This window comes from Mustelus asterias, unplaced genomic scaffold (assembly GCF_964213995.1).
Source record: "Mustelus asterias unplaced genomic scaffold, sMusAst1.hap1.1 HAP1_SCAFFOLD_250, whole genome shotgun sequence".
Classification (NCBI taxonomy): domain Eukaryota; kingdom Metazoa; phylum Chordata; class Chondrichthyes; order Carcharhiniformes; family Triakidae; genus Mustelus; species Mustelus asterias.
The window spans coordinates 332,717-620,403 of NW_027590219.1; the positions used below are offsets into that span (position 1 = coordinate 332,717).

Sequence of the window (287,687 nt, forward strand, 5' to 3'; positions counted from 1 at the left end):
TGTAGTGGTTAAGTTACTAGAAGGTATTTTGAGAGACAGGATCTACAGGCATTTAGAGACACAAGGACAGATTAGGGACAGCATGACTTTGTGAGTGGAAAATCATGTCTCACAAATTTGATTGAGTTTTTTGAAGGAGTAACCAAGAAGGTAGATGAGGGCAGTGCAGTTGATGTTGTCTACATGGACTTTAACAAGGCCTTGACAAGGTACCACATGGTAGGTTGTTGCATAAGGTTAAATCTCATGGGATCCAGGGTAAGGTAGCCAAATGGATACAAAATGGGCTTGATGACAAAAGATGGTTGGTTGTGGAGGGTTGTTTTTCAAACTGGAGGCTTGTGACCAGCAGTGTGCCTCACAGATTGGTGCTGAGTCCTCTGTTATTTGTCATTTATATTAATGATTTGGGTGGGAATATAGGGGGCATGGTTATTAATTTTGCAGATGACACCAAGATTGGTGGCATAGTGGACAGTGAAGGTTATCTAGCATTGCAACAGGATCCTGATCAATTGGGCCAGTGGGCTGCTGAATGGGATGGAGTTTAATTTAGATAAATGCAAGGTGATGCATTTTGGTAGATCGAACCAGGGCAGGACTTACTCAGTTAACGGTGGGACATTGAAGAGAGTTATAGAATAAAGAGATTGAGGAGTACAGGTTCATAGCTCCTTGAAAATGGAGTCACAGGTGGACAGAATGGTGAAGAAGGCATTCGACATGCTTGGTTTCATTGGTCAGAACATTGAAGACAGGAGTTGGGACGTCTTGTTGGAGGTGTAAAAGACATTGGTGAGGCCACACTTGGAATACTGTGTACAGTTCTGGTCATCCTATTATAGAAAGGATATTATTAAACAAGAAAACATGCAGAAAAGATTTACTAGGATCCACCGGGACTTGATGGTTTGCGTTATAAGGAGAGGCTGGATAGACTGGGACTTTTTTCTCTGGAGCGTAGGAGGCTGAGGGGTGATCTTATAGAGGTCTATAAAATAATGAGGAGCACAGATCAGCGAGATACTCAATATCATTTCCCAAATGTAGGGGAGTCTAAAACTAGAGGGCATAGGTTTAAGGTGAGAGGGGAGAGATGCAGAAGTGTCCAGAGGGGCAAGTTTTCACACAGAGGGTGGTGAGTGTCTGGAACAAGCTGCCAGAGGTAGTAGTAGAGGCGGGCACATTTTGTCTTTTAAAAAGTATTTCGACAGTTACATGGGTCAGATGGGTATAGAGCGACATGGGCCAAACGTGGGCAATTGGGACTAGCTTAGGGGTTAAAAAAGGGACAGCATGGACAAGTCTGAAGGGCCTGTTTCCATTGTGTGAACCTCTATGACTCTGTAGTTTCTTGTGGTTTTGGGCCGAACAGGAGCCATACCAAGCTGTGATACAACCAGAAAGAATGCTCCCTATGGCGCATCTGTAAAAGTTGATGAGAGTCGTCGAGGAAATGCCACATTTCCTTAGTCTCCTGAGAAAGTAGAGGCGTTGATCAGGTCCAGAAGATTTATCCACCTTACTGCACTTTAAGGCTGCAATACCTCCTCCCTAGTAATAGGCATGTGGTCCGAGACATCGCCACTTGTTTCCCTTATTTCCTTAGCACCCATCATGTTGCCCTCAATTAACACCAAGGAGAAAGATTCATTAAAAATCTCACCCATCTCCTGTGGCTCCATGCTCAGTTGGCCATGCTGATTTTTAAGGGGACCTATTCTCTCTCGAGCCACCATTTTACTCTTTGTATAGTTACAGAACCTTCAACCTTACCTGCCAGATCCATATCATACCCTCTTTTTGCCCTCCTGATTTCTCCTTAAGTGTTCTCTTATGCATTTTATAGCCATAGTCATAGAGGTTCACAGCAATGAAACAGGCCCTTCGGCCCAACTTCTCCATGTTGCCCTTTTTTATAATAAATGACGAAGCAATTCCCAATTGCCCGCATTTGGCCCATATCCCTTGATAGCCATCTTACTTATACAACTGTCTAAATGCTTTTTAAAAGACAAAATTGCACCTGCCTCTATTACTACCTCTGGCAGCTTGTTCCAGACATTGAGGGATTTACTTGTCCCTGATTGCCCAAACCCAATGTATGCTTCCTTCTTTTACTGGCCAGAGCCTCAATGTCCCTTGTCAGCCAGGGATCCCAATATTTACCATTCTTTCCCTTCACTCTAACAGGAATATATTGCCGCTGGACTCCTTATCACACTTTTAAAAGCCTCACATTTGCCAATCATTCCTTTCCCTTCAAACAGACTCACCTGGTCAACATCTGCTAGATCCTGCCTAATGCCCACAAAATTGGCCCTGCTCCAGTTCAGGGCCTTCACCTGTGGACACGCCCTATCTTTTTCTATAACTAAGTTAAAACTAATAGAGTTGTGGTCAGAGTCTGCAGCCTCCCTGGATTCACTTCCTTTCCCTTCAGTTGCTGCAAGTCCCCAATTTCCCCCAGAATGAGAAAAGAAATGGAAAGGGGGAGAAAAGAAAGTGTTTTACTCACAGATGTTGGCCTCTTTTTAGGTCAAACCAAATAAACAAACTCAGATTAAGTCAGGACAAAGTAAAAGGGGCAGCTCCCCAAAAGGAGGGGGAACAGCCCGAACAGAAATCAAAGTGCAAAGGAAACTTAAAAACATCAAATTAAAATGTGATTATTAGGGTCGATAACGCACCCCAACCCCTGCGGTGCCCAACGGGCACAGAAGGCGTCAACCGCGCCCGTGGACACCGCATGCTCCCTCTCCAGGGACACCCGGCCGCGAACGTAGCCGCGGTAGAGGGGAAGACAGTCAGGATGGACGGCCCCCTCGATCACCCGCTGCCTGGACCGGTAAATGGCGCGTTTCGCCAGGCTCAGGAGCAGGTTCCCGAGGAGGTCGCCATCCCAACCCTCCCCTCTCTGCACCGGGTGTCCGTAGATCAGGAGCGTGGGACTGAAGTGCAGACAAAACATCAACAAAAGGTTCTTTAGGAAAACATAAAGGGAGTGCAGCCTAAGACACTCAACATAGACATGGTCCACGGACTCCACAAGGCCGCAGAAAGGGCTGTCTTCGGAGCCCGTGAACCAGTGAATCCTACGGTTGTGCGGAACTGCTGCATGCATCACTCTCCACCCCAGGTCCCCGACGTAATTGGGGGAGATCCCTCCGTAGAGGGACCTCCAGCGGGGACCTCCGCCGCCCGGTGGCAACAAGGCCCGCCAAGGTGTATCCGGGCGACAGGCGAGGAGGCGGTAGTGGAAGGTGTGCAGCAGCAGCCCGCACAGGAAATGCCTCCGCGCGGTAGAAAAAGGCACGGAGGATATTTCCGCGAGGCGGCTCAGGCTGTGGGGCACCTCACCCAGGGAGGGGGGTTGAAGTTTTGGGCCAATGTGGAATTCCGTCCGAACAGGGGAACGCTCGGGCGGGATCCCACCACACGCCTGCGCCGTCTCCAGTTTGCGTGCAGTTTCGGGGCCGAGCACAACCGTCCTAAGGTCTAGGATGGCTTTGGCCGCGCGCCGGACGGACGTCCCCGCGCGCTCAGCCAGCACGCGGGGACTCATCCAGCCCGCTCCTCCGCCATCGAGCACGTCCCCGATTCTGGTCACCCCGGCGTCCACAGCCCCCCTCTCCGCCAGCCACCTGAAGTTATACGGCTGGAGGAGCGGATTCCTGAGCAGCGGCTCTCGTGCGAGAGCCGCTACTCCTGACGGGGGAGAGCTGCATCGCGAGGCGACCTTGTTCCAGACAGTGAGGAGGTCCTGGTAAAAGACGGGCAACTCCTGCAGGGTGGTCGAAGCACGCCCCAGTTCGATATGCAGGAGCTGCACGTCATAATTGAGGCCGTGCCACTGGCGGAAGAAATACGTCGCCATGGCACACCATCGTGGAGGGGGCTCAACGTAAAGGTACCTCTGCAGGGCCTGGAGGAGGAAGGTCGCTATCTGAGTGCGGAGGCACACCAGACCTTGTCCGCCCTCCTCAAGCGGGAGATACAGGACCGCAGCAGGGACCCAGTGCAGTCGATTGTCCCAGAAGAACCACAGGAGGGTTCTTTGGATATTGGCGACAAAGCCAGGGGGAGGGGTCAAAGGGACCAGCCGGTACCACAGCATGGAGGCGACCAGCTGGTTTATGACGCGAGCTCGCGCCCCGTAGGACAGCACTCGGAGCAGTCCTGTCCAGCGACCCAGGCGGGCGGAGACTTTGGCCTCCAGCTCCCGCCAGTTCGCCGGCCAGGATTCCTCGGCTGGGCAGAGATGGGCCCCCAAGTAGAGGAGGTTGGTCCTGCTCCAGGTGAAAGGCCTGAGCTCCTCCGGAAGGGGGTCCGTCTCCCAAGGACCGACAAGGGGTCCGCTGGTGTATCCGTAAGCTGGGTAACTGATTAAATCCCTTCTCACACTGAGAGCAGATGAACGGCCTCTCCCCAGTGTGGCTGCGCCGATGAGCTTCCAGCTCTAATGGCGTTCTGTATCTCTTCCCACAGTCCACACAGTTCCATGGTCTCTCCATGGTGCAGGTGTCCTTACCTCTCTCTTGAGTGGACAATTAGTTGAAACTTCGTCCACACACACAACAAGATTACAGTCTCTACCTGCTGTGAATGGTGTGATATTTATTCAGACTGTGTAACTGGTTAAAGCTCTTTAGTCAGTGCAGTGGAACACTCTCACTCAAGTGTGGCAGTGTGTTGATGCTTTTTCACTCACACTGACATTTCAAATCTTTTCAAATCGACAGACTGGACAATCATTTCTCCTTCTGGATTCAAAGTCCGATGATATTGAAGTCCCAAGGAATATGACTGTCAGATCGAGACGTGACGTTTGAGATTTCAGCCTGTGATTCCTCTTTCAATATCCTGGAAAATGAGTTTACAAAAGTCATCAGTGTCAGTACAGGATAGAAATTCAGAACAGACAATTTCTATGGAACATTCTTTCCTCTCTCATTCCCCAAAAGCTGTAAATCTCCATCCCACACACTCTCTCCCCATTCTCAGCAGGTCTGGCAGTATCTGTATGGAGAGAAAAGAACTGATGTTTCAGAGCTTTGACAAAGGGTCATCTAGACAAGAAACATCAGCTCTTTTCTCTCCTTACAGATGCTGCCAGACCTGCTGAGATTTTCCAGCATTTTCTCTCTTGGTTTCAGATTCCAGCATCCGCAGTAATTTGCTTTTATAAGGCTGCAGATACCACCTCCCAAGTAACATGCGTGTGCCCAACACATCACCACTTGGTTCCCTTGTTTCTTCAGCACCTATGGTGCTCTCCGCAGTAAACACAGAGGAGAAGTATTCATTAAAAATCTCACCCATCTCCTGTGGCTCCACACACAGATGGCCATACTGATTTTTAACGGGATCTATTCTCTCTCTAGCCACCCTTTTACTCTTAATATAGCTATAGAACCTCTTGGAATTTTCTTTAATCTTACCTGCCAGATCCATATCATACCCTCTTTTTGTCCTCCTGATTTCCCTCCTCAGTATTTTCTTACACTTTTTATAGTCAGAGTGATTCACTTGTCCCCGATTGTCTAAACCCAATGTATGCTTCCTTCTTTTACCTGACCAGAGCCTCAATGTCCCTTGTCTGCCAGAGATCACTAAATTTACCATTCTTTCCCTGCATCTTAACAGGAATATACTGCCCCTGGACTCTTGATATCACACTTTTAAAACCTTCCATTTGCCAGTCATTCCTTTCCCTTCAAACAAACTCACCTCATCGACATCTGCTCGATCCTGCCTAATGCCCACAAAAGTGGCCCTGCTCCAGTTTAGGGCCTTGACCTGTGGACCTGTCCTATCTTTTTCCAGAACTATTTTGAAACTATTGGTGCTCCCAATAGTGGTCCCTGACTGACACTTCAGTCACTTGCTCCACCTCATTTCTTAACTGTCTAATAGAAAGTGAGTCCAGGAATTGATGATGAAAAATAAGGAGCTGGGAGATGAATTGAACAAGTATTTTGCCTCGGTGTTCACAATAGAGGATACAGTTAAAACTCAGAAACAGCTGGAAATCAGAAAACAGAAGTGTGGGATGAACTCTGAAAAAGCACAATTCCCAGGGAAGTGGTCCTCAGCAAACTGTTGGAGCTGTGGGCTGATGAGTCCTCGGGTCCTGCTGGGCTTCATTCTCGGGTCTTAACAGAGTGAGAGAGTTGATGTGTTGTTCAATTTTCTAAAATTCCCCATCGGGAATTGGATAAAGGGAAACCGGTGGATGCGCTGTACTTAGATTTCCAGAAGACATTTGATGAGGTGCCACATGAAATGTTATTGCAGCAAATAAAAATTCATGCTGCGGGGATAACATATTGGCGTGGATAGAAGATTGGCTTACAGCAAACAGTGGGCAGAAATGGATCATTTTCTGGTTGAAGAGAGAGAGAGACCTGGGGCAACCTTTCCAGAGTCGGCACATTCCCTGGATTCACTTCCTTTCCCTTCAGTTGCTGCAAGTCCCCAATTTCCCCCAGAATGAGAAAAGAAATGGAAAAGGGGTTGAAGAGAAAGTGATTTACTCACAGATATTAGCGACAGGAGGAAGTTTGAGTCTGTCTGAAGATCAATCTTCATTCACACAAAGCCCGCGCTCTGATTGGCTGGAAGACCAGAGTCCTTCCAGTCCTCCAACTCTTCCCATTGGTCAACACCTCAGCAAGATGATCAGAGGGTGGGTTCTCCCCTGCACACGGGGCAGGGCTCCCGGGTCCGCACGCCCGGGCCTGGAAGGTGGAGACATCAACACGGAGCAGAGTGATTCCTATTGGCTGATTCAGGCAGGGCTCCATTGTAACGTCACAATGTGGAAGTTGTCCAATGAACTTCAGAGTGAAACTTCCTCCTCTGGGCAACATCTGTGAGTAAATCAATGTTTCCCCCTTTCCATTTCTTTTCTCATTCTGGGGGAAATTGGGGACTTGCAGCAACTGAAGGGAATGAAGTGAATTTGGTCTGTATATTCCACACATTTTTACTCCACTAATGTAGACATTTATCTGTCTGGCAGCCTGCATGGAAATTTTCAGCTCTCTGCGTCCAGGGCAGGAAGCAGTGAGCATGGATCTGTCAATCACACATGAGGACAGCCTCAACCGGGATCTTGGGTTCATGTCACACTATCTGTAACCCCCCACAACTTGCCTGGGCTTGCAAAATCTCACGAACTGTCCTGGCTGGAGACAATACACATCTCTTTAACCTGTGCTTAACCCTCTCTCCACTCACATTGCCTGTACCTTTAAGACTTGATGACCTGTAAAGACTCGCATTCCAACCATTATCTTGTAAATTGAGTTTGTGTCTTTATATGCCATGTTTGTGAACAGAACTCCCACTCACCTGATGAAGGAGCAGCGCTCCGAAAGGCTTGTGGGTTATGCTACCAAATAAACCTGTTGGACTTTAACCTGGTGTCCTGAGACTTCTTTCCGTGCTTACCCCAGTTCAACGCCGGCATCTCCACACTCTGAGTGGAAACAGAGAGAAGTAGGAGAGGCCGGATGTGAGGAGAGAGATTTTATACATCCACAACTCAACAGGAACTTTGACAGAATTTCCAAATCCTGTGAACAGCATCAGCTCCAAGTTCCTCTCCAACCCATACACCATCCTGACTTGTCTGACATCCAGTACTGAAAGAACAGAAATTTATTTCATATAAATACTGGGAAGACTGAACCCATTGTGTTCAGTCCCCACTACAAACTCCACTCCCTCACCAACATCTTTATCTCTCCTCCTGGCAACTGCCTGAGGCTGTTCACAACCAGGGTGAAATAGTTCATCCCAAGATGAGCTTCCAGCCACATGTCCACATCATCATCAAGACCACCTTCATTCATAGAAGCATTGATAGTAATTAAGTAATAATAATGAATAATAAAATACAGTGTAGGAGGAGGCCATTCAGCCCATCGAGCCTGCATCGGCAAAAATCCCATCCAGGCCCTATCCACATATTTACCTGTTAATCCCCCTGATACCAAGTGGCAATTTATCATGGCCAATCCGTCTAACCAGCACATCTTTAGACTGTGGAAGGAAACCGGAACACCCGGAGGAAACCCACACAGACATGGGGAGAATGTAGAAACTCTGCACAGACAGCGACCCGAGGCTGGAATTGAACCCGGGTCCCTGGCGCTGTTAGGCAGCTGCACTAACCACTGTGCCACCGAGTCACATGTCAGTGCCATCGCCCGACTCCAGCCCAGTCTCAGCTCATCTGGAACCCTCACCCATTCCATTGTGACCTCACACTCTCACCCATTCCATTGTGACGTCACACCCTCACCCATTCCATTGTGACGTCACACTCTCACCCATTCCATTGTGACGTCACACTCTCACCCATTCCATTGTGACGTCAGGGCTTCACTCTCCGATCACAATCCCTGCCGGCCTCCCACATGCAGCCTCAATGGCGGCAGTCAGCCCGGTCTTAACACTACAAGCTGCCGCTCCATTTGGTACAAAGGGGGGGACCGGGAAGTTCATTTCCGGGGATTGGGTTTGAACAACATGTTTACAAAGTCTCTCCACCCACCCGCCACATTTATCATTCCCCGCGCGCCGCCCTCTACCTCGTACTGATCTCGCTTCCAAGTTAAAACCGTCCGTCCGCCGCCATTACCCGCACTGCGCATGCTTCAGGTCCCGCCCCTCATTCACTCCGATTGGTTGGAGGACCAGCCGCTCCCGCTCGGTCCTCCAGCCCCGCCCCCTCTTCCTATTGGTCCGGAGCTGGCGTCAATCAGCTCCCGGGCATTGTGATGTGGAGCATGCGCAGTGTCATTGCTGTCCTTGGCGCTTGTTTGTCCCGGAGAAGCGGAGTCAGCGTTAGGCGGTGGCTGGGAGGATTTGGAAACACTTTGTGGATCCGCAAACCCTTCAGAATCATTGTCAGCTCCCTGGTTTGCAGCTGCGGGGCTTCTCCCTCCCGGGAACAGGCCCAGGTTAACGGCCCCATCCTGGCTCAGCCACTGGAGGATGGTTCACATCAGAGGATGGGGGAGGGGGACAATAAATAAGAGGTTACACTTTGGCCTCAAATCAATGAGGATTCTGGGAAGGAAGGAAACCCTGGGAGGTGGGCGGGGAGGATTCACAAACACCCGCTGGAGGCTCCAACACCACCAATCAGGTCCATTGGTTTTATTGTCAGTCTTGCAGACAGGAGCTGGAGAACTGAACCCAGTAAGAGTTTTAACAACACCAGGTTAAAGTCCAACAGGTTTATTTGGTAGCAAATACCATTTGCTTTCGGAGCGCTGCTCCTTCATCAGATGGAGTGGAAATGTGCTCTCAAACAGGGCACAGAGACACAAAATCAAGTTACAGAATACTGATTCGAATGCGAATCCCTTCAGCCAACCAGGTCTTAAAGATACAGACAATGTGGGTGGAAGGAGCATTAAGCACAGGTTAAAGAGATGTGGCTGTCCTGTCTGGAGACAATACACATCTCTACCCACAGACACATCATGTCTGTGCTAGCTTATTTTCAAACAGTTGTACAATTAGTCCTAATATCATTCCCCTTCATAAAAACATGCATTATTTCTCCTTTCAAATGATTGCTCAATTCTCTTTATGAAAAATCTGAGTTAACAAAAAACAACATCGGAAGAGTTGCAGAAGCCTCTGCAGTATTCATGGTCATTTTTTAAATTAACAAAGTTTCTTTGACTCAATAACATGAAGAGTCAGGTGGGAATTCTCATACAGTTTTGGAAATAAAACTATTTGCAGTCATGCAGTCGATTTTGTACCTTTTCAAGGAACATAAAATCCTACAGTGCAGAAGAAGGCCATTCAGCCCATCGAGTCTGGACCGACCACAATCCCACCCACGCCCTATCCCCATATCCCCATGCATTAACCCTAGCTAGTCCCCTTGACAATTTTTAGCATGGCCAATCCACTTAACCCGCATATCTTTGGACTGTGGGAGGAAACCAGAGCACCCAGAGGACACCCACGCAGACACAGGGAGAACGTGCAAACTCCACACAGATCGTGACCCAAGCTGGGAATAGAACCCAGGTCCCAGGCACTGTGAGACAGCAGTGCTAACCACTGTGCCGCCCCTCAATGTTGGTCTTGGAAATAGGGCAATGCTGACCCAGTCAGTTCTGGAATGTAAGTGGTCAGTTATCCTATTTACAGCAGCACAGCCACACCAGAAAGAGACCATTCAGATATGTTATGTGTGCAAATGGATTTATTCAATTTCCCGTTCTGTTAACATATTTAAAAGTTCAAAGGATTTGATCAATCATGAGTTCATTCTGATTGTCAAGTCCATGTATGTGTGTGTGTGTGTGTGGAGAGGGGGTGGATGGTAAATCATCAGCTTGTTACACCAGCTGACACTCCAAGGAGTTCATCTTCAGGTGTAGATGTTTGTTCTGCTATCAATTAAACTCAGATGTGGAGATGCCGGCGTTGGACTGGGATAAGCACCGTAAGAAGTCTCACAACACCAGGTTAAAGTCCAACAGGTTTATTTGCTACCAAATAAACCTGTTGGACTTTAACCTGGTGTTGTGAGACTTCTTACATTAATTAAACTCAGGACGGAGCTAGCTGCTATATTAGTTATTTTCATTTTCATCATAGAAATCATAGAAACCCCACAGTGCAGAAGGAGGCCATTCGGCCCATCGAGTCTGCACTGACCACAATCCCACCCAGGCCCTACCCCCACATATTTACCCACTAATCCCTCCAACCTACGCATCCCAGGATTCTAAGGGGCAATTTTTAACCTGGCCAATCAAGCTAACCTGCACATCTTTGGACTGTGGGAGGAAACTGGAGCACCCGGAGGAAACTCACGCAGACACGAGGAGAATGTGCAAACTCCACACAGACAATGACCCGAGCCGGGAATCGAACCCGGGACCCTGGAGCTGTGAAGCAGCAGTGCTAACTACTGCACCATTTTATACCTTGGTGCTTTGGCTTCAGTCGTAATTGAATCACAAAACATGATTTTTTTTAATGCAATAACATACATCAATGGTGGCTATCTTACCCAGCATTCACAGTGAATCAGAATATGATCCAGCCGCTCAATAGACTTTGCGCATGCGCAGTGGATGTTGCTGCCGCAGTAGCAGCAGGGTGGTTATATCGGCTCCGGGTTTCCAGGGAAACGGCTTACTCTGGAGGGTAATGGAGGCGGCGGGGTGGGTGGAGAGGCTTCATAAGCACCCAGTGGAGACAGGAAAACCAGAATAATAACTGTTCAGTGCCGCGTTCCTACCATTCGGGGCCGCGACCGCAGATGCCTGATTTGGAGGCCCCGAGTTGACGGAGGCCATCTTTCTCGGGGCGATGGGCAATAGTGCGCATGCGCGCTGCTCCCTGTCAGCAGGAGGAGAGAATGTTGTGAATTTCTCTCCTGGACTGACAGTGATGGACTTTGGAAACTCCTTTTACAGGGAGTTAGAAGGGGAGGATTTACACACAGAAAACTCAACCCAAGGGAAATATTTCTCGCTTAATTTCTATTCTTGACTGACAGTGATGATCTTTTTTTACAGGAAATTTGACGACAAAATTTGAAGGGAAACTCAAACCAGACATCAGACCAAAACCTGCCAGAGTCACTCCATTCATCAGAACCTGATTGTAAGTGTGTCCGTAGAAAAAGATTCAAACATCTGTGTGACTGGAAATAGGAAACAATAATGTCATGGAAGGATTTGCAAAAAAAGATGCAATGTTTTAAATTGAGTTGTTTAACCGGGAGCCTGTGTGGGTCACTGTTTTAAAGTTTATTTATTCGTATCACAAGTAGGCTTAGCCTACATTAACACTGCAAGTTGCTGTAAAATTCCCCTAGTTGTCACACTCCAGCACTTGTTCGGGTCAATGCACCTAACCAGCAAGCCTTTCTGACTGTGGGAGGAAACCCATGCAGACATGGGGAGAACGTGCAGACTCCACACACACAGTCACCCAAGCCATGAATTGAACCCACTGTGAGGCAGCAATGCTAACCACTACAGCCCCATGGTGAGGACATGGTGATAGGTGAGTGTGTGGGACTTGATGCAGAGGACAGGGGTTTATATACACCAAAGTTTTTCATGGGTTAAATGAGGGACGCTGACAGTCAAGTCTAAAGAAAATAAAGGAATGAATGAAAGTTCTAGAAACCTCAGCTGAGACAGGGATTTAGCGAAACTCAAGTTGGTAATGAATAGATGAGGCTGTCCGGTCAAGTCAAGAGGGAATGCATGAAATTTTCAGAAACAATACTAATATTCTGATGCAGCGAATGGTAATGACCTGAAACTCTATGTTCTAAAAAACTCAATCAAATTTGTGAGACATGATTTTCCACTCACAAAGCCATGCTGTCCCTAATCAGTCCTTGCGTCTCTAAATGCCTGTAGATCCTGTCTCTCAAAATACCTTCGAGCAACTTAGCCACTGCAGATGTGAGGCTCACCCACTGGCCTGTAGTTCCCAGGCTTTTCCCTGCAGCCCTTCTTAAACAAAGGCACAACATTTGCCACCCTCCAATCTTCAGGCACCTCACCTGTGACTATCGATGATTCAAATATCTCTGCTAGGGGACCCACAATTTCCACCCTAGCATCCCATAATGTCCTGGGATACACTTCATCAGGTCCCAGGGATTTATCTCCCTTGATGCACTTTACGACTTCCAGCACCTCCTTCTCTGGTTACATGTGCACTCCTCAAGACATCACTATTCATTTACCCAAGTTCCCTAACATCCATGCTTTTCTCAACAACGGATTTCTCAAAGGATTGTGAATGAAGCCCAGTCCATTGCGCAAACCTGCCTCCCATCCATTGACTCTGTGTACACATCCGGCTGCCTCGGAAAAGCAGCCAGCATAATCAACCCGCACACCCCGGACATTCACACTTCCACCTTTTTCCATTGGGGAAATGAAACAGAAGTCTGAGCTCACATACCAACCAACTCAAGAACAGCTTCTTCCCTGTTGCCGTCAGACTTTTGAATGGACCTACCTCGCACTAAGTTGATCTTTCTGTCCACCTGAGCTATGACTATAACACTACATCCTGCACCCTCTCCTTTCCTTCTCTATGAACTGTATGCTTTGTCTTGATAGTGTGCAAGAAACAATTCTTTTCACTGTATACTAATACATGTGACAATAATAAATCAAATCAAGTGCATCCTTGGATCTTGTGGGAACTTGGGGATGAAATTGCAGACGCCCTTGCAGAGGTATTTGCTTCATCCCTTTCCACTGGCAAAGTTCTGGAAGACTAGAGTGTGGCTAATGTTGTTCCATTGTTGAAGAAGGGCAGCAAAGAGAAGCCTGGTAATTACAGGCCGATGAGCCTGACAACAGTGGTGGGTAAGTTACTGGAGAGGATTCTGGCCAACCTTTGGATAGTCAAGATCCGGTTAGGGATAGTTGTCAGAGATCCTGGGTGCCAGCAACTTTAGGCATTCTTAGTCGACTTGAGTACAAACAGCACTGGACACCACGCACAATCCAATGTGGGGCCTTTAATGACTTGTGCACAAGGAGAAACCCTGTGCAGCTGTCCCGCAAGTGGTTCTGATGTTACAGAAAAATAACTTGGCAATAATAGTCAATTACAGCAAATCAGAAACCAGGAATGTTTCTAATCCTTCATTGACGGACATATTTGCCAATTAAATCCTCGCTTCTCACCCTTTCGCATTCAATGAAAAATTGACTTCTGCTAATCTTTTATTTGCATAGCATAGTTCCTCTGGGAGCGGACCTGCGGGGTGGAGACTGTGAGCGGTGAGAGAGAGAGCGCGGACTGTGAGTAAATTCTGGGGTTTTTTTTGTCTAATTTTCGGGAGGTTTTTTGTAATTAACGGAAACCGGAAGGCCGCATCGCGAAGCCTGCCGGTAGCTGTAGTTTTTTTTTTTTCTCTCACTTACCTTATAAGTACTCGCCTCGGGGTATCGGCCTCAGTGTTCCTCTGGGAGCGGACCTGCGGGGTGGAGACTGTGAGCGGTGAGAGAGAGAGCGCGGACTGTGAGTAAATTCTGGGGGGTTTTTTTGTCTAATTTTCGGGAGGCTTTTTGTAATTAACGGAAACCGGAAGGCCGCATCGCGAAGCCTGCCGGTAGCTGTAGTTTTTTTTTCTCTCGGGCCCCTAGCCCTATAAATTGGTGCAGAGGAGATACCCGATCCTCTACACTGGTAGAGGATCCCACCCTTCCATCCTCCTCTAACCTAATTATAAGTGTGGGGAAGTTTTTTGTTTTCTTTTTTTCTTGCTGGTAATGGCTTCAGGGATGGCAGTTCAGGCAGTATGCTGCATCTCCTGTGGGATGTATGTGGTGAGGAAATCCAGTAGTGTTTCAGGAGATTTTAGTTGTAAGAAGTGCATTAGATTGCAGCTTCTGGAGGAGCGTGTAAAGGAGATGGAGGGGGAGTTAGAGGAACTCCGCATAATTCGGGAGGCGGAGGTGGAAGTTGATAGGAGTTATAGAGAAATAGTAACTCCTAGAAATGAGGCTTGGGTCAATACCAGGAGGAGGGGTAAGAAGCAATCGGGAAGACAATCCCCTGGGGCGGTTCCCCTCCATAATAGGTTTTCGGTGCTGGAGGCTACAGTTGAGGAGGAATCAACTGAGCATAGAGAGCAGATCTCTGGGGGTGAGCCGAGTGAGAAAGCTCAGGTGGTTAGGGGCTGTAAAAGACTGGGCCTTGTGATTGGGGACTCCACAATTAAGGGGACAGATAGGAGGGTCGGAACTAAAGGTAGGGACTCAGGGTTGGTGTGTTGCCTACCAGGGGCTGGGGTCCGGGATGTGTCTGACAGGGTATTCAGGACTCTTAGGGGGGAGGGAGATAAACCACAAGTTATTGTACATGTGGGGACACACGACATAGGGAGGATAGGGGAAGGGGATATTAGGCAGGGATTTATGGAGTTGGGGTGGAAACTAAAGGCCAAGACTGACAGAGTGGTTATCTCTGGACTCTTGCCTGTACCACGGGATAGTTTAGAGAGGAATAGGGAGAGGGAAGGTTTGAATTCATGGCTGAGGGGATGGTGCAGGAGGGAGGGGTTCAGGTACTTAAGCAATTGGGGCTCGTACTGGGGAAGGTGTGACCTCTATGAGAAGGATGGTCTACACCTTAATCAGAAGGGGACCAATATCCTGGGGGGTAAATTTGCTAAGGCCATGCAGGGAGGTTTAAACTGATTCGGGGGGGGGGAGGGATCCTGAGTAGTGGGGCTGAAAGTGAGGGATGCATGGATGGGGACCGCAATGCACGGCATTGCAGAGGTGGGGTGGAGCAGGGTTTGAAATGTGTATACTTCAATGCCAGGAGTATTCGCAATAAAGTGGGTGAACTTGCAGCGTGGATCAGTACCTGAGACTTCGATGTTGTGGCTATTTCAGAGACATGGATAGAGCAGGGGCAGGAATGGATGCTGCAGGTCCCGGGGTTCAAATGTTTTAGTCGAAGTAGGGAAGGAGGTAGAAGAGGGGGAGGGGTAGCATTATTGGTCAGAGATTGTATCACAGTGTCAGAGAGGAGGTTTGATGAGGACTTATCTGTTGAGGTAGTATGGGCGGAGATTAGAAATAGGAGAGGAGAGGTCACCCTGTTGGGAGTCTTTTATAGACCTCCTAAAAGTTCTAGAGAGGTTGAGGGAAGGATTGCGGAGTCAATCCTGCTTAGGAGTGAAAGTAATAGGGCAATTGTTATGGGGGATTTTAACTTGACTAATATTGACTGGAATTGTTATAGCTCTAGCTCGTTAGAGGGGTCAGTTTTTGTTCAAAGCGTGCAGGAAGGTTTTTTGACTCAGTATGTAGACAGGCCAACTAGAGGTGAGGCTATATTGGATCTGGTGCTGGGAAATGAGCCAGACCAGGTGCTAGACTTGGAAGTTGGTGTGCATTTTGGTGATAGTGACCACAATTCGGTTACGTTCACCTTAGTGATGGAAAGGGATAGGCATGAACCTCGGGCCAGTAGTTTTAGCTGGGGGAAGGGTAATTATGAGGCTATTAGGAGAGAATTAGGAAACATAGGTTGGACTAGGAGATTACAGGGACTGGGAACGTCCGACATGTGGAGTTTTTTCAAGGAGCAGCTACTGCGAGTCTGTGATAGGTATGTCCCTGTCAGGCAAGGAGGAATTGGTAGGGCTAGGGAACCGTGGTGCACCAAAAAAGTTTCTTTGTTGGTTAAAAAGAAAAAGGAGGCTTATGATCGGATGAGACGTGAGCACTCGGGTAGTGCACTAGAAAGCTTTAGATTGGCTAAGAGGGAGTTGAAGAGCGAGCTTAGAAGGGCTAAAAGGGGACATGAGAAGACTTTGGCGGATAGGGTTAAAGAGAATCCTAAGGCGTTCTATAGGTATGTCAAGAACAGAAGGTTGGTTAGGGCAAGTTTAGGGCCAGTTATAGATGGCAGAGGGAAGTTATGTGTGGAACCGGAGGAGATTGGTGAAGCATTGAACCAATATTTCTCTTCGGTGTTCACGCAAGGGGACATGAATATAGCTGAGGAGGACACTGGGTTGCAGGGGAGTAGAATAGACAGTATTACAGTTGATAAGGAGGATGTGCAGGATATTCTGGAGGGTCTGAAAATAGATAAATCCCCTGGTCCGGATGGGATTTATCCAAGGATTCTCTGGGAGGCAAGAGAAGTGATTGCAGAGCCTCTGGCTCTGATCTTCAGGTCGTCGTTGGCCTCTGGTATAGTACCAGAAGATTGGAGGTTAGCGAATGTTGTCCCATTGTTTAAGAAGGGGAACAGAGACTTCCCCGGGAATTATAGACCGGTGAGTCTCACTTCTGTTGTCGGCAAGATGTTGGAAAAAATTATAAGGGATAGGAGTTATAGTTATTTGGAGAGTAATGAATTGATAGGTGATAGTCAGCATGGTTTTGTGGCAGGTAGGTCGTGCCTTACTAACCTTATTGAGTTTTTTGAGAAAGTGACCAAGGAGGTGGATGGGGGCAAGGCAGTGGACGTGGTATATATGGATTTTAGTAAGGCGTTTGATAAGGTTCACCATGGTAGGCTTCTGCAGAAAATGCAGATGTATGGGATTGGGGGTGATCTAGGAAATTGGATCAGGAATTGGCTAGCGGATAGGAAACAGAGGGTGGTGGTTGATAGTAAATATTCATCATGGAGTGCGGTTACAAGTGGTGTACCTCAGGGATCTGTTTTGGGGCCACTGCTGTTTGTAATATTTATTAATGATCTGGATGAGGGTATAGTTGGGTGGATTAGCAAATTTGCTGATGACACCAAAGTCGGTGGTGTGGTAGACAGTGAGGAAGGGTGTCGTAGTTTGCAGGAAGACTTAGACAGGTTGCAAAGTTGGGCCGAGAGGTGGCGGATGGAGTTTAATGCGGAGAAGTGTGAGGTAATTCACTTTGGTAGGAATAACAGATGTGTTGAGTATAGGGCTAACGGGAGGACTTTGAATAGTGTGGAGGAGCAGAGGGATCTAGGTGTATGTGTGCATAGATCCCTGAAAGTTGGGAATCAAGTAGATAAGGTTGTTAAGAAGGCATATGGTGTCTTGGCGTTTATTGGTAGGGGGATTGAATTTAGGAGTCGTAGCGTTATGTTGCAACTGTACACAACTCTGGTGCGGCCGCACTTGGAGTACTGTGTGCAGTTCTGGTCCCCACATTACAGGAAGGATGTGGAGGCTTTGGAGAGGGTGCAGAGGAGGTTTACCAGGATGTTGCCTGGTATGGAGGGGAGATCCTATGAGGAGAGGCTGAGGGATTTGGGATTGTTTTCGCTGGAAAGGCGGCGGCTAAGAGGGGATCTTATTGAAACATATAAGATGATTAGAGGTTTAGATAGGGTGGATAGTGATAGCCTTTTTCCTCTGATGGAGAAATCCAGCACGAGGGGGCATGGCTTTAAATTGAGGGGGGGTAGTTATAGAACCGATGTCAGGGGTAGGTTCTTTACCCAGAGGGTGGTGAGGGATTGGAATGCCCTGCCAGCATCAGTAGTAAATGCGCCTAGTTTGGGGGCGTTTAAGAGATCCGTAGATAGGTTCATGGACGAAAAGAAATTGGTTTAGGTTGGAGGGTCACAGTTTTTTTTTTTTTAACTGGTCGGTGCAACATCGTGGGCCGAAGGGCCTGTTCTGCGCTGTAATGTTCTATGTTCTATGTTCTATATCCCCATATCTCGCCTTTGGTATTTGTTATGGAGAAATCTGGCCTTGCTCACCCTCTGGTGAAGGCCGAAAAGCAGAATGTTCTGGGGCCTACGTAGGTGAAGATTAGCCTGTTCATGCTGAAATAGCAGACACTGACTCCTTTGAAGGTCTGCAAGCCGATAAACATTTTCACTCGCTGTTAAAGAGAAGGCAGGAAACTTTAATCTGAGCATTTCCACATAGTCAGCACTGCTTCGTGCATGTATTAGAGTGGGCCAAGGCTGAGGCAGCTGTCGTATATATATTTATAGAGAGAGAATAGACTAACATCTCAAGTCTGGATGACCCTTTGTTAGAGCTCTGATGAAGGGTCATCCAGACTTTAAATGTTGGCTCCATTCTCTCTCCACAGATGCTGTCAGACCTGCTGACATTTTCCAGCATTTTCTGTTTTTGTTTCAGATTCCAGCATCCGCAACATTTTGCTTTTATCTGTATTTATATATCCAAATGTGCTATGTTAACAAAATGGACAGTTACTAACCGAAATATAAAGCATCATGTGATTTAGCTGACTTGACCATATTCCTATAGTTATTCAGTCATTAAAGACACAGTCATGGAGCATTAAACTTGCCTCGCAGGGCCCCTTGTGTCAACACACAGGCAGCTGCTTTGTGAGACTGCGAGCAGCACAGACAAGTCAGAGATAAGAGTGTCTTGAGAAGAGAGATTCATTGTGAAGGCTCAGGGACGGTTGATAAGATGTAGGAATTCTATGATTCTAATGAACATTCTTTCCTCTCTCATTCCCCAAAAGCTGTAAATCTCCATCCCACACACTCTCCCTCCATTCTCACTCTGCTGTATCTAATATTCACCCTCCCAATTCTCCTGAAGGTGCTGATTGAGGCTGATTGACAGATCCATGCTCACTGCTTCCTGTCCACCACACACAAATCATAAGAAACAGGAGCTGCAGTTGGCCATTCAGCCCATCGAACTGCCTCAACCATTCATTGAGAATTGGCTGATCGACCGCAGCATCATTTCCCACGCTATCCCCCAGATAGAGAGAGAAAAGAGCCAATGTTTTGAGTCTGGAGAGAGGAAAGAATGTTCCATAGAAACTAGAATTGTCTGTTCTGAATTTCTATCCTGCACTGACACTGATGACCTCTGTAAACTTGTTTTACAGGATACTGAAAGAGGAATCACAGGCCGAAATCTCAAACGCCACATCTAGATCTGACAGAGTCATATTCCTTGGGACCTGAACATCATCGGCCTTTGAATCGAGGAGAAATGGTTGTCCGGTCTGATGACTTGAAAAGATTTCAAACATCAGTGTGACTGGAAAAGAGCCAACACATTGCTACACTGGAGTGAGTGTGTTCCAGTGCACTGAGCTTGAACCAGTTACACAGCCTGAATAAATATCACACCATTCACAGTGGGGGGGAGGGGTGGGGGGACTGTTCTGTGTGTGGACGAGTCTTCAACTGAAGAGAGAGGCAAGGACACCTGCACCATGGAGAAACCATGGAAATGTGGGGACTGTGGGAAGAGATACAAATACCCATCTGAGCTGGAAGCTCATTGGCGCAGCCACACGGGGGAGAGGCCATTTACTTGCTCTCAGTGTGGGAAGGGATTCAGTCAACCATCCCACCTGCAGACACACCAGCGAATTCACACTGGGGAGGGGCCCTTCACCTGCTCTCAGTGTGGGAAGGGATTCACTCAGTTATCCAGCCTGCAGAGACACCAGCGAGTTCATACTGGGGAGAGACCGTTCACCTGCTCTCAGTGTGGGACGGGATTCACTCGGTTATCCAACCTGCAGAGACACCAGCGAGTTCACACTGGGGAGAGGCCATTCACCTGCCCTCAGTGTGGGAAGGGATTCACTGATTTATCCACCCTGCAGACACACCAGCGAGTTCACACTGGGGAGAGGCCGTTCACCTGCTGTCAGTGTGGGAAGGGATTCACTCGGTCATCCAGCCTGCGGATACACCAGCGAGTTCATACTGGGGAGAGACCGTTCACCTGCTCTCAGTGTGGGAAAGGATTCATTGATTTATCCACCCTGCGGAGACACCAGCGAGTTCACACTGGGGAGAGGCCATTCACCTGCTCTCAGTGTGGGGAGGGATTCACTCGGTTATCCACCCTGCAGACACACCAGCGAGTTCACACTGGGGAGAGACCGTTCACCTGCTCTCAGTGTGGGAAGGGATTCATTGATTTATCCGCCCTGCGGAGACACCAGCGAGTTCACACTGGGGAGAGACCGTTCACCTGCTCTCAGTGTGGGAACGGGTTCCATCAATTATCTGACCTGCAGCGACACCAGCGCATTCACACTGGGGAGAGGCCATTCACCTGCTCTCAGTGTGGGAAGGGGTTCAGTCAGTTATCCAGCCTGCGGAGACACCAGCGCATTCACACTGGGGAGAGGTCATTCACCTGCTCTTAGTGAGGGAATGGATTCACTCAGTTGTCCAGCCTGCAGAGACACCAGCGAGTTCACACTGGGGAGAGGCCATTCACCTGCTCTCAGTGTGGGAAGGGATTCAGTGTTTCATCCCACCTGCTGAGACACCAACAAGTTCACGAGTGATTCCAGGGGTTGGATTCTGCTGTTATTGTTTCTGCTCTCAATTACATCCAGGACTGCATTTTGTTCATTCTCACAGTTGGTCAATGGGGAGGGTCGGAGGGTTTCTTTCTGCTGGACTGACCAGTCTCACAACTTGGCCTCCAGTGGGCTGATGCTCTTTGAGTCTTGTTGCGAATACCTTGTTTTAAATTTCACAAAGATCACAGAGTGACAGGGTGTGAGGAAGTTCAGAGATATTTAGTCAGCATTTCTGTTTGAAACCCCCCAAATGTCCATCCAATTTCCTTTGTAATTGTTTATTGTCTCCACTTCCTCCACCCTCGTAGGCAGCGAGTTCCAGGTCATTACCATTCGCTGCATCAAAATATTCTTCCTCACATCCCCTCCTACATGTCTGACCCGAAACTTTATATCTGTGACCCCCTCTCCTTCTCCCATCAGCTAATGGGAACAGTTTTTCTTTGTCCGCCTTATCTAAACCTGTCAGAATCTTGTCCTTTGCTCCAAGGGGAACAACCCCAGCCTGACATCGACAATAAAGAACAAACTAACAGAATATGTTAATACCTGAAATCAAATAGGAATGTTTAATTTCTGTTTTAAAGATATTGTGAATATATTGTCCTGGACAATAAAGGAATTGGAATAACTCACCTTGGGTGTGGTTGAATGGAATATATCAATCCGGTATCCACCTACAGTCTAGGGAAAGTCTGGAATGTGTAGCTGGAAATCTTTCCCTAATATCACTGCGGATGTACTTACACAATGTGGAGGTGCCGGCGTTGGACTGGGATAAGCATCATAAGAAGTCTCACAACATCAAGTTAAAGTCCAACAGGTTTATTTGGTAGCAAACGCCACTAGCTTTCGGAGCGCTGCTCCTTCGTCAGGTGAGTGGGAGTTCTGTTCACAAAACAGGATTTTTTATGATCAGAACTCCCACTCACCTGATGAAGGAGCAGCGCTCCGAAAGCTAGTGGCGTTTGCTACCAAATAAACCTGTTGGACTTTAACTTGGTGTTGTGAGACTTCTTACAGTGTACTTATGCCTCAGGCATTGCAGCAGTTCAAGAAGGCAGTGTTGGGGTTGACCATGGCCGAGGCAGCTACATACAGCCACATATTCTGTTATAATTGAAGGACTGCAGATTGAATGTGAGGCATTATGGGACTGGACTATCTTGACCACATTCCTGTGACTGCTCAGTTTCTGCAATCATGAACCATTAAAGCTGCTTAGCAGGGCTCCAACAGAGGACCTGGTGAGAATATTTACTCAGAATGAGTTCGAATTAAACTTATTCCAGGACCGGCTGGTGTTCAGCGGCTGAGATTCCTGAATCTGTGAAGAGGAGATCTGACCAATCAACAAACAGTGGGAGATAGTTGGTTAAGAAGTTAAAAAGCGTTCTCAGGCATTGTTTAAATTATTATATCCCAAATTTGTGATAAGAACTGTGAGGGACTTGTGATCCAATATTCAGTGAAGTGCCAGCATACTCCAAGTAGCACTGGACTGAAACGCAGACGTCTGAGAGTGGATTCTAATGGTTGCAATCCGACCCAAGCATGGCCAGTGAAAAATCAGAGCTTGAGTGGGGACCGGACAGGTCTCTTACCTGCCATTTGGAACTAAGAACAAGAAACTTATTGATAAAATTATTAGAGAATAGAGCCAACGTTTCGAGTCTGGAAGACATTTCATAACAGTTCTTATGAAGGGTCATCCATACTTGAAACATTGGCTCTATTCTCTCTCCACAGATCTGTCAGACCTGCTGACATTTTCCAGCATTTTCTGTTGTTGTTTCAGATTCCAGCATCCGCAGTATTTAACTTTTATGATAAAATGATTAGTTCTGATTGGAATCCCCACGACCCTCCCGCAAAACAGTGGGAGTGGTGGCAAAAGGGGAAAAAGGATAAGGATGATAAAGTCTGGCTTCTGACTCTCAAGCCCATGTAGAATCAACAAAATGAGTGAACCAGTTTGTAAAGAACAGAAGTTGTCCATCCCTAACAAAAACTGATCAAATTAAAGTAAATAGGTTCTGGAATATAACAAAAAAATTAAGAGCTGAAGTTTACAATCGAGTTTGTTTTGATTTTTATACTTGTGTAAAGTGGTATTATTGTGGGCCAATTTTTTTCTGCTCACTCCCCATCCCTTCAGGTTCTGTAGAAAAGTTAACCCTTTCAGCAGACAGTTCATTTCTTTTCAAATCATCTGAAAACTCATGTCTATTTTAGTTTATAATTGAAGATTTATGGGAATTGGCTAAGGTGGGCTTTTGACATTTTTAAAGTATAAAAAAGTGGTCTTGAGAAGCCAATTTGGTAGAGAGAGGTGGAGGGAGAAATGTTTACGGAGAGGTGTTGAGAGCCGTTGGTTTTACAAGTTATCCATGTTTTTGGAGCGGTCACTTCATGTCCTGGTCTGAGAGGGATGGAGAGACGTCTGTTCAATTGTTAAAGTTAAGCTTTCTCTATTAACTGTTAATCGATACTTTACCTTTTATCGTTCTGACTTGTTACATTTTTAATGGTTAATTAACTTTCTGAATTCACCATTTAAATTGTTCTGTCTAGCCATATGGTTAAGACACTGGAACTTGGTGTGATTTACAATTGGGGAGGTTATTGTAAACAAGAAAACCCCCATAAATCTTAGTACAAATAAATTAAACTTCTTACAAATGGAATGCTATCCATTATTACGAGAGAAATTGAACATAGAAGTAAAGATGTTCTGCTTCAGTTATGCAGGTCGTTGTTGAAACTGCATCTTGAAAACTGGGTGCAGCTTTGTCTCCTATTCAAGAAATGATACAAATGCATTGAAAGTGGTTCAGAGGAGGTTTAATAGATTGCTTCCCAATTCTTGACCCTCACAGGATAAATTTTGTCCGATTTTCCTTGTCTTCAGCTCTGACAAAGATTCATCCTGACTCAAAATGTTGTCTCTATTCTCTCTTTACAGATGCTGTCAGACTTGCTGAGATTGTCCAGCATTTTCTGTTTTTGTTCCAGATTCCAGCAACAGCAGAATTTTGCCTTTGTACCAATTCTTGTTGGATAAGAGATTCAAAAGTATCGGGTGTAGAACGAGAATGTGGAATGCAAGACAAATAGATCAGCCATAATCCAAATAAGTGGTGGAGCAGACTCAAAGGGCCGAATGGCCTAGTTCTGCTCCTATATTCAATGTTGGTCACAAATTCCTGACAATTGTGAAACAGGGCTGGAAGATTCGCCTTGCTTTTGTTATTGGGAAAATGCCCTGGGGAACCATCACTGTGAAAGACAGTTCTGGGATTAAAGGTTGCCAGTCTGGAAAAGGAAAACTGTAGAAATAAACCCTCGGGGAGTGAAGAATCACTTTGGACTGGTTTTGAATAATTGGGTGTCCAAGACAGAGTAAAATATAACCGTTGAGTGGGATATTTGATTGTGTTCAGAGTAAAAGGATAAATTCAATTTGACAGTTTGAGGACTATGTTCCCTACAAAAAGTGTTTAATCATTGTTGCTTCCAGTTTGTTCGACTAAAAGTCAGAAAAATTTAAGTTTTGTCATGTGATTCTTTAATTTGTTCACTGGATTTAGAATTCAGTTTTTCAAAATTATTGATTGTCACAGAAATCCAAGCAGTTCATTTAAAGCCACAAGTTTCAACTTCCCATTTGCGCCTGCTGCTCCTTTCTGTCTCTCTATTGCTCGTGTCAATGACAGCCAGGTGACGGAGCTGAGGGCTGAATTTAGCTGAGAATAACGGGGCCTGCGCCCCAGTTGGGAAACTGCCTTGGGCGTCGCACTAATAGAGAGACTGGGAAGGTGCTGGAGGACTGAGTGGGAAATGGGCCTCCAACCAATTGTTATATCGGTCACTCAGAGCTAAAGAGAAACCCATCTCTTTAAATACATACAGGGAAGAGGCTGCACTGAAATCTGTCCCTTTTAACCTGCACAAAAGCAGGAGGCTGAGATTCACAGGCTGCAGGTGGAGACCATTCAGCCCAGCATGCCCCTGCTATCTCATAGAAACATAGAAAAACTACAGCACAAAACAGGCCCTTCGGCCCCACAAATTGTGCCGAACATATCCCTACCTTTTAGGCCGACCTATAACCCTCCATCCTATTAAGTCCCATGTACTCATCCAGGAGTCTCTTAAAAGACCCCATTGAGTTTGCCTCCACCACCATTGACGGCAGCCGATTCCACTCGCCCACCACCCTCTGTGTGAAAAACTTCCCCCTAACATTTCCCCTGTACCTACCCCCAGCACCTTAAACCTGTGTCCTATCGTAGCAGACATTTCCACCCTGGGAAAAAGCCTGTGAAAGTCCACCCGATCTATGCCTCTCAACATCTTATATACCTCTATTAGGTCTCCTCCCATCCTACGTCTCTCCAAGGAGAAAAGACCGAGCTCCCTCAGCCTATCCTCATAAGGTATGCCACTCAATTCAGGCAACTTCCTTGTAAATCTCCTCTGCACCCTTTCAATCTTTTCCACATCCTTCCTGTAATGAGGCGACCAGAACTGAGCACAGTACTCCAAGTGGGGTCTGACGAGGGTCTTATATAGCTGCATCATTATCCCCGGACTCCTAAACTCAATCTCTCGATTGATAAAGGCCAGCACACCATACGCCTTCTTAACCTTGGCCTCCTCCACCTGCGGGGCCGATTTTAGTGTCCTATGGACCTGGACCCCAAGGTCCTTCTGATCCTCTACAGTACGAAGAGTCTTTCCCTTTATATTGTACTCCTTCATCCCATTTGACCTGCCAAAATGGACCACTACGCATTTATCTGTGTTGAAGTCCATCTGCCACTTCTCCACCCAGTCTTGCATCATATCTATGTCCCTCTGTAACTTCTGACATCCCTCCAGACTATCCACAACCCCACCAACCTTCGTGTCGTCGGCAAACTTACCAACCCATCCCTCCGCTTCCTCATCCAGGTCATTTATGAAAATGACAAACAGCAAGGGTCCCAGAACAGATCCCTGGGGCACACCACTGGTGATTGACCTCCATTTAGAAAAAGACCCATCCATACCCACTCTCTGCCTCCTTTGGGCAAGCCAGTTCTGGATCCACAGGGCAGCAGCCCCTTGGATCCCATGCCCTCTCACTTTTTCTAGAAGTCTTGCATGGGGGACCTTATCGAACGCCTTGCTAAAATCCATATAAACCACATCTACCGCTTTCCCTTTGTCAATGTATTTAGTCACGTTTTCGAAGAACTCCACCAGGCTCGTAAGGCACGATCTGCCTTTGACAAAGCCATGCTGAGTCTTCTTGAGCATACTAAACCTCTCTAAATGCTCATAAATCTTGTCCCTCAGGATTGTCTCCATCAGCTTACCAACCACTGAGGTTAGACTCACCGGTCGGTAATTTCCTGGGCTATCCCTATCTCATTGAAAGTACTCTCTGATTCATCCAACTGCTCTGTTCTTTCGCCACAGCCCTGCAAATTCTTCCCTTTCAAGTCTTTACCCTTTGGAAAGATTCTATTGAATCTGCTTTCAGGCAGATCAGAACAACTCGCTGTGTCAAAAAATAAAATAAAATCCCATCTCCCCCTCTGGCTCCTTTGCCAATTACCTTGGAGGGACTCAAATTCTGTTAAAGAGCCTGCCAACCCCTCTCACCCACTTTCCCTAAAGTGCATCAATCTCATCAGGAAAAGTCCAGAACAACCAAACACCTTTACTGATGAAAGTTTATTAATGAAACAGAACTTGGTTAAAAACAAACAGAAAATGACTTGAGGATCAAAGACAACCAGAGTAAAAGGATGTTCACAATGTTCTGGACCCAAATGGTTTCTCTTTAATTCATCTGTAGCCTGTTCCCTGCCCTCTTTGTGGAACACCTCCGCTCAGCCCACAAGCATCACCCTGACCTTCCGCTTGCTTACCATTAGAATTCACCACCTTGCTCTCACGCTCACATTTCTGTCCTCGGCCTGCTGCAATGTTCCGGAGAAGCCCAACACAAGCTGGACGAACAACCCCATATCTTCCGATGAGGCACTTTACAGCCTTCTGGACTCAACATTGAGTTCAACAACTTCACATCCTGAACTCTCTCCTCCATTTTGATTTGTTTTTTGCCGAGTGCCGTTGTTTAAGAAGGGTAGCAGGGATAACCCAGGAAATTATAGGCCGGTGAGCTTGACGTCCGTGGTAGGGAAGTTGTTGGAGAGGATTCTTAGAGACAGGATGTATGTGCATTTAGAACGAAACAATCTCATTAGTGACAGACAGCATCGTTTTGTAAGAAGGAGGTCGTGCCTTACAAATTTGGTGGAGTTTTTTGAGGAAGTGACAAAAACTGTTGATGAAGGAAGGGCCGTGGGTGTCGCCTATATGGATTTCAGTAAGGCATTTGACAAAGTCCCACATGGCAGGTTGGTTAAGAAGGTTAAGGCTCATGGGATACAAGGAGAAGTGGCTAGATGGGTGGAGAACTGGCTTGGCCATAGGAGACAGAGGGTAGTGGTCGAAGGGTCTTTTTCTGGCTGGAGGTCTGTGACCAGTGGTATTCCGCAGGGCTCTGTACTGGGACCTCTGCTATTTGTGATATATATAAATGATTTGGAAGAAGGTGTAACTGGTGTAATCAGCAAGTTTGCGGATGACACGAAGATGGCTGGAATTGCGGATAGCGAAGAGCATTGTTGGGCAATACAGCAGGATATAGATAGGCTGGAAAATTGGGCGGAGAGGTGGCAGATGGAATTTAATCCGGATAAATGCAAAGTGATGCATTTTGGAAGAAATAATGTAGGGAGGAGTTATACAATAAATGGCAGAGTCATCAGGAGTATAGAAACACAGAGGGACCTAGGTGTGCAAGTCCACAAATCCTTGAAGGTGGCAACACAGGTGGAGAAGGTGGTGAAGAAGGCATATGGTATGCTTGCCTTTATAGGACGGGGTATAGAGTATAAAAGCTGGAGTCTGATGATGCAGCTGTATAGAACGCTGGTTAGACCACATTTGGAGTACTGCGTCCAGTTCTGGTCGCCGCACTACCAGAAGGACGTGGAGGCATTGGAGAGAGTGCAGAGAAGGTTTACCAGGATGTTGCCTGGTATGGAGGGTCTTAGCTATGAGGAGAGATTGGGTAGACTGGGGTTGTTCTCCTTGGAAAGACGGAGAATGAGGGGAGATCTAATAGAGGTATACAAGATTATGAAGGGTATAGATAGGGTGAACAGTGGGAAGCTTTTTCCCAGGTCGGAGGTGACGATCACGAGGGGTCACGGGCTCAAGCTGAGAGGGGCGAAGTATAACTCAGACATCAGAGGGACGTTTTTTACACAGAGGGTGGTGGGGGCCTGGAATGCGCTGCCAAGTAGGGTGGTGGAGGCAGGCACGCGGACATCATTTAAGACTTACCTGGATAGTCACATGAGCAGCCTGGGAATGGAGGGATACAAACGATTGGTCTAGTTGGACCAAGGAGCGGCACAGGCTTGGAGGGCCGAAGGGCCTGTTTCCTGTGCTGTACTGTTCTTTGTTTGTTCTTTGCATCTTGTTTTCATGTTTTTTGCTTCCAGACAGAGCTGTCCTTTATTCTGCAATTAACACATACTGTGGACCAATGCTTTGTTTCTTTACCACAACCATTACCTCTCCCTTTGCCTTTTGCTCCGGGATATTTTTGTCATTTAATCTCACCCGCCCTCTAACCAATCCGTGACTTTCCCTTTTGTTCGACCTGACCCTCCCCCGTTTCTTACATAGAACGTAGAACAGTACAGCACAGAACAGGCCCTTCGGCCCACGATGTTGTGCCGAGCTTTATCTGAAACCAAGATCAAGCTATCCCACTCCCTATCATCCTGGTGTGCTCCATGTGCCTATCCAATAACCGTTTAAATGTTCCTAAAGTGTCTGACTCCATTATCACTGCAGGCAGTCCATTCCACACCCCAACCACTCTCTGCGTAAAGAACCTACCTCTGATATCCTTCTTATATCTCCCACCATGAACCCTATAGTTATGCCCCCTTGTAATAGCTCCATCCACCCGAGGAAATAGTCTTTGAACGTTCACTCTATCTATCCCCTTCATCATTTTATAAACCTCCATTAAGTCTCCCCTCAGTCTCCTCCGCTCCAAAGAGAACAGCCCTAGCTCCCTCAACCTTTCCTCATAAGACCTACCCTCCAAACCAGGCAGCAGACTGGTAAATCTCCTCTGCACTCTTTCCAGCGCTTCCACATCCTTCTTATAGTGAGGAGACCAGAACTGCACACAATATTCCAAATGTGGTCTCACCAAGGTCCTGTACAGTTGCAGCATAACCCCACGGCTCTAAAACTCCAACCCCCTGTTAATAAAAGCTAACACACTATAGGCCTTCTTCACAGTTCTATCCACTTGAGTGGCAACCTTTAGAGATCTGTGGATATGGACCCCAAGATCTCTCTGTTCCTCCACAGTCTTCAGAACCCTACCTTTGACCCTGTAATCCACATTTAAATTAGTTCTACCAAAATGAATCACCTCACATTTATCAGGGTTAAACTCCATTTGCCATTTTTCAGCCCAGCTTTGCATCCTATCTATGTCTCTTTGCAGCCTACAACAGCCCTCCACCTCATCCACTACTCCACCAATCTTGGTGTCATCAGCAAATTTACTGATCCACCCTTCAGCCCCCTCCTCTAAGTCATTAATAAAAATCACAAAGAGCAGAGGACCAAGCACTGATCCCTGTGGCACTCCGCTAGCAACCTGCCTCCAGTCCGAAAATTTTCCATTCACCACCACCCTCTGTCTTCGATCAGATAGCCAGTTACCTATCCAATCGGCCAACTTTCCCTCTATCCCACACCTCCTTACTTTCATCATAAGCCGACCATGGGGGACCTTATCAAACACCTTACTAAAATCCATGTATATGACATCAACTGCCCTACCTTCATCAACACACTTAGTTATCTCCTCAAAAAATTCAATCAAATTTGTGAGGCACGACTTGCCCTTCACGAATCCATGCTGACTCTCCCGGATTAATCCGCATCTTTCTAAATGGTCGTAAATCCCATCCCTAAGGACCTTTCCATCAATTTACCAACCGCCGAAGTACGACTAACCAGTCTATAATTACCAGGGTCATTTCTATTCCCTTTCTTAAACAGAGGAACAACATTCGCCACTCTCCAGTCCTCTGGCACCATCCCCGTGGACAGTGAGGACCCAAAGATCAAAGCCAAAGGCTCTGCAATCTCATCCCTTTCCTCCCAAAGAATCCTCGGATATATTTCATCAGGCCCAGGGGACTTATCGACCTTCAGTTTATTCAAAACTGCCAGTACATCCTCCCTCCGAACGTCTATTTCCTCCAGCCTATTAGCCTGTAACACCTTCTCTTCCTCAAAAACATGGCCCCTCTCCTTGGTGAACACTGAAGAAAAGTATTCATTCATCACCTCTCCTATCTCTACTGACTCCATACACAAGTTCCCACTACTGTCCTTGACTGCCCGAACCTCACCCTGGTCATTCTTTTATTCCTCACATAAGAGTAAAAAGCCTTGGGGTTTTCCTTGATCCAACCCGCCAAGGACTTCTCATGCCCCCTCCTAGCTCTCCTAAGTCCCTTTTTCAGCTCATTCTTTGCTAACTTGTAACCCTCAATCGAGCCATCTGAACCTTGTTTCCTCATCCCTACATAAGCTTCCCTCTTCCTTTTCACAAGACATTCCACCTCTTTCGTGAACCATGGTTCCCTCACTCAGCCATTTCCTCCCTGCCTGACAGGGACATACCTATCAAGGACTCCCAGTATTTGTTCCTTGAAAAAGTTCCACTTTTCATTATTGCCTTTCCCTGACAGTTTCTGTTCCCATCTTATGCCCCCTAATTCTTGCCTAATCGCATCATAATTTCCTCTCCCCCAATTGTAAACCTTGCCCTGCCGTACGGCCCTATCCCTCTCCATTGCAATGACAAAAGACACCGAATTGTGGTCACTATCTCCAAAGTGCTCTCCCACAACCAAATCTAACACTTGGCCCGGTTCATTTCCCAGTACCAAATCCAATGTGGCCCCACCTCTTGTCGGCCTATCCACATATTGTGTCAGGAAACCCTCCTGTACACACTGCACAAAAACTGCCCCATCCGAACTATTTGACCTACAAAGGTTCCAATCAATATTTGGAAAGTTAAAGTCCCCCATGACAACTACCCTGTGACCCCCACACATATCCATAATCTGCTTTGCAATTTCTTCCTCCACTTACCAACATCAAACCCATCACATTTCTCCCTCTCTTTCGTTCTGAAGTAGAGTTACATTGGACATGAAACATTAACTCTGTTTCTCTCTCCACAAATGCTGCAAGACCTGCTGTGTTTTTCCAGTTCTTTCTGTATTTATTTTAGATCTATCTGTAGTGGCAGGAAAAATACTATTTACTACCCAGGATAAAATAAATGTCCTTCATCAGCTTTTGTGGATCATTTCAGTGAAATGTGCTCTCCCAGACTCAAAGAGCATCAGCCCACTGGAAGCAAAGTTGTGAGACTGGCCAGTCCAGCAGAAAAAAACCCTCCAACCCTTCCACTTCACCAACTGTCAGAATGAACATGGTTCAGTCCTGGATGTGATTAACAGCAGCAATAACAGCAGAATCCAACCCCTGTAATTGTTTGTGAACTCGCTGGTGTCTCCACAGGTTGGATGACTGAGTGAATCCCTTCCCACACACACAGCAAGTGAATGGTCTCTCCCCAGTGTGACCTCGCTGGTGTTTCCGCAGTGTGGATGACGTTCTAAACCTCCTTGAGCAGTGAGAGCAGCTGAACGGTCTCTCCTCCGAGTGGAAGCACTGGTGGGCCATCAGTTCCTGAGAGCTTTTGAAGCCACTGCCACAGTCAGAGCATTTAAAGGGTCTCTCACTGGTGTGAGTGACATTGTGTGTCAAAAGATGGGAAAACTGAGTGAATCCCTTCCCACACACAGAGCAGGTGTATGGTCTCTCCCCAGTGTGAACTCGCTGGTGTGACTGCAGTGTGGATGAATTACTGAATCCCTTCCCACAGTCAGTGCAGGCAAATGCTCTCTCCCCGGTGTGAACCCGCTGGTGCCTCGCCAGGGTGGATGTCTCGCTGAATTGTTTTCCACGCTTAGAGCAGGTGAATGGTTTCTCCCCGGTGTGAACCCGCTGGTGTCTAGCCAGGGAGGATGTCTCGCTGAATTGTTTTCCACGCTTAGAGCAGGTGTATGGTCTCTCCCCAGTGTGAACCCGTTGGTGTGTCAGCAGGCTTGATGAATCTCTGCATCTCTTCCCACACTCAGAGCAGGTGAATGGCCTCTCCCCGGTGCAAATTCGCTGGTGCTTCCACAGGTTGGATGATGTTCTAAACCTCTTTGTGCAGTGAGAGCAGCTGAACGGTCTCTCCTCAGTGTGAATGCGCTGGTGGAACATGAGTTCCCGAGAGCTTTTGAAGTCACTCCCACAATCAGAGCATTTAAAGGGTCTGTCATTAGAGTGAGTGATGTTGTGTCTCTGCAGGCTGGGTAACTCAGTGAATCCCTTCCCACACTGAGAGCAGGTAAATGGTCTCTTTCCAGTGTGAATGTGTCGATGAATTTCCAGCCGAGATGGGAATCTGAATCTTTTTCCACAGTCCTCACATTTCCACAGTTTCTCCATGGTGCGGATATCCTTGTGACTCTCCAGATTAAACAATCATTTAAATCTCACATAGAACATGGGTACAGTCTCTCCCCACTGTGAATGCTGTGGAACTGGTTAAAGCCCTATCCACAGTCAGTGCACTGGAACACTCTCACTCGGGGGTGTGTGTGTGTGTATATCGGTGCTTTTCCAGTCACATTGATGTTTAAAATCTTCTGAAGCAGACAGAACAGAGAAACATTTCTCCTTCAACATTTAAAGGGCAATATATTCAGATTCCGATGAATTGAGTGTCAGATGTTGATGTGACGTTTGGTTTGAGATTTCAGTCTGTAAATCCTCACCTCCTGATATCCTGTCAAAAGGAGTTCACAAGAGTCATCACTGCCATGATAGGATAGAAATTCAGAACAGACAGTTCCAGTTTCTATGGAATATTCTTTCCTCTCTCATTTAAAGCTGTAAATCGCCGTCCCACACACTCTAGGAGATTTTAAAGTAACTTCATTGCAGTGTTAATGTAACCTGATTTGTGACAATAAAATAAATTTTGAAAACTCCCTCCATTCTCACTCTGCTGTATTTAATACTCACCGTCCCAATTCTCCTGAAGGTGCTGATTGAGGCTGATTTGACAGATCCATGTTCACTGCTTCCTGTCCTGGACACAGAGGTGGAAATCTTCAAGGTGACATCACGTTAAAGTTTTACATTTGGCCATAAGTGAGCAGACTGACGATGTGTGTAATACACTGTATTAGCTGGTTACAGATACAAGGAGAGTGTGAGGAGGATCTTTATTTAGACATCAAGTGGTGACCTGGAAGTTAAAAATTGAAGTCAGGAATGAGGAAAGAAATGGAAAGGGGAAGAAAGGAAAAGGTTTTACTCACAGATGTTGGCCTCTTTTAAGGTCAAAACAAATAAACAAACTCAAATTAAATCAGGACAAAGTAAAAAGGGCAGCTCCCCAAAAGGAAGGGGAACAGCTCGAACAAAAATCAAAGTACAAAGGAAACTTAAAAACATCAAATTAAAATGTGATTATTAGGGTCGATAACGCACCCCAACCCCTGCGGTGCCCTCTTTTTAGGTCAAACCAAATAAACAAACTCAGATTAAATCAGGACAAAGTAAAAGGGGCAGCTCCCCAAAAAGGAGGGGGAACAGCCCGAACAGAAATCAAAGTACAAAGGAAACTTAAAAACATCAAATTATTTTGTGATTATTGGGGTCAATAATGCACCCCAACCCCTGCGGTGCCCAGCGGGCGCGGAAAGCGTCAACCTCGCCCGTGGACACCGCATGCTCCCTCTCCAGGGACACCTGGCCGCGACCTCTTTTTAGGTCAAACCAAACCAAGTAAACAAACTCAGATTAAATCAGGACAAAGTAAAAGGGGCAGCTCCCCAAAAAGGAGGGGGAACAGCCCGAACAGAAATCAAAATGCAAAGGAAACTTAAAAACATCAAATTAAAATGTGATTATTAGGGTCAATAATGCACCCCAACCCCTGCGGTGACCAGCGGGCGCGGAAAGCGTCAACCTCGCCCGTGGACACCGCATGCTCCCTCTCCAGGGACACCTGGCCGCGAACGTAGCCGCGGTAGAGGGGAAGACAGAGGAGGGAGTTTCACTCTGAAGCTCATTGGCTACATTCCGCATTGTGACGTCACAACGGGGCGCTGCCTGAATCAGCCAATAGGAATCAGAATTCTCCGCGGTGACGTCTCCAGGTTCCAGTGCGCAGGCCCGGGCGCGCGGACCCGGGAGCCCCACCCCCACCATTGATTCCCTTCCCCTGCACCACATCGAGCCAAGGTTTCCAGGCAACCGGCTGACGGCTCCGGCCAGAGCGAGAAGCCGCTCGGTGATCTCCCCCTCCACCCCCGGCCCAGGACTGCGCATGTCCAAGGGAGAGGGGACTCTGCCATGTGCGAGGGAGTGCCCACTTTTGACCTTCATGCTGAGGTATTGGCCAATGGGAAGAGTGGAAGGACCGGAAGGGCTCGGGTCCTCCAGCCAATCAGAGCTCCCCCACTGTCTGAATGCGGAAGTGGACAATGAGCTTGTTCAGCTGCTCACTCCTGCCCAGCAAAGCTGCTGCTCTCTCTCTGAATGAAGATTGAGCTTCAGACAGACTCAAACTTGCTCCTGTCGCCAACATCTGTGAGTGGGAAAGATTGGATTGTCCAGCCAGTCCACCATATTGGCCGTTCGCTTTGCGTGTTGGCCAGTATAGTGTGCTCCAGGCAGGGGGCGGGCAGAGGATAAGGAGTTCAAGGCGGGCTTAATGCGCGCCTTGCGGTGAGCTTTTGGAAATGTGGCCGCTGGGAGGAACGCCTTGGTCGGCGTGAAGTTTCTGTTTCAGGTGCTTGGGTTCGTGACTTGTGCAAGAACTTTTTGTTTCGGCTGGGGCTTGTTGAATGCTGCTCTCGCTGGGATTCCTGTGCCTTGAAAGGCGTGGCCCAGGTAGATGCAATCTCGGAAGACCCAAGCCAGGGAGGAGCCATTTGGGAACTATGGTTTCGGAAGGTTCAGCCGCGGAAGGTGTGACCCCAGACGGTGCAGCCCCAGTGGGTGTGATTTTGGAAGATCTGGCCCGGAGTGGTGGACTTTGGAGGACTGTAGTTGAGCGTTGTCGACTTCGGACGGTGGAATGTTGATGGGTGAAGCTCTGGAAGGCGATGCCTCCGAAATGTTTCACAATTGTATGGTTGTTCATGGATTGTTTGTTATTGTAATATGTGGTTTTCCTGTTATGATAGTTGGTGGTTTGTTCCGGCCCCCGTCTATTTTCTTGCGTTATTTGTGGCCTGGGGGGCATCCCCCCCTGGATAAAGTCACCCCCGGGGGGTGTGACATCCACTTGGGGAAAGTTCTGGGTGGTGAAGCCCCGGACATAGTAACACCAGAGGGATTTTTATTCTCCGGGAGAAAAATTGGGAAGGCAGGCCCGAACTGAGTACCCTGGAGAGACTCTCCCACCGCCCCGGCTGAAATTCCGGAAGGGATTCCGGATTGAGTAGGCGGGGTGGTTTCCCCCATTTCCCCCCTCCGGCTGAACATCCGTAAGGTGTAACCCCCGGATATGAGTACCACTGGAGGGTTGCATCCCCCGGCAGGTGGACAAACCCAGGGGACGGTGCCCTTATGCTTCAGTGTTTATTTTTTGTTGTGTACAGTTGTAGTGTTGTGTTAATGTTTGTAGATTTGTAGATTATGATTTGTAAATGGAGGTGTATTTTGAGGGCAATGCCCTGGAAAACTGTAATTGACGATGAACCCTTCCGAAATGGAAGGTAGTAACTGATAAATGGATGGTGTTAGCCATTGGTAATGTATTTTTTCACATTTTGTTCTTTGTGTATTTGTAATTGTTTTGTACTAACGTATTTGTAATAAACAAAAAGAAACCAACATCTGTGAGTGGGAAAGATTGGATTGTCCAGCCAGTCCACCATATTGGCCGTTCGCTTTGCGTGTTGGCCAGTATGGTGTGCTCCAGGCAGGGGGCGGGCAGAGGATAAGGAGTTCAAGGCGGGCTTAATGCGCGCCTTGCGGTGAGCTTTTGGAAATGTGGCCGCTGGGAGGAACGCCTTGGTCGGCGTGAAGTTTCTGTTTCAAGTGCTTGGGCTCGTGACTTGTGCAAGAACTTTTTGTTTCGGCTGGGGCTTGTTGAATGCTGCTCTCGCTGGGATTCCTGTGCCTTGAAAGGCGTGGCCCGGGTGGATGCAGTCTCGGAAGACCCAAGCCAGGGAGGAGCCATTTGGGAACTATGGTTTCGGAAGGTTCAGCCGCGGAAGGTGTGACCCCAGACGGTGCAGCCCCAGTGGGTGTGATTTTGGAAGTTCTGGCCCGGAGTGGTGGACTTTGGAGGACTGTAGTTGAGCGTTGTCGACTTCGGACGGTGGAATGTTGATGGGCGAAGCTCTGGAAGGCGATGCCTCCGAAATGTTTCACAATTGTATGGTTGTTCATGGATTGTTTGTTATTGTAATATGTGGTTTTCCTGTTATGATAGTTGGTGGTTTGTTCCGGCCCCCGTCTATTCTCTTGCGTTATTTGTGGCCTGGGGGGCATCCCCCCCTGGATAAAGTCACCCCCGGGGGGTGTGACATCCACTTGGGGAAAGTTCTGGGTGGTGAAGCCCCGGATATAGTAACACCAGAGGGATTTTATTCTCCGGGAGAAAAATTGGGAAGGCAGGCCCGAACTGAGTACCCTGGAGAGACTCTCCCACCGCCCCGGCTGAAATTCCGGAAGGGATTCCGGATTGAGTAGGTTCGGGGTGGTTTCCCCATTTCCCCCCTCCGGCTGAACATCCGTAAGGTGTAACCCCCGGATATGAGTACCACTGGAGGGTTGCATCCCCCGGCAGGTGGACAAACCCAGGGGACGGTGCCCTTATGCTTCAGTGTTTATTTTTTGTTGTGTATCGTTGTAGTGTTGTGTTAATGTTTGTAGATTTGTAGATTATGATTTGTAAATGGAGGTGTATTTTGAGGGCAATGCCCTGGAAAACTGTAATTGACGATGAACCCTTCCGAAATGGAAGGTCGTAATTGATAAATGGATGGTGTTAGCCATCGGTAATGTATTTTTCAGATTTGTTCTTTGTTCATTTGTAATTGTTTTGTAATATCATGTTTGTACTAACCAACGGAAAATCTTTGCATTGTTTGTGGCCTGGGGGGTATCCCCCCCCCCCCCCGGATAGAGTGACCCCCGGGGGGTGTGACATCCAGTTGGGGAAAGTGTCCGGGGCACCCAGAGGGGTAACACCAGGGGGGTTTTGTTCTCCGGGAGAAAAATTGGGAAGGCAGGCCGAATTGAGTATCCCGGAGAGCTTTTCCCACCGCCCCAGCCGAAAATCCGGAAGGCAGTCCGGATTGAGTAGGTTCGGGGTGGTTTTCCTGTCCCCCCGCCTCCAGTCGAACATCCGTCAGGTGGAACCCCCGGACCTGAGTACCTCTGGGGGGTTGCATCCCCCGGCAGGGGAAAAACCCGGGAGGCGGTGCCCTGGAGGGCGGCGGATATGCTGCAATGTTTATTCTTGTTGTGTTGTACTAATGTTTGTCACTTTGTAGATTATGATTTGTAATTGGAGGTGTATTGAGAGGGCAATGCCCTGGAAAACTATGACCGTCAGTGAACCCTTCCGAAATAGAAGATAGTAACTGATAAATGGATGGCGTTAGCCATTGGTAATGTATTTTTTGTGTATTTGTAATTGTTTTGTATTAACGTATTTGTAATAAACAAAAAGCAACCAACATCTGTGAGTGGGAAAGATTGGATTGTCCAGCCAGTCCACCATATTGGCCGTTCGCTTTGCGTGTTGGCCAGTATAGTGTGCTCCAGGCAGGGGGCGGGCAGGCAGAGGATAAGGAGTTCAAGGCGGGCTGAATCCGCGCCTTGCGGTGAGCTTTTGGAAATGTGGCCGCTGGGAGGAACGCCTTGGTCGGCGTTAAGTTTCTGTTTCAAGTGCTTGGGTTCGTGACTTGTGCAAGAACTTTTTGTTTCGGCTGGGGCTTGTTGAATGCTGCTCTCGCTGGGATTCCTGTGCCTTGAAAGGCGTGGCCCAGGTAGATGCAATCTCGGAAGACCCAAGCCAGGGAGGAGCCATTTGGGAACTATGGTTTCGGAAGGTTCAGCCGCGGAAGGTGTGACCCCAGACGGTGCAGCCCCAGTGGGTGTGATTTTGGAAGATCTGGCCCGGAGTGGTGGACTTTGGAGGACTGTAGTTGAGCGTTGTCGACTTCGGACGGTGGAATGTTGATGGGCGAAGCTCTGGAAGGCGATGCCTCCGAAATGTTTCACAATTGTATGGTTGTTCATGGATTGTTTGTTATTGTAATATGTGGTTTTCTTGTTATGATAGTTGGTGGTTTGTTCTGGCCCCCGTCTATTTTCTTGCGTTATTTGTGGCTTGGGGGGCATCCCCCCCTGGATAAAGTCACCCCCGGGGGGTGTGACATCCACTTGGGGAAAGTTCTGGGTGGTGAAGCCCCGGACATAGTAACACCAGAGGGATTTTTATTCTCCGGGAGAAAAATTGGGAAGGCAGGCCCGAACTGAGTACCCTGGAGAGACTCTCCCACCGCCCCGGCTGAAATTCCAGAAGGGATTCCGGATTGAGTAGGCGGGGTGGTTTCCCCATTTCCCCCCTCCGGCTGAACATCCGTAAGGTGTAACCCCCGGATATGATTACCACTGGAGGGTTGCATCCCCCGGCAGGTGGACAAACCCAGGGGACGGTGCCCTTATGCTTCAGTGTTTATTTTTTTATTGTGTACAGTTGTAGTGTTGTGTTAATGTTTGTAGATTTGTAGGTTATGATTTGTAAATGGAGGTGTATTTTGAGGGCAATGCCCTGGAAAACTGTAATTGACGATGAACCCTTCCGAAATGGAAGGTAGTAATTGATAAATGGATGGTGTTAGCCATTGGTAATGTATTTTTCATGGATTGTTTGTTATTGTAATATGTGGTTTTCCTGTTATGGTAGTTGGTGGTTTGTTCCGGCCCCCGTCTATTTTCTTGCGTTATTTGTGGCCTGGGGGGCATCCTCCCCTGGATAAAGTCACCCCCGGGGGGTGTGACATCCACTTGGGAAAAGTTCTGGGTGGTGAAGCCCCGGACATAGTAACACCAGAGGAATTTTTATTCTCCGGGAGAAAAATTGGGAGGCAGGCCCGAACTGAGTACCCTGGAGAGACTCTCCCACCGCCCCGGCTGAAATTCCGGAAGGGATTCCGGATTGAGTCGGTGGGGTGGTTTCCCCCATTTCCCCCCTCCGGCTGAACATCCGTAAGGTGTAACCCCCGGATATGAGTACCACTGGAGGGTTGCATCCCCCGGCAGGTGGACAAACCCAGGGGACGGTGCCCTTATGCTTCAGTGTTTATTTTTTTTTTGTTGTGTACAGTTGTAGTGTTGTGTTAATGTTTGTAGATTTGTAGATTATGATTTGTAAATGGAGGTGTATTTTGAGGGCAATGCCTGGAAAACTGTAATTGATGATGGACCCTTCCGAAATGGAAGGTAGTAATTGATAAATGGATGGTGTTAGCCATCGGTAAAGTATTTTTCAGATTTGTTCTTTGTTTATTTGTAATTGTTTTGTAATATCGTGTTTGTACTAACGAATGGAAAATCTTTGCATTGTTTGTGGCCTGGGGGGTATCCCCCCCCCCCGGATAGAGTGACCCCCGGGGGGTGTGACATCCAGTTGGGGAAAGTGTCCGGGGCACCCAGAATAGTAACACCGGGGGGGTTTTGTTCTCCGGGAGAAAAATTGGGAAGGCAGGCCGAATTGAGTATCCCGGAGAGCTTTTCCCACCGCCCCAGCCGAAAATCCGGAAGGCAGTCCGGATTGAGTAGGTTCGGGGTGGTTTTCCTGTCCCCCCGCCTCCAGTCGAACATCCGTCAGGTGGAACCCCCGGACCTGAGTACCTCTGGAGGGTTGCATCCCCCGGCAGGGGAAAAAACCCAGGAGGCGGTGCCCTGGAGGGCGGCGGATATGCTGCAATGTTTATTCTTGTAGTGTTGTACTAATGTTTGTCACTTTGTAGATTATGATTTGTAATTGGAGGTGTATTGAGAGGGCAATGCCCTGGAAAACTGTAATTGACGATGAACCCTTCCGAAATGGGAGGTAGTAACTGATAAATGGATGGCGTTAGCCATTGGTAATGTATTTTTTCACATTTGTTCTTTGTGTATTTGTAATTGTTTTGTATTAACGTATTTGTAATAAACAAAAAGAAACCAACATCTGTGAGTGGGAAAGATTGGATTGTCCAGCCAGTCCACCATATTGGCCGTTCGCTTTGCGTGTTGGCCAGTATAGTGTGCTCCAGGCAGGGGGCGGGCAGAGGATAAGGAGTTCAAGGCGGGCTTAATGCGCGCCTTGCGGTGAGCTTTTGGAAATGTGGCCGCTGGGAGGAACGCCTTGGTCGGCGTGAAGTTTCTGTTTCAAGTGCTTGGGTTCGTGACTTGTGCAAGAACTTTTTGTTTCGGCTGGGGCTTGTTGAATGCTGCTCTCGCTGGGATTCCTGTGCCTTGAAAGGCGTGGCCCAGGTAGATGCAATCTCGGAAGACCCAAGCCAGGGAGGAGCCATTTGGGAACTATGGTTTCGGAAGGTTCAGCCGCGGAAGGTGTGACCCCAGACGGTGCAGCCCCAGTGGGTGTGATTTTGGAAGTTCTGGCCCGGAGTGGTGGACTTTGGAGGACTGTAGTTGAGCGTTGTCGACTTCGGACGGTGGAATGTTGATGGGCGAAGCACTGGAAGGCGATGCCTCCAAAATGTTTCACAATTGTATGGTTGTTCATGGATTGTTTGTTATTGTAATATGTGGTTTTCCTGTTATGATAGTTGGTGGTTTGTTCCGGCCCCCGTCTATTTTCTTGCGTTATTTGTGGCCTGGGGGGCATCCCCCCCTGGATAAAGTCACCCTCGGGGGGTGTGACATCCACTTGGGGAAAGTTCTGGGTGGTGAAGCCCCGGATATAGTAACACCAGAGGGATTTTATTCTCCGGGAGAAAAATTGGGAAGGCAGGCCCGAACTGAGTACCCTGGAGAGACTCTCCCACCGCCCCGGCTGAAATTCCGGAAGGGATTCCGGATTGAGTAGGCGGGGTGGTTTCCCCCATTTCCCCCCTCCGGCTGAACATCCGTCAGGTGTAACCCCCGGATATGAGTACCACTGGAGGGTTGCATCCCCCGGCAGGTGGACAAACCCAGGGGACGGTGCCCTTATGCTTCAGTGTTTATTTTTTGTTGTGTATAGTTGTAGTGTTGTGTTAATGTTTGTAGATTTGTAGATTATGATTTGTAAATGGAGGTGTATTTTGAGGGCAATGCCCTGGAAAACTGTAATTGACGATGAACCCTTCCGAAATGGAAGGTAGTAATTGATAAATGGATGGTGTTAGCCATCGGTAATGTATTTTTCAGATTTGTTCTTTGTTCATTTGTAATTGTTTTGTAATATCGTGTTTGTACTCACCAACGGAAAATCTTTGCATTGTTTGTGGCCTGGGGGGTATCCCCCCCCCCCCCCCCCCCCCTGGATAGAGTGACCCCCGGGGGGTGTGACATCCAGTTGGGGAAAGTGTCCGGGGCACCCAGAGGGGTAACACCAGGGGGGTTTTGTTCTCCGGGAGAAAAATTGGGAAGGCAGGCCGAATTGAGTATCCCGGAGAGCTTTTCTCACCGCCCCAGCCGAAAATCCGGAAGGCAGTCCGGATTGAGTAGGTTCGGGGTGGTTTTCCTGTCCCCCCGCCTCCAGTCGAACATCCGTCAGGTGGAACCCCCGGACCTGAGTACCTCTGGAGGGTTGCATCCCCCGGCAGGGGAAAAACCCAGGGGACGGTGCCCTTATGCTTCAGTGTTTATTTTTTTGTTGTGTACAGTTGTCGTGTTGTGTTCATAGATTTGTAGATTATGATTTGTAAATGGAGGTGTATTTTGAGGGCAATGCCCTGGAAAATTGTAATTGACGATGAACCCTTCCGAAATGGAAGGTAGTAACTGATAAATGGATGGCGTTAGCCATTGGTAATGTATTTTTTTCACATTTGTTCTTTGTGTATTTGTAACTGTTTTGCATTAACGTATTTGTAATAAACAAAAAGAAACCAACATCTGTGAGTGGGAAAGACTGGATTGTCCAGCCAGTCCACCATATTGGCCGTTCGCTTTGCGTGTTGGCCAGTATAGTGTGCTCCAGGCAGGGGGCGGGCAGAGGATAAGGAGTTCAAGGCGGGCTTAATGCGCGCCTTGCGGTGAGCTTTTGGAAATGTGGCCGCTGGGAGGAGCGTCTTGGTCGGCGTGAAGTTTCTGTTTCAAGTGCTTGGGTTCGTGACTTGTGCAAGAACTTTTTTGTTTCGGCTGGGGCTTGTTGAATGCTGCTCTCGCTGGGATTCCTGTGCCTTGAAAGGCATGGCCCAGGTAGATGCAATCTCGGAAGACCCAAGCCAGGGAGGAGCCATTTGGGAACTATGGTTTCGGAAGGTTCAGCCGCGGAAGGTGTGACCCCAGATGGTGCAGCCCTAGTGGGTGTGATTTTGGAAGTTCTGGCCCGGAGTGGTGGACTTTGGAGGACTGTAGTTGAGCGTTGTCGACTTCGGACGGTGGAATGTTGATGGGCGAAGCTCTGGAAGGCGATGCCTCCGAAATGTTTCACAATTGTATGGTTGTTTATGGATTGTTTGTTATTGTAATATGTGGTTTTCCTGTTATGATAGTTGGTGGTTTGTTCCGGCCCCCGTCTATTTTCTTGCGTTATTTGTGGCCTGGGGGGCATCCCCCCCTGGATGGAGTCACCCCCGGGGGGTGTGACATCCACTTGGGGAAAGTTCTGGGTGGTGAAGCCCCGGACATAGTAACACCAGATGGATTTTATTCTCCGGGAGAAAAATTGGGAAGGCAGGCCCGAACTGAGTACCCTGGAGAGACTCTCCCACCACCCCGGCTGAAATTCCCGAAGGGATTCCGGATTGAGTAGGCGGGGTGGTTTCCCCCATTTCCCCCCTCCGGCTGAACATCCGTAAGGTGTAACCCCCGGATATGAGTACCACTGGAGGGTTGCATCCCCCGGCAGGTGGACAAACCCAGGGGACGGTGCCCTTATGCTTCAGTGTTTATTTTTTGTTGTGTATAGTTGTAGTGTTGTGTTAATGTTTGTAGATTTGTAGCTTATGATTTGTAAATGGAGGTGTATTTTGAGGGCAATGCCCTGGAAAACTGTAATTGACGATGAACCCTTCCGAAATGGAAGGTAGTAATTGATAAATGGATGGTGTTAGCCATCGGTAATGTATTTTTCATGGATTGTTTGTTATTGTAATATGTGGTTATCCTGTTATGGTAGTTGGTGGTTTGTTCCGGCCCCCGTCTATTTTCTTGCGTTATTTGTGGCCTGGGGGGCATCCCCCCCTGGATAGAGTCACCCCCGGGGGGTGTGACATCCACTTGGGGAAAGTTCTGGGTGGTGAAGCCCCGGACATAGTAACACCAGAGGGATTTTTATTCTCCGGGAGAAAAATTGGGAAGGCAGGCCCGAACTGAGTACCCTGGAGAGACTCTCCCACCGCCCCGGCTGAAATTCCGGAAGGGATTCCGGATTGAGTAGGCGGGGTGGTTTCCCCATTTCCCCCCTCCGGCTGAACATCCGTAAGGTGTAACCCCCGGATATGAGTACCACTGGAGGGTTGCATCCCCCGGCAGGTGGACAAACCCAGGGGACGGTGCCCTTATGCTTCAGTGTTTATTTTTTGTTGTGTACAGTTGTAGTGTTGTGTTAATGTTTGTAGATTTGTAGATTATGATTTGTAAATGGAGGTGTATTTTGAGGGCAATGCCCTGGAAAACTAATTGACGATGAACCCTTCCGAAATGGAAGGTAGTAACTGATAAATGGATGGCGTTAGCCATTGGTAATGTATTTTTTTCACATTTGTTCTTTGTGTATTTGTAATTGTTTTGTATTAACGTATTTGTAATAAACAAAAAGAAACCAACATCAGAGAGGTTGTTTCTGTAGTGAAGTGGTTGTCACGTTTGCCTGACACGCGAAAGGTCCCCGGGTCAGAACCGGGCAGGAATGTTAATTTGTTAATTCCAGCATCTGAAAGTGGGAAGGGGGAGGAAGGTGAGCTGTTGCCTGCCTGCCTGCTGTCCGGCCTGCCTGCCTGCCTGTCGTCTGGCCTGCCTGCCTGTCGTCTGGCCTGCCTGCCGTCTGGCCTGCCTGTCTTCCGTCCGTCCGCCCACTGGAGGGTGCTCTCTCCCTGGAGGGAGAGAGGACACGGAGTGACTTTCTTTCTTTTTTCTTTCCATCTCTGGGAGGGAGGACTGCACGTTTCAACATCGAGGGACTGAGTGGTTGGGCTGGTGCCCTCATCATCAGAAGGTCGGTGCCTGAAAGGGATGGGGGGGTGAAGTAAATTCAGACTGTTTTTTCCATCGGCGGGCGGGCGGGCGAAGACACCCCGGACTTGAACTGTTTGCGCCCAAAAGGGCTGGAGGAGTAAAGTCCCCCACCCACTGCTGCTGCCCCCAACACCGGCGCCCCCAACACCGGCACCCCCTCCCCTCTTTCCCCCTGACTGGGGCACCGGCCCCCCTCCGTGCCTTGTCCCTCGTCCTCCCTCCTGCTCCTCCGACCTCCTCTCTCGCTCCGGGGAGAGAGCACCTAGATCCCCATCCACCTACCCTACCCTCCCTTATTTTTCCCTCCTCTTATACGCCCTGCCGTGGCAGAGCCTTCTCGGCCCACCTATGCGGGCGTGGCAGCTGCCAGAGCCCCCGCCGCTCCCAAGGCCCTGCCACCTTTTTCGTTGCTCACGCGGCAGCTCGGGGTGAAGTGCTACGCCCACCCCGACATGTCCATCGAGGCCTGTGTCAAGGCAATGGCTGGGGTTGTCGGCCCCTCAGCCATTGTCGCGGCCTCTAAGATGTACGGCCGGGCCGTATTCTTTTTGAAGGCCACCCACCCGCCACATTTATCATTCCCCGCGCGCCGCCCTCTACCTTGTATTGTTCTCGCTTCCAAGTTGAAACCGTCCGTCCGCCGCCGCCATTACCCGCACTGCGCATGCTTCAGGTCCCGCCCCTCATTCACTCCGATTGGTTGGAGGACCAGCCGCTCCCGCTCGGTCCTCCAGCCCCGCCCCCTCTTCCTATTGGTCCGGAGCTGGCGTCAATCAGCTCCCGGGCATTGTGATGTGGAGCATGCGCAGTGTCATTGCTGTCCTTGGCGCTTGTTTGTCCCGGAGAAGCGGAGTCAGCGTTAGGCGGTGGCTGGGAGGATTTGGAAACACTTTGTGGATCCGCAAACCCTTCAGAATCATTGTCAGCTCCCTGGTTTGCAGCTGCGGGGCTTCTCCCTCCCTCCCTCCCGGGAACAGGCCCAGGTTAACGGCCCCATCCTGGCTCAGCCACTGGAGGATGGTTCACATCAGAGGATAGGGGAGGGGGACAATAAATAAGAGGTTACACTTTGGCCTCAAATCAATGAGGGTTCTGATCTCTGGGAAGGAAGGAAACCCTGGGAGTTGGGCGGGAAGGATTCACAAACACCCGCTGGAGGCCCCAACATCCCCAATAAGACCCATTGGTTTTATTGTCAGTCTGCAGACAGGAGCTGGAGAACTGAACCCAGACAGAGGAGAGGGAGGGAGAAAACTGGGAGTGGAGGAAAGAAATGGTAGAGATGGGTTTGGATTTCAGCCCAGGGAAGAGGGAGAGTGTGTGGGACGGAGATTTACAGATTTGGGGGAACAAGAGAGGAAAAAATGTTCCAGACGAACTAGAATTGTCTGTTCAGAGTTTCTATCGTGTTCTGACAGTGATGACTTTTCTAAACTGTTTTTACAGGATATTGGAAGTGAAAGATTGGCAGACAGAAAACTCAAACCGGACATCACATCTGACAAAGTCATTCAGTTCCTTCGGAGCTGAATATCATTGGTCTTTGAATATAGAAAGAGAAATATTTGTCTGTTCTGCCTGTGGGCAAAGAAATTAAACATCAGTGTGACCGGAAAAGCATCGAGACAAACACACACCCGAGTGAGAGTGTTCCAGTGAACTGAATGTGGAAAGAGCTTTAACCTGTTACACAGCCTGAAAAAACATCACAGTTCACAGCAGGGTGAAACTACGTGTATGTTGTGTGTGTGGATGAGGCTTGAACTGATCATCCAACCTGGAGAAACACAAGGGCACCAGCACCATGGAGAAACCGTGGAAATGTGTGGAGTGCGGGAAGGGATTCGGTTTCCCATCACAACTGGAAGTTCATCGGCGCAGTCACACTGGGGAGAGACCGTTCACCTGCTCTGTTTGTGGGAAGGGATTCACCCATTCATACAACCTTCTGACTCACCGACGGGTTCACACTGGGGAGAGGCCGTTCACCTGCCCTGTGTGTGGGAAGGGATTCACTCGCTCATCCCACATTGTGACACACCAACTTGTTCACACAGATGAGAGAATGTTTCCATGTTCTGACTGTGAGAAGAGTTTTAAATGCAAAAAAGATCTGCTGACGCACCAACGTATTCACACTGGGGAGAGACCATTCACCTGCTCTGCGTGTGGGAAAGGATTCATTCAGTCATCCCACTTGCAGACACATCAACTTGTTCACTCTGATAACAAACTTTTTAATTGTTCCCACTGTGAGAAGAGCTTTAAAAATAAAAAAGATCTGCTGACGCACCAATATGCTCACACTGGGGAGAGGCCATTCACCTGCTGTGTGTGTGGGAAGGGATTCAGCCGTCCATCTGCCCTATTGAACCACCAGAGAATTCACACTGGGGAGAGGCCCTTCACCTGCTCAGACTGTGGGAAGGGATTCATTAATTCATCCAACCTTCTGATACACCAGCAACTCCACACAGGGGATCGACCGTTCACCTGCTCTGAATGTGGGAAGGGATTCACCCGTTCATACAACCTTCTGACACACCAGCAGGTTCACAGTGAGGAGAGGCCATTCACTTGCTCCGTGTGTGGGAAGCGATTCACTCGTTCATCCAACCTATTGAATCACCAGCGAGTTCACACTGGGGAGAGGCCGTTCACCTGCTCCACGTGTGGGAAAGGATTCAGTCAGTCATCCAACCTGCTGACACATCAGAGAATTCACAGTGGGGAGAGGCCATTTACCTGCTCTGTCTGTGGGAAGGGATTTTCTCATTTATCTTATCTTCTGAAACACCAGCGAGTTCACACTGGGGAGAGGCCGTTCACCTGTAATGTCTGTGGAAAGGGATTTGTTCAGTCATCCCACCTGCTAACACACCGGCGAGTTCACAAACGACTGCAAGGTTTGGATTCTCCACTTATCGATGCTGTTAATCATATCCAGGACTGAATCATGTTCTCTCTGACTTTTTTCTTCTGTTGAGGTTTGATATTCTGAATAAATGTGAAATAGACATTTGATTGAATCATTGTTGTAGATTTTAGTCTTTTCCATTTGAGTGTTTAACGTCACCAGGCTGGAGCTCAGAAAGGGCAATCTGAGGGAGGGTCATACAGGAGGAACAGAACTTCATTCTAGACACAGTCCTTCAGGGTCTCGCTGAGAGGGACAAACAGCACTTTGGTCTTTTTCATCACTTTTCACTGACAGCAAAGTCCCCGTGTGGGTGAATCCTGAGGTGTGTAAGAAATGTGTCCCAGTCGTTCTTTTCCATGGTTCAGAGCTCCTAGACATGGAACAGAAGCTCCTTTACAACTGTGTTTAGAGTCAGGAAGAACAACGGTGAATGCTGGAAACGTGCTGTCAAAGATTGGTGTAAAACTGGGATCTATTCCTGACTGAGAGTGAAACGGCAGATTTAGGTTTCCAGACTAAAAAGGCAAAAAAGTCTAAAACATTTTAATGTGTGTGTGTGTCAGTCCTGGTTTATTGACCAGAAACTGGCTTCAAATAAATTGGTTGAAGTCTGCATTAAAGTAGCAGCTGGAGACGTTCAAAGGAGCCTGTTAACTGCTGGGACAATGAGACAACAATTTGATTCCCAGATAGAGAAGGAGCTGCAGTGTGTGTCCAATAATTCTCAGTTTTGTTGTGTGCTTCCCACACACTATCCTTTTAAATAAACCTCACTCCTATCAGACTTTAACCATTATAAACAGAACAGAGAGAAGCTGAGCAGCATCAGAGCCCTGACTGATCATTTAAGAATGAGTGATGTGTTCAGCTGAAGTTTCCTGTTGGTAGTTTTCTGGGTGATCTCCTTATTTTGATCATTCTCAGTGACCCCTGGGTGTGAACCTGCTCTCCTCTCTTTCAGACATTCAGTCACTTAACATCTCCTCTCCCTCTGAAACTCAATCACTCAACATCTCTCATCTCTCTAACACTCACTGAACGTCTCTCTCTCTCTCTCTCTCTCTCCAGGCATTCACTCACACCTTACCTTCCATCTCTCTTACACTCTAACCTCGCTCCTCTCTCACATTCACTTAACCTCTCTCCTCTCAGAAACTGTCTTCATCACTTAATGTCTCTCTATCTTTCTTTCAAACACTCACTCATTTAACCTTCCTATTTCAGATCTGCTTAAACTTATTCATTGTTTTCTCTCTCTCATTACCTCTTTCTGAAAAAGCACAAACACACTTCATCTCTCTTCGCTGTCTGAGAAAACATCTAATTGATGGAGATTCAATCCTCTCTGTTTCTCTCTCCCACTTCCTCTGACAGGCCCTGACTCACTTTAAATCTCCTCTTTTCTAATAACCCTCTTTGGGAAAACTCATTTGTTCTCTAATTCCTCCTCATTTCTCCCAGTGATGACCCTCAGTCCATCTCCCAATTCAGTGAATGTGTTAAAAGTCCAAATAATCTCCTTTCTTCATTGTTTAAAATGGGAATGGAGGTGAATGTAATGCTGAGACTGGCAGCAATCTGTGTGGTTGTTCTTGATGCTGTCAGAGTGAGTTCACCCTCACAGACAGGAAGACTGTTCACGGTGATAACATCAAACTGACGCTGGCTGTTTCATTCTCAGGTAACACAACTTCCTGTTTCTCTGCTGCCGGTTCCAAACCTCACATCTCACTTCTGAGCAGAAAATAAATCCATGGACCACAATCTGGTGAGAACATCTGTCAATGCGGCCGATATCTGTCCACAGAGTCAGGGCAGAGTCACACAGATCACATTGTGGTGACATTTACAAATGAGCCAGTTATTTCTATTCAGAGTTTCCATTCACAGATATAACCAGCTGTGTCTGTGGATCAGTTACTGAGTTCCCTCTGCTCCCCATAGCCAGGAACTGATAGCCTGCTCCCTTATATTCTAGATCATTCTCTCTGTGTTGCTTGTTTCTTCTGTTTCTCAACTTTTATTTTTGACCACCTCATCTTTCTGCTTTTTAAAATCTTTCTCAATTTTTCTCTCAGTCTTTCTGTCTCTCCTTTCCTCTGTATCTTTCTCAGGCTCTGTGTGTTCCTATTTAATCGGGATGTTCAAAATCAGGGAGAGTTTCTGATTGATTATAGAAGGAAAAACAGGGAGAAAAGCAGAAAAACCCGGCAGGTCCGGCGGCATCTGTTCAGAGAGTTAACATTTTGAGTCCATATAATTCTTCAAGGCAGGAAAAACATGAGTTATCCATCTTAGATCAGGGAATGTGATGGGGTGATTTAATAGAGGTGTTTAAAATGACAAGTGATTTATGATAGTATCAATGGAGAGAAATTATCTCCCAGCAGGAGGAGGGTCTGTCGATGGAGAGAATCGATTTCCTCGGTGCAGGAGGGTCTGTAAGCAGAGGACACAGAGATTTAATTTAATTGACAACAGAATTGGAAGGGGTGATAAGGAGAATTTTTTGCACAATAACTTGATATGATCTGGAATGCACAAACTGACAGGTGCTCGAAGCAGGGTTAATAGTAACTTTCAAAGGGAATTGGATAAATACTTGCAGAAGGTAAATTGGCAGAGTTATGGTGAATGGGATTAATTGGACAGTTCACTCATCTTTGTGACATTCTGAATGTTTCTCTCCTAAGGTTTTAATATTTGATCTTTTCGGTAATAATGTGTCTCAAACAGAAGATTTAAACACTGAGTTTGATGAGCTGTCAGATCTCTTTCCTGTGTGTCTGTGTAACTTGCGAACTAGAGATAACCATGAGAAGAAACTGATTATTTTCAGTTCCTCTAACAGATTCCCCTCAGATATCAGAAATCCCTGGAGTTCCCCATGTCCTCATTATTCTCGCCTCGAGTATAACAGCTCTCAGTCAGGCCGAGTCAGTCACATGTGTCTCTGTCATGATGTTTCCACTTGTATTTTATCACTCACCTCCCAGTGACACTCACCATAACACAGACACCGTAAAATATCATTGTTCCCTTACACTTTGTCCTCCTATTATAATCAAATGTTTGTTGGGCCTCTTGTCTCCCTTAATGTCAGATTATCTGCAGTTAAAATGACCTCAGAGACACTGAAACCGACCTTTCTGATTATTATACCAGACTCCAATCAGCCCCAGGAGCTGCAGTTGTAAAATACAGCAGAATTGGAATAACAGACAGGTTATTGTCTGATACTGACAGTGGCAGAGTAACACACACCGGAATCTAAACACATTATATCAATGGACCATGACTCACTCACACTATCAAATGAAACTTAAACTTTGGTTATGGTGCACTAGATACTGACTGTATTACCATTCCATTGGATCTAATGCTGTGTTCACTAACATACTGCAACGTGACTCTTATTATTTGAACAAGCATTGTATTTGTTACACTCCGAGTAAGTCAGTGCTTTGCTGTGTTGTCTCTGTGCTCCATCCCCACTCTGATTGTATTGGAGCCTGTGTGTGTCATTGTCACACTCAGAGTAAGTCAGTGCTTTGCTGTGTTGTCTCTGTGCTCCATCTCCACTCTGATTGTATTGGAGTCTGTGTGTGTCATTGTTACACTCAGAGTCAGTGCTTTGCTGTGTTGTCTCTGTGCTCCATCCCCACTCTGATTGTATTGGAGCCTGTGTGTGTCATTGTCACACTCAGAGTAAGTCAGTGCTTTGCTGTGTTGTCTCTGTGCTCCATCCCCACTCTGATTGTATTGGAGCCTGTGTGTCATTGTTACACTGAGACTCTGTCACTGTGATTATTGGATAAGCAGCAAGTCACCGTCACAATGCCCGGCTGATTGACGGCAGCGTGGACCAATGGGAAGAGGGGGCAGAGCTGGAGGACCGATCTGGAGCGGTTGGTCCTCCAACCAATAGGAGCGAACGAGGGGCGGGGCCAACTTTGACTCGAGCATGCGCAGTGTGAGTAATGGCGATGGAAAACGGTTTTTATTTTGGGCTCGGAAATCTGTTCGAGGTGATTGGCGTTACGGAGAAAGCAATGGATCGTCCAGGTGAAACGCTGCGTAAGCATGTTGTGAGAGTCGCAAAATGCGGAAGAGAGCTTCCCGGACCCAGTTTGCACCGAGCAGGGCTGCAGCTCCTCATGTTCGTCCCGGGTTAACGTTCGCCATCTTTATTGGGGGCAATATGCAGCAGTGCGCACGTGCGGCCGCCATGTTTGTAGAGGGCAATGTTGTCAATCAGTGGGAGGAGCTTGTTCCCCAGTGTTCAGAATGGAGACAACTTGTCCATCAAACTGCATCAACCCTCTGAGTCCCAATGTCTTATTGATGAGGCAGAGCGGTGACAGAGAAGGAAAATGAAAGGGAAAGTAAAACAGTAAATGCTGGAAAATCTCAGCAGATCTGACATCATCTGTGGAGAGAGAATAGAACCAACGTTTCGAGACTGGATGACCCATAGTCAGAGCTTGTACACGTGTAAACAGAGCACGTAAACTTTGACACCTCCATGTACCCTTGTACACCTCTATCAATCTACTTTGCTCCAAGGAGAACAACCCCAAGTTATCCAGCCTAACATTGAGGTGTATAAAATTCTGAGGGGCACAGATAGGGGGGATAGGAAGGAACTTTTCTCTTTAGTCGAGAGGTCAATAACCAGGGGCCTGGATTTAAGTTCAGGGGCAGGAGGATTATAGAAGATGTGAGGGAAAGCTTTTTCACTCAGACGGTGATGGGAATCTGGAACTCACTGCCTGAAAGGGTGGTAGAGGTGGGAATCATCATCACATTTAAGAAGAATTTAGATAAGCTCTTGAAATGCCACAGTACGGAAGGTTACACATCAAGTGTGGAAAATGGGATTAGAATAGAACGGTGCTTGATGGCCGGCACAAACATGATGGGCCGAAGGGCCTCTTTCCATGCTGTAAAACTCTATGATCACCCACATTGGCAGCAAGTTCAATATCATCATCAATCACAACCCCCCCTGTATCTTCACTAACTGAAACAATCCATTTAAAAACATTCTTAGTCAAGAATGTAGCCATACTTCTGTTAGACTGGCAGTCTGCATGGAGATTTTCAGCTCTCTGTGTCCAGGACAGGAAGCAGTGAGCATGGATCTGTCAATCAGCCTCAATCAGCACCTTCAGGAGAATTGGGAGGGTGAATATTAGATACAGCAGAGTGAGAATGGAGGGAGAGTGTGTGGGATGGAGATTTACAGCTTTTGGGGACTGAGAGAGGAAAGAATGTTCCATAGAAACTAGAATTGTCTGTTCTGAATTTCTATCCTGTACTGACTGTGATGAATTTTGTAAATTGTTTTTACAGGATATTAGAAGAGGAATCACACTGATAAATCTTAACTATCACATCTCGATCTGACAGAGTCACTCGATTCCTTGGAAACTAAATATCCTCAGCCTCTGAATGGGAAGGAGAAATGTTTGACCGGTCTGTCCACTGCAAGATTTTAAGCAGCAGTGTGACTGGAAATCTGTAACTGACTTTGTAAGCAAATATCAACGATAACCCACTACCATCGGACCGGCCTAAGCAGTGTGACTGGAAAAACACCGGGACACAAACACACACCCGAGTGAGAGTGTTCCAGTGCACTGACAGTGGAAAGAGCTTTAACCAGTTACACAGCCTGAAAATACATTGCAGCATTCACAGCAGGGAGAGACTGTACCGTGTTCTCTGTGTGGACAAGGCTTCAAATGATACAAGGAGACCGACAATATGGAAAAACCGTGGAAATGTGAGGACTGTGGGAAGAGATACAAAGCGCCCTCTCTACTGGAAGCTCATCGGCGCAGCCACACTGGGGAGAGGCCGTTCACCTGCTGGGTGTGTGGGAAGGGATTCACTGATTCATCCACTCTGCAGGGACACCAGCAAGTTCACACTGGTGAGAGTGCATTCACCTGCTGTCAGTGTGGGAAGGGATTTACTCAGATATCAAGCCTGCAGACGCACCAGCGAGTTCACACTGGGGAGAGGCCATTCACCTGCTCTCAGTGTGGGAAGGGGTTCAGTAAGTCATCCAACCTACAGAAACACCAGCGTGTTCACACAGGAGAGAGGCCATTCAGCTGCTCTGCATGTGGCAAAAGATTCACTCAGTTATCTCATCTGCGGGCACACCAGCGAATTCACACTGGGGAGAGACCATTCACTTGCTCTCAGTGTGGGAAGGGATTCACTCAATTGTACAGCCTGCAGACACACCAGCGAGATCACACTGGGGAGAGACCATACAGCTGCTTTCAGTGTGGGAAGGGATTCATTCATTTATCAAACCTGCAGACACACCAGCGAGTTCACACTGGGGAGAGGCCATTCACCTGCTCTCAGTGTGGAAAGGGATTCACTCAGTTATCTAATTTGCGGAGACACCAGCGAGTTCACTCTGGAGAGAGGCCATTCACCTGTCCCGTGTGCAGGAAGGGATTCACTCGGTTATCCACCCTGCAATCACACCAGCGAGTTCACACCGGGGAGAGACTGTTCATCTGCTCTCAGTGTGGGAAGGGATTCTGTGATTCATCCACCCTGCTGACACACCAACAAATTCACAAGTGAATATGGGGATTAGATTCTGCTGTTATTGTTTCTGCTCTCAATTACATCCAGGGCTGCATTTTGTTCATTCTCACAGTTGGCCAATGGGGAGGGTCAGAGGGTTTCTTTCTGCTGGACTGGCCGGTCTCATGACTTTGCCTCCAGTGGGCTGATGCTCTTTGAGTCTTGTTGCGAATACCTGGTTTTAAATTTCACAAGGATCACAGAGTGACAGGGTGTTAGGAAGTTCAGAGATATTTCATCAGCATTTCTGTTTGAAACCCCCCAAATGCCCATCCAATTTCCTTTGTAATTGTTTATTGTCTCCACTTCCTTCACCCTCGGAGGCAGCGAGTTCCAGGTCATTACCATTCACTGCATCAAAATATTCTTCCTCACATCCCCCCCCCGCCCCCCCCTGCATCTCTGACCCAAAACCTTCAATCTATGTCCCCCTTGTCCTTGTCCCATCAGCTAATGGGAACAGCTTTTCTTTGTCCACCTTATCTAAACCTGTCAGAATCTTGTCATAGAAATTTCCATAGATCATAGAAACCCTACAGTGCAGAAGGAGGCCATTCAGCCCATCGAGTCTGCACCGACCACAATCCCACCCAGGCCCTACCCCCACATATTTACCCACTAATCCCTCTAACCTATGCATCCCAGGACTCTAAGGGGCAATTTTTAACCTGGCCAATCAACCTAACCCGCACATCTTTGGACTGTGGGAGGAAACCAGAGCACCCGGAGGAAACCCACGCAGACACGAGGAGAATGTGCAAACTCCACACAGACAGTGACCCGAGCCGGGAATCGAACCCGGGACCCTGGAGCTGTGAAGCAGCAGTGCTAACCACTGTGCTACCGTGCCGCCCTCTATCCACCTCTATCAAATCTCCCCTCAACCTCCTTTCCTCCAAGAGGAACAACCCCAGCCTGACATCGACAATAAAGAACAAACTAACAGAATATGTTAATACCTGAAATCAAATGGGAATGTTTAATTTCTGTTTTAAGGATATTGTGAATATATTGTCCTGGACAATAAAGGAATTGGAATAACTCACCTTGGGTGTGGGTGAAATGTGTTATGATCCAGGTCAGAAATCCAAGGTGTTTTACAAAGTCAGCCGAGCCATAAGATTTGCACTCGAGTGAGTGTAAGATGTTTCACTCCAGGTACGATTTAAGTGACCCACTAGGAAGCTTTTATCAAACAAAGTTAATTTAAGAACACAGTTAAAATATAATTAGAAAATATAGCATAACTTTTACCAATTGCAATAAAAAGCAACCATGATCTTTCTTATATCAACCAGTGCAGCTTAGTGTTCCAAATCAAATAATCCCTACAAATATACACCCCATTCTAGGCTTTGCACAGAAAGCAGGTATGCTCACGTGATGCTGGATTTGGCAGCTTTTTAACACCTGCTGTGAATTCGCCCTTAAAATGTTGAATTCAAACTCTGCCTTCCCAGTCCTGGAACTTCCAGCATCGAGAGAGAGAGAGACTGCTTGCTTCTATCTTCCAGCTACCAACTCAGAGGCAGCAGAATTTTCACTCTGGAGAGAGAGACGACAAACACTGCTTTCAGTTTGCAGTCCAGACAGCTTGTGACAAAATGAAACTAAAACTTTCTCCTGTTAAGAAAAACTGTCCAAAGACAGCACTGACCTTTCATTCAGGTTCCACCCAACAATTCCAAAAGGATCATAAAACGCCAGGTCACTGTATTAGCCGAGGCTCAAAATAAACAAGATGCCCATTATATTGCTTTATTATATTCATAGAATAGAATCCCAACAGTACAGAAGGAGGCCATTCAGCCTATCGAGCCTGCACTGACAATAATCCCAGCCTTTCTCCGTAACCCCACCTGTTTACCCTGCTAATCCCCCGAAACTAGGGTCAATTTAGCATGGCCAATCAACCCAACCCACACATCTTTGGACTGTGGGAGGAAACCGGAGCACCTGGAGGAAACTCATGCAGACACGGGGAGAACGTGCAAACTCCGCACAGACAGTGACCCAAGCCAGGAATCAAACCTGGATCCCTGGTGCTGTGAGGCAGCAGTGCTAACCACTGTGCCACCGTGCCGCCCTAGTTTAATTCTAACTCATTCTGAGTAAATATTCTCACCAGGTTCTCTGTCAGGACCCTAAGCAGCTTTAATGGTCCGTGATTGCAGAAACTGAGCAGTCACAGGAATGTGGTCAAGATAGTCCAGTCCCATAATGCCTCACATTCAATCTGCTGTCCTTCAATTATAACATAATATGTGGCTGTATGTAGCTACCTCGGCCATGGTCAACCCCAACACTGCCTTCTTGAACTGCTACAATGCCTGAGGTGTAAGTACACCCACAGTGCTGTTAGGGAGGGATTTCCAGCTACACATTCCAAAAATAAAATCCCATCTCCCCCTCTGACTCACTTTCTGTTAAAGAGCCTGCCAACCCCTCTCACCCACTTTCCCTAAAGTGCATCAATCTCATCAGGAAAAGTCCAGAACAATCAAATATTTTTACTGATAAAAGTTTATTAATGAAACAGAACATGGTTAAAACAAACAGAAAATGACTTGAGGATCAAAGACAACCAGAGTAAAAGGATATTCACAATGTTCTGGACACAAATCGTGTTTCTTCAGCTCCTCTGTACGCTGTTCCTGTGACTCCCCGCTTTGAACACAGGGACACTGAACCCAGGGTCACGTCACCATCAGCCTCGGCGATCCCCTCCCGAGCCCCGATTGGTTGGAGGCCCATTTCCCAGTCAGTCCTCCAGCACCTTCCTGTCTCTCTATTAGTGCGACGCCCAGGGCAGTTTCCCAACTGGGGTGCAGGCACCGTTCATCTCAGCAAAATTCAGCCCTCAGCTCCGTCGCCTGGCTGTCATTGACACGAGCAATAGAGAGACAGAAAGGTGCCCCAGGCTCAAATGGGAAATCAAAACTTGTGTCTCTAAGCCAACACTTCAACATTTGCCAGTCAAATCCATGTTATTTACACTGGGAGCTTTTATGATGAGATTAATTGAAGTGTTCGGCTAGTCAGCAAGCTCGAGAAGCACTGATTCCAGATTGTTCAATACTCCTACCTTGAATCACAAAAGCTTCTCACTTTATCCCCTTCCTGAACTGAATTCCATCATCCTGAACAGCTGTGGGTGTCACCTCTCTGTGTAAACTCCTGCCCCTTTTTATAAGGCTCTCTCATTCCTTATTGTGGGTCAATTCTTTAATGGTTGAGGATCGCTCTGTGATGCAGTGAGTGTTTATCCGGTCAATCAATGTTTCTGATGTCAGTCGGAACGTCCATCGTTACTTTTCACCTGTTTCTTACTCTGTGTTTTATAAAAATAAAGTTTATAAACTTTTACAGAATGGTCAGCTTTAAGGTTTCTGTAGTTCGTGATGAGGTCATCCAAAGGTCAAAGCCTCTCTCTTTTCTCCTTCCTGTTTAACTAAGGGTTGTGTGGAATATTCCATTCAGGGGGAGGTGGTGGGGTAGTGGGAATGTCTCTGGCCGAGTAATGCAGAGACCCAGCAAAGGATCTGGGGACAGGCAGCTGGTGGGATTTGAATTCAGTGAATCAATCTGGAATTATATAAAGTTAGTGTCAGAAACGGTGAGCATGAAACTTTCATCGATTGTTGTAAAAACCTGTCCGGTTCACCCTATTAATACCCCCTATTAGGGAAGGAAATCTGCCATCCTTACCCGGTCTGGCCTACATGTGAATCCAGACCCACACAGCGATGTGGGTGACTCTTAACTGCCCCTCTGAAATGGCCGAGCAACTCACTCCGTTCAGGGGCAATTAGGAGCTGAGCAACATGTGCTGGGGCTTTGCCAGCAGTGTCCACATCCCAGGAAAGAATAAAGAATATTCCACGGAAAGTGATGGGTGATTTGAAATGAACTGAAAGTAGGTCAGGAGGTGCTCATATCGTCCAGAGCTGCTTTTCAATGGATCCTCCTGTTTAAAATAAAAACACATCAGTGTGCCCCTTTCCCAGACACACTGACCTTGGAATATCACAATGCTGTTTTTAAACATTCCTTTGTTAACGAATCAGTCATTTAGAATTGTGAAACAGACAGAAATTAAATGTTCCATTTTTCCTGGGATCCTCCTGTGCCTGGCACCGGTGTCCTGAACAAGGTGATTAACATTCTCTGGGTTAAAGGTTCCTCCTGGTTCTTGCTGTCTGTTGTGTCCTTTGTCACAGTCGGTACCAGGACATTTCTATTGAAAGGTTGTTAAGAAATTCCAGTGAATTCCAGCCCCTTGTGTAACGTTCCATTTGGTGTGCGTCAGATTCAGAGATGTCCACGTGTGTGTGAAAAGGGTTCTGGGTCAGGGTTTTAACCCTTCTTTCCCCGTTAGTAACAATGAGCCCTGTATTCAATTCTAAAGTATAAAGTCCTCATTAGATATCAATTCTACCTGTTATCTACATTTCACCAACCAGTCTATATTTTCATCACAGGACTGCAGTGGGAGCACCGTCAACATCTTACTAACTTGATCGATTTTATCGAGGAGGTGACGAAGGTGATCGATGAGGGTAGAGCAGTGGATGTTGTGAACATGGATTTTTCGAAGGCTTTCAACAAGGTCCCTCATGGTCGGCTCATCCAGAAGATTAAGATGCATGGGATTCACGGTGACTTGGCCGCTTGGATTCAGAATTGACTTGCCCATAGAAGTCAGGGAGTAGTGGTGGAGGGTGTTTTTCTGGCTGGAGGTCCATGACGAGTGGTGTTCTGCAGGAATCCGTACTGGGACCTGCGCTATTTGTGATATATATATAAATAACTTGGATGAAAACATGGATGGGTGGGTTAGTAAGCTTGCAGATGACACAAAGCTAGATGGAGTTGTAGATAATGTAGAAGGTTGTCAGAGGATACAGTGGGATGTAGATCAGCTGCAGATATGAGCGGAGAAATGGCAGATGGATTTTAATCCAGACAAGTGTGAGGTGCTGCACTTTGGAAGATCAAATATTAAGGATAAGTATACAGTTAATGTACAGGGGGATCGTGGGGTTCAAGAAAGTTCAAAGGAGATGTGAGAGGTAAGGTTTTTTACACAGAGAGTGGTAGGTGTCTGGAATGCGCTGCTCGGAGTGGTGGTGGAGGCAGATACGATAGGGGCGTTTAAGGGGGTTTTAAATAAGCACATGAATATGCAAGGAATAGAGGAATATGGACCAAGGGCAGGCAGAAAGGAATAGTTTAATTTGGCATCATGTTCGACACAACATGGTGGGCTGAAGGGTCTGTTCCTGTGCTGTGCTGTTCTACGTTCTATTTGTGATCTCCATTTAGAAAAAGGAAAGAGAGGCACTGGAGAAGGGGCAAGAAAGATTCACAAGAATAATCCCAGAACTGTCATCACTTGTGAACTCACTGGTGTTTCACCAAGTTTGCTGACTGAGTGAATCCCTTCCCAGTCAGAGCAGGTGACCAGCCTCTGCCTGGTGTGAACTCACTGGTGGGACATTAGTTCCCGAGAGCTTTTGAAGCCACGCCCACATTTAAAGGGTCTCTCCTGGGTGTGATGATGTTGTGTCTGGGCAGGCTGGATAACCGAGTAAATCCTTTCGCACACACCGAGCAGGTGAATGGTTTCTCCCCGGTGTGAACTCACTGGTGTTTCAGCAGTGTTGATGATATTCTAATCCTCCTTGAACAGTGAAAGCAGCTGAACGGCCTCTCCCCGGTGTGAATGTGCTCGGGGATCATCAGTTCCTGAGAGCTTCTGAAGCCGGCCTCTCAGGCAGAGCATTTAAAGGGAGTCTCCTTGGAGTGAGTGGCTTTGTGTTTCTGCAAGCTGGATGACTGAGTGAATCCTTTCCCACACACAGAGCAGGTGAACGGTCTCTCCCCAGTGTGAACTCGCTGGTGGGACACCAGTTCTCCAGAGCTTTTGAATCCGCTCCCACAGTCAGAACATTTAAAACGGTCTCTCTTTGGTGTGAGTGAGATTGTGCCTGCGCAGGTTCGATGAATGAGTGAATCTCTTCCCACACACAGAGCAGGTGAACGGTCTCTCCCCAGTGTGAACTCGCTGGTGTATCCGCAGGTTGTATGCTTTTCTAAACCACTTTGAGCAGTGAGAGCAGCTGAACGGTCTCTCCTCAGTGTGAATGCGCTGGTGGGACACCAGATCCTGAGAGCTTTTAAAACCACTTCCACAGTCACAGCACTTAAAGGGTCTCTCATTGGTGTGAGTGAGATTGTGTTCCCGCAGGCTGGATGACTGAGTGAATCCCTTCCCACACATAGAGCAGGTGAATGGCCTCTCCCCAGTGTGAACTCGCTGGTGTTTCCGCAGGTTGTATGATGTTCTAAACCTCTTTGAGCAGTGAGAGCAGCTGAACGGTCTCTCCTCAGTGTGAATGCGCTGGTGGATCATCAGTACCTGAGAGCTTTTGAATCCGCTCCCACAGTCAGTGCATTTAAACGGTCTCTCATTGGTGTGAGTGACTCGGTGTCTCAGCAGGTGGGATGAATGAATGAACCCCTTCCCACACACAGAGCAGGTGAACGGTCTCTCCCCAGTGTAAACTCGCTGGTGTACCTGCAGGATGGCTAAAGTTCTAAATCTCTTTGTGCAGTGAGAGCAGCTGAATGGTCTGTCCTCGGTGTGAATGCACTGGTGGGACATCAGATCTCCAGAGCTTTTAAAACCACTCCCACAGTCAGAGCATTTAAATGGTCTCTCATTGGTGTGAGTGAGATTGTGTGTCTGCAGGCTGGATAACTGACTGAATCCCTTCCCACACACAGAGCAGGTGAACGGCCTCTCCCCAGTGTGACTGCGTTGATGAATTTCCAGCCGAGATGAGGATATGAATCTCTTCCCACAGTCCCCACATTTCCATGCTTTCTCCATGGTGCGGGTGTCCTTGTGACTCTCCAGGTTAAACAATCAGTTAAATCTCACACAGAACACGGGTACAGTCTCTCCCCGCTGGGAATGCTGTGATGTATTTTCAGGCTGTGTAACTGGTTAAAGCTCTTTCCACACTCAGTGCACTGGAACACTCTCACTCGGGTGTGTGTATCTCAGTGCATTTCTAGTCACAGCGATGTTTACAATCTTTTGAAGCCAAGAGGCCAAACAAACATTTCTCCTGCTAGATTCAAAGGCCAATGATATTCAGGTCCCAAGAAATCGAGTCACTCTGTCAGATCTCGATGTGATGTTGGAGATTTCTGTCTGATTTCTCCTTGTCTAATATCCTGTAAGTCTGTTTAGAAAAAACATCACAATTCAGAATATGATCGAAATTCAAATCTACATTTCTAGTTTCTATGGAGCATTCATTAAAGACACAGTCATGGAGCATTAAACTTGCCCAGCAGGGCCTCCCGTATCAGCACACAGGCAGCTGCTTTGTGAGACTGCCAGCAGTACAGACAAGTCAGAGATAAGGGTGGCCTCAGAAGTGGGATTCATTGTGAAAGCTCAGGGACGGTTGATAAGATGCAGCAATTCTGTGATTCTAATGAATGTTCTTTCCTCTCTCATTCCCCAAAAGCTGTGAATCTCCATCTCACACACTCTCCCTCCATTCTCACTCTGCTGTATCTAATATTCACCCTCCCAATTCTCCTGAAGGTGCTGATTGAGGCTGATTGACAGATCCATGCTCACTGCTTCCTGTCCAGCACAGAAATCAGAACAAATAGGAGCTGCAGTCAGCATTCGGCCCATCGAGTCTGCTCAACCATTCATTCAGATTATTGGTTGATCTACCTCTGCATTATTTTCCCCACACTGTCCCCCATATCCATCGATATCTTCAATATCTAGAAACCTATCAATCCCTCTCTTGAAAATTCTTGATGACTGAGGCTCTATAGTCCTCTGGGGTAGAGAATCCAAAACATCACCACATCCTTGAGTGAAGAAATCCTTCCTCATCTGAGCTTTCTCTCCATTTTCCAGCCTGGTCCCAATAATTATTGACTCCCTTGTCATTCACAAACTGTCTAACTCATCCTTGAATATATTCAATCCCTCCACTGGTCCCTATGGGAGAGAAATCTAGATACTAACAATTCTCTGAGGGAAGAGATTGTTGGAAATATATAATATAGCTGCAGTCCAAAATTACACAGCCAGATATAATAAGTGTATTTTATTACAGAGCTATAAATAATATATCTAATCTGTACCATATAACAACAGGGGAGCGGATAGCCTCGTCGTATTATCACTAGGCTATTAATCCAAAAATTTAGCTGATGTTCTGGGGACCCAGGTTCGAATCCTGCCACGGCAGATGGTGGAATTTGAATTTAAAAACAAAATCTAGAATGAAGAATCTACTGATGACCATGAAATCATTGTTGATTGACCAGAAAAACCCATTTGGTTCATTAATGTCCTTTTGGGAAGGAAATCTGCCATCCTTACCCAGTCTGGCCTACATGTGACTCCAGAGCCACAGCAATGTGGTTGACTCTCAACCATCCTCCAAAATGGCCCAGCGAGCCACTCAGTTCAAGGGCAATTAGGGATGGGCAATAAATGCTGGCCCAGTCTGCAATGCCCGTGTCCCAAGGATGAATTTTTTAAAAAACAACATCAGACATGTCTCTGTCCTGTATTAGTTTACTGTCCCCTTTAATATATTTCAGAAATTAGATGGGCACATGAAGGAAATAAAGTTGCAGGGGAACGGGAATATAGAAAGGGAATGGAACTGACTGGATTGTTCTACAGAGAGTCGGCATGGATTCGAGTTACTGAATGGACTCCTTCTGCGCTGTAATGACTCGATGAGTGGAAATATATCACATAGCTTCAGTGTTACATTACAAAACGAGAAATAATTATAAATGTACTTTGTTACAGAACCATAAATAATATCTCAAATCGACAATGTAACAACACTAGGCATATCTCTGTCCTATATTAATTTATTGTTCTATTAAATGTCAGCCATCTCCTGGGGAAACCAGCCCTTGAATTGTGAACATTCGGAAAGGGACCATCCTTTTAGCCAGACAAATCAATGTGTCAAGCTGAGGGAGCAAAGGATGTCAATGTCTTTAAGTCAGAAAGAGAGAGACCTGGGCCAATCTTTCCAGAGTCTGCAGCCTCCCTGGATTCACTTCCTTTCCCTTCAGTTGCTGCAAGTCCCCAATTTCCCCCAGAATGAGAAAATAAATGGAAAGGGGGATAAAAGAAAGTGTTTTACTCACAGATGTGGGAGACAGAAGGAAGTTTGAGTCTGTCTGTACTCAATATTCATTCAGAGAGAGAACAGCAGCAGCTTCGCGGGTGAACAAGCTCACTGTCCAGTTTCCGCATTCAGACAATGGGGGGGGGGCTCTGGTTGGCTGCAGGAGAAAGGTACTTCCGGTCTTCCAACTCTTCCCATTGGTCAATACCTCAGCGTGCTGGTGGGAAGGGGCGGGCAGCCCTCCGCACATGCGCAGCTTACCCTCTCCCTTGGACACGCGCAGTCCTTGGCCGGGGGGAGGGGGAGATCACGGAGCGGCTTGGCTCGAGGATGTGCAAGGGGAGAGGAACAGTGGGTGGGAGACCCTCCAGCGTCCGCTCGCCGAGCCTGCGCACTGGAACCCCAGGACGTCATCAAAGAGCAGGCTGATGTCTATTGGCTGATTCAGGCAGGGCTCCGTTGTGAAGTTGTCCAATGAGCTTCAGAGTGAAACTTCCTCCTCTGGGCCACATCTGAGCGGCTGCTCAGGAATCCGCTCCTCCAGCCGTATGACTTCAGGTGGCTGGCGGAGAGGAGGGCTGTGGACGCCGGGGTGACCAGAATCGGGGATGCGCTCGATGGCGGAGGGGCTGGCTGAGCGCGCGGGGACGACCGTCCGGCACGCGGCCAAAGTCTTCCTAGACCTTAGGACGGTCGTGCTCGGCCCCGAAACTGCACGCAAACTCGAGACGGCGCAGGCGTGCGGTGGGATCCTGCCCGAGCGTTCCCCTGTTCGGACGGAATTCCACATTGGCCCAAAACCTCAATCCCCCTCCTCAACCCCCACAGCCTGAGCCGCCTCGCGGAAATGTCCTCCGTGCCTTTTTCTACCGCGCGGAGGCGTTTCCTGTGCGGGCTGCTGCTGCACACCTTCCACTACCGCCTCCTCGCCTGTCGCCCGGATACACCTTGGCGGGCCTTGTTGCCGCCGGGCGGCAGAGATCCCCGCTGGAGCTCCCTCTACGGAGGGATCTCCCCCAATTACGTCGGGGACCTGGGGTGGAGGGTGATGCATGCAGCAGTGCCACACAACCGTAGGATTCACTGGTTCACGGGCTCCGAAGACTGCCCTTTCTGCGGCCTTGTGGAGTCCGTGGACCATGTCTATGTTGTGTGTCCTAGGCTGCACTCCCTTTATGTTTTCCTAAAAAACCTTTTATTGATGTTTTGTTTGCACATCAGTCCCACGCTCCTGATCTACGGACACCCGGTGCGGAGAGGGGAGGGTCGGGATGGCGACCTCCTCGTGAACCTGCTCCTGGGCCTGGCGAAACGCGCCATTTACCGGTACAGGCAGTGGGCGATCAAGGGGGCCGTCCATCCTGACTGTCTGCCCCTCTACCACGACTACGTTCGCGGCCGGGTGTCCCTGGAGAGGGAGCATGCGGTGTCCACGGGCGCGGTTGACGCCTTCCGCGCCCGCTGGGCACCGCAGGGGTTGGGGTGCATTATTGACCCTGACAATCACATTTTAATTTGATGTTTTTAAGTTTCCTTTGTACTTTGATTTCTGTTCGGGCTGTTCCCCCTCCTTTTGGGGAGCTGCCCCTTTTACTTTGTCCTGATTTAATCTGAGTTTGTTTATTTGGTTTGACCTAAAAAGAGGTCACATCTGGGAGGAAATCAATGTTTCCCCCTTTCTATTTCTTTTCTCATTCTGGGGGAAATTGGGGACTTGCAGCAACTGAAGGGAAAGGAAGTGAATCCAGTCTGTACATTCCACACATTGTTAGTCCAGTCAGATAGACATATATCTGTCTGGCCGCCTGCATGGAGATTTCCAGCTCTCTGTGTCCAGGACAGGCGATTCCCTTCTTTTTGAGGTCTGCCCTTTTAATCTATCCCTCATTTAATTTAATTTGGTTTACTTGTTTTGCCAAAACGATTAACCGAATAGTTAGTGATTTATTTCACGTTGAATTGTTTTGCCAAAAAGATTAACAGAATGTTTATTTGTCCCTCAGTTGATTTGATTTAGTTTAATTGTTTTACTGAAAAGATTGACAGGAAGCAGTGAGCATGGATCTGTCAATCAGCCTGAATCAGCACCTTCAGGAGAATTGGGAGGGTGAATATTAGATACAGCAGAGTGAGAATGGAGGGAGCGTGTGTGGGATGGAGATTTACAGCTTTTGGGGAATGAGAGGGGAAAGAATGTTCCTTTGAAACTAGAATTATCTGTTCTGAATTTCTATCTTGTACTGAGTGATGACTTTTGTAAACTTATTTTACAGGATATCAGGAGATGAGGATTTACAGACTGAAATCTCAAACCAAACGTCCCATCCTCACTCAATTCATCGGGATCTGATTATCATCGGCCTTTGAATCCAGAGGAAGAAATGTTTCTCTGTACCATCTGCTTCAGAAAGTTTTAAACATCAATGTGAGTGGCAAATCACCAAGACACACACATACTCGAATGGGAGTGTTCCAGTGCACTGACTGTGGAAAGAGCTTTAACTCGTTACACAGCCTGAAAAAATATTACAGCATTCACAGCGGGAGAGACTCTACTCGTGTTCTGTGTGTGGATGAGGTCTCAACTTTGAATCAAAATAATTCTGTGATTTCTTTTATTCATTCGTGGGACATGGGCGTCGCAGGCTGGCCAGCATTTATTACCCATCCCTAGTTGAGTCAGAAGGTTTTTGTTTTAGTTTACTTCGGGCACCATGATCGGTACATCATAGAGTACATATGGGAGAAGGAAAGGAGAGGGATTCAATGAAGAAGTATTGAACAATCTGGAATCAGTGCTTATAAGAACATAAGAACTAGGAACTAGATAATCTCCCTGTTGATTTCTCCTACTGAAATACATGACCTCACACTTTAAACTCAATTTGCCAGGTTTTGAAGACAGAGGGGTGACTTTTTTGCATCTTCCCCAACGCTCGACTCATCTTTCCCAGGCCCTATCCCTGTAGCCCTACATTTCTACCCCACTAATCCACCTAATCTACATCTATTGGGACACAAAGGGGCAATTTAGCATGGCCAATCAATCTAACCCGCACATCTTTGGACTGTGGGAAGAACCTGGAGCACTCAGAAATCCACACAGACATCGAGAGAATGCGCATACTCCACACAGATTGTCATCGGGATTGAACCTGGGTCCCTGGCACTGTGAGGCAGCAGTTCTAACCACTGTGCTGCCGTGGTGCCCTCTTTAAATAAACTACAAGTACAGATTTCTCTCGATCTACCCTCCTTCTTACATACTCAAACAATTCAAGCAAATTTGTCAAACATGATTTATCTTTCATAGAACCATGTTGACGAGGTTTGATTATATTCAGCTTTCCTAAATGATTAGCTATTTGCTCTTTGATTATTGACTCCAGCGTCTTGCCAATAATAGATGTTAAATTAACTGACCTATAGTTCCCTGCCTTCTGCCTTCTCCCTTTTTGACCAAGGTCGTCACATTGGCTGATTGCCAATCTTCTGATACTCTCCCGGAATCTAGCGAGTTCCGAAAAATTTCAACAATATTCTCCACAATCTCTTCAGCAACCTCCATTAAAAAGCTAGCATGCAGTTCATTGGGTCCTGGTGACTTGTCCACCCTTAGCCACTGAAGGGAAAGGAAGTGAGCCCAGTCTGTATATTTCAGACATTTTTGGTCCAGTCATATTGACATATATCTGTCTGGCAGCCTGCATGGAGATTTCCAGATCTCTGTGTCCAGGACAGGAAGCAGTGAGCATGGATCTGTCAATCAGCCTCAATCAGCACCTTCAGGAGAATTGGGAGGGTGAATATTAGATACAGCAGAGTGAGAATGGAGGGAGAGTGTGTGGGATGGAGATTTACAGCTTTTGGGGAATGAGAGAGGAAAGAATGTTCCATAGAAACTAGAATTGTCTGTTCTGAATTTCTATCCTGTACTGACATTGATGACTTTTGCAAACTCATTTTGCAGGATATTGAAAGAGGAATCGCAGGCAAAAATCTCAACTGTCCTGTCTAGATCTGACAGAGTCATGTTCCTTGGGATCTGAATATCATCGGCCTTTGAATCTAGAAGGAGAAATGATTGTCCAATCTGTCGATTTGAATAGGTTTCAAATGTCAGTGTGACTGGAAAAGCAGCAACACACTGCCACACTCGAGTGAGAGTGTTCCAGTGCACTGACTAAAGGGCTTTAACCAGTTACACCGCCTCAATAAATATCACATCATTCACAGTGGAGAGAGACTGTACTTGTGTTCTGTGTGTGGACGAGACTTTAACTGATTGTCCAAATAAGACAGAAGCAAGGACACCTGCACCATGGAGAAACCATGGAAATGTGCAGACTGTGGGAAGAGTTACAGATCTCCATCTCTGCTGGATGCTCATCGGTGCAGCCACACTGGGGAGAGGCCATTCATCTGCTCTCAGTGTGGGGAGGGATTCACTCAGTCGTCCAACCTGCAAAGACACCCGCGAGTTCACACTGGGGAGAGGCCGTTCACCTGCTCTCAGTGTGGGAAGGGATTCACTCGGTTATCTACTCTGCAGACACACCAGCGCATTCACACTGGGGAGAGGCCATTCATCTGCTCTCAGTGTGGGAAGCGATTCACTCAGTCATCCAACCTGCGGAGACACCAACGAGAACACACTGGGGAGAGGCCGTTCATCTGCTCTGTGTGTGGGGAGAGATTCACTCAGTTATCCGATCTGCAGACACACCAGCGAATTCACACTGGGGAGAGGCCCTTCACCTGCTCTCAGTGTGGGAAGAGATTTGCTCGGTCATCCAGCTGGTGGAGACACCAGCGAGTTCACACTGGGGAGAGGCCATTTACCTGCCCTCAGCGTGGGAAGGGATTCAGAGTTTCATTCTTGCTGCTGAGACACCAACAAGTTCATGAGTGATTACATGAGGGTTTGGATTCTCCTGCTATTGTTTCTGCTCTCAATTACATCCAGGACTGGATTTTGTTCATTCTCACAGTTGGTCAATGGGGAGGGTCGGAGGGTTTCTTCCTGCTGGACTGGCCGGTCTCACGACTTTGCCTCCAGTGGGCTGATGCTCTTTGAGTCTTGTTGCGAATACCTGGTTTCAAATTTCACAAGGATCACAGAGTGACAGGATGTTAGGAAGTTCAGAGATATTTAGTCACTATTTCTGTTTGAAACCTCCCAAATGCCCATCCAATTTCCTTTGTAATTGTTTATTGTCTCCACTTCCTCCACCCTCGTCGGCAGCGAGTTCCAGGTCATTACCATTCGCTGCATCAAAATATTCTTCCTCACGTCCCCTCCTGCATCTCTGGCCCAAAACCTTAAACCGGTGTCCCTCTCGTCCTTGTCCCATTAGCTAATGGGAACAGCTTTTCTTTGTCCACCTTATCTAAACCTGTCAGAATCTTGTCCACCTCGATCAAATCTCCCCTCAACCACCTTTGCTCCAAGAGGAACAACCCCAGCCTGACATTGACAATAAAGAACAAACTAACAGAATATGTTAATACCTGAAATCAAATGGGAATGTTTAATTTCTGTTTTAATGATTGTGTGAATATATTGTCCTGGACAATAAAGGAATTGGAATAACTCACCTTGGGTGTGGGTGAATGGAATATATCAATCTGATATCCACCTACAGTCCAGTGAAAGTCTGGAATGTGTAGCTGGAAATCCCTCCCTAACAGCACTATGGGTGTACTTACTCCTCAGGCATTGTAGCAGTTCAGGAAGGCAGTGTTGGGGTTGACCATGGCTGAGGCAGCTACATAGAATCATAGAAACTCTACAGTACAGAAAGAGGCCATTCGGCCCATCGAGTCTGCACCGACCACAATCCCACCCAGGCCCTACCCCCATATCCCTACAGAGTTACCCACTAATCCCTCTAACCTACGCATCTCAGGACACTAAGGGCAATTTTTTTTTTAGCATGGCCAATCAACCTAACCCGCACATCTTTGGACTGTGAGATGAAATCGGAGCACCCGGAGGAAACCTACGCAGACACGAGGAGAATGTGCAAACTCCACACAGACAGTGACCCAAGCCGGGAATCAAACCCAGGTCCCTGGAGCTGTGAAGCAGCAGTGCTAACCACTGTGCTACCGTGCCGCCCTTACATACAGCCACATATTCTGTTATAATTGAAGGACTGCAGATTGAATGTGAGGCATTATGGGACTGGACTATCTTGACCGCATTCCTGTGAGTGCTCAGTTTCTGCAATCACGGACCATTAAAGCTGCTCAGCAGGGCCCCTCTTATCAGCACACAGGCAGCTGCACTGAGTAACCGACTGCTAACGGAATAGGCTGGGATGTGGTGGAGATCAGAAAGTCCTGAGTATAGTGAGTCATTGTGATGTCACAAGGTCAGTTGTTATAAGGTGTCTGGTCCACATGATGAGATGGTCCAGAGCTGTCCATGAGCTGATCACACAGCCACATGATGCCTAATTGTTAGCTTGATTGGATATGTCTCTAATCGATTCATATTGTGATTAGTTTGTAACCAGCCGGAATGGGCTGCAATAAATGGATAAGAATGTGTGATTTTCTATGTTCAGGGTAGAGGTTGCAAGGTGAGACCAGCGACTTGATCCCCTCTGCTGTAAAATAAAGACCATTTGATGATTGGAACAGACCTGGGTGTCGAGCAATTTGTCTTCAATCATTCTTCACTAAGTGAACCGGCCAAGTTTTAGACCATAAGATATATGAGCAGAATTAGGCCATTCGGCCCATCGAGTCTGCTCCGCCATTCAATTATGGCTGATACTTTTTTCATCCCCATTCTCCTGCCTTTTCCCCATAACCCCTGATCCCCTCATTAATCAAGAACCTATCTATCTCTGCCTTAAATCCACTCAATGATGGCCTCCACTGCCTTCTGTGGTGATGAATTCCATAGATTCACCACCCTGTGGCTGAAGAAATTCCTCCTCACCTTGGTTCTAAAGAGTCATCCCTTTACTCTGAGGTTGTGCCCTCGGATTCTAGTCTCTTCTACTAATGGAAACATCTTCCCCATGTCTGCTCTATCCAGGCCTGACAGTATTTTGTAAGGATTCATATTGTTGGTTCATTTTTGTTTCTGGGGTGGTGAAATGAAAGTGTGCAATATTTATTCATAAAATTTGTTTTTTATTTGTTTCAGGAGAATGTTTAAAGCTTCTGGTTCATTCTACAAGCAGTGCTATGTCCAGGAAGAATGCAGCTCAGGGGACTACGAGCAGGATAATTACCCATTTCAGCCACACAGTTGTTTATCTAAGTGGACTTTAATGGACTTTTGTCTGTCGAAAGGAGATGCCCTGGGGCTTTGCTAAAAGGATTGGAATGTGGGTTGAGGAATGTGGGGTCTTGTGATGATGGGGTTAATGGGAGGAGTGAGGCGAGGTTTGGAAGTTAGCTGCAGTTCTGTTTGAAGACGTGAGCTTCTGGAAGCTGCTCTGAAACTCCCTTCCTCTCTTAAAGCTCCAAGATTGTCTACACGTATTATAGCCAGTATATTGCTGGCATACTGGGCAGTGAAGAAGGTTTCTAGGATTGCAACGGGATCTTGATCAAATGGGCCAGCGGGCTGATGAATGGCAGATGGAGTTTAATTTAGATAAATGCAAGGTGATACATTTTGGTAGATCGAACTGGAGCAGGATTTGCTCAGTTAATGGTAGGGCGTTGGGGAGAGTTATAGAGCAAAGAGATCTTTGGATACAGGTTCAAAGCTCCTTGAAAGTGGAGTCACAGGTGGACAGAGTGGTGAAGAAGGCATTCGACATGCTTGGTTTCATTGGTCAGAACATTGAATACAGGAGTTGGGACGTCTTGTTGAAGCTGTACAAGACACAAGGCCACACTTGGAATACTGTGTACAGTTCTGGTCACCCTATTATTGAAAGGATATTATTAAACGAGAAAGAGTGCAGAAAAGATTTACTAGGATGCTACCGGGACTTGGTTTGAGTTATAAGGATAGACGAGATAGATGAGGACTTTTTTCCCTGAAGCGTAGGAGGCTTAAGGGTGATCTTGTAGAGATCTATAAAATAATGAGGGGCATAGATCAGCTAGATAGTCAACATATTTTCCCAAAGATAGAGGATTCTAAAACTAGAGGGCAAAGGTTTAAAATGAGAGGGGAGAGATACAAAAGGGTCCAGAGGGGCAATTGTTTCACACAGAGGGTGGTGTCTGAAACAAGCTGCCAGACGTAGTCGTAAAGGTGGGTAAAATTTGACTTTTAAATGCATTTAGACAGTTACATGGGTAAGATGGGTATCGAGGGACAGGGGCCAAATGAGGGCAATTGGGACTGGCTTAGTGGTTAAATAAAAGGGTGGCTTGGACAAGTTGGGCCGAAGGGCCTGTTTCCATGCTGTAAACCTCAAAGACTCTCTGATCTGTGTTTGTTAACTGTATTTAAACCTCTGAATGGATGTTGTTAAGTTAGAAATTAAATTGTTTCCTTTCATTGTAAGTATTGTTCAGCTGTTAATTGTTTGCATTGTTAGTGTTGTATTTAAACTGTTGTGAATAAAATTTATTTTATTAAAAAATCCCTATTTTCTCATCACTCCTGGAGCAAAGTCTCCTCTCCTCACATTTTTGCCAGAAAGAAAAAATGTTGGTGTCTAGTCTGGCTTCCTAATAAAACTTGGAGTTCCAGTCTGGTATCCTAACAATGGTTACAGAGTGACCAAGGCTGGGAACTAAATATTGCAGAGTATTTGACACTTTGAAAAGCTAGGAAGCTTGGAAAAGGAGGTGGGGTAGCTCTGTTAATGAAGGATGACATTAGTACAGTAGTGAGAGATGTCCTTAGCTCGAAAGAGCAACACAAATAATCAGACTGGGTAGAGATGAGAAATAGCACAGGAAAGAGGGTGGGAGTGGTCCCTCAGCCTCTTAACAGTAGTTACCCAGTAGGACAGGGTGTACAGGACACTGATACAGACTCCCTAAGAATACACGATGTGCAAGTTAACATGGCCTGAAGAGTAAGAAAACATTTTGAAATGATCAAGGCACTGACACAGACCTCCATAGACAAATGGATGTTGAGACAATGAAAAAAAAAGCTAAAGGAATTTTGGACTGGGACAATTGAAGGCTCGGGAGAAATAATACTTCATAACATTTATCCACAAGATGGATCCAGGTGAATGGAGAGCTGGAGAATCTTTTATGTCCACACAATCTACTGCATTGATTCAATGTACTGACTGTAACTCAAGAGTAGATCCCTCTCTCCGGGAATCTTGTTTGTGGGGTGTAGGGAGAAAGGGGGGAATGTTGTCCGCCCACATCCTGTAGGCTGGGGATGTAACACCACACTAAACTGTACGCTGGAAATTTCTCCCTGAATCGACTGCACTTGTGTCTTGACAGGGCAGATGATTGGTTGAAGCCTCGTCCGCACACACAACATGTGTATGGTTTCTCCCCACTGTGAACGGTGCTTTCTCCTTCCAGGTTCAAAGACCGATGATATTCAGGTTAAGTTAAATTGGGTGACTCAGTCAGATTCTGATGTGATGTTTGTTTAGAGGTTTTTGGCTGAAAAGTCTTCCCTCCTAATATCCTGTGAGATTGATTTAAAACATGACAGGTTGTGAAATTGAGCTGAATGAATCTGGTACTGTAAGGGTCAGCACGAGGATCAAGTGATCAGGAAAGCTGCTGGATTATTGTGAAAACCCAACTGGTTCACTAATGTCCTTCAGGAAAGGAAACCTGCCACCCGGTCTGGACCCATGCAAGGCTTTGGTCTCTATGGCTGGAGAGAGACAAAGGTGGGAGGCAAAGGAGAGGAAATTTGTATATTTATCAAAGATTATGAGAGAGTAGTTAGCAAAGCAAATTGGATCTTGAGCTTCATAAACAGAAATATTGATACAAAAATAGGGAGGTTTTGCTGAATCATTCTCAAGCTCTGGTTAGGTCACAACTCGAGTATTGTGTCCCGTTCTGGTCAGCAGACTTTAGGAAGATGTGAAGGTTCTTGAGAAGGTGCAGAGGAGATTTACTGGAATGATCCCATCAAAGGAGGCTGAGGGAAGACTTGATTCAAGTTCTGACAGGTTTAGATCACAGACAAAGAAAATATGTTCCTGTTAGCTGATCATACGAGAATTAGGACAGAGTTTTACATTTTTAGATAAGAGATAGAGGGGGATATGGGGGAGAACATTTTTACACAGTAAGTGGTAATGAACCAAAATCTACTGCCTACAAGCAGAGTAGAAATAGGCATGATGAATAATTTCAAAAGGACATTGGATAGACACTTGAGGGAAATAAAGCTGTGAATATACAGGGATAGAGCAAGGCAATAGGATTGATTGGATTGCTCCAGACAGCTGGGACTCAGTGGGCCAAATGACCTTTTCTGTAGTCCATGAATATTTTATGTAGTCTGGTTTTGTAATTTAACCTGGTGGTTCAGATATTGCTCAGGTAAATCTTTGCTACATTCCCTCCAAGGCCTTGTGTCCTTCCTAAGGTTTGTTGCCCAGAACTGAGCACTAACCAGGGTTTACGAATCTCGGGGCTTTTCCAGTCACACTGAGACCTGAAATCATCTCTCACAGACAGAACAAAAAAACCTGTTACCTTCCACAATCAGATGCTGCTGATATTCAGGTTCTGATGCATCGAGTGGATCTGTCAGATCACAATGTGATGTTTGGTTTGAGTTTCCTGTCTGTCAATTCTCCACTTCCAGTAACCTGTAAATTTACAGAAACGATGACAATCAGTCCAGGGTAGAAATTCACACATTCTTCTCGAGGATTACTAACTGTGATTAATTATTTTCCTGGAGAATTTAACACATTTTATCTCATTCTCCAGCCATTAGTTGGCCAATACATCCATCCTTCTGACACACTGCCCCCTTTGGCCAAGTGGAAAGCAAAAAGACTCATTCCCAATTGGATATATGATTGACTATTATCCGGACAGTCTTTACCCCACTTTCAATGTTTTTATGTGTGACAAAAAAAGATAATTACAAAAAAAAATATTTTTCTATTATCTTTCCCAGGGTTTGCACAGAGTGTGTGCTGGAGATTGAACTTCAGTTCCTGGAGACTCCAGTCCAACCCTGGAGGGTTGGCAACCCATGTCTCCTGCTAACCCCTGACCGGGATTACTGAGCATGCACCCTGCTGTTCAAGGCCCCCGATAAACATGGCGGCCGCACATGCTCCCTGCTGCAAATTGCCCCCCATAAAGATGGCGGCCGCTAACCAGGGCCTTTGACCGGGAGGCGCCTCACAGCTCATATTCTATTCGTGCCAAGACGGGGCTACTGACTTGTTATTCGGGATCTCAGCTCTCCCTACGGTATTTATGAAGCCTCTCTGCCCGCTCCACTGGCTCTATCCCTCCCCACACAGCCACTGGCTCCATTACTCAGCTACACTCAACTGTTTGCTTCCAGCTCCTTGCAGCTGGTCACAGTCCGCATGCTCCAGCCACAGCCGGGCGTTGCGCTTGCGCTGGGAGCTCTTGCAATTTGGATAGGGCACTTTCTCACCCGTGGTGAATGCTGGGAAAGGACCCCGCCATTGAAATAAGTTGTCACAGAATATAAAATTATGATTTGGGATTCGATTAGATTGGAGTCATTGGGCTAAAGGACCAACTTCTTTTTAATTAATTGATGGAGCAACTAAGAGCATAAGCCTTCCTCACGGGTGTAATTAACATTAGAACGACATGTACAGTTTGATGTAAACTCAGTGGCGTCTCAACAGGTTGGATGGAAAAGATCTTTCTTTCTCCCCATCAGAACAGTTAAACTGCCCCATGCTGATAAGAATGTGCTTTGAACTTTTAAAGCCAAAGGGTTAACCAGTGAGAAAACTAAGACAATCTCTTTGCTCATGTGAAGTGTCTGAGTGGTCTCCCTCTGGTGTCCCTTTGTGCTGTTGTGTCAGTAAATGGGATGACTGAGTGAATAAATTTCCACATTCGGCAGGGAAATATTTATTTTCATGGTGGGATTTTACCCGTGAGCTTCAAGCGGAGACAGGGATATCAAAACCTTCTGAAATTAGTTTCCTATTCTCAGTGCTCTCCAGTTGAAGAAAAACAAAATCCTGCAGATCGTAGAATCCCTACAGTGCAGAAGATCATTCAGCCCATCGAGTCTGCACCAACTCTCTGATAGAGCATCTTGCCCAGTCCCATGACCCACTCCACAACCCCTCACATTTACCCCACTAATTCCCTTAACCTACACATGTTGGGACACTAAGGAGAAATTTAGCATCGCCAATCCACCTAACTTTCACATCTTTGGACAGAGGCTTGAAAGAAGAATTAAAAATGGAAAATTATGGAAATACTCAGCAGATCTGGTGGCATCTGTGAAGGCAGAACCTGAGTCTGTATTTCAGGCCCAGGGACGTTCATCAGAACTGCACTGCATCAGTGCTCAGATCTGAAACATTAACCTTCTTTCTCCATCCACAGCTATGTTCTGTATTTTCAGCACACTCTGTTTTGATCCTTGTTTGAAACTCCTGCTCCAGAACTACACATTAGATTTATTAGTGACTGATATTTATTTTAATCTGTCAGCAAGTGGAAACATCTTCCACTTGTTTATTCTGTCAAATCTTTTCATTATCTTAAAGGGTCAGAGATTTAGTACAACATTCTTGCTGGGTGTAAACTGTCAGTTCTAGCATTATTCTAGTATTTTTTCATAGAATCATAGAATCCCTACAGTGCAGAAGGAGGCCATTCAGCCCATCGAGTCTGTACCGACCACAATCCCACCCAGGCCCTATCCCGATAACCCCATGCATTTACTCCAGCTAGTCCCTCTGACACTAAGGGGCAGTTTAGCATGGCCAATCCACTTAACGGCACCTCTTTGCACTGTGGGAGGAAATCGGAGCACCCTGAGGAAACTGACGCAGACATGGAGAGAATGTGCAAATTCCACACAGACACTGACCCAAGTCAGGAATCAAACCTGGGTCCCTGTGAGGCAGCAGTGCTAACCACTGTGCCACCATGCATCATTTCCAGTCCTTCTAGATCCATTTTATAATATGGAAATCTGAGCTAATCTGAACAGAAAACTCACTATGCCCAGATGCCTGAATACCACAGTATGTTAGTAATTTTCAAATGAGCTGAATATAAGATGAGATGGAATAAACAGATTCAACGAGCAAGTCTGAAACCCTGGTTGGTGGTCCGTATACTACACCAATCAATGTTTTTGCACCTGAATCATTCCTTCCCAGAGAGGTGTTATCTTTGACCCCATAAAGGATATTATATACTATTTGATCAACCTGTCCTGATAGATTCTAGGATTTGTGGACATCCACTCCCAGATCACTGTGTTCCTGCACTCTGTTTAAAATGGTCCCATTTAGTTTATTCTGCCTCTCCTCATTCTTCCTTCCAAAATTCACCATTGATTCTGAATCACTTTAGGATGTTCTGAGAGTGTGAAAGATTTTAAATAAACGGAATAACTTTCACTCCACGTACTGTCCAGTTCTCCTGGTGCAGTGGGACCAACATTCATGTTTTAACTAACATCACCAAAAAAACTGGATTAATAAGTTGGCCTGATTGTTGTTTGTGGAATCTTATTTTGCTCAAACTGACTGTTGTGAAACAGTAATAACTTGTATTTATAGAAGACGTTTAATGTCATAAAACATTCCAAGATACTTCAGTGGTGTTTCATAAAGAAACAAAATTGCACTGTGTTCCACAGGCTGATATTAGGGTACAAGCAAAATGTTGAAATCTGAAACAAGAACAGAAAATGCTGGAAATCTCAATAGATCTGTGGAGAGAGAATAGAGCCAATGTTTTGAGTCAGGATGACCCCGCCTCAGAGCTATTAGGGTAGATGGCCAAAAGCTTGATTGGAGATACATTTTAATAAGCATATTCATTTGAAAGAGGTGAGTTTCGGGTGGATATTTCAGAGTTTCATGCCGATGCCCAGCCACCAATGGTATTTAAAATCAGCGATGCTAAAGAGTCCAGAATGAGAGGAGCGCTGATATCTCAGAGGGTGTGGAACTGGAGATTACACAGATCGGGAGGGATGAGACCATGGAGGGATTTGTAAACAAGGATGTGAATTTTAAAATGGAGTCATCACGTGACCAGGTGCCATTACCGGTCAGTGAGCACAGGGGGATGGGTGAACCGGGCTTGGTGTGAGAAAGCACATGGGCAGAGTTTTGGATGACCTCACATTTCTGTGTGGGGGTGGGGTGAAGGTGAGAGGCTCATCAGGAATGTACTAGAATTGTCAAGTCTAAAGGTAACATGAGCATGGAAGAGGGTTTCAGCAGCAGATCAGCTGGGGTGGAGACAGGTGACATTATGGAGATTGAACTACCTGCTTTTAGTGATGCTGTGGATATGTGGTCATAAACTCACCTTGGATAATGTTGCCCAGTGACAGCATGCAGATGAGAAATAAGAGCAGCGAAGGAGAGCTCCTTGGAGAACTCCAATTACCAGGATTTTGGAGAGGAAAGGGAGGTCGGAATTGAGGCAGCAGTTTGCAAAGATGGTGGGGTCAATTGTTTTTAAATTATGATTACTGATGGTGAATTTAAGAGAAATATTTTTGAATGATATCAGCTAACATGGAGAAGTTGAATGGTCAGCAGTTTTGTGAGGCTGGGATCAAGAAAGCAGGTGGATCTCATGGACAGGATGATCTGTGAGGGGGAAGGAGATAGAAGAGAAACTGGAAAAGGATGTGAGTTCAGGGCTTGGTCAAGAAGGAAATTTACAGACAGTTTGGCCCGGTGGGCAAGTGGAAGGGAGGGAAGCAGCAGAGGCAGTTGATCAGATTGTCTCAATCTTAGTGACAAAGAAGCTCCATAAGCTCCTCACGTTTGTTGTTAGAGGTGGGGATGGAGGAGACAAAGGAGAGAGAGAGCTCTTCAAAAGGAACTAACTTGTGCTAGTGAAATTATAAAGGCGTAACATTATGTGCAATACAAAGCTGATTTTTGTGACTTTTATCGAGAATATTAGTCCATACAACTGGATTGGAGTTTATTAAAGTAAGCAGAAATAGACCCTAATGAATATGGTTCAGTCCTGTATGTGATTAACAGCAAAATCTATTCACTTATTCGTTGTGAACTCGCTGGTGTTTGCACCATGTGGATGAGACAGTGAATCCCTTCCCACACGCTTGGCAGGTGTGAACTCGCTGGTGTCTCAGCAGTGTAGATGACTGAGTGAATCTCTTCCCACACTTGGAGCAGATGAATGGCCTCTCCGCGGTGTGAATTCGCTGGTGTGCAGCGAGTTGTTCTGGTCCCCTGAACCGTGTCCCGCAGTGAGAGCACCTGAACGGTCTCTCATCAGTGTGAACACGTTGATGGCGGATCAGTTCCCCGGAATATTTGTAGCATTTCTCGCAGTGTGAGCATTTAAAAGGTCTCTCAATGGTGTGAACACGTTGATGGTACAACAGTTCCCGAGAACTTTTATAGCACTTCCCACAGTCCGGACATTCAAATGATCTCTTGTCAGTGTGAACACTTTGGTGCTTCAGCAGAGTGGACATATCAGTGAACGTCTTCCCACATTCGGAGCAGGGGAACGGCCTCTCTCCAGTGTGAACTCGCTGGTGTGTTAGCAGTGCAGATGACTGAGTGAATCGTTTTCCACACCGAGAGCAGGAGAACGGTCTCTCCCCGGTGTGAACTCGCTGGTGCACAATCAGTTCTCCTGATCGTCTGAACCCATTCCCGCAGTGAGAGCACCTGAACGGCCTCTCATCAGTGTGAACAAGTTGATGGCGCATCAGGTCCAGGGAACTTTTATAGCACTTGCCACAGTCTGGGCATTTAAAAGGTCTCTCCTCAGTGTGAATTCGCTGGTGTTTCAGCAGGTTGGACAGTTGAGCAAATCCCTTCTCACATTTGGAGCAGGTGAATGGCCTCTCCCCACTATGAACACGCTGGTGCGTCAACAGCCCTGATGATCGAGTAAATCCCTTCCCGCACTCGGGGCAGGTGAATGGTGTCTCTCCACTATGAACACGCTGGTGTCTCCGCAGGTGGGAGGATTGACTGAATCTCTTACCACACTGTTGGCAGGTGAATGGTTTCTCTTCAGTGTGAACCTGCTGGTGTTGTAGCAGGTTGGATGACCGACTGAATGTCTTCCCACACTCAGAGCAGGTGAATGGCTTCTCCCCAGTGTGAATGCGCTGATGAGCTTCCAGCTCGGACGGCGATCTGAAACCCTCCCCACAGTCTCCACATTTCCACCGTTTCTCCTGATTCTGAGTGGTGCTTTTTCCTTCCATGTTCAAAATTCAGGAATATTCAGGTTACAATAAATGGGCAACTCTCTCTGATCATGATGTTGTGTTTTGTTTGAATTTTCTGATTGTGAATCCTCCTCTTCTAACACCCTGGGAAAGTGATATACAATAGAAAATACAAGAATGAGAGAGAATCCAGAAAAACAGGTTGTGAAATTGGCAACTTGTGGGACCAACACTAGGAAAAGGGACCATGAAAGCTGCCCAGATTGTTGTAACCCAACTGGTTCAGTAATGTCCTTCAGACAAGGGAACATTCCACCCTGTCTGGACCCAGACAAATTCAGGTCTCTATAAAAACATAAGAGACAGGAGAAGCAGACCATTCAATCTGCCAAGCCTGTCCATCTTCCAATACAATTGAGGCTGATCCTAATCTTCAACTCCGCTTTTCCACACACTCCCCATATCGTTTGACTCACTGAGATACCAAAAATCCCTTTATTTCATCCTGAAATATATTCAATTTAGAAGCATCCAGAACCCTCTGGGGTGGAAAATTCTGTCTGATAAGTGTAGCAGAAAGTGGGAAAATGCAGCTATATGTGACACCATCACCTGCAGATCTCCTGCAGGTCACACACCATCCTGATTTGTCTGACATCCAATACTATTTGAAAAGGAGAAGACCAACGTCATTGTCTTCAGTTTCCAGTACAAACTCATTAGCCACTGACTCCATTCCCCCTACGTGGGAACTGAGGCTGAACAAAGCTATTCATAAATTCCCAAACTGAGATTCTGAGCACAGTTTCAAATCATCAATAAGACCGTCTAGGGCAGCATGGTGGCACAGTGGTTAGCGCTACTGCCTCATAGTGCCAGGGACCTGTGTTCCCGGCTCGAGTCACTGTGCGGAGACTGCACGTTCTCCACGTGTCTGCGTGGGTTTCCTCCGGATGCTCCAGTTTCCCCCCAAAGTCCGAAAGACATGTTGGTTGGGTGCATTGGCCCTGCTAAATTCTCCTCAGGTGCCGGACTTGGGGAATTTCACAGTAACTCCATTGCAGTGTAAGCCTACCTGTGACACTAATAATAAATAAATAGTTCCACCTCAATACCGCCCTAGTCTCATGTGCTCTGCTGTCTATTACCCTTATAAGGATAGCGGCCGCGCATGTGCTCTGCTGTCCATTGCCCCGACAAAGATGGCGGCGCGCACATTCTCTGCTGTCTATTGCCCCCACAAAGATGGCAGCTGCGCATGTGCTCTGCTGTCCAGTGCCCCCTGTAAAGATGGCGGCAGCACTGCCTATTGTCCAAGATGGCGGGGCTGCAAAATTGATCATAACGCGGGATCTTTAGCGGCTTATTTGTGGTTTGAGACCTCCATCCCTGTTTATGAAAACTCCCTTTCCAACACCGGGTTTTATGAAGCCTTCGTTCTCATCCTTCGGCTCCATTTAACCTCACTCACCCGCTGTCTCCAATCAGTTTCTGCTCTCCCCGTGGCTCTGATACCACCCCCGTCCGTGACTGCTAACACCAGCATTGCGCATGCTCCAGTCAGAGCGGCACTGCGCCTGCGCAATGATCTACGATTACGAATGATAGGGCTCATTCACTCGGTAAAGGCAAAGTGCTGAATATGTTGGAATCTGAAACAGAAACAGAAAAATGTTGGAAAATCGCAGCAGGTCTGACAGCTTCTGTGGAGAGAGAGTAGTCATGATGTGGAGATGCCGGCGTTGGACTGGGGTAAACACAGTAAGAAGGTTAACAACACCAGGTTAAAGTCCAACAGGTTTATCTGGTGTTGTTAAACTTCTTACTGAGAGAGAGTAGAGCAGAGCTTTGACGAAGGGTAATCTAGACTCAGAACATTGGCTCTGTCTCTCCACAGATGCTTTGATTTGATTTGATTTATTGTCACATGTATTAACATACAGTGAAAAGTATTGTTTCTTGTGCGCTATACAGACAAAACATACCATTCATAGAGAAGGAAATGAGACAGTGCAGAATGTAGTGTTACAGTCATAGCTAGAGTGTAGAGAAAGATCAACTTAATGCAAAGTAAGTCCATTCAAAAGACTGACAGCAGCAGGGAAGAAGCTGTCCTTGAGTCAGTTGGTACATGACCTCAGACTTTTGTATCTTTTTCCCAAAGGAAGAAGGTGGAAGAGAGAATGTCCGGGGTGCGTGGGGTCCTTAATTATGCTGGCTGCTTTGCTGAGGCAGTGAGAAGTGTAGACAGAGTCAATGGATGGGAGGCTGGTTCGCATGATGGATTGAGCAACATTCATGACCTTTTGTAGTTCCTTGTGGTCTTGGACAGAGCAGAGCCATACCAAGCTGTGATACAACCAGAAAGAATGCTGTCTATGCTGCATCTATAAAAGTTGGTGAGAGTCAGACCTGCTGAGGTTTTCCAGCATTTTTGTTTTTGTTGCTTATTCACCCTCCCCGTGCAGGCTGGGTAATAACACAGCCACTGCCTTCAGATATTGTCAAATGCAAAACCATCCCTTTTTATCTGATTACGATTTGAACCATACACCTAAAATGATTAAATCACCAGATTAAATACTTTGGATCTGCGCCATCATTCATTTGCATTTGATTGCAAGCGAAACAAAGCCCTAAATGTCAAATGCGAATTCACTGGAATCTCAACAGGGGGTGTGAGCAGATGTTTCTTTTCTCAGAAAGAGAACATTTAAGCAGCACCTCAGCACCAAGAATGCACTGATTGTATATCAACTACTCTGAACTTCCAAAGCTGTTAGCATATTAAGGAAAATGACAGAAGACAGATTTACTGTTGAAGAATAAACAATACAAAATCCATTACACCTTTCGCTCGCTTCTGCTCTGAAGAACAAATTTAGACTCAAACTATTAACTCTGTTTCACTCTCCACGGATCCTGCAAGACCTATTGAGTTTTTCCAGAATTTTCAGTTTTCATTTCAGATTTCCAGCATCTGTGGTGTTTTATGTTCTGGACCCAAATAGTTTCTCTTCAACTGCTTTGTTCCTGTGTCTCCCAGATTTTGACACAGAGGCACTGAACCTAATGCAGGGTCGTATCAACATCAGCCCTGGTCACCCCACACATGCTCCGATTGGTTAGGGGTCCATTTCCCAGCCAGCCCTTTAGCATCTTCCTGTATATGGCACCCATGGCAGTTCGTCAACTGGGGTGCAGGCCCCATTATTCTCAGCTAAATTCAACCCTCAGCCCCACCTGTCTGCCATTTCCCCAAGCAAAAGAAAGACAGGAAGGTGCTGGAGGTTCAAATCGCAATTTGTGGTTCTGAACCAACTCTTCATCATTTGTCAGTCAAAAAGATCCTATTTACACTGGAATATTTAGTATTAGATTTTGGGCATGGAGGCTCAGGGTGGGGGCTTTCAAAGGGTAAATTTCACTTTTTAGCTTTGGATTGGCGATAGTGTCAACCATTGTTCAATGAGCAGCATTCTCACCTCTGAGTGAGGAGGTTACGGCATCAAATTCCACTCCAGGGACATAAGCTCAGAAATCAAAGCCATAGTTCCTCATGCCAGCACTGAGGGAGTGCTGCACTGTCAGAGCAGCTTTCCTTCAAATAAGATTTTAAACTGAGGGTCCTGTCTGCTCTCGAAAGTGGATGCAAAAATCCCACAGTCAGTATTTTGAAGCAGAGCAGGGGAGTTATCCCCGGTGTCCTGGCCAATATTTATCTCTCAATCAACATCATTAAAACAGATCATCTGGGTATTATCACATTGTTGTTTGAGGGATCTAGCCGTGTGTAAATTGCCTGCCATGTTTCACACATTACAACAGTGACTACACTTCAAAAGTACTTCATTGGCTGGAAAGCATTTTGGGATGTTTTGTAGTTGTAAAATGTTATCTGATCTTGTTATCTGTAATTTAATTGATTTCAGCCACCTGCAACTTGCTATTTAATTAATTCACTTTAGTTCAGATAAGATTTTAACCAATTAAAGCAAAGACAGAATTATCTGGATAATAAATTTAAAATAAAGTTTATTAAATGAAAAAGGGTTTTTGAACAGCTTTGAAACAATGATTTTTACAACTTCATACAAGCAATCAGTCTGGAGAAGCATAACCCTCTCGGGCTCCTTCTTTGATAGTAATGCTTCTGGAATTCAGCCTTTGGGAGTCTGGCTCCTTCGTTGACAGTAATTTCCCTGAAACTGGGCCTCAGAAATCTTCAGTACTTGTCCGACAAGGTAGATATTTAGAAATCTATTTTTAGCCCCAAAGTGACCATTACGTCACATCAGAGGTGGGCCTGTTGTAACATGACCCATTGGTCAATTTGCTTATTAGATTAATTTATTAATTGGATCCCCAATTACTTCACACAATTGAACTGTTTTATACTATCTCTTTATCTGATTCTAAAACCATTACTTACCCATACAATATCAAATGTTGATGCTAATCAGAGTCTGAAGGTCTCTCTTGCCAGTACATTTATCATCATTGTACATTCTTTCTGTTCACAGCAATCAAACTTCTATATTTTTCAGAAAATTAAACACAGTGTTTTACTATAACTACTGATTCATGAATCGTAACACAATTAAGGCTCACTACTTATTCAAGCATCTATTACAGACTGGTAGTAAGTGAGAACAGTAATTGCTGAAGGACAAGACATGTTGAAATGTTTAATTTTGCACTCATCAGGACATTCACAAGAAATGTAAAGGGAACGACAATATATACTTCGTAAAAGGAGAGTTTTGATTTGTTGGCAAGTGGACTCGGATTGGTAGAGGCATTGCCATGTAGACTGCAATAGTAAATTGATGACTTACAGTTAACTGCCATGCTTTGTTCAAGCTCAAACCAGGCAGGTTGACTCTGATTGGATCAAGGCACTGCCCTGTGGAATGAACCACAGGGCTGTTGCTACTCTGTTCAGTTGAAACAAGTGCAATGTGTGTATATGTTCTTTCTGTCTGCAAAGAACAGGGTTCTGTGTATTAATATACATATCTTCTGGAACACATAAGTGCACCACACTGTGAGCCCAACTAGTAAACTGAATGGTCCCCTCCCAACCCTAATGACACAAAGATCTAATGAGACAAATTTCAGCTGCCTCACTCTCCAAATAACTGAAGCCCCTCATCCCTGATATCATTCTGATAAATCCTCTCTCCAACCTCGAGACTCAATGGGACAGAGAGAAATGTATTTATTATAGATCTACCTGTGGTGGTAGGAAAAACACTATTTATTATCTATATTATTTATTAAAATAAATGTCCTTCTTCAGCTTTTGTGGATCATTTCAGTGGAAATGTGCTCTCCCAGACTCAAAGAGCATCAGCCCACTGGAAGCAAAGTCATGAAACCGGCCAGTCCAGCAAAAAGAAACCTTCCGACCCTCCCACTTCACCAACTGTCAGAATGAACGTGGTTCAGTCCTGGATGTGATTAACAGCAGAATCCAATCCCTGTAATCACTTGTGAACTTGCTGGTGTCTCAGCAGGTTAGATAATTGTGCAAATCTCTTTCCACACACAGTGCAGGTGAACGGCTTCTCCCCGGTGTGAACTCGCTGGTGTCTCAGTAGGGCAGATGGATCACTGAATCCTTTCTGACACTCAAAGCAGGTGAACGGCCTCTCCCTGGTGTGAACCCGTTGGTGCACCAGCAGATTGCAAGACTGAGTGAATCCTTTCCCACAGTCAGAGCAGGTGAACGGTCTCTCCCCAGTGTGAACTCCCTGGTGTGTCAGAAGGTGTGATGAATCTCTGAATCCCTTCCCACACACAGAGCAAGAGAACGGTCTCTCCCCAGTGTGAACTCACTGGTGTGTCAGAAGGTGTGATGAATCTCGGAATCCCTTTCCACACTCAGCGCAGATGAACGGCCTGTCCTTGGTGTGAACATGCCGATGTTTCCTCAAGGTCGATGAATCACTGAATCCCTTCCCACAGTCAGAGCAGCTAAATGGTCTCTCTCCAGTGTGAATGCGTCGATGAGTTTCCAATGCAGACGGGAAACAAAATCCCTTCCCACAATCCCTACATTTCCACGGTTTCACCATGGTGTTGGTGTCCTTGTGTCTCTCCAAGTTTAACAATCAGTTGAAGCCTTGTCCACACACAGAACGTGTGTACAGTTTCTCCTCGCTGCGAATGGTGTGGTGTTTTTTCAGGCTGTGTAACTGGTTAAAGCTCGTTCCACAGTCAATTCAATGGAACACTCTCACTCAGGTTTGTCTGTGTCTCAGTGCTTTTCCAGTCACACTGATGTTTAAAATCTCTTGAAGCAGACAGAATAAATAAATAATTTTCCCCCTAGATTCAAAGGCTGGTGATATTCAGCTCCCAATGAATTGATTAAATCTGTCAGATCTTGGCATGACATTTGGTTTGAGATTTTGCTTTGCAATTTTGCTTTGCAAATCCTCCCCTTCGAATATTCTGCAAAAGTAGTTTCATCACTGACAGGACATGACAGAAATTCAGAACAATTTTACTTCCTATGGAACACTATTTCCTCTCTCATTTTCCAAAAGCTGTCATTCTCCCTCACAAAAACGTCCCATTATTCTCATTCTGCCGTTCCTTATATACGCCCTTCCAATTCTCTCACAGATGCCCATTTATCCTGATCAATAGAACCATTCTCACTGTTTCCTGTCCAGAAGTGGAGATGCCAGCATTGGACTGGGGTAAACACAGTAAGAAGTCTCACAACACCAGGTTAAAATCCAACAGGTTTATTTGGTAGCAAAAGCCACTAGCTTTCGGAGCGCTGCTCCTTCGTCAGGTAAGTGGGAGTTCTGTTCTCAAACAGATAAAGACGCAAACTCAATTTACAAAATAATGGTTGGAATGCGAGTCTTTACAGGGAATCAAGTCTTAAAGGTACAGACAATACGAGTGGAGAGAGCATCAAGCACAGGTTAAAGAGATGTGTATTGTCTCCAGACAGGACAGTTAGTGAGATTTTGCAAGCCCAGGCAAGTCGTGGGGGTTACAGATAGTGTGACATGAACCCAAGATCCTGGTTGAGGCTGTCCTCATGTGTGCGGAACTTGGCTATCAGTCTCTGCTCAGCGACTCTGCGTTGTCGTGTGTCGTGAAGGCCGCCTTGGAGAACGCTTACCTAAAGATCAGAGGCCGAATGCCCGTGACCGCTGAAGTGTTCCCCAACAGGAAGAGAACACTCTTGCCTGGTGATTGTCGAGCGGTGTTCATTCATCCGTTGTCGTAGCATCTGCATGGTTTTCCCAAATGTACCATGCCTCAGGACATCCTTTCCTGCGGCGTATCAGGTAGATAACATTGGCCAAGTTGCAAGAGTATGTACCGTGTGCCTGGTGGATGGTGTTCTCACGTGAGATGATGGCATCCGTATCGATGATCCGGCACATCTCGCCAAGGCCATCCCCACACTCCCACTTCTTGCCTTCAAACAACCACACAACCTCAAACAGACCATTGTCCGCAGCAAACTACCCAGCCTTCAGAAGTACAGTGACCACAACACCACACAACCCTGCCACAGCAACCTCTGCAAGACATGCCGGATCATCGACATGGATGCCATCATCTCACATGAGAACACCATCCCCCAGGTACACAGTACATACTCTTGCAACTCGGCCAACGTTGTCTACCTGATACGCTGCAGGAAAGGATGTCCCGAGGCATGGTACATTGGGGAGACCATGCAGACGCTACGACAACGGACGAATGAACACCGCCCGACAATCACCAGGCAAGAGTGTTCTCTTCCTGTTGGGGAACACTTCAGCGGTCACGGGCATTTGGCCTCTGATCTTCGGGTAAGCGTTCTCCAAGGCGGCCTTCACAACACACGACAATGCAGAGTCGCTGAGCAGAGACTGATAGCCAAGTTCCGCACACATGAGGACGGCCTCAACCGGGATCTTGGGTTCATGTCACACTATCTGTAACCCCACGACTTGCCTGGGCTTGTAAAATCTCACTAACTGTCCTGTCTGGAGACAATACACATCTCTTTAACCTCAACGCTCTCTCCACTCACATTGTCTGTACCTTTAAGACTTGATTTCTTGCAAAGACTCGCATTCCAACCATTATTTTGTAAATTGAGTTTGTGTTTTTATATGCCCTGTTTGTGAACAGAACTCCCACTTACCTGACGAAGGAGCAGCGCTCCGAAAGCTAGTGGCTTTTGCTACCAAATAAACCTGTTGGACTTTAACCTGGTGTTGTGAGACTTGTTACTGTGTCCTGTCCAGAACACAGGGACCTGAAAATTGTTATGCATATAACTGGTCTAAACGTACAAGTGCATCTTTAGTGGGCGAAAAGTGTGGGTAATATTATTCGATGTGAGTTACAGAGGTTGGGCGGGGAGGATATTTATTTAGGCAATGAGAGATGACATTGAACTCGCTGCCTTTGAGAGTGTTGGACAGGATGATCAATGATTCCTCAATTTACCTGGATGAACGTGAAAAGTAATAATGTTACAGGAAACGGGGTTAGGGTATATCGGGATATGGCGGGGGGAAGAGAATGGGACTGACTGGTTTGCTCTGCAGAGATTTGGGCATAGATTCAAGTTGCTCAATATAGTCCTGTGCCACAACTTTATGATTGGAAATATATAACAGAGCTACAGTACAAGATTACAAGACTAGAAATATAAAGAAATGATCTTTATTATAGAACCATAAACAAAATATGTACCATATAATACTTGGCATATCTATGTTGTTACAATCCCCGTAAAGACCTTGAAAACAAACAAATTCCCAGAGAATCCCAATGGAATAAACTGAAGGACAAGGTTTCATTTTAAAAAAAAACTTTATCTGTAACGATCGAATTAAAATCAACATAAATGAATCAGAATGCTGCCAGGATGGAACCTTTAAGTTATGAAGAGAGCTTGGATAGGCTTGGATTGTTTTCATTGGAGCAGAGAAGACTGAGGGGTGACCTGATCGAGGTGAATAAGATAATGAGGAACATAGGCAGAGTGCAAAAGGAGCTGTTGTTCCCCTTAGTTGAAGGGTCAGTCACGAGGTGACATAGGTTCAAGGTGAGGGGCAGGAGGTTTAGGGGGAGATGTGAGAAAAAACCTTTTTCCTCAGAGTCTGGAATGCGCTGCCTGGGAGGCTGGTAGAGGCGAGCTGCCTCACATCCTTTAAAAAGTATCCGGATGAACACTTGGCACGTCATCACATTCAGGGCTCTGGGTCAAGTGCTGGCAGATATGATAAGGTGGGAGTTCACCTGTCGGTGCAGACTCAATGGGCCAAAGGGCCTCTTCTGTGCTGTATGATTCTATGAATCATGAATTAACAAACAGTATCTGAATAGACAGGATAAATTTGACTTTAAAAAGCTCAGACAATAAAAACACGTTTCACAAAATCACAAACATTTCCCCCTCACTATATTTGGCTCTAATTCCAGTTCCAGAGAATTTCTCTGTCTCTGTATTTCCCAGGGGAAGAAAGAAAGTGTTTTACTCACAGATGTTGTCCAGAGGATGAAGTTGGAGTCTGTGTGTGAAGTTTGAATCTGTGTGTGAAGTTTGAGTCTGTGTGTGAAGTTTGAGTCTGTGGTGAAGTTTGAGTCTGTGTGTGAAGTTTGAGTGTGTGCGTGAAGTTTGAGTCTGTGGTGAAGTTTGAGTCTGTGGTGAAGTTTGAGTCTTTGTGTGAAGTTTGAGTCTGTGTGTGAAGTTTGAGTCTGTGGTGAAGTTTGAGTCTGTGTGTGAAGTTTGAGTCTGTGTGTGAAGTTTGAGTCTGTGGTGAAGTTTGAGTCTGTGGTGAAGTTTGAGTCTGTGTGTGAAGTTTGAGTCTGTGGTGAAGTTTGAGTCTGTGGTGAAGTTGGAGTCTGTGGTGAAGTTTGAGTCTTTGTGTGAAGTTTGAGTCTGTGTGTGAAGTTTGAGTCTGTGTGTGAAGTTGGAGTCTGTGTGTGAAGTTGGAGTCTGTGGTGAAGTTTGAGTCTGTGGTGAAGTTGGAGTCTGTGGTGAAGTTTGAGTCTTTGTGTGAAGTTTGAGTCTGTGTGTGAAGTTTGAGTCTGTGGTGAAGTTGGAGTCTGTGGTGAAGTTTGAGTCTGTGTGTGAAGTTTGAGTCTGTGGTGAAGCTACAAACAGAAGCTGTTCTGTTTCAAATCAAACTGCGGGACTTGGAAGAATTTGATGGGAAGAGATTTTGCAAAGTCCCCTCCCCCACTCCCTCAGCTGGCAGCCCAGCGCGCAGGCGCAGAGAGCGCTGCTGAGCCGAGCTGTCCGGAGCAGGCGCAGAGAGCGCTGCTGAGCCGAGCTGTCCGGAGCAGGCGCAGTGCGGCTGCCGCCAACGGTCGCTCTCGATCTCTTTTTGGAGCCGCCGGAGAGAGAGGGGGGAGGGGGAGATCACCGAGCGGCTTCTCGCTCTGGCCGGAGCCGCCAGCCGGTTGCCTGGAAACCTTGGCTCGAGGGGGTGCAGGAGGAGGGGAACAATGGGTGGGGGCGGGGCTCCCGGGTCCGCGCGCCCGGGCCTGCGCGCGCTTTGTCCCATTGTCTGAATGTAGAGTTCAGCTGCTCATTCCTGCCCAGCAAAGCTGCTGCTGCTCTCTCTCTGAATGAAGATTGAGCTTCAGACAGACTCAAACTTCCTCCTGTCGGCACCATCTGTGAGTAAAACACTTTCTTCTCTCCTCCTTTCCATTTCTTTTCTCATTCTGGGGGAAATTGGGGACTTGCAGCAACTGAAGGGAAAGGAAGTGAATCCAGGGAGGCTGTAGACTCTGGAAAGGTTGGCCCAGGTCTCTCTCTCTGAAAGACATTGACATCCTTTGCTCCCTCAACTTGACACATTGATTTGTCGGCTAAAAGGATGGTCTCTTTCCTAATGTTCACAATTAGAGGGCTGGTTTCCCCAGAAAATGGCTGACCTTTAAGGGGACAGTAAATAGGACAGAGATATACCTAGTGTTGTTGTGGTACATATTAGACATTATTTATGGTTCTGTAATAATTATTTACTATTAATTCTACATTTTAATATGTACTGTATATCTTTACAGTCCTCGCGATATAGAGGAGATCATTCAGCAACACGGCGGCACGGTAGCACAGTGGTTAGCACTGCTGCTTCACAGCTCCAGGGTCCCGGGTTCGATTCCCGGCTCGGGTCACTGTCTGTGTGGAGTTTGCACATTCTCCTCGTGTCTGCGTGGGTTTCCTCCGGGTGCTCCGGTTTCCTCCCACAGTCCAAAGATGTGCGGGTTAGGTTGATTGGCCAGGTTAAAAATTGCCCCTTAGAGTCCTGAGATGCGTAGGTTAGTGGGATTAGCGGGTAAATATGTGGGGGTAGGGCCTGGGTGGGATTGTGGTCGGTGCAGACTCGATGGGCCGAATGGCCTCCTTCTGCACTGTAGGGTTTCTATGATTTCTATGATTCTATGAACTCCATTCCTTACCAATGCTTTGTCGAGCAATCTCGTCAGCTCTATTCCTCCCCATATAACTGTACTTCTGTAAGTTCATTTACTTCAAGTACTCATCCAATTTCATTTTGAAATAATTTGTCACTGCTTCCACAATCCTCATAGGCAGAGATGCAGATTAAGATTACTCACTGTCTGGATAATTTTCTTCCTCACATCCCCTGCCACTGTGCTGCTAATTAAGAAATAGAGTATGACATATCACACATTTGTCATTCAGGTTTATACACGTGATATTAAATATATATTCCAGCAGACTGCATATTGAGGTTTTCAGGTTTCTTTGAAGCTGTTGAATTGCTCCTTCACTAAAATTGTTTGGCTGAATATTTAGTACAGCAGAGTGAGAATAGAGAGAATGTGTCATGCAGCATGGTGGCACAGTGGTTGGCACTGCTGCCTCACAGCTCCAGGGACTTGGATTCGATTCTCGGCTTGGGTCATTGTGCAGAGTTTGTCTATTCTCCCCGTGTCTGCCTGGATTAGAGGGATTAGCAGGGTAAATATGTGGGGTAATTGGGATAGGGCCTGGGTGGGATGGTTGTCAGTGCAGACTCGATGGGCCAAATGGCCTCCTGCACTGCAGCGATTCTGTGGTTTCTATGATCAGGGTCGATTTTTGTTTAGGAACGATAGAGGAAAGATGATTCCATTGACACTGGAAGTATTGCTTTTGAATTTCTATCCTGCCCGACAGTGATTACTTTCATGAACTCCTTTTACAGGGTATTAGAAGGGGAATATTTGCAGACAGAAATCCCAAACAGTGTAACTGGAAAAGCACCGAGACACACACACCCGAGTGAGAGTGTTCCCTTGAACTGACTATGGAAAGAGCTTCAACTAGTTACACAGCCTGAAAACACATCACACCATTCACAGGAAGGAGAAACTGTACATCGTTTTATGTCTGTATGAGGCTTCAAATGATCATCCAACCTGGAGAGACACAAGGACACCTGCGCCATGGAGAAACCATGGAAATGTGGGGACTGTGGGAAGAGATTCAGATCTCCATCAGAGCTGGAGATTCATCGACGCAGCCACACTGGAGAGAGGCCGTTCACCTGCTCAGAGTGTGGGAAGGGGTTCAGTAATTCATCCAACTTATTCAAACACAAACGAGTTCACACTGGGGAGAGACCATTCACTTGTTCTGACTGTAGGAAGGGATTCAGATCCCTATCAGAGCTCGAGATTCATCGACGCATTCACACTGGAGAGAGGCTGTTCACCTGCATCGAGTGTGGGAAGGGATTCACTCATTCATCCAACCTTCTGACACACAAGCGGGTTCACACCGGGGAGAGACCGTTCTCCTGCTCTGTGTGTGGGAAGGGATTCAGTGATTCATCCACCCTGCGGAAACACCAGAGAGTTCACACTGGAGAGAGGCCGTTCACCTGCTCTGACTGTGGGAAGGGATTCACTCAGTTATCCAACCTGCATACACACCAGCGAGTTCACACTGGGGAGAGTCTGTTCACCTGCTCAGAGTGTGGGAGGGGATTCAGCAATTCATTCAACTTGGTGATACACCAGCGAGTTCACACTGGGGAGAGGCCATTCACTTGCACCGTCTGTGGAAAGCGATTTACTCATCCATCCTCCCTGCGGACACATCAGCGAGTTCACACTGGGGAGAGGCCATTTACTTGCACAGTGTGTGGGAAGCGATTCACTCAGGCAGCCAGCCTGCGGGCACACCATGTCACTCACACCGAGGAGAGACCCTTCAAATGCTCAGCCTGTGAGAGCAGCTTCAAAATAGCTGCTGATCTGAGGGTCCATCAGCGAATTCACACCGGGGAGAGACCCTTCAGCTGCTCTCAGTGTGGAAAGAAATTTCGAACATCATCCAGCCTTCGGACACACCAAAGAATTCACACTGGGGAGAGGCCATTCACCTGCTCTCAGTGTGGGAAGAGATTTAATGATTCATCCACCTTGCTGACCCACCAGCGAGGTCACACTGGGGAGAGGCCATTCACCTGCTCCGAATGTGGGAAGGGTTTCACTCGGTCATCCCACCTGCTGACACACCAGCAGACTCACACTGGAGAGAGTCTGTTCACCTGCTCTCAGTGTGGGAAGGGATTCAGTAATTCATTCAACTTGCAAACACACCAGCGAGTTCATACGGGGGAGAGACCATTCACCTGCTCTGAGTGTGGGAAGAGATTCATTCAGTCTTCCCACCTGCAGACACACCAGCGAGTTCACAAGTGATTATGGGGGTTGGATTCTGCTGTTTCTGCTGTTGTCCATCACATCCAGGCCTGAACCATGTTCATTCTGACAGTTGGTAAAGTGGGAGGGTTTCTCCGGCCAGTCTCAGAACTTTGCTTCCAGGGGGCTGATGCTCTTTGAGCCTGGGAGTGAACATTTCCACTCAATTTATCCGCAATAGCTTATGAAGTACATTTATTTTATCCTGGATAATAAATACTGTTCTTCATACCACAACAGGTAGATCTGAAATAAATACATTTGTCTCTGTTTCATTGAGTCTACAACACAGGGCCAGGCCAGTCGGCTGAATTGGTCGATGTCAGTATTTATGCTCCACATGAGCCCCCACCCACCCTCTTCATCTCCCCCCCATCAGCATATCCTTCTATTCCTCTCTCCCTCATGTATGTATCTAGCTTCCCCTTCAATGTATTCATGCTGTTCACCTCAACCACTCGCTGTGGTGGTGAGTTCCACATTCTCACCACTCGCTGGTAAAGAGGTTTCTCATTAAATCTTATTTGGATTATTGAACTGCTTTGTTATCTTTAAGACCTTTCATCAGGTCACCCATCATTTTCTGTTGAATGAAAAGCAGCCCTGGCCTTTCCTGAAGGTTAAATGTTCTCAGTTCTTCAATATCACAGAACCATATTGACGGGCTGGTCAGATCTGTGGCAAATGTCCAAAGATGTGCGGGTTAGGTTGATGGGCTATGCTAAATTAACCCTAGTGTCAGGGGGATTAGCAGGGTAAATATGTTGAGTTATGGGAATAGGGCCTGGGTGGGATTGTGGTTGGTGTAGATTCGATGGGCCGAATGGCCTCCTGCGCTGTAGGGATTCTATGAAATGGAATTTAACCCTGAACACTGTGAGGTGATGCATCTATTCATTAAATGTTACTTTATTAACTACCTACTAGTCAGTAACAGATGATTGAATAAGTGGTGAGCCTTAATTGAACTGCAATTAATGAATCAATAAATCTGTTATATTACAGACTGAGTTTTATTTTCTGTAAAAATGTAATAGTTTAATGACTGTGGATGTAAATGTGCAATGAAGATAAAGATGGAGTTGTATCCAACACAAAGAAAGATAGTTGTTGTTGGACATCAGTCATCTCAGCTCTGGGATATCACTGCAGGAGATCCTCAGGTTACTATCCCAGGCCCAACCATCTTTAACTGCTTCATTAATGACCTTCCCTCCATCATAAGGTCAGAAGTGGGGATGTTCGCTGATGATTGCACAATGTTCAGCACCATTCGTAACTCCTCAGATACTGAGGCAGTGCATCCTCAAATGCAGCAAGATCTGGACAATATCCAGCCTTGGGCTGACAAATGCCAAATAACATTTGTGCCACACAAGTGCCAGACAATGACCATCTCCAACAAAAAAAGTTAAAGTAAAGTTTATTTAATAGTCACAAGTAGGCTTACATTAACACTGCAATGAAGTTACTTTGAAAATCCCCTTGTCGCCACACTCCACACCTGTTCAGTTACACTGAGGGAGAATTTAGCATGGCCATTGCACTTCACCAGCACGTCTTTCAGACTGTGGGAGGAAACCCAATGGGAAGAACGTGCAGACTCCACAGACAGTGACTCAAGCTGGGAATTGAACCCGGGTCCCTGGTACTGAGAGGCAGAACCACTGTGCTGCCCCAAGGGATTCTTTAGAATCCAATAAAGAGATGGTATGAAACAGTTCTATTGTATTCCAGTCTAAGACAAGAAGAAGTGGTTGTAGGTAATTGGGGATCAATTAAATTAATCATTTAACCAAACTGACCAATTGTCAATGGGCCGTACTCTGACATGTAGTCATGGTCACTTTGGTGTTGAAAGTGATTTCCAAAGGTCCAAGTACCGAGGCTGAATTCCACAAGAATTACTGTCAAAGAAGAAGCTCGAGAGGGTTCAGCTTCTGCAGACTGATCACCCACATGAAGTTGTAAAAGTCAATGTTTTAAAATTGTTTAGTTTTTCTTTCAATAAATTTCTTTTTAATTTTATTAATTTTATTAATCAGAGAATTCTGACTTTACTTTAATTAGTTAAAGTAGTCCAATCCAAAGTGAATTTATTAAATGACATTAGTGGGGTGGCTGAATCAATGAGTCAATTGAGTTACAGATAACAAGATCAGGTAGCATAAATGTTCAATTTAAAACCTGCATTTGTACAGCACCTTTCACAACCACAGGACACCTCAAAACGCTGTGCAGCCAATGAAGTACTTTTAGTTACCATCACATCACCATCGTGGCAACTTCCAAGTCCACCCAGAGGGAGCAGCACGCATTAGCAGTGAAGGAGCTGCTATTAGCACCAATAGTGAAGGAGAATTTAGCATAGCCAATGTACCTAACCAGCACGTCTTTAGAGTGTGGGAGGAAACCGGAGCACCCGGAGGAAGCCCACGCAGACAAGGGGAGAACATGCAGACTCCACACAGACAGTGACTCAAGCTAGGAATCAAACCCGGGTCCCTGGCGCTGTGAGGTAGCAGTGCTAACCACTGTGCCACCATGCTGCCTCATATCCTGAATCTTCATGATCATTACTTGGCTGGGACGCTTCAGCATGAAAGAATTCCAATTACTTGTCAGGCGAAAGGGGTCATGTCCAATAGACTTGTTAAAGACAAATCACTGTTAGATTGCATTGGGGTTTATGTGATCAGGTCTTGGTTTTATGAACCAGGTCTGTATCAGACTGGAGATGTGTCTTTGATTCTCCACAACAGTTGAAGTATCCTTACTAAATATCCACCACAACAGTTCACCCAGAAATCTGAGGTTATTGTGATCACAGCCCTTCAAACTGTTACTGATACAATCACCAAATATTCTGAAAGCTCCTTTGGTTGTAATTCCCTCACAGAAAACCTACCCCTCTGGGGGAGAAAACACAGCTTCTCCACAGCAGAAAGGAAACCACTCCTCACCACTCCGAACTCTGAATGATTGGGGATGTTGCTGGTAAGTGTCCAGGACAAATTGCTATTTGTGAGGTGAAGGTAGATCAGCAGCAGGAGTAGTGAAGGGAGTGATGGTAATAACCAGGCAAACTGAATCACCAGGAAAGCTGCTCCAGAGGAGATTCCATGGGATCCACCCAAAACACAACTGTTGGGACCGACAGACTCCAGGAAAATGTCATTTAAAAACTGGTCAGGACGCTGACCCAAATGTGACTGTGGGTAAAGAGAGTGGGCACGACTGAAAAAACTTCTCCTCGTCACTTACAGCAAGTAAGGACTCACTTATCTGACAGCTTTATTTTTAAATCACAAGCGTGGTTTGAATTTGACTTTAGTCACACCTTAGAAAGGAAGTAGTATAAGATCAAAGCAAGGCATATTGCTTGTTTTTTGACTCCTCAATATTATACAAGATGATCATACTATTAGCAGCTGAGGATGCATCAGAATGTCCATCGGCACCTGAAGCTGTGCCTCATCTGTGTCCAAACTAATCAGATCCTGCAAAATGCATTGTCCCAATTAACACATCCCATCTTATTGATCTTCCTTGGGAAACACTGCAGCTTGATTATACAGGCCCACTCTCCACACTAAAAGGAGGAGACTGGTATATCCTGCTAATTGCAGCTATGTTTACCTGGTGGATTGAAGCTTTCCCTGTTTGTAAAAATGATGCAGATACGACAGCTAAAATCTTGTGCGAACAGATCTTTACCAGATGAGACATCCTGAAATGGATGGAGAGTGATAATGGTTCTCATTCCTCAGCAGAAATAATGTAACAGCTCTGCAGGCTTTGGAAAAGAAAAAAATCCAGAAAAATAATTTTGAAAAAAAAAGATTAATTTCATATTTATCCAGAAATAAAGCCCAGTTGAGTTAGGATGGTTATTCCTGTCAGAAACAAAACCTGACTCAGAATGAACATTGTTCAGTCAAACTGGGTGGCATGGTGGCACAGTGGTGAGCACTGCAGCCTCACAGCACCAAGGACCCAGGTTTGATTCCCTTGGGTCACTGTCTTTGTGGAGTCTGCATGTTCTCCTCATGTCTGTGTGGGTTTCCTCTGGGTGCTCTGCTTTCTTCCCACAAAGATGTGCTGGTTAGGTGCATTGGCCATGCTAAATTCTCCCAAATTCAGTGTACCCAAACAGGCGCCAGAGTGTGGCAACCAGGGGATTTTCACAGTAACTTCATTGCAGTGTTAATGTAAACCTACTTGTGACACTGATAAATAAACTTTAAAAAAAACAGCAGTACTGACAGGAGAAGCCTGTGGGTGACCAGTTGTATAGTTGGAGGATACTGTGTACAGTTCTGGTCACCTTTTTATAACTGTGTACAGTTCTGGTCACCCTATTATACTGTGTACAGTTCTGGTCACCGTATTATACCGTGTACAGTTCTGGTCACCCTATTATAACTGTGTAATACACAGTTATAATAGGGTCACCCTAATATGGAAAGGATATTATTAAACTAGAAAGGGTGCAGAAAAGATTTACTAGGATGCTACCGGGATTTGATGGTTTGAGTTATAAGGAGAGGCTGGATAGATTAGAACTTTTTTCTCTGGAGCGTAAAATGCTGAGGGGTGATCTTATAGAGGTCTATAAAATAATGATGGGCAAGGTCAGCTAAATAGTCAATATCTTTTTCCAAAGGTAGGGGAGTTTAAAACTAGAGGGCATAGACTTAAGGTGAGAGGGGAGAGATACAAAAGGGCCCAGAGGGGCAATTTTTTCACACAGAGGGTGGCGAGTGTCTGGAACAAGCTGCCAGAGGTAGTAGTAGAGGCGGGTACAATTTTGTCTTTTAAAAAGTGTTTAGATAGTTACATGGGTAAGATGGGTATAGAGGGATATGGGCCAATGCGGGCAATTGGGACTAGCTTAGGGGTTTTTAAAAAAAGGGCAGCATGGGCACGTTGGGCCGAGGGCCTGTTTCCATGCTGTAAACCTCTATGACTCTCTGACTCTCAGCCAATCTCCAGAGTCACTTGTGAACTCGCTGGTGTCTAACCAGGTTGAATAACTGAAGGAAGCTCTTCCCACACTCAAAACGTGATGTGGAGACTCACCTGATGAAGGAGCAGTGTTCCCGAAAGCTCGTGCTACCAAATAAACCTGTTGGACTTTAACCTGGTGTTGTGAGACTACTTACTGTGTCCACACTCAAAACAACTATTCCCCTGTGTGGACTCACTGGTGTCTCAACAGGTTGGAAGGGCAAATCCTTTCCCACAAATGGAGCAGGTGAATGACATCACCCTTGTGTGAATGAGTCGGTGATTCAGCATTTCAGGTCGGCTTTTAAAATTTTTACACGTTTAGAACATTTAGAAGGACTATTTTCAGTGTGAAGAAATTAAATTTCAGTGAGGCAGGATGACAGAGCGAATCCCTTCGCACACACAGGTTAGGGTCTGGAATTCACTGCCTGAACGTGCGGTGCAGGCAGATTCAATTCAAGCACTCAAAGGGGAGTTACCTGAACAGGAAGAATGTGCAGGGATACAGGGAGAAGGTGGCAGAATGGAACTAGTTGAGTTATGCATTCGGAGAGCTGGTGCAGACATGATGGGCCAAAACTTCTGCACCAAAACTCTTCAGTGACTCTGAAATCTTTAAAAGCCTAAAATGCTGGAATAAAACTCAGCAGGTTCAGCAGCATCTGTGCAGAGAGAGAAACAGAGTTAACATTTCAGGTCTGTGACCTTTCCTGTGAACTGGGGAAAGTTAGAAATGTAACAGGTTTGGAGAAAGGGGCGGGTGGGACAGGGACTAAAGGAAGGTCTGTGAGAGGGTGGAAGACAGGAGAGATTGAATGAGAGAAATGTGAATCATCCCAGAGCCAATGGAGATGGAGCGAGAGAAACAGGAGCTGTGTCTGGAGCAGGGGGGCTGCCGACTGAAAGAAGGAAAAATGAAACAATCAAAGAGAAAGAAACAGAACGGGCTGAGAGTTCACTCTCTGAAACTGTTGGACTGAATGGTGAGTCCAGGAGGCTGTAAAGTGTGGAGGGGGTGGGTGAGTGGGAGGATCTTCTCCTGGACCTGCTCTAGACCGTGGTTAAAACAGTAACCAGTAGATCCAGGATGGGAATGGCACTGTGAGGCAGCAGTGCTAACCACTGTGCTGCCCTGCACATTTGTCAACATTATACTACATTTGCCAGTTCTTTGCCCACTTGCTTAACCTGTCTATGTCTCTTTGTGGCCCCCTTGCATCCTCTTCACAACTTATTTCTCTACCTATCTTTGTGTCATCAACAAATTTAACAACCATGCCTTCAGTTCCTTCTAAATCATTGATATAAATGGTCAAAAGATTGAGGTGCCAGCTGCTCACCATAACCCTTAATTCCTTTACTGTTCAAAAAACTATTCATCCTTGCCTTAAAAACATTCAATGAGGTAGCCTCAACTGCTCCACTGGGCAGGGAATTCCACACCTTTGGGTGAAGAAGTTCCTCTTCAACTCAGTCCTAAATCTGCTCCCCTTTATTTTGCCATGCCCCCTAGTTCTAGTTTCACCTGCCAGTGGAAACAACTTCCTGCTTCTATCTTATCTATTCCCTTCAGAATCTTGTATGTTTCTGTAAGATCTCCCCTCATTCAAAGTTAAAGTTCATTGATTAGTCACAAGTCAGGCTTAATTAACATCAATGACATTACTGTGAAATTCCCCTAGTCGCCACACTCTCGCGCCCGTTCGGTCAATGCACCTAACCAGCACATCTTTCAGACTGTGGGAAGAAACCGGAGCATCCAGAGGAAACAGACACAGGGAGAATGTGCAAACTCCACACAGACAGTGGCCCAAGCCTGGAATCAACCCCAGGTCCCTGGCGCTATGAGGCAGCAGTGCTAACCACTCTGGAATCATGCCACCCACGAATTGGAATTCTTCTGAATTCCAATGAGTATAGTCCCAGTCTACTCAGGCTCTCCTCATAAACCAACCTAGTGAATCTTCTCTGCATCCCTTCCAATGCCAGTATATCCTTTCTCAAGTAAGGAGACCAAAACTGTACACAGTACTCCAGGTGTGGCCTGACCAGCACCTTGCACAGCTGCAACATAATCTCGCTGTTCATAGAATCATAGAACCCCTATCATGCAGAAGGAGGCCATTTGGCCTATCGAGTCTGCACCGACAACAATACCACCCAGGCCCTATCCCCGCAACCCTACATATTCTCCCCACTAATCCCTCTAACCTACGTATCCCAGAACACTAGGGACAATTTAGCATGGCCAATCAACCTAGCCCGCGGATCTTTGGATGGTGGGAGGAAACCCACGCAGACACGAGGAGAATGTGCAAACTCCACACAGACAGTGACCCAAGCTGGGAATCAAACCCAGGTCCCTGGAGCTGTGAGGCAGCAGTGTTAAGCACTGTGCTACCATGCTGCCCATGTTAATGCATTGCCCGTAACACCATGCACCTGTTGAATTCATCTGCCATCTCCTTACTTTCCATTATTAATGGCTAAAACTCACTTTCTATAGGACAAACATTCACTTTGTCAACACTTTTCCTATTTAAATATCCAGAACCACTGACTATCCATCTTTATATATCTAGCTGCCTTTCTCTCGTACTCTAATTCTTCCCTCACAGTGAAAAGAGACCGGTTAAATGTCCAGACTGCGGGAAGGGCTATAAAAGTTCTGAGGAACTGCATCACCATCAACATGTTCACTCTGATGAGAGACCATTCACATGTTCTCACTGCGGGATTGGCTTCCTGCGATCAGGCGACCTCTCTGTACACCAGCGAATTCACACTGGGGAGAGGCCGGTCACCTGCCCTGTGTGTGGGAAGAGATTCACTTGTTTATCCTCTCTCACTTCACACCAAGTTGTTCACACAAATGAGAGACCGTTCAGATGTTCTGACTGTGAGAAGAGCTTTAAAAGCAGAAAACTTCTGCTCGCACACCAGCGAAATCACTCTGAGGAGAGATCGTTCACCTGCACTGAGTGTGGGAAAGGATTCACCCGGTCATCCATTCTGCTGAGACACCAACAAGTTCACAGTGAGGAGAAGCCGTTCACTTGTTCAATGTGTGGAAAGGGATTCACCCAGTCATACAACCTGGTGAGACACCAGCGAGTTCACCAGTGATCACAGGGGTGTGATTCTGCTATTATTGCTGCTGTTAATCACATCCCAGACTGAATTATGTTTCTGATAGAGTTTATTTTTGATGTAAATTGGCCCTGTTGGACTTGGGGTGAGCCCCACAGCATCTCACATTCATGTGTCAATAAATCATCACACCTGCATACTTTGTTTTAAATTTAAATCACTCAAACTGTATTGAACTAAAGATGACCAATAAACAGATCACAGTTCAATCCTGCAGTTCTAAAATCTGTTTTCTCATTTGAATTTTGGTCATCTCATCTTTATCATAGAAGAGTCAGAGAATCCCTACAGCATAGAAGAGGTCAATAGGCCCATCAAGTCTGCAACAACTCTCTGATCGAGTATCTTACTGAGCCCCTCTCCCCCGCCCTATCTCCATAAACCCACACATTTCCCATGGCTAATCCATCCAGGCTGGAGCTATTTGATAGGCGAGCTGTTCAGTCACTGTGCGGTGTCTACATGTTCTCCCCGTGTCTGCGTGGGTTTTCTCTGGGTGCTCCAGTTTCCTCCCACAGCCCAAGAGATGTGCTGATTGGGTACATTGGCCATGCTAAATTCTCCCTCAGTGTACCCGAACAGGCGCTGGAGTGTGGTGACTTGGGGATTTTCACAGAACTTCAATGCAGTGTTAATATAAGCCTACTTGTGATGATAATAAATAAACTCAAACTTGTCAGATTTTGAAGGAATTAGTCTGAAAGCAAACTCAGCGGTTTATGTCCTCAGACTCTGGTCCCTGCTGTAATGAATACTCTAAGAAGTTTAACAACACCAGGTTAAAGTCCAACAGGTCTATTTGGTAGCAAACGCCGCAAGCTTTCGGAGCGCTGCTCCTTCGTCAGGTGAGTGGGAATTCTGTTCACAAACAGGGCACAGAGACACAAACTCAATTTACAGAATAATGGTTGGAATGCGAATACTTACAGCTAATCAAGTCTTAAAGGTACAAACAATGTGAGTGGAGAGAGCACCAAGACAGGCTAAAAAGATGTGTATTGTTTCCAGACAGGACAGCCAGTGAAACTCTGCAGGTCCAGGCAGGCTGTGGGGGTTACAAATAGTGTGACATGAACCCAATATCCCGGTTGAGGCCGTCCTCATGTGTGCGGAACTTGGCCATCAGTTTCTGCTCAGCGACTCTGCGCCGTCGTGTGTCGTGAAGGCAGCCTTGGAGAACGCTTACCCAAATATCAGAGGCTGAATGCCTGTGACCGCTGAAGTGTTCCCCAACAGGAAGAGAACAGTCTTACCTGGTGATTGTCGAGTGGTGTTCATTCATCCGTTGTTGTAGTGTCTGCATGGTCTCCCCAATGTATCATGCCTTGGGACATCCTTTCCTGCAGCGTATCAGGTAGACAACGTTGGTCGAGTTGCAAGAGTACGTACCATGTACCCAGTGGATGGTGTTCTCAGGTGAGATGATGGCATCTGTGTCGATGAACCGGCACGTCTTGCAGAGGTTGCTGTGGCAGGGTTGTGTGGTGTCGTGGTCACTGTTTTCCTGAAGCCTGGGTAGTTTGCTGCGGACAATGGACTGTTTGAGGTTGTGCGGTTGTTTGAAGGCAAGAAATGGGGGTGTGGAGATGGCCTTGGCGAGATGTTCGTCTTCATCAATGACATGTTGAAGGCTCCGGAGGAGATGCCGTAGCTTCTCCCACAGTCTGTAAGATGTGATGGTTAGGTGCATTGGCTGTGCTAAATTCTCCCTCAGTGTACCCGAACAGGCACCGGAGTGTGGCGACTAGGGGATTTTCACAGTAACTGCATTGCAGTGTTAATGTAAGCCTACTTGTGACACTAATAAATAAACTTTAAACTATAAAAAAAACTTTAAAAAGTCACACACCATCCTGACACTGTCTGACACCCAGTACTGGATAAACAGAAATGTCATCCAATTAAATATTGGGAAGATGAGTCGGAAAAAAACTCCACTCTCCAGCCACTGACTACATTCCTCTTCTGAGAAACACTAAAGCAGAACCAGACTGTTCACAACCTGTGTGGTTTTACTCCAACCACATCATCACCCAGACCAACTATTTCCACTTCAGGAACATTGGCCGATTCCACCCCAGCCCGAGCTCATCTGCTCCTGAAACTCTCACCCATTCCATTCTTACCTCCAGACTTTATTATCCAAATGCACCCCACTCCAATCCTCCACATCCATGCTCCTCATATTCTCCAGATGATCGTACACCCTGCTGCCCATGTTCTGACTCACATCACATCACCTGTTACACTCCTGTGCTCACTTACTGACAAAGGTTTCTGTTTAAGAAACACCAATATTTTCATTATATTTTTGAAATCTATTCACAGTTGCAATTACTGCTATCTCTGTGATCTCCTTCACCACAGAACCCTCCAAACCTCCGTGTTCATCGAATTGCAGCATCTTCAGCATTCCTGATTTTAATCACTCCACCAAAGCTGACCATTCTTTCTTGCCTCCACTCCAAGCTCTGGAATTTCCTTTTAAGCTCTCCATCTCTCGACCCCACTTTCCTCCTTTGAGATACTCCTTAAAACCTCCCTCTTTGATCAAGCTTCAGGTCACCTTCCCAAATATCTCCTTTGGTCGCTTGATATTTCTGAAACACTTCTATGAAATGCTTTGAAATGTTCTATCACATTAAAGGCACTAAGTAAATACATCACTGTTCCTTCAGAATCACAGATGAAAACCATGTTACCTTTTCCCTGACAGCATTGTGGGAGCAGCTTCACCACACTGACTGCGGCGGTTCAAGAAAGTCAAGCATCATCTTCTCCACAGGTAACTGGGGATGGAGAATATTTGCTGTTGGTCTTGTTAGTGACCCACAAATCCCAACAATAAATGCGACAAAAATCGGCAGCACGGTAGCACAGTGGTTAGCACTGCTGCTTCACAGCTCCAGGATCCCAGGTTCGATTCCCGGCTCGGGTCACTGTCTGTGTGGAGTTTGCACATTCTCCTCGTGTCTGCGTGGGTTTCCTCCGGGTGCTCTGGTTTCCTCCCACAGTCCAAAGATGTGCGGGTTAGGTTGATTGGCCAGGTTATAAATTGCCCATTAGAGTCCTGGGATGTGTAGGTTAGAGAGATTAGCGGGTAAATATGTGGGGGTAGGGCCTGGGTGGGATTGTGGTCGGTGCAGACTCGATGGGCCGAATGGCCTCCTTCTGCACTGTAGGGTTTCTCTATGTAAAATAGATTTAAAACAGCGACAGAAAAACTTGTTCTGAAACAGTAATCTTTGACGTTGTACTCACATTGTCCATTTAACAAGCTAATCTCCCTGGAATCTACCTCCCGAGGCAATTTCACATTGGAAACTTCTGGGCCCAACTGAGTTCCAAAAGTCCTTGGGGTTAAACCCAGCAGCTTCCCCTTCATCTCAACTCCAGTTCATACTGATGCAAAAATCAAATTGAATTTAACAAGTTGCTGAAGAGAAAAAAGAAATTCTGAGGTGTGAGGAAAGAGTGAGGGTGTAGGACTCACTGACTGTCCCTGCAGAGAGCCAGGATGGGATGATGGCTTAAATGGTCTCCTTATGTCCTTTAATCATTCCATGATTGCATGGAAAAGGACATGCTGGATATAAAGATTTTCTCTCCTGGTCACCGGGACCATGAAGCCCCGGCCACACTGTTGCGTCACAGAGATAACCGCACATGCCTTTCAATCCAAGTCCCTGGCACTGCTGCCTCACAGCGCCAGGGACCCGGGTTCGATTCCTGGCTTGGGTCATTGTCTGTGTGGAGTTTGCACATTCTCCCTGTGTCTGTGTGGGTTTCCTCTGGGTGCTCCGGTTTCCTCCAAAGATGTACGGGTTAGGTGGATTGGCTATGCCAAATTGCCCCTTCGTGTCAGGGGTAAATGCATGGGGTTATGAGGATAGGGCCAGGGTGGGATTGTGGTCGGTGTAGACTTGATGGGCTGAATGGCCTCTTTCTGCACTTGTAGGGATTCTCTGTGCGGATTGGCTATGCTAGATTGCCCCTCAGTGTCAGGGGGGCTAGCTAGGGTAAATGCATGTGGTTATGGGGATAGGCCCTGGGTGGGATTGTGGTCGGTGCAGACTCGATGGGCTGAATGGCCTCTTTCTGCTCTGCAGGATTCTATGATTCTAATCCCTGCTGGAACAAGATGGCGGCTGATATTCTGGCGGGTTCCTGGGTAAAAGCCACAGCACGGAAGTCACGGGCCCACGGGGTCATTATGGTGCCTTGCGGCCTCCAGCGGGTGTTTGTGAAGCTTCTGCTCTCTCCCCACCCCGACTCCCGGCTCCATTCCCCCCTCCCCACCCCGACTCCCGGCTCCATTCCTCCCCCCACCCCGACTCCATTCCTCCCTCCCCACCCCGACTCCCGGCTCCATTCCCCCCTCCCCACCCCGACTCTCGGCTCCATTCCCCCCTCCCCACCCCGACTCCCGGCTCCATTCCTCCCTCCCCACCCCGACTCCCGGCTCCATTCCTCCCTCCCCATTCCGACTCCCGGCTCCATTCCCCCCTCCCCACCCCGACTCTCGGCTCCCGACTCCATTCCTCCCTCCCCACCCCGACTCCCGGCTCCATTCCTCCCCCCCACCCCGACTCCATTCCTCCCTCCCCACCCCGACTCCCGACTCCATTCCTCCCCCCCCCACCCCGACTCCCGGCTCCATTCCTCCCTCCCCATTCCGACTCCCGGCTCCATTCCCCCCTCCCCACCCCGACTCTCGGCTCCCGACTCCATTCCTCCCTCCCCACCCCGACTCCCGACTCCATTCCTCCCCCCCCCCCCACCCCGACTCCCGGCTCCATTCCCCACTCCCCACCCCGACTCCCGGTTCCATTCCCCCCTCCCCACCCCGACTCCCGGCTCCATTCCCCCCTCCCCACCCCGACTCCCGGTTCCATTCCCCCCTCCCCACCCCGACCCCCGGCTCCATTCCTCCCTCCGCCCCACTGACTCTCACCCGCTGAAAGAAGCGTCTCCCGCACTCGCAATGCTCCGAGCAAAGTGACAGTGCGCATGCTCCAGATACAGCACCACGACTGCGCACTGGCCTCCTGTGGACTGAATTGGGCACTTTCACACCCGCAGCGAATGCTGGGTACCTACAGCGCCATTGCACAGTGAAACAGGGAATATGAAATAATTTTGCTCCCCAATTGAGATACATTAATTCTTTTGAATAGATGCTCTATGTTTCATTTCTCAAAGGGATTTAAACCCCTACTCTCCTCTGCAACTAAGTAGAGGTTTCTAAACTTTTCCAACTGCACATTAACGTCCCTCCACTCACCACTCCGCCCCTGACCATACCCTGACTGGCTTCGATTCCAGAATCAACAGTTTCTTTCTCGTGCCAGAGTACATGAGTTTTCCAGTTGATAGTTCTCAAACACACTTGCTCCTATAGTTAAGAAAGCCGATCAACGCCTCTACTTTCTCAGAAGACTAAGGGAATTTGGCATGTCAGCTATGACTCTTACCAACTTTTACAGATGCACCATAGAAAGCATTCTTCCCGGTTGTATCACAGCTTGGTATGGCTCCTGCTCTGCCCAAGACTGCACGGAACAACAAAAGGTCGTGACTGTAGCCCAATACATCACGCAAACCAGCTTCCCATCCATTGACTCCATCTATATACTTCCCGCTGCCTCGGCAAAGCAGCCAGCATAATTAAGGACCCCATGCACCCTGGACATTCTCTCTTCCACCTTCTTCCATCAGGAAAAAGATACAAAAGTCTGAGGTCACGTACCAACCGACTCAAGAACAGCTTCTTCCCTGCTGCTGTCAGACTTTTGAATGGACTTACTTGCATTCAGTTGATCTTTCTCCACACCCTAGCTATGACTGTAACACTACGTTTTGCACTCTCTAATTTCCTTCTCTATGAACGGTATGGTTTGTCTGTACAGTGCGCAAGAAACAATACTTTTCACTGTATGTTGATACATGTGACAATAATAAATCAAATCAAAATCAATTGTCCAAATATTAAGGGTTCATTTGGTTACTTAAGCACACAGAGTATCATTTAGTGCTTAATGCAATAATTCTGCACATCCTAGATGACTCTGGAGAAACAACACTGAAAAAAGCTGTCATGAAGGGAGCTGATGGTCTGTTCAGGGTCAATGACTGGATCACTGCCTCGCCTGGTGTCGAAATGACCATTCATATCCCTCCTTTTCAAAACCCTGTTCACAGCCCATTTCAGTTCATGATTGGTCGGCCAATCCAGATTGTGCTTTCCACCAGGGTCCCACTCCCCATTGCTACACAATAGACTCATGACCAGTTTCTACAAAAACTCCAACAAACCATAGCACCCTCCCTGCTACAGGCAGTAGAGAAGATCGGTACTGCCCCTGAACCACCAAGAACATTACATTACTTCATCACCTATTGAACATTTAAAGTTGAAAGCATTGATGAAAGAAGTGGGACTGAGAAGTTAATTGTAAAGGTCCATATGATGTTCTGGGTTGAAATGAAGGAGGAACATAATATCTATGTTACCACGGGGATCAGTGTGAAATGTACAAAATGAAAAGGTCAGATAACTCGATGGAAGATAAACGCTATGTTTGATTTTATTCAACAGGGACAAGATGTTGATGGTCATTATACTCCTGGACTGTGTCCAGGCTGAAGTTCTGTTCCTGCTGTATGATCTTCCCCTGGATTGTCCTTGAGGTCCAGACAGGTGATGTTAAACACTTAGGTGGGAAAAACAAAATCTACAACAATGTGTTTAAACCAAAGTTAATTAATGTGAGATATATCCAGAATATTAAACTTCAGTTCAATTATTATCAGCAGAAAAAACACAACAGTCAGAATGGACATGGTTCAGTCCCGAATGTGGTTAACAGCAGCAATAACGACAGAATCCAACTCCTTGAGTCACTTGTGAACACGCTGGTGTCTAACCAGGTTGTTTGACTGAGCAAATCCCTTCCCACAGACACAGCAGGTAAACACCCTCTCCCCAGTGTGAACTCGCTGGTGTCTCAGAAAGTTGGATGAATTGGTGAATCTCTTCCCACATTCGGAGCAGGTGAATGGCCTCTCCCCAGTGTGTGTACGTTGGTGTGACAGCACTTCACGCCTGCTTTTAAAGCTCTTCTCATAGTCAGAACATTTAAAAGGTCTATTGTTAGTGTGAACAAGTTGGTGTGCAGTGAGGAGCGTTGACCGAGTGAATCTCTTACGACAGATGGAGCAGGTGAATGGTCTCGCCCCAGTGTGAGCTTGCTGGTGTGTCAGAAGATCAGATGAATTTGTAAAACATTTCCCACAAACAGAGCAGGTGAACGGTCTCTCCCGTGTGAACTCGCTTGTGTATCAGCAGGTGGGATGACCGAGTGTATCCCTTTCCACACTCAGAGCAGATAAATGGTCTCTCCCCTGTGTGAATTCGCTGGTGTGCCAGAAAGTCAGATGAATTTGTGAATCCCTTCCCACACCAAGAACAAGTGAATGGTCTCTCCCCAGTGTGACTGCGTTGATGAATTTGCAGTGTGGATGGGTAACAGAATCCCTCCCCACAGTCCCTACATTCCCACGGTTTATCCATGGTTAAGATGTCTTTGTTTCTCTCCAAGATGGATGATCACTTTGATTCTTGTTTACCTACAGAACACGTGTACAATCTCTCCCCACTGTGAATGGTGCGATGGTTTTTCAGGCTGTGTAACTGGTTAAAACTCTTTCCACAGTCAGTTCACTGGAACACTCTCACTCGGGTGTGTGTATTTTTCCAGTCACACTGATGTTTGAAATCTTTTCCCACAGACAGAACAAACGTTTCTCCTTCCACATTCAAAGGTCAAAGATATTCAGATCCTGATGAATCGAGTGAATTTGTCAGATATTGACGTGTTTTCCGACTGCAACTTCCTGTCGAAAAAGGTGTGTAAAAAAGCTGTCAATGTAAGGACAGGAGAACATTCCGAACAAATATTTCTCTTGCTTTGCGTTTGCTATATGTAAATCCTCCCCTTCTCGCCCTCTGTAAAAGGAGTTTCCAAAATCCATCACTGTCAGTCCAGAATACAAACTCTGAATTTGGTTATCTGAAGGGGACAAATGAACTGAGTTGCAGGGAGGAGACAGGGGAATAGCTCTCCATGAATTGCTCATTCCAAGAGTCAGCACAGACACATGGGCCAAATGGCCTCTTTCTGTGCTGTAACAATTCTGGGAAATTCACAACATTCCCTCCTCCCGGTTCCTAGCCCAGGATGATGACACATTGATTTGATTTTTTGTCACATGTGAAAAGTATTGTTTCTTGCGCGCTGTGCAGACAAAACATACCGTTCATAGAGTACATAAGGGAGAAGGAAAGGAAAGGGTGCAGATTATAGTGTTTCAGTCAGAGCGAAGGTGCAGTGAAAAGTCAGATTAATATGTGTACATGTGACCAGCTGCTCATGGCCCCCTATGAGGATGGCAGCTGTTAACCTGGGCCCATCACCTGGGCAATGCCCAGAGCTGCCAACCCAAATGGGGAAAATGTGGATTTGGGATTTGCAGCCTGAGGGGAGTGTTTGTGAATCTTCCTCATCCACACACTGACTCTCCTCCATCCCACAACTGATTGTGCAAGAAATCATTTGGTTTTTAAACTGGGATGTTAACAGGCGGGAAAGCTGAGGAAGTCCCTTCAGAGACAGGAAGTGTCTGAACCCTTTCTCAGTGTGACTGTCCGACTGTGTCACTGAATGGGACGAGCCAGTTCATCCTTTTCCTCATGCAGCTGGTGAACTCTCCGAGTCGCTGAGCAGAAACTGATAGCCAAGTTCCATACACACGAGGACGGCCTAAACCAGGATGTTGGATTTATGTCACATTATCAGTAACCCCCACAGTTTGCCTCCTGGACTTGCGGGCAGTCCTGTCTGGAGACAATGCACATCTCTTTAACCTGTGCTTAATGCTCCCTCCACCCACATTGTCTGTATCTTTAAGATCTGGTTGGCTGTAGGGATTCGCATTCTAATCAGTATTCTGTAACTTGATTTTGTGTCTCTGTGCCCTGTTTGAGAGCACATTTCCACTCCATCTGACGAAGGAGCAGCGCTCCGAAAGCTGTGGTGTTTGCTACCAAATAAACCTGTTGGACTTTAACCTGGTGTTGTTAAAACTCTTACTGTGTTCACCCCAGTCCAACGCCGGCATCTCCACATCATGATATAAACCCCCACAGTGACTGACACCAATCTCCTCCTGTCTGATATAAACCCCACAGTCAGTGCCACCAATGTCCTGCTGACTGATGTAAACTCCACAGTGACTGACACCAATCCCCTCCCCTCAGTTAATTTGATTTAGTTTACTTGTTAACTCAATAAGATTGACAGCAATCTCTCCTATTTGATGATTTTGTAGCCCCTTTTTCATAAAAGATATACACAAGTTTGTTATTTCAATTAGACCTGTCTTCATTCCCGAGCCGAGGGGATTTCTGTACCAGACGGGAGGGGTAACATTTTGGAACGCTTGATTCTCCACCAATTCCCATTCCCCTTCTTTCTGGGGGATAATGGAGGTGTCACTGTGTGTAATGTGCAGGTCAGCAAGAATTGTCAGAAGGATTAATCAGCACTTTCTAATTGGAGATGTTCATCAGTGGAACCTCTCAGACACTGAATTGTCGAGTTTGAACCAAAGATCAATTTAGGATTGAAGTAAAAGTTCAATATTTGTGGCAAACTGATTGCTGGTGGAATTCTCTGAATTCAGGGGAATGATCACAGACACATATTCTTAAAGGGAGGCTGCAGGCCCAGGAACACAATCAGCTGACTAACTAGAATCTTAAACTCCAGCCAGAACTATTGTTGGTAACATCAGAGAGACAAACCTGAATTGTCACAATGAACATGGTTCAGTCCTGGGTATAATGAACCCCAGCAACATCAGTGGAATCCAAACCCTTTAGTCACTTGTGAACTTGCTGGTGTGTCAGCAGGTGGGCTAGCTGACTGAATCCCCTTGCACACACTGAACAGGTGAATGGCCTCTCCCGGGTGTGAATTCGCTGGTGTGTCAAAAGGTTGGATGAAGTTGTGAATCCTTTCTCACACATGGAACAAATGAATGGTCTCTCGCCAGTGTGAACTCGCTGGTGTGTAAGCAGGTTTGATGAATTAGTGAATCGCTTCTCACACACAGAGCAGGTGAATGGCCTCTCCCCAGTGTGAACGCACTGGTGTGTCAGCAGCTGGGATAACTGAGTGAATCCCCTCCCACAAACAGAGCAGGTGAATGGCTTCTCTCCAGTATGAACTCTCCAGTGTATCAGAAGCTCAGATGATTGAGTGAATCCCTTCCCACATACACAACAGGGGAACGGTCTCTCCCCCGTGTGAAATCGCTGGTGTCTCAGCAGAATGGTTGACTGAGTGAATCCCTTCCCACATACAGAGCAGGTGAATGGTTTCTCTCCAGTGTGACTGCGTCGATGAATTTCCAGCAGGGATGGATACTTGAATTCCTTTCCACAATCCCCACATTTACACGGTTTCCTTGTGGTGCTGGTATCCTTGTTTCTCTCCAGGTTGGTTGATCAGTTCAAGCCTCGTACACAGTACACGTGGATTCTATCTGCTTCAAATGTTGAAATGTCTTAAAGGCTATGCAACTTGTTAAAACAATCTTCCCTCCACATTCAAAGGCCAATGATACTCACACTCTGATTCATTGAGTATCAGATGTTGATGAGATGTTTGGTTTGCATTTCATATCTCCAAATCCTCTGCTTCTAATAACCTGATAAAGGAGTTTAAAATGTCAGTACAAGATAGAAATTCAGAACAGACAGTTCTCATTTGGTGGAATATTTTTCACTTTCATTCCCCAAATGACTTTGACCCGGAATTGATCCTTAATTGAATATTTTCTCCACAAATCCTCAGCTTCTAATATGCTGTCAATGGGGTTTACAAATGTAACCAAATGTCAGTCCAGGACAGAAACTCTGAACAAACAATTCTAGTTTCTCTGGAACATTTTATCCTCTCTTGTTCCCCCAAATCTGTAAATTCCCGTCCCACACACTCTCTGGATATCCAATTTAAGTTTTAGATAATTTTTTCCAGATCCTTTTAAACTAAAGTCCATTTATTAGTCACAAGTAGGCTTACATTAACACCGCAATGAAGTTACCATGAAAATCCCCCAGTCGCCACACTCCAGCGCCTGTTCGGGTACACTGAGAGAGAATTTAGCATGGCCAATGCACCTAACCAGCACATTTTTCAGATTGTGGGAGGAAACCGGAGCACCCGGAGGAAACCCACGCAGACACGGGGAGGACATGCAAACTCCACACAGACCCAATCCGGGAAACGAACCCAGGTCCCTGGCGCTGAAAAGCAGCAGTGCTAACCACTGTACCATTTGTCAAATTTAACAAAAAAAAACCAATTTTAACAAAAATAACAAACTGAACATAATTTCATTCATACCTTGTGACAAAACAGGAATCTGAATCTTGTGCCCAGAATGGAATGTGTGCAGATTTTCTCAGAGAAGTCTCAGTCACCCTCACTGAGACTAACTTTAAATTGCAGATTGTATTAATTGAATGGATTTGAAGCCCTGTCCCCAGAACATTGTGCTGTCTCTCTGGATTACTAATGCAGTGACATTGTCACTCGGTCAGTGTGTCCCCTTCTCTCTTTGTTGGAGATGGTTTGAGGGGAGAAGCCGGAAGCGGTAGACAGGGAGAGTGGAGGATGTTCATTGTAAACCCCGCCCCCGACACTAACCTCTCACCCGACACCTCACAATGCCCGGGGACTGATTGACGGCAACTCCGGGCCAATAGAAAGAGAGGAAGCTGGACGGTCACGAGGGAGCAGCTGGTCCTCCGACCAATCGGAGTGAATGAGGGGCGGGGCTGCGTGAAGCATGCGCAGTGTGGTTAATGGCGGTGGAGACATTCTTTGTCGGATCCACAATCAGTAAAGGTGGGAATGGCGGGGCGGAGGACGCGATAGACCAGGCGGGGGTTCGGAGAGGCGACGTAAACATGTTACGTAAACTGCGAACTCTTAAAAAGAACCTGGCGATATCAGAGGATGGTCCCGGCCCTCAGCGCAGAGCAGGGCCTCAGCATTCTCCCAGTTACAGACCCGGGTTCATCAGGGCCATCGTCATCGGGGCACGAGCAACACGGCGCATGCGCAGTCGCCGTCTTTGTTTGGGGCAATGTTTTGGAATTACCACTGACAGCTTAACCATAGAACCATAGAAAATTACAGCTCAGAAACAGGCCTTTTGGCCCTTCTTGTCTGTGCCGAACCATTTTTTGCCTAGTTCCACTGACCTGCACTTGGACCATATCCCTCCACACCCCGAGAACCATAGAACCATAGAAAATTACAGCTCAGAAACAGGCCTTTTGGCCCTTCTTGTCTGTGCCGAACCATTTTATGCCTAGTCCCACTGACCTGCACTTGTAGAACCATAGAAAATTACAGCTCATCCATGAACCCGTTCCAAGTTTTTCTTAAATGTTAAAAGTGACCCCGCATTTACCACTTTACCCGGCAGCTCATTCCACGCTCCCACAACTCTCTGCGTGAAGAAGCTTGTGAACAACTTGACCATCTAACTGCTTCACCCTTTCACTTCCAATTTCTTACTGATGAGAACAACGATATCAGGGCAGTTGCAATCATTTATATTCATATTGTGTCTTTAACATAATAAAACAGCCCCAGACATTTTCTCACAAATATTGTACAGTGATATTTGATACTGAGCCATATTAGGACAGGTGACCAAAGGTTTGGTCAAAGAGGTGGGTTTTGAAGAAAGCAGAGGTGATGGGCAGGCAGAGAGATTTGAAGAAGAGATTGCAGAGCTTGTGGCCTGTGCAACTGAAAGGATGATTTGTAATGGTATAATGATTAAAACTGAGAATGCTCAAGAGGAATTAGATTATCGTTGAGATCTCAGAGGAGTGTGTGGCTGGAGAAGATTACAGACACAGGAATGATTGTAACCATGGAGGAAAACAAAGATGAGAATTTTAAAATTCCGATGCTTCATAAAAGGAAGCATTTGTAGATCAGCAAGCATAGGGGCGATGGGTGAACATGATTTGGTGTGGGAAAGCATATGGACAGTTTAGGATGGTTTGGAGGGGGTTGCTTAATGTTGGAGGCCGGTTGGAACTGTATTGGAATTGTTTAGTCTAGAGGTAAGACAGGAATGGATGATGGTTTCTGCAGCGACATGGTGGCACAGTGGTTAGCACTGCTGCCTCACAGTGCCAGGGACCCGGGTTCGATTCCCAGCTTGGGTCACTGTCTGTGTGGAGTCTTCACATTCTCCCCGTGTCTGCGTGGGTTTCCTCCAGGTGCTCCGGTTTCCTTCCATACTCCAAAGATGTGTGGATTAGGTTGATTGGCTATGCTAAATTGCCCCATAGTGTCAGGGTTTAGCAGGGTAAATACATGGGGCGATGGGGATAGGGCCGAGGTGGGATTGTTGGCGGTGTGGGCTTTATGGGCCAAATGGCCTCCTTCTGCACTGTAGAGATTCTATGATTAACTGAGGCTAAGGCAGAGTTGGGGGATGTTACTGAGGTGGGGGGAACCAAAGATGTGCGGGTTAGGTTGATTGGCCATGTTAAAATTGCCCCTTAGCGTCCTGAGATGTGTAGGTTAGAGGGATTAGTGGGTAAAATGTGTAGGAATATGGGGGTAGGGCCTGGGTGGGACTGTGGTCGGTGCAGACTCGATGGGCCGAATGGCCTGTTTCTACACTGGAGGGTTTCTATGATTTCTATGATGATTTCTATGAAAATAGATGATTTTGGTGATGATGTGGATATGTGGTCTAAAACTCTTCTCAAGTAAGACACCATGGTTGTGAACAACTTATTCAGATATTTAACATGGAGAGGGTGGAGTCAGTTGTGAGGGTGGTGAAGTTTGTAGTGGGGACTGAAGACAGTGACTCCAGTCTTCCCGATATTCAAATGCTGGAAAATTCTGCTCATGCAGTAATTGATGTCAGACAAGTCAAGATGTTGTATGAGTTGGAGGGGAACTAGGAGGTGATGATCTTCACATGCACCTACTACCCTGGTCCAGCTAAATGGTGGAGGTTGAGATATTAGGAGATTCTGTCAGAGTTCTGGTCAGGATGTAGATGTAGAGAAACCCTCTCCTTCACCCTCTGCTTCTTCCACCTCTCTCTCACCCCTTCGATAGATATTGGTTCATGTGTCAGTCCAGACCAGGCGGCAGGTTTCCTTCCCTGAAGCACATTAGTGAATCAGTTGGGTTTTTATGACGATCCAGCAGCTTTCATGGTCACTTTTTCTTAATGCCGGCCCCACAAATTCATTCAGCTCAATTTCACAACCTGTTTTTGCGTGTTCTCTCTCACTCCCTTTTTTTCTGTTTTAAATCAATTTCATCGTGTCTTAGAAGATTAGGATTTGCAGTTGGGAAACTGAAACCAAATTCCACATCAGGATCTCACAGAGTCGCCTAATTTTTTGTGACCGGAATATCATCGGATTTTGAACATGGAAGGAAAAAGCACCGTTCACAGTGGGGAGAAACCTTACTCGTGTTCCGTTTGTGGACAAGACTTCAACCAATCATCTGGCCTGTTCAAACATAAATGCAGTCATGATGGGGAGAAGCCGTGGAAATGTGGGGTCTGTGGGAAGGGATTCAATGACCCATCCCAGCTGGAAACCCATCGGCGTGGTCACACCGGGGAGAGGCCGTTCACCTGCTCGGACTGCGGGAAGGGATTCACTAAGTTATCCACTCTGCAGAATCACCAGCGCACACACACTGGGCAGAGGCCATTCACCTGCTCTTTGTGTGGGAAGGGATTCACTCAGTCATCCACCCTGATTAAACACAAACTAATTCACACTGGGGAGAGGCCATTCACCTGCTCTGTGTGTGGGATGGGATTCACTCAGTCATCCACGCTGCTGACACACCAGCGAGTTCACACTGGGGAGAAGCGATTCACCTGCTCTGAGTGTGGAAAGAGATTCACTCACAAATCCACCCTGCTGACACACCAGCAAGTTCACACGAGGCAGAGACCATTCACCTGCTCCCAGTGTGGGAAGGGATTTGTTAATTCATCCATCCTAATTACACACCAAAGAGGCCACACTGATGAGAGACCCTTTAAGTGTGTGAAGTGTGGGAAATGTTTTAAAACCTCGCAGGAACTGGTGTCCCATCAACAAGTTCACACTGACGAGAAACCATTCAGATGCTCTCACTGTGGGACTGGGTTCAGGCGATCATCTCATCTCACTGTCCATCAGCGGGTTCACACCGGGGAGAGACCATTCACCTGCTCCAAGTGTGGGAAGAGATTCACTCAGTCATCCGCATTGCTGAGACACCAGCAAGTTCATAAATAACTGGAGATTGGATGTTGTTGTCAATCACATTGTGGTCTGCACCTGCTGATGTTAATAAACTTCAGGCCAGTTATAGAGGCGAATATTCTGGACAAAATTCAAATACACCGTCTTTGTGTTAATGTATTCGCTGTTGTCTTTTTAAAAAATCTGTGAATGGTTCTCCTTTTGAAGGGCCTCTGTCCCGTCTCCTCCATCCTCATCTTCAACAACAAGTGTGAGGAGCTCGTGGAGCTTCTTTCTCTCTAAGATTGAGACAATCTGATCAGCTGCTTCCCTCCCTTCCACTGGACCACTAGACAAAACTCTCTCTGAAATTTCCCTTTTTCCAAGTACTGAACTCACATCTTTCTCCAATTCTTCTGCTATCTCCCATCAAACCCTCTCACTGCTCATCTTGTCCATGAGACCTCCCTTCATCTCCCTTTACCCTCTAAACCACTGATAACCCAACTTCCCCACATTATCTAATATTGTCAATGGTTCTCCCTTTTGATACTGTCCCTCTCATCTGTAACTCACCTTCACTGGTGAATCTCCCCTGCACCCCCTCCAATGCAATCACATCCTTCTTATAATGTGGCGACCAGAACTGCACACAGTATTCCAGCAGTGACCTCACCACAGTTCTATGCAACTCCAACATGACTTCCTTGCTTTTGTAATCTATACCTCAATTGATAAAGGCAAGTGTCCTACATGCCTTTTTCACCAGCCTACTAACATACACTTCTGTCCTCAGAGATCTATGGACAATCACACCCAGGTCCCTTTGTTCCACAGAGCTTACTAGTGTCATGCCGTTCATTGAATTTTTCCTTGTCAAATTACTCCTTCCAAAAAGTGGAGCACTCTGAGCAAACCTATGCAGACACAGGGAGAACGTGCAAACTCCACACAGAGAGCTGTGGCACAGTGGTTAGCACTGCTACCTCAGAGTGCCAGGGATCCGGTTCAATTCCGGTCTTGGGTGACTGTGTGGAGTTTGCATGTTCTCTCCGTGTCTGCATGGGTTTCCTCCGGGTGCTCAGGTTTCCTCCCACAGTCCGAAAGACATGCTGGTTCGGTGCATTGGCCATGCTAAATTCTCCTTCAGTGTACCCAAACTGGCGCCGAGTGTGGCGACTAGGGGATTTTCATAGTAGCTTCATTGCAGTGTTAATGTAAGCTTACTTGTACTACGCAAGCCCAGGATTGAACTCTGGTCCCTGGCGTTGCTGATCACTGTGCCACCCTGCTGCCTGTGTTTTGAAAAATCATGTTAAAATCTGGAACTCAGATGGGGATATGGATTGGTGTTGAGTGGGAAGGTGTGGATCACTGCATTACTCCAGAGAGCCTAGGAATCAGATTTACAGAATGGATTCCTGTAATAGTGACAATCCCATTGCTATACGTTGGTCAGACTGAGGGAAGTATTTAAACTGGACACCACAGGTGTGTTAAAGGATAACGTACTCATGGAATTTATGAACTATCTGAAATAATATTGAGAGCAAAGAAATCAATCTGGAAAATTGTAGTCACTTCACGTTGTTCCAGGAGAAGTGGGATTAGGTTGTGTAGGTGTCAGGTTTTACACAGCACACAGTCAGCCTGTGGTTTCACCCTGGATGAAGAATCTCTGAATTGTACCATTCAAATCACTCAATGGGTTTATCAGGGGCCAGAATGTCTGCTCAGAAAGAGGAAGGTTGGTGTGAAACCAATGAGAAGTAACACAGACTCACAGACACCCTCACACACACACTCACAGACACCCTCACACACACACTCACAGACAACCTCACACACACACTCACAGACACCCTCACACACACACACTCACAGACACCCTCACACAGACTCTCAGATGCCTCAAAATATCTCCTGTTACCTTACTGTTCTTAGTTTTTTTGAAATAAATCCTGAATGAATTATAAAATCACACACAAATACTTGTTGAGCTTCCCCTGAAAGACATCGATACTGTTCATTTCACTCCCTGTGGTCATGATTTCCATATTCTCACCACTCTTTGGGTGGAGAAATTTATCTTGGATTTCCTATTGGGTTTCTTGGCGACTGTCTTGTATTGATGGTCTCCAGTTTTGCTCTTCTGCACAAGAGGAAACATTCTTTCAAAACCTTTTATAATTTTGAAGCCCTCTATTAGGTTACTCCTCAGCCTTAATTTTTCAAGAAAGCGTGAGCGTGTCAATCCTTTCCTGATGGATAACCAAACACACAGTTTAAAAATCATTTATGGGATGTGGACATCGCGAGCTTGGCCAGCATTTATTGCTAACCTCAGATTGACCTTGAGAAGGTGATGGTGAGCTGCTTTCTACATTTCTGGTATCATCATTAAAAATCATCTCTGTACCCTTCTCCAGTGCAGAGATATCTTTTTTATAATACGGTGACCAGAATGGCATGCAGTGGTCGGTAAGATTCTTGATCAGGGAGTCACAGGTTATCCAAAAGTGGTTTGAGCTTATCCATGGTTTTAAATCAGAATATTAAGAAGCAACAATTTAAAAATGATGCATTGTAAATGGGGGGAAAAAAACAGAAGACCCATGGCAGGTGACTAGCTGGGGTCAGAGCACTGATCCTGCATTACCCCAATAATCACTGCCTGCCAGTTGGAAAAAGACCTGTTTAATCTTACTCTATTTCCTGTCTGCCAACAAGTTTTCTATCTCAATACATTCGCCCCAATCCCATGTGCTTTAATTTTTGTGAAGAAGTTGCTGTGTTGGTGGACGAGGGGAATCGGGTTCACATTTTCTATCTCAGGGCATAATCATCAACAACTTGTATTTACACAGAGTGTTGTGGGGCTGGAGGAGGTTACCGAGATACTGAGGAACTTTTTAAAAATTCATTTTTATTGGATATAGGCGTCACTGGCTGGGCCAGCATTCCTTGCCCATCTCTAACTGCCTCCATTTCAGAGGGCATTTGAGAGTCAACCACATTGCTGTGGGTCTGGAGTCACATGTAGGCCAGACCAGGTAAGGATGGCAGGTTTCCTTCCCGAAAGGACATGACTGAACCAGAGTGGTTTTGACGACGATCAACAATGGTTAAGGTTTGTCATTAGACTTTTAATTCGAGATTTTAATTGAATTCAAATTTCACCATTGCCTGTGGTGGGATTCGAACCTGGGTCCCCAGAGCCTTACCCTGAGTCCAGTGATAATTCCACTGTGCCGCTGCCTCCCCTATTCATCCAATTGTTATTGTTTATCTCAGGGCGCAGAAACAACAGAATCCAACTTTGCCGGTCACACATGAAGTCGTCTATGTTTCAGCAGGCTGTAATACTGAGTAAATCCCTTCCCACATATGGAGCAGTTGAACGGTTTTGCCCCAGTGTGAACTCGCTGGTGTCTCTGCAGGCGGGATGGATCAGTGAATCCCTTCCCACACAGGGAGCAGGTGAACGGTTCTGTCGCAGTGTGAGCTCGCTGGTGTTTCAGCATATAGGATGAATCAGTGAATCCCTTCCCACACACAGAGCAGGTGAACGGCTTCTCCCCGGTGTGAATGCGTTGGTGTTTCAGCAGGCCAGACGACTGAGCGAATCCCTTTCCACACACAGAGCACAGGAACGGCCTCTCCCCGGTGTGAACTCGCTGGTGTCTCTGCAGGTTGGATACCTGAGTGTATCCCTTCCCACACACAGAGCAGGTGAACGGCTTCTCCCCGGTGTGAACTCGCTGGTGTCTCTGCAGGTGGGATGGATCAGTGAATCCCTTCCCACACTGAGAGCAGGTGAATGGTTCTGTCGCAGTGTGAACTCGCTGGTGTCTCTGCAGGCTGGATACCTGAGTGAATCCCTTCCCACACACAGAGCAGGTGAACGGCTTCTCCCCGGTGTGAACTCGCTGGTGTGTCTGCAGGCGGGATGAACCAATGAATCCCTTCCCACACACACAGCAGGTGAACGGCCTGTCCCCTGTGTGAATGTATTGGTGTCTCAGCAGGTCAGATGACTGAGTGAATCTCTTGCCACAAATGGAGCAAGAGAACGGCTTCTCCCCGGTGTGAACAGGCCGATGTTTCAGCAGGTGTTGTAAAGAAGCAAATGCTTTCCTGCACACAGGGCAAACGTAAGGCCTCTCCCCTGTGTGAACACGCTCGTGTATCACAAGCTGGGATGAATGAGGAAACATCTTCCCACACACGGAGCAGAGGAATGGCCTCTCCCCAGTGTGAACTCGCCGGTGCCTCAGAAGATAGTGAGACCGAGTGAATTCCTTCCCACACACCGAGCAGGTGAACAGCTTCTCCCCAGTGTGAACTTGCTGGTGTGTCAGCTGGTCAGTTGATTGAACTTCTTCCTTTCTACACATTGAGGAGGTGAATGGTTTCCCTCCAGTGTGAATACTCTTGTGTGTCAAAAGGTGTGAAAATCGAGTGAATCTCTTCCCACACAGGGAGCAGAGGAAAGGCCTCTCCCCAGTGTGAACTCGCTTGTGTGTCAGAAGATGAGATGAATGAGCGAATCTCTTCCCACAAACAGAACAGGGGTACGGCCTCTCCCCGGTGTGTGTGTCCTGGTGTCTCAGCAGACTAATCCTTCTTTTGAAGGTCTTCTCACATTTAAAACATTTAAAATGTCTCTTCTGAGAATGAACCAGTTGGTGAACGGTGCAGTGGGAGGACTGAGTGAATCTCTTCCCACACTGGGAGCAGCTGAATGGCCTGTCCTTGGTATGAACTGGTTGATGCTCAGTGAGATGCACTGAGTTGCTGAACGACTCCCCGCAGTGGGAGCAGCTGAACGGTATCTCGTGTGTGTGAAGGAGCTGGTGCTCTGCAAGGCGGGAGGACTGGCTGAACCTCTTCCCGCAGTGGGAGCAGCTGAACGGTCTCTCGTCAGTGTGAAGGAGCTGGTGTTGGGCCTGTTCCTCAGGCGTCTCAACGCTGTCCCCAGAGTCAGAGCTTTGAAGAGGCTTCTGATCAATGTGATCGAGTTGGTGAGCCAGCAGGTTGGACGAACACATGAATTTCTTCCCACACACGGAGCAGGTGAATGAACTCTCACTGTTGCGAGCTCGCTGTCGTGTCAGCATGTTTACCAGCTGATCAATCCCTTCCCACAGGAGGAGCAGATGAACGGATTCTCACCAGCTTCCTGCTGAGATGGTCAATTAAATCCCTTCAGATGCACAAATCTTCAGATCCCGATGAACCGATTGACTCTGTCTGACGTGAGATTCGATCATCCAGACTGCAAATCCTTCTCTTCAATTTCCTGCAAAATAAGTTTACAAAGAATTACATGGATGGCAGAGTGGTTAGTACTCCTGCCTCACAGCACCAGGGACCTGGGTTCGATTGTGGCCTTGGTTACCTGTCTGTATGGAGTTTGCACATTCTCCTCGTGTCTGTGTGGGTTTCCTCCGGGTGCTCCAGTTTCCTCCCACTCTCCAAAGATGTTCGGGTTAGGTGGTTGCCCCTTTCTGTCCCAAGATGTGTAGGTTAGGGAGATTAGCGGGGTAAATAAGTGGGGTTACGGGAATAGCCTGGGTGGGGTGGTCTGAAAGGCCTCCTTCTGCACTGTAGAGATTCTATGAATACATGAGATACACAAAACACAAACAGGCCAGTCTATTTTTTTTAATTCATTTTTACGGGGTGTGGGCATCGCCGACTGGGACAGCATTTATTGCCCATCCCCAACTGCCCTCCATTTCACAGGGCATTTGAGAGTCAACCACATTGCTGTGGGTTACATGTAGGCCAGGCCAGTTAAGGACGGCAGATTTCCATCCTTAAAGGACATCAGTGAACCAGATGGGTTTTTACGACAATCAACAATGGTTTCATGGTCATCATCAGACTTTTAATTGAATTTAAATTTCATCATCTGCTGTGGTGGGATTTGAACCGAGGTCCCCAGATCATTATCCTGGGTCTCTGGGTTGCTAGTCCAGTGATAGTTCCACTGTGCCACTGCCTCCGCCGCCACCCTCCCATCCCTGCCCTGATCTGTACTGGAATTTCTACTCCACACAAATCTCCTCTCATTCTGCGGCATGGTAGCACAGTGGTTAGCACTGCTGCTTCACAGCTCCAGGGACCCGGGTTCGATTCCCGGCTTGGGTCACTGTCTGTGTGGAGTTTGCACATTCTCCTCGTGTCTGCGTGGGTTCCTCCGGGTGCTCCGGTTTCCTCCCACAGTCCAAAGATGTGCGGGTTAGGTTGATTGGCCAGGTTAAAAAAATTGCCCCTTAGAGTCCTGGGATGCGTAGGTTAGAGGGATTAGTGGGTAAATATGTAGGGATATGGGGGTAGGGCCTGGGTGGAATTGTGGTCGCGGCCGAATGGCCTCCTTCTGCACTGTAGGGTTTCTATGATTCTATGATTCTGCTCACCTCAACTCAGCTTTTCAGCTCAACTTTTTAATCCTTTTTCTCTCATGTTCTCATCTGGTTTCCTTTTTAAAGCATCTAAAGTATTTGTCTCAACCACTTCCAGTCGCAGTGAGTTCCATATTCTAACAACTGTCTGAAGAAATAAATATCTCCTCCTGTTTGATTTATTCGTCTCTGTTGTCTGTTCATGGTCCCCAGTATTGGAAACACCAACAAGTGGAAACATTCCATTCTCATCTATCTACTTATCCCATTCAGAAAGCCTATATCAGAAGAGACAACATTTTTCTCTTGGTTTGAGCTTGTTGTGTGTAAATCTTGGAATCTTAGAAACCCTACAGCACAGAAAGAGACCATTCGGCCCATCGAGTCTGCACCGACCACAATCCCACCCAGGCCCTACCCCCATATCCCTACATATTTATCCACTAATCCCTCTAACCTACGCATCCCAGGACACTAAGGGCAATTTTAGCATGGCCAATCAACCTAACCCGCACATCTTTGGACTGTGGGAGGAAACCGGAGCACCCGGAGGAAACCCACGCAGACACGAGGAGAATGTGCAAACTCCACACAGACAGTGACCCAAGCCGGGAATCGAATCCAGGTCCCTGGAGCTGTGAAGCAGCAGTGCTAACCACTGTGCTACTGTGCCGCCCTTCTAACTCCCTGTTTAAAAAGTGTCCAAAATGCATCACGATAGAAAATCGCAATATTGTCTCAGGTACAAGTAATTCAGAAAGCTATTATTTATTATGAGGGGAATTGAGTAAAAGCAAGGAAGTTATTTTCAGTTGCACAGGGCATTGGTTAGACATATCTAGAGCAGTGTGTACATTATTGGTTTCCTTATTTAAGAAAGAATATGAGTGCATATTATTCCTTAACTGCTTTATGAGAAGCAGTTCATAGAAGGTTTAGTAGATTAATACTTGGAATAGGTGGATTGTCTGATGAGGAGCAGTGAGACAGTCTTTGCTTGAGTTTAGCTTCTGCTCGACTTCAAAAGAGTAAGAGGCAACTTAATTTAAACCTTCAAGATTCTGAAAACTCTTGACAGGATGGATATGGAGAGAAAGGTAAAGCAAATTACTGCGGAGGCTGGAATCTGAAACCAAAAGAGAAAATGCTGGAGAATCTCAGCAGGTCTGGCAGCATCTGTGAGGAGAGAAAAGAGTTGAAGCTTCGAGTCCAGATGACCTTTTGTCAAAGCATAAAAAAGGCATAGAAAGTGGGAGATGTTTACACTGTGAGGGAATGAAAGATGGGTCCAAGCCACAGGAACCAGGGGAAAGGATGCTAATGGCAGTCTATAGAGAGAATAGAAAGTGTGAATGGCCAAACAGCAGAGAAGCTGAAGAAGTTGTGATGGATGAAGATGTGGGGGAGGGGAGGGTGGATTGGAGGGAGAAAAAAGGGGAAAGGCGAAGCAAAGGGGGAGAAAAGGTGCTGCCTGACCTGCTGAGATTTTCCAGCATTTTCTGTTTTGGATCTGGAGAGGATGTTTACTCTCAGGGGAGAATCTAGGGAGTCGCTGTTTTAAAAAACAGCATTGCCCATTGAAAACAGAGATGAGATGTTTTTCTCTCAGAGGGTCATGAATCTTTGGATTCACGTTCTTCAAAAGTGGAAGTAGAGTCTGATTTCAATTAGATAAATCTCTTGGGGCGACAGGGATCAGGGTATTGAATTTGCTAATCAGCCATGACAATAATGAATGGCGGAGCACGCTCGAAGGGCCGAACGGCCGACTCCCAGCTTCTATTTTCTGTGTATGTTTCTATGTAAGAAGTCTCACCAGGTTTACTTGGTAGCAAATACAAAATAAACCTGCTGGACTTTAACCTGGTGTTGTGAGACTTCTTCCTGTGTTCACCCCAGTCCAACGCCGGCATCTCCACATCATGTTTCTATGTAAACATGAGGAGCCTGGGGCTGAAGTGTAACCAAAAGCTGTGTAACCGCTTTAGGTAACTATACAGGGTTTTCAACTCTCACACAGAATCTGTACATGGCCCATGGACTCATCAAGGCTGCAAACAGCAGCTGCAGCCTGGGTGGGTGAAGCTGTTTCGAAACCTGTTGCTCATTGTGCGAGTGGACCGGGAACTAGGACCTGGAGGAGAAGCAGAAACATGAAGCCCCGCCCACTCGCTGTTGCGTCACCAAGACACCGCGCATGCGCTCTCCTCCCTGCTGAATCAAGATGGCGGCCGTTAACCTGAGCCTCGTCTCGGGAAAAAGACCGGAAGCTGCAAACACAGACCGACGGGCTCATTTTCGAGATTTGAGGCCTTGACCAGGTATTTAGGAACCCTCTACGTCCATCCGCCGGTTCCATTGCTCCCTCTATGTTTCCGCATCCTTACCGGCTGCTGATGAGACAGAGGAACTTCTCTCCGATTGCTATCACCCACACTGCGTGCGGCAAACGCCGTTGCTTACTGCGCATGCTCCAGACTGTAACATAACTGCGCATGCGAACCTCTTCCCGTGCGTTGTATGGGGACACCTCAGCCCCGCCCCTCATTAACTCCGATTGGTTGGAGGACCAGCCGCTCCTTCTGGGTCCTCCAGCCCCGCCCCTCATTCACTCCGATTGGATGGAGGACCAGCTTCTCTTCCTCGGTCCTCCAGCCCCGCCCCCTCTTCCTATTGGTCCGAAGCGGCCGTCAATCAGTCCCCGGGGCATTGTGATGTGGAGCATGCGCAGTGTCATTGCTGTCCTTGGCGCTTGTTTGTCCCGGAGAAGCGGAGTCAGCGTTAGGCGGTGGCTGGGAGGATTTGGAAACACTTTGTGGATCCGCAAACCCTTCAGAATCATTGTCAGCTCCCTGGTTTGCAGCTGCGGGGCTTCTCCCTCCCTCCCGGGAACAGCCCAGGTTAACGGCCCCATCCTGTCTCAGCCACCGTCTTTAACCAGGACCTCCTCACTGTCTGGAACAAGGTCGCCTCGCGACGCAGCTCTCCCTCGTCAGGAGGAGCGGCTCTCGTGCGAGAGCCGCTGCTCAGGAATCCGCTCCTCCAGCCGTATAACTTCAGGTGGCAGGCGGAGAGGAGGGCTGTGGACGCCGGGGTGACCAGAATTGGGGACGTGCTCGATGGCGGAGGAGCGGACTGGATGAGTCCCCGCGTGCTGGCTGAGCGCGCGGGGACGTCCGTCTGGCGCACGGCCAAAGCCATCCTAGACCTTAGGACGGTCGTGCTCGGCCCCGAAACTGCACGCAAAGTCGAGACGGCGCAGGCGTGCGGTGGGATCCCGCCCGAGCGTTCCCCTGTTCGGGCGGAATTCCACATTGGCCCAAAACCTCAGCCCCCCTCCCTGGGTGAGGTGCCCCACAGCCTGAGCCGCCTCGCGGAAATGCCCTCCGTGCCTTTTTCTACCGCGCGGAGGCGTCTCCTGTGCGGGCTGCTGCTGCACACCTTCCACTACCACCGCCTCGCCTGTCGCCCGGATACACCTTGGCGGGCCTTGTTGCCGCCGGGCGGCCGAGGTCCCCGCTGGAGGTCCCTCTATGGAGGGATCTCCCCCAATTACGTCGGGGACCTGGGGTGGAGGGTGATGCATGCAGCAGTTCCACACAACCGTAGGATTCACTGGTTCACGGGCTCCGAAGACTGCCCTTTCTGCGGCCTTGTGGAGTCCGTGGACCATGTCTATGTTGTGTGTCTTAGGCTGCACTCCCTTTATGTTTTCCTAAAGAACCTTTTGTTGATGTTTTGTCTGCACTTCAGTCCCACGCTCCTGATCTACGGACACCCGGTGCGGAGAGGGGAGGGTCGGAATGGCGACCTCCTCGTGAACCTGCTCCTGGGCCTGGTGAAACGCGCCATTTACCGGTCCAGGCAGTGGGCGATCGAGGGGGCCGTCCATCCTGACTGTCTGCCCCTCTACCGCGGCTACGTTCGCGGCCGGGTGTCCCTGGAGAGGGAGCATGCGGTGCCCACAGGCGCGGTTGACGCCTTCCGTGCCCGTTGGGCACCGCAGGGGTTGGGGTGCATTATTGACCCTAATAATCACATTTTAATTTGATGTTTTTAAGTTTCCTTTGTCCTTTGATTTTTGTTCGGGCTGTTCCCCCTCCTTTTGGGGAGCTGCCCCTTTTACTTTGTCCTGATTTACCTTGAGTTTGTTTATTTGTTTTGACCTAAAAGAGGCCAACATCTGTGAGTAAAACACTTTCTTTTCTCACATTTCCATTTATTTTCTCATTCTGGGGGAAATTGGGGACTTGCAGCAACTGAAGGGAAAGGAAGTGAATCCAGGGAGGCTGCAGACTCTGGAAAGGTTGGCCCAGGTCTCTCTCTCTCTCTCTCTTAAAGACATTGATATAGAAACATCGAAGGTAGGAGCAGGAGGAGGCCAGTTGACCCTTCGAGCCTGCTCCGCCATTCATTACAATCATGGCTGATCACCCAACTCAATAGCCTAATCCTGCTTTTTCCCCGTAACCTGTGATCCCATTCGCTCCAAGTGCTTTATCCAGCCGCCTCTTGAATACCTTCAATGTTTTGGCACCAACTACTTCCTGTGGTAATAAATTCCACAGGGTCACTACTCTTTGGGTGAAGAAATGTCTCCTCACCTCCGTCCTAAATGGTCTGCCCTGAATCCTCAGACTGTGACCCCCAGTTCTGGACTCCATCGCGAATATCCTCCCTGCATCTATCCTGTCTTGACCTGTTCGAATTTTATCAGTCTCTTTGAGATTCCCCCTCATTCATCTGAACTCCAACGAAAACAATTCTAACCTAGTCAATCTCTCCTCCTCCATAGAACATAAAACAGTACAGCACAGAACAGGCCCTTCGGCCCACGATGTTGTGCCGAGCTTTATCTGAAACCAAGATCAAGCTATCCCACCCCCTATCATCCTGGTGTGCTCCATGTGCCTATCCAATAACCGCTTAAATTTTCCTAAAGTGTCTGACTCCACTATCACTGCAGGCAGTCCATTCCACACCCTAACCACTCTGTGCGTAAAGAACCTACCTCTGATATCCTTCCTATATCTCCCACCATGAACCCTATAGTTATGCCCCCTTGTAATAGCTCCATCCACCCGAGGAAATAGTCTTTGAATGTTCACTCTATCTATCCCCTTCATCATTTTATAAACCTCTATTAAGTCTCCCCGCAGCCTCCTCCGCTCCAGAGAGAACAGCCCTCGCTCCCTCAACCTTTCCTCATAATACCTACCCTCCAAACCAGGCAGCATCCTGGTTAATCTCCTCTGCACTCTTTCCAGTGCTTCCACATCCTTCTTATAGTGAGGTGACCAGAACTGCACACAATATTCCAAATGTGGTCTCACCAAGGTCCTGTACAGTTGCAGCATAACCCCACGGCTCCTAAACTCCAACCCCCTGTTAATAAAAGCCAACACACCATAGGCCTTCTTCACAGCTCTATCCACTTGAGTGGCAACCTTTAGAGATCTGTGGATATGGACCCCAAGATCTCTCTGTTCCTCCACAGTCTTCAGAACCCTACCTTTGACCCTGTAATCCACATTTAAATTAGTCCTACCAAAATGAATCACCTCACATTTATCAGGGTTGAACTCCATTTGCCATTTTTCAGCCCAGCTTTACATCCTATCTATGTCTCTTTGCAGCCTACAACAGCCCTCCACCTCATTCACTACTCCACCAATCTTGGCGTCATCAGCAAATTTACTGATCCATCCTTCAGCCCCCTCCTCTAAGTCATTAATAAAAATCACAAAGAGCAGAGGACCAAGCACTGATCCCTGTGGCACTCCGCTAGCAACCTGCCTCCAGTCTGAAAATTTTCCATCCACCACCACCCTCTGCCTTCTATCAGACAGCCAGTTACCTATCCAATCGGCCAACTTTCCCTCGATCCCACACCTCCTTACTTTCATCATAAGCCGACCATGGGGGACCTTATCAAACGCCTTACTAAAATCCATGTTTCTGACATCAACTGCCATACTTTCATCAACGCACTTAGTTACCTCCTCAAAAAATTCAATCAAATTTGTGAGGCACGACTTGCCCTTCACGAATACGTGCTGACTATCCCGGATTAATCCGCATCTTTCTAAATGGTCGTAAATCCCATCCCTAAGGACCTTTTACATCAATTTACCAACCACCGAAGTAAGACTAACCGGTCTATAATTACCAGGGTCATTTCTATTCCCTTTCTTAAACAGAGGAACAACATTCGCCACTCTCCAGTCCTCTGGCACCATCCCCGTGGACAGTGAGGACCCAAAGATCAAAGCCAAAGGCTCTGCAATCTCATCCCTTGCTTCCCAAAGAATCCAAGGATATATTTCATCAGGCCCAGGGGACTTATCGACCTTCAGTTTATTCAAAACTGCCAGTACATCCTCCCTCCGAACAACTATTTCCTCCAGCCTATTAGCCTGTAACACCTTCTCTTCCTCAAAAACATGGCCCCTCTCCTTGGTGAACACTGAAGAAAAGTATTCATTCATCACCTCGCCTATCTACTGACTCCATACACAAGTTCCCACTACTGTCCTTGACCGGCCCTAACCTCACCCTGGTCATTCTTTTATTCCTCACATAAGAGTAAAAAGCCTTGGGGTTTTCCTTGATCCGACCCGCCAAGGACTTCTCGTGTCCCCTCCTAGCTCTCCTCAGCCCCTTTTTCAGCTCATTCCTTGCTAACTTGTAACCCTCAATCAAGCCATCTGAACCTTGTTTCCTCATCCCTACATAAGTTTCCCTCTTCCTTTTCACATTCCACCTCTTTTGTGAACCATGGTTCCCTCACTCGGCCATTTCCTCCCTGCCCGACAGGGACATACCTATCAAGGACACCCAGTATTTGTTCCTTGAAAAAGTCCCACTTTTCATTAGTGCCTTTCCTTGACAGTTTCTGTTCCCATCTTATGCCCACTAATTCTTGCCTAATCGCATCATAATTACCTCTCCCCCACTTGTAAATCTTGCCCTGCCGTACGGCCCTATCCCTCTCCATTGCAATAACAAAAGACACCAAATTGTGGTCACTATCTCCGATGTGCTCTCCCTCAACCAAATCTAACACTTGGCCCAGTTCATTTCCCAGTACCAAATCCAATGTGGCCTCACCTCTTGTCGGCCTCTCCACATATTGTGTCAGGAAACCCTCCTGCACTCACTGCACAAAAACTGCCCCATCCGAACTATTTGACCTACAAAGGTTCCAATCCAAAGGTTCCACATCAGTCCCGCGATACCCTGAATCAGCCTGGTGAACATCCTTTGCTCCCTCAGCTTGACACATTTATTTGTCTGTCGAAAAGGATGGTCTTTTTCCTCATGTTCACATTAAAGGGCAGCTTTCCCCAGGAGATGGCTGACATTTAAGGAGACAGTAAAGTAATATAGGACAGAGATATGTCTAGTGTTATTATATGGTACCCAGATTAGATATATTATTTATGTTTCTGGAATAAAATACATTTATTATTATTTCTTGCATTGTAATATAATGCTGTAGCGATGTTATACATTTCCAGTCATAAAGTCATTACAGCACAGAAGGAATCCATTCGGTAACTCGAGTCCATGCTGACTCTCTGTATAACATTCCAGTCCCATTCCCACTCTATATCCCCCTTCTCCTGAAAGTTTATTTCCTTCAAGTGCCCATCCACTTTCATTTTTATATAGAATCCTGTTCTGAATTTCTATCCTGTACTGACACTGATGACTTTTGTAACCTCATTTTACAGGATATTGAAAGAGGAATCACAGGCCGAAATCTCAAACGTCACGTCTGGATCTGACTGAGTCATATCCCTTGGGAGCTGAATATCATCGGACTTTGAATCTAGAAGGAGAAATGGTTGTCCAGTCTGTCGATTTGAAAAGATTTCAAACATCAGTGTGACTGGAAAAGCACCAACACACTGCCACACTCGAGTGAGAGTGTTCCAGTGCACGGACTAAAGAGCTTTAACCAGTTACACAGCCTGAATAAATATCACACCATTCACAGCGGGGAGAGACTGTACCCGTGTTCCGTGTGTGGACAAGGCTTCAACTGATTGGCCACCCAAGAGAGAGGTAAGGACACCTGCACCATGGAGAAACCATGGAAATGTGGGGACTGTGGGAAGAGATACAGATACCCATCAGAGCTGGAAGCTCATCGGCGCAGCCACACTGGGGAGAGGCCATTCACCTGCTCTCAGTGTGGGAAGGGATTCACTCAGTTTTCCAACCTGCGGACACACCAGCGAGTTCACACTGGGGAGAGGCCGTTCACCTGCTCTCAGTGTGGGAAGAAATTCACTGGTTTATCCACCCTGCAAACACACCAGCGAGTTCACACTGGGGAGAGACCGTTCACCTGCTCTCAGTGTGGGAAGGGTTTCAGTCGATTATCCAGCCTGCAGATGCACCTGCGTGTTCACACTGGGGAGAGGCCGTTCACCTGCTCTCAGTGTGGGGAGGGATTCACTCGGTTATCCACCCTGCAGACACACCAGCGAATTCACACTGGGGAGAGGCCGTTCACCTGCCCTCAGTGTGGGAAGGGGTTCAGTCAATTATCTAACCTGCAGTCGCACCAGCGAGTTCACACTGGGGAGAGACCATTCACCTGCTCTCAGTGTGAGAAGGGGTTCAGTCAATTATCCAGCCTGCGGACACACCAGCGAGTTCACACTGGGGAGAGGCCATTCACCTGCTCTCAGTGTGGGAAGGGATTCAGAGTTTCATCCCACCTGCTGAGACACCAACAAGTTCACGAGTGATTCCAGGGGTTGGATTCTGCTGTTATTGTTTCTGCTCTCAATTACATCCAGGACTGCATTTTGTTCATTCTCACAGTTGGTCAATGGGGAGGGTCGGAGGGTTTCTTTCTGCTGGACTGGCCGGTCTCATGACTTTGCCTCCAGTGGGCTGATGCTCTTTGAGTCTTGTTGCGAATACCTGGTTTCAGATTTCACAAGGATCACAGAGTGACCGGGTGTGAGGAAGTTCAGAGATATTTAGTCAGCATTTCTGTTTGAAACGCCCCAAATGCCCATCCAATTTCCTTTGTAATTGTTTATTGTCTCCACTTCCTCCACCCTCGTAGGCAGCGAGTTCCAGGTCATTACCATTCGCTGCATCAAAATATTCTTCCTCACATCCCCCCTTCCTCTCTGACCCAAAACCATAAATCTGTGACCCCCCTCATCCTTGTCCCATCAGCTAATGGGAACAGCTTTTCTTTGTCCACCTTATCTAAACCTGTCAGAATCTTGTCCACCTCTATCAAATCTCACCTCAACCTCCTTTTCTCCAAGAGGAACAACCCCAGCCTGAGATCGACAATAAAGAACAAACTAACAGAATATGTTAATACCTGAAATCAAATGGGAATGTTTAATTTCTGTTTTAAAGATATTGTAAATATATTGTCCTGGACAATAAAGGAATTGGAATAACTCACCTTGGGTGTGGTTGAATGGAATATATCAATCTGGTATCCACCGACAGTCTCCCTCCCTCATGGCACTGTGAATGTACCTACACCTCAGGCATTGTAGCAGTTCAGGAAGGCAGTGTTGGCGCTGATCGTGGCCGAGGCAGCTACATACAGCCACATATTCTGTTATAATTGAAGGACCGCAGATTGAATGTGAGGCATTATAGGACTGGACTATCTTGACCACATTCCTGTGACTGCTCAGTTTCTGCAATCACGGACCATTAAAGCTGCTTAGCAGGGCCCCAACAGAGGACCTGGTGAGAATATTTACTCAGAATGAGCTAGAATTAAACTTATTCCAGGACCGGCTGGTGTTCAGCAGCTGAGATTCCTGAATCTGTAAAAAGGGGGTCTGACCAATCAACAAACAGTACTAGGTAGTTGGTTAAGAAGTTAAAAAGCGTTCTGAACCATTGCTTAACCTATCGTCAATTTGTGATAAGAACTGTGAGGGACTTGTGACCCGATATTTGGTGAAGTGACGGTATACTCCAAGTAGCACTGGACTCAAAACCAGATCTCTGAGAGTAGATTCTAACAGTTATAATCCTACCCAAGCATGGCCAGTGAAAAATCAAAGCTTGAGTGGGGACCAGACAGATCTCTTACCTGCCATTTGGAAACTAAGAACAAGAAGCTTACAGATAAAATGATTAGAGAATAGAGCCAACGTTTCGATTCTGGATGACACTTTGTAAGAAGCTCATCCAGACTCAAAACATTGGCTCTATTCTCTCTCCAAAGATGCTGCCAGACCTGCTGAGATCTTCCAGCCGCTCTATTCTCTCTCCACAGATGTTGTCAGACCTGTTGAGACTTTCCATCATTTTCAGTTTTTGTTTCAGATTCCAGCATCCGCAATATTTTGCTTTTATGATAAAATGATTAGTTCTGATTGGAATCCCCACGACCCTCCCGCAAAACAGAGGGAGTGGTGGCAAAGGGAGAAAAAGGATAAGGATGATAAAGTCTGGGTTCTGATTTTCCGAGCCCATGGAGAATTAACAAAATGAGTTAACCAGTTTATAAAGAACAGAAGTTACCCATCCCTAACAAAAACTGATCAAATTAAAATAATTAGGTTGAGAAATATAATTTAAAAAAAGATGACGTTTAAATTAAGTTAGTGTTGTTACTGAATGTATTGTTGTCATTTTGTTACCACACTGTATTCACCTCAATGCTTGTGGAATCTGTGCAGCGAGCAGGAATTGTTTAAACTAAGAGTTTCTTCTTTCATTTTGATCAGCGAGAGGACATTATATTCTGTGAAATCTGCCTCAAGAATAAGGCTGATTGTTCAGTCTGAGTGTGAAAGAAAGATACAGGGGGCGATCTTACCGGCTCAACTCGCCGCTCGATTAAACCGGTGAGCCAGGAAGATAGCGTGCGAGACTAAAGGATTGCTATCTTCCCGGCCCGTGTTTTGCCGGCTTCATTCCCAGAAAGGGAGTGAAGGTTATTTGCACAGAGTTGCCTACATTACAATGTGATTGGTGGGTTCAGCATGGCTGCTTCCCCCCCTCGCTGGCGAGATGTCACATCGCCGAGAATCACTACTGGTCTTCACCAGCGGGGACCAGGTGCTTGGGCCACACTGGGTGTGTTGTGTGAGGGGGCTGTGTGTGTGGGATCGGAGGCCATTGAAGCCACCATGGTGGTCAGGGGCAGTGCCCATTGGGCAACGCCACATTCAGTACCCTCCTGGCACCCTGGCAGTGCCCAGTTGAGCACCATAAGTGTACCATGGGCAGTGCCAAGGGGATGGGTGGGGGTGGGGCTTAGTGGAGGGGTATTTATAATGACTGGGTGCTTATGCAAGGAGGGTGGACGCCAAGCGGGGAGCTTTGCAGGGGGAAGGTGATCGGGTGGTCGATCTCTGCCAAGGGGGATGGATGTGCACAGGGGGGGGGCGTTCAGGAATTGTCCACAGAGGGGACATCATGGTGATTGAATAAGCAGTGACCCTTAATTGAGTTACAATTAATGAATCAGTCGTTATAGTAAAAGACTGAGTTTTTATTTGCTGTTAAAATGTAAAATCTTAATTGCTGTGTATGTAACGAATGTGCAATGAAGATAAATTTTTAAAGTTTATTTATTTGTGTCACAAGTAGGCTCACATTAACACTGCAATGAAGTTACTGTGAAAATCCCCTCATCACCACACTCCGGCGCCTGTTCGGGTTACACTGAGGGAGAATTTAGCATGGCCAATGCACCTAACCAGCACGTCTTTCAGACTGGGGAAGGAAACAGGAGCAGCTGGAGGAAACCCACGCAGACACAGGGAGAACATGCCGACACCACATGGACAGTGACCCAAAACGAGAATCAAAACCAGATCCCTGGCGCTGTGAGGCAGCAATGCCAACCACTGTGCCACCGTGCCGCAGCTGGCGTAGTGTACTGGCGAGAGAGATCTTCAAGCTCTGATTCGCCTCAACATTTGAAACTGTGTGAATAAGGGGATTGTATAGAATCAGATAAAGGGACAGCATGAACCAGTTCTCTTGTATTCCTGTCTAAGATAATGAGAGAAAGTGGTGTCAGTAATTGAGGATCCAATTCAATTAATCTGGAGACCAAATTGACCAATTGTCATGTTCCAACAGGCCCAACTCTGACGTGTGGTAATGGTCACTTTGGGGATAAAAGTAGAGGTTCTGAAGGTCTTCCTTGTGAACCAAATTCTGAAGCCTCCCAAGGCTGAGTTCCACAAGAATTCCTGTCAAAGAAGGAGCCAGAGAGGGTTACTCTTATACAGACTGATCACCCGCATGAAGCTGTAAAAGTCAATGTCCTAAAGTTTATTTATCAGTCACAAAGAGGCTTACATTCACGCTGCAATGAAGTTACTGTGAAATTCCCCGAGTTGCCACACTCCGGCGCCTGTTCAGGTACACTGAATGAGAATTTAGCATGGCCAATCCACCTAACCTGCACATCATTGGGCTGTGGGAGGAAACCGGAGGACCCGAAGAAAACCCATGCAGACATGGGGAGAATGTGCAGACTCCACACAGACAGTGACCCAAGCCAGGAATTGAACCTGGGTCCCTGGCGCTGAGAGGCAGCACTAACCACTGTGCCACCGTGGTCAGTTGTTCAGTAAACCTTTTTCATTCAATAAATTTGGGCGGCACGGTAGTACAGTGGTTAGCACTGCTGCTTCACAGCTCCAGGGTCCCGGGTTCGATTCCCGGCTCGGGTCACTGTCTGTGTGGAGTTTGCACATTCTCCTCGTGTCTGCGTGGGTTTCCTCTGGGTGCTCCGGTTTCCTCCCACAGTCCAAAGATGTGCGGGTTAGGTTGATTGGCCAGGTTAAAAATTGCCCCTTGGAGTCCTGGGATGCGTAGGTTAGAGGGATTAGCGGGTAAATATGTGGGGGTAGGGCCTGGGTGGGATTGTGGTCGGTGCAGACTCGATGGGCCGAATCGCCTCCTTCTGCACTGTAGGGTTTCTATGATTCTATGAAATTTCTTAAATTTACTATCCAGAGAATTCTGCCTTCACTACAAAGAGGGAACAGGCTACAGATGAATTAAAGAGAAACCATTTGTGTCCAGAACATTGTGAACATCTTTTACTCTGGTTGTCTTTGATCCTCAAGTCACTTTCTGTTTGTTTTTAACCATGTTCTGTTTCATTAATAAACTTTCATCAGTAAAAATATTTGATTGTTCTGGACTTTTCCTGATGAGATTGATGCACTTTAGGGAAAGTGGGTGAGAGGGGTTGGCAGGCTCTTTAACAGAAAGTGAGTCCCTCTAAGGTAATTGGCAAAGGAGCCAGAGGGGGAGATGAGATTTTATTTTATTGTTTGACACAGCGAGTTGTTCTGATCTGCCTGAAAGCAGATTCAATAGAATCTTTCCAAAGGGTAAAGATTTGAAAGGGAAGAATTTGCAGGGCTGTAGGGAAAGAACGGAGCAGTTGGATAAATCAGAGAGTCCTTTCAAAGAGATAGCAGGGGCACGATGGGCTGAATGGACTCCTCCTGCAGCCTGTCAATCTCAGCCTCCTGCTTTTGTGCAGGGTAAAAGGGACAGATTTCAGTGCAGCCTCTTCCCTGTATCTGTATTTAAAGAGACGGGTTTCTCTTTAGCTCTGAGTGACTGATATAACAATTGGTTGGAGGCCCATTTCCCACTCAGTCCTCCAGCACCTTCCTGTCTCTCTATTATTGCGACGCCCAGGGCAGTTTCCCAACTGGGGCGCAGGCCCCATTATTCTCTGCTAAATTCAGCCCTCAGCTCCGTCGCCTGGCTGTCATTGACACGAGCAATAGAGAGACAGAAAGGTGTCCCAGGCTCAAATGGGAAGTCGAAACGTGTGGCTTTAAATGAACTGTTAGGATCTCTGATGATCAACAATTTTTTTAAATGAATTCTAAACCCAGTAAACAAATTAAAGAATGACACGACAAAACTTCAAGTTTTCTGATGTTTACTCCAACAAACTGGAGGCAACAATGATTAAACACTTTTTTATAGGGAACATCGCCCTTAAACTGTAAAATTAAAACTTTGCCCTTTTACTCTTAACACCATTAAATATCCACTCAATGGATATATTTTATCCTGCCTTGGAATGTTGACACTCTTTCTCCAAAAACCAGCCCAAAGTGATTCTTCACTCCCCAAGGGTTTATTTCCATTGTTTTCCTTTTCCAGTCTGGCAACCTTTAATCCCAGAACTGTCCTTCACAGTGATGGTTCTCCTGGACATTTTCCCACTAACACAAGCAAGGTGAATCTTCCAGCCTTGTTTCACAATTCTCAGGAATTTGTGACCAACATTCGACACCGGAGCAGAAGTCGGTCATTTGGCCCTTTGAGTTTCCTCCACCATTTATTTAGATCATGGCTGATCTGTTTGTGTTGCGTTCTCGTGTTATACCCGATACTTTTGATGTCCTTATCCAACAAGAACTGGTATTAAGGCAAAATTCTGCTGTTGCTGGAATCTGAAACAAAAACAGAAAATGCTGGACAATCTCAGCAAGTCTGACAGCATCTGTAAAGAGAGAATGGAGGCAACATTTTGAGTCAGGATTACTCTGTCAGAGGTGAAGACAACAAAAATCGGCAAATTTTATCCTGTGAGGGTCAAAAATTGGGAAGCAATTATTAAACCTTCTCTGAACCACTCTCACTGCATTTGTATCATTTCTTCCATAGGAGACAAAGCTGCACCCAGTGTTCAAGGTGCAGTTTCAGCAACGCCCTGTATAACTGAAGTACACTAAGAGTTTTAACACAATTAGTGTGTTTATCCCAGTCCAATGCTGGCATCTCCACATCATAACTGAAGTACAACATCTTTTCTTCTATGTTCAATTTCTCTCTGAATAGAACAAAGAAAATTACAGCACAGAAATAGGCCTTCGGCCTTCCAAACCTGCACCAACCATGCTGCCCAACTTAACTAAAACCCCCTACCCTTCCGGGGACCATATCCCTCTATTCCCATCCTATTCATGTACTTGTCAAGACGCCCCTTAAAAGTCACTACCGTATCCGCTTCCAGTCCCTCCCTCGCCAACGAGTTCCAGGTACCCACCACTCTCTGTGTAAAAAATCTGCCTCGTACATCTCCTTTAAACCTTGCACCTTAAACCTATGCCCCCTAGTAATTGACTCTTCCACCCTGGGAAAAAGCTTCTGACTATCCACTCTGTCCATGCTTCTCATAATCTTGTAGACTTCTATCAGGTCTCCCCTTAACCTCCATCGCTCTAGTGAGAACAAACCAAGTTTCTGCAAACTCTCCTCATAGCTAATGCCCTCCATACCAGGCAACATCCTGGTAAATCTTTTCTGTACCCTCTCCAAAGCCTCCACATCCTTCTGGTAGTGTGGCGACCAGAATTGAACACTGTATTCCGAGTGCGGCCTAACTAAGGTTCTATAAAGCTGCAACATGACTTGCCAATTTTTAAACTCAATACCCCGGCCGATGAAGGCAAGCATGCCGTATGCCTTCTTGACTACCTTCTCCACCTGCATTGCCACTTTCAGTGACCTGTGTACCTGTACACCCAGATCCCTTTGCCGATCAATACTCTTAAGGGTTCTGCCATTTACTGTATATTTCCTATCTGTATTAGACCTTCCAAAATACATTACCTGACATTTGTCCGGAATAATAAAGGATAACATTCCATTTGTCAGAACTTTGATTTATTTGAACTAAGATTTATGGGGTTCTCTTGTTTACAATAACCTCCCTAATCGTAAATCACACCAGGTTCCAGTGTCTTAACCATGTGGCAAGAAAGAACACTTTAAATCATGAATTCAGAAAGTTTATTAATCATTAAAAATGTAACAAGTCAGAAAGATAAAAAACAGAATGTCAATTAACAATTAATAGAGAAAGTTTAACATTAACAATTGAACAGACTTCTCTCCATCCCTCTCAGACCAGGACATGAAGTGACCGCTCCAAAAACATGGATAACTTGTAAAACCAACAGCTCTCCACACCTCTCTGTAAACATATCTCTCTCCACCTCTCTCCCAAATTGCCTTCTCAAGACCACGTTTTTATACTTTAAAAATGTCAAAAGACCATCTTAGCCAATTCCCATAAATCTTCAATTCTGAACTAAAATAGACAGATGAGTCTTCAGGCGATTTAAAAACAAATGAACTGTCTGCTGAAAGGGTTAACGTTTCGACAGAACCTAAAGGGGTGGGGAGTGAGCAGCAAAAACTTGGCCCACAATTACGTCACTTTACACAAGTTTAAAACAAAACAAATGATTTTAAACATCATCTATTAATTTTTTTGTTTTATTCCTCAACCTACTTAATTTGATCAGTTTTTGTTAGGGATGGGTAACTTCTGTTCTTTATAAACTGATTCACTCATTTTGTTAATCCTACATGGGCTCAGAGAATCAGAACCCAGACTTTATCATCCTTATCCTTTTTCTCCCTTTGCCACCACTCCCTCTGTTTTGCGGGAGGGTCGTGGGAATTCCAATCAGACCGAATCATTTTATCATAAAAATAAAATACTGCGGATGCTGGAGTCTGAAACAAAAACAGAAAATGCTGCAAGATCTCAGCAGGTCTGACAGCATCTGTGGAGCGAGAATAGAGCCAATATTTCGAGTCTGGATGACCCTTTATAAGAGCTCTTACGAAGTGTCATCCAGACTCGAAAGGTTGGCTCTATTCTCTAATCATTTTAATCGATAAGTTTCTTGTTCTTAGTTCCCGGGTTCCTGGCGCTGTGAGGCAGCAGTGCTAACCACTGTGCCACCGTGCCGCCCCAGTTTAATTCTAACTCATTCTGAGTAAATATTCTCACCAAGTCCTCTGTTGGGGCCCTGCTTAGCAGTTTAATGGTCCGTGATTGCAGAAACTGAGCAGTCACAGGAATGTGGTCACGATAGTCCAGTCCCACAATGCCTCACATTCAATCTGCAGTCCTTCAATTATAACAGAATATGTGGCTGTATGTAGCTGCCTCGGCCATGGTCAACCCCAACACTGCCTTCCTGAACTGCTGCAATGCCTGAGGTGTAGGTACACCCACAGTGCTGTTAGGGAGGGATTTCCAGCTACACATTCCAAAACTTTCACTAGACTGTAGATGGATACCAGATTGATATATTCCATTCAACCACACCCAAGGTGAGTTATTCCAATTCCTTTATTGTCCAGGACAATATATTCACAATATCTTTAAAACAGAAATTAAACATTCCCATTTGATTTCAGGTATTAACATATTCTGTTAGTTTGTTCTTTATTGTCAATGTCAGGCTGGGGTTGTTCCTCTTGGAGGAAAGGAGGTTGAGGGGAGATTTGATAGAGGTGGACAAGACTCTGACAGGTTTAGATGAGGTGGACAAAGAAAAGCTGTTCCCATTAGCTGATGGCACAAGAATAAGGGGGCATAGAGTTAAGGTTTTGGGTCAGAGATGCGGGGGGGGGGGGGGGGGGTATATGAGGAAGAATATTTTGATGCAGCGAATGATAATGACCTGGAACTCGCTGCCTACGAGGGTGGAGGAAGTGGAGACAATAAACAATTACAAAGGAAATTGGATGGACATCTGGGGGAGTTTCAAACAGAAATAGTGACTAAATATTTCTTAACTTCCTAACACCCTGTTACTCTGTGATCCGTCTGAAATTTGAAACCAGGTATTCGCAACAAGACTCAAAGAGCATCAGTCCACTGGAGGCAAAGTCATGAGACCGGCCAGTCCAGCAGAAAGAAACCCCCCGACCATCCCCATTGACCAACTGTGAGAATGAACAAAACGCAGTCCTGGATGTAATTGAGAGCAGAAACAATAACAGCAGAATCCAACCCCTGTCATCACTCGTGAACTCGCTGGTGTCTCAGCAGGTGGGATGACCGACTGAATCTCTTCTCACACACAGGGCAGGTGAAGGGCCTCTCTCCAGTGTGAACTCGTTGGTGTGTCCGCAGGCAGGATGACCGAGTGAATCCCTTCCCACATTGAGAGCAGGTGAATGGCCTCTCCCCAGTGTGAACTCGCTGGTGTGACAGCAGGCTGGATGAATCACAGAATCCCTTCCCACACTGAGAGCAGGTGAACGGTCTCTCTCCAGTGTGAATTCGCTGGTGTGTCCGCAGGTGGGTTGACTGAGTGAATCCCTTCCCACACTGAGGGCAGGTGAATGGCCTCTCCCCAGTATGAATGCGCTCATGTGCCCGCAGATTGGATGACCGAGTGAATCCCTTCCCACACTGAGAGCAGGTGAATGGCCTCTCCCCAGTGTGAACTCGCTGGTGTGTCTGCAGGTTGGATGACTGAGTGAATCCCTTCCCACACTGAGAGCACGTGAACGGTCTCTTCCCAGTGTGAACTCGCTGGTGTGTCTGCAGGCTGGATGACTGAGTGAATCCCTTCCCACACTGAGAGCAGGTGAATGGTCTCTCCCCAGTGTGGTTGCGCCGATGAGCTTCCAGCTCATTTGGGTATCTGTATCCCTTCCCACAGTCCGCACATTTCCATGGTTTCTCCATGGTGCAGGTGTCCTTGCCTCTGTCTTGGGTGGACAATCAATTGAAGCCTCATCCACACACAGAACACGGATACAGTCTCTACCCGCTGAGAATGGTGTGATAGTTATTCAGGCTGTTTAACTGGTTAAAGCTCTTTAGTCAGTGCACTGGAACACTCTCACTCCAGTGTGGCAGAGTGTTGGTGCTTTTCCAGTCACACTGATGTTTGAAATCTTTTCAAATCAACAGACCGGACAATCATTTCTCCTTCTCGATTCAAAGTCCGATGATATTCAGCTCCCAAGGAATATGACTCTGTCAGATCTAGACGTGATGTTTGAGATTTCGGGCTGTGATTCCTCTTTCAATATCCTGTGAAATGAGTTTACACATATCATCAGTGTCAGAACAGGATAGAAATTCAGAATAGGATTCTATTTAAAAATGAAAGTGGATGGGCACTTGAAGGAAATAAACTTTCAGGAGAATGGGGATGTAGAGTGGGAATGGGACTGGAATGTTATACAGAGAGTCAGCCTGGACTCGAGTTACCAAATTGATTCCTTCTGTGCTGTAATGACTTTATGATTGGAAATGTATAACATTGCTACAGTATTATATTACAATGCAAGAAATAATAATAAATGTATTTTATTACAGAAACATAAATTATATATCTAATCTGGGTACCATATAATAACACGAGACATATCTCTGTTCTATATTAATTTACTGTCCCCTTAAATGTCAGCCATCTCCTGCCCTTTAATTGTGTACATGAGGAAAGAGACCATCCTTTTAGACAGAAAGAAGATTAACATTTCAGGGTGGGCAGAATGAATTACAGGGAATAAAAATGTATCAGATTTTGTTGGTCAATATAAGCTCAGAATGGGGGAGGTGGCTAGATGGGTGGAGAACTGCCTTGGTCACAGAAGACAGAGGGTGGTAGTGGAAGGGTCTTTTTCCGGCTGGATGCCTGTGACTAGTGGTGTTCCGCAGGGCTCTGTATTGGGACCTCTGCTGTTTGTGATTTATATAAACGATCTGGAAGAAGGTGTAACTGGGGTGATCAGTAAGTTTGCGGACGACACAAAATTGGCAGGACTTGCAGATAGTGAGGAGCATTGTCAGAAGCTACAGAAGGATATAGATAGGCTGGAAATTTGGGCAAAGAAATGGCAGATGGAGTTCAATCCTGATCAATGCGAAGTGATGCATTTTGGTAGAAATAATGTAGGGAGGAGCTATACGATAAATGGCAGAACCATAAAGGGTGTAGATACGCAGAGGGACCTGGGTGTGCAAGTCCACAGATCCTTGAAGGTGACATCACAGGTGGAGAAGGTGGTGAAGAAGGCATATGGCATGCTTGCCTTTATAGGACGGGGCATAGAGTATAAAAGTTGGGGTCTGATGTTGCAGATGTATAGAACGTTGGTTCAGCCGCATTTGGAATACTGCGTCCAGTTCTGGTCGCCACACTACCAGAAGGACGTGGGAGCTTTGGAGAGAGTACATAGGAGGTTTACCAGGATGTTGCCTGATATGGAGGGGCTTAGTTATGAGGAGAGATTGGGTAAACTGGGGTTGTTTTCCCTGGTAAGACGGAGGATGAGGGGAGACTTAATAGGTATATAAAATTATGAAAGGCATAGATAGGGTGAACGGTGGGAAGCTTTTCCCCAGGTCGGTGGTGACGTTCACGAGGGATCAGAGGTTCAAGGTGAAGGGGGGGAGGTTTAACACAGATATCAGAAGGACATATTTTACACAGAGGGTGGTGGGGGCCTGGAATGCGCTGCCGGGCAAGGTGGTGGAGGCGGACACACTGGGAACGTTTAAGACTTATCTAGATAGCCATATGAACGGAGTGGGAATGGAGGGATACAAAGAATGGTCTAGTTGAGCCAGGGAGCGGCATGGGCTTGGAGGGCCGAAGGGCCTGATCCTGTGCTGTATTGTTCTTTGTTGTTAGAAGTGGAAGGGAAATGATCTCCAGTGGAAGAGAAACAATTCCTGAACATTGTAAGACTAAGCTGGTAAATCAGCAGTGAATAGAGTTGTGAAGTGGTAAAGACCTCATCAAGACATAGCTTGCGGAAATAATAGTTAAAATACACCCATTATTAGAGGCAGAGGAAGGTAGACAATGGCAGAGAGCTGATCAGGGAGGGCAGAGGTGAAACAGAGAAATGGATGGCCGTTTAAAAATTCATAAAAAGCATGGTTAGTAAGTTTGCAGACGATACTAAATTAGGAGGTATCGCTGATAGTGAAGAAGGTTATCAAAAATTACAGGGGGATCTTGATCAGTTGATCGGTTAGGGAAGTGGGTCGATGATTGGCAAATGGATTTTAGTACAAATAATAGAGTACAGAGGCACAACCTCAGGCTAAAGGGACAATCCTTTAAAACAGAGATAAGGAGGAATTTCTTCAGCCAGAGAGTGGTGAATTTGTGGAACTCTTTGCCGCAGAAGGCTGTGGAGACCAGGTCATTGACTGTCTTTAAGAAAGAGATATGTAGGTTCTTGATTAATAAGGAGATCTGGGGTTATGGGAAAAAAGCAGGAGAATGGGGATGAGAAAAATATCAGCCGTGATTGATTGGCGGAGCAGACTCGATGGGCAGAGTGGCCTAATTCTGCTCCTATGTCTTATGGTCTTAAGTGTGAGTGTTGCATTTTGGAAAGTCAAATCAGGGTAGAACTTATAAAGTGAATGGTAAGGCCCTGGGGAGTGTTGAGGAACAGAGGAACCCAGGAGTACAAGTATATAGTTTGTTGAAAGTGGCGTCACAGGTAGACAGAGTGGTGAAGAAGGCATTTAGCACACTGGCCTTCATCAGTCAGGGCACTGAGTATAGGAGTTGGGACATTATGTTATCGTTGTATAAGTCGTTGGTGAGGCTGCACTTGGAGTATTGTGTAGAGTTTTTGTAACCCTGTTATAGGAAAGACATTGATAAACTGGAAAGAGTGCAAAGAAGATTTATGAGGATGTTGCCGGGACTAATGGGCCTGAGTGATTGCGTGAGGTTGGACAGGCTCGGGTTTATTCCTTCGAACGTAGGAGAATGTGGGGTGACTATAATGAGGTGTATTAAATAATGAGGGGCATAGATTGGATGAACCCACATTGTCTTTTTGCCAGGGTAGGAGAATTGAAAACTAGAGGGCATAGGTTTAAGGTGAGAGGGGAAAGATTAAAAGGGACCTGAGGGGCAACGTCTTCATGCAGAGGGTGGTGTGTACATGGAATGAGCTGCCAGAGAAAGTGGTTGAGGCAGGTTCAAACAGCAGGTTTAAACATTTAAAAAGCATTTGGATAAGTACATGAATTGGAAAGGATTAGAGGGATATGAGCCAAACATGGGCAATTGGGACTAGCTGGGAGGGCACCATGGTTGGCATGGATCAGTTGGGCCGAAGGGTCTGTTTCTGTGCCGTATTGCTCTATGACTCTATGTGCTGGCTGCGTCAGCATCTATTGCCCTTGAACTGAGTGGCTTGCATTGCTGGGGGATGTAGTAATTTCCTTCTTTAAAGGACATTATTAAATTGGATGAATTTTTACAACAATTGTCATCAATGGACTTCTAATTCTAGATTTGTACTGAATTCAAATTTCAACATCTGGCCATTGTGGGATTCGAACCCAGGGTTCACAGTGTATTGCCCTGGATCCCTGTATTACTAGTCCAATGACACTAACACTGCACCATTGGCAAAGGAGCCACAATAGCCCGAGATCCATGGAATCAGAGCATGCTCTAAATTTAAATTAATGCTCACCAACACTCACCCCAAAACAATTTCACTGTTTTCAACATTTTAAATCTGCTGGAGTCTACATCTGCAAAGATCTCAGAGAGTTTGGTGTCCGGGAAAAATGTTGCAATCTTCAAATCTTCGCCGTGTAAATGAGGAAAGTTATAGGTGTAATTCAAGGTTTGTAATTCAGGACAGACAAACATTTCTTTTGGTCTGAGTTTGCTGTGAGTAAATCCTCCCCTTCTAACCCCCTGTAAAAGGAGTTTCCAAAATCCATCAGCATTTGTCCAGAACAGAAATTCAAAACATTCTCTCCTATTGCTTGCACAGAATTACTTTAGTGGGACAAAATTGCAGTGGAGGCAGTTCAGAGAAGATCCAGTTGGTTGATTCCTTTCAGGTTGAGCAGTTTGGGCCTGTACTCTTTGGAGTTTAGAAGACTGAGAAATAATCTTATTGAAACATCTGGGAATTTAAGGGTGGCATCGTGGTTAGCACTGCTGCCTCACAGCACCAGGGTCCCAGGTTCAATTCCGGCCTTGGGTCACTGTCTTTGTGGAGTTTGCACATTTTCCCCATGTCTGTGTGAGTTTCCTCCGGGTGCTCCGGTTTCCTCCCACAGTCCAAAGATGTACGGGTTAGGTGGACTGGCCATGCTAAATTGACCCTCGTGTCAGGGGGATTAGCAGTGTAAAAGCAGGGGGTTGTGGGGATGGGGCCTGGGTGGGATTGTGGTGGATACAGACTTGATGGGCTGAATGGCCTCCTTCTGCACTGTAGGAATTCTATGATTCATATGATATAAGGTGCTTGACAACGTAGATGCTGAGAGGATGCTTCCTTTGGTGCGGGAATCAAGGAAAAATAAAGGATTTAAGGTTAAGATGGAGAGATCTTTTTTCTCAGTGGCCTGTTGATCTTTGGAACTCTGTTTTCACCAGAGAGGATTGGAGGCAGGTCATTGAATATATTCAAAGCTGAGGTTCTGAACCACAAGAAACTCATGGGTATGGATGGGGTGGGGGTAGCAAAGTCATAGAGATTTACAGCATGGAAAACGGCCCTTTGGCCCAACTTGTCCATGCCACCTTTTTTTAAAACCCCTAAACTGGTCCCAATTGCCCGCATTTGGCCCATATCCCTCTCTACCCATCATACGCATGTAACTATCTAAATGCTTTTTAAAAGACAAAATTGTACCTGCTTCTACTACTACCTCTGGCAGCTTGTTCCAGACACTCACCACGCTATCGAATTACAATGGGATCTTGATCAATTGGACCAGTGGGCTGACGAATGGCAAATGGAGTTTAATTTAGACAAATGCGAGGTGATGCGTTTTGGTGGATTGAACCAGGGCAGGACTTACTCAGTTAATGATAGGGAGTTGGGTAGAGTTACAGAACAAAGAGATCTAGGGGTACATGTTCATAGCTCCCTGAAAGTGGAGTCACACGTGGACAGACTGGTGAAGGCGGCATTCAACATGCTTGGTTTCATCGGTCAGAACATTGAATACAGGTGTTGGGACGTCTTGTTGAAGTTGTACAAGACATTGGTAAGGCCACACTTGGAATACTGTGTGCAATTCTGGTCACCCTATTATAGAAAGGATATTATCAAACTAGAAAGAGTGCAGAAAAGATTTACGAGGATGCTACCGGGACTTGATGGATTGAATTATAAGGAGAGGCTGGATAGACTGGGACTTTTCTCTGGAGCATAGGAAGCTGAGGGGTGATCTTTTAGAGGTCTATAAAATAATGAGGGACATAGATCAGCTGGTCAATATCTTTTCCCAAAGGTAGGGGAGTCTAAAACTAGAGGGCATAGGTTTAAGTTGAGAGGGGAGAGATACAAAAGTGTCCAGAGGGACATTTTTTTCACACAGAGGGTGATGAGTGTCTGGAACAAGCTGCCAGAGGTAGTAGTAGAGGTGTGTACAATTTTGTCTTTTAAAAAGCATTTAGACAGTTACTTGGGTACGATGGGTATAGAGGGATATGGGACAAATGCGGGCAATTGGGATTTTAATATAAAGACGGCATGGACAAGGAGGGCCGAAGGGCCTGTTTCCATGCTGTAGACTTCTCTGACTCTATGACTCTCTGTGTGAACAAATTGCTCCTCTGGGTACTTTCGTATCGCTCCCCTCTCACCTTAAACCCTTGCCCTCTAGTTTTTGACTGCCCCACCTTTGGGAAAAGCTATTGACTATCTAGCTGATCTGTGCCCCTCATTATTTTATAGACCTCTATAAGATCACCCCTCAGCCTCCTACGCTCCAGAGAAAAGTCCCTGTCTATCCTACCTCTCCTTATAACTCAAACCATCAAATCCCGGTAGCATCCTAATAAATCTTTTCTGCACTCTTTCTAGTTTAATAATATCCTTTCTATAATAGGGTGACCAAAGACAATACAGCACAGGAACAGACCCTTCGGCCCTCCAAGCCCGTGCCACTCCCTGGTCCAAACTAGACCATTCTTTTGTATCCCTCCATTCCCACTCCGTTCATGTGGCTATCTAGATAAGTCTGAAATGTTCCCAGTGTGTCCGCCTCCACCACCTTGCCCGGCATTGCTCCTCTGGGCACTTTTGTATCTCTCCCCTCTCACCTTAAACCCTTGCCCTCTAGTTTTAGACTGCCCCACCTTTGGAAAAAGATATTTACTATCTCGCTGATCTGTGCCCCTCATTATTTTATAGACCTGTATAAGATCACCCCTCAGCCTCCTATGCTCCAGAGAAAAAAGTCCCAGTCTATCCAGCCTCTCCAAAGTAGACATGATCTTATTGAATGATGCAGCAGGCTCGATGGGCCGAATGACTGGCTCCTTTTCCGAATTCTTATTCCGATGTTCTTGGATAGCTGCGCATGCGCCCTGCTACCTATTGTCCCTCTGAAGGTCGAGGTTCTGAACCAGCCCCTGAAACCACGCCCATTGTGACCCGCCACCGACGGCAGCGCATGCGCTCTCCTTCCCCGCTGAAACAAGATGGCGACCGAAAACCGGAGCCTGTTCGCGGGAAAAAACCCCGGGAGCTGCAAACCCGGAACCGGCATGGTCTTATTCAGGCCTTGCAACCTGGAGCGGGCATTTCTGAAGCCTCCGCTCCCTCCCCACCCCGACTCCATTCCTCCCTCCGCCACACTGACTCTCACCCGCTGGAAAAAGCGTACCCTGCACTCGCAGGGCTCCGAGCAAAGTGGCACTGCGCACACTCCAGATTCAGCACTGCGCCTGCGCAATAGGCTCCTGTGGAATGAAGAGGACACTTTCCCACCCGCAGGCGTGCTTGGGAATTAACTGCGCCATTGTCAAAGACATAATAGAAAACTATCTGGTGCAATTGAGATGAATTAATTTTTTTAATACATTCCTCTGAATTTGTGATTAATTGGCCTGTGTACTAAGCAGATATTAATGTTCCACTTAAAATTAAAAGAGAAGGTGCAGGAAAAACGCAGCAGGATTGAGAGAGAACCCACAGAGGCAAGTTATGAATAGAGTTCAGACTGAAACAACAATAAAAAAACCCACACGGGGGACCAGGAACTGAGTTCTGCATCCAACAGACAGCCTGATTTAAGCCAGCTCCTAACTGTGTTTCTAAACTCGAACCTATAAAACAGTAACACAGAAACAAAACTCTGTAGAGATTGTTTCTGGGACAAAGAAAATAAATACTGGAGATAGTCATCAGGCCAGACAGCCTGTGAGAGTCACAAACAGAATTGAGGGTTCAGGTTGCTGACCTGCCCTCAGTCTGCAATTAAACATTTAGAGTTAGTCACTGACTAATGGCGGTCACAATTCCCACAATGCTCGGCGCCTCAGAAACCCCTCCATTCAAAAGTTGTTCGCCAGAATTCACTAATCATAGAATCCTTACAGTGCAGAAAGAGGCCATTCGATCCATCGAGTCTGTACTGGAACGGCAACAATATATTCTGCACCCTACTCTTTTCCTTTCCCCCTATGTACTCTATCAATTTACTTTTTTTCTGTATAGCACGCAGGAAATAATACTTTTCACTGTATCCCAGAACATGCGACAATAATAAATCAAATTAGACACTACATATCTTGGACACCAAGGGACAAATTTACCTAACCTGCACATCTTTGGGCTATGAGAGAAAAAACGGAGCACCCAGAGGAAATGCACACAGACAGAGGAAGATTGTGCAAACTCCACACATGAGGTGGAGATGCCAACGCTGAACTGGGGTAAGCACAATAAGAAGCCTCACAACACAAGGTTAAAGACTAACAGGTTTATTTGGAACCACAAGCTTTCAGAGCGCTGATGAAGGAGCAGTGCTCTGAAAGCTCGTGATTCCAAATAACCAAAAGAGAAAATGCTGGAAAATCTCAGCATGTTTGGCAACATCTGTAAGGACAGAAAAGAGCTGACATTTCGAGACCAGATGACTCTTTGTCAAAGCTTTGACAAAGGGTCATGTGGATTCGAAGCATCAGCTCTTTTCTCTCCTGACAGATCCTGCCATATCTGCTGAGATTTTCCAGCAATTTCTCTTTTGGTCTCAAATTCCAGCATCCGCAGTAATTTGCTTTGATTCCAAATAAACTTATTGGACTTTAACCTGGTGTTCTGAGGCTTCTTACTGTGCAAACTCCACAGAGACAGTCACCCACCGCTGGAATCGAACCCAGACTCAGTGAGGCAGCAGTGCTGACCGCTGTGCCACAGTGAAGGTAGTTTGCCGCAAATTTCGGGTGATAACAATGGGCTGGATGTTGCTCAGAATGTGGAGCACTGCAGCAAAGTACAGAGAGAGAGAGACAGAGCAGCAGACTGGACTGAGAAATGGAGTCTGCAGACTGGAACTGGCAGCATGAGGAGAGGTTATTTAGTCTAACACTCACAGCAATCTACAACCCACCCCCATTACAGAGACAGTGAGACAGAGATTACAAACACTCACCAACACAGCTCCACTGAAACGTCCCAGGAAAAAGGGGGAATCTGTGGCAGTTCCTGTCCTGATATAGCCCCAGGACTGTCACTCAAACCCCCAACCCGGCCCAGTTCACAGCTCAGCCTCTCAGCTTGCAGCTTCCTGCACCTTGAGCCAACCCTATCCAGGTGTGGGAGGGATGTGGAACCCCAGAGTGGGGGGAGGGGTGACCTCCTGCTGTGCCCCAAATAGTTTCTCCTTCCCCTCCCCCTTGGCGCTCTAAGGTCTGAATGTGGATGTGTTGATGGACATTGCAGAGCCTCACTGAACTGTGCCTGTACCTTATCCTGGGTCACCCCCTCCCCCTGGGTTCAGTGTGTTCAGTTCCCTGCTTCTTTCCCTGCTGAACCTTCAGTTAATCAAAAACAGAAAGTGCTGGAAAACCTCAGCAGGCCTGACAGCATCTGTGATCATCCAGACTGGAAGCATTAACTCTATTCTCTCCACAGACGCTGAGATTTCCAGCATTTTCTGTTTCTGTTTCAGATTCCAGCACCCGCAGTATTTTGCTTTTATCTTCATTTAAACACGCATTCTTTGACGGCCTTTACCCTCCGTGCTCCTTTCCAGAGCTTCCCACCTTCTGCTATTGTCCCTGACTCCCACATTAACCCTGTCATTCCTCCCCTTTACCCCGCTCACCCTGTCTGAAGTCAGGCTCAGAGTTTTCCCGCCATCTCCCCCTCCCCCAGCCTCCACATCCCAACACCCGGAATCTCTAACCCAGCGGTTCCAGTTTGTCTGGTTTGAGTTCAGATTTGCCGCAGCACCGACAGGATTTCACTTCAAACCAGCCGGAACTGACTGCTCACAAATCCCCAAATGTTTCTCCAGCAGCCCGGGCTTGTTAACGTTGTTTAAAGTCAGCGCCCAAATGCAGTTACTCTCCTCAGTTTAAAAAACTCCTCCGTTTAATCTAAGGTATTATTCGCACCAGACATAAACACAAAATTGTGAACGTTACCCACCGCCCCCCTCCCCCACCCGGCCACCCAGACCCGAGCTGGGGTGTCCTGAGGAAGAGACATCTGTTCCAGGTGTGACAATTCTTACACATTGTCTGGTTGACATCAAACGGAAAACGCTGGAATTATTCATGAATGAAAGCAAATTGCTGTTTTTGTCAAAGGGGTCACCTGGACTCGAAACCTCAGCTCTTTTTGTCTCCTGCCAGACCTGCTGAGATTTTCCAGCGTTTTCTCTTTAGGCTGGAAATACTCAACAAGTCAGGCAGCCTCTGTGGAGAGAGAAACAGACTGAATGTGACCTGTCATCGGAACTGGGAAATATATTATTATTTCTCGCAACTGAAAGAGACACTTTACCGCCTTCAGAACAAAACTGAGCTCAACAATTTTACACCTCAATCTCTGCCCCCATTGTGTTCTGTGTTTCGTTGCTGCTTTTTTCACCTCATTTCCCTCTTGTTTTCTTTACTTTACATTCAGACTATCGCTAACCTGCTATTCACACCTCATCCAGAACATCTTTTGTGTCTTTACTTGTCCCATTACCACTCGTTTTGGTCTTGGGCCGTGAAACATTTTGTCAGTTTGCAAATCTTTCATGTTGTTCTTCTCCACCTCCCTCTCTCAATTCTTCATAGGTCAGGCTTTGACAAAGGGTCATCTGGACTCGAAACGTCAGCACTTTTCTCTCCTGACAGATGCTGCCAGACCTGCTGGGATTTTCCAGCATTTTCTCTTTTGGTTTCAGATTCCATCATTCACAGTAATTTGCTTTTATCCTGATTTTCTCTGTGTGGCTCTGGAGAGCGCTTGAGACGTTAGGGACAGAGAGAACAAGATTTTTCACTCTGAGGGCCTTTGGTCTGTGGAATTCTCTTCCCCAGAGAGCAGTGGAGGCAGAGTCAATGAATATTTTTAAGGCTGAATAAATGGATTGTTGATTGACAAGAGAGTCAGGATTTGGGGGGGTGGGGGGGGGGGGGAATTCGGGGGGGGGGGCGGGGGGGAGAGGGGGGAGACAGAAAAATGGAGTTCTGGCCACAATCAGATCAGTCGGGATCTTGTCAAATGCTGCAGCAGAGGGGCCCAATGGTCCACTGCTGCTCCTCATTCATATGGATGTTCGGCTGTATGTTTCACTCTGTTTCTGCCTTCATAGAAGCTGCTGGGCCTGTTGACTATTTGTGGCATTGACTGTTTTATTTCAGATTTTAAGACTCTGTAATATATCACTGTGTAATCCAACAATTAATCCAGTTCTCCTGGATTTCTGCTCTGTAACATATCACTGTGTAATCCAACAATTAATCCAGTTCTCCTGGATTTCTGCTCTGTAACATATCACTGTGTAATCCAACAATTAATCCCATTCCCCTGGATTACTGCATTGTGGCATAGTGGTTAGCACCGCTGCCTCACAGCACCAGGGACCCGGGTTTGATTCAAGTTTTGGGTCACTGTTGAGTTTATTTGTTGAGTTTGCACATTCTCCCCATGTCTGCGTGGGTTCCCTCTGGATGCTCCAGTTTCCTCCCACAGTCCAAAGATTGGGTGGATTATGTGGATTGGCTATGCTAAATTGCCCCTTAGTGTCAGGGGGAACTAGCTAGGGTAGATGCATGGCGTTAAGGGGATAGGGCCTGGATAGGATTGTGGTCGGTGCAAACTCAATGGGCCGAATGGCCTCCTTCTGCACTGTTGGATTCTATGATTCTAGTTAGAAGTCTCACAACACCAGGTTAAAATCCAACAGGTTTATTTGGTATCACGAGCTTTCATCGGGTGAGTCAATCGTCCATGATTCTAGATACAGACAAACTCACAGATGCACAAATACATTCACAGACACGCATATATGATTTCAAGAAGTAATTAGATATCGCTCATGGGGCTAAAGGGACCAAGGGATATGGGAGGAAGCGGCGATCAGAATAATTAATTCGATGATCAGCCATGATCAAAATGAATGGTGGAGCAGGCTCGAAGAGTCGAATGGCCTACACCTGCTTCTAGTTTCTATCCTTCTATGGACACACACACACGCACGCACACGCATGCACGGACGCACGCACACACACACACACGCACACACACACACTCAATCTCAGACACTCTCACAAACACAGAGACAGACTGAGACCATGAAGGGTTGATGTCAGTCTCACTCTAATCCACCTGCTGGGCACCAAAATAATAACAGAAGCAAATCTGAAACTCAGTGTGTGGATTTTATTGTGAAATGAGATAATTTATAAATATATCCCCATAGCTCCGGGTGGGAGTGGAATTGATGATTTCTTGACTGTCTGTCTGCACTGCTGCCTCACAGCGCTAGGGACCCGGGTTCAATTCCCGGCTTGGGTCACTGTCTGTGTGGAGTCTGTACGTTCTCCCCGTGTCAGCATGGGTTCCCTCCAGGTGCTCCGGTTTCCTCCCACAGTCTGAAAGACGCGCTATTTAAGTGCATTGACCCAAACAGGTGCCGGACTGTGGCGACTAGGGGAATTTCACAGTAGAACATAGAACAGTACAGCACAGAACAGGCCCTTCGGCCCACGATGTTGTGCCGAGCTTAGAAGGGCTAAAAGGGGACATGAGAAGACTTTGGCGGATAGGGTTAAAGAGAATCCTAAGGCGTTCTATAGGTATGTCAAGAACAGAAGGTTGGTTAGGGCAAGTTTAGGGCCAGTTATAGATGGCAGAGGGAAGTTATGTGTGGAACCGGAGGAGATTGGTGAAGCATTGAACCAATATTTCTCTTCGGTGTTCACGCAAGGGGACATGAATATAGCTGAGGAGGACACTGGGTTGCAAGGGAGTAGAATAGACAGTATTACAGTTGATAAGGAGGATGTGCAGGATATTCTGGAGGGTCTGAAAATAGATAAATCCCCTGGTCCGGATGGGATTTATCCAAGGATTCTCTGGGAGGCAAGAGAAGTGATTGCAGAGCCTCTGGCTCTGATCTTCAGGTCGTCGTTGGCCTCTGGTATAGTACCAGAAGATTGGAGGTTAGCGAATGTTGTCCCATTGTTTAAGAAGGGGAACAGAGACTTCCCCGGGAATTATAGACCGGTGAGTCTCACTTCTGTTGTCGGCAAGATGTTGGAAAAAATTATAAGGGATAGGATTTATAGTTATTTGGAGAGTAATGAATTGATAGGTGATAGTCAGCATGGTTTTGTGGCAGGTAGGTCGTGCCTTACTAACCTTATTGAGTTTTTTGAGAAAGTGACCAAGGAGGTGGATGGGGGCAAGGCAGTGGACGTGGTATATATGGATTTCAGTAAGGCGTTTGATAAGGTTCACCATGGTAGGCTTCTGCAGAAAATGCAGATGTATGGGATTGGGGGTGATCTAGGAAATTGGATCAGGAATTGGCTAGCGGATAGGAAACAGAGGGTGGTGGTTGATAGTAAATATTCATCATGGAGTGCGGTTACAAGTGGTGTACCTCAGGGATCTGTTTTGGGGCCACTGCTGTTTGTAATATTTATTAATGATCTGGATGAGGGTATAGTTGGGTGGATTAGCAAATTTGCTGATGACACCAAAGTCGGTGGTGTGGTAGACAGTGAGGAAGGGTGTCGTAGTTTGCAGGAAGACTTAGACAGGTTGCAAAGTTGGGCCGAGAGGTGGCGGATGGAGTTTAATGCGGAGAAGTGTGAGGTAATTCACTTTGGTAGGAATAACAGATGTGTTGAGTATAGGGCTAACGGGAGGACTTTGAATAGTGTGGAGGAGCAGAGGGATCTAGGTGTATGTGTGCATAGATCCCTGAAAGTTGGGAATCAAGTAGATAAGGTTGTTAAGAAGGCATATGGTGTCTTGGCGTTTATTGGTAGGGGGATTGAATTTAGGAGTCGTAGCGTTATGTTGCAACTGTACACAACTCTGGTGCGGCCGCACTTGGAGTACTGTGTGCAGTTCTGGTCCCCACATTACAGGAAGGATGTGGAGGCTTTGGAGAGGGTGCAGAGGAGGTTTACCAGGATGTTGCCTGGTATGGAGGGGAGATCCTATGAGGAGAGGCTGAGGGATTTGGGATTGTTTTCGCTGGAAAGGCGGCGGCTAAGAGGGGATCTTATTGAAACATATAAGATGATTAGAGGTTTAGATAGGGTGGATAGTGATAGCCTTTTTCCTCTGATGGAGAAATCCAGCACGAGGGGGCATGGCTTTAAATTGAGGGGGGGTAGTTATAGAACCGATGTCAGGGGTAGGTTCTTTACCCAGAGGGTGGTGAGGGATTGGAATGCCCTGCCAGCATCAGTAGTAAATGCGCCTAGTTTGGGGGCGTTTAAGAGATCCGTAGATAGGTTCATGGACGAAAAGAAATTGGTTTAGGTTGGAGGGTCACAGTTTTTTTTTAACTGGTCGGTGCAACATCGTGGGCCGAAGGGCCTGTTCTGCGCTGTAATGTTCTATGTTCTATGTTCTATGAACTTTATCTGAAACCAAGATCAAGCTATCCCACTCCCTATCATCCTGGTGTGCTCCATGTGCCTATCCAATAACTGCTTAAATGTTCCTAAAGTGTCTGACTCCACTATCACTGCAGGCAGTCCATTCCACACCCCAACCACTCTCTGCGTAAAGAACCTACCTCTGATATCCTTCCTATATCTCCCACCACGAACCCTATAGTTATGCCCCCTTGTAATAGCTCCATCCAGTAACTTCATTGCAGTGTTAATGTTAGTCTTACTTGTAACTAATAAATAAATTTAACTTTTAACTTTAATTTTGTGAACTCATAGAATCGTAGAATCCTACAGTGCAGAAGAATGCCATTCAGCCCATTGAGTCTGCACCAATCACAATCCCACCCAGGCCCTACCCCGGTAACTCCACATATTTAACCTGCTAATCCTGCTGACACGAGGGTCAATTTTGCATGGCCAGTCAACCTAAGCAGCACATCTTTGGACTGTGGGAGGAAACCAGAGCACCCGGAGGAAACCCACGCAGACACGGCGAGAATGTGCAGACTCCACACAGACAGTGACCCAAGCCAGGAATTGAACTCAGGTCCGTGGCGCTGTGAGGCAGTAGTGCTAACCACTGTGCCACCATGCCGCCCTCTTCTCCTTGAACAAATAGTAAATTGTAGAGATTATAAAGTTTGAATTGTAATATCTAATGGTGTAAAGTATCTGGGAGCAGAGTGGATGTGATAAAGGCTGGAATACAGACTGTGGGAATGAGGCTGAAACTGGTTCTTATTGTAGGGAGGGATGGGAGGAGGGAGACAGGGATGGATGGTGAGAGGGAGGGATGGAGAAGGGAGGGAGAGTGAGGTGGATGGAGGGAGAGAGGGATGAATGGGGGTGAATGTGAGAAGCTGAAGAGGTTCCCAGTCTCTCTGATCAGCTGAACTGGGGAAGCTTTTGCGCAGACTGCGCTGCTGCTGTCGCCCCTCCTGTCCACCAGAGGTCGCTGTAGGCCTCCCAGCTGCTGCTCCTCCCAGTGTCACCTCTTGCCCACTCCAGCCCCTCCAGTCCACCTCACTGGAGCCCCAGGCCATTATTGCCACCCTGCCAGGTCTCGGGTACTGAGGCCAATAGTAAAGTTTATTTATGAGTCACAAGAAGGTTTACATTCACACTGCAATGAAGTTACTGTGAAAATCCCCCAGTCGCCACACTCTGCTTTTAAAGCTCTTCTCACAGTCAGAACATCTGAACGGTCTCTCATTTGTGTGAACAAGTTGGTGTGAAGTGAGAGAGGATAAACAAGTGAATCTCTTCCCACACACAGGGCAGGTGAACGGCCTCTCCCCAGTTTGAATTCGCTGGTGTACAGTGAGGTCGCCTGATCGCCTGAAGCCAGTCCTGCAGTGAGAACACGTGAATGGTCTCTCATCAGAGTGAACACATTGATGGTGACGCAGTTCCTCAGAACTTTTATAGCCCTTCCCGCAGTCTGGACATTTAAACGGTCTCTCTTCACTGTGAACTCGTTGGTGTTTCTGCAGATTGGATGATCGGTTAAATCCCTTCCCACATTCAGAGCAGGTGAATGGCCTCTCTCCAGCGGGAATGCGTTCATGTGCCACAAGGTGGAATGATGTCCTGAACCCCTTCTGGCAGTGGGAGCAGCTGAACGGTGTGGAATCGTTGTGAATGTACTGGTGCTCCCGCAGTATGCGTGGAGTTTTAAAACTCGTTCCACACTCAGTGCATTAAAACTCTCTCCTGACGGTGTGAACTCGCTGGTGTCTCTGCAGGGCAGAGAAATCTGTGAATCCCTTCCCACACACAGGGCAGGTGAATGGCCTCTCCCCTGTGTGAGTGTGCCAATGCATCAGCAGGGCCGATGACTGAGTAAATCCTTTTCCACATTCGGAGCAGGTGAACTGCCTCTCCCTGCTGTGAATGTGCTGGTGAATCAACAGGCCAGCCGTCTGAGTGAATCCCTTCCCACACACAGGGCAGCTAAAAGGTCTCTCTCCAGTGTGAGTGCGTCGGTGATTTTCCAGGTCAACTGGGTAATTGAATCCTTTCCCACAGTCTCCACATTTACACGGTCTCTCCCTGATGTGACTGCGCTTGTGTCTTGACAGGCCAGATGATCGTTTGAAGCCTTGTCCACACACAGAACATGTGTATGGTTTCTCGCCACTGTGAATGGTGCTTTTTTCTTCCATGTTTAATGGCCTATGATATTTAGATCCTGATGAATCGAGGCACTCTGTCAGATCTTGATGTGATCCTTGATTTACAATTGTCTGTAATTCCTCACCTTCTAATCCCCTGAAAAATGAATTGAAAACAGAAAGAGGGAAACATAAGAGACAAGCCATTATAACACAAAGGCAAGATGTGAAATTGAGCTGAATGAATTTGGTAAATTGTGAGATTGGGAATAGGAAAAAGGATATGAAAGCTGCTGGATTGTCATAAAGCCTCAAACTGTTTACCAGTGCACTGAGGGAAAGGAACACTTCACCCTTCAGAGCCCACAACAAAAATCCAGCCTTTATGCGTGAAGAGGGAGAGGTCAGGGAGGAGGGTGATGGAAAGAGATTTTATACATCAGCAACTCAACCAGGATTTTGGCAGAATCTCCCAAACCCACAATCTTTCCCACCTGGAAGTACCAGAGCAGCTGGGACATGGGAAAACTACACAACTCCCTGACTTGGACAAATATCACTATCCCTTCAATGTGACTGGGTTAAAATCCTAATACTGTTGCATTGTGGGAGCACCTTTACTATATGGACTGCAGAGGTTTAAGAAAAAGGCCAACTATCACCATCACAAAGGATAACGGGTGATTGGTAACATATCACTGTCAGTGCAGGATAGTAATTCAGGACAGATACCTGAGCCTTGTCAGTAATGTCCACATCCTAAGAAGTTTTATTTTTTTGCAAATCTATATGAAACTTGCAATGAAACAAAACCCACGACCACTACAATCTACAAGGACAAGGGCAGTGGACAGATGGGAAACCACCATTTGGAATTCCCCCTCCAAGCCACTCACCATCCTGATTTGGAAATATGTCGCTTTCCTTCACTGTCATTGGATCAAAATCTTGGAATTCCCTCCCTAACAGCACTGAGGGTGTACCTACCACATGGATTGCAGCGATTCAAGAAGGCAGCTTACCAACAACTTTTCAAGGGCAATTAGGGATGGGAAATAAGTGCTGGTCTAATCAATGACACCCACCTCCATTGAATGATTTTGAGAAGTGACCTGGAATATCCATGAGAATACAATCCTGACAATTACTCAGTGAAATACTTCACTCAGTCACACCATTTTCTGAGTTTACATTTGACTGGAGCTCTTGGATTCCGCTGTAATTGCTGCTGCTTGTGGAAGACTTTGGGACATTTACAATTCTCCACCTATTACCACTCCCTTTCTTTCTGATGGATAATGAAAGATCTATGCATAGATTTCAGTATAACTTGGTTCCTCTTTTAATTAATTTATCGAACCCGCCCCCGTCCCCCAATCTACACACAATAGTAAAAACATCACGAGCTCCTAATAATGACTTTCAATGGCAGAGTCCTGACCCAGCATTCCCCGCGGTGCTGAATGTCCCCTATTCACACCAGAGGCAGGCACCGCACAGGCGCATTAACCCCTCATATTGGAGCGTGCGCACTGTCAGTAATGGCGATGGGGTTGGGCTGTTTTTGCCTCTTTGCAGCGGGGAAGAAAGAGAAAACTCTGATGGAGCGGGCTCTGGATAGGGAGAGTTTCTAAACAATTGGTGAGTGCCTCAAACCGCGATTGAGACTCTGCCGCTCCCGTGTTTGCAGCTCTGGGTCTTTTCCCCTCCGAGGCCCAAGTCCAGGCTGACGGCCACCATCTTGGTTCAACGAGGAGCGCATGCGGCTGGTTATTCTTGACGCAACAGTATGGGGGCGGGGCTAAGGTTATTCTCTTCACACCGGGTCCTAGTGTCCGATACAGCCACAAGAAACTAAGATTTTTCAACATTTTCACCCAGTCTCAACCTGCAGCTGATGTTTTGCAGCCGCGAGGAGTCCATGAGCCATGTTTATTTTCAGTGTGAGAGGTTGCAGACCTTGAAGGAGCTGCTTCTCCACTTTTAATTACACTTCTGGTTTGCCCCACACTCCAATTCTTTGGCTGCCCAGTGTGGAGGAGGCTGGGGAGGTCAGAGGATCTTTTCCTGGACCTGCTCTTGGGGCTGGTTAAAACAGTAATTTGTAGATCGGCAGGAGGTAACTTGGCTGTCGGACAAGGTCTTCCGTGGTCTTGTCCATGCTCGAATGGTCCTGGAGAGGGAGTGTGCGGTGTCGACTGGAACACTCGGTACCTTCCACAACTCAGGGTACAGAGTGTCTCATAGACACTGGAAACAAAGTTCTGGTTCAGTTGAAATGGAAGTTTGATTGGACCACAAGATTGGAGAAACAAGAGAGAAAAGAATGTTCTGTGGAAACTAGAAATGCTTATTCTGAATTTTTATCCTGTACTGACAGTGATACTGACTCTGCCAATGTCTTTTACAAGGTACACAGACGGGAAACTGAAACCAAACATCACATCAAAATCTGAAAATGTCACTCCATTCATCACAACATGAATATCATCGACCTTTAAATGTGAAAGATTTCAAACATCAGTGTGACTGGAAAAGCACCGAACAAACATACACCCATGTTCCAGTGAACTGACTGTGGAAACAGCTTTAACCAGTTACACAGCCTGAAAAAAACATCACACTATTCACAGCAGCGAGCCAAAGGATGGGAAGACCTCGGATCAGAGTTAGGCCATTGGGCCCATCGAGTCTGCTCCACCATTCAATGAGATCATGGTTGATCTGATATAATCCTCAACCCCACTTTCCTGCCTTATCCCCATGACCCTTGATTCCCTTACTGAGAAAGAATACACAAGTTCTTTGTGTGGGCAAGGCTTGAACAGATCATTTAACCAAGAGAGACACAAGGATACTGGCACCATGGAGAAACCATGGAACAAAGAACAAAGAAAACTACAGCACAGGAACAGGCCCTTCGGCCCTCCAAGCCTGCACCGACCATGCTGCCCAACTAAACTAAAATCCCCGACCCTTCCGGGGACCATATCCCTCTATTCCCATCCTATTCATGTATTTGTCCAGACGCCCCTTAAAACTCACTGTCATATCTGCTTCCACTACCTCCCCCGGCATCGAGTTCCAGGCACCCACCACCCTGTGTGTAAAAAAACTTGAAAATGTGGTGACTGTGGGAAGGGATTCAATTATCCATCTCTGCTGGAAATGCATCGCCGCAGTCACATTGGGGAGAGACCATTCACCTGCTCTGTGTGCAGGAAGGGATTCATTCAATCATCCCATCTGCTGACCCACCAGCAAGTTCACATTGAAGAGAGGCTTTGACAGTGATAACAATTCTAAAAGCTCTGAGGACCTGTGAAGCACCAGATCATTCACATTGTGAGACAGTTCAGTTGCTCGCATTGTGGGAAGCTATTTAAACAATCACAGAACCTCACTGAACACGAACACACTCACACTGGGGAGAGGCCATTCACCTGCTCTGTGTGAGGGAACGGATTCACATGATCATCCCACCTCACTACACACCGACTGGTTCACATTGATAACAGACCTTTCAAATGTACGGAATTTGAGAAGCGTTATAAAACCACAAGTGATCTGCTGATACACCAGCGAGTTCACAATGAGGAGAGGCCATTCAGATGTACAGTGTGGAATTCACTCTGTTATCCAGCCTCCAGAAACACCGCGAGTTCACATTGGGGAGAGGTCATTCACCAATTCCTTGTGTGGAAAAGGATTCATTTATTTAACCAGCCTCAGATCACACCAACTCGTTCACTTGGATAAGAAACCTTTCAAATGTTCTGAATGTGGGAAGAGCTTTAAGACCTCCAGTATTCTGCTGAGACACTAGCAAGTTCGCAGGGAGAGACTGTTCACCTGCTCCGACTGTGGAAAAGGATTCACTCGCTCATCCAACCTGCGAACACACCAGCACATTCACACCAGGGAGAAACCGTTCACTTGCTCTGAGTGCGGGAAGGGATTTTCTCACTCATCCCACCTGCTGAGACACCAACACACTCACAATGTAGAGAGACCGTTCACCTTCTCTGAGTGTGAGATGGGATTCACTCAGTCAACCCACCATCTTACCCACCAGAAAGTTGACAAGTGTCTGCAGGGGTGGATTCTGCTGTTATTGCTGCTGGTGATGACATCCAGGACTGAACCATGTTCATTCATCGCTATAACTGGGCTGGAGATTAATATTCTGGATAAATGTCAGATTAACTAATATTGTTTCAGACACAATGCGGGGACCTTCATTTGTTCAGGATAAGAACAGATTAATCAATGTCTTGTTACCAATTGCTGCTTTTTTGTGGCCTTTGTCTTTTCTAACTCTCAATTATATCAGTTCTCATACCTTCAGTTACTCTCATGGACAAGTTCCAGCTCCCATCCCTTCCAGAGTGTCTTTCCTGGTCTCGGAATCCAAGGAACATATCAATAACATATCTGTGATCACTAAAGACAAAACAGTTAAATGCACTGATCCGCTTCTTTCCCCAGTCACTGAGGATGGGGATATCTGTGGAGCTTTCTCTCTCTGTGATTTGTTTAATTGTCCCCCACCATTCACGGGTAGATGTGGGGGGACTGCAGCTCTGATCTGATCCGTTGTTTGTGGATTGTTTGGTCCTGCCTAGAACATGCTGCTTCTGTTGTTTAGTGTGCTTATAGTAAAGTGTTACCAGTCACCAGATTGGAATCTCAGCTTTAGGGTGCCTGGTGCTGCTCCTGACATGTCCTTCTACACTCCATGTTGAACCAGAATGGTCCCTTGGCTTGATGGTGATGGTAGAGTGAGGGATGTGCCGGGCCATGAGTTTACAAATAGTGGTTGAATATTGTGATGCTGATGACCCACAGCACCTCATGGATGTGCAGTTTTGATCTATGTCTATTCTGAATCTATCCCGTGCCACACGAGATGATGGAGGGTATCAGATCACAAGGATTAGGAGCAGGTGTCGGCCATTTGGCCCCTCAAACTTTCTCCACAATTCAATAAGAATCATGGCTGATCTGACTGTGGCCTTCACTCCACTTTCCTGCTGCTCCATAATCCTTGACTCCTTGTTGATTAATACTCTGTCTAACTCAGCCTTGAATATGTTCAATGACCCACAGCCTCCATTGCTCTCTGGGGACGAAAATTCCACAGCCTAATGACCCTCAGAGAAGAAATTTCCCCTGATATCTGCCTGAAATGGGAGAGCCTTATCTTTAAAGTGTGACTCCTGCTTCTAGATTCCTCACAAAAACAAAACATTCTCTCAGCATCCACCCTGACAAGATCCCTCAGAATCTCATGTTTCAGTAAGATCACCTCTCATTCTTCTAAATTCCATTGAGTATAGACCCAACTTGCTCAACTTTCCCCAGAAGACAAACTCCTTCATCCAAGCAATCAGTCTAGTGAATCTCCCCTGAACTGTCTCCAATGCACCCGTATCACTGTTCAAGCAAGGAGACCAAATCTGTACACAGTACTCTTGGTGCAGTTTCACCAATTCTTTGTATAATTGTAGCAAGACTTTATTACTTTTATATTCCATCTCCCTTACAGAAAACCTTCCTAACGACTTGCTGTTCCTGCTTGTTACTTTTGTGATTCTTTTAGAAGTTCACCCAGATCCCTCAGTCCTGCAGCATTCTACACTCTCTTTAGATTATATTGTTTTTTCCTATTCTTCCTGCTAAAGTCAATATCCTTATATTTTCCCATATCATACTCCGTCTGCTAAGACTTTTCCTACTCACTTACCTATTTATATACCTTTGCAGATTCTTTGTATCCTCCTCACAACATGCTTTCCTATCTATCTCCGTGTCAACCTGTTGCTTGATTGGACTGTGAGACTGTAGGAAAGGTCAGTTTGTAGTTTAGTTCTGTGTAATGATCAAATAATTGAATTATATTAATCATTTAACCTGATGTGATATTCTGCTTAATTGTAGTCAGTGTAAGATTTGAGAATCTTGTGACTGGCTCTTTGTCTGTAGCTGCATGCTTATTTGACAAGTGAAATACATCACATACCCTTGGATAGTGTAGAGTTACACTTTTTATTGTTAAATTACAGAGCAAGTGCTGTGAAACCCATCAAATCTTGGTGAGTTAAGACCTGGAGCCATTAGCTTCCCAGCCATTGACAACAAACAGTTATATTTGAGTTAGAGGCCTTGTTACATTGAAACATACATAGAAACTAGAAGCAGGAGTAGACCATTCAGCCCTTTGAGCCTGCTCCGCCATTTATTATGATCATGGCTGATCATCAAATTCAATATCCCGGTTCCCCCCTCCCCCACCCCCCCCCCCCCCTCCCCCGCCCCCCAAATATTCCTTTAGGCCCAAGAGCTATATCTAATTCCTTCTTCAAATCACAAAACATTTTAGCCTCAATTATTTTCTGTGGTAGTGAATTCTACAGATTTACCACCCTCTGGGTGAAGAAATTTCTCAACTCAGTCCTAAAAGGTTTACCCATTATCCTCAAACTATGACCCCTAATTCTGGACTCCCCCCACCATTGGGAACATTCTTTCTGAATCTACCCTGTTTAACCCTGTTAGATTTTTATAAGTTTCTATGAGATCCCCTGTCAATAAACCATCACACCTGCAATACTTTGTTTTAAATTTATATCATTTAGAAACTCTGCTGAAATAAAGATGAACAATAAACAGATCACAGTGCATTCCTGCAGCTCTACATTGACAGGAGAAAGTCTGTTCTGTAACTCCAGGATGAGGCAGTGTAAGCTCTGAATGTTGGTAATCACAGGCAGGCTTGAGCTGTTTGATAGATGAGTTGTTCATAGCTGTTAACTTGCAGATATTGAAGGAATTACTCTGAAAGTAAACTCGATAATTTATAAGCTCAGACTCTGCTCCTTGCTGTAATGAATACTCAGCATCCATTAGTGCTAATTTACAGTGACTCACTGAGTATCCTGGGATCTTTGTTACTTGTTTTGTGAAATATCTCTCCCCATTAGTGTTGAACTGCTGGATAACTCTGATTGCATTTAGACATGTCTAGAAAGGGTCTGTGTGCCCAGATTTAACTGCAATTTGTAAGCAATAAACAATCTGACTTGCAGATTGGTGTCTTGGTGATTTGTGAAGAAAGATTTAATTCACTCACTCAGCAGTTTGAGGGGAACCAGACTGAGGTTTAATGTAATAAGAAATAGGAGCAGGAAGAGGCCATTCAGCCCTTTGAGTTTGTTCAGCTATTCACTGAGATCAAGGTTGATAATCTACCTCAACCCCACCTCCCCGCACTGTCCCCATATCGCTTAACTTCTCTTTGTATCCAAATAGTTATCAATCTTTGTCTTAATTACACCCAATGCCGAGCATCCACTGCTCCCTGGGGTAGAGAATTCCAGGAATTCACAACTGAGTGAAGAATTTTCTCCTCAATTCAATCTAAATGATTGACCCCTTATTCTGAGACTGTGACCCAGTGTTCCAGGTTCCGCAGTCAGGGGAAACATTTTCACACCATCGAACCTCTCAGGCCCATGAAGAATCATATACTCTGATCAGATCACCTCTCATTTTTCTCACCACCATTAATTTGATCCTAGTCTGATTTTATCGGTAAAAGCAAAATACTGTGGATGCTGGAATCTGAAACAAAAATAGAAAATGCTGGAAAATCTCAGATCTGACAGCGTCTGTGGGGAGAGAATAGAGCAACATGTCGAGTCTGGATGACTGTCTGTCAGAGCTGACGAAGGGTCATCCAGACTTGAAACATTGGCTCTATTCTCTCTCCACAGATGCTATCAGACCTGCTGAGATTTTCCAGCATTTTCTGTTTTTGATTTTATAAGTACCCTGTTACCAAGTCCCTAACAATAAGATTTCTAATATTTCACCTACAACCGATGTTAACTGGTCTATATTCCCCATTTTCTCTCCTACTTTCTGGACTAGTTAATGTTTGCTGACTTCCGATCCTTGGGAACCTGTTCGAGGGTTTAAGGAATTCTGGAAGATCAAACTAATGCATCCAGTATTTCTGCAGCTCCCTCTTTTAAATCCCCAAGATGCAGGTTGTCTGGTCCAAGGAATTTGTCACCATTTAGTCCCATTAATTTCTCCAGTCTCTATAAGACCCTCATTCTTATTGGACAAGGGACTGTGTAACCTGTGTCTCCAAAGCCACCACAGCTTTGGACTTGGGCACCTCCCAATCTTGATCAATCAAACCCATTTTAATGGGAATTAAATGGCTAGTTTCATTTTTAAAAACTTTTATTCACATTTCACTTGTCAGAAAGGATCATTTAATTAACAACACGACACAATGATAAGTGGAAAAGTGAATTGTGTGGAGGGCGTAGAAGGTCTGCAGAGAGATTTGGACAGGCTGAGTGAGTGGGCGAGGATCTGGCAGATGGAGTATAACGTTAACAAATGCGAGGTTATTCACTTTGGAAGAAATAATAGCAAATTGGATTATCTAAATGGAAAGGAATTACAACATGCTGCTGTGCAGAGGGACCTGGGGGTCCTTGTGCATGAGACGCAAAAACCCAGTCTGCAGGTGCAACAGGTGATCAAGAAGGCAAATGGGATGTTGGCCTATATCGCAAGGGGGATAGAATATAAAAGCAGAGATGTCTTGCTGCATCTGTATAGGGCATTGGTGAGGCCGCAGCTGGAATACTGTGTGCAGTATTGGTCCCCTTATTTGCGGAAGGATATATTGGCCTTGGAGGGAGTGCAGAGAAGGTTCACTAGGTTGATACCAGAGATGAGGGGTGTTGATTATGAGGAGAGACTGAGCAGATTGGGTTTGTATTCGTTGGAATTTAGAAGGCTGAGGGGGGATCTTATAGAGACCTATAAGATAATGAAGGGGCTTGATAGGGTAGAGATGGAGAGATTCTTTCCACTTAGAAAGGAAACTAGAACTAGAGGGCACAGCCTCAAAATAAAGGGGGGTCGGTTTAGGACAGAGTTGAGGAGGAACTTCTTCTCTCAGAGGGTGGTGAATCTCTGGAATTCTCTGCCCACTGAAGTGGTGGAGGCTACCTCGTTGAATATGTTTAAATCACGGATAGATGGATTCCTGATCGCTAAGGGAATTAGGGGTTATAGGGATCAGGCGGGTAAGTGGAACTAATCCACTTCAGATCAGCCATGATCTTATTGAATGGCGGGGCAGGCTCGAGGGACTCGATGGCCTACTCCTGCTCCTATTTCTTATGTTCTTAACTTTTCTGTAAAGTTCCATAAAATGATGTCAGAACATGTCTGTCTGGTTTTTCATTATTATTGACATTTGATGAACAGTATTACAACTCGAACGATATTGTATTGGAGACTAATGTTTAAAAATGGCTCTTCCTTGTATTAAAGTTCCCGCCCCCTTGCACTAACCCCATGGTTCCCCATTATTAGAATTTTTCTTTTGTCTTCTACCATGAAGACAGATAGATACAAAGTATTTGTTGCATTTCTCTGCCATTTCCTTGTTCCCCATTATATTTTGCCTTTTATCTGCCTCTCATAGAGAATGTTTACTTTCACTCGCTTCTTCCTATCCACATACCTACAGAAACATTTAAAAATATACTTTCTAAACTCTTACTGGTCTGCACCCAAAAAGGGAATTGAGCTCAGAAGCGATTTTAAAACAGTTTATTGAGAAGCAACAGTTAAAACAAGATGTGTGAGTTAAATAGATAGGAAAAGCACCTGACCTGTGACAGGTGAGAGACATTTACAGATCCCAGAGGACAAGCAGACGGATGAAGCCAAGTGAATGCTGATGTCCATAACTGGTGCCTATGGAAGGTTCACTTCAATGAGCCTGATTGTGGGTGTTGGGGAGAAGCCAGTCAATTTGAAATCTCCTTGCTCTTGAGGGCCTGTTTTAACCTTTACATGGAGTTAGTTACTATAAGAGCCAATGGTATGAAGGTTAAAAATGTCTTGCCTCAAGGCCTGTGCGAGAGACAGGTCCTTGGCAGGGAGAAAGGCTTGTCCTGTGTTTGTCAGCCAGCAAGCTTTCTTCCGAAGACAGAGGTAAAGCTCTTTCTATAATATTCCATCAGTATCCAAAGATTTTATAAGGCTATTAGATGGTGATTTCTCACAATCTGTTACTTGGATTTGACTTTTCTCCATTCCTGTGCTGAGGGGATTTCTGTTCCAGACGGGATGGGTGACATTTGGGAACTCTCGATTCTCCACCAATTCCCAAACCCCTTCTTTCTGGGGGATACTGGAGGTGTCACTGTGTGTAGGTCAGTAAGAATTCTCAGCAAGGATTAATCAGCACTTTCTAATTGGAGATGTTCATCAGTGGAACCTCTCAGACACTGAATTGTAGAATTCGGGCCAAAGATCAATAGGACGGCAGAGTGGTTCGCACTGCTGCCTCACAGCGCCAGGACCCGGGTTCGATTCCTGATTTAGGTCACTATCTGTGCGGACTCTGCACGTTCTCCCCATGTCCGTGTGGGTTTCCTCCAGATGCTCTGGTTTCCTCACAAGTCCGAAAGATGTGCTGGTTAGGTGCATTGGCCATGCTGAATTCTCCCTCAGTGTACCCAAACAGGCGACTAGGGAATTTTCACAGTAACTTCATTGCAGTGTTAATGTAAGCCTACTTGTGACACTAATAAATAAACTTAACTTAAACAATTTAAGATTGAAGTAAAAGTTCTGAATCTTGTTGTAAACTAATTTCAGATGGACAGCGGTAACTGCAGCCCCAGGAGCACAATCACCTCTTGATCCAGAATATTAAATTCCAGCCCAGTTACCGGCTGTATTAACATCAGCAGAAACAAACTCCAGCTGTCAGAATGAAAGGGCCTGGTTGTCATTAACAGCAGCAATAACAGCAGAATCCAATCCCTGCCCTCACTTGTGAACTCGCTGGTGTTTCAGCAGCTGAGATGAATCAATGAATCCCTTCCCACACTCGGAGCAGGTGAATGGCCTCTCCCCAGTGTGAACTCGTTCATGTCTCAGCAGTTGGCCTGAATCAGTGAATCCCTTCCCACACATGGAGCAGGTGAATGGCCTCTCCCCAGTGTGAGCTCGCTGGTGTACAGTGAGACTGCCTGAGTGTCTGAAGCTCTTTCCACAGTCAGTGCAGCTGAATGGCCTCTCCCCAGTGTGAACTCGCTGGTGTTTCAGCAGGTGGATGAAAGCCTAAAGCTCATTCCACAGTCAGTGCAGCTGAATGGTTTCTCCCCGGAGTGAACTCGCTGGTGTGCCACTAGGTTAGAGGAATTAATGAATCCCTTCCCACACACGGAGCAGGTGAACGGCCTCTCCCCAGTGTGAACCCGCCGGTGTAACGCTAGATTGTATGACTGAATGAACCTTTTACCACACACAGAGCAGCTGAACGGCCCCTCCAGTGTGAACACGCTGATGTAATGCTAGGTTGGATGACTGAGTGAAATCCTTCCCACATGTGGAGCAGGTGAAGGGTCTCTCCCCAGTGTGGGTGCGTCGATGTGTTTCCAGTTTGGATGGGCAAGTGAATGCTTTCCCACAGTCCCCACATATCCACGGTTTCTCTGTAGTGTCAGTGTCATCATGTCTCTCCATGTTGATGATCAGTTGAAGCCTCGTCCACACACACAACACGTGTACAGTTTCTCCTCACTGAATGGTGATGTTTTTTCAGGCTGTGTAACTGGTTAAAGCTCTTTTCACAGTCAGTTCACTGGAACACTCTCACTCGGGTGTGCGTGTGTCTCGGTGCTTTTCCAGTCACACTGATGTTTGAAATCTTTTCCCGTAGACAAAACAAACACACATTTCTCCTTCCACTTTCCAAGTACGATGATATCCAGGTCCTAATGAATCAAGTGATTCTGTCAGATCTTGATGTGATGTCTGGTTTGAGATTCCCGACTGCAATCCTCAACTTCTAACAGCTGTAAAAACCGTCAATAAAAGTCATCACTAACAGTCCAGGATAGAAATTCTCAACAGACAATTCTAGTTTCTCTGGAATTTTTTCCTCTCGAACCCCCAAAGTTGCAGATCCCCATCCCACACACTCTCCCTCCTCCCTGAACTGAAATCCAAATAAATTAACAGATAATCATTTCAGTATCCCCTTAAAAAATGTGTACAACTAGAGATAGTATTTTTGATGATTCACTTCATTCATAACACATGAGAAAACATTAATCTGAATCACCCTGACCCGATCAGTCAGAATAGCAGATGTTAACTTTGTGTCCAGAACTGACTGTTTCGAGATTTGATGAGAAATTGTGAAGGGGGTTTCTCTAAACCTCCCTCTCTAACTAAGTTAAACCTGGTTTCAGTGTCAGGGCCCATTCTGTTTTCTGGTTCTCTTCCTGCTGACTATTAACCTCAATAAAATATCAAGAATACTGAAGCCACTGTTTTTGGTCCCCCTTCCAAGTCTTGTTCCTTTGCAATCCACTCAATCCCTCTTCCTGGCAAATGTCTGAAATTAAGCCAGTTTGTTCATAACCTCGGTGTCCCATTTGATCCCAAGTTTCTGGGACTGCCTATTTCCACCTCGGGAACATCACATGACATCAACGCTACCTCAGTGCATCTGGTGCTCAAAACCCTCATTCAGGCCATTGTTACCTCCAAACTCAACTGTTCCATTGCACTCTTGCAGGTCTCGCACATTTTACCCATGGGAACGTGAAGTCATCCAAAAGTCCGCTACCCGTTTCCTAATTAACAGCAAGTCCTGTTCCCTGATCACCCCTGTCCTCCCTGACTTGCCTTGACTCCCAGTCATGCAACACCTTGATTGTAAAATTCGCATCCTTGTTTTCAAATCCTTCCATGGCTTCAGCCCTCCCAATCTCTGTAATCTTCCCACAAACATCCGAGATATCAGTGCTGCTCTTGTACATTCCCTACCATAATTGCTCCACCACTGGTGGTTGTGTTTCAGTTCTTCAGCCCCAGGATCTGAATTCCCTCCCGACACCTCTCTGTCTCTCCCTCACTTTCCTCCTTTAAGCCTCTCTTTAAAACTCACTTCTTTGTCAAGTTTTTGGTCATTTGTCCTAATATCTCCTGATGTATCTGGGAATCTCACTTTGTTTTATAATGTTCCTCAAAGTTTATTTATCAGTCACAAGACTTACATTAACACTGCAATGAAGTTACTGTGAAATTCCCCTAGTCGTCACACTCCAGCACCTGTTTGGGTCAATGCACCTAACCAGCACATCTTTCCAACTGTGGGAGGAAACCATAGTACCCGAAGGAAACCCACGCACACACGGGGCAGAATGTACAAACTCCACACAGTGACCCAAGCCGGGAATCGAATCCTGGCGCTGTGAGGCAGCAGTGCTAACCACTGTGCCGCCTGTGTGAAGTGCACTGGAATGATTTATGACGTTATAAATAGAAGTTGTTGTTGGCTATAATTCTGACCTCCTGTTTTACAACAACCCACTGATTTTACAACAAACTCTATCTCTGATGTTTTGTTTGCTGAGGATTATCCATTTGGTTTTGCCCTTAATAAAGATGGCCGATGTTAACATCTGAGGATTTTGCCTCACAAATTGAGGAATTAAAATTTAATTATTAGTGTCACAAGTAGGTTTACATTAACACTGCAATGAAGTTACTGTGAAATTCCCCCAGTCACCACACTCCGGCACCTGTTCGGGTTACACTGAGGGAGAATTTAGCATGGCCCAATGCACCCTAACCAGCACGTCTTTCAGACTGTGGGAGGAAACCGGACCACCCGGAGGAAACCCGCGCAGACACGGGGAAAATGTGCAGACTCCACACAGGGACCCAGGCTGGGAATTGAACCCGGGTCCCTGGCGCTGTGAGGCAGCAGTGTTAACCACTGTGTCACCCATGCCCGAGATCCGGCATCTGGCCGACACCGGGTGTTTATGAAGCCTCACCGCCCGGATCCATTTATGTTTCCGGTTTTCTATCGGGCTCTGGATCCGCGCCATTTAAAATTCCCATTGAAAACCCGCCGGCTCGAGCTCCTTCCCGCCTGCGGATCCACAAAGTGTTTCCAAATCCTCCCAGCCACCGCCTAACGCTGACTCCGCTTCTCCGGGACAAACAAGCGCCAAGGACAGCAATGACACTGCGCATGCTCCACATCACAATGACGGCAGCTCCGGACCAATAGGAAGAGGGGGCGGCGCTGGAGGACCGAGCCGAGCGGCTGGTCCTCCAACCAATTGGAGTGAATGAGGGGCGGGATTGGAGGACCGAGCGTGAGCGGCTCGTCCTCCAACCAATCAGAATAAATGAGGGGCGGAGCTGGAGGACTGAGCCGGAGCGGCTGATCCTCCAACCAATCGGAGTGAATGAGAGGCGGGTCCAGGCTGGGAGTGGAGCATGCGCAAAGATGATCAGGCGTTGGGGAGCCTGGGAACGGACTGCGCAGGTGTGGTGTGCACAGGAAGAAGTCACAACACCAGGTGAAAGTCCAACATGTTTATTTGGAATCAGGAGCTTTCGGAGCGCCGCCCCTTCATCAGGTGAGTCACCCAGTCCAACACCGGCATCTCCACATCAGGTGGTGTGGGTGTGCGCTCTGAGCATGCTCAGTGTCAGTCATGGTGTTGGGGAGGAGATTGTGAGCACAGGGTGGGAATGGAAACCACGGCTGCACTGGAAACAGCACCAACTTCTGGCCTAGGCCGCAGGCCCCGGCTTTACCACAGGGACAGCGCTGAAACCGGTGGCTGGACATTGAGGAGGATTTGGAAACACTTTGTGGATCCGCAAACCCTTCAGAATCATTGTCAGCTCCCTGGTTTGCAGCTGCGGGGCTTCTCCCTCCCTCCCTCCCGGGAACAGGCCCAGGTTAACGGCCCCATCCTGGCTCAGCCACTGGAGGATGGTTCACATCAGAGGATGGGGGAGGGGGACAATAAATAAGAGGTTACACTTTGGCCTCAAATCAATGAGGACTCTGATCTCTGGGAAGGAAGGAAACCCTGGGAGGTGGGCGGGGAGGATTCACAAACACCCGCTGGAGGCCCCAACACCCCCAATAAGACCCATTGGTTTTATTGTCAGTCTGCAGACAGGAGCTGGAGAACTGAACCCAGACAGAGGAGAGGGAGGGAGAAAACTGGGAGTGGAGGAAAGAAAATTGTCTGTTCAGCGTTTCTATTGTGGATTGACAGCTGCTTTATAGATGCAAGATGGGGCAGCACGGTGGCACAGTGATTAACACTGCTGCCTTACAGCGCCAGGGACCTGGGTTCAATTCTGCCCTTGGGTGACTGCCTGTGTGGAGTTTGCACATTCTCCCCGTGCCTGCGTGGGTTTCCTCTGGGTGCTCCGGTTTCCTCCCACAGTCCAAAGATGTGCAGGTTAGGTGGATTGGCCATGCTCAATTGCCCCTTCGTGTCAGAGAGATTAACAAGGTAAATATTACGGGAATGGGTGGGATAGTTGTCGGTGCAGACTCGATGGGTTGAATGGCCTCCTCCTGTACTTTGAGGATTCTCCGATTCTATGATGGATGTTTGAAAACTGCTTTTACACACGGTTACATGTTGACGATTTACACACAGAAAACTCAACCCCAAGAGAAATGTTTGTCTCTCTGTGATTTCTATTCTGCATTGACTGTGATGATTTTTGTAAACAGAGATTACAACTTTCAGGAAAGGTTAAATGGACTGAAGTTTTTTCCTATCGAGCAGTGACCTGATAAAAGTCTTTCAAATTATTAGTGGCTTGGACAGGGGAAATGTGGAGAGAATGTTCCACTTGTGACAGAGTCTAAAAGAAGGAATGATCAATAAACGAAGAGTCATAAATACAAGATAGTTACCAATAAATCCAAGAAGCAATAAGGACAAATTTCTTCACTCACAGGTTTAGAATGACCATAGAAATGAGTTGAGGAAAGTGCTGAGATTGTTTCAAAAGGAAATGGGAGAAACACACAAGAGAAAAAGAAATGGAAAAATCAACTGAAAGGCTGAGATGAGGTCTGTGGGACAGGAGAAGATGTGTCAAGTATAAAGAATTAAACTGAATGGCTTGTTTGTGTCTTGTGTATTCAAAGTAATTCAATGTAAACTCCTTTTCCAGAATATCTGCAGATGGGCGATTCAAACCAAAGGTCTCGGGATCTGACAGTGTCACATGATTCTTCAGGATCTGAATATCAAAGGCCTATGAATGTGGAATTATTCAACATCAGTGTGACTGGAAAAGCCCCGAGACACAGACATCTCAGTTATTTTTCCACAGTCAGCTGGAACAGAGCTTTAACCAGTCACACAGCGTGAAAAGAAATAGCACATTTACATCAGGTAGACACCGTACTCGTGTTCTTTGTGTGGACCTGATTTCAACTGATTATATAACCTGGAGAGACAGGAGGACACCTGCACCATGTGAACAAGGAGCAGCAATACGCCATTCGGCCCCACGGGCCAGTTCCGCCATTTAATAACATCATGGCTGATCTGATAGTGAGCTCAAATCTGCATCCCGCCTACACCCGATAGCCTGTCAATAATCATGGAGAAACCGTGGAAATGTGCGGACTGTGGGACGGGATTCAATTACCCATCTGAATTGGAAACCCATCGACGTATTCACACTGGGGAGAGACCATTCACCTGCTCTGTGTGTGGGAAGGGATTCACTCAGTCATCCAGCCTGTACACACACCAGCATGTCCATACTGGTGAGAGGCCATTCACCTGTCTTCAATGTGGAAAGGGATTTAATGCTTTATCAAACCTCCGGACTCACCACCAGGTTCACTCTGATCAGAGACCGTTTAAATGTTGTGAGTGTGGGAAGAGCTTTAAAAGCGGAAAGGATTTGTTGATTCACCAACGCACTCACACTGGGGAGAGGCCTTTCATCTGCTCCGTGTGTGGGAATGGATTCACTCAGTCATCCCACCTCCTGACACACCAAAGTGTTCACACTGATCAGAGACCATTTCAATGTTCTGACTGTGAGAAGAACTTTAAAAGTAAAAAGGATTTATTGATTCATCAGCGCACTCACACTGGGGAGAGGCCGTTCATCTGCTCCGTGTGTGGGAAGGGATTCACTTGTTCATCCCAGCTCCTGAAACATCGATTTGTTCACACTGATCAGAGACCTTTCAATTGTTCTGAATGTGATAAAACATTTAAAAGCAAAAAGGATCTTCTGAAACACCAGCACACTCACACTGGGGAGAGACCATTCATCTGCTCTCTCTGTGGGAAGGGATTCACTCGATTAGCTCACCTTCTGAGACACCATCGAGTTCACACTGGGGAGAGGCCGTTCACCTGCCCTGTGTGTTGTCAGGAATTCATTGATGCATCTGACCTTCTGATACACCGGCGAGTTCACACTGGAGAGAGACCTTACACTTGCCCCCTGTGCGGCAAGAGATTCACTCAGTCATCCCACCTGACTACACACCAACTTGTTCACACTGATCAGAGACCTTTTGAATGTTCTGATTGTGAGAAGAGATTTAAAAGTAAACAGAATCTGCTGAAACACCAGCGAGTTCACACTGGGGAAAGGCCGTTCAACTGCTCCATGTGTGGGAAGGGATTCGCTCAGTCAAACAACCTGCTGAAACACCAGCAAGTTCACAGGCAACAGCAGGGGTTGGATTCTGCTGTTATTGCTGCTGTTAATCACATCCAGGACTGAATGATGCCAAGATGCCTGTTTCCAGTGGTGGTCCACAGTTTTCTGGTATGTGTCAATAATTTTGGCTCAACTGTGTGGAAAATGATTGCTAAGTTTGCATCTGATACAAAAGTAGCTCCCATGGTTGACAATGAGGAATAAAGCTGTGGACGGCAGGAAGATATTAATGGACTGGGGGGTGAGTCAACACAAAAATAGCAAATAGAATTCAATCTGGATGAATGAGAGATTGAATTTGGGAGAGTAAACAAGACAAGGGAATGAACAATACATGGGATGATGTTGAGAATTATAGAGGAACAGAGGGACTTTGGAGTGCATATCCACTGATCCCTGAAGATGGCTGCACATGAAGATCAGATAGTCAAGAAGGCATTTGGGACACTTTCCTGTCTGAGGCCTGGAATATAAGAGCAGGGAGATTACGTTAGAACTGATAAAAGACGAGTTAGAACACAGCTAGAATACTGAGCACAGTTCTGGTCACTGCATCATCCAACTATAAAGTAAGACATGATTCATTAATTTGTATAAAACTGATCATTTATCATATAATTGCAGATCATGTTTAATTCATCAAATTTAGGAGATAAATAATTATAAGGTGACTTCAGGAAAATGGAAAAGGCTGATTAGTGACTAGCTGGAGAATCTTTATTTATTTTAATCTTGACTTTACTTTTCATAGAATCCCTACAGTGCAGAAGGAGGCCATTCAGCCCATCGAGTCTGCACTGACTCTCAGACAGTGTCTCGAGAGGAGTTGGATTCTGCTTTTGTTGCTGCTGTTGATCATATTTAGGATTGAATCACATTAATTCTGGCTTTTATTTTGCTGATGTTAATTCCTGTAATGTGGCTGGAGTTTAATATTTTAATACATCAAATAAATCAGCTTTGTTTCAAACAGACAGCGTTTTGTGTGGTTCATCTCTGAGATGTCATGAACATTTTCCCTTAAATCTGCTCTGGAAATGTATTTAACAGAAGATCAACAATTAAATACGTTGCATCAAATAATTGGGAAAAATCCACTGGGGGCATTCATTTCTCAATTAATTCTGTTCTGGAACGTTCTGCCTGAAAGGGGATGGAAGCAGATTCAGATACATCTTTCCGAAGTGAATTGGATCTCCAGTTGAAGGTAAAGTTAGCAGGGCTCTGGGGAAAGGGGAGGGGAGTGGGGCGGATGGGCAGCTCTTTCAAATGTGACCACAACCCCATAAGGCAGCTGTATATTGACAGGAGAAAGGCTGATGTCCAAATACCCGAGAATAATAAGGAAGTTGTGATGAACCAAAATAAAGCATTGGTTCAGCCTCAACTGGAGCATTGTGGCCAACTCCGGATAGATCGCTATAGGAAGGAGGTGAAGACATTGTAGAGGATGCAGAAAAAATTCATGAGACTGATTCCAGGGATGAGAAACTTCAGTTATGAGGGTAGATCGGCAAAGCTGGAGCTGATCTCTATAGAGAAGAGGCGATTCGATAGAAATATTCAAAATCAAGAGGGATTTGGACAGAGAAGATCGGAAGAAACTATTCTGATTGGCAAAAAGGTCAAGAAGCAGAGGACACAGATTAAAGGTGATCTGTGAAATAAGCAATGGTGATTTGAGGAAATCCCGTTTCCAGAGTGAGTGGTTAGAACCTGGCGTGCACTGACCCAGTGTGGGGAGGAGGAAGGTTCAAACAAGATTTCAAAACACAACTCGATAACTATCTGAAGAGAAAAAAAATGTTCAGGATTACGAGAGAAAGACTGTGCACTGGCCGAGGGAGAGGCCAGGGAGGGACCGAGGGAGAGGCCGGGGAGTGACCGAGGGAGAGGCCAGGGAGGGACCGAGGGAGAGGCCAGGGAGGGATGGAGGGAGAGGCCAGGGAGGGATGGAGGGAGAGGCCAGGGAGGGATCGAGGGAGAGGCCAGGGAGGGATCGAGGGAGAGGCCGGGGAGGGAGCGAGGGAAAGGATGGGAGTGACCGAGGGTGAGGCCGGGGAGTGACCGAGGGAGAGGCCGGGGAGTGACCGAAGGAGAGGCCGGGGAGTGACCGAGGGAGAGGCCAGGGAGGGATGGAGGGAGAGGCCAGGGAGGGATGGAGGGAGAGGCCAGGGAGGGAGCGAGGGAAAGGACGGGAGTGACCGAGGGTGAGGCCGGGAGTGACCGAGGGAGAGGCCGGGCAGTGACCGAGGGAGAGGCCGGGCAGTGACCGAGGGAGAGGCCGGGAAGTGACCGAGGGAGAGGCCGGGGAGTGACCGAGGGAGAGGCCGGGGAGTAACGAGGGAGAGGCCGGGGAGTAACGAGGGAGAGGTTGGGGAGTGGGACTGGCTGTGTCACTCTCTCAGAAAGCTGGTGTGGGTGTGAACACGATGGGCTGAATGACCTCTTTATTTGCTGTCATCGTTCTCTAATTGTAGTGAAGGCTCTGAGGAAAAGGGACTAACCGGCAGCTCCTTCAGAGATGATCCTGACCCTGCAATGCAGCTGTACATTGACAGGACACAGTCACAGTGGTCATGCTGAGTATATCCCTCATCAAGGAGACCACTATGGAATTCTGCAGCCTATTTAAATAAAATGCTGATTTTCTATTCTTCCCAACAATGCGGATAACCTTTTTCCACAAATTATACTTTATCATTCCCACGTTCCCATTTACTTACCCTATAGTGTGATGTATTTTCAGGCTGTGTAACTGGTTAAAGCGCTTTCCACACTCAGTTCACTGGAACACTCTCACTCGGGTGTGTGTGTATCTTGGTGCTTTTCCAGTCACAATTATATCTGAAATCTTTCCCCATGGACAGAATAGACGTAACATTGCTCCTTCCACATTCAAAGGCCAGTGATGTTCAGGGCTGTTACGGGGTTTCTTTCAGAGACAAAGTATTGCCAAATCTTTAGCTAATACAAAGACTTGTGACACAGCATCCCAGTGAAAGGCATTTTTATTGACCAATGTGAGATAAAACACCTGGAAAATGTGTACAAGGAAGGCCCGAGATAGTATCAGAATGTGGACCGGCCTCTCGATGGGACAGGCAGTGAGAGCAGCTGAGAAATCAGTGGAGAAAGATTGTTCAGAGTACAGCTAACCTCAGAACAAGGACGGATAAAAGACAAGACACCTGTAGTGGTAGGAAAAAGACTATTTATTTCCAGGATAAAGTTAATGTACTCGATAGAAACTAGGAGCAGGCCATTCGAGTCTGCTCCACCATTCAATATGATCATGGCTGATCCTCAATCTCAATGCCATATTCTCCCCATACCACCTGAAGCCATTAAAATCTTTTAAAAAATCTATCTCTTCCTTGAACATATTCAATGACTTGGATTCCACAGCCTTCTGTGGTGGAGAATTCCACAAGTTCACTACCCTTTGAGTTCAGATTTTTTTCCTCATCTCAGTCTCATCTGACATCTGCTTTTGTGGATCATTTCAGTGGAAATGTGCCCTCGCTCAAAGAGAATCAGCCACTGGAATGAAAACTGAGACCGGCCAGTCCAGCAGCAAGAAACCCTCCGACCCTCCCACTTCACCAACTGTCAGAATGAACATGGTTCAGTCCCGGATGTGATTAACAGCAGCAATAACAGCAGAATACAACCACTGTAATCACTTGTGAACTCGCTGGTGTCTCAGCAGGTGGGATGACTGAGTGAATCCCTTCCCACAGTCAGAGCAGGTAAATGGTCTCTCCCCAGTGTGAACTCTCTGGTGTGTCAGCAGGTTGGATGACCGATTGAATCTCTTCCCACACACGGAGCAGGTAAATGGCTTCTCCCCGGTGTGAACCCGCTGGTGTGTCAGCAGGGTAAGTAAATCACTGAATCGCTTCTCACACTCTGAGCAGGTGAAAGGCCTCTCCCTGTCCCCGCTGTGAATTTGCTGGTGTCTTAGCAGATTGGCTAACTGACTGAATTCTCTCCCACAATTGGAGCAGGTGAACGGCCTCTCCCCAGTGTGAACTCGTTGGTGTGTCAGCAGGGTGGAGGAATCTCCAAATCCTTTCCCACACACGGAGCAGATGAACGGCCTCTCCCCAGTGTGAACTCGCTGATGTGCCAGCAGGTCAGATGAATCTCTGAATCCTTTCCCACACTCTGAGCAGGTGAATGGTCTCTCCCCAGTGTGAACGCGATGGTGTCTCTGCAGACTGGATAACCGAGTGAATCCCTTCCCACACTCAGAACAAGTGAACAGCCTCTCCTTGGTGTGAACTTGCTGGTGTACCAGCAGGGTGGATGAATCTCTGCATCTTTTTCCACACACTGAGCAGGTGAATGGTCTCTCCCCAGAGTGAACTCGACGGTGTCTCACTAGATTGGATGAAATACTAAATTTCTTCCCACAATCAGAGCAGGTGAATGGCCTCTCCCCAGTGTGAACTCGCTGGTGTGTGAGCAGGTCGGATGAATTAGTAAATCTCTTTCCACACTGATAGCAGGTGAATGGCCTCTCCCCAGTGTGACTGCGTCGATGTGTTTCCAGCTCAGATGGGGATCTGAATCCCTTTCCACAATCCCCACATTTCCATGGTTTTCCCATGGTGTGGGTGACTGCGTCTTGGTGCTTTTCCTGTCACTCTGATGGTAAAATGGGCGATGATTTTCCCCGTCCTAACGAGTGATTCCATTAGAGCTTGACGTGAAGTTTCGTTTGAGATTTCTTCTGGCAAATCCTCCCCTTTTAATATCCTGTAAAAGGAGTTTACAAATGTCATCACAGTCAGTACAGCTCAGAAACTGAGAACAGACAATTCTAGTTGCTGTGGAACACTCTTTCCTCACTGGCTTAGAGTGAATAATGAATTTAAAACATCATTGCGAGCCATCAAATCAATCAAAATGCTCACAAAGGAGTGGAATTTATCTCCAGATGTGCGGAAATCAGAAATAGTGAAATTATCTTCAATTCGGACAGAATTTTAAGAATCCGTGGAACCCCTACAGTGCAGAAAGAGACTATTCAGCCCATCAAATCTGCATCGATGATTCAGATTAATGAACATGGTTCAGTCCTGAATGTGATTTAACAGCAGCAAAACAGCAAAATCCAACCCCTGCAATCACTTGTGAACTCGCTGGTGTCTCAGCAGGTGGATGACTGACTGAATCCCTTCCCACACACAATGCAGGTGAACAGCCTCTCCCCAGTGTGAACTCGCTGGTGAATCACACCAGCCCCAGAGCCATGAAACCTCTCACAGACAACAGAGCAAAGCACTAAAAACTCTAAACTGTAGATGAATGCGCAATAATACTCACCTCCGGAACAATTTCACTGTTTTCAAATTTAAAACCTCCTGCTGGAGCCTGCAGCTGGAAAGATGCCAGAAGCACTGGAGTCGGACAACAATTGCAGTCTTCAAATCTTCTAATTCCCTGTGAAAGGAGATTACAAGAGTCATGTGTCAACAGTGGTTAGAGATTAAGAGATAAACATTTTTCTTGGTTTGAGATTGCTGTGTATAAATCCTCCCCTTCTAACTGTAAAAGGAGTTTCCAAAATCCATTAGTTAGTCCAGAATATAAATTCATAACACCTCTCCTTCTGTTTCCTAGCATAGGATTATTTAAGATTGAAATGGTGACATAGGTTGCAGTTCAGACAAGGTCCACTACGATAATTCCTGGCATAAAGAAGTTTGTTTATTAAGGAAAGGTTAACAGGGTGCGTCGATACTCATTGGATTTTAGATAAATGAGAGGAGATCTAACTGAAGCACATATGATTCTGAGGGTACTTGACAGGGTAAGTGCTGTTTCCCCATATCAGGGAATCAAAAATTGCAGGGACAGTTTAAAAAAAGGGACAGAGATGAGGAGCAATTGCATCTCTCAGAGGGCCAGTAGCCCGTGGAGTTCTCTCCCCCAGTGGGCAGTGGAGATTGGTCATTGGGTATATTCAAGGCTGTGTTCGCACCGGGAGTTTCACCTCCAAGGGAGTTAAGGGTGAGAGAGGCTGGAGGAAAACTGAGTTATGACAATGAACAGATGGGCTCTGACGAAGGGTCATCCAGATTTGAAACTTCAGCTCTATTCTCTCTCCACAGATGCTGTCACACCTGAGATTTTCCAGCATTTTCTTGATCAGATGAGCCATGAGTTTATTGAATCGCAGAGCAACCTTGATGGGTCGAATGGCCTCCTCATGCTCCTAATTCTGATTATATTTTCTTCTGTTATTCGGATGGCCGCACATTCGCCCTGCAGCACCTTCCCTCTCTAAAGAGAGCGCCAATTAACCCGCCCTGTCAGTCAATGAATCAAACCTTTCCTCTCCTGGTCACCGGGACCCTGCAGCACCGCCGACTGGCCGCGCATGCGCTCTGCTCCCCGCTGAACAAAGATGGCGGCCGCTGCCCTGGGCCTGATGCCGGATAAAATCCCCGCAGCTGCAAACCCGGGACCCGCAGGCTCTGATTCGGGCCTTGCGGCCTACAGCGGGTGTTTGTGAAGCCTCCGCTCCCTCCCCACCCTGACTCCTGGCTCCATTCCTCCCTCCCCACCCTGACTCCCAGCTCCATTCCTCCCTCCGCTCCACACACTCACCCGTTGAAAAAAGCAACCCCCGCACTCGCAGGGCTCCGAGCAAAGTGACATTGCGCATGCTCCACATACAACACCGCGCATGCGCTGTGGGCTCCTGTGGAGTGAATAGGGTACTTTCACATCCGCAAGGAATGGTGGTTAACAGCAGCGCCATTGTAACCTCAAACAGTGAATATAAAATAACATTGTTAGGTATTGAGATAAATTAATTTTAAAAAAACGCAAATTATTGCGAATTGATGATCTGCTATGTTAAATTACTCAAATTCTCCTGTGGGAAGCTTTTACACTGTCTCTTTCCCTTTCCCTGATGGTGCTGACTCTGTCTGGATTCAATCGCAGTAAGAAGTCTCACAACACCAGGTTAAAGTCCAACAGGTTTATTTGGTAGCAAATTGCTACCAAATAAACCTGTTGGACTTTAACCTGGTGTTGTGAGACTTCTTACTGTGCTTACCCCAGTCCAACGCCGGCATCGCCACATCATGGATTCAGTCGCACAGTCACTGGTTCCTCTCGTTCTGTCTCATCCTGATTCTGAATATTCATTGTTTTACAGAATGATACAGATGGATGGAAACCATTCAGCTCAGTATGCCTGTGCTGGCCTTTGGAAGATCTATCCAATAAATTCCACAGCCCTGTTGGCAAAGTCAGAACAATAAGACCCCGTTTGGAATACTGTGTGCAATTCTGGTCACCCTATTATAGAAAGGATATGATTAAACTAGAAAGATTGCAGAAAAGATTTACTCGGATGCTACCGGGACTTGATGGATTGAGTTATAAGGAGAGGCTGGATAGATGGGACTTTTTTCTCTGGAGCATAGGAGGCCGAGGGGTGATCTTATCGAGGTCTATAAAATAATGAGGGACACAGATCAGCTAGATAGTCAATATCTTTTCCCAAAAGTAGGGGAGTCTAAAACTAGAGGGCATAGGTTTAAGGTGAGAGGGGAGAGATACAAAAGTGTCCAGAGGGGCAATCTTTTCACACAGAGGGTGGTGAGTGTCTGGAACAATCTGCCAGAGGTAGTCATAGAGGCGGGTACAATTTTGTCTTTAAAAAGCTTAGAGAAGTTACATGGGTACGATGGGTGTAGAGGGATATGGGCCAAATGCGGGCAATTGGGATTAGCTTAGGGGTTTTTAAAAAAAGGGCAAGTTGGGCCGAACCTGCTGTAAACCTCTATGACTAATATATATATGCTCTCGTGAACTGAGAGCTTAATGGACAAGGTATTCCAGGTTGATGCATCTCAGACACATTCACCTGTGTGCAAAGATTGATTGTCCCGTTTATTAAGCATATATTAAATGCTCACTTGAGTGAAACGCACAGAGTACCTGTTAGACTTTAATTGGATGATTCTACAGATTGGATAAGCCCTGGTAACATTGTGAATAAAGGGAGTGCTCCTGGTGTTAAAGAGTAGACGAATTGTGAGATTACAAAGTAAAGACATTAATATCCTGAAACTTCACAATTATCACAAGGCTGGGATATTGTAGCATGAAAGAATTCCACATACCTAACAGAAGAAAGAGACAAAGTCCAATCCTGTTAAAGCCATATCCTTGTTTGACTGTATTAGAGTTCGTAGATTGATCTGGGTTTTATGAATCAGGTCCATATCAGTCTGGCGCTGTGTCTTTGATTTCCAGTGACAGTATGTGGCATCCTTATTAAATTGGCACCACAATATTTAGCCCAGAAATCTGAGGACATCATCAATACAGCCCATTACTGATAGAATCACCAACTATTCTGAAAGTTTCATTAGTTGTACCTCCTTCACTGGAAACAGCTTCTCTGGCAAAAAAAAAATCGCCCACCATTTCAAACTCTGAATGATTGGGGATGTTGCTGGTAAGTGTCCGGGACAAATTGCTATTTGTAAGGTGAAGGTAGATCAGCAGCAGGAGTTAGTGAAGAGGGTGATGGTAAGAACCAGGCAGACTGACTCACCAAGAAAGCTGCTTTAGAGGAGATTCCATGGGCTTCACCCAAAACATAATCATTGGCACTGGTATGACAGACTCCAGTTAAACCTGATTTTAAAACTCGTCACGATCCTGACTCTGACATGACTGTGGTCAGATAGGCCGTACACCATAGGAACAACTTTCTCTTATGGCTCACAGCGAGTAAGGACTGGACAATCCAACAAGGTGGATTGAATTTAACTTGCTGCATTGTGATGTCTTACAAAACAACTAGTTTAGGGATTAAATTAGGAAGTGTTTCTCTTTTGATTCATCCTTATGTTCATAATTACTACCGGTGGCTGAGGAAACAGGAGGATGTTCCTTACCACTTGAATCTGTGTCCAAATTAATCTGGCTCTGTGAAATAAAATGTCCAAATGGACACATCCCATCTGAATGATATTCCCTGGGAAACTTTGCAGGTTGATTATACAGGCCCATTATCCACAGTAAAAGGAGGGAGCGGGTATATCCTAGTAGGTTGCTTGGTGGATTGAAGCTTTTGCAGTCTGAAAAAAAAGAGACCCAGCTTGTCAATCCTTTCCTAGTATCTAGTACCTACACATTTCTGATATAATTATTGTAAATTTTCTCTTCCCTTTCTAATGCCTCAACTTTTTTTTAATATGGCAACTAGAAGTGCACACAGTGTTTGGTAAGACGTGATCCAGGGGAATCTGATTACCCAAAAGAGGGACTTGAGCTCATGTGTGAGTTTTAGATTGGTTTATTATGAAACAACAGTTAATAATAATGCATAATGGAACGAAAACAAAATTGATCTATGACAGTGAGAGCGGTTTCCCAGTTCCCGAGGACAAACCAATGACACAGATTAAATGTTGGTCTCCATTGCTAATAGCTTCAGTCTCCTCTGAACTGTTCACTGGTGTGAACCAGAGAATGGATGTTGGGCTGAAGCCAGTGTGGATCACTTTGAAATCTGTTCCTTGTCCAAAGTGATGGTTATTTTCCTTGAGAGCCTGTTTTAACCTTAACACAAATCGGTTAACAAAGAACAATACAGCACAGGAACAGGCCCTTCGGCCCTCCAAGCCCGTGCTGCTCCCTGGTCCAAACTAGACCATTCTTTTGTATCCCTCCATTCCCACTCCGTTCATGTGGCTATCTAGATCAGTCTTAAATGTTCCCAGTGTGTCCGCTCCACCACCTTGCCTGGCAGCGCATTCCAGGCCCCCACCACCCTCTGTGTAAAATACGTCCTTCTGATATCCGTGTTAAACTTCCCCCCCCTCAACTTGAACCTATGACCCCTCGTGAATGTCACCATGGACCTGGGAAAAAGCTTCCCACCGTTCACCCTATCTATGCCTTTCATAATTTTATACACCTCTATTAGGTCACCCCTCATCCTCCATCTTTCCGGTGAGAACAACCCCAGTTTACCCAATCTCTCCTCATAACTAAGCCCTTCCATACCAGGCAACATCCTGGTAAACCTCCTCTGCACTCTCTTTACTTGTAGAAACAGAGAAAATAGGAGCAGGAGGAGGCTATTTGGCCCTACAAGCCTGCTCCACCATTCATTAGGATCATGCCTGGCCATCCAAGTCATGAGATCAAATCGTATCAGAGTTAGAAATATCTTGTTTCATTGTCTGTGAGGGAGACATATCGTGGACAGTGATAACAGGCCTGTCCTGTGTTTGTCACCCAGCAACTGCTATGGAAGTGAGAGGGGGAATGAACCATTCCGGTAATATTTAAGAAATGCCTTCATATTTTATCAGTTGTCAATCTCCCACCTTGAGAAGGGAAAATTCTTATTGATTCTCACAAACTGATTTCTGATTAATGCAGCTATTCCGAAGCTACAATTGTTTTTCCCTAATTTCTTGATTACTTAATATTGATGACATATTAAAGCAACGAGAATGATCAGAATCAGCAACATAAACACATTTTCACTAAAATGTGATACCGGTTGACGTTGATTTATCCGGAACTGTAGATCATCACTTGCAAATCTATATTACTGATTTGTGGTAAGTACCTCTGGTTGAAACAAAAGTTCAACTTTAAAGATTCTCAACTCCCTTTTCACCCAAATCCATCTTGTGGATATTTTCTATATGCCTCTTCAGTTTAATTTTACTCTTCTGATCGATTTCAGTGTCTTTAATTCTGTCCTGTTTATTTTAACGTCAGTTTGTCTGTGGAGTCTGTGTCAATACCTTGATGATTTAAAATGTTGTCCCATTCTACTGACCACATTAATCAGTCAATGTTGTTCTGTTAGATGAGCTGAGCATATCAGGGACCCGTTCTTCAATGCAGCTTCACCAGGCATTTCCACAGGTTAATTAAACCACATATAACATATCACATCTACACACTAACACTGCTATCCCAGTATAATGTCCCATGTGCCACCTGATAAAAGCCAGCTTCTGGGGTTTCAGGAAATCTTACCAACAGATCATGAAGTGCGTGTGTGTGCGGGTGCATGTGTGTGTTTGGGGGTGGGGGGGTGGTGTCTCTGTCTGAAGATCTTATCATCCCTGCGTGGTTCCAATACTTCAGGCAGTGGCCAGATTTTCAAATTCAGTTTTTTTGTTCAGAGGTATCTAATCCACGCATCCCAGGACACTAAGGGGCAATTTTAGCATGGCCAATCAACCTAACCCGCACATCTTTGGACTGTGGGAGAAAACTGGAGCACCCGGAGGAAACCCATGCAGACATGAGGAAAATGTGCAAACTCCACACAGATAGTGACCCGAGCCGGGAATCGAACCCAGGTCCCTGGAGCTGTGAAGCAGCAGTGCTAACCACTGTGCTACTGTGTCGTTAGAGGGAGAGGAGTTCCAGATGGGAAAGTCAGAACAAACGTCATGTCAAAATCTGACAGAATCACTCGATTCATCAGGGACTGAATATCATCGACCTCTGAATGTGGAAGGAGAAATGTTAGTTCTGTCTGCGGGAAAAGATTTCAAACATCAGTGTGACTGGAAAAGCATCAAGACACACACACTCACCTGAGTGAGTGTTCCAGTGACCTGACTGTGGAAAGACCAGTTACACAGCCTGAAAAAACATCATACCTTTCACAATGCGGAGAAATGTACAGGTATTCTGTGTGAGGCTCCAACTGAACATCCAACCTGGAGAGACAAATGAATAACTGAATTATGGAGAAAGCATGGACATATGGTGATTGTGGGATGGGATTAATGTTCCCATTTGAACTGGGAAATGATCAATACAGTCACACTGCGGAGGGACCGTTCACCTTCTCCATGTGTGGAGATGGATTTACTCAGTTATCCAGTCTGTCGACACACCAGCCAGTTCATTCTGGGGAGAGGCCGTTCAGATGCTCCATGTGTGGGAAGGAATTTGCTGACTCGTGACCTGCTGGCGCATGAGCAAGTTCACACTGAGGAGACCGCATTCATCAGGCCTGTGTGTGGCAACGAATTCACTCAGTCATGCCAGCTCACTGAACATCAACATGTACACAGTGATCAGAGACTTTTTTAATGTTCTGACTGCGATAAGAGCTTTAAGAGCAAAAGGTATCTGCAAATACACGAACGACTTCACACTGGGGAGAGACTGTTCATCTGCTCTGAGTGTGGGAAGAGATTTGTTCAGTCATCTGACTTGCTCACACACCAGCGAAGTCACACTGGGGCGAGGCCATTCATCTGCTCTGTGTGTGGAAAGTGATTCACTCAACCACACCACCTTCGGACACACCAGCAGGTTCACACTGGGGAGAGGCCATTCATCTGCTCTGAGTGTGGGAAGGGATTCACTCAGTCATACCAGCTTCTGTTGCACCAGCGAGTTCACACTGGGGAGAGACCATTCACCTGCTCCGTTTGTGGGAAAAGATTCTCTCAGTCATCCCAACTCCTCAAACACCAGCGAGTTTACACTGGGGAGGGGCCATTCACCTGCTCCGTATGTGGGAAAAGATTCTCTCAGTCATCCCAACTCCTGAAACACCAGAAAGTTCACACTGGAGAGAGGCCGTTCACCTGCTCTGACTGTGGGAAGGGATTCACTCAGTCATCCCATCTGCTGAGACACCAGCGAGTTCACACTGGGGAGAGGCCGTTCACCTGCTCAATGTGTGGGAAGGGAATGGAGGGATACAAACGATTGGTCTAGTTGGACCAAGGAGCGGCACAGGCTTGGAGGGTCGAAGGGCCTGTTTCCTGTGCTGTACTGTTCTTTGTTCTTTGATTCACTCTGTCATCACAGCTTGTGACACACCAGCGAGTTCACAAATGACTGCAAGAATTAGATTCTGCTTTTAATCATATTGAAGACTGAATGTGTGGGTTAATCCTGATGTGTGTAAGAAAGCCACTCTCTTCCATGGTTTAGAGCTCTTAGATATGGAACAGAAGCTCCTTTACAACTATATTTAGAGTCAGAAAGAATGCTGGAAACATGATGTCAAATCAGAGATTGGTGTAAAACTGGGATCTGTTCCTGACAAAGTAAAACGGCAGGTTTAACTTTACAGTCTGAAAATAGTACGAAGATTGAAAATGTTTGTGTGAAAATCCTGAATCTACCAATGTAAGGTAATGATAACATCAAGTTACATTTCTATCTGGAACCTTTGGCCATCTCTCACCTGCCATTGACTTCAGTGATAGAAACTGACTTGAAATCTGTCAACATTAGAAAACTATTTATAAATAATTTGAGGGTTTTTTACAGTTGGGATCTTTCTCTGTTCTCTCCACTCAAGGTTTTAGATAACAGACTTTCTCCTGTGAGTATCCAGCTGGAGTATTGGGCCCTGATGTGTTTCTTTGTTCATCTTATTGACTCTAAATATTGAACCTTGTGGTTTCAGCCGCTGATAATCAAGCTCCCAACAACAGATTGTCTTTTACTGACTTTATTAACAGCACTGCAATAATACAGACAGAGTAATTCCTCACATGGTTCCAGTACTCAGTGAAGTACTTTTTAAAAATTCATTCATGGGATGTGGATGTCACTGGCTTGGCCAGCATTTAGTACCCACCCTAATTACCCTTGAACTGAGTGGATTGCTAGGCCATTGCAGAGGGCATTTAAGAGTCAACCACATTGCTGTGGATCTGGAGTCAAAGATGTGCCAGACCAGGTAAGGACGGCAGATTTCCTTCCCTAAACACATTCGTGAACCAGATGGGTTTTTTTTACAACAATCGACAACAGTTTCCTGGTCATTGGACTTTTAACTCCAGATTTTTATTGAATTCAGATTTCACCACCTGCCGTGATGGGATTCGAACCCTGGTCCCTGAAGTATTACCTGGGACTCTTGATTACTAGTTCAGCGACAATATCACTACGCCACTGCCTGCCTTTTATATGAAATTTATATGCATCTCCGAGCCTGTAATGGTGTATTGGTCTGTAATTTTAACATAATCTAATTCAATATTCCTTCTTTAATATCCTGTTTACCACTTTCCTATTACCTGATGAATTTGTTAATTGTTATTATTACTGGATTGTCACAGTTTCCATGTGTTTAACATGATTATTTAGTCTGTACCTGAATTTTATGATTTTTTGATACAAGTTACAAAGCAATTCAGCCTTTTGGCTGTGATCCTGTTTCTTGAATGAAATATCATTCGATTTAAAAAGTTACCCAGTCTGGAGAACAGAGATAATACAGTGGATTCAGAACTCTCTCCTCCTCAGCTCTGATCTAACAAGCTGCAGCTACACGAGAGATATTCATGTTTAAATTGTTCACGACAGTTGTGATCTGACCCTGTTCAAACTGTAACCAGAATGATATCTGTGCATTGTTCTGAGTGTGAGCACAGGTTGTGTCACTGTCACAAACACATACCATTTCCTTGGTTCATATCTCCACACAAAGACCAGCTCTTTACACATCCCCTTTCTGCACAATCACAGCAACATGAGCAAGGATATGATGCTCATTACTTTTCACCCACATTTCATAACAGCAAAGGCTCCACTGTACAGGAGCACACTGACCGGAGAAGAGTCTAATCAGCCTGCAGGCTCCTGTTAAATACAGAGCAGTACAGGAACACACTGACAGTGTAACGCAGTCTCATCAGCCTGCAGGTTCCTGTTAAATACAGAGCAGCAGAGGAACACGCTGACAGTGTAACACTGTCTCATCAGCCTGCAGGCTCCTGTTAAATACAGAGCAGTAGAGGAACACACTGACAGTGTAACACTGTCTCATCAGCCTGCAGGCTCCTGTTAAATACAGAGCAGTACAGGAACACACTGACAGTGTAACACTGTCTCGTCAGCCTGCAGGCTCCTGTTAAATACAGAGCAGTACAGGAACACACTGACAGTGTAACACTGTCTCGTCAGCCTGCAGGCTCCTGTTAAATACAGAGCAGTACAGGAACACACTGACAGTGTAACACTGTCTCGTCAGCCTGCAGGCTCCTGTTAAATACAGAGCAGTACAGGAACACACTGACAGTGTAACACAGTCTCATCAGCCAGCAGGCTCCTGTTAAATACAGAGCAGTAGAGGAACACACTGATAGTGTTACACAGTCTCATCAGCCTGCAGGCTCCTGTTAAATACAGAGCAGCAGAGGAACACACCGACAGTGTAACACAATCTCATCAGCCTGCAGGCTCCTGTTAAATACAGAGCAGTACAGGAACACACTGATAGTGTTACACTGTCTCATCAGCCTGCAGGCTCCTGTTAAATACAGAGCAGCAGAGGAACACACTGACAGTGTAACACTGTCTCATCAGCCTGCAGGCTCCTGTTAAATACAGAGCAGCAGAGGAACACACTGACAGTGTAACACAATCTCGTCAGCCTGCAGGCTCCTGTTAAATTTGCTGAGACGATTTCAATTTAAACCAGGTTTGCAGGCATCATGTTCCATTCACATGTCAAAGAAGAGAGAGATGTTTTGGGACAGGGGTGAAGTCCAAGAGTCAAAAACAACAAGCAGACTTGGTTTTAGCTTTATTGATCACAGGACTGTGACCGATAACTTCCCTGGATCCCAGCACCAGGAGAGACACTCTGGAAAATATGGGGAGCTGAGAATTGTCCACGAGAATAACCGAAGGCGTGAGAACTGAAATAATCTAGAGTTCGAAATGAGCAAAGGCCCCAAATGAAGCTGGTAGCAGGACATCAATTAGTCTCCTCTTCCATTGGAGAAATATTAACACAGCACTGCGCATTTCCATAAAAACTGACTTAGTGACATTTATCTAGAATATCAATAACTCCTATAACAGGGTTGGAGTTTAACATGAGCAGAAACACACAATGGAAGTGATTGACAGAATCCCACCCTTGCACAAAAACTTACTGATGTCTCAATAGGTGTTGTGACTGAATGAGTCCCTTCCCACAGACAGAGCAGGTGAGCATCCACTCTTCAACACAAATGCATTGGTGTGTCTGCAACTCACTCTTCTCTCATTCGTAATGTTTAAAAAGTAATTTTTCAGTGTGAACATGTTGATGCAAACTGAGAGTGTCTAACCGAGTGAATTCCTTCCCACACTTGGAGCAAGGGAACGGCCTCTCCCCAGTGTGAACTCGCTGATGCCTCAGCAGGGTGGATGACTGAATGAATCCTTTCCCACACACTGAGCAGGTGAACGGCCTTTTTCCCGTGTGAGTCTGCTGGTGTCTCATCAGTGTGGCTGACTGAGTGAATCCCTTCCCACACACAGAGCAGATGAATGGCCTCTCTCCAGTGTGTGTGTGTTGGTGCTGTTTCAAGTGCTTTTTGCTCTTAAAGCTCTTCTCACAGTTGGAACATTTTAAATGTCTCTTATTGGAATGAGAGCGTTGGTGTGACTGCAGGTGTTGTGACTGAACAAAACCTTTTCCACACACACAGCAGATGAACGGTCTCTCTCCTGTGTGACTGCGACGATGAGTTTCGAGATGGGAAGGATAATTGAATCCCTTCCCACAGTCCTCACATTTCCACGGTTTCTCCATAGTGCCAGTGTCCTTGTGTCTCTCCAGGTTGGATGATCAGTTGAAGTCTTGTCCACACACACAACATATGTACAGTTTCTCCCAGCTGTGAATGGTGTGATGTTTTTTCAGGCTGTGTAACTGGTTTAAGCTTTTTCCAGTCAGTTCACTGGAACACTCTCACTTGGGTGTGTGTGTCTCAGTGCTTTTCCAGTTACACTGATGTTTGAAATCTCCTCCTCCAGGCAGAACAGACAAACATTTCTCCTTCCACGTTCAAAGTCTCAGGATATTCAGGTCCAAATAAGTCGATACTCAATCTGATTTTTATGTGATGTTTCCTCACCTCACCTGTAAAAGGAGTTAACAAAAATTGTCACGGTCAATCGAGATAGAAATTCAGTCCAAAGATGTGCGGGTTAGGTTGATTGGCCATGCTAAAAAGAAAATTGCCTCTCTTGTTCCCCCAAATCAGTAAATCCCTGTACCACACACTCTCCCTCCTCCCTGGGCTGAAATCCAAACCCATCTCACCATTTCTTTCCTCCACTCCCAGTTTTCTCCCTCCCTCTCCTCTGTCTGGGTTCAGTTCTCCAGCTCCTGTCTGCAGACTGACAATAAAACCAATGGCTCTTATTGGGGGTGTTGGGGCCTCCAGCGGGTGTTTGTGAATCCTCCCCGCCCACCTCCCAGGGTTTCCTTCCTTCCCAGAGATCAGAGTCCTCATTGATTTGAGGCCAAAGTGTAACCTCTTATTTATTGTCCCCCTCCCCCATCCTCTGATGTGAACCATCCTCCAGTGGCTGAGCCAGGATGGGGCCGTTAACCTGGGCCTGTTCCCGGGAGGGAGGGAGGGAGAAGCCCCGCAGCTGCAAACCAGGGAGCTGACAATGATTCTGAAGGGTTTGCGGATCCACAAAGTGTTTCCAAATCCTCCCAGCCACCGCCTAACGCTGACTCCGCTTCTCCGGGACAAACAAGCGCCAAGGACAGCAATGACACTGCGCATGCTCCACATCACAATGCCCGGGCACTGATTGACGGCCGCTCCGGACCAATAGGAATAGGGGGCGGGCTGGAGGACCGAGCGGGAGCGGCTGGTCCTCCATCCAATCGGACTGAATGAGGGGCGGGGCTGAGGTGTCCCCATAGAACGCACGGGAAGGGGTTCGCATGCGCAGTAATGTTACAGTCTGGAGCATGCGCAGTAAGCAACGGCGTTTGCAGCACGCAGTGTGGGTGATCGCAATCGGAGAGAAGTTCCTCTGTCTCATCAGCAGCCGGTAAGGATGCGGAAACGTAGAGGGAGCAATGGAACCGGCGGATGGACGTCGAGGGTTTCTAAATACCTGGTCAAAGCCTCAAATCTCGAAAATGAGCCCGTCGGTCTGTGTTTGCAGCTTCCGGTCTTTTTCCCGAGACGAGACTCAGGTTAACGGCCGCCATCTTGATTCAGCAGGGAGGAGAGCGCATGTTCTCGGTGACGCAACATCGAGTGGGCGGGGCTTCATGTTTCTGCTTCCCCTCCAGGTCCTAGCTCCCGGTCCTATAGCACAATGAGCAATAGGTTTCTAAACAGCTTCACCCACCCAGGCTGCAGCTGCTGTTTGCAGCCTCGATGAGTCCATGGGCCATGTACATATTCAGTCTGAGAGGTTGCAAACTCTGTATAGTTACCTAAAGCGGTTACACAGCTTTTGGTTACACTTCAGCCCCAGGCTCCTCATGTTTACATAGAAACATACATAGAAAATAGAAGCTGGGAGTCGGCCGTTCGGCCCTTCGAGCGTGCGCCGCCATTCATTATTGTCATGGCTGATTATCAAATTCAATACCCTGATCCCTGTCGCCCCAAGAGATTTATCTAATTGAAATCAGACTCTACTTCCACTTTTGAAGAACGTGAATCCAAAGATTCATGACCCTCTGAGAGAAAAACATCTCATCTCTGTTTTCAATGGGCAATGCTGTTTTTTAAAACAGCGACTCCCTAGATTCTCCCCTGAGAGTAAACATCCTCTCCAGATCCAAAACAGAAAATGCTGGAAAGTCTCAGCAGGTCAGGCAGCACCTTTTCTCCCCCTTTGCTTCGCCTTTCCCCCTTTTTCTCAATTTTTCCTCCCTCCAATCCACCCCCCCCCAACATCTTCATCCATCACAACTTCTTCAGCTTCTCTGCTGTTTGGCCATTCACACTTCTATACTCTCTATGGACTGCCATTAGCATCCTTTCCCCTGGTTCCTGTGGCTTGGACCCATCTTTCATTCCCTCACAGTGTAAATATCTCCCACTTTCTATGCCTTTTTTATGCTTTGACAAAAGGTCACCTGGACTCGAAGCTTCAGCTCTTTTCTCTCCTCACAGATGCTGCCAGACCTCCTGAGATTTTCCAGCATTTTCTCTTTTGGTTTCAGATTCCAGCATCCGCAGTAATTTGCTTTAACCTTTCTCTCCATATTCACCCTGTCAAGAGTTTTCAGAATCTTGAAGGTTTAAATTAAGTTGCCTCTTACTCTTTTGAAGTCGAGCAGAAGCTAAACTCGAGCAGAGACTGTCTCACTGCTCCTCATCGGACAATCCACCCATTTCCAGGTATTAATCTACTAAACCTACTATGAACTGCTTCTCATAAAGCAGTTAAAGAATAATATGCACTCATATTTTTCCTTAAATAAGGAAACCGATAATGTACACACTGCTCCAGATATGTCTAACCAATGCCCTGTGCAACTGAAACATAACTTCCCTGCTTTTACTCAATTCCCCTCATAATAAATAATAGCTTTCTGAATTACTTGTACCTGAGATAATATTGCGATTTTCTATCGTGATGGATTTTGGACACTTTTTCTTAAACAGGGGGTTAGAAAGGGAGGATTTACACACAACAAGCTCAAACCAAGAGTTGTCTCTTCTGATATAGGCTTTCTGAATGGGATAAGTAGGTAGCTGTGAATGGAATGTTTCCACTTGTTGGTGTTTCCAATACTGGGAACCATGAACAGACAACAGAGACGAATAAATCAACAGGAGGAGATATTTATTTCTTCGGACAGTTGTTAGAATATGGAACTCACTGCGACTGGAAGTGGTTGAGACAAATACCTTAGATGCTTTAAAAAGGAAACCAGATGAGAACATGAGAGAAAAAGGATTAAAAAGTTGAGCTGAAAAGCTGAGTTGAGGTGAGCAGAATGAGAGGAGATTTGTGTGGATTAGAAATTCCAGTACAGATCAGGGCAGGGGTGGGAGGGTGGCGGCGGAGGCAGTGGCACAGTGGAACTATCACTGGACTAGCAACCCAGAGACCCAGGATAATGTTCTGGGGACCGAGGTTCGAATCCCACCACAGCAGATGGTGAAATTTAAATTCAATTAAAAGTCTGATATTGACCATGAAACCATTGTTGATTGTCGTAAAAGCCCATCTGGTTCACTGATGTCCTTTAAGGATGGAAATCTGCTGGCCTTAACTGGTCTGGCCTACATGTGACCCACAGCAATGTGGTTGACTCTCAAATGCCCTGTGAAATGGAGGGCAGTTGGGGATGGGCAATAAATGCTGTCCCAGTCGGCGACACCCACACCCCGTTAAAAATGAATTTAAAAAATAGACTGGCCTGTTTGTGTTTTGTGTATCTCATGTATTCATAGAATCCCTACAGTGCAGAAGGAGGCCTTTCAGACCACCCCACCCAGGCATATTCCCGTAACCCCACATATTTACCCCGCTAATCTCCCTAACCTACACATCTTGGGACAGAAAGGGGCAACCACCTAACCTGAACATCTTTGGAGAGTGGGAGGGAACCGGAGCACCCGGAGGAAACCCACACAGACACGAGGAGAATGTGCAAACTCCATACAGACAGGTAACCAAGGCTACAATCGAACCCAGGTCCCTGGTGCTGTGAGGCAGGAGTACTAACCACTCTGCCATCCATGTAATTCTTTGTAAACTTATTTTGCAGGAAATTGAAGAGAAGGATCTGCAGTCTGGATGATCGAATCTCACGTCAGACAGAGTCAATCGGTTATAGAACATAGAACATTACAGCGCAGAACAGGCCCTTCGGCCCACGATGTTGCACCGACCAGTTAAAAAAAAACATCGGGATCTGAAAATTTGTGCATCTGAAGGGATTTAATTGACCATCTCAGTTGGAAACTGGTGAGAATCCGTTCATCTGCTCCTCGTGTGGGAAGGGATTGATCAGCTGGTAAACATGCTGACACGACAGCGAGCTCGCAACAGTGAGAGTTCATTCACCTGCTCCGTGTGTGGGAAGAAATTCATGTGTTCGTCCAACCTGCTGGCTCACCAACTCGATCACATTGATGAGAAGCCTCTTCAAAGCTCTGACTCTGGGGACAGCGTTGAGACGTCTGAGGAACAGGCCCAACACCAGCTCCTTCACATTGACGAGAGACCGTTCAGCTGCTCCCACTGCGGGAAGAGGTTCAGCCAGTCCTCCCGCCTTGCAGAGCACCAGCTCCTTCACACACACGAGAGACCGTTCAGCTGCACTCATTGTGGAGAGTCATTCAGTGACTCAGTGCATCTCACTGAGCACCAACAAGTTCACACCAAGGACAGGCCATTCAGCTGCTCCCAGTGTGGGAAGAGATTCACTCAGTCCTCCCACTGCACCGTTCACCAACTGGTTCATTCTCAGAAGAGACATTTTAAATGCTTTAAATGTGAGAAGACCTTCAAAAGAAGGATTAGTCTGCTGAGACACCAGGGCACTCACACCGGGGAGAAGCCGTACCCCTGTTCTGTTTGTGGGAAGAGATTTGCTCATTCATCTCATCTTCTGACACACAAGCGAGTTCACACTGGGGAGAGGCCTTTCCTCTGCTCCCTGTGTGGGAAGAGATTCACTCGATTTTCACGCCTTTTGACACACAAGAGTATTCACACTGGAGGGAAACCATTCACCTCCTCAATGTGTAGAAAGGAAGAAGTTCAATCAACTGACCAGCTGACACACCAACAAGTTCACACTGGGGAGAAGCTGTTCACCTGCTCGGTGTGTGGGAAGGAATTCACTCGGTCTTACTATCTTCTGAGGCACCGGCGAGTTCACACTGGGGAGAGGCCATTCCTCTGCTCCGTGTGTGGGAAGATGTTTCCTTGTTCATCCCAGCTTGTGATGCACGAGCGTGTTCACACAGGGGAGAGGCCTTACGCTTGCCCTGTGTGCGGGAAAGCATTTGCTTCTTCACAACACCTGCTGAGACATCGGCCTGTTCACACCGGGGAGAGGGCGTTCATCTGCTCCGAGTGTGGGAAGGCTTTCACCGAGTCATCCAGCCTCCGGACACACCGCCGCACTCACACAGGGGAGAAGCCGTTCTCCTGCTCCATTTGTGGCAAGAGATTCACTCAGTCGTCTGACCTGCTGAGACACCAATACATTCACACAGGGGACAGGCCGTTCACCTGCTCTGTGTGTGGGAAGGGATTCATTGATTCATCCTGCCTGCAGAGACACCAGCGAGTTCACACCGGGGAGAGACCATTCACCTGCTCTGTGTGTGGGAAGGGATACACTCAGGTATCCAGCCTGCAGAGACACCAGCGAGTTCACACTGGGACAGAACCGTTCGCCTGCTCCCTGTGTGGGAAGGGATTCACTGATCCATCCCGCCTGCAGAGACACCAGCGAGTTCACACTGGGGCAAAACCTTTCAACTGCTCCATGTGTGGGAAGGGATTTAATCAGTATTACAGCCTGCTGAAACATAGACGACTTCATGTGTGACCGGCAAAGTTGGATTCTGTTGTTTCTGCGCCCTGAGATAAACAATAACAATTAGAACATAGAACATAGAAAGCCACAGCACAAACAGGCCCTTCGGCCCACAAGTTGCGCCGATCACATCCCCACCTCTAGGCCTATCTATAGCCCTCAATCCCATTAAATCCCATGTACTCATCCAGAAGTCTCTTAAAAGACCCCAACGAGTTTGCCTCCACCACCACCGACGTCAGCCGATTCCACTCACCCACCACCCTCTGAGTGAAAAACTTACCCCTGACATCTCCTCTGTACCTACCCCCCAGCACCTTAAACCTGTGTCCTCTCGTAGCAACCATTTCAGCCCTTGGAAATAGCCTCTGGGAGTCTACCCTATCCAGACCTCTCAACATCTTGTAAACCTCTATCAGGTCACCTCTCATCCTTCGTCTCTCCAGGGAGAAGAGACCAAGCTCCCTCAACCTATCCTCATAAGGCATGCCCCCCAATCCAGGCAACATCCTTGTAAATCTCCTCTGCACCCTTTCAATGGCTTCAACATCTTTCCTGTAATGAGGTGACCAGAACTGCGCGCAGTACTCCAAGTGGGGTCTAACCAGGGTCCTATAAAGCTGCAGCATTATCTCCCGACTCCTAAACTCAATCCCTCGATTAATGAAGGCCAGTACGCCGTACGCCTTCTTGACCGCATCCTCCACTTGCGAGGCCGATTTAAGAGTCCTATGGACCCGGACCCCAAGGTCCTTCTGATCCTCTACACTGCTAAGAATGGTACCCTTCATATTATACTGCTGCTTCATCCCATTGGATCTGCCAAAATGGATCACCACACACTTATCCGGGTTGAAGTCCATCTGCCACTTCTCCGCCCAGTCTTGCATTCTATCTATGTCTCGCTGCAACTTCTGACATCCCTCCAAACTATCCACAACACCACCTACCTTGGTGTCGTCAGCAAACTTACCAACCCATCCCTCCACTTCCTCATCCAGGTCATTTATGAAAATGACAAACAGCAAGGGTCCCAGAACAGATCCCTGGGGCACTCCACTGGTCACTGACCTCCATGCAGAGAAAGACCCCTCCACAGCCACTCTCTGCCTTCTGCAGGCAAGCCAGTTCTGGATCCACAAGGCAACAGCCCCTTGGATCCCATGCCCTCTCACTTTCTCAAGAAGTCTTGCATGGGGGACCTTATCGAACGCCTTGCTGAAGTCCATATAGACCACATCCACCGCTCTTCCTTCGTCAATGTGTTTGGTCACATTTTCAAAGAACTCAACCAGGCTTGTAAGGCACGACCTGCCCTTGACAAAGCCGTGCTGACTACTTTTGATCATACTAAACTTCTCTAGATGATCATAAATCCTGTCTCTCAGGATCCTCTCCATCAACTTACCAACCACTGAGGTTAGACTCACCGGTCGGTAATTTCCCGGGCTGTCCCTGTTCCCTTTCTTGAATATAGGGACCACATCTGCAATCCTCCAATCCTCCGGAACCTCTCCCGTCTCCATCGACGATGCAAAGATCATCGCCAAAGGCTCCGCAATCTCCTCCCTCGCCTCCCACAGTAACCTGGGGTACATCCCATCCGGTCCCAGCGACTTACCAACCTTGATGCCATTCAATAGTTCCAACACATCCTCTTTCTTTATGTCCACATGCTCGATCCTTTCTGTCCACCGCAAACCAGCAGTACAACCACCCAGATCCCTTTCCACCGTGAATACCGAGGTAAAGTATTCATTAAGCAGCTCCGCCATTTCTAACGGTTCCGCACAAACTTTTCCCCCTTCACCTTTTAAGGGTCCTATGCCTTCACATCTCATCCTTTTACTCTTGACATATTTGTAGAAAGCCTTGGGATTCTCCTTAATCTTACCCGCCAAGGCCTTCTCATGACCCCTTCTCGCTCTCCTAATTTCCTTCTTAAGCTCCTTCCTACATCCCGTATACTCCTCTAAATCCTTAATACCTCCTAGCTCTCTGAACCTTCTGTACGCCTCTCTTTTCTTATTCACCAGGTTCATCACAACCTTCGTGCACCACGGTTCCCGTACCCTACCAACACCCCCCTGTCTCATCGGAACGTTGTCATGCAGAGCTCCAGACAAACATTCCTTGAAAATCCTCCACTTTCCTTCGGTACTTTTCCCCAAGAATGCCTCCTTCCAATTTACCCGTCTAATTTCCTCCCTGATGACACTGTATTTCCCTTTACTCCAGAGAAACACTTTCCTAGCCTGCCTGATCCTATCTCTTTCCAATGCTATCGTGAAGGAGATAGAATTATGATCGCTATCCCCAAGATGCTCACCCACTGAGAGATCCTCCACCTGTCCAGGTTCATTAGCCAGCACCAGATCAAGTACAGCCTCTTCTCTAGTAGGCTTATCCACATACTGTGTCAGGAAACTCTCCTGGACACACCTAACAAACTCCTCTCCATCCAAACCCCTAGCCCTAGGGATATTCCAATCTATGTTTGGGAAATTAAAATCTCCCATCACGACAACTCTGTTATTCCTACATCTCTCCAGGATCTGTTTCCCCATCTGCTCCTCAACATCTCTGTTACTATTGGGCGGCCTATAGAAAACACCCAGCAACGTTACCGACCCCTTCCTGTTCCTCACCTCCACCCACAGAGACTCCGTAGTCAATCCCTCCACGGCGTCCACCTTCTCTACAGCCGTGACACTATCCCTGATCAACAGTGCCACTCCCCCCCCTCTCTTGCCTCCCTCCCTGTCCTTCCTGAAACATCTAAAACCCGGCACCTGAAGCACCCAGTCCTGTCCCTGAGACATCCAAGTCTCCGTAATGGCCACCACATCACAATTCGAAGCAGCAATCCACGCTCTAAGCTCATCCACTTTATTCACTACACTCCTGGCATTAAAATAGACACATCTCAGACCTTCAGCCTGAGCACTTCCCTTCTCCATCACTCGTCTAACCTCCCTCTTACCCTGTTTACATTCCTTATCTATTTGCGAGCTAACCTCCTCGCTCTCAGTCCCCTCATTTCGATTCCCTCCCCCCAACCTTTCTAGTTTAAAGTCTCTCCAGTAGCCTTAGCCAACCTTCCCGCCAGGATATTGGTCCCCCTGGGATTCAAGTGCCACCCGTCTTTTTTAAACAGGTCACACCTGCCCCTAAAGAGGTCCCAATGATCCAAGTACCCAAATCCTTGTCCCTTGCTCCAGTCCCTCAGCCACGCATTCATTCTCCACCGATTCCTGTTCTCACTCTCCCGCGGCACAGGCAGCAATCCCGAGATTACTACCTTTGCATTCCTCTTTCTCAGCTGTCTACCTAACTCCCTATATTCTCTTTTCATGACCCCTTCCCTCTTCCTACCTATGTCAGCAGTACCTATATGCATCACGACCTTCGGCTCCTCTCCCTCCCCCTTCAGGATTTCTGGGACTCGACCAGAGACATCCCGGACCCCTGCACCAGGGAGGCAAACCACCATCCGAGAGTCCCGTCTGTGTCCGCAAAAACGCCTATCTGACCCCCTCACCGTCGAGTCCCCAATTAGCACTACCCTCCTTTCCTTACCCTTTTGCACTACTGGGCCAGGCTCAGCTCCAGAGACACTGCCACCGCTGCTTCCCCCAGGTGGGCTGTCCACCCCATTAGTACTCAGACAGGAGTACTTATTATTAAGGGGCACATCCACCGGGGTGCTCACCATCAACTGAGCTTTCTCCTTCCTCACTGTTACCCAGTTACCCTCCTCCCGTGGTCCCGGTGTGACCACCTGCCGATAGCTCCTGTCAATGACCTCCTCACTATCCCTAACCCGGCGAAGGTCCTCGAGCTGCAATTCCAGTTCCCTAACATGTTCCCTTAGGAACCGCAGCTCAACACACCCAGCACAGATATGGTCGTCCGGGAGGCTAGGAGCCTCCAGGACCTCCCACATCCTACATTGGAAACAACATACTGGCCTCACACTCATAATTGCCCCTTTAAACACACAGGGAAAAAAAAGTGAATGAAAATTTTAAACTTACCTTTCCTCCTCCTGTTTTCTCCAAAGCCCTGCTCTCACTGGGTCTTTTTTTTAGGTTAGAGGAGGAGGGAGGGTGGGATACTCTACAAGTGTAGAGTATCGGGATTCCTCTCTGTTCCAATTTATTGGGGAAAAAAAATCTCTCTCTCCCAGACCTCCCTGCGCGACCACTTCCGGGTTTAGATATTTTTAAAGAAAAAACCCGTGAAAAAGTAAGTTAAAAATAACAGCGCTTACCCGCAGCACTCCTCTCGCGAATCTCTCCCTCTCTGCTGCACTTCCAAGACGCAATGAGGCCGATTCACTGAGGTGAGTAACTTTTTTTAAAAAAAAAAAATCTCTCTCCCAGACCTCCCTGCGCGACCACTTCCGGGTTTAGATATTTTTAAAGAAAAAACCCGCGAAAAAGTAAGTTAAAAATAACAGCGCTTACCCGCAGCACTCCTCTCGCGAATCTCTCCCTCTCTGCTGCACTTCCAAGACGCAATGAGGCCGATTCACTGAGGTGAGTAACTTTTTTAAAAAAAAATCTCTCTCTCCCAGACCTCCCTGCGCGACCACTTCCGGGTTTAGATATTTTTAAAGAAAAAACCCGCGAAAAAGTAAGTTAAAAATAACAGCGCTTACCCGCAGCACTCCTCTCGCGAATCTCTCCCTCTCTGCTGCACTTCCAAGACGCAATGAGGCCGATTCACTGAGGTGAGTAACTTTTTTTTAAAAAAATCTCTCTCTCCCAGACCTCCCTGCGCGACCACTTCCGGGTTTAGATATTTTTAAAGAAAAAACCCGCGAAAAAGTAAGTTAAAAATAACAGCGCTTACCCGCAGCACTCCTCTCGCGAATCTCTCCCTCTCTGCTGCACTTCCAAGACGCAATGAGGCCGATTCACTGAGGTGAGTAACTTTTAAAAAAAAAAAATCTCTCTCTCCCAGACCTCCCTGCGCGACCACTTCCGGGTTTAGATATTTTTTAAGAAAAAACCCGCGAAAAAGTAAGTTAAAAATAACAGCGCTTACCCGCAGCACTCCTCTCGCGAATCTCTCCCTCTCTGCTGCACTTCCAAGACGCAATGAGGCTGCACTTCCAAGACGCAATTGGATCAATAGTTGAGGCAGTGGCACAGTGGAATTATCACTGGACTCAGGGTAAGGCTCTGGGGACCCAGGTTCGAATTCCACCACAGTCAATGGTGAAATTTGTATTCAATTAAAATCTCGAATTAAAAGTCTAATGACAAACCTTAACCATTGTTGATCGTTGTCAAAACCACTCTGGTTCAGTCATGTCCTTTCGGGAAGGAAACCTGCCATCCTTACTTGGTCTGGCCTACATGTGACTCCAGACCCACAGCAATGTGGTTGACTCTCAAATGCCCTCTGAAATGGAGGGCAGTTAGAGATGGGCAAGAAATGCTGGCCCAGTCAGTGACGCCTATATCCAGTAAAAATTAATTTAAAAAAGTTCCTCAGTATCTCAGTAACCTCCTCCAGCCCCACAACACTCTGTGTAAATACAAGTTGTTGATGATTATGCCCTGAGATAGAAAATGTGAACCCGATTCCCCTCGTCCACCAACACAGCAACTTCTTCATAAAAATTGAAGCACATGGGATTGGGGTGAATGTATTGAGATTGAAAACTTGTTGGCAGACAGTAAATAGAGTAAGAGTAAACAGGTCTTTTTCCAACTGGCAGGCAGTGATTATTGGGGTAATGCAGGATCAGTGCTGAGACCCCAGCTAGTCACCTGCCATGGGTCTTCTGTTTTTTTCCCCCCTTTTACAATGCATCATTTTTAAATTGTTGCTTCTTAATATTCTGATTTAAAACCATGGATAAGCTCAAACCACTTTTGGATAACCTGTGACTCCCTGATCAAGAATCTTACCGACCACTGCATGCCATTTTGGTCACCGTATTATAAAAAAGATATCTCTGCACTGGAGAAAGGTACAGAGATGATTTTTAATGATGATACCAGAAATGTAGAAAGCAGCTCACCACCACCTTCTCAACGTCAATCTGAGGTTAGCAATAAATGGTGGCCAAGCCAGCGATGTCCACATCCCATAAATGATTTTTAAACTGTGTGTTTGGTTATCTATCAGGAAAGGATTGACACGCTCACGCTTTCTTGAAAAATTAAGGCTGAGGGGGAACCTAATAGAGGGATTCAAAATTATAAAAGGTTTTGAAATAATGTTTCTTCTTTTGGAGAAAGGCAAAACTGGAGACCATCAATACAAGACAGTCGCCAAGAAACCCAATAGGAAATCCAAGATAAATTTCTCCACCCAAAGAGTGGTGAGAATATGGAAATCATGACCACAGGGAGTGAAATGAACAGTATCGATGTCTTTCAGGAGAAGCTCAACAAGTATTTGTGTGTGATTTTATAATTCATTCAGGATTTATTTCAAAAAAACTAAGAATAAAGTAACAGGAGATATTTTGAGGCATCTGAGAGTCTGTGTGTGTGTGAGGGTGTCTGTGTAAGGGTGTCTGTGAGTGTGTGTGTAAGGGTGTCTGTGAGTGTGTGTGTTACTTCTCATTGGTTTCACACCAACCTTCCTCTTTCTGAGCAGACATTCTGGCCCCTGATAAACCCATTGAGTGATTTGAATGGTACAATTCAGAGATTCTTCATCCAGGCTGAAACCACAGGCTGACTGTGTGCTGTGTAAAACCTGACATCTACACAACCTAATCCCACTTCTCCTGGAACAACGTGAAGTGACTACAATTTTCCAGATTGATTTCTTTGCTCTCAATATTCTTTCAGATAGTTCATAAATTCCATGAGTACGTTATCCTTTAACACACCTGTGGTGTCCAGTTTAAATACTTTCCTCAGTCTGACCAACATATAGCAATGGGATTGTTGTTATTACAGGAATCCATTCTGTAAATCTGATTCCAAGGCACTCTGGAGTAATGCAGTGATCCACACCTCCCCACTCAACACCAATCTATAGTTCCATCTGAGTTCCAGATTTTAACATGATTTTTCAAAACACAGGCAGCAGGGTGGCACAGTGATCAGCAGCGCCAGGGACCTGAGTTCAATCCTGGGCTCAGGTAGTACGAGTGAGCTTACATTAACACTGCAATGAAGTTACTATGAAAATCCCCTAGTCGCCACACTCGACGCCTGTTTGGGTGTACTGAAGGAGAATTTAGCACGGCCAATGCACCGAACCAGCATGTCTTTCAGACTGTGGGAGGAAACCTGAGCACCCGGAGGAAACTCATGCAGATACGGAGAGAACGTGCAAACTCCACACAGTCACCCAAGACCGGAATTGAACCGGATCCCTGGCACTCTGAGGTAGCAGTGCTAACCACCGTGCCACAGCTCTCTGTGTGGAGTTTGCACGTTCTCCCTGTGTCTGCATAGGTTTGCTCAGAGTGCTCCACTTTTTGGAAGGAGTAATTTGACAAGGAAAAATTCAATGAACGGCATGACACTAGTAAGCTCTGTGGAACAAAGGGACCAGGGTGTGATTGTCCATAGATCTCTGAGGACAGAAGTGTATGTTAGTAGGCTGGTGAAAAAGGCATGTAGGACACTTGCCTTTATCAATTGAGGTATAGATTACAAAAGCAAGGAAGTCATGTTGGAGTTGCATAGAACTGTGGTGAGGTCACTGCTGGAATACTGTGTGCAGTTCTGGTCGCCACATTATAAGAAGGATGTGATTGCATTGGAGGGGGTGCAGAGGAGATTTACCAGTGAAGGTGAGTTACAGATGAGAGGGACAGTGTCAAAAGAGAGAACCATTGACAATATTAGATAATGTGGGGAAGTTGGGTTATCAGTGGTTTAGAGGGTAAAGGGAGATGAAGGGAGGTCTCATGGACAAGATGAGCAGTGAGAGGGTTTGATGGGAGATAGCAGAAGAATTGGAGAAAGATGTGAGTTCAGTACTTGGAAAAAGGGAAATTTCAGAGAGAGTTTTGTCTGGTGGTCCAGTGGAAGGGAGGGAGGCAGCAGATCAGATTGTCTCAATCTTAGAGACAAAGAAGCTCCACGAGCTCCTCACACTTGTTGTTGAAGATGAGGACGGAGGAGACGGGAGAGAGGCCCTTCAAAAGGAGAACCATTCACAGATTTTTTAAAAAGACAACAGACAATACATTAACACAAAGACGGTGTATTTGAATGTTGTCCAGAATATTCGCCTCTATAACTGGCCTGAAGTTTATTAACATCAGCAGGTGCAGACCACAGTGTGATTGACAACAACATCCAATCTCCAGTTATTTATGAACTTGCTGGTGTCTCAGCAATGCGGATGACTGAGTGAATCTCTTCCCACACTTGGCGCAGGTGAATGGTCTCTCCCCGGTGTGAACCCGCTGATGTACAGTGAGATGAGATGATCGCCTGAACCCAGTCCCACAGTGAGAGCATCTGAATGGTTTCTCGCCAGTGTGAACTTGTTGATGGGACACCAGTTCCTGCGAGGTTTTAAAACATTTCCCACACTTCAGACACTTAAACGGTCTCTCATCAGTGTGGCCTCTTTGGTGTGTAATTAGGATGGATGAATTAACAAATCCCTTCCCACACTGGGAGCAGGTGAATGGTCTCTGCCTCGTGTGAACTTGCTGGTGTGTCAGCAGGGTGGATTTGTGAGTGAATCCCTTTCCACACTCAGAGCAGGTGAATCGCTTCTCCCCGGTGTGAACTCGCTGGTGTGTCAGCAGCGTGGATGACTGAGTGAATCCCATCCCACACACAGAGCAGGTGAATGGTCTCTCCCCAGTGTGAATTAGTTTGTGTTTAATCAGGGTGGATGACTGAGTGAATCCCTTCCCACACAAAGAGCAGGTGAATGGCCTCTGCCCAGTGTGTGTGCGCTGGTGATTTTGCAGGGTGGATAACTTAGTGAATCCCTTCCCGCAGTCCGAGCAGGTGAACGGCCTCTCCCCGGTGTGACCACGCCGATGGGTTTCCAGCTGGGATGGGTAATTGAATCCCTTCCCACAGACCCCACATTTCCACGGCTTCTCCCCATCATGACTGCATTTATGTTTGAACAGGCCAGATGATTGGTTGAAGTCTTGTCCACAAACGGAACACGAGTATGGTTTCTCCCCACTGTGAACGGTGCTTTTTCCTTCCATGTTCAAAATCCGATGATATTCCGGTCACAAAAAATTAGGCAGCTCTGAGATCCTGATGTGGAATTTGGTTTCAGTTTCCCAACTGCAAATCCTAATCTTCTAAGACACTGTGAAATTGATTTAAAACAGAAAAAAAGGGAGTGAGAGAGAACACACAAAAACAGGTTGTGAAATTGAGCTGAATGAATGGGGTAATTTGTGGGGCCGGCATTAAGAAAAAGTGACCATGAAAACTGCTGGATAGTCATAAAAACCCAACTGATTCACTAATGTGCTTCAGGGAAGGAAACCTGCCGCCTGGTCTGGACTGACACATGAACCAATATCTATCGAAGGGGTGAGAGAGAGGTGGAAGAATCAGAGGGTTTCTCTACATCTACATCCTGACCAGAACTCTGAGAGAATCTCCTAATCTCTCAACCTCCACCATTTAGCTGGACCAGGGTAGTAGGTGCATGTGAAGATTATCACCTCCTAGTTCCCCTCCAACTCATACAACATCCTGACTTGTCTGACATCAATTACTGCATGAGCAGAAGTTTCCAGCATTTGAATATCGGGAAGACTGGAGTCATTGTCTTCAGTCCCCACTACAAACTTCACCACCCTCACAACTGACTCCACCCTCTCCATGTTAAATATCTGAAGCTGAACTAAGTTGTTCACAACCATGGTGTCTTACTTGAGAAGAGTTTTAGACCACATATCCACATCATCATCATCATCACCAAAATCATCTATTTCCACCTCAGTAACATCCCCCAACTCTGCCTTAGCCTCAGTTAATCATAGAATCTCTACAGTGCAGAAGGAGGACATTCGGCCCACACCGACAACAATCCCACCTCGGCCCTATCCCCATTGCCCCATGTATTTACCCTGCTAAACCCTGACACTAAGGGGCAACTTAGCATAGCCAATCAACTTAATCCACACATCTCTGGAGTATGGGAGGAAACCGGAGCACCCGGAGGAAACCCACGCAGACACGGGGAGAATGTGGAGACTCCAGACAGACAGTGACCCAAGCTGGGAATCGAACCCGGGTCCCTGGCACTGTGAGGCAGCAGTGCTAACCACTGTGCCATCATGTCGCTGCAGAATCCATCATCCATTCCTTTCTTACCTCCAGACTAAACAATTCCAATACAGTTCCAACCGGCCTCCAACATTAAGCAACCCCCTCCAAACCATCCTAAACTGCCCATATGCTTACTCACACCAAATCATGTTCACCCATCGCCCCTATGCTTGCTGATCTACAAATGCTTCCTTTTAAGAAGCATCAGAATTTTAAAATTCTCATCTTTGTTTTCCTCCATGGTTACAATCATTCCTGTGTCTGTAATCTTCTCCAGCCACACACTCCTCTGAGATCTCAACGATAATCTAATTCCTCTTGAGCATTCTCAGTTTTAATCATTATACCATTACAAATCATCCTTTCAGTTGCACAGGCCACAAGCTCTGCAATCTCTTCTTCAAATCTCTCTGCCTGTCCATCACCTCTGCTTTCTTTAAAACCCACCTCTTTGACCAAACATTTGGTCACCTGTCCTAATATAGCTCAGTATCAAATGTCACTGTCTAATATTTGTGAGAAAATGTCTGGGGCTGTTTTATTATGTTAAAGACACAATATGAATATAAATGATTGCAACTGCCCTGATATCGTTGTTCTCGTCAGTAAGAAATTGGAAGTGAAAGGGTGAAGCAGGTCGATGGTCAAGTTATTCACATTCTGTCAGTGGTAATTCCAAAACATTGCCCCAAACAAAGATGGCGACTGCGCATGCGCCGTGTTGCTCGTGCGCCGACTGAAGACGGCTACTGCGCATGCGCCGTGTTGCTTGTGCGCCGACTGAAGACGGCGACTGCGCACGCGCCGTGTTGCTCGTGCCCCGATGACGATGGCCCTGATGAACCCGGGTCTGTAACTGGGAGAATGCTGACGCCCTGCTCTGCGCTGAGGGCCGGGACCATCCTCTGATATCACTCAGTTCTTTTTAAGAGTTCGCAGCTTACGTAACATGTTTACGACGCCTCTCCAAACCCCCGCCTGGTCTATCGCGTCCTCCGCCCCGCCATTCCCACCTTTACTGATTGTGGATCCGAGAAAGAATGTCTCCACCGCCATTAATCACACTGCGCATGCTTCACTCAGCCCCGCCCCTCATTCACTCCGATTGGTCGGAGGACCAGCAGCTCCCTCGCGACCGTCCAGCCTCCTCTCCTTCTATTGGCCCGGAGCTGCCGTCAATCAGTCCCCGGGCATTGTGAGGTGTCGGGTGAGAGGTCAGTGCCGGGGGGGCGGGGTTTACAATGAACATTCTCCACTCTCCCTGTCCACTGCTTCCGGCTTCTCCCCTCAAACCATCTCCAACAAAGAGAGAAGGGGACACGGTGACCGAGTGACAATGTCACTGCATTAGTAATCCAGAGAGACAGCACAATGTTCTGGGGACAGGACTTCAAATCCATTCAATTAATACAATTTACAATTTAAATTTAGTCTCAGTGAGGGTGACTGAGGCTTCTCTGAGAAAATCTCCACACATTCCATTCTGGGCACAAGATTCAGATTCCTGTTTTGTCACAAGGTATGAATGAAATTATGTTCAGTTTATTATTTTTGTTAAAATTGGATTTTTTTGTTAAATTTGTCAGGTACAGTGGTTAGCACTGCTGCTTTTCAGCGCCAGGGACCTGGGTTCGTTTCCCGGATTGGGTCTGTGTGGAGTTTGCATGTCCTCCCCGTGTCTGCGTGGGTTTCCTCCGGGTGCTCCGGTTTCCTCCCACAATCTGAAAAATGTGCTGGTTAGGTGCATTGGCCATGCTAAATTCTCTCTCAGTGTACCCGAACAGACGCTGGAGTGTGGCGACTCGGGGATTTTCATGGTAACTTCATTGCAGTGTTAATGTAAGCCTACTTGTGACTAATAAATGGACTTTACTTTAAAAGGATCTGGAAAAAATTATCTAAAACTTAATTTGGATATCCAGAGAGTGTGTGGGACGGGAATTGACAGATTTGGGGGAACAAGATAGGATAAAATGTTCCAGAGAAACTAGAATTGTCTGTTAAGAGTTTCTGTCCTGGACTGACATTTGGTTACATTTGTAAACCCCATTGAAAGCATATTAGAAGCTGAGGATTTGTGGAGAAAATATTTAATTAAGGATCAATTCAGGGTCAAAGTCATTTGGGGAATGAAAGTGAAAAATATTCCACCAAATGAGAACTGTCTGTTCTGAATTTCCATCTTGTACTGACAGTGATGACTTTTTAAACTCCTTTATCAGGTTATTAGAAGCAGAGGATTTGGAGATAGGAAATGCAAACCAAACATCGCATCAACATCTGATACTCAATGAATCAGAGTGTGAGTATCATTGGCCTTTGAATGTGGAGGGAAGATTGTTTTAACAAGTTGCATAGCCTTTAAAACATTTCAACATTTGAAGCAGATAGAATCCACGTGTACTATGTACGAGGCTTGAACTGATCAACCAACCTGGAGAGAAACAAGGATACCAGCACCACAGGGAAACCGTGTAAATGTGGGGATTGTGGAAAGGGATTCAAATACCCATCCCTGCTGGAAATTCATCGACGCAGTCACACTGGAGAGAAGCCATTCACCTGCTCTGTGTGTGGGAAGGGATTCACTCAGTCAACCACTCTGCTGAGACACCAGCGATTTCACACAGGGGAGAGACCGTTCCCCTGTTGTGTGTGTGGGAAGGGATTTGCGCAGTCATCTGAGCTTCTGATACACTGGAGAGTTCATACTGGAGAGAAGCCATTCACCTGCTCTGTTTGTGGGAGGGGATTCACTCAGTTATCCCAGCTGCTGACACACCAGCGAGTTCACACTGGGGAGAGGCCATTCACCTGCTCTGTGTGTGAGAAGAGATTCACTAATTCATCAAACCTTCTGACACACCAGCGCGTTCATACTGGCAAGAGGCCATTCATTTGTTCCATGTGTGAGAAAGGGTTCACAACTTCATCCAACCTTCTGACACACCAGCGAATTCATACCCGGGAGAAGCCATTCACCTGTTCAGTGTGTGAGAGGGGATTCAGTCAGTCAGCCCACCTGCTGACACACCAGCAAGTTCACAAGTGACTGAAGGGTTTGGATTCCACTGATGTTGCTGGCATTCACAATGCCCAGTACTGAACCATTTCATTCTGACAATTCAGGTTTCTTTATCTGATGTTACCAACCATAATTGGCTGATTATGTTCTTGGGCCTGCAGTCTCCCTTTCAGAATATGTGTCTATGATCATTCCCCTGAATTCAGAGAATTCCACCAGCAATTATTTTCGCACAAGTATTAAACTTTTACTTGAATCCTAAATTGATCTTTGGTTCAAACTCTACAAATGTTTGAGAGGTTCCACTGATGAACATCTCCAATTAGAAAGTGCTGATTAATCCTTGCTGACAATTCTTGCTGACCTGCACATTACACACAGTGAGAGCTCCGTTATCCACCAGAAAGAAGGGGAATGGGAATTGATGGAGAATTGAGAGGCTCCAAATGTTACCCATCCCGTCTGGTACAGAAATCCCCTCAGCTCAGGAATGGAAAAAGTCCAATCGAAATAACAAACTTGTGTATATTCTTTCTGAGAATGTGGGGCTACATTATAATCAGATAGGAGGAGGTTGGTGTCAGTGGCTGGGGTTTATATCAGACAGGAGGAGATTGGTGTCAGTGTGGGGTTTTGTATCAGACAGGAGGAGGTTGGTGTCAGTGACTGTGGGGTTTATATCATGATGTGGAGATGCCGGCGTTGGACTGGGGTAAGCATAGTAAGAAGTCTCACAACACCAAGTTAAAGTGACTGTGGGGTTTATATCACAGTAAGAAGTTTAACAACACCAGGTTAAAGTCCAACAGGTTTATTTGGTAGCAAAAACCACACGGGTTTATATCAGACAGGAGGAGATTGGTGTCAGTGTGGGGTTTATATCAGACAGGAGGAGATTGGTGTCAGTGTGGGGTTTATATCAGACAGGAGGAGATTGGTGTCAGTGTGGGGTTTATATCAGACAGGAGGAGATTGGTGTCAGTGTGGGGTTTATATCAGGCAGGAGGAGATTGGTGTCAGTGTGGGGTTTATATCAGACAGAAGGAGATTGGTGTCAGTGACTGTGGGGTTTATATCAGACAGGAGGAGATTGGTGTCAGTGTGGGGTTTATATCAGACAGGAGGAGATTGGTGTCAGTGTGGGGTTTATATCAGACAGGAGGAGATTGGTGTCAGTGTGGGGGTTTATATCAGACAGGAGGAGATTGGTGTCAGTGTGGGGTTTATATCAGACAGGAGGAGATTGGTGTCAGTGTGGGGTTTATATCAGACAGGAGGAGATTGGTGTCAGTGTGGGGTTTATATCAGACAGGAGGAGATTGGTGTCAGTGTGGGGTTTATATCAGACAGGAGGAGATTGGTGTCAGTGTGGGGTTTATATCAGACAGGAGGAGATTGGTGGCAGTGTGGGGTTTATATCAGACAGGAGGAGATTGGTGTCAGTGTGGGGTTTATATCAGACAGGAGGAGATTGGTGTCAGTGTGGGGTTTATATCAGACAGAAGGAGATTGGTGTCAGTGTGGGGTTTATATCAGACAGGAGGAGATTGGTGTCAGTGTGGGGTTTATATCAGACAGGAGGAGATTGGTGTCAGTGTGGGGTTTATATCAGACAGGAGGAGATTGGTGTCAGTGTGGGGTTTATATCAGACAGGAGGAGATTGGTGTCAGTGTGGGGTTTATATCAGACAGGAGGAGATTGGTGTCAGTGTGGGGTTTATATCAGACAGGAGGAGATTGGTGTCAGTGTGGGGTTTATATCAGACAGGAGGAGATTGGTGTCAGTGTGGGGTTTATATCAGACAGGAGGAGATTGGTGTCAGTGTGGGGTTTATATCAGACAGGAGGAGATTGGTGTCAGTGTGGGGTTTATATCAGACAGGAGGAGATTGGTGTCAGTGTGGGGTTTATATCAGACAGAAGGAGATTGGTGTCAGTGTGGGGTTTATATCAGACAGGAGGAGATTGGTGTCAGTGTGGGGTTTATATCAGACAGGAGGAGATTGGTGTCAGTGTGGGGTTTATATCAGACAGGAGGAGATTGGTGTCAGTGTGGGGTTTATATCAGACAGGAGGAGATTGGTGTCAGTGTGGGGTTTATATCAGACAGGAGGAGATTGGTGTCAGTGTGGGGTTTATATCAGACAGGAGGAGATTGGTGTCAGTGTGGGGTTTATATCAGACAGGAGGAGATTGGTGTCAGTGTGGGGTTTATATCAGACAGGAGGAGATTGGTGTCAGTGTGGGGTTTATATCAGACAGAAGGAGATTGGTGTCAGTGTGGGGTTTATATCAGACAGAAGGAGATTGGTGTCAGTGTGGGGTTTATATCAGACAGGAGGAGATTGGTGTCAGTGTGGGGTTTATATCAGACAGGAGGAGATTGGTGTCAGTGTGGGGTTTATATCAGACAGGAGGAGATTGGTGTCAGTGTGGGGTTTATATCAGACAGGAGGAGATTGGTGTCAGTGACTGTGGGGTTTATATCAGACAGGAGGAGATTGGTGTCAGTGTGGGGTTTATATCAGACAGGAGGTGATTGGTGTCGGTGTGGGGTTTATATCAGACAGGAGGAGATTGGTGTCAGTGTGGGGTTTATATCAGACAGGAGGAGATTGGTGTCAGTGTGGGGTTTATATCAGACAGGAGGAGATTGGTGTCAGTGTGGGGTTTATATCAGACAGGAGGAGATTGGTGTCAGTGTGGGGTTTATATCAGACAGGAGGAGATTGGTGTCAGTGTGGGGTTTATATCAGACAGGAGGAGATTGGTGTCAGTGTGGGGTTTATATCAGACAGGAGGAGATTGGTGTCAGTGACTGTGGGGTTTATATCAGACAGGAGGAGATTGGTGTCAGTGTGGGGTTTATATCAGACAGGAGGAGATTGGTATCAGTGACTGTGGTCTTGGTTTGTTTCGGGTATAAAGAGATTGGTGTCATCCGGCATGAAGAGCTTCCACCTTCCCTGTAACCAAAGAACAAAGAACAGAACAGCACAGGAAACAGGCCCTTCGGCCCTCCAAGCCTGTGCCGCCCCTTGGTCCAACTAGACCAATCGTTTGTATCCCTCCATTCCCAGGCTGCTCATGTGACTATCCAGGTAAGTCTTAAACGATGTCAGCGTGTCTGCCTCCACCACCCTACTTGGCAGCGCATTCCAGGCCCCCACCACCCTCTGTGTAAAAAACATCGCTCTAATATCTGAGTTATACTTCGACCCTCTCACCTTGAGCCCATGACCCCTCGTGACCGTCACTTCTGATCTGGGAAAAAGCTTCCCACTGTTCACCCTATCTATACCATTCATAATCTTGTACACCTCTATTAGATCTCCCCTCATTCTCCGTCTTTCCAGGGAGAACAACCCCAGTTTACCCAATCTCTCCTCATAGCTAAGACCCTCCATACCAGGCAACATCCTGGTAAACCTTCTCTGCACTCTCTCTAACGCCTCCACGTCCTTCTGGTAGTGCGGCGACCAGAACTGGACGCAGTACTCCAAATGTGGCCTAACCAGCGTTCTATACAGCTGCATCATCAGACTCCAGCTTTTATACTCTATACCCTGTCCTATAAAGGCAAGCATCCCATATGCCTTCTTCACCACCTTCTCCACCTGCGTTGCCACCTTCAAGGATTTGTGGACTTGCACACCTAGGTCCCTCTGTGTTTCTATACTCTTGATGGCTCTGCCATTTATTGTATAACTCCTGCCTCCTTTTTACTTTCCAGATATTTTCCTGGGTATTCTGGGGACCAAATTGGAGATTTAAACTCAAACATATCAGGAACCACAGGTCTTAACATTGGCCAAAAGCAAAATCCTCCAGGTTTGGGAAATACTCAGATGTTCAGTCTCCATCTATGAAGGGAGAAACAGTCTTCATGTTTGCTCGATGACCTTTCATCAGAGCCCACTGTGGGACCGTCAACGTTCCTGTGAAGGGTTTTGGGGTGTGTTGAGGATGGTCGAGGTGCTATATAAATGCAGCTTGTTGTTGATATTGACTGAGGGTGGGATTCAGTCACCTATCTGAGCTGGAAGCTCGATCCAGTCCTGCTGGGGGAGAGCTTACCAGCTGCATGATGAAAGGGATTAACTCGTCCCATTCAGTGACACAGTCGGACAGTCACACTGAGAAAGGGTTCAGACACTTCCTGTCTCTGACAGGATTTACTCAGCTTTCCCACCTGTTAACATCCCAGTTTTAAAAATCAAATGATTTCTTGCACAATCAGTGGCGGAGAGTCAGTGTGTGGGCAAGGAAGATTCACAAACACTTCCCTCAGGCGGCAAATCCCAAATCCACATTTGCCCCATTAGGGTTGGCAGCTCTGGGCATTGCCCGGGTGGTGGGCCCAGATTAACAGCTGCCATCCTCATAGGGGGCAATGAGCAGCTGGTCACATGTACACATATTAAGCTGATCTTTCTCTACACCCTAACTATGACTGAAATACTGTAATCTGCACTCTCTCCTTTCCTTCTCCCTTATGTACTCGATGAATGGTATGTTTTGTCTGCACAGCGCGCAAGAAACATTACTTTTCACATGTGACAATAAATCAAATCAAATGTGTCGTCATCCTGGGCTCGGAGGAGGGAATGTTGTGAATTTCCCAGAATTGTTACAGCACAGAAAGAGGCCATTTGGCCCATTGCGTCTGTGCTGGCTCTCGGAACGAGCAATTCATGGAGAGCTATTTCCCTGCCTCCTCCCTGTAACCCGGATCATTCATCCCCTTCAGATAACCAAATTCAGATTTTGTATCCTGGACTGACAGTGATGGATTTTGGGAATTCCTCTTACAGAGGGTTAGAAGGGGAAGATTTACACACAGCAAACTCAAACCAAAAGAAATGTTTGTTCTGAATGTTATCTTGTCCCTGCATTGACAGCTTTTTTCAACACCTTTCCCACAGGGAGTGACAGTCGGGAAACACATTTCAATATCTGAAAAATTCACTCAATTCATCAGGAGCCGAATATTATCGACCTTTGAATGTGGAAGGAGAAATGTTGGTCTGTTCTGTCTGTGGGAAAAGATTTCAAACATCAGTATGACTGGAAAATCACTGAGACACACACACACCAGAGTGCGAGTGTTCCAGTGAACTGACTGTGGAAAGAGCTTTAACCAGTTACACAGCCTGAAAAACATCACACCATTCACAGCGAGAAGAAACTGTACAGATGTTCTGTGTATGGATGAGGCTTCAACTGATCATCCAACCTGGAGAGACACACGGATACCAACACCATGGAGAAACCGTGGAAATGTGAGTTCTGTGGGAAAGGATTCAGTTCTCCATCCAATCTGGAAGCTCATCGACGCAGTCACACCGGGGAACGGCCATTCACCTGCTCTGGGTGTGGGAAAGGATTCACTCAGTTATCCTGTCTTCAGACACACCATCTTGTTCATTCTGAGAACAAACTTTTCACTTGCTCTGACTGTGAGAACAGTTTTAAAAGGAAACCATATTTGCTGACTCACCACCGTATTCACACTGAGCAGAGACCTTCTCTGCGTGTGGGAAGGGATCAATCATCCAACCTGCAGACACACCAGCAAGTTCACACTGGGGAGAGGCCATTCACCTGCTCCGAATGTGGGAAGGGATTCATTCAGTCATCCCACCTACTGAGATACAAAGAAGTTTACACAGGGGAGAGGCCATTCACCTGTTCCCTGTGTGGGAAGAGATTCACTAATTCATCCCACCTACTGAGACACCAGCGGGTTCACAAGTAACAGCAGGGATTGGATTCTGCTGTTATTGCTGCTGTTAATCACATCCTGGATTGAACCATGTTCATTCTAACTTTTTCAGTTTGTTTCTGTTGATGTTGTACAAGACATTGGTAAGGCCACAATTGGAATACTGTGTGCGGTTCTGGTCACCCTATTATAGAAAGGATATTATTAAACTAGAAAGAGTGCAGAAAAGATTTACTCAGATGCTACCGGGACTTGATGGTTTGAGTTATAAGGAGAGGCTGGATAGACTGGGACTTTTTTCTCTGGAGCGTAGGAGGCTGAGGGGTGATCTTATAGAGGTCTATAAAATAATGAGGGGCCAGATCAGCTAGATAGTCAATATCTTTTCCCAAAGGTAGGGGAGTCTAAAACGAGAGGGCAAAGGTTTAAGGTGAGAGGGGAGAGATACAAAAGTGTCCAGAGGGGCAATTTCTTCATACAGAGGGTGGTGAGTGTCTGGAACAAGCTGCCAGAGGTAGTAGTAGAGGTGGGTACAATTTTGTCTTTTAAAAAGCATTTAGATAGTTACATGGGTAAGATGTGTATAGAGGGATATGGGCCAAATGTAGGCAATTGGGATTAGCTTAGGGGTTTAAAAAAAAGGGCAGCATGGACAAGTTGGGCCGAAGGGCCTGTTTCCATGCTGTAAACCTCTATGACTATGTTAATCATCCGAAGAACTGAGCTGGAGTTTAAGATTCTGAATACAGGTGAAATAAATTAGCTCAGTATTAAACACCCGGTGTGTTGCGTATTTGTTAAGAGACTAACTGAAATCCTGTTCTCCACTGTTCCATTTCTGGGTCTTCTCTCAGTTGAAGGAACATTTATATTTGTGTTGAGCCTTTCCTGACATCAGGTTGTTCCAAAGCTTTTCTGGCCAATCAGACAGTGTTGGAAATGCAGCAGCTCATTTGCGCAGCAAGATCCCATAGAAAATAATCCAGATAATGTATTTGAGTGATCTTGATTGAGGGATAAAGGTTGATCAAGACTCTGGGGAGAAATCCCCTGCTCTTTGAAAGAGCATCAATGGATCTCTTATGCCTGACTGTTCAGTCTCACTTGGAACACAGGACCTCTGACAGTGCGGGGCTCCCTCAGTACTGCAGTGGAATGTCAGCCTGGAATTTCTGTTCACTTCTCTGGATTTGAAAACACAGCCTCCTGACTCAGATATGAGAAAGCAACCACTGAGACAAGACTAACACCTCATCATTACTGTGGATTATTTCAGTTTTCAAACCTCTGGTTACCCTCATGGACAAGTCCCAGCTGCCCATTCCTTCAAGTGTGTCTCTCTTAGCCTGGATATCCTGAGGAGGTGTCGGTAACACAGCCATGTAGCTGTCCTCAGTGTTTAATGGGACAGTGTGGACACAAATCCACAGGAAGTAGTCTCACAACACCAGGTTAAAATCCAACAGGTTTATTTGGTAGCACGAGCTTTCAGAGCGCCGCTCCTTCATCAGGTGAGTGCGTTATGAAGGAGCAGCGCTCCAAAAGCTCATGCTACCAAATAAACCCATTGGACTTTAACCTGGTGTTGTGAGACTACTTACTGTGCTTACCCCAGTCCAACACCAGCAACTCCACATCACAAATCCACAGGGACAGTGAGAGTCCAATTCAATGTTGTACAATCTGTTCAATATTTCATCCTTGGCTCTGAGTCTTTTGGTGATGATTTAAATCTGATGTCTGTTAGTTGCTGACTCATCGACTTGGGAAATAGTTTTTTCTCATTTGCCTGATAAAATTTTGAACCCATCCCCAGATTTTCAATCAGTTCTCGTGAAAAGAGCCCCAGTTTCTAGAATCTTTTCTGATAACTAAAGCCTCTATTCCCTGTGATTGTCTCAGTGAATCTCTTCTGCACGCCATGATTTTGAATGTTTCTATCAAATCTCCTCTCAGTCTTTTCTCCAAGTGAAAGAGTCCCAAATTCTCCAATCTGTCTTCATCACTGAAGTTTCTCATTCCTGGAATCATTCTCCTAAATCTGATTTTCCACCCTTTGTTTTCTATTTCCATGTGGAGAGAATTGCTACAAGAACTGGAAAAACTCAGCGTGTCTGCCCATATTTATCAAGAGAGAAAGCAGAGTTAAGGTTTCAGGTCCTTTGACTTTTCGTCACAGTTGAAGAATTACTGCCCGATTTCACTCTGAGCTCCAATCTTTCACACAATGTTCCCTTGTTCTTGATTCCCCACCAGAGGAAATCATTTTTCCATATTTACCCAATTGAAAGGATCAACTGATTTTGGTCAGTTCCCTTTAATCTAGATCAGCACAAATTTCCCTTTTACATTCCAGGACCTGCAGCATTTCAGGAATGGTTTATAACAAGAAATTCACAATTTCCTATCCCATGAAGAAAAGGTTATGGTTATAACTTAATCCTGGATTGGTGCTGAATCTGGACATGTAAAGCCAGGTTAAAGTTTAAAGTTGAGATCATTTTTTTAAAGGTGAGATGATGTACTAGCGGACTCAAGAACAGCTTCTTCCCTGTTTGCGGACAACACAAAATTGGCAGGACTTGCAGATAGTGAGGAGCATTGTCAGAAGCTACAGAAGGATATAGATGGGCTGGAAATTTGGGCAAAGAAATGGCAGATGGAGTTCAATCCTGATGAATGCGAAGTGATGCATTTTGGTAGAAATAATGTAGGGAGGAGCTATACGATAAATGGCAGAACCATAAAGGGTGTAGATACGCAGAGGGACCTGGGTGTGCAAGTCCACAGATCCTTGAAGGTGACGTCACAGGTGGAGAAGGTGGTCAAGAAGGCATATGGCATGCTTGCCTTTATAGGACGGGGCATAGAGTATAAAAGTTGGGGTCTGATGTTGCAGATGTATAGAACGTTGGTTCGGCCGCATTTGGAATATGCGTCCAGTTCTGGTCGCCACACTACCAGAAGGAGGTGGAGGCTTTGGAGAGAGTACAGAGGAGGTTTACCAGGATGTTGCCTGGTATGGAGGGGCTTAGTTATGAGGAGAGATTGGGTAAACTGGGGTTGTTCTCCCTGGAAAGACGGAGGATGAGGGGAGACTTTATAGAGGTGTATAAGATTATGAAAGGCATAGATAGGGTGAACGGTGGGAAGCTTTTCCCCAGGTCGGTGGTGACATTCATGAGGAGTCATAGGTTCAAGGTGAAAGGGGGGAGGTTTAACACAGATATCAGACGGACATATTTTACACAGAGGGTGGTGGGGGCCTGGAATGCGCTGCCAGGCAAGGTGGTGGAGGCGGACACACTGGGAACATTTAAGACTTATCTAGATAGCCATATGAACGGAGTGGGAATGGAGGGATACAAAAGAATGGTCTAGTTTGGACCAGGGAGCAGCGCGGGCTTGGAGGGCCGAAGGGCCTGTTCCTGTGCTGTATTGTTCTTTGCCACCATCAGACTTTTGAATGCAGATCTTTCTCTCGACCCTATCTGTAAGTGCAACATTATATTCTGCAGCCTTTCCTTCTCCGCTATGTACTCTATGAACAGTATTTATTTTCTTGCACGCTGTTCAGACACAATACTTTCACTGTATCCCAATAAATGTGACAATAAATCAAATCAAAACAGAGAATTGTTACAATGATTAACCCGGAAGAATTGAAGACACAGAGGATAAGATAAACTTTGAAAGATTGAATATTCGAAGGTAAAGTAAAAGTATTTTTTTTATTAGTCACAAGTGGGCTTACTTTAACACTGCAATGAAATTACTGTTAAAATCCCCTAGTCACCACACTCCGGCACCTGTTCGGGTACACTGAGGGAGAATTTAGCATGGCCAATGCACCTAACCAGCATGTCTTTTGGACAGTGGGAAGAAACCGGAGCACCTGGAGAAAACCTACACAGACCCGGGGAGAAGATGCAGACTCTGCATAGAAAGTAACCCAAGCCGGAAATTGAACCTGGGTCCCTGGTGCTGTGAGGCACCAGTGCTAACCACCGTGCCGCCCCTGGTGGAGGGATGTGGGGAACAGGCACTTATGATATAAAAATAGTAAGAAGTCTCACAACACCAGGTTAGAGTCCAACAGGTTTATCTGGAACCATGAGCTTTCGAGCGCTGCTGCTTCATCAGGTGATATGAAAATACAAGCTGGACTGCAGTGAATGAACCTGAGTGAAGTGGTTCTGATCATGTTGAGGGTTTGTTGGGTGATTCACTCTCCTTTGTTCAGACACAACATGTCCCAACATCCAACTGCAAGACTGTGCATCTGCACTGCCAGCGCAAGCGCAGTTTCCCTTGGAACGGCCTGTCAACGTGTTTGCGCACGTGCAGATTCTGAGCTCATCGCGCAGTCGCAACTATGCGGTGACGCCATCACGCACTCACCATTGTGGTGTCATCACGCCCACTTCCGGGGTTCCCACAGTGGCGGGAGTTTTGAAATCTCTCTCTCTGGTTTCTGATCTTTCCAGCTGCAGCTCCCAGAAGCAGATTTATCTTTAAAAACAGCGGCATTGTTTCAGAGGCAAGTGCTTGTGACCATTCCTCTGAAACTGAGAGCTTTTAGTGGTGAGTTCTGTTATCTGAGAGAGGTTCCATGTGTGGCTGGTCTGACTTCTTTACTGTGGATCTGAATCCATGTCCATCCATTGCTCAGTTTTACCTCTGCCCTCCCTGATCACCTTTCTGTCATTGTCTAACTTCCCTCTGTCTCTAATGCTGGGTGCGTTTTAACTGTGTTTAATATTTTACTGTTAGATTGTCTAAATGAAGTTTCAACTGCTGTCTCTCCCCTGACTATGTATTGATGGTGATATTTGAATGCAGTCAAAAAATCTGGAATTTAGTGTTTACTGATGACCATGAAACCATTGTCGATTGTTGTTAAAAGCCTATCTGGTTCACTAATGTCCTTTAGGGAAGAAAATCTGCTGTCCTTACCTGGCCTGGCCTACATGTGACTCCAGACTTTCAGCAATGTGGCTGACTCTTATCTGCCTTCTGAAATGGCTCAGCAAGCTACTCAGTCCAAGGGCAATTAGGGATGGGCCAGTCCTTCTCCTGTGAATGACTTTTTAAAAAAATTACTAGCTTTATCTTCCCACAGCATAGAATCATGGAATACCTACAGTGCAGAAGGAGGTCATTCAGTCCATCAGGTTTGCACCTGCAATAATCCCACCCTGGCCCTATCCCCGTAACCTCACATATTTACCCTGTTAACCCCTCTGACAGTAATGGGCAATTTAGCTTGACCAATCCACCTAACCTGCACATTTCTGGAGTGGGAGGAAACCGGAGCACCCGGAGGAAACCCATGCCAGCACAGGGAGAATGTGCAAACACCACACTGACAGTCACCCAAGGCTGGAATTCAACCCGGGTCCCTGGTGCTGTGAGGCAGCAGTGCTAACCACTGTGCCACCGTGCATCCTTCAGCATCAGGACGTTTTTTTTTCCTGTAGTCAATTTCTCTTCCACTTCTGAGCTTATTGACCATCAAATCCTGCACCATTTTTATTCTTCAAATTTCATTCTGCAGTACCTTCCTGAATTGTTCATTCTGTCTCTTTCTCTCGCCACAGGCAGTACCCGGCCTGCTGAGTTAACAATTAACAATCAGCCATGGTCGGAAATATTTGGGCAGATATCTAAAAGCTTGGTCAAAGAGGTAGATTTTAAAGAGGAAAGGGAGGTGGACAGCTGTAGAGAGCGAGGAGGCTAGAATTAGAGGAGTGGCGATTTGTCAGCATTGTGCATCTGGAGGAGTTTATAGAGATCATGAGAGTCAAGGCCATGAAGAGATTTGAAAAATCATTTCAAACATTAAGGTGGTGTCTTAACCAGAAGCTTGTGAGGGTAAGATGAGGGTTTCAGTGGACAATGAGATGAGGCAAAGGTGAAGTTTGATGATACTCTGACCAAAATAGGATTCTAATGATGACATGGAAATGTGGTCAGAAACTCATCTTGGGGTCCATAAGACCATAAGACATAGGAGCGGAAGTAAGGCCATTCGGCCCATCGAGTCCACTCCACCATTCAATCATGGTTGATTTCAACTCCATTTACCCGCTCTCTCCCCATAGCCCTTAATTCCTCGAGAAATCAAGAATTTATCAATTTCTGTCTTGAAGACGCTCAACGTCTCGGCCTCCACAGCCCTCTGTGGCAATGAATTCCACAGACCCACCACTCTCTGGCTGAAGAAATTTCTCCTCATCTCTGTTCTAAAGTGACTCCCTTTTATTCTAAGGCTGTGCCCCCGCGTCCTAGTCTCCCCTGTTAATGGAAACAACTTCCCTACGTCCATCCTATCTAAGCCGTTCATTATCTTATGAGGGAAGGTGGTGGTGTTATTATTCATTCATGGGACGTGGTCATTGCTGGCTGACCAGCATTTATTGCCCATCCCTAATTGCCTGAGGGCAGTTGAGAGTCAAGCATATAGCTGTAGCTCTGGAGTCATGTGTAAGCCAGACGGAGTAAGGATGGCAGATTTCCAAATAGGCTTTTACAACAATGGTTACATGGTCATCGGTAGATTCTTAATTCCAGCTAATTTTTTTGTTTATTGAATTCAAATTCCACCACTTTCCGTGGTGGGATTCGAACCCGGGCCTCCAGAACGTTGGCTGAGTTTCTGGATTAATAGTCTAGTGACAATACCACTTGGCCATCAACTCCCCGTAATGGTATTGTCGCTGGACTAGGAGCCCAGAGACTCAGGCCAAGATCTGGGGGCCATTTGAATTCAATAAAAATAAAATTTAAAAAGGCTAATGACAATTGTCGTAGCAACCCATCTTGGTTCATTAATATCCTTTAGGAAAGGAAATCTGCCATCCTTATTTGGCAATATGGTTAGGGATGGACAATAAACATTGGCAATGCTCACATCCCATTAATTAAAAAAAACACACAATGATACAGATTGGTTCTGCCACAGTTGTCAGGAAGAGTCAGCAGCCAGGAATTGGACAATGTCTTCAGATTTCCCAGTTTATTATTGGAGGACTGGTGTCAGACAAATTAAACATCAGGCTGATGTGCAGGGCAACTTGGAGGTGATGTTCACATATAGCTGCTTCCCCTAGTCATTCTAGACTGCGGAGATTGAGGGTTTGGGAGATTCTGTCACTGTTCCTATCAAGTTGTACATCTATAAAAAATCTCTACTTCGCTCTGCCTCTCTCACCTCTTTCTCTCTCATCCCATTGCTGTGGCAAGTTTCCTGCCCTCATGTTGATTCCATAAATCAGCAGATCCATTCCGTTCAATTTTACAAACTGCCTTTGTGATCCTGTGGGTTTTCTCATTCTCTCTTTTTTTCTGTTTTAAATCTCTCAGAATATTTGAAGAGAAGGATTTGCAGCCGGGACATTCAAACCCACAGCAGAATCTGACAGAATTACCCAATTTATCGTAACCCGACTATCATTTTACTTTGAACATGGATGAAAAAAGCAGCGTTCACAGTGGAGAGAAACCGTTTATGTGTGTTGTGTGTGGACAAGGCTACAGTCGATCATCTGGCCTGTCGAAACACAAACGCAGTCACACTGGAAAGAAGTTGTGTAAATGTGGGGACTGTGGGAAGGAATTTAATTTCCCATCTGATCTGGAAATGCATAGACGCTGTCACACCAGGGAAAAGCTGTTTAACTGCTCCGAGTGTGGGAAGGGATTTAATCGCAATGCGCATCTGCAGCAACACCAGCGCGTTCACACGAGGGAGAGACCATTCACTTGCTCAGTGTGTGAGAAGGGATTTACTAGTTCATCTATCCTGCTGAGACACAAGCAGGTTCATACGGACGAAAGACCTTTCAAATGCGCAGAATGCGGGAAATGCTTTAAAAGTTCGAGGGAACTGAGGAGCCATCAGCTCATTCACTCTGATGAAAGACCGTTCAGGTGCTCTCACTGTGAGGCTGGGTTCAAGCATTCGTATCAACCCTCTCTCCACCAGCGCACTCACACTGGGGAGAGGCCGTACACCTGCTCCCAGTGTGGGAAGAAATTCACTCAGCCATCCCATCTTCGGTTACACGAACGAGTTCACTCTGGGGAGAAACCATTCACTTGCACTGTCTGTAAGAAGAAATTTGCTCATTCATCCCATATGTTGAAACACCAGCGAGGTCACAAGTAATTGCAATGATTGGATATTGTTAATCACGTCCGGGATTGAACTGTGTTCATTTGGGGTCTGTTTTTGCTGATGTTACTAACCTCCAGTCCAGTTATACAAGTGCTAATCTCCTGGCTAAAAGTCAAATAAACTGGCTTTGTGTTAAACAATGTGAGTCGCCTGAATATCTGACACAAGTTAATTCCTTCTGAAGGATTCTCCGTCTTTCTATCTGCTCCATCCTCACCTCCAAGTGAGAGGAACTCATGGATCTTCTTTGATTGGAAGATCTCAATCTTAGTGACAGTTGCCTCTGCCGTGTCCATCCCATGCACTAGCCCACCGAGCTAAAATACCCCTTATCTGAGTCCTGCATCTGTATCTTTCTCTAGATTCTCCCACCTCCCCTCATGACCTCTGCCCTCAAGACCCACTTCCTGCACCTTCTATCCTATTCTCGCTGAACTGCTGACTACACAACATCCCCACGTGAGCTTACATTGTTAGTGGTTCGCTTCTTTCTTCGGGTATTGTCCCTCTTTCCTTTAAATCTGTTGTCATCTCCCCCCACTCCCCCCCAAAATAACAAACACATCACTCCTGCATCAGTCCCTGGTTAAGCAGCACCTTGTTTTAAAATTTCTATCCTTATTTTCAATCACTGTATGGCCTCGCCCTTCCCTATCTTTGTGATCTTCTCCAGCCCCACAACTCTCATATATCAGATCATTTCCAATTCTGGCCTCTTGTAGTGACCATATTTCATTTGCTCCACCGATGGTGGTGGTGCTTTCAGCGTCATCACCTGTAAGCTCTGGAAATCCCTCCATAAGCCTCTCTACCTCTTTCTCCTTCTTTACAATGCTTCTTAAATAGTCACTTTGTAAGTGCAGAGGATTGCTGTAAAATGAGCCATGCTGCAGAAGCTTTTTCACTTAACATGACAGATACAAGAATAGCAAATTTCAAAGGGAACAACAATTTATTCTGTGTGTAAAGAGGTTGCTGATGGGTTGGGAAGTTGACTTTGGCTGAGTCATTGCAATGTGGAATGCTCCAGAGAACGGTTTGTTCCTCCGTGCTTTTGTTTAATTGGAAAATTGAAAGGAGGGAGATGGCAAGTAGCTCACACCAATTGCTGGGAATTGTAGAAAGAATGAACCGCACATGAAGCTCGTTCTCAGAAAATAACTGGATGGAACAGCACAAAGTGGACTGAAGAACTTCCACTGGTTCTCGTGAGTATCTGGAGTAGGTCCCTATTAGCCCCATCGAACCACAGGAGTGTCATATTGGAGACCAAGTGAGGGTAAGAAATTGTGCAAAGGGAGATGTGTTTGGACCCCTGTATAAGGGACCATACACGACAATGGATAAGGTCAGTTGTATTGAATATGCAAACGGGCGGCACGGTGGGGCACAGTGGTTAGCATTGCTGCCTCACAGCGCCAGGGACCCGGGTTCAATTCCTGGCTTGGGTACTATCTATGTGGAGTTTGCACGTTCACCCCGTGTCTGCATGGCTTTCCTGCGGATGCTCCAGTTTCCTCCCACAGTCCGAAAGACGTACTGGTTAGATGAATTGGCCATGCTAAGTTCTCCCCCAGTGTACCTGAACAGGCACGGAGTGTGGCAACGAGGGGATTTTCACAGCAACTTCATTGCAGTGTTAATATAAGCCTATTTGTGGCACAAATAAAATAATAAACGTTTTGGCTAAAAAGTCAAATGGTTTTCTCATAACTTGGTGAAACTCAGAGTCCCAGATAATGGAAGAAGCTGAGAAGGATCAGGACTGTTACGTACACGGTGAAGAATATGCTGCGGACCTGGGACAATGATGAAAAAGAAGTGAAAAGTGCACCTGTACCATGGCTATTGTATCAGGAGGATGTTAAGATGGAAGCTCAATCCCCCTCAGCATCTTCATCTGGATGTTATCCAAAACCACATTAGGAAGGGGAATAATATCCAAAATGTCAGACAGTAACGGGGTATAATGAATGATGCTTCAACAGCTTTTAACACCAGGGTTGTTAATACCATTAACTTAGCCACTCTTAAGGTCGGAACTTAACCATACATTTACAACATATGGTCAGGCCCTAAAGTCTCACGTACAAATGATCAATCAAATTATTAAAGAAAGTAAAATTGTATTAAGTGAATCTACTGAATGTATAATGTATGGATCTTGGTTGGTGGAACAAGCCAGAGAGATGATATAGTATATTGCTAAAGGAAGATGCACTGCAGCAATTCACCAAGGCTCCTTAGGCAGCACCTTCCAAAGCCACGACCACTTCCATCTAAAAGGACAAGGACAGAAGATAAAAGCAAAATACTGTCGATGCAGGAATGTGAAACAAAAACAGAATATGGTGGAAAATCTCAGTAGGTCGGACAGCATCTGGGGGGAGTGAATAGACCCAATGCTTTGAGTCTAGATGACCCTTCATCAGAAGGGCAGAAAATACATGGGAATACCACCACCTGCAAGTTCCCGTCCAAGCCATTCACCATCCTGAATTGGACATGTATCACCATTCCTTCACAGTCACCGGGTCATAATCCTCCCTAACGGCATTGTGGGTGAACCCACAGCACATGGACTGCAGGGTTTCAAGAAGGCAGCTCACCACCACCTTCTCAAGGGCAGCTGGGGATGGGCGATAAATGCTGGCCAGCCAGCGCTGCCCATGTCCATGAATCAATTAAGAAAATGGTTCCCTTGTAGTTAACAGACCAACACCTAAAGGCTATGCCCACTTATCCATATAACATGACTATGTGTCAGGTTAGAGAGCTGGTACAGGTACAGCCAGTGAGACATCAGTGTGAATGGTTCAATAGGAGGAATACTACTCCATTCAATCCAGAGACAGTTTCTGATTTTGCTCACTTCTTTGTCATTCTTGTTGAGCCAGTGTGACGGCCTGAGCAATTCAAACCCGATGAGCTGAGTGGGTGTTCACTGCATCACAGATCTGATCTTGTCCCAAAGCCTTTCCACACTGCCTTCACTGGAGTCTGTGAGAGTGAGGTGGGAAGAAAGCTGCACCTGCAATTGGTCTGAATCATAGAATCCCTACAGTGCAGAAGGAGGCCATTTGACCCATCGAGTGTGTACCGACCACAATCCCACCCAGGCCCTATTCCCATAACCCCACATATTTACCCTGCTAATCCCCCTGACACTAAAGGGCAATTTAGCATAGCCAATCAGCCTAGCCCACACATCTTTGGACTGTGGGAGGAAACCAGGGCACCTGGAGGAAACCCACGCAGACACGGGGAGAATGTGCAAACTCCACACAGACAGTGACCCGAGGCCAGAATTGAACCTGGGACCCGTGTGTGTGGAGTTTGCACATTCTCCTCGTGTCTGTGTGGGTTTCCTCCGGGTGTTCCGGTTTCCTCCCACAGTCCAAAAATGTGCGAGTTAGGTTGATTGGCCATGCTAAAATTGCCCCTTAGTGTCCTGAGATGCATAGGTTAGAGGGATTAGCGGGTAAATATGTAGGGATAAGGGGGTAGGGGTGGGGTGGGATTGTGGTTGGTGCAGACTCGATGGGCCAAATGGCCTCTTTCTGTACTGTAGGGCTTCTATGATTTCCCTGGTGCTGTGAGGCAGTGGTGCTGAACACTGTGCCACCGTGCCACCCGTTCTCTTGCCCCTCTATCCTGGAGAATGTGAATGTGAAATCTTCTCCTGAGTAGCACAGGAGTGAAGGGGAATTTTAAAGAAAACACTTCAAAACACTCTGAAGCTCTGTTTGAAATACAGCAACCTTACCATAAGACCATAAGACCATAAGACATAGGAGCGGAAGTAAGGCCATTCGGCCCATCGAGTCCACTCCACCATTCAATCATGGTTGATTTCAACTCCATTTACCCGCTCTCTCCCCATAGCCCTTAATTCCTCGAGAAATCAAGAATTTATCAATTTCTGTCTTGAAGACGCTCAACGTCTCGGCCTCCACAGCCCTCTGTGGCAATGAATTCCACAGACCCACCACTCTCTGGCTGAAGAAATTTCTCCTCATCTCTGTTCTAAAGTGACTCCCTTTTATTCTAAGGCTGTGCCCCTGCGTCCTAGTCTCCCCTGTTAATGGAAACAACTTCCCTACGTCCATCCTATCTAAGCCGTTCATTATCTTGTAAGTTTCTATCAGATCTCCCCTCAACCTCCTAAACTCCAATGAATATAATCCCACGATCCTCAGACGTTCATCGTATGTCAGGCCTACCATTCCTGGGATCATCCGTGTGAATCTCCGCTGGACCCGCTCCAGTGCCAGTATGTCCTTCCTGAGGTGTGGGGCCCAAAATTGCTCACAGTACTCCAAATGGGGCCTAACCAGTGCTTTATAAAGCCTCAGAAGTACATCCCTGCTTTTGTATTCCAAGCCTCTTGAGATAAATGACAACATTACATTTGCTTTCTTACCAGCGACACATATATCCAATATTGAAATAAGAAACAGGGTTTTGAACTTTGTGTGTGTAAATCCTTCCCTTCTAACCCAGATAAAATTAATTTACAAAATCCATCCCTGTCAATCCAGGATAGAAATTCACAACATTCTCTCCTGTTGACAGGGAGCACCGTGCACACGCACTGCTCTGCATTAAACAATGAAAGATGTGTTGGGTTTGCATGGACAGAATATCCTGCAGATGCTTCAAATCTGAAATAAAAATAGTCAAAGCCCCAAATAGTGAACAGGCCCGGCAGCTTCTATGGAGGCAGAAACAGAGTGAAACATACAGTCAAACACCCACATGAATCCGGAGCAGCAGTGGCCCCTCTACTCCAGCATTTGATAAGATCCTGGCTGATCTGATTGTGACCACAACTCCACTTTCCTGTCTACCTCCATCCTTTCCTTACCTTTTCTCCCCCTTTTATTTCCCTTCCCCCCTTTTCCCATTTTACCTCTCTCCTTCCCATTCCCTCTCCCCCTCCCCCCACATCTTCATCTGTCACAGCTGATTTTAGCTCCTCTGCCGTTGGCCATTCACACCCTTTATTCTCTCGATGGACTGCCATTAGCAGCTCTTTACCCGAGTTTCTGTGGCTGTGACTCATTTTTCATTCCCTCACCCTGCAGTATAAATATCTCCCACTTTCTATGCCTTTTAGCTTTGACAAAGGGTCATCTGGACTCGAAACGTCCACTCTTTTCTCACTTTACAGAAGCTGCCAGATCTGCTGAGATTTTCCAGCATTTTCTCTTTTGGTTTCAGATTCCAGCATCCGCAGTAATTTGCTTTTATCCATTTAATCAGTCTTAAAAACATTCAATGACTCTGTCTTCACTGCTCTCTGGGGAAGAGAAACCAAAGACCCTCTGAGAGAAAAAAACATTTCAATCTCTCTGTCTCAAACATCTCAAGTCTAGCTCGCTCTCCAGTGCCACACAGCGAAAGCCAGGCCTGTGAAGGAGGGAGAGAGGGAGATGGAGAAGATCAAAATGAAAGGTCTGCAAACTGACAAAATGATTCACGGCCCAATCAATCAATCAATCAATCAATCAGCCAAAGCGAGTGGTAATGGGACAAGTCAAGTCACAAAAGATGTTCTGGATGAGGTGTGCATAGCAGCAGTCTGAATACGAAGTAAATAAAACAAAAGGTGAAGAAAGCAACAACGAAACACAGAACGCAAAGGGGGCAGAGATTGTGGTGTAAAATTGTTGAACTCAGTTTTGTTCCGAAGGTTGTAAGATACCTCTTTCAGTTGCGGGAAATATATTTCCCAGTTCCGATGACAGGTCACAGTCAGTCTGTTTCTCTCTCCACAGAGGTTGCCTGACTTGTTGAGTGTTTCCAGCCAAAAGAGAAAACGCTGGAAAATCTCAGCAGGTCTGGCAGCATCGGTAAATAGAGAAAAGAGCTGCCGTTTCGAGTCCAGGTGACTCTCTTGACAAAAGCAACAATTTGCTTTCATTCATGAATATTTCCAGCGTTTTCTGTTTTATGTCACAGAGAATGTGTAAGAATTGTCACACCGGGAACAGATGTCGCTTCCTCAGGACACCCCAGCTCGGGTCTGGGTGGGGGGATAATGTTCACTGTTTTATATTTGTGTCTGGCGCGAATAATACCTTAGATTAAATGGAGAAGTTTTTTAAACTGAGGAGAGTAACTGCATTTGGGCGCTGACTTTAAACAACATTAACAAGCCCGGGCTGCTGGAGAAACATTTAGGGATTTGTGAGCAGTCAGTTCCGGCTGGTTTGAAGTGAAATCCTGTCGGTGCTGCGGCAAATCTGAACTCAAACCAGACAAACTGGAACCGCTGGGTTAGAGATTCCGGGTGTTGGGATGTGGAGGCTGGGGGAGGGGGAGATGGCGGGAAAACTCTGAGCCTGACTTCAGACAGGGTGAGCGGGGTAAAGGGGAGGAATGACAGGGTTAATGTGGGAGTCAGGGACAATAGCAGAAGGTGGAAAGCTCTGGAAAGGAGCACGGAGGGTAAAGGCCATCAAAGAATGCGTGTTTAAATGAAGATAAAAGCAAAATACTGCGGATGCTGGAATCTGAAACATAAACAGAAAATGCTGGAAAATCTCAGCAGGTCTGACAGCATCTGTGGAGAGAGAATGGAGTTAATGTTTCCAGTCTGGATGATCACAGATGTGATCAGACCTGCTGAGGTTTTCCATGACTTTCTGTTTTTGATTAACTGAAGGTTCATGGGGAAAGAAGCAGCGAACTGAACACACTGAACCCAGGGGGAGGGGGTGACCCAGGATAAGGGACAGGCGCAGCTCAGTGAGGCTCTGCAATGTACCTCAACACACCTGTGTTTACCCCAGTCCAACGCCGGCATCTCCACATCATGACTACCATCGACACCGCAAACTGCCGGCTCCAAGTGGAGAGGATCGCCAAGAAGATCGCGCATATCGACACAGACATCTGAAGAAGGGGCTTAGAGCTCCGAAAGCTTGTGTGGCTTTTGCTACCAAATAAACCTGTTGGACTTTAACCTGGTGTTGTTAAACTTCTTACTGCATCAACACACCCACATTGAGAGCTGAGAGCGCCAAGGGGGAGGGGAAGGAGAAACTATTTGGGGCACAGCAGGAGGTCACCCCTCCCCCACTCTGTGGTTCCACAGACCCTCCCACACCTGGGCAGGGTTGGCTCAAGGTGCAGGAAGCTGCAAGCTGAGAGGCTGAGCTGTGAACTGGGCCGGGGTGGGGGGTTTGAGTGACAGCCCTGGGGCTATATCAGGACAGGAACTGCCACAGATTCCCTCTTTTTCCTGGGACGTTTCAGTGGAGCTGTGTTGGTGAGTGTTTGTAATCTCTGTCTCACTGTCTCGGTAATGGGAGTGGGTTGTAGATTGCTGTGAGTGTTAGACTAAATAACTTCTCCTCATGCTGCCAGTTCCAGTCTACAGACTCCATTTCTCAGTCCAGTTTGCTGCTCCGTCTCTGTCTCTCTGTACTTTGCTGCAGTGCTCCACATTCTGAGCAACATCCAGCCCATTGTTATCACCCGAAATTTGCGGCAAACTACCTTCACTGTGGCACAGTGGTTAGCACTGCTGCCTCATTGAGTCTGGGTTCGATTCCAGCGGTGGGTGACTGTCTGTGTGGAGTTTGCACAGTAAGAAGTCTCAGAACACCAGGGTAAATTCCAATACGTTTATTTGGAATCAAAGCAAATTACTGCGGCTGCTGGGATTTGAAACAAAAAGAGAAATTGCTGGAAAATCTCAGCAGATATGGCAGGATCTGTAAGGAGAGAAAAGAGCTGATGCTTTGAGTCCAGATGACGCTTTGTCAAAGCTTTGAGAAAGGGTCATCTGGACTCGAAATAGAACATAGAAAAGCTACAGCACAAACAGGCCCTTCGGCCCACAAGTTGCGCCGAACATGTCCCTACCGACTAGGCTTACCTATAATCCTCTATCTTACTAACTTCCATGAACTTATCCAAAAGTCTCTTAAAAGACCCTATCGAATCCACCTCCACCACCACTACCGGCAGCAGATTTCACGCACCCACCACCCTCTGAGTGAAAAACTTACGCCTAACATCTCCTCTGTACCTACTCCCCAGCACCCTAAAACTGTGAGCTCTCGTGGCAACCATTTCAACCCTGGGTAAAAGCCTCTGAGAATCCACTCTATCAATACACCTCAACATCTTATACACCTCTATCAGGTCACCTCTCATCCTTCGCTTCTCCAAGGAGAAAAGACCTAGTTCTCTCAACCTATCCTCATAAGGCATGCCACCGAATCCAGGCAACATCCTTGTAAATCTCCTTTGCACCCTTTCAATGGCTTCTACAGCCTTTCTGTAATGAGGTGACCAGAACTGGGCACAGTACTCCAGGTGGGGTCTGACCAGGGTCCTATACAGCTGCAGCATTATCTCCCGATTTCTAAACTCAATTCCTCTATTGATGAAGGCCAGTATTTTGTACGCCTTCTTAACCACAGCCTCTACCTGCGACACTGCTTTGAGCATCCAATGAACCCAGACCCCAAGATCCTTCTGATCTTCCACACTGCCAAGCGTCTTACCCTTAATATTATATTATTTAATCCTATTTGACCTGCCAAAATGAACCACCACACACTTATCTGGGTTGAAGTCCATCTGCCACTTCTCTGCCCAGTCTTGCATCTTATCTATGTCTCATTGCAACTGCTGGCATCCCTCTACACTATCCACAACCCCACCAACCTTTGTGTCATCAGCAAACTTGCCAACCCATCCTTCCACTTCCTCATCCAGGTCATTTATAAAAATCACAAAGAGCAAGGGTCCCAGAACAGATCCCTGGGGCACTCCACTGGTGACCGACCTCCATGCTGAAAAAGACCCATCTACAACCACTCTTTGCCTTCTGTGGGCAAGCCAGTTCTGAATCCACGAAGCAATGTCCCCTTGTATCCCATGCCCCTTCACTTTCTCAATGAGCCTTGCATGGGCACCTTTTCAAACACCTTGCTGAAATCCATATAAACTACATCTACTGCTCTTCCCTTGTCAATGTGTCCAGTTACATCTTCAAAAAATTCAATTAGGCTTGTAAGGCATGATGTGCCTTGGACAAAGCCGTGCTGGCTATTTCTGATCATACTGTTCCTCTCCAGATGTTCATAAATCCTGCCTTTCAGGATCTTCTCCATCAACTTACCAACCACTGAGTTAGACTCGCCAGTCTATAATTTCCCAGGCTATCTCTTCTCCCTTTCTTGAATAACGGAACCACATCCGCAATCCTCCGGAACCTCTCCCATCTCCATTGATGATGCAAAGATCATCGCCAGAGGCTCAGCAATCTCTTCCCTCGCCTCCCACAGTAACCTGGGGTACATCCCATCCGGTCCCGGCGATTTATCTAACTTGATGCTTTTCAAAAGCTCCAACACATCCTCTTTCCTAATATCCACATGCTCAATCTTCTCAGTCCACTGCAAGTCTGCACTGCAACTACCAAGATCCTTTTCGACTGTGAATACTGAAGCAAAGTAATCATTGAGTACCTCGGCCATTTCTCCTGGTTCTATACAGACTTTTCCACCATCACATTTGATAGGTCCTATTCCTTCACATCTTATCCTCTTGCTCTTAACATACTTGTAGAATGCCTTGGGGTTTTCCTTTATCCTGTCTGCCAAGGCCTTTTCATGACCCCTTCTTGCTCTTCTAATTTCCCTCTTAAGTTCCTTCCTACTAGTCGTATACTCTTCTAGATTTCTAACATTACCTAGCTCCCTGAACCTTTTGTAGGCTTTTCTTTTCTTCTTGACTAAATTCGTTACAGCTTTCATGCACCATGGTTCCTGTGACCTACCATAACTCCCCTGTCTCATTGGAACATTGCTGTGTAGAGCTCCAGACAAATATTCCTTGAAAATTTGCCACACTTCTTCTGTACATTTCCCTGTCTGTTTTCTCAGCTCTTTTCTCTCCTTACAGATGTTGCCAAATCTGCTGAGGTTTTCCAGCATTTTCTCTTTTGGTTTTTTGGAATCACGAGCTTTTAGAGCACTGCTCCTTCATCAGCGTTCTGAAAGCTTGTGGTTCCAAATAAACCTCACCCCAGTTCAGCGCTGGCATCTCAACCTCATGTGTGGAGTTTGCACAATCTCCCTCTATCTGTGGCATTTCCTCCGGGTGCTCTGGGTTTCTCTCATAGCCCAAAGATATGCAGGTTAGGTAAATTTGTCCCTTGGTGTCCCAAGATATGCAGTGTCTAATTTGATTTATTATTGTTTGCATGTTCTGGGATACAGTGAAAAGTATTATTTCTTGCGTGCTATACAGAAAAAAACTAAATTGATAGAGCCCATGGATGGAACATTTTTGGACTGGAGGCAGGTTGCTCGTGGAGTGCCACAGGGATCAATGCTTGGTCTCTGCTCTTTGTGATTTTTATTAATGACTTAGAGGAGGGGGCTCAAGGGTGGATCAGTAAATTTGCAGATGACACCAAGATTGGTGGAGTAGTGGATGAGGTGGAGGGCTGTTGTAGGCTGCAAAGAGACATAGATAGGATGCAAAGCTGGGCTGAAAAATGGCAAATGGAGTTTAACCCTGATAAATGTGAGGTGATTCATTTTGGTAGGACTAATTTAAATGTGGATTACAGGGTCAAAGGCAGGGCTCTGAAGACTGTGGAGGAACAGAGAGATCTTGGGGTCCATATCCACAGATCTCTGAAGGTTGCCACTCAAGTGGATAGAGCTGTGAAGAAGGCCTATCGTGTGTTAGCTTTTATTAACAGGGGGTTGGAGTTTAAGAGCCGTGGGGTTATGCTACAACTGTTCAGGACTTTGGTCAGACCGCATTTGGAATATTGTGTGCAGTTCTGGTCACCTCACTATAAGAAGGATGTGGAAGCGCTGGAAAGAGTGCAGAGGAGATTTACCAGGATGCTGCCTGGTTTGGAGGGTAGGTCTTATGAGGAAAGGTTGAGGGAGTTAGGGCTGTTCTCTCTGGAGCGGAGGAGGCTGAGGGGAGACTTAATAGAGGTTTATAAAATGATGAAGGGGATAGATAGAGTGAACGTTCAAAGACTATTTCCTCGGGTGGATGGAGCTATTACAAGGGGGCATAACTATAGGGTTCATGGTGGGAGATATAGGAAGGATATCAGAGGTAGGTTCTTTACGCAGAGAGTGGTTGGGGTGTGGAATGGACTGCCTGCAGTGATAGTGGAGTCAGACACTTTAGGAACATTTAAGCGGTTATTGGATAGGCACATGGAGCACACCAGGATGATAGGGAGTGGGATAGCTTGATCTTGGTTTCAGGTAAAGCTTGGCACAACATCGTGGGCCAAAGGGCCTGTTCTGTGCTGTACTGTTCTATGTTCTATGTACATAGGGGGAAAGGAAAAGAGTAGGGTGCAGAGTATATTGTTGCCGTTGCAGGCAGGGTGAAGAAAAAGATCAGGAGGAGGATCAGCAGGGTAAATGCGTAGGTTTACGGGGATGGGGGTGTGCCTGGGAAAGATGCTCTGTCGTAGAGTCAGTACAGACTCGATGGATCGAATGGCCTCTTTCTGCACAGTCAGGATTCTATGATTTGTGAATTGCGGTGACCAACCTTTGAATGGAGGGGTTTCTGAGGTGCAGAGCATTGTGGGAATTGTGACCGCCATTAGTCAGTGACTGACTATACATATTTAATTGCAGACTGAGGGAAGGTCAGCAACCTGAACCCTCAATTCTGTTTGTGACTCTCACAGGCTGCCTGGCCTGATGAATATCTCCAGTATTTATTTTCTTTGTCCCAGAAACAGTCTCTACAGAGTTTTGTTTCTGTGTTATTGTTTTATAGGTTCGAGTTTAGAAACACAGTTAGGAGCTGGCATGATTCAGGCTGTCTGTTGGATGCAGAACTCAGTTCCTGGCCCCCCGTGTGCGTTTTTTTATTGTTGCTTCAATCTGAACTCTATTCATAACTTGCCTCTGTGGGTTCTCTCTCAATCCTGCTGCGTTTTATCAGCATCTTTTCTTTTAATTTTAAATGGAACCTTAATATCTGCTTAGTACACAGGCCAATTCATCACAAATTCAGAGGAATGTATTTTTAAAAATTAATTAATCTCAATTGCACAAGATAGTTTTCCATTATGTCTTTGATTGACAATGGCGCCGTTAATTCCCAGGTGCCCCCGCGGGTGTAAAAGTGTCCTGTTCATTCCACAGCAGCCTATTGCGCAGGTGCAGTGCTGTATCTGGAGCATGCGTACTGCCTGGAGCCCTGCGAGTGCGGCGGACGTTTTTTTCAGCGGGTGAGAGTCAGTGTGGCGGAGGGAGGAATGGAGTCCGGGTGGGGAGGGAGCGGAGGCTTCACAAATACCCGCTCCAGGTCGCAAGGCGCGAATAAGACCATGCGGGTTCCGGGTTTGCAGCTCCCGGGTTTTTTTCCCCGAGAACAGGCCCCGGTTTTCGGCCGCCATCTTGTTCCAGCGGGGAAGGAGAGCGCATGCTCTCGGGCTGGTCATAATGGGCGTGGTTTCAGGGGGCTGGTTCAGAACCACTATCTTCAGAGGGACAATATGTTGCAGGGCGCATGCGCAACTATCCAAGACCATCGGAAGAAGAACATAAGAATTCGGAACAGGAGCCCGTCATTCGGCCCATCGAGCCTGCTGCATCATTCAATAAGATCATGTCTACTTTGGAGAGGCTGGATAGACTGGGACTTTTTTTCTCTGGAGCATAGGAGACTGAGGGGTGATCTTATAGAGGTCTATAAAATACTGAGGGGCACAGATCAGCAAGATAGTAAATATATTTTCCCAAAGGTAGGGGAGTCTAAAACTAGAGGGCACAGGTTTAAGGTGAGAGGGGAGAGATACAAAGTGTCCAGAGGGGCAATGTTTTCACACAGGGTGTAATGCCACCCTCTTGGAAAACAAAGCCTTACATTCTCCTACGTTCGCAGGGATACAACCCTAGCCTGTCCAACGTCTCGTGATCACTCAGACCCATTAGTCCCGGCAACATCCTCATAAATCTTCTTTGCACTCATTCCAGTTTATCAATGTCTTTCCTATAACAGGGTTACAAAAACTGTCCACAATACTCCAAGTGCAGCCTCATCAACGACTCATACAACTATAACAGAATGTCCTAACTCCTATACTCAGTGCCCTGACTGATGAAGGCCAGTGTGCTAAATGCCTTCTTCACCACTCTGTCTACCTGTGACGCCACTTTCAACAAACTATATACTTGTACTCCTGGGTTCCTCTGTTCCTCAACACTCCCCAGGGCCTTACCATTCACTTTATAAGTTCTACCCTGATTTCACTTTCCAAAATGCAACACTCACACTTAAGACCAGAAGACATAGGAGCAGAATTAGGCCACTCGGCCCATCGAGTCTGCTCCGCCATTCAATCATGTCTGATATTTTTCTCATCCCCATTCTCCTGCCTTTTTCCCATAACCCCTGATCCCCTTATTAATCAAGAACCTATATATCTCTGTCTTAAAGACAGTCAATGACCCGGCCTCCACAGCCTTCTGTGGCAAAGAGTTCCATAAATTCACCACTCTCTGGCTGAAGAAATTCCTCTTTATCTCTGTTTTAAAGGATCGTCCTTTAGCCTGAGGTTGTGCCTCTGTACTCTGGATTATCTGTACTGAAATCCATTTGCCAATCATCGGCCCACTTCCCTAACTGATCACGATCCCCCTGTAATTTTTCATAACCCTCTTTGTTATCAGTGATACCTCCTAATTTAGTATCGTCTGCAAACTTGCTAACCATGCTTTTTATGGATTTTTAAACGGCCATCCATTTCTCTGTTTGACCTCTGCCCTCCCTGATCAGCTCTCTGCCATTGTCTACCTTCCTCTGCCTCTAATAATGGGTGTATTTTAACTATTATTTCCGCAAGCTATGTCTTGATGAGGTTTTTACCACTTCACAACTCTGTTCACTGCTGATTTACCAGCTTAGTCTCACAATGTTCAGGAATTGTTTCTCTTCCACTGGAGATCATTTCCCTTCCACTTCTGAGCTTATATGGACCAACAAAATCTGGTACATTTTTATTCCCTGTAATTCATTCTGCCCACCCTGAAACGTTAATCTTCTTTCTGTCTAAAAGGATGGTCTCTTTCCAAATGTTCACAATTAAAGGGCAGGAGATGGCTGACATTTAAGGGGACAGTAAATTAATAGAGGACAGAGATATGTCTCGTGTTATTATATGGTACCCAGATTAGATATATTATTTATGTTTCTGTATAAAATATATTTATTATTATTTCTTGCATTGTAATATAATACTGTAGCGATGTTATACATTTCCAGTCATAAAGTCATTACAGCACAGAAGGAATCCATTTGGTAACTCGAGTCCATGCTGACTCTCTGTATAACATTCCAGTCCCATTCCCACTCTATATCCCCATTCTTCTGAAAGTTTATTTCCTTCAAGTGCCCATCCACTTTCATTTGTAAATAGAATCCATAGAAATGGATGGAGATTTACAACTTTTTGGGAATGAAATAGGAAAGAATGTTCCATAGAAACTAGAATTGTCTGCTCTGAATTTCTATCCTATACTGACTGTGATGACTTTTGCAAACTCATTTCACAGGATTTTGAACGAGGAATCACAGGCAAAAATCTCAACCGTCACATCTAGAAAGAGTCATATTCCTTGGGATCTGAATATCTTGTAATATGGAACTGTAGCTACGTTATATATTTCCAGACATCTCTTCCCTCAGAGGGTTGTTAGTCTTTTGGATTTCTCTTCTACAGGGACCAGTGGAGGCTGAGGATCATTGAATATATTCCAGTTAGACAGATCTTTGACTGACAAGGGTGTCAAGAGTTATGGGGAACAGGCAAGAAGATGGAGCAAAAGCTAAGATGTGGGGGGATTTCTTCACTCAAGGATCTGGTGAAGATTTGGAATTCTCAACCCCTGAGGACAGGGAAGCCTCAGTCATCAACTATTTTCAAGAGAGAGATTGATTGGTTTCTAGATATTGAGGATATCAAGGGATATGGGTTTAGTGTGGGGAGAATGATGCTGAGGTAGATGAAAGAATTATCTCATTGAATAGTTTAAAAGACTCGATGAGCCAAATGGCCGACTGCAGCTCCTATTTGTGTCCAGGACAGGAAGCAGTGAGCATGGATCTGTCAATCAGCCTCAATCAGCACCTTCAGGAGAATTGGGAGGGTGAATATTAGATACAGCAGAGTGAGAATGGAGGGAGAGTGTGTGGGATGGAGATTTACAGCTTTTGAGGAATGGGAGAGGAAAGAATGTTCCATAGAAACTAGAATTGTCTGTTCTGAATTTCTATCCTGTACTGACACTGATGACTTTTGTAAACTCGTTTTACAGGATATTGAAAGAGGAATCACAGGCCGAAATCTCAAACGTCACATCTGGATCTGACAGAGTCATATTCCTTGGGAGCTGAATATCATCGGCCTTTGAATCTAGAAGGAGAAATGATTGTCCAGTTTGTTGATTTGAAAAGATTACAAACATCAGTGTGACCAGTTACACAGCCTGAATAAATATCACATCATTCACAGCAGGGAGAGACTGTACCCGTGTTCTGTGTGTGGATGAGGCTTCAACTGATTGTCCACCCAACCGAGAGGCAAGGACACCTGCACCATGGAGAAACCATGGAAATGTGCAGACTGTGGGAAGAGATACAGATACCCGTCTGAGCTGGAAGTTCATCGGCGCAGCCACACTGGGGAGAGGCCATTCACGTGTTCTCAGTGTGGGAAGGGATTCACTCGGTCATTCAACCTGCAGACACACCAGCGAGTTCACACTGGGGAGAGGCCGTTCACGTGTTCTCAGTGTGGGGAGGGATTCACTTCTTCATCCGACCTGCGGAGGCACCAGCGAGTTCTCACTGGGGAGAGGCCGTTCACCTGCTCTCAGTGTGGGGAGGGATTCACTCGGTCATCCAGCCTGCAGACACACCAGCGAGTTCACACTGGGGAGAGGCCATTCACCTGCTCTCAGTGTGGGAAGGGATTCACTTGTTCATCCAGCCTGCGGAGGCACCAGCGAGTTCACACGGGGGAGAGGCCATTCACCTGCTCTCAGTGTGGGGAGGGATTCACTTGTTCATCCCACCTGCGGTGGCACCAGCGAGTTCACACGGGGGAGAGGCCATTCAGCTGCTCTCAGTGTGGGAAGGGATTCACTCGGGTATCCAACCTGCGGGCACATCAGCGAGTTCACACTGGGGAGCAACCGTTCACCTGCTCTCAGTGTGGGAAGGGATTCACTCAGTCATCCAACCTGCGGACGCACCACCGAGTTCACACTGGGGAGAGGCCGTTCACCTGCTCTCAGTGTGGGAAGGGATTCAGAGTTTCATCCGACCTACTGAGACACCAACGAGTTCACAAGTGATTCCAGGGGTTGGATTCTGCTGTGATTGTTTCTGCTCTCAATTACATCCAGGACTGCATTTTGTTCATTCTCACAGTTGGTCAATGGGGAGGATGCTCTGATTGTGGGAAGGGATTCACTGATTCATCCGACCTGCTGAAACACCAGAGAATTCATAATGGGGAGAGGCCATTTATCTGCTCCGAGTGTGGGAAGGGATTTACTCAGTCATTCAACCTGCTAAAACACCAGCCAAGTCACACTGGAGAGAGGCCATTCACTTGCTCCAGTTGTGGGAAGGGATTTATTGATTCATCCAGCCTGCGGAGGCACCAGCGAGTTCACACCAGGGAGAGACCATTCACCTCCTCTGATTGTGGCAAGGGATTCAGTCAATCATCCAACCTGGTAAAGCACCAGCGAATTCACACTGGGGACAGGCCATTCACCTGCTCCGTGTGTGGGAAGGGATTCACTCAGTCACCTCACCTGCTGAAACACCATCATGTTCACGAGTGACTGCAAGGACTGAATTTTGCTGTTAATCTCATCGAGGTCCCAACCATTTTCATTGGTGTCTGTTTCTGCTGATGTTAATAAACCCTGGCCCAGTTGTAAGATTTGTATTGTGGATTGTCTCGTCTGAGTCCTGAACTCGTAAATAAAAACAAGAAGTGCTGTAAAAACTCAGCAGGTCTGACAGCATCTCTGGAGAGAGAAACAGAACTAATGTTTTGACACTGAAGAAGAGTCACATTCAACTGGAAACATTAACTGTTCCTGTCTTTACAGATTCTGTCAGACTTACTGAGATTTTGCAGCAACTTCTGCTTTTAGAATGACGGTGAATGCTGGATACATGAATCAGAGATTGGTGTAAAACTGGGATCTGCTCCTAAATGAAAGTGAAACAGCAGGTTAAAGTTTCCAGTCTGAAAAGTACTATGGTTGTTATACTATATATACCATTTTAAGGCTGGTTTTAACTCATTTAAAATAAACCTATTTAAAATATATTTGTTAAAGTCAGTATTAAAATACGAGTTGGATGAGTTCACAGGAGCCTGTTAACCACTGGGACAATTATTCAACAAACATTGGATCTCCAGATAGAGAAGAAGCTGCAGTTTGTTTGCAGGAATTCCCTGTTTTATTGATGTGTGTGTGTTAGACATCAGGATAACTAAAAATACACAAACCTGGACATCAATGGTGATATGATTGACAGTTACTCTGGGAATCACTCCCACTGTGAAACTTCAGCACTGACACTACTGAATGTTGTAGGCTCAGGGAGTGGGACCTCCAGGAGTGGACTGTAAAAAAGCTGGGTTTCAGTATCCTGACTAATATATGGTGAGGAACCAGAAAAACCCTTACTGAGGAACTGCCTGGGATTTTACCAGTGTAGGTTCAGGGGCGAATGATTCCTGACTCCCTGAAATGTCTGATATTGAACCCAGTTTGGAACAAGATTCATTCAGTTTCCAGGAGAATAGGGACAAATATCACCCACAACTGAGAGAGAGAAAAACAGCCACCTTGATCAATGACTTGGATGAAGCCAGATTTGATGATACAAAGATAGGTAGAAAAGCAAGTTGTGAGGTTATTACAAAAAATCTGTAAGGGACACAGATAAGTTACCTGAATGGACAGAAAAATGGCAGATGGAGTATAGTGCGGGAAAGTGGGAGCTTTTCCACTTTGGCAGGAAGAATAGAGAAGCAAACAATTTATAAATGTACAGAAACTGAAGAATACTGCCGTAGAGAGGAATCTGGGTGTCCTTGTACATGAATCGTGAACAAATAGGATGAAGGTACAGCAAGTAAAGAAGAAGGCAAATGGAGTGTTGGACTTTACTGCAAGGGGTGGAGTTTGAAAAAGGGAACTTGCTGCACCTACACAGGACATTGCTGAGAGAGCAGCTGGAATACTGTGTGCGGTTTTGGTCTCCCTACTTATGGAATGACATGTTTTCATTGGAATGAGTTCAGAGAAAGTTCACTCGGCCCATTCCTAAGATGAAGGTGTTGTCTTTTGAGGAAAGGTTGTGAAGGTGTAGGGGAGAATTCTCCCATCCCGCCCACCACAGGAATCGTAGCAGGCCGGGGGGTGGACCACACAAAGGTCCTTTGACCTCGAGGGGAATTCTCCAGTTTTGGGGCAAGTGAGGCCGCAGAATCCAACTCGTTGTCTTTTGGGGAAAGGTTGCACCTATACTCATTGGGTTTGGAAGAATGAGCAGTGAACATTCTGAAACATGAGATTCTCATGGACAGTTGACAGGCAAGAGGCCAAGAGGATGATTCATGAAGGAGTCTTGAACTTGGTGCCACAGATCTACAAGGAAACCAAGGGTATTGTTTTAGCCCTTACAGACACCAATACTTCATCCTCAGTTTTAGTCAGGTTAGTCAGAGGTTTAGTCAGGTGTGGTGAAAGCTTCAACCAATCATCTGGCCTTTTGGAACATAATTGCAGTCACAGGGAGATACCATGGAAATGTGGGAACTGTGGGAAGAACATAAGAACTAGGAGCAGGAGTAGGCCATCTGGCCCCTCGAGCCCTCATGGCTGATCTTTTTGTGGACTCAGCTCCACTTACCCGCCCGCTCACCATAGCCCTTAATTCCTTTACTGTTCAATAATTTATCTATCCTTGCCTTAAAAACATTCAGTAAGGTCGCCCCAACTGCTTCACTGGGCAGGGAATTCCACAGATTCACAACTCTTTGTGTGAAGAAGTTCCTCCTCAACTCAGTCCTAAATCTGCTTCCCCTTATTTTGAGGTTATGCCCCCAAGTTCTAGTTTCACCCGCCAGTGGAAACAACTTCCCTGCTTCTATCTTATTTATTCCCTTCATAATCTTATATGTTTCTATAAGATTTCCCCTCATTCTTCTGAATTCCAATGAGCATAGCCCCAATTTACTCAGTCTCTCCTCATAAGCCAACCCTCTCAACTCCAGAATCAACCTCGTGAATCTCCTCTGCACCCCCTCCAGTGCCAGTATATCCTTTCTCAAGTAAGGAGACCAAAACTGTACACGGTACTCCAGGTGTGGCCTCACCAGCACCTTATACAGCTGCAACATAATCTCGCTGTTTTTAAACTCCATCCCTCTCGCAATGAAGGACAAAATTCCATTTGCCTTCTTAATTACCTGTTGCACCTGCAAACCAACTCTTTGAGATTCCTGCACAAGGACACCCCTGTCCCTCTGCACAGCATAAGAAGTCTCACAACAGCAGGTTAAAGTCCAACAGGTTTATTTGGTAGCAAATACCATAAGCTTTCGGAGCACTGCTCCTTTGTCAGATGGAGTGGAAATGTGCTCTCAAACAGTGCAAACAGACAAAATCAAGTTGCAGAATACTGATTAGAATGCGAATCCTCCAGCCAGCCAGGTCTTAAAGGTACAGACAATGTGGGTGGAGGGAACATTAAACACAGGTTAAAGAAATGTGTATTGTCTCCAGACAGAACAGCTAGTGAGATTCTACAAGCCCAGGAGGCAAGCTGTGGGGGTTACTGATGATGTGACATAAATCCAACATCCCGGTTTCGGCCGTCCTCATGTGTGCGGAACTTGGCTATCAGTTTCTGCTCAGCGACTGCGCTGTCGTGTGTCGTGAAGGCCGCCTTGGAGAACGCTTACCTGAAGATCCAAGGCTGAATGCCTGTGACTGCTGAAGTGCTCCCCCACAGGAAGAGAACAGTCTTGCCTGGTGATTGTCGAGCGGTGTTCATTCATCCGTTGTCGTAGTGTCTGCATGGTTTCCCCAATGTACCATGCCTTGGGACATCCTTTCCTGCAGCGTATCAGGTAGACAACGTTGGCCGAGTTGCAAGAGTAGGTACCGTGTACCTGGTAGATGGTGTTCTCACGTGAGATGATGGCATCCGTGTCAATGATCCAGCACGTCTTGCAGAGGTTTGTTTGAGGTCATTAGGTTACATTGAAGCTTCATATGTTTCATATGAAGCAATTTTTAAAAGCAGAATCACGGCCTTTTGGCTGAGATGCAAATGAGATTAAGTCTTGGAGGAGGAATTGCTTTCCCTCCTCCAATCAGCTTGGCCTCTGCACAGCAGCATGCTGCAATTTTTTACCATTTAAATAATAGTCCATTTTGCTGTTATTCCTACCAAAATGGATGACCTCACATTTACCAACATTGTACTCCATCTGCCAGACCCTCGCCCACTCACTTCGATTATCTATATCCCTTTGCAGACTTTCAGCGTCCTCGGCACACTTTTCTCTTAGTGTCATCTGCGAATTTTGAAACACTACACTTGGTCCCCAACTCCAAATCATCTATGTAAATCGTAAACAATTGCGATCCCAACACTGATCCCTGAGGCACACCACTAGTCACTGATCGCCAACCAGAAAAACACCCATTTACCCCCACACTTTGCTTTTCGTTAGTTAACCAATCCTCTATCCATGCTAATACATTACCCGTAACACTGTGCACCTTTATCTTATGTAGCGTCTTTGGTGCGGCACCTTGTCAAATGCCTTCTGGAAATCCAGATACACCACATCCACAAGTTCCCCATTGTCCAGTGCACATGTAATGTTCTCAAAGAATTCCACCAAATTAGTCAAACATGACCTGCCCTTCATGAACCCATGCTGCGTCTTACCCATGGGACAATTTATATCCAGATGTCTCGCTATTTCTTCCCTGATGATAGATCCAACATTTTCCCTCCGACAGAAGTTAAGCTAACCAGCCTATAGTTACCTGCCTTTTGTCTCCCTCCTTTTTTAAATGTTTGTGATTTTGTGAAACCTGTTTTTATTGTCTGAGCTGACTGGAATTAGAGCCAGAGCAGGAGTAATCCAGGAGAATGATTTGGAGGTAAAGCAAAATCCAGCAGATGCTGGAGTTCTGAAAAGAACTCCAGCATCTGCTGAGTTTATCCAGCATTTTCTCTATTTATTATAATGATTTTGGGACCTGGGTTTGAATCCCACCACGTTTCAATAAAAATATTGATGAGCATGAATTAATTGTTGTAAAAACACATCTGGTTCTCTAATGCCCTTTAAGGAAGGAAATCTGCCGTCCTGATCCAGTCTAACCGACATGTGACTGGATTCACAAACAATTCAAGGGCTGACTGGGTAAACAGGGAATGTCACCATCAGAAAAACAGAGCCCCCTGGAGGGCAGAAGGGTTAGGACAGGTTATGGAGAGGTTAAAACTGTCATCATTGAGAACGATGTGGAGATGCCGGCGTTGGACTGGGGTAAACACAGTAAGAAGTTTAACAACACCAGGTTAAAGTCCAACAGGTTTATTTGGTAGCAAAAGCCACACAAGCTTTCGACATCATTGAGAACAACACAGACTTTAACGGAACAACTGGTCCCAAACACGATCTCTTGTAGTTAGTGTGGCAGGGTGTGGTGAATCAGGTTTAAAAAGAGTCAAATTATATATGTTTTCTAGTTTGGACAACCACATTTAAATCTGGGACTCGGATGAGGATATGAATTGGTGTTTGGTGGTAAGATCTAAATCTGTGTATTACGCCAGGAAGCCTTAAACGCAGAGTGAGAATATTTCAGAACCAGTATTCAAAATGAACGGCTGTGGATGGTGAATTCACCCTCAAAAGAAAACAAAGAAAATTACAGCACAGGAACACCCCCTTTAGCCCTCCAAGCCTGCACCAACCACGCTGCCCGACTGAACTGAAACCCCCTACCCTTCTAGGGACCATATCCCTCCATTCACATCCTATTCATGTATTTGTCAAGACGCCCCTTAAAACTCACTACTGTATCCGCTTCCACTACCTCCCCCGGCAGCGAGTTCCAGGCACCCACCATCCTCTGGGTAAAAAATCTGCCTCGTACATCTCCTTTAAACCTTGCCCCTCGCACCTTAAACCTATGCCCCCGAGTAATTGACTCTTCTACCCTGGGAAAAAGCTTCTATCCACTCTGCCCAAGCCCCTCACAATCTTGTAGACTTTGTCAGATCGCCCTCAACCTGCGTTGTTCCAGTGAGAACAAACCAAGTTTCTCCAACCTCTCCTCATAGCTAATGCCCTCCATGCCAGGCAACATTCTGGTAGATCTTTTCTGTACCCTCTCCACCCTCTCCAAAGCCTCCACATCCTTCTGGTAGTGTGGCGACCAGAATTGAACACTATATTCCAAGTGCAACCTATCTGAGGTTCTATAAAGCGGCAACATGACTTGCCAAAAGGCCTGCAGAAATTAAGTCTTGTGAGGAACTACTGGAAGAAATAAATCATCCTCAACATGGGAGAGACAGAAACTGTGAGGACCATCTCCTCCAACCACAGATTTTCTGTCTCTCCCAATGTTGCTGCATCTGCAGAGACAGAGTCTCAAATTGGAGGAACAGCTTTGCCACCTATTTTGAGAAAAGAAGTTCACTGACACAGCAGCCTATCGGTGATGTGTGGAGGAGTTGTGTCTTCCTGCTACAGAACTAGTTTCATAGCAGTGTGAGCCTCAAAAGGAATGATCCAACCATCGGCAGACCTTTCCCCATTCTGCTGAACAAGTCTCGATTATTTTTATATATCTCAGGAGGTGGGGTTTACAACTCAGGAATTTGAGTAACCAGATATTGTGAATGTACTTACCAATCACTTGGGTCATCACATTAGAAATTGAGATCCATTCATCCAGGTTCATATTCTAAACTGCTTTTATTTGCAGTTTAACGTTCACAGACAACATACAGAATCCCCGGTCAGAGCTGATCTCAGCTGGTGTAGTGAGGTTATTGATGGGTTATCAATGTAAATCCACACACAATGAAGATCAGAATCGGGAGAGATTTTTCCTGCTCCACCGTCTGAACCAGTAAACATCTGATTCAGTTACCTTGTGTCAAATAGTTAGAATTCTCATTTTGGAAAGAGAGTATGGGAGTATTTTTAAAATGAGTTAACAAAACATATCATTCATAGATTCCAATTTAAAAGATTTAATATATACACAGTCTTCAGTATTTGTGTTATCTTATTCAAAGAAGTAAACTAACAGAAACACAAAAGGTAATGTTACTACGTGACTACATCACTAATAAAGGAGTTACTGAGAATGGAAAACGATCCCCTGGAAACCAAAAAATAGCCCTTAAAAATCAATGAGTAGCTTTCCAGAAAATCTCAATACAAGCATTGAAAATAAATACTTTGTGCCCTGCAGATGGATCTTTCAGAGAATGAATTGTAGATTTTGCCCAAAGATCAAATTAGAATTGAAGCAAAAGTTCTTAACTTTATTCTAAACAGGTTCCTGTTGGGAGTTCTTCAATTAAGGGGGAAGATCACTGGTGGTGCTTTTAAAAAGTGACATTGCAGCCCTGAAAATCAGTGACACTTCCAGAATATTAAATTCCAGCTAGTTATAGGGTTTGTTAACACCAGCAGAAATAAAATATTGTCAGACTGTCAATACTGAACAGCAGCAAAAACAGCAGATTCCAAACCCTGCAGTCACTTATGAACTTGCTGATGTCTCAGGAGTCATTGTGACTGAGTGAATCCCTTCCCACACACAGAGCAGTTGAATGGCCTCTTAGTGTGAGTGCGTTGGTGAGCCAGCCACCTACACACGGAGCAAGTGAATGGCCTCTCCCCTGTGTGAATTCGCTGGTGAGCAGAGAGGTTGGTTGGCCGATTGAATCCCTTCCCACACACGGAGCATGTGAATGGTCTTTCTGCAGTGTGAGTGCGTCGGTGAGCAGTGAGGTTGGATGACTGCCTGAAATTCTTTCCACAGTCAGTGCAGCTGAATGGCTTCTCTTCAGTGTGAATTTTCTGGTGGCTCAGCAGGGTGGGTAAAACTGTGAATCCCTTTCCACACACAAAGCAAGTAAACGGTCTCTCCCCAGTGTGAATTCGCTGGTGTGCAACGAGGGAGGATGCCTGTCTGAAACTCCGTCCACAGTCAGTGCAGCTGAATGGCTTCTCCTCAATGTGAACTCGCTGGTGTGACAGTAAGTGGGATGACCCAGTGAATCACTTCCCACAGTCGGAGCAGGTGAACGGCCTCTCCCCAGAATGAACTCGCTGGTGTGACAGCAGGTGGAATGACTGAGTGAATCCCTTCCCACACACGGAGCAGATGAATGGTCTCTCCCCGGTGTGAGTGTGTTGGTGCACAGTGAGTGCTGAAGAATGCCTGAACCTCTTCCCACAGGAGGTGCAGGTGAATGGCTTTTCCTCAGTGTGAATTCTCTGGTGAGACCAAAGGCCCGATGACTGAATGAATCCCTCCCCACAGACAGAACAGGTGAACGGTCTCTCACCAGTGTGACTGCGCCGATGGTTTTCCAGCAGAGAAGGGTAACTGAATCCTTTCCCACAGTCCCCACATTTCCACGGTTTCTCCATGATACTGGTGTCCTTATGTTTCTCCAGGTTAAACGATCAGTTGAAGCCTCATCCACACACAGAACACGTGTACAGTTTCTCCTTGCTGTGAATGGTGTGATGTTTTTTAAGGCTGCGTAACTGGATAAAGCTCTTTCCACAGTCAACTCACTGAAACACTCTCACTCGGGTGTGCGTGTATCTTGGTGCTTTTTCAGTCACACTGATGTTTGAAATCTTCTCCTCCAGACAGAAGACAAACATTTCTCCTTCCACGTTCAAAGTCTGAGGATATTTAAGTCCAAGTGAATCGAGACTCTGTCTGATTTTGATGTGATGTTTCTTCACCTCACCTGTAAAAGGAGTTTACAAAATTAATCACTGTCAGTCCAGGATAGAAATTTTGAACAGGCAATTCTAATTCTCTGGAACATTTCTTCCTCTCTTGTTCCCCAAATCAATAAATTCCTGTCCCACACACCCTCCCTCCTCCCTGGGCTGAAATCCAAACCCATCTCACCATTTCTTTTCTCCACTCCCAGTTTGCTCCTTCCCTCTCCTCTGTCTGGGTTCAGTTCTGATGTGGAGATGCCGGCGTTGGACTGGGGTGAACACAGTAAGAGTTTTAACAACACCAGGTTAAAGTCCAACAGGTTTATTTGGTAGCAAACACCTAATGGTAGCTAATGGCATTTGCTACCAAATAAACCTGTTGGACTTTAACCTGGTGTTGTTAAAACTCTTACTGGGTTCAGTTCTCCAGCTGCTGTCTGCAGACTGACAATAAAACCAATGGGTCTTATTGGGGATGTTGGGGCCTCCAACGGGTGTTTGTGAATCCTCCCCGCCCACCTCCCAGGGTTTCCTTCCTTCCCAGAGATCAGAGTCCTCATTGATTTGAGGCCAAAGTGTAACCTCTTATTTATTGTCCCCCTCCCCCATCCTCTGATGTGAACCATCCTCCAGTGGCTGAGCCAGGATGGGGCCGTTAACCTGGGCCTGTTCCCGGGAGGGAGGGAGGGAGAAGCCCCGCAGCTGCAAACCAGGGAGCTGACAATGATTCTGAAGGGTTTGCGGATCCACAAAGTGTTTCCAAATCCTCCCAGCCACCGCCTAACGCTGACTCCGCTTCTCCGGGACAAACAAGCGCCAAGGACAGCAATGACACTGCGCATGCTTCACATCACATGCCCGGGCACTGATTGACGGCAGCGCCGGACCAATAGGAAGAGGGGGCGGGGCTGGAGGACCGAGCTGGAGTAGCTGGTCCTCCAACCAATCGGTGTGAATGAGGGGCGGGGCTGGAGGACTGAGCGGGAGCGGCTGGTCCTCCAAGCAATCGGAGTGAATGAGAGGCGGGACCTGAAGCATGCGCAGTGCGGGTGAACCAGATAAACTGTTGGACTTTAACCTGGTGTTGTTTGACTTGTTGCTGTGTTTACCCCAGTCCAAAGCCGGCATCTCCACATCACTGCGGGTAATGGCGACGGACGGCCGGTTTTAGTTTGGAAGCGAGAGCAATACGAGGTAGAGGGCGACGTGCGGGGAATGATAAATGTGGCGGGTGGGTGAGAGACTTTGTAAACATGTTGTTCAAACCCAAACCCCGGAAATGAACTTCCCGGTCCCCCCCTTTGTACCAAATGGAGCGGCAGCTTGTAGTGTTAGACCCGGGCTGACTGCCGCCATTGAGGCTGCATGTGGGAGGCCGGCAGGGATTGTGATCGGAGAGTGAAGCCCTGACGTCACAATGGAATGGGTGGGGGTGTGACGTCACAATGGAATGGGTGAGGGTGTGACGTCACAATGGAATGGGTGAGGGTGTGAGGTCACAATGGAATGGGTGAGGGTTCCAGATGAGCTGAGACTGGGCTGGGGTCGGGCAATGGCACTGACATGTGGCCCGGTGGCACAGTGGTTAGTGCAGCTGCCTAACAGCGCCAGGGACCCGGGTTCAATTCCAGCCTCGGGTCACTGTCTGTGCAGAGTTTCTACATTCTCCCCGTGTCTGTGTGGGTTTCTTCCGGATGTTCCGGTTTTCCTTCCACAGTCCAAAGATGTGCCGGCGTTGGACTGGGGTAAGCACAGTAAGTAATCTCACAACACCAGGTTAAAATCCAACAGGTTTATTTGGTAGCACAAGCCACAAGCTTTCAGAGCGCTGCCCCTTCATCAGGTGAGTGGGAGTTCTGTTCACAAACAGGGCATATAAAGACACAAACTCAATTTACAAGATAATGGTTGGAATACGAGTCTTTAAACGTAATCAAGTCTTAAAGGTACAGACAATGAGAGTGGAGAGAGGGTTAAGCACAGGTTAAAGAGATGTGTATTGTCTCCAGCCAGGACAGTTAGTGAGATTTTGCAAGCCCAGGCAAGTCGTGGGGGTTACAGATAGTGTGACATGAACCCAAGATCCCGTTTGAGGCCATCCTCATGTGTGATTGACAGATCCATGCTCACTGCTTCTTGCCCTGGATGCAGAGAGCTGAAAATTTCCATGCAGGCTGCCAGACAGATAAATGTCTACATTACTGGAGTAAAAATGTGTGGAATATACAGACCGAATTCACTTCATTTCCTTCAGTTGCTGCAAGTCCCCAACTTCCCCCAGAATGAGGAAAGAAATGGAAAGGGGGAAACATTGATTTCCTCCCAGATGTTGAACAGAGGAGGGAGTTTCACTCTGAAGTTCATTGGACAACTTCCGCATTGTGACGTCACAATAGAGCCCTGCCTGAATCAGCCAATAGGAATCACTCTGCTCCGCGGTGACGTCTCCGGGTTCCAGTGCGCAGGCCCGGGCGTGCGGACCCAGGAGCCCCGCCCCCACCCATTGTTCCCCTTCCCCTACACCTCCTTGAACCAAGGTTTCCAGGCAACCGGCTGACGGCTCCGGCAAGAGCGAGAAGCCGCTCAGTGAGCTCTCCCGCCCCCTGGCCCAGGACTACACATGTGCGAGGGAGAGGGGAAGCTGCGCATGTGCGGGGGAGAACCCACCCTCTGATCTTCATGCTGAGGTGTTGACCAATGGGAAGAGTTGGAGGACCGGAAGGACTCTGGTCTTCCAGCCAATCAGAGCGTGGGCTTTGTGTGAATGAAGATTGATCTTCAGACAGACTCAAACTTCCTCCTGTCTCAAACATCTGTGAGTAAAACACTTTCTCTTCAACCCCCTTTCCATTTCTTTTCTCATTCTGGGGGAAATTGGGGACTTGCAGCAACTGAAGCAGCCAGAGAGTGGTGGGTCTGTGGAATTCATTGCCACAGAGGGCTGTGGAGGCCGAGACGTTGAGCGTCTTCAAGACAGAAATTGATAAATTCTTGATTTCTCGAGGAATTAAGGGCTATGGGGAGAGAGCGGGTAAATGGAGTTGAAATCAACCATGATTGAATGGTGGAGTGGACTCGATGGGCCGAATGGCCTTACTTCCGCTCCTATGTCTTATGGTCTTATGGTCTTAAGAGAAAGGAAGTGAATCCAGGGAGGGTGCAGACTCTGGAAAGGTTGGTCCAGGTTTCTCGCTCTCTCGAACCAGAAAATGATCCATTTCTGCCCACTGTTTGCTGTTAGCCAATCTTCTATCCACGCCAATATGTTATCCCCGCAGCATGAACTTTTATTTGCTGCAATAACCTTTCATGTGGCACCTCATCAAATGTCTTCTGGAAATCTGAGTACAGCACATCCACCGGTTTCCCTTTATCCAATTCCCGATGGGGAATTTTAGAAAATTGAACAACACATCAACTATCTCACTCTGTTAAGACCCGAGAATGAAGCCCAGCAGTACCCGAGGACTCATCAGCCCACAGCTCCAACAGTTTGCTGAGGACCACTTCCCTGGGAATTGTGCTTTTTCAGAGTTCATCCCACACTTCTGTTTTCTGATTTCCAGCTGTTTCTGAGTTTTAACTGTATCCTCTATTGTGAACACCGAGGCAAAATACTTGTTCAATTCATCTCCCAGCTCCTTATTTTTCATTATCAATTCCTGGACTCACTTTCTATTAGACAGTTAAGAAATGAGGTGGAGCAAGTGACTGAAGTGTCAGTCAGGGAGCACTATTGGGAGCACCAATAGTTTCAAAATAGTTCAGGAAAAAGATAGGACAGGTCCACAGGTCAAGGCCCTAAACTGGAGCAGGGCCACTTTTGTGGGCATTAGGCAGGATCTAGCAGATGTCGATTAGGTGAGTTTGTTTGAAGGGAAAGGAATGACTGGCAAATGGGAGGTTTTAAAAGTGTGATATCAAGAGTCCAGGGGCAGTATATTCCTGTTAAGATGCAGGGAATTATCTCTGGCAGACAAGGGACATTGAGGCTCTGGTCAGGTAAAAGAAGGAAGCATACATTGGGTTTCGGCAATCGGGGACAAGTGAATCACTCTGACTATAAAAAGTGTAAGAAAATACTGAAGAGGGAAATCAGGAGGACAAAAAGAGGGTATGATATGGATCTGGCAGGTAAGATTAAAGAAAATTCCAAGAGGTTCTATAGCTATATTAAGAGTAAGACGGTGGCTAGAGAGAGAATAGATCCCCTTAAAAATCAGTATGGCCATCTGTGTGTGGAGCCACAGGATTTGGGTGAGATTTTTAATGAATACTTCTCCTCTGTGTTTACTGCAGAGAGCACCATGGGGGCTAAAGAAATAAGGGAAACAAGTGGTGATGTCTTGGGCACACGCATGTTACTTGGGAGGTGGTATCTGCAGCCTTATAAAAGCAAATTACTGCGGATGCTGGAATCTGAAACCAAGAGAGAAAATGCTGGAAAATCTCAGCAGGTCTGGCAGCATCTGTAAGGAGAGAAAAGAGCTGATGTTTCTTGTCTAGATGACCCTTTGTCAAAGCTCTGAAACATCAGTTCTTTTCTCTCCATACAGTTGCTGCCAGACCTGCTGAGAATGGGGAGAGACTGTGTAGGATGGAGATTTACAGCTTTTGGGGAATGAGAGAGGAAAGAATGTTCCATAGAAATTGTCTGTTCTGAATTTCTATCCTGTACTGACACTGATGACTTTTGGAAACTCATTTTCAGGATATTGAAAGAGGAATCACAGACTGAAATCTCAAACGTCACGTCTAGGCGTGACAGAATCATATTCCTTGGGACCTCAATATCATCGGACTTTGAATCCAGAAGGAGAAATGATTGTCCAGTCTGTCGATTTGAAAAGATTTGAAATGTCAGTGTGAGTGAAAAAGCATCAACACACTGCCACACTTGAGTGAGAGTGTTCCAATGCACTGACTAAAGAGCTTTAACCAGTTACACAGTCTGAATAAATATCACACCATTCACAGCGGGTAGAGACTGTAATCTTGTCCTGTGTGTGGACGAAGTTTCAACTGATTGTCCACCCAAGAGTGAGGCAAGGAAACCTGCACCATGGAGAAACCATGGAAATGTGGGGACTGTGGGAAGGGATACAGAGCCCCATGTCTGCTGGAAGCTCATCAGCGCAGCCACACTGGGGAGAGGCTGTTCATCTGCTCTTAGTGTGAGAAGGGATTTAATCAGTTCTCCAGCTTACGGACACACCAACGAGTTCACACTGGGGAGAGACCATTCACCTGCTCTCAATGTGGGAAGGGATTCATTCAGTCATCCCACCTGCAGACACACCAGCGAGTTCACACTGGGGAGAGGCCATTCACCTGCTCTCAGTGTGGGAAGGGATTCACTCAGTTATCCAGCCTGCAGACACACCAGCGAGTTCACACTGGGGAGAGGCCATTCACCTGCTCTCAGTGTGGGAAGGGATTCACTCAGTTATCCAGCCTGCAGACACACCAGCGAGTTCACACTGGGGAGAGGCCGTTCACCTGCTCTCAGTGTGGGAAGGGATTCACTCGGTTACCCGACCTGCGGACACACCAGCGAGTTCACACAGGGGAGAAACCATTCACCTGCTCTCAGTGTGGGAAGGGCTTCACTCGGTCATCCACCCTGCGGACACATCAGCCAGTTCACACTGGGGAGAGGCCATTCACCTGCTCTCAGTGTGGGAAGGGTTTCAGCGTTTCATCCCGGCTGCTGAGACACCAGCGAGTTCACGAGTGATGACAGGGGTAGGATTCTGCTGTTATTGTTTCTGCTCTCAGTTGCATCCAGGATTGCATTTTGTTCATTCTCACAGTTGGTCAATGGGAAGGGTCAGAGGGTTTCTTTGTGCTGGACTGGCCGGTCTCAGCCTCCAGTGGGCTGATGCTCTTTGACCCTTTTTGTGAATACCTGGTTTCAAATGTCACAAGGATCACAGAGTGACAGGGTGTTAGGAAGTTTAGAGATATTTAGTCAGAAGAAAACAGAGGTTGGCAGTGCGAAGGTACATTTCTGAATGGAGGGCTGTGACAAGTGACATTCCTCAGCGATCAGTGCTGGGACTTTTGCTGTTTGTAATATATATAAATGATTTGGAGGAAAATGTAACTGGTTTGATTGGTAAGTTTGTGGACGACACAAAGGTTGGTGGAATTGCGGATAGCGATGGGGACTGGCAGAGGATACAGCAGGATATAGATCAGTTGGAGACTTGGGCAGAGAGATGGCAGATGAAGTTTAATCCGGACAAATGTGAGGTAATGCATTTTGGAAGGTCTAATACAGATGGGAAATATACAGTAAATGGAGAACCCTTCAGAGTATTCATAGGCAGAGGGATCTGGGTGTACAGGTGCACAGGTTATTGAAAGTGGCAATGAGGTGGAGAAGATAATCAAGAAGGCATACGGCATGCTTGCCTTCATCGGCCGGGGCATTGAGTTTAAAAATTGGTAAGTCATGTTGCAGCTTTATAGAACCTTAGTTAGACCGCACTTGGAATCTAGTGTTCATTTCTGGTCACCACACTACCAGAAGGAAGTGGGGGCTTTGGACAGGGTACGGAAAATATTTACCAGGATGTTGCCTGGTATGGAGGGCATTAGCTATGAGGAGAGGTTGGAGAAACTTGGTTTGTTCTCACTGGAACGACGGTGGTTGAGGGGGGCGACCTGATAGAAGTCTACAAGATTATGAGGGTCATGGACAGAGTGGATAATCAGACGCTTTTTCCCAGGGTGGAAGAGTCAATTACTAGAGGCATAGGTTTAAGGTGCGAGGGGCAAGGTTTAAAGGAGATGTACAAGGCAGGTTTTTTACACAGAGCGTGGTGGGTGCCTGGAACCCGTTGCCGGGGAAGGGAGTGGAAGCAGATACGGCAGTGACTTTTAAGATGTGTCTTGACAAATATATGAATAGCATAGGAACAGAGGGATATGGTCCCCGGAAAGGTAGGAGGTTTTAGTTCAGACGGGCAGCATGGTTGCTCCAGGCTTGGAGGGCCAAAGGGCTTGTTCCTGTGCTGTAATTTTCTTTGTTCTTCATTCTGTTTGGAACATCCCAAATGCCCATCCAATTTCCTTTTTAATTGTTTATTGTCGCTACTTCCTCCACCCTCGTAGGCAGCGAGTTCCAGGTCATCACCATTCACTGCATCAGAATATTCTTCCTCACATCTCCACCGCCCACCCCGCCCCCCCCCCCCCCCCGCCCCCCACTCATCCTCCCTTGCATCTCTGACCCAAAACAAGAAATCTGTGTCCCCCCTCGTCCTTGTCCCATCAGCTAATGGGAACAGCTTTTCTTTGTCCACCTTATCTAAACCTGTCAGAACCTTGTCCACCTCTATCAAATCTCCCCTCAACCTCCTTTGCTCCAAGGAAAACAACCCCAGCCTGACATCGACAATAAAGAACAAACCAACAGAATATGTTAATACCTGAAATCAAATGGGAATGTTTAATTTCTGTTTTAAAGATATTGTGAATATATTGTCCTGGACAATAAAGGAATTGGAATAACTCACCTTGGGAGTGGTTGAATGGAATATGTCAATCTGATATCCACCTACAGTCTAGTGAAAGTCTGGAATATGTAGCTGGAAGTCCCTTCCTAACAGCACTGTGGGTGTACGTACACCTCAGGCATTGCAGCAGTTCAAGAAGGCACCCTTGGGGTTGGGGTTGACCATGGCCAAGGCAGCTGCATACAGCCACATATTCTGTTATAATTGAAGGACTGCAGATTGAATGTGAGGCATTGTGGGACTGGACTATCTTGACCATATTCCTGTGACTGCCCGGAAACTCATGTGTCTATTTTAAAGAACAAAGAACAGTACAGCACAGGAACAGGCCCTTCGGCCCTCCAAGCCTGCACCGATCATGTGTTCCTAACGAGACCATCCGTTTGTATCCCTCCATTCCCAGTCTGTTCATATGGTTATCATTAAAATACGTCCCCCGCATATCTGTATTGAACCTTGCCCCCCCTTACCTTGAACTTGTGACCCCTTGTGTTTGTCGTTTCTGACCTGGGAAAAAGCTTCCAACTGTTCACCCTATCTATGCCCTTCATAATTTTATAAACTTCTATTAGGTCGCCCCTCCACCTCTGTTTTTCCAGGGAGAACAACCCTAGTTTACTCAATCTCTCCTCATAGCTAATACCCTCCATACCAGGCAACATCCTGGTAAACCTTTTCTGCACACTCTCCAAAGCCTCCACGTCCTTCTGGTAGTGTGGCGACCAGAACTGGACGCAGTATTCCAAATGTGGCCGAACCAACGTTCTATACATCTGCACCATCAGACCCCAACTTTTATACTCTATGCCCCGTCCAATAAAAGCAAGCATGCCATATGCCTTCTTCACCACCCTTTCCACCTGTGTTGCCACCTTTAAGGTTCTGTGGACTTGCACATCCAGATCCTTCTGCGTGTCTATACTCCTGATGGTTCTGCCATTTATTGTATAGCTCCCCCCTGCATTAGATCTACCAAAATGCATCACTTCGCATTTATCTGGATTAAGTTCCATCTGCCATTTCTCCGCCCAATTTTCCAGCCTATCTATGTCCTGCTGTATTCTCTGACAATGTTCATCACAATCCACAACTCCAGCAATCATTGTGTCGTCCGCAAACTTACTAATCAGACTTGCTACATCTTCTTCCAAATCATTTATATATATCACAAACAGCAGAGGTCCCAATACAGAGCCCTGCGGAACACCACTAGTCACAGACCTCCAATCAGAAAAAGACCCCTCCGCTGCTACCCTCTGTCTTCTATGGCCAAACCAGTTCTGTACCCATCTAGCGAGCTCACCTTTGATCCCGTGAGATTTAACCTTTTGCACCAGCCTGCCATGAGGGACCTTGTCAAATGCTTTACTAAAATCCATGTAGACGACATCCACGGCCCTTCCCTCGTCAGTCATTTTTGTCACCGCCTCAAAAAACTCAACCAAATTTGTGAGGCATGACCTCCCTCGCACAAAACCATGTTGTCTATTGCTAATGAGATTATTCAGTTCTAAATGTGTACAGATCCTATCTCTAAGAATCTTCTCCAACAATTTCCCTACCACGGACGTCAAGCTCACTGGCCTATGATTACCCGGGTTATCCTTGCTACCCTTCTTAAATAACGGGACCACATTTGCTATCCTCCAATCCTCTGGGACCTCACCTGTGTCCAATGAAGAAACAAAGATTTTTGTGAGAGGCCCAGCAATTTCATCTCTTGTCTCTCTCAGTAACTGGAAGTCCCTTCCTAACAGCACTGTGGGTGTACGTACACCTCAGGCATTGCAGCAGTTCAAGAAGGCACCCTTGGGGTTGGGGTTGACCATGGCCAAAGCAGCTACATACAGCCACATATTCTGTTATAATTGAAGGACTGCAGATTGAATGTGAGGCATTGTGGGACTGGACTATCTTGACCATATTCCTGTGACTGCCCGGAAACTCATGTGTCTATTTTAGTTTATAATTGAGGATTTCTGGGAATAAGTTAAATGCGGAAATATTAAGCATAGCCTGGAGGAATTTGGAATAACTGAGAATTTTATCCCCAGATAAAGAACAAAGATTTTGCCGGTGTTTGGGTGTAACGTGTTTGGGATTTTAAATCAACAAAGATGTTGCCTCTCCCTTGGACATGCGCAGTCCCGGGCCGCCCTCCGCGCAACGGGTAGAGCGTTTTCTGCAGCGCGATGGAGTGTGGGAGGTGCAGCCGCCATTACGCATCCGGACCGCAGTCTCCAAAACCCTGGGACTGGAATGGAAAGTGGGGCGCAGCCCTTTTACTAAGTACACATGGGGTATCACTGGATTGGATTGGAACGTCACCTTATCGCAAAACAGGTTGTTAACTTTAGGTGGAATGATTTAGAGAACTGGGTGACATATTGGGGAGGGCAATCGGTGAGTATGAGACTGAAGCCGAGAGTCAGCACCTTCAGGGGAGGAAAATTTGAGAAAAAGCAAGAGTAGCATAGTAGGATGACTTAATGTTACAATCAATAGGTCTGTGTGGATTTCCCCCGGGGCTCGGCTTTCCTCCCACAGTCTGAAAGACGTGCTGGTAGGTGCATTGACCCCAACAGGCGCTGGAATGTGGCAACTCGGGGAATTTCACAGAAACTTCATTGCAGTTCAATGTAAACCTTGCTTTTGACTGATAAATAAACGTTACTTTAGGAAGGAGGGAATGTGTGGGGACAGAGATTTATAATTTGAGATGAAGAAGGATTTTCTGTGAGAACTAGATTTGTCAGTTCCGGATTTCTATCCTGTAATCACAGTGATGACTTGATGATGTCAACCCTATCACACCCATTAAAGTCCCCATCAGGTCAGTCTTCAGCCTTCTCTTTCCTGGAGAAATTATCCCCAGCCTGTTCAATCCATCCTGTGACTTAAACACACTCAGCTCTGCTAACATCCTTGTGAATCTTTTTTGAACTTTAATAGAGCTCTTCTGTCAGTTTTAAAGGGATATACTATTAATATTTAAACTTAATTTGATTTGGTTACAACAGCATGGTAACTCAGTTCCATATTGACGCTCTAAATGCTTTAATTTGAAAGGGACTTAACCATCAAAAAAAGCCTCTGAAATAGCAAATGAGTTGAAATTTATTTTTAAAAAAGGTACAATGATGAAGGAGTACAAAATAAAGGGAAAGACTCTTCGCACGGTAGAGGATCAGAAGGACCTTGGGGTCCGGGTCCAGAGGATTCTAAAATCAGCCCCGCAGGTGGAGGAGGTGGTTAAGAAGATGTATGGTGTGCTGGCCTTTATCAATCAAGGGATTGAGTTTAGGAGTCCGGGGATAATGATGCAGCTATATAAGACCCTCGTCAGACCCCAATTGGAGTACTGTGCTCAGTTCTGGTCGCCTCACTATTGGAAGGATGTGGAAAAGATTGAAAGGGTGCAGAGGAGATTTACAAGGATGTTGCCTGGATTGAGTGGCATGCCTTATGAGGATAGGCTGAGGGAGCTCGGTCTTTTCTCCTTGGAGAGACGAAGGATGAGAGGAGACCTAATAGAGGTGTATAAGATGTTGAGAGGCATAGATCGGGTGGACTCTCAGAGGTTTTTTCCCAGGGTGGAAATGTCTGCTATGAGAGGACACAGGTTTAAGGTGCTGGGGGGTAGGTACAGGGGAGATGTTAGGGGTAAGTTTTTCACACAGAGGGTGGTGGGCGAGTGGAATCGGCTGCCGTCAGTGGTGGTGGAGGCGAACTCAATAGAGTCTTTTAAGAGACTCCTGGATGAGTACATGGAGCTTAATAGATGGAGGGTTATAGGTAGGTCCAGAAGGTAGGGATGTGTTCGGCACAACTTGTGGGCCGAAGGGCCTGTTTGTGCTGTAGTTTTTCTATGTTTCTATGAAGTACACAAGCGACTTTTATCACTTCAAATGGGTGGCCACCCCTGTAGAAATATGAATTTTCCTCAGGTTCTTGATCCAAAGGCGATTTCCCAAAATCCTGCCCCAGGAGCATTCAGTACCTCCACAACCAGAGTCCAACCTGCAAAGCCCAAGTTCACTCATTCTAACGCAGCTCTCAGCTGCAATACAGATATCAATGCTGTACTGTTAGTCAGAATACAAAACATTGATCTAAAATTCCTATCTTGCCTATATAGGTTTATTATTAAAACTTCACCCAAGGTTTGTCTGTAATCTAGAAACTGTTAGTTCCTCAAACAAGTAAACAACCTTGCTGATATTAGAACCTTGATGTCGAACATTTGACAAATATGTGATTTTACTCTAATGCAGGGGTGTTACATCTATCACCCCTTTTACTAAATCATAAGAACATAAGAAATAGGAGCAGGAGTAGGCCATCTAGCCCCTCGAGCCTGCCCCGCCATTCAATAAGATCATGGCTGATCTGAAGTGGATCAGTTCCACTTACCCGCCTGATCCCCATAACCCCTAATTCCCTTACCGATCAGGAATCCATCTCTCCGTGATTTAAACATATTCAACGAGGTAGCCTCCACCACTTCAGTGGGCAGAGAATTCCAGAGATTCACCACCCTCTGAGAGAAGAAGTTCCTCCTCAACTCTCTCCTAAACCGACCCCCCTTTATTTTGAGGCTGTGCCCTCTAGTTCCAGTTTCCTTTCTAAGTGGAAAGAATCTCTCCACCTCTACCCTATCCAGCCCCTTCATTATCTTATAGGTCTCTATAAGATCCCCCCTCAGCCTTCTAAATTCCAACGAGTACAAACTCAATCTGCTCGGTCTCTCCTCATAATCAACACCCCTCATCTCTGGTATCAACCTGGTGAACCTTCTCTGCACTCCCTCCAAGGCCAATATATCCTTCCGCAAATAAGGGGACCAATACTGCACACAGTATTCCAGCTGCGGCCTCACCAATGCCCTGTACAGATGCAGCAAGACATCTCTGCTTTTATATTCTATCCCCCTTGCGATATAGGCCAACATCCCATTTGCCTTCTTGATCACATGTTGCACCTGCAGACTGGGTTTTTGCGTCTCATGCACAAGGACCCCCAGGTCCCTCTGCACAGCAGCATGTGGTAATTTCTTTCCATTTAGATAATAATCCAATTTGCTATTATTTCTACCAAAGTGAATAACCTCGCATTTGTTAACGTTATACTCCATCTGCCAGATCCTCGCCCACTCACTCAGCCTGTCCAAATCTCTCTGCAGACCTTCTACGCCCTCCACATGATTCACTTTTCCACTTATCTTTGTGTCGTCTGCAAACTTTGTTACCCTACACTCACTCTGTTACCCTAATTCACTCTGACATTTCCCCCCTTTTGTTCATTGGCCTTGTCCAAGGTAGCCAACTTCCTTTCCCTTTACAATCTTCTTCTCATAACTAATTTTTAGATATAATTGAAGCGGTATAATTGGATATAAAAGCAGTGATAACATATAATTACTATACAAATTGCATAGACTTAAAAAAATTCTCAAGCTGTCCCTTCACCTGTATCCATCTTGTAATTAATTCTGATTATGTATTATTTCTCCCTCCCCTTCATTTGACCTAATCGAAAATTCCATTTAATTTGTTCTTACAGTCAGTTTCTATATGGAGTATGTGTCAGTGCCTTTATCATTACAAAGTGATTTCTTACTCTTCAGACCATATTAACCATTTCATGTCATTTAGTCAAGTAGCTGAGAAAGTCCCATTTAATCATAGAATCATGACAACGCAGAAGGTGGCCCATCGAGTCTGCACAGACCACAATCCCATCCAGGCCATATCCCCATAACCCCACTTATTTACCCTGCTAGTCCAGCTGGCAATAAGGCACAATTTACTATGGCCAATCAACCTAACCCGCACATCTTTGGATGAAGGCAAGAAACCGGAGCACCTAAAGGAAACCCACGCAGACACAAGGAGAATGTGCAAACTCTATACAGGCAGTCATCTGAGGCTGGAATTGAATCCGGGTCCTTGGCGCTGTAAGGGAGTAGTGCTAACCACTGTGACACCAGACTGCCCTTCATTTTTCAGTGCAGCTGCACCGTGTACTCTCGGATGTTAGTTAATTCCCAATTTACAAACCACTTCTGCAATCTCACATCGGTGTTCCAATTCCTTCTTTAATTCTCTGTTGGAATCTCACCTTCATAAGCCATCTTCACTCATTTCCCTCCCTGTTAAATGTTGTCACTCATTTTCTTTTAAACCAGAGTGTGTTCTTTTGTCCTGCTTGTTGGCATCTCTCTGCCCTCTCCCACAAATCATTGTTTTGCATTTGTGGAAGGTTCATCAGGTCTTTTGGGATTGTGCTGTGCATTTTACCAATTAGTTTCATCATCCTGGATGCCACTGTCTTACAAAGGATGCACCATTCAATAATTCTGTCAGAATCTTCAGAAGAAAACCCAAAGTCAGGTGTATGTCTTTGCTTGTTTCCTCCTGTACAATCCCAATGTCTCAGATGGTGGCCAGATTATCAAATTCAGTTCTCTCAAATAATTCATAGACAAGAAACAAGTATCTCCAAGAGAAAACTGTCACCTCATTCATCTCACCTAGATTTCCCTTTCACTCAAATCTTCATAAACACCCAAATATATGGATTCCTTTAAACTACACTTTCAGGAGTTCGAGAGAATCTTTAGAGTTAAATAAATCATTAAATATTCTTATAATATCTTATAACAGAAAGCAAACATTTCTGTTTGATTCCAGGCATTATCAACTTTGTTCTTTCCCTTAAACACCAGGTAATTTCCTTTTTAAATGCTTGAAATAGCAACTCACATCAGATATTTATCAATTCCAATCTCAAAAGCAGGCTTGTTGGCTTTCTGAAAAGTAAAGTCTTTTATTCTCTGCTTTAATTCTCAAAACTGTTGACTTCACTCAGAGCTGGAAAACATCATCACCTGTTTAAAAAAACACAAACAATCCATCTGGCTCTGGCCAAGATCCCAGTGAGTTAATGTGTCCAATCACAGGTTACATTAAAAAACAAAGGCTGTGTGGAGATTTGTAAAAATCAGCTGTCTGCTGAAAGGGTTAACTTCTCTGTGGAACCGAGAGAGGCGGGGAGTGGGCAGAGGAAACTTGGCAATTGCATCAACTTACATAATTTAAAAAACTTCTCTCATGTCATTGTCTTCAATTTTGTTCAAATTTCATCTCTTTTATCGATCCTTTTTTGAACACCAATTTCAATTTTCAATAGTTGCTACTTAATCAAAGTTGAAAGAAATACTTTGTGAAATGTGTTGGTAACCAAATCTCAACAATTTTAACTCCGATGTTTTGGAAAGTTGGAACTGGTTTGCTGCCAAACTGCAGCCTTGTCTTTGTGGTTTGGGAGCAAATTGTCCTTCACAATTCTAACCTTGAACAACTTAATTTCAAACCCAAATACATTCCTTTCACATTTTAGTACAGTCTGAATTTATTTCAGACAGAAACACACGGCAGTTCAAATTAAATTAATTTTTATTCCCTTTCCAAACTAATTCTTCGAATCGATGATGCTTTCAAACAACACCCTGCTTCAACAATTATGACTCAAATGTACGATACTCCTTCAACTGGGCAAACCAACTTGGAGTAAGCGTTGTGGATCATGACGGTGCAGAAGTCATGGCTAACCTCACACACCTGCATTCCCTTATCACACAGGAGAGGCAGAGGAGAGGGGGGAGTGCTTTCAGTGATTCTTTTTTTGGAGAAAACAACTACATTTACTCACTGGTGACTGATTTGTGTCTCAGGTTGTTTGATTTCAGCTATACACGGGGATTGGTCTGTCTCAGGGAGATGTCTCTTTGTGGCTGAATGAACTTCCTCAAAGTCCCCACGGCATTTTCTAACTCTTCACTTGATCTGATATTTTCTGACTGTAAATTGATATCTTGTTCCAGAGTTTGGCCGAACAGCAGTAGATTTTTCTGAGCTCCACTCACCCTATCACCTGCCCCCTGTTCCCAATGTAACTGATTGTCCAGGTCAGACGTGCTCTCCTGCCAGCAACCAGCTCCATTCTGCAGCTTATCCACCAGTTCCCTCAACTCTTTATATTTTGTACTCAGCTGTGAGGCAACAGGTTTCCAATGTAACTGGAAATTAATTTATTCTGGACTTTTTCCAACTCACTATTTCCTTTCTGAATCTCTTTAGGAAACCTATCAAGGACCCGCTCGTAATCTCCGTCACATTCTTCTCCACCTCCCAGGGTATCTTTTGCTCCTGATGCCCTTGACTCCGTTGTCAAACTGTCAGTCACATTGTAGCAGATGCCAAAGCCATTGTTGTATTTGTTTTTTTGAGGCAGCAGTGCTAACCACTGTGCCACTGGATGGAATGCTGGCCCAGTGGAGAGATACATAGAAACTAGAAGCAGGAGTAGGCCATTCGGCCCTTTGAGCCTGCTCCACCATTCATCTTGGTCATGGCTGATCATCGAATTCAATTTCCTGATTCCCCCCTTCCTTCCATATCCCTTGATCCCTTTAGCCCCAAGAGCTATATCTCATATCTTCTTGATATCAGACAATGTTTTGGCGTCAAATATGGTGACATGGTGGCACAGTGGTTAGCCAGGGACCCATTTAATTCCAGCCTTGGGTGAGTGTCTGTGTGGAGTTTGCATGTTCTCCCTGTGTCTGCGTGGGCTTCCTCTGGGTGCTCCAGTTTCCTCCCACAGACCAAAGATGCCCAGGTTCAGTGCATTTGCAATGTTGAATTCCCTCTTAGTATCCCAAGCTGTGTGGGTTAGATAGGTTACCATGGTAAATGTGTGAGATTACAGGGATAGGGCAGGGGAGAGGGCCTGGGTAAGGTGCTCTGTTAGAGAGATGGTGCAGACTCGATGGTCCGAATGGTCCCTTCTGCACTGGAGGGATTCTATGATTCAATGAACACAGGAATGGTCAGAATTATTTCACATGTCCCAAATTTTAAATAACCATTACAATTAAAACTCTCTCATACTCATATGTGTGAGTTTGAATCTGGATTAAAATTCCCACAAGTTTAGCAAAGTTTCCTGGAATCATGTCTCTGGCCAGTAAATGTGGCTCCAGGTTCACAACTTTTATGAAAAAAAGCTTTATTAATTACACGTCCTTTATTTAAATGTTTGATTTAAATCACAGACAGAAAACCTGAAAGCTTGAAGCATTCAACAAATATCATCCACACACAAACAGAGAAACATAGCATGTGCTTTACAACAATAAACAAAATTAATTCCTTAAGCGTTCTTGTGGTTCTGTTTCTAAACTTCCAGAAATGCCTTTAATTAAAGACTCAAGATAAGGTTAATTCCCCAGAAAGATAAACCTTAACAAATGTAGCCCAAAACAATAATAAAACACATCTACAAACATCCACATAAAACAAATGAAACACACAGGTTCTCACAGCTCGTAAATTTCAAACAATGAATCCTCAGCATTCTCTCTCGCAGCTATAGCTTCTTAAAGCGACAGAGCACCACAAACGTTTCGCAATATACATTAATGATTTGGAAGATGGAACTGAAGGCATTGTTGCTAAGTTTGCAGATGATACAAAGATATGTAGAGGGGCAGGTAGTATTGAGGAAGCAGAGGGGCTGCAGAAGGACTTTGATGGGCTAGGAGAGTGGGCAAAGAAGTGGCAGATGGAATACAATGTGGAAAAGTGTGAGATTATGTACTTGGGGAGGAGGAATGGAGACATCGACTATTTCCGAAATGGGGAAATGTTTCAGAAATCAGAAGCACAAAGGGACTTGGGAGTCATTGTTCAAGATTCTCTTGAAGTTAACGTGCAGGTTTAGTTGGCAGTTCGAAAGGCAGATGCAATGTTAGCATTCATGTCAAGAGGGCTAGAATACAAGAGCAGCGATGTACTTCTTAAACTGTATAAGGCTCTGGTCAGACCCCATTTGGAGTATTGTGAGCAGTTTTGAGCCCCACATCTAAGGAACGATATGCTGGTCTTGGAAAGGGTCTGGAGGAGCTTCACAAGAATGATCTCTGGAATGAAGAGCTTGTCGTCGTATGAAGAATGGTTGAGGACTCTGGGTCTGTACTCATTGGAGTTTAGAAGGATGAAGGGAGATCTTATTGAAACTTAGTGGGAAAAAACTAGAGGGTACAACCTCAGGCTAAAGGGATGATCCTTTAAAACAGAGATGAGGAGGAATTTCTTCAGCCAGAGAGTGGTGAATCTGTGGAACTCTTTGCCGCAGAAGGCTGTGAAGGTCAGTTCATTGAGTGTCTGTAAGACAGAGATAGATAGGTTCTTGATTAATAAGGGGATCAGGGGTTATGGGGAAAAGGCAGGAGAATAGGGATGAGAAAAATATCAGCCATGATCGAATAGCGGAGAAGACTCGGTGGGTCTGGTGGCCTATTTCTGCTCCGATGTCTTATGGTCTAAGCTCACAACTCCTTGATTAAAATAAGACACAAGATCCTTCATTCCCCTTCATTATAACTTAACCTTTTTTTAGCCAACTTCCAAGGCCTGATTTTATCGGAAATATCAAGTCTTTGTTGATTTAAAATCCCAAACATGTTGCCAGCTGCAAAATCTTTGTTTTAGCTAATTTTAGCTCATTCTGAGTAAATATTCTCACCAGGTCCTCTGTCGGGGCCCTGCTAAGCAGCTTTAATGGTTCATGATTGCAGAAACTGAGCAGTCACAGGAATGTGGTCAAGATAGTCCAGTCCCATAATGCCTCACATTCAATCTGCTGTCCTTCAATTATAACAGAATATGTGGCTGTATGTAGCTGCCTCGGCCGTGGTCAACCCCAACACTGCCTTCCTGAACTGCTACAATGCCTGAGGTGTTAGTACACCCACAGTGCTGTTAGGGAGGGATTTCCAGCTACACATTCCAGACTTTCACTAGACTGTAGGTGGATATCAGATTGAGGTATTCCATTCAACCACACCCAAGGTGAGTTATTCCAATTCTGTTATTGTCCAGGACAATATATTCACAATATCTTTAAAACAGAAATTAAACATTCCCATTTGATTTCAGGTATTAACATATTCTGTTAGTTTGTTCTTTATTGTCGATGTCAGGCTGGGGTTGTTTCCCTTGGAGCAAAGGAGGTTGAGGGGAGATTTGATAGAGGTGGACAATATTCTGACAGGTTTAGATAAGGTGGACACAGAAAAGCTGTTCCCATTCGCTGATGGGACAAGGATGAGGGGGGACACAGATTTAAGGTTTTGGGTCAGAGATGCAGGGGGGGATGTGAGGAAGAATATTTTGATGCAGCGAATGGTAATGAGCTGGAACTCGCTGCCTACGAGGGTGGAGGAAGTGGAGACAATAAACAATTACAAAGGAAATTGGATGGGCATTTGAGGGGATTTCAAACAAAAATAGTGACTCTTAACTTCCTAACACCCTGTCACTTTGTGATCCGTGTGAAATTTGAAACCATGTATTGGCAACACGACTCAAAGAGCATCAGCCCACTGGAGGCAAAGTCATGAGACCGGCCAGTCCAGCAGAAAGAAACCCTCCGACCCTCCCCATTGACCAACTGTGAGAATGAACAAAATACAGTCCTGGATGTAATTGAGAGCAGAAACAATAACAGAAACAACCCCTGGAATCACTCGTGAACTTGTTGGTGTCTCAGCAGGGCGGATGAAAGACTGAATCTCTTCTCACACACAGAGCAGCTGAACGGTCTCTCCCCAGTGTGAACTCGCTGGTGTATCTGGAGGTGGGAGGACCAAGTGAATCCCTTCCCACATTGAGAGCAGGTGAACGGCCTCTCCCCAGTGTGAACTCGCTGGTGTGTCAGCAGGCTGGACGAATCACAGAATCCCTTCCCACACTGAGAGCAGGTGAACGGTCTCTCCCCAGTGTGAACTCGCTGGTGTATCCGCAGGCTGGATAATCGAGTAAATCCCTTCCCACACTGAGGGCAGGTGAACGGCTTCTCCCCAGTGTGAACTCGCTGGTGTGTCAGCAGGCTGGATGACTGAGTGAATCCCTTCCCACACTGAGAGCAGGTGAATGGCCTCTCCCCAGTGTGAATTCGCTGGTGTATCTGCAGCTGGGATGACTGAGTAAATCCCTCCCCACATTGAGAGCAGGTGAATGGCCTCTCCCCAGTGTGAACTCGCTGGTGTGTCTGCAGGTGGGATGACCGACTGAATCCCTCCCCACATTGAGAGCAGGTGAATGGCCTCTCCCCAGTGTGAACCCGCTGGTGTGTCTGCAGGTGGGATGACTGAGTGAATCCATTCCCACACTGAGAGCAGGTAAATGGCCTCTCCCCAGTGTGAACTCGGTGGTGTATCCGCAGGTGGGATGACTGAGTGAATCCCTTCCCACACTGAGAGCAGGTGAATGGCCTCTCTCCAGTGTGAACTCGCTGGTGTGCCCGCAGGTTGAATGACTGAGTGAAACCCTTCCCACACTGAGGGCAGGTGAATGGCCTTTCCCCAGTGTGAACTCGCCGGTGTGACTGCAGGCTGGATGAACAAGTGAATCCCTTCCCACACTGAGGGCAGGTGAACGGCCTCTCCCCAGTGTGAACTCGCTGGTGTGTCCGCAGGCTGGATAAATGACTGAATCCCTCCCCGCACTGAGAACACGTGAACGGTCTCTCCCCAGTGTGAACTCGCTGGTGTGACTGCAGGCTGAATGACTGAGTGAATCCCTCCCCACACTGAGAGCAGGTGAATGGTCTCTCCCCAGTGTGGTTGCGCCGATGAGCTTCCAGCTCTGATGGGGCTCTGTATCTCTTCCCACAGTCCCCACATTTCCACGGTTTCTCCATGGTGCAGGTGTCCTTACCTCTCTCTTGGGTGGACAATCAGTTGAAGTCTCGTCCACACTCACAACACGGGTACAGTCTCTCCCTGCTGTGAATGGTGTGATATTTATTCAGGCTGTGTAACTGGTTAAAGCTCTTTAGTCAGTGCACTGGAACACTCTCACTCGAGTGTGGCAGTGTGTTGCTGCTTTTCCAGTCACACTGACATTTCAAATCTTTTCAAATCAACAGACTGGACAATCATTTCTCCTTCTAGATTCAAAGTCCGATGATATTCAGCTCCCAAGGAATATGACTCTGTCAGATCTGACGTGACGTTTGAGATTTCGGTCTGTGATTCCTCTTTCAATATCCTGTAAAACGAGTTTACAAAAGTCATCAGTGTCAGTACAGGATAGAAATTCAGAACAGACAATTCTAGTTTCTATGGAACATTCTTTCCTATTTCAGTCCCAAAAAGCTGTGAATCTCCATCCCACACACTCTCCCTCCATTCTCACTCTGCTGTATCTAATATTCACCCTCCCAATTCTCCTGAAGGTGCTGATTGAGGCTGATTGACAGATCCAGGCTCACTGCTTCCTGTCCTGGACACAGGGACCATAACAAATAGGAGCTGCAGTCGGCCATTTGGCCCATCGAGTCTTTTAAACTATTCAATTAGATAATTTGTTCATCTACCTCAGCATCATTCTCCCCACACTAAACCCATATCTCTTGATATCTTCAATATCTAGAAACCAATCAACCTCTCTCTTGAAAATAGTTGATGACTGAGGTTTCACTGTCCTCAGGGGTTGAGAACTCCAAAGCTTTACCACATCCTTGAGTGAAGAAATCCCCCCACATCTTAGCTTTTGCTCCATCTTCTTGTCTGTTCCCCATAACCCTTGACACCCTTGTCATCAAAGATCTGTCTAACTGGAATATATTCAATGATCCTCAGCCTCCACTGGTCCCTGTGGAAGAGAAATCCAAAAGACTAACAACCCCCTGAGGGAAGAGATTTCTGGAAATATATAACGTAGCTACAGTTCCATATTACAAGATATTCAGATCCCAAGGAATATGACTCTGTCCAGACGTGATGGTTGAGATTTTTGCCTGTGATTCCTCGTTCAAAATCCTGTGAAATGAGTTTGCAAAAGTCATCACAGTCAGTATCGGATAGAAATTCAGAGCAGACAATTCTAGTTTCTATGGAACATTGTTTCCTATTTCATTCCCAAAAAGTTGTAAATCTCCATCCATATCTATGGATTCTATTTAAAAATGAAAGTGGATGGGCACTTGAAGGAAATACTTTCAGGAGAATGGGGATATAGAGTGGGAATGGGACTGGAATGTTATACAGAGAGTCAGCATGGACTCGAGTTACCAAATGGATTCCTTCTGTGCTGTAATGACTTTATGACTGGAAATGTATAACATTGCTACAGTATTATATTACAATGCAAGAAATAATAAATATATTTTATTACAGAAACATAAATAATATATCTAATCTGGGTTCCATATAATAACATGAGACATATCTCTGTCCTATATTAATTTACTGTCCCCTTAAATGTCAGCCATCGCCTGCCCTTTAATTGTGAACATTAGGAAAGAGACCATCCTTTTAGACAGAAAGAAGATTAATGTTTCAGGGTGGGCAGAATGAATTACAGGGAATAAAAATGTATCAGATTTTGTTGGTCAATATAAGCTCAGAAGTGGAAGGGAAATGATCTCCAGTGGAAGAGGAACAATTCCTGAACATTGTAAGACTAAACTGGTAACTCAGCAGTGAATAGAGTTGTGAAGTGGTAAAAACCTCATGAAGACAGAGCTTGCAGAAATAATAGTTAAAATACACCCATTATTAGAGGCAGAGGAAGGTAGACAATGGCAGAGAGCTGATCAGGGAGGGCAGAGGTGAAACAGAGAAATGGATGGCCGTTTAAAAATTCATAAAAAACATGGTTAGCAAGTTTGCAGACGATACTAAATTAGGAGGTATCGCTGATAACAAAGAGGGTTATGAAAAATTACAGGGGGATCTTGATCAGTTAGGGAAGTGGGTCGATGATTGGCAAATGGATTTCAGTACAGATAATACAGAGTACAGAGGCACAACCTCAGGCTAAAGGGACAATCCTTTAAAACAGAGATAAGGATGCTGCACATTTAGACAGAGTAGCATAAGTTTCAGAGTCCAACATTTTATACTTCATTGCTTCTTTTACTGTGCAATTGTAATGCCACCCTCTTGGAAAACAAAGCCTGACAGGTGTGTCTGAATGCTGGCTGTGTGCCTCAGAAAGTTGTATATTTTAAAGTTCAGCGGGGACCCCCCCAGCAGATGATCGGTCACACCCCCTCTCCTCCCCTCCCCAGGGGATGAGACGTCACACCCCCTCTCCCCGCCCCCCCCCCCCCCCCCCCCCAGGGGATGAGACGTCACACCCCCTCTCCTCCCCTCCCCCCAGGGGATGAGACGTCACACTCCCTCTCCTCCCCTCCCCCCAGGGGATGAGATGTCACACCCCCTCTCCTCCCCTCCCCCCAGGGGATGAGACGTCACACCCCCTCTCCTCCCCTCCCCCCAGGGGATGAGACGTCACACCCCCTCTCCTCCCCTCCCCCCAGGGGATGAGACGTCACACTCCCACTCCTCCTCCCACCCCCCTCCCGCCCCGACCAGAGGATGACCTGGGTCAGAGAGCCGTTGCAGTCTCTGACCCCTGCTCTTTGGAGGCTGCTGCGGCGAATGCAGACTTTTATTTTGCAGGTAGGTAAAAGCGTGGACGCGGGTCGGGCCAGAAGAAGGTAAAGTGGGATTTGACGGTAGAGTTGGCACGCGGTTCATTAAGTCGATTTAAATGCATGCAAATGCATTTAAATCGGCGGGCTGCCCGATTCAGGCGTGGGCCCTGGTGTTGGTAAAGCCGCGATCTGCTCGGAATCGGGCGCAGATCGTGGTATAGGCCCGATGCCCAACTTTACCGCGATTTCGCACTTGAAAACAGGCACGAAGGTTTGGTAAAATCCGGCCCATAGTCTTTTTCCCAGGGTTGGGGAATTGAAAACTGGAGGGCATAGGTTTAAGGTGAGAGGGAAAAGATTAAAAGGGACATGAGGGGCAACTTCCTCATGCAGAGGGTGGTGTGTACATGGAATGAGCTGCCAGAGAAAGTGGTTGAGGCAGGTTCAATAGCAACATTTAAAAAGCATTTGGATAAGTCCATGGATTGGAAAAGATTAGAGGGATATGAGCCAAACATGGGCAATTGGGACTAGCTGGGAGGGCACCATGGTTGGCATGGATCAGTTGGGCCCAAGGGCCTGTTTCCGTGCTGTAGTGCTCTATGACTCTATGTGCTGGCTGCGTCAGCATCTGTCGCCCAGAACTCATTGCCCTTGAACTGAGTGGCTTGCATTGCTGGGGGATGTGGTAATTTCCTTCTTTAAAGGACATTATTAAATCAGATGGATTTTCATGACAATTGTCATCAATGGACTTCTAATTCTAGATTTTTACTGAATACAAATTTCAACATCTGCAGTTGTGGGATTCGATCCCAGGGTTCTCAGTGCATTGCCCTGGATCCCTGTATTACTAATCCAATGACATTATCACTGCACCATTGCCTCCCCATCCATGGCAAAGGAGTCAGCCTGAGATCCATGGAATCAGAGAATGCACTAAATTTAAATTAATGCCCAGTAACACTCACCCCAAAGTAATTTCATTGTTTTCAAATTTTAAATCTCCTGCTGGAGTCTGCAGCTGCAAAGATCTGAGAGATTGATGTCCAGGAAAAATGTTGCAGTCTTCAAATCTTCTCCCTGTAAAGAAGAAGGCCTATAGTGTGTTAGCTTTTATTTACAGGGGGTTGGAGTTTAAGAGCCGTGGGGTTATGCTGCAACTGTACAGGACCTTGGTGAGACCACATTTGGAATATTGTGTGCAGTTCTGGTCACCTCACTATAAGAAGGATGTGGAAGTGCTGGAAAGTGTGCATAGGAGATTTACCAGGATGCTGCCTGGTTTGGAGGGTAGGTCTTATGAGGAAAGGTTGAGGGAGCTAGGGCTGTTCTCTCTGGAGCGGAGGAGGCTGAGCGGAGACTTAATAGAGGTTTATAAAATGATGAAGGGGATAGATAGAGTGAACGTTCAAAGACTATTTCCTCGGGTGGATGGAGCTATTACAAGGGGGCATAACTATAGGGTTCGTGGTGGGAGATATAGAAAGGATATCAGAGGTAGGTTCTTTACGCAGCGAGTGGTTGGGGTGTGGAATGGACTGCCTGCAGTGATAGTGGAGTCAGACACTTTAGGAACATTTAAGCGGTTATTGGAAAGGCACATGGAGCACACCAGGATGATAGGGAGTGGGATAGCTTGATCTTGGTTTCAGATAAAGCTCGGCACAACATCGTGGGCCGAAGGGCCTGTTCTGTGCTGTACTGTTCTATGTTCTAAATGACAAAAGTTATAGGTGTAATTCAAGGTTAGAAATTCAGAACAGAATTTATTTTGGTCTGAGTTTGCTGTGTGTAAATCTTTCCCTTCTAACCCCCTGTAAAAGGAGTTTCCAAAATCCATCAGCATCTGTCCAGGACAGAAATTCAAAACATTCTCTCCTCTTATCTGGCACAGAATTACTTTAGCTGGGACAAAACTGCAGTGGAGGCATTTCGAGGAAGATCCAGTTGGTTGATTCCTGAAATGAGGAGTTTTGTCTTTGAGGATGAGCAGCTTGGGCCTGTACTCTTTGGAGTTTAGAAGAAACATAGAAACATAGAAACCCTACAGTGCAGAAGCAGGCCATTCAGCCCATCGAGTCTGCACCGACCACAATCCCACCCAGCCCCTACCCCCACATATTTACCCGCTAATCCCTCTAACCTACGCATCTCAGAATTCTAAGGGGCAATTTTTAACCTGGCCAATCAACCTAACCCGCACATCTTTGGACTGAGAAGTTATTGCTACATCTGGGAATTTAAGGGCGGCACGGTGGTTAGCACTGCTGCCTCACAGTACCAGGGTCCCAGGTTCAATTCCAGCCTTGGGTCACTGTCTGTGTGGAGTTTGCACATTTTCTCTCCATGTCTGTGTGGGTTTCGTCCAGGTGCTCCCGTTTCCTCCCACAGTCCAAAGATGTGTGGGTCAGGTGGATTGGCCATGATAAATTGACCCTAGTGTCAAATGCGTGGGGATGGGGCCTGGGTGGGATTGTGGTCAGTATGCTCAATGGGCCAAATGGACTCCTTCTGCACTGCAGGGATTCTATGATTCATATGATATAAGGTGCTTGACAAGGAAGATGCTGAGAGGATGTTTCCTCAGGTGTGGAAATCAAGTAAAAATAAAGGATCTCAAATTTAAGATCTTTTCTCTCAGCGGGTTGTTGATCTTTGGAACTCTGACTTCACCAGGGGAGCTAGAAGAGTTGACTCGGATCAAGGAACTAATTGATGGGGTGGAGGATGCAGGGGTAAGGGGAATTACAAAATTAATGGTAGAGGAGAGGGTGCAAGTGAATGAAGGCGGTAATTTAGATAAGAGAGTAGAGGGAGAGGGTGTTCGCGACTCATCAAAGCGGGTCCAGATAAAAGCTGGAATAAGGACACTTTGCCTGAATGCACGAAGCATTCGGAACAAGGTAAATGAGTTGATGGTGCAAATCAGCACGAGTGGGTACGATCTAGTGGCCATTACAGAAACGTGGCTGAAAGGTGACCAGGACTGGGAGATGAATATCCAGGGGTATCAGGCGTTTAGGAAGAATAGACAGGAAGGAAAAGGTGGTGGGGTTGCGCTATTAATAAGAGATAATATCAGGGTAGTACTGAGGGATGACATAGGCTCTGAGGAACAAAACGTGGAATCATTATGGGTAGAGATGAGGAATAGTAGAGGGAGAAAGACACTAGTAGGTGTGGTATATAGGCCCCCAAATAATAATGTTGAGGTAGGGAGGGCTATAAACAAGCAGATAAGGGATGCGTGTAAAAACGGAACGGCAATAATCATGGGGGACTTCAACATGCACATTGACTGGCAGACTCAAGTCGGTAAGGGTGGAATGGAGGAAGAGTTCTTAGAATGCTGTCGGGATAGTTTCCTTGAACAGCATGTTACGGAACCGACGAGGGAAAGAGCTATTTTGGATCTGGTATTGTGTAACGAGGTAGGTAGAATTAAGGATCTTATTGTGAAGGACCCTCTTGGGTCTAGTGACCACAATATGGTCGAATTTCTGATTCAGATGGAAGAGGAGAAAGTTTGGTCCCAAACCAGTGTCCTCTGTTTGAACAGAGGGAAATATGATAGGATGAGGGATGAATTGGCTAAGGTAGACTGGGAGAGCAGGCTGGCAGGTAGGATAGCTGAGGAACAGTGGAGGATTTTTAAGGAGATCCTTTTCAGTTCTCAGCAAAAATATATTCCAGCAAAAAACAAGGATTGTAAGAAAAGGGAGAACCAGCCGTGGATAACGAAGGAAATAAAGGAGAGTATTAAAATAAAAACAGCTGCGTACAGAGTGGCCAAAAATAGTGGAGAAACAAGTGATTGGGAAAAATTTAAGAAACAACAAAGAGAGACTAAGAAAGCGATAAAGAAAGGAAGGATAGACTATGAAGCTAGGCTAGCAATTAATATAAAAAATGATAGTAAAAGTTTTTATAAATATATAAAAAGGAATAGAGTGGCTAGAGTGAATGTTGGACCCTTGGAGGACGAGAGGGGGGAGTTAATAGTGGGAAATGAGGATATGGCTGAGTCTTTAAATAAGTTTTTTGTGTCGGTCTTCACGGTGGAGGACACAAATAGTTTGCCAAATATTAACGATAGAGGGTTGGCAGCAGGAGAAATACTTAATACAATTAATGTTACCAGAGAGGCAGTGCTGGGTAGACTAATGGGACTGAAGGTGGATAAGTCCCCGGGTCCGGATGGAATGCATCCCAGGGTATTGAAAGAAATGTCAGAGGTAATAGTGGATGCGTTAGTGATTATTTATCAAAACTCGTTGCATTCTGGGGTCGTGCCGGTTGATTGGAAAACGGCTAATGTTACGCCGCTGTTTAAAAAAGGAAGGAGACAAAAGGCGGGTAACTATAGGCCGGTCAGCTTAACGTCTGTAGTAGGGAAAATGCTGGAATCCATTATTAAAGAGGAGATAGCAGGGCATCTGGATAGAAATGGTTCGATCAATCAGACACAGCATGGATTCATGAGGGGAAAGTCGTGCTTGACGAACATGTTGGATTTTTATGAAGATGTGACTAGGGCGGTTGATGGAGGAGAACCGGTAGATGCGGTGTTTTTGGATTTCCAAAAGGCGTTTGATAAGGTGCCCCATAAAAGGCTACTGAAGAAGATTAGGGCACACGGAGTTGGGGGTAGTGTGTTAAAGTGGATTGGGGACTGGCTATCCGACAGGAAGCAAAGAGTCGGAATAAATGGGTGTTTTTCCGGTTGGAGGAAGGTAACTAGTGGCGTGCCGCAGGGATCGGTACTCGGGCCGCAACTATTTACCATTTATATAGATGATCTGGAGGAGGGGACGGAGTGTAGGGTAACGAAGTTTGCAGACGACACAAAGATAAGTGGAAAAGTGAATCGTGTGGAGGACGGAGAAGATCTGCAGAGAGATTTGGACAGGCTGAGTGAGTGGGCGAGGATATGGCAAATGGAGTATAACGTTGAGAAATGCGAGGTTATACACTTTGGAGGAAATAATAACAAATGGGATTACTATCTCAATGGAAACAAATTAAAACATGCTACCGTGCAAAGGGACCTGGGGGTCCTTGTGCATGAGACGCAAAAGCCCAGTCTGCAGGTACAACAGGTGATCAAGAAGGCAAATGGGATGTTGGCCTATATTGTGAAGGGGATAGAATATAAAAGCAGGGATGTCTTGATGCACCTGTACAGGGCATTGGTGAGGCCGCAGCTGGAATACTGTGTGCAGTATTGGTCCCCTTATATGAGGAAGGATATATTGGCATTGGAGGGAGTGCAGAGAAGGTTCACCAGGTTGATACCGGAGATGAGGGGTTTGGATTATGAGGAGAGGCTGAGGAGATTGGGTTTGTACTCGTTGGAGTTTAGAAGGATGAGGGGGGATCTTATGGAGACTTATAAGATAATGTGGGGGCTGGATAGGGTGGAGGCGGAGAGATTCTTTCCACTTAGTAAGGAAGTTAAAACTAGAGGACACAGCCTCAAAATAAAGGGGGGTCGGTTTAAGACAGAGTTGAGGAGGAACTTCTTCTCCCAGAGGGTGGTGAATCTCTGGAATTCTCTGCCCACTGAGGTGGTGGAGGCTACCTCGCTGAATATGTTTAAAGCGCGGATGGATGGATTCCTGATCGGTAAGGGAATTAAGGGTTATGGGGATCAGGCGGGTAAGTGGTACTGATCCACGTCAGATCAGCCATGATCTTATTGAATGGCGGGGCAGGCTCGAGGGGCTAGATGGCCTACTCCTGCTCCTATTTCTTATGTTCTTATGATTGGAGGCAGGTCATTGAATATATTCAAAGCTGAGGTTCTGATCCACAAGAAAGTCAAGGATATGGACGGGGTGGGGGAGCAAAGTAGACATGATCTTATTGAATGATGCAGCAATCTCGATGGGCCGAATGACGGGCTCCTGTTCCGAATTCTTATTCTGATGTTGTTGGATAGCTGCGCATGCGCCCTGCTACCTATTGTCCCCCTGAAGATCGAGGTTCTGAACCAGCCCCTGAAACCACGCCCATTGTGACCCGCCACCGACAGCAGCGCATGCGCTCTCCTTCCTCGCTGAAACAAGATGGCGGCAGATAACCGGGACCTGTTCCCGGGATAAACGCTTGGGAGCTGGAAGCCCGGGACCTGCAGGGTCTTATTAGGGCCGTGCGGCCTACAGCGGATGTTTGTGAAACCATAGCTCCCTCCCTCCCCCGACTCCCGGCTCCATTTCTCCCGCAGCCCCACAGACTCACCTGGGGATAAAAGCATCTCCCGCACTCGCACGGATGCGGTCAAAGTGACACTGCGCACGCGCGTGACATAGGACTGCACCTGCGCAATAGGCTCCTGTGGAATGAATAGGACACTTTCACACCTGCAAGGGCACCTGGGAACTAATGCCGTCATTGTCAAAGACAATAATAGGAAATTATCTTGTTCAATGAAGATCAATTAATTTTTAAAAATGCATTCCTCGGAATTTGTGCGCTGCCATTCTCTACTTCTAAAATTGATTTAAACCAGTGCTCTCCTGTGGGAATACCCCGAGTTTTTAAAACTTTTCCCACTGGTTTCCCTCTCTCTCTCTTCTCTCCTGAAGGTGCTCATACTGGTTGGGTAAATCCCACAGAGATTGGTTTCTTTCACTTTCTTTCTCCTGATGCTAAATATTCTGTTTTATGGAATGATACATCACAGATGGAAACCATTTGGCTCATCCTGCCCAGTCGGGCTGTCTTTAAGATCTATCCAATTAATCCCACAGCCCTGCTGGCAGAGTGAGAACAATGTATATATACTGCAGCAATGCAGGAGGTGAATGGAAAATGTTTTCTAGTTGCATACCTCTCAGACACACTCACCCCTAGAAAGATAAATTGGCCTGTGTACTAAGCAGATATTAAGGTTCCACTTAAAATTAAAACAGAAGGTGCTGGAAAAATGCAGCAGTCACCGGGGCCGAGTTTATGGTCAAAATGATTATGCTGAGCTGCCGTTAGAAAATAACCAGCAATCCAACAAGCCACTCAAAATATTGAATCAAACAAAATTGATCAAAGATTGAGCCAAAGTATTCTGTTTTCCAACATGGTGCTATGATTTTTTATGATTGTGAGAACATTAAAACAATTACCTGGTGTAGTCCGGGTTTATTTTATACTCACTCCCACCCATTGCTGTCAACCAGAGGGTTGGTTGTAGGGATTCGCATTCTAATCAGGATTGTGTAACTTGATTTTGTGTCTGTGCCCTGTTTGAGAGCACATTTCCACTCCATCTGACGAAGGAGCAGCACTCCGAAAGCTAATGGTATTTGCTACCAAATAAACCTGTTGGACTTTAACCTGGTGTTGTTAAAACTCTTACTGTGTTCACCCCAGTCCAACGCCGGCATCTCCACATTATGAATATCTTTGCCAGTGCAGTGCCGGGTACTGGGCTGTACATCCCAGTGAGTGGCTGATAGAATAAAACAACATGTTCTTTGATTTGTCAGAATAGGTAGTGATTTGTTTCAGCAGCCCACACTCACAAAACCAAAAATACAATGTTTACTGTGATTACAGATTGGGCAGCACTTGCTGAACAATCCTGAGTGTGCCAATAGCTACATTCAGAATCAATTGAAGATAATCAGTCGAGTTCATAATATGGCTCAGTTGTAGTTGCGAGAAGCAACTTACATTTATACACAGCGATCCTTTCCTGCAAACAAAAGGAGAATTTTCAAGCCTTGTACCTGTTTTGAATTTCCCAGAAGCTTGAAAAACCTACAGTAATGCTTCAAGTCAATGAGAGTCCACCAATTGTGATCATTTGACATTTGGCATTCTTCTGTTTGTCCTGATGAGTGCATGATGAAGAGATTCAGCAACAGGTCTCTCTTTTCTGCAATATTCAAGTTCAGTACTAACAAGTATCTGTGCATTGTTTTATGTTCCTTCATAATTAAATGTGATCGTGGAAGTGTCACTGTGAATAATGAGCAAGTCAGTAAGAATTGTCAGTATTTCTAATTGGAAATATTAAGCAGTGGAACCTTTCAGACATTGAATTGTACAGGTTGCACCAAACAGCAATTTAAGATTGCAGGAAAAGTTCATAAACTTATTATAAACAAGCCTGTTGAGAGTTCCTGTATTTTAAAAAAAATCACAGATGGTGCTTTTAAAAAGGGACACAGCAGCCCTGAAAATCAGTGACATTTCAGAATATTAAACTTCAGCCAGTTGCAGCGATTGTTAATGTCAGCAGAAACCAACCAAATATTGTCAGACTATCAATCCTGGATGTGATTAACAGCTGCAGTAATAGCAAAATCCAACTCCTGCAGGCAATTGTGAACTTGCAGATGTGTCAGCAAGTGGGATGACCGAGTGTATCCCTTCCCACACACAGAGCAGGTGAATGGCCTCTCCCCAGAGTGGGTGAGCTCATGTAAATGCAGGCTGCCAGACTGAGTGAATCCCTTCCCACACATGGAGGAAGTGAATGGTCTCTCCCCAGTGTGAGTGCGTTGATGTGCAGTGAGGATTGATAACTGCCTGAAACTCTTTCCACAGTATGTGCAAATAAATGACTTCTCCTCGGTGTGAATTCGCTGATGTGACAGGAGGCCGGATGAATTGGTGAATTCCCTCCCACATGTGGAACAGGTGAACGATCTCTCCCCAGTGTGAACTCGCTGATGTGCACTGAGGTTGGATGAACACGAGAACCCCTTTCCACAGGTGGAGCAGCTGAACGGCCTCTCCTCAGTGTGAGTTCGCTGGTGTAACAGCAGGTGGGATGAGGTAGTGAATCCTTTCCCACACACAGAACAGATGAATGGCCTCTCTCCAGTGTGACTGTGTCTATGGTTTTCCAGCAAGTATGGATAATTGAATCCTTTATCACAATCATCACATTTCCATGGTTTCTCCATTTTCCCAGCCCCAATGTGACCGTGTCGATGGGTTTCCAACCGGGATGGAGAATTGAATCCTTTACCACAATCCTCACATTTCCACGGTTTGTCCATGGTGCTGGTATCCTTCTGTCTCTCCAGGTTGGATGATTAGTTGAAGCCTCATCCACATACAGACCACGTGTATGGTTTCTCCCCACTGTGAATGGTGTGATGTTTTTCAGGCAGTGTAACTGGTTAAAGCTCTATCCACAGTCAGTTCACTGGAGCACTCTCACTTGGCTGTGTGTGTGTGTCTCAGTTCTTTTTCTGTCACATTGAATTTTGAAATTTTCTTCCACTGACAAAACAGGGAATGATTTCTCCCTCCACTGTCAAAAGCAATCATATTTAGGTCTTGATGAATCGAATGGCTCTGTCAGACTTTGATCTGAAGTTTTGTTTGAGTTTCCTGTCTGTGAATCCTCCTCTTGTAGTTCCCTGCAAAAAGAGTTTTTAAAAACTACTTCAGAGCTGACAATTTCAGTTTCCACAAAACATTTCTCTATCTCATTTATCTTGAGCTGTAATCCCCATCCCACACACTCTCTCTTGTCCCTGAGCTGAAATCAAACACATTGCTCCATCTCCACTCTGAGCTCAGCTCCCTCTCCCTCCAGCTGGATTCAGTCCTCCAGACCATGTACAGATTGAGAGTACAATCAAGGAGTCAATTATTTTCCTTCCAAGTCAGGGGACGTGCAGCCCCACTGACTCTGTTGTTACCACAATGGGCACATGTGCTCTGCTCACCAATGAAACACCGCGGTGACCATTAACATGGGCCTGTTCCGAGGAAAGGCTCCATTTTATTTGTGCCACAGCATCAGGGGAATTACCTCCTGCACAGGCACAAAGGTATCATCAGTCACAGAAAATAATTGCAGCTGGTGTCTCAAACCTCATTTTACCATTTGCTCCCTGACATTCTCAATTCAATTTTGAAATGCAAACTGAAATCTGGCATTATGGGGTAAATTAAAACACATTTTAATGGTCATTTTCAGAATGACTATTCCTGAGAATTAATTCCCAAGTCAGTAAATTAAAATTCTCATGAGCAATGATGGCGGCACAGTGGTTAGCACTGCTGCCTCACAGCTCCAGGGACCTGGGTTCGATTCCCAACTGGGGTTACTGTCCTTGTGTAGTCTGCCCATTCTCCCCATGTCTGCGTGGGTTTTCTCCAGATGCTCCGGTTTCCTCCCATCGTCCAAAGATATGCCAGTTAGGTGCATTGGCCATGCTAAATTGCCCCTTAGTGTCCTGGGATGAGTAGGTTCGAGGGATTAGCAGGTTACATATGTGGGGTTCTGGGAATACGGCCGAGGTGGGATTGTTGTCAGTGCAGACGCGACGGGCCGTATAACCTCCTTCAGCACTGTAGGGATCCTATGAAATACATTGGGAGAATTGCTGTTTTAATGGGTATTTTCACAAATGCTATAAAATGATTTTTCAAAACAAATTAATATTTTCTTCAACAGATCATTAATAAATAAAAAGTATTTAATAAAACAACCACCCAGTGTGGGGTTCAGGATTCTAACTCAGGGTTTCTGAGCTCCAGGAACCACGAACTGAACCAGCCGGGAATTGTCTCCACAAAGCTTCCCCAACTCCCTCCCGGGAAAAAGCTGCAAACTCGGGAGCTGCAGCTTTTTACTGGGGGTGTTGGGGCCTCCAGCGGGTGTTTGTGAATCCTCCCCGCCCACCTCCCAGGGTTTCCTTCCTTCCCAGGGATCAGAGTCCTCATTGATTTGAGGCCAAAATGTAACCTCTTATTTATTGTCCCCCTCCCCCATCCTCTGATGTGAACCATCCTCCAGTGGCTGAGCCAGGATGGGGCCGTTAACCTGGGCCTGTTCCCGGGAGGGAGGGAGGGAGAAGCCCCGCAGCTGCAAACCAGGGAGCTGACAATGATTCTGAAGGGTTTGCGGATCCACAAAGTGTTTCCAAATCCTCCCAGCCACCGCCTAACGCTGACTCCGCTTCTCCGGGACAAACAAGCGCCAAGGACGGGCACTGATTGACGGCAGCTCCGGCCCAATAGGAAGAGGGGGCGGGACTGGAGGACCGAGCAGGAGCGGCTGGTCCTCCAGCCAATCGGAGTGAATGAGGGGCGGGACCTGAAGCATGCGCACTGTGGGTAATGGCGACGGACGGACGGTTTTAGTTTGGAAGCGAGATCAATACGAGGTAGAGGGCGGCGTGCGGGGAATGATAAATGTGGTGGGTGGGTGGAGAGGCTTTGTAAACATGTTGTTCAAACCCAAACCCCGGAAATGAACTTCCCGGTCCCCCCCTTTGTACCAAATGGAGCGGCAGCTTGTAGTGTTAGACCCGGGCTGACTGCCGCCATTGAGGCTGCATGTGGGAGGTCGGCAGGGAGAGTGATCGGAGAGTGAAGCCCTGATGTCACAATGGAATGGGTGAGGGTGTGACATCACAATGGAATGGGTGATAATGTGACGTCACAATGGAATGGGTGAGGGTGTGACGTCACAATGGAATGGGTCAGAGTGTGACGTCACAATGGAATGGGTGAGTGTTCCAGATGAGCTGACACTGGGCTGGAGTTGGGCGATGGCACTGACATGTGGCCCGGTGGCACAGTGGTTAGTGCCTAACAGCGCCAGGGACCCGGGTTCAATTCCAGCCTCGGGTCGCTGTCTGTGCAGAGTTTCTACATTCTCCCCGTGTCTGTGTGGGTTTCCTCCGGGTGCTCCGGTTTCCTTCCACAGTCCAAAGATGTGCTGGTTAGACGGATTGGCCATGATAAGTTGTCACTTGGTATCAGGGGGATTAACAGGGAAATATGTGGATAGGGCCTGGATGGGATTGTTGTCGGTGCAGGCTCGATGGGCTGAATGGCCTCCTCCTACACTGTACTTTATTATTCCTTATTAATTAATTACTATTCTGATTTCCAGCTGTTTCTGAGTTTTAACTGTATCCTCTATTGTGAACACCAAAGCAAAATACTTGTTCAATTCATCTCCCAGCTCCTTATTTTTCATTATCAATTCCTGGACTCACTTTCTATTAGACAGTTAAGAAATGAGGTCGAGCAAGTGTCTGAAGTGTCAGTCAGGGAGCACTATTGGGAGCACCAATAGTTTCAAAATAGTTCTGGAAAAAGATAGGACAGGTCCACAGGTCAAGGCCCTAAACTGGAGCAGGGCCACTTTTGTGGGCATTAGGCAGGATCGAGGAGATGTCGATTAGATGAGTTTGTTTGAAGGGAAAGGAATGACTGGCAAATGGGAGGTTTTAAAAGTGTGATATCAAGAATCCAGGGGCAGTATATTCCTGTTCAGATGCAGGGAAAGAATGGTAAATTTAGGGATATCTGGCAGACAAGGGACATTGAGGCTCTGGTCAGGTAAAAGAAGGAAGCAGACATTGGGTTTAGGCAATCGGGGACAAGTGAATCACTCTGACTATAAAAAGTGTAAGAAAATACTGAAGAGGGAAATCAGGAGGACAAAAAGAGGGTATGATATGGATCTAGCAGGTAAGATTAAAGAAAATTCCAAGAGGTTCTATCGCTATATCAAGAGTAAAAGGGTGGCTTGAGAGAGAATAGATCCCCTTAAAAATCAGTATGGCCATCTGTGTGTGGAGCCACAGGAGATGGGTGAGATTTTTAATGAATACTTCTCATCTGTGTTTACTGCGGAGAGCACCATGGGTGCTAAAGAAATAAGGGAAACAAGTGGTGATGTCTTGGGCACACACATGTTACTTGGGAGGAGGTATCTGCAGCCTTATGAAAGCAAATTACTGCGGATGCTGGAATCTGAAACCAAGAGAGAAAATGCTGGAAAATCTGAGCAGGTCTGGCAGCATCTGTAAGGAGAGAAAAGAGCTGATGTTTCTTGTCTCGATGACCCTTTGTCAAAGCTCTGAAACATCAGTTCTTTTCTCTCCATACAGATGCTGCCAGACCTGCTGAGAATGGGGAGAGAGTGTGTGGGATGGAGATTTACAGCTTTTGGGGAATGAGAGAAGAAAGAATGTTCCATAGAAATTGTCTGTTCTGAATTTCTATCCTGTACTGACACTGATGACTTTTGGAAACTCATTTTACAGGATATTGAAAGAGGAATCACAGGCCGAAATCTCAAACGTCACGTCTCGATCAGACAGAGTCATATTCCTTGGGACCTCAATATCATCGGACATTGAATCCAGAAGGAGAAATGATTGTCCCAGTCTGTCGATTTGAAAAGGTTTGTAATGTCAGTGTGAGTGAAAAAGCATCAATGCACTGCTACACTTGAGTGAGAGTGTTCCAATGCACTGACTAAAGAGCTTTAACCAGTTACACAGTCTGAATAAATATCACACCATTCACAGCGGGGAGAGACTGTAATCTTGTTCTGTGTGTGGACGAAGTTTCAACGAATTGTCCACCCAAGAGAGAGGTAAGGACACCTGCACCATGGAGAAACCATGGAAATGTGCGGACTGTGGGAAGAGATGCAGAACCCCATCTGAGCTGGAAGCTCATCGGCGCAGCCACACTGGGGAGAGGCCGTTCACCTGCTCTCAATGTGGGAAGGGATTCACTCAGTTATCCCACCTGCGGACACACGAACGAGTTCACACTGGGGAGAGGCCATTCACCTGCTCTCAATGTGGGAAGGGATTCACTGGTTTATCCAATCTGCAGACACACCAGCGAGTTCACACTGGAGAGAGGCCATTTACCTGCTCTCAGTGTGGGGAGGGATTCACTCGGTTATCCCACCTGCAGAGACACCAACGCATTCACACTGGGGAGAGGCCATTCACCTGCTCTCAATGTGGGAAGGGATTCACTCAGTCATCCAACCTGCGGATACACGAACGAGTTCACACTGGGGAGAGACCGTTCACCTGTTCTCAGTGTGGGAAGGGATTCACATATTTATCCAATCTGCAGACACACCAGCGAGTTCACACTGGGGAGAAACCATTCACCTGCCCTCAGTGTGGGAAGGGATTCACAGTTTCATCCCAGCTGCTGAGACACCAGCAAGTTCACGAGTGATTCCAGGGGTTGGATTCTGCTGTTATTGTTTCTGCTCTCAGTTGCATCCAGGACTGCATTTTGTTCATTCTCACAGTTGGTCAATGGGAAGGGTCAGAGGGTTTCTTTCTGCTGAACTGGCCAGTCTCAGCCTCCAGTGGGCTGATGCTCTTTGAGTCTTTTTGAAAATACCTGGTTTCAAATGTCACAAGGATCACAGAGTGACAGGGTGTTAGGAAGTTTAGAGATATTTAGTCAGAAGAAAACAGAGGTTGGCAGTGCAAAGGTACATTTCTGAATGGAGGGCTGTGACAAGTGACATTCCTCAGGGATCAGTGCTGGGACTTTTGCTGTTTGTAATATATATAAATGATTTGGAGGAAAATGTAACTGGTTTGATTGGTAAGTTTGTGGCTGACACAAAGGTTGGTGGAATTGCGGATAGCGATGGGGACCGGCAGAGGATACAGCAGGATATAGATCAGTTGGAGACTTGAAGGAGAGATGGCAGATGAAGTTTAATCCGGACAAATGTGAGGTAATGCATTTTGGGATGTCTAATACAGATGGGAAATATACAGTAAATGGCAAAACCCTTAAGAGTATTCGTAGGCAGAGG

General features: G+C 46.3%; 12 protein-coding genes and 1 long non-coding RNA gene across 17 annotated transcripts; 8 read left to right on the plus strand and 5 right to left on the minus strand.

Annotated features, from left to right (window-relative positions):
• Positions 1 to 19,676: 19,676 nt before the first annotated feature.
• LOC144485940 (uncharacterized) lies at positions 19,677 to 47,464 on the plus strand. The gene is made up of 2 exons (XM_078204015.1): positions 19,677 to 20,647; positions 46,416 to 47,464. The coding sequence occupies exons 1-2, from the start codon at positions 19,716 to 19,718 to the stop codon at positions 47,386 to 47,388; spliced, it is 1,905 nt and encodes a 634-aa protein (XP_078060141.1). The 5' UTR covers positions 19,677 to 19,715; the 3' UTR covers positions 47,389 to 47,464.
• Positions 31,212 to 45,195, minus strand: LOC144485937 (uncharacterized). Of its 2 annotated transcripts, none has more exons than XM_078204008.1 (3): positions 45,036 to 45,195; positions 33,090 to 33,315; positions 31,212 to 32,850 (listed from the first exon to the last, which is right to left on the minus strand). In XM_078204008.1, exon 3 carries the CDS (start codon positions 32,508 to 32,510, stop codon positions 31,446 to 31,448), a length of 1,065 nt encoding a protein of 354 aa, XP_078060134.1. In that variant the 5' UTR covers positions 32,511 to 32,850; positions 33,090 to 33,315; positions 45,036 to 45,195; the 3' UTR covers positions 31,212 to 31,445. The 2 variants fall into 2 exon arrangements, with proteins under 2 accessions (XP_078060134.1, XP_078060135.1); XM_078204009.1 differs by having other exon boundaries at positions 31,212 to 32,842; positions 45,036 to 45,070.
• A 5,505-nt stretch (positions 47,465 to 52,969) lies between the features above and the next one.
• On the plus strand, positions 52,970 to 68,079 carry LOC144485947 (uncharacterized). The gene is made up of 2 exons (XM_078204019.1): positions 52,970 to 53,805; positions 67,498 to 68,079. Exons 1-2 carry the CDS (start codon positions 53,125 to 53,127, stop codon positions 68,077 to 68,079), a joined length of 1,263 nt encoding a protein of 420 aa, XP_078060145.1. The 5' UTR covers positions 52,970 to 53,124.
• Positions 68,080 to 73,097: 5,018 nt separating this feature from the next.
• Positions 73,098 to 74,606, minus strand: LOC144485941 (uncharacterized). Its single transcript, XR_013496203.1, has 3 exons — positions 74,493 to 74,606; positions 73,788 to 73,903; positions 73,098 to 73,248 (listed from the first exon to the last, which is right to left on the minus strand). It is a non-coding gene; the product is annotated as an uncharacterized LOC144485941 (long non-coding RNA).
• A 3,611-nt stretch (positions 74,607 to 78,217) lies between these two features.
• Positions 78,218 to 80,995, minus strand: LOC144485934 (uncharacterized). Its single transcript, XM_078204005.1, has 2 exons — positions 80,939 to 80,995; positions 78,218 to 79,611 (listed from the first exon to the last, which is right to left on the minus strand). Exon 2 carries the CDS (start codon positions 79,501 to 79,503, stop codon positions 78,313 to 78,315), a length of 1,191 nt encoding a protein of 396 aa, XP_078060131.1. The 5' UTR covers positions 79,504 to 79,611; positions 80,939 to 80,995; the 3' UTR covers positions 78,218 to 78,312.
• An 8,838-nt stretch (positions 80,996 to 89,833) lies between these two features.
• Positions 89,834 to 94,174, plus strand: LOC144485933 (uncharacterized). The gene is made up of 2 exons (XM_078204004.1): positions 89,834 to 90,126; positions 91,668 to 94,174. Exon 2 carries the CDS (start codon positions 91,909 to 91,911, stop codon positions 93,169 to 93,171), a length of 1,263 nt encoding a protein of 420 aa, XP_078060130.1. The 5' UTR covers positions 89,834 to 90,126; positions 91,668 to 91,908; the 3' UTR covers positions 93,172 to 94,174.
• Positions 94,175 to 99,029: 4,855 nt separating this feature from the next.
• LOC144485948 (uncharacterized) lies at positions 99,030 to 101,310 on the plus strand. Its single transcript, XM_078204021.1, has 2 exons — positions 99,030 to 99,154; positions 100,803 to 101,310. Exons 1-2 carry the CDS (start codon positions 99,030 to 99,032, stop codon positions 101,308 to 101,310), a joined length of 633 nt encoding a protein of 210 aa, XP_078060147.1.
• Positions 101,311 to 113,269: 11,959 nt separating this feature from the next.
• LOC144485939 (uncharacterized) lies at positions 113,270 to 116,959 on the plus strand. Of its 2 annotated transcripts, none has more exons than XM_078204012.1 (2): positions 113,270 to 113,303; positions 115,785 to 116,959. In XM_078204012.1, the coding sequence occupies exon 2, from the start codon at positions 115,886 to 115,888 to the stop codon at positions 116,753 to 116,755; it is 870 nt and encodes a 289-aa protein (XP_078060138.1). In that variant the 5' UTR covers positions 113,270 to 113,303; positions 115,785 to 115,885; the 3' UTR covers positions 116,756 to 116,959. The 2 variants fall into 2 exon arrangements, with proteins under 2 accessions (XP_078060138.1, XP_078060139.1); XM_078204013.1 differs by having other exon boundaries at positions 113,288 to 113,309.
• Positions 116,960 to 120,027: 3,068 nt separating this feature from the next.
• LOC144485949 (uncharacterized) lies at positions 120,028 to 193,500 on the minus strand. The gene is made up of 12 exons (XM_078204022.1): positions 193,418 to 193,500; positions 191,679 to 192,419; positions 179,456 to 179,969; positions 178,548 to 178,627; positions 177,242 to 177,298; positions 168,801 to 169,090; positions 157,515 to 157,946; positions 153,489 to 153,498; positions 141,017 to 141,430; positions 133,205 to 133,218; positions 121,960 to 122,003; positions 120,028 to 121,871 (listed from the first exon to the last, which is right to left on the minus strand). The coding sequence occupies exons 2-12, from the start codon at positions 192,087 to 192,089 to the stop codon at positions 120,028 to 120,030; spliced, it is 4,110 nt and encodes a 1,369-aa protein (XP_078060148.1). The 5' UTR covers positions 192,090 to 192,419; positions 193,418 to 193,500.
• Positions 172,319 to 176,477, plus strand: LOC144485936 (uncharacterized). Of its 2 annotated transcripts, XM_078204007.1 has the most exons (3): positions 172,319 to 172,416; positions 173,990 to 175,618; positions 176,262 to 176,477. In XM_078204007.1, the coding sequence occupies exon 2, from the start codon at positions 174,425 to 174,427 to the stop codon at positions 175,571 to 175,573; it is 1,149 nt and encodes a 382-aa protein (XP_078060133.1). In that variant the 5' UTR covers positions 172,319 to 172,416; positions 173,990 to 174,424; the 3' UTR covers positions 175,574 to 175,618; positions 176,262 to 176,477. The 2 variants fall into 2 exon arrangements, with proteins under 2 accessions (XP_078060133.1, XP_078060132.1); XM_078204006.1 differs by having other exon boundaries at positions 172,321 to 172,416; positions 173,990 to 176,477.
• On the plus strand, positions 193,293 to 197,993 carry LOC144485932 (uncharacterized). Its single transcript, XM_078204003.1, has 2 exons — positions 193,293 to 193,351; positions 196,041 to 197,993. Exon 2 carries the CDS (start codon positions 196,296 to 196,298, stop codon positions 197,835 to 197,837), a length of 1,542 nt encoding a protein of 513 aa, XP_078060129.1. The 5' UTR covers positions 193,293 to 193,351; positions 196,041 to 196,295; the 3' UTR covers positions 197,838 to 197,993.
• Positions 197,994 to 205,951: 7,958 nt separating this feature from the next.
• Positions 205,952 to 209,285, minus strand: LOC144485938 (uncharacterized). 2 transcript variants are annotated; one of them, XM_078204011.1, is made up of 2 exons: positions 209,086 to 209,285; positions 205,952 to 207,098 (listed from the first exon to the last, which is right to left on the minus strand). In XM_078204011.1, exon 2 carries the CDS (start codon positions 206,989 to 206,991, stop codon positions 206,122 to 206,124), a length of 870 nt encoding a protein of 289 aa, XP_078060137.1. In that variant the 5' UTR covers positions 206,992 to 207,098; positions 209,086 to 209,285; the 3' UTR covers positions 205,952 to 206,121. The 2 variants fall into 2 exon arrangements, with proteins under 2 accessions (XP_078060137.1, XP_078060136.1); XM_078204010.1 differs by having other exon boundaries at positions 209,017 to 209,285.
• LOC144485950 (uncharacterized) lies at positions 208,784 to 224,992 on the plus strand. The gene is made up of 4 exons (XM_078204023.1): positions 208,784 to 208,924; positions 210,513 to 211,084; positions 216,642 to 216,807; positions 224,429 to 224,992. The coding sequence occupies exons 1-4, from the start codon at positions 208,784 to 208,786 to the stop codon at positions 224,990 to 224,992; spliced, it is 1,443 nt and encodes a 480-aa protein (XP_078060149.1).
• Positions 224,993 to 287,687: the final 62,695 nt, after the last annotated feature.

What these genes read in the sequence shown, in the direction of transcription:
- LOC144485933 (XM_078204004.1), top strand. Translation starts at nt 91,909, where the DNA reads ATGGAGAAACCATGGAAATGTGGGGACTGTGGGAAGAGATTCAGATCT.
- LOC144485948 (XM_078204021.1), top strand. Translation starts at nt 99,030, where the DNA reads ATGGAGATGGAGCGAGAGAAACAGGAGCTGTGTCTGGAGCAGGGGGGC. An exon ending in AGAGTTCACTCTCTGAAACT is followed by an intron (nt 99,155 to 100,802) that starts GTTGGACTGAAT and finishes CTTCCCTCACAG; the next exon opens with TGAAAAGAGACCGGTTAAAT.
- LOC144485947 (XM_078204019.1), top strand. Translation starts at nt 53,125, where the DNA reads ATGGAAAAACCGTGGAAATGTGAGGACTGTGGGAAGAGATACAAAGCG. An exon ending in GAGTTCACTCTGGAGAGAGG is followed by an intron (nt 53,806 to 67,497) that starts CCATTCACCTGT and finishes ACCATGGAGAAA; the next exon opens with CCATGGAAATGTGCAGACTG.
- LOC144485949 (XM_078204022.1), bottom strand. Translation starts at nt 192,089, where the DNA reads ATGGAGAAACCGTGGAAATGTGAGGACTGTGGGAAGGGATTCAATTAT. An exon ending in CTTCCTCCTCCCCACACTGG is followed by an intron (nt 169,091 to 177,241) that starts GTCAGTGCACGC and finishes AATGAGCTTTAG; the next exon opens with GCTTTCATCCACCTGCTGAA. An exon ending in AAACACCAGCGAGTTCACAA is followed by an intron (nt 157,947 to 168,800) that starts GTGAGGGCAGGG and finishes CACCATTCACAG; the next exon opens with TGGCGAGAAACCATACACAT.
- LOC144485934 (XM_078204005.1), bottom strand. Translation starts at nt 79,503, where the DNA reads ATGGAAGGAAAAAGCACCACTCAGAATCAGGAGAAACGGTGGAAATGT.
- LOC144485940 (XM_078204015.1), top strand. Translation starts at nt 19,716, where the DNA reads ATGGAGAAACCATGGAAATGTGGGGACTGTGGGAAGAGATACAAATAC. An exon ending in CGCATTCACACTGGGGAGAG is followed by an intron (nt 20,648 to 46,415) that starts GTCATTCACCTG and finishes CACTGGGGAGAG; the next exon opens with GCCGTTCACCTGCCCTGTGT.
- LOC144485938 (XM_078204011.1), bottom strand. Translation starts at nt 206,991, where the DNA reads ATGGAAGGAAAAAGCACCGTTCACAGTGGGGAGAAACCATACTCGTGT.
- LOC144485937 (XM_078204008.1), bottom strand. Translation starts at nt 32,510, where the DNA reads ATGGAGAAACTGTGGAAATGTGAGGACTGTGGAAAAAGATTCAGATTC.
- LOC144485932 (XM_078204003.1), top strand. Translation starts at nt 196,296, where the DNA reads ATGCTGACACGACAGCGAGCTCGCAACAGTGAGAGTTCATTCACCTGC.
- LOC144485939 (XM_078204012.1), top strand. Translation starts at nt 115,886, where the DNA reads ATGGAAGGAAAAAGCACCGTTCACAGTGGGGAGAAACCTTACTCGTGT.
- LOC144485950 (XM_078204023.1), top strand. Translation starts at nt 208,784, where the DNA reads ATGCGCCGTGTTGCTCGTGCGCCGACTGAAGACGGCTACTGCGCATGC. An exon ending in TGTGAGAGGGGATTCAGTCA is followed by an intron (nt 211,085 to 216,641) that starts GTCAGCCCACCT and finishes GCGTGTGGGAAG; the next exon opens with GGATCAATCATCCAACCTGC. An exon ending in GTTCCCTGTGTGGGAAGAGA is followed by an intron (nt 216,808 to 224,428) that starts TTCACTAATTCA and finishes AAATGTGGGGAC; the next exon opens with TGTGGGAAGGAATTTAATTT.
- LOC144485936 (XM_078204007.1), top strand. Translation starts at nt 174,425, where the DNA reads ATGGAGAAACCGTGGAAATGTGCGGACTGTGGGACGGGATTCAATTAC.